At 51.2% G+C, this 243,415-nt stretch overlaps 7 protein-coding genes and 1 non-coding gene across 20 annotated transcripts; 3 read left to right on the top strand and 5 right to left on the bottom strand.

Moving 5' to 3' along the window:
- Positions 1 to 44,522: 44,522 nt before the first annotated feature.
- TMEM40 (transmembrane protein 40) lies at positions 44,523 to 86,433 on the bottom strand. Of its 5 annotated transcripts, XM_055413539.2 has the most exons (13): positions 79,133 to 79,190; positions 65,036 to 65,130; positions 59,645 to 59,716; positions 58,629 to 58,760; positions 54,717 to 54,806; positions 50,489 to 50,542; positions 47,820 to 47,855; positions 47,409 to 47,453; positions 47,002 to 47,049; positions 46,274 to 46,345; positions 46,117 to 46,191; positions 45,552 to 45,614; positions 44,523 to 44,679 (listed from the first exon to the last, which is right to left on the bottom strand). In XM_055413539.2, exons 3-13 carry the CDS (start codon positions 59,706 to 59,708, stop codon positions 44,660 to 44,662), a joined length of 699 nt encoding a protein of 232 aa, XP_055269514.2. In that variant the 5' UTR covers positions 59,709 to 59,716; positions 65,036 to 65,130; positions 79,133 to 79,190; the 3' UTR covers positions 44,523 to 44,659. The 5 variants fall into 5 exon arrangements, with proteins under 5 accessions (XP_055269514.2, XP_055269512.2, XP_055269516.2 ...); XM_055413537.2 differs by lacking the exon at positions 65,036 to 65,130 and having other exon boundaries at positions 79,133 to 79,198; XM_055413541.2 differs by lacking the exon at positions 65,036 to 65,130 and having other exon boundaries at positions 47,421 to 47,453; positions 79,133 to 79,198.
- Positions 86,434 to 89,300: 2,867 nt separating this feature from the next.
- On the top strand, positions 89,301 to 123,188 carry CAND2 (cullin associated and neddylation dissociated 2 (putative)). Its single transcript, XM_055413529.2, has 15 exons — positions 89,301 to 89,457; positions 94,878 to 95,021; positions 98,267 to 98,421; positions 99,091 to 99,214; positions 100,476 to 100,741; positions 102,105 to 102,210; positions 102,390 to 102,532; positions 106,664 to 106,956; positions 108,363 to 108,504; positions 108,857 to 110,359; positions 112,627 to 112,722; positions 115,475 to 115,644; positions 116,722 to 116,886; positions 118,246 to 118,353; positions 119,302 to 123,188. Exons 1-15 carry the CDS (start codon positions 89,390 to 89,392, stop codon positions 119,527 to 119,529), a joined length of 3,711 nt encoding a protein of 1,236 aa, XP_055269504.2. The 5' UTR covers positions 89,301 to 89,389; the 3' UTR covers positions 119,530 to 123,188.
- RPL32 (ribosomal protein L32) lies at positions 120,795 to 124,819 on the bottom strand. Its single transcript, XM_055413544.2, has 4 exons — positions 124,692 to 124,819; positions 123,753 to 123,853; positions 123,011 to 123,192; positions 120,795 to 120,973 (listed from the first exon to the last, which is right to left on the bottom strand). The coding sequence occupies exons 2-4, from the start codon at positions 123,846 to 123,848 to the stop codon at positions 120,844 to 120,846; spliced, it is 408 nt and encodes a 135-aa protein (XP_055269519.1). The 5' UTR covers positions 123,849 to 123,853; positions 124,692 to 124,819; the 3' UTR covers positions 120,795 to 120,843.
- On the bottom strand, positions 123,933 to 124,072 carry LOC129548246 (small nucleolar RNA SNORA7). The gene has a single exon (XR_008684322.1). It is a non-coding gene; the product is annotated as a small nucleolar RNA SNORA7 (small nucleolar RNA).
- A 1,513-nt stretch (positions 124,820 to 126,332) lies between the features above and the next one.
- EFCAB12 (EF-hand calcium binding domain 12) lies at positions 126,333 to 144,760 on the bottom strand. Of its 5 annotated transcripts, XM_088831582.1 has the most exons (10): positions 144,185 to 144,760; positions 142,830 to 142,926; positions 139,737 to 140,188; positions 137,348 to 137,530; positions 135,232 to 135,388; positions 134,700 to 134,893; positions 133,676 to 133,889; positions 129,423 to 129,582; positions 127,733 to 127,789; positions 126,333 to 126,870 (listed from the first exon to the last, which is right to left on the bottom strand). In XM_088831582.1, the coding sequence occupies exons 1-10, from the start codon at positions 144,629 to 144,631 to the stop codon at positions 126,555 to 126,557; spliced, it is 2,277 nt and encodes a 758-aa protein (XP_088687708.1). In that variant the 5' UTR covers positions 144,632 to 144,760; the 3' UTR covers positions 126,333 to 126,554. The 5 variants fall into 5 exon arrangements, 4 of the variants coding, with proteins under 4 accessions (XP_088687708.1, XP_055269510.2, XP_055269511.2 ...); XR_016036133.1 differs by lacking the exons at positions 126,333 to 126,870; positions 127,733 to 127,789; positions 142,830 to 142,926 and adding an exon at positions 127,893 to 128,196 and having other exon boundaries at positions 128,627 to 129,582; positions 144,583 to 144,760; XM_055413535.2 differs by lacking the exons at positions 126,333 to 126,870; positions 127,733 to 127,789; positions 142,830 to 142,926 and having other exon boundaries at positions 127,893 to 129,582; positions 144,583 to 144,760.
- A 3,389-nt stretch (positions 144,761 to 148,149) lies between these two features.
- MBD4 (methyl-CpG binding domain 4, DNA glycosylase) lies at positions 148,150 to 158,088 on the bottom strand. Of its 3 annotated transcripts, none has more exons than XM_055413528.2 (8): positions 157,805 to 158,088; positions 156,062 to 156,288; positions 154,842 to 155,644; positions 152,041 to 152,115; positions 151,829 to 151,963; positions 150,697 to 150,846; positions 150,114 to 150,217; positions 148,150 to 148,897 (listed from the first exon to the last, which is right to left on the bottom strand). In XM_055413528.2, exons 1-8 carry the CDS (start codon positions 157,895 to 157,897, stop codon positions 148,820 to 148,822), a joined length of 1,665 nt encoding a protein of 554 aa, XP_055269503.2. In that variant the 5' UTR covers positions 157,898 to 158,088; the 3' UTR covers positions 148,150 to 148,819. The 3 variants fall into 3 exon arrangements, with proteins under 3 accessions (XP_055269503.2, XP_055269500.2, XP_055269501.2); XM_055413525.2 differs by lacking the exon at positions 157,805 to 158,088 and adding an exon at positions 157,495 to 157,723 and having other exon boundaries at positions 156,062 to 156,292; XM_055413526.2 differs by lacking the exon at positions 157,805 to 158,088 and adding an exon at positions 157,495 to 157,718 and having other exon boundaries at positions 152,041 to 152,112; positions 156,062 to 156,292.
- Positions 158,089 to 158,191: 103 nt separating this feature from the next.
- Positions 158,192 to 224,893, top strand: IFT122 (intraflagellar transport 122). 3 transcript variants are annotated; one of them, XR_008684120.2, is made up of 30 exons: positions 158,192 to 158,366; positions 165,040 to 165,106; positions 166,390 to 166,474; positions 170,614 to 170,692; positions 172,427 to 172,503; positions 175,069 to 175,135; positions 176,306 to 176,452; positions 179,681 to 179,756; positions 182,710 to 182,901; positions 183,056 to 183,194; positions 184,621 to 184,823; positions 186,319 to 186,456; positions 189,185 to 189,349; positions 192,611 to 192,808; positions 198,499 to 198,639; positions 202,359 to 202,412; positions 205,161 to 205,322; positions 209,101 to 209,267; positions 211,881 to 212,052; positions 213,300 to 213,402; positions 215,297 to 215,437; positions 216,364 to 216,458; positions 218,906 to 219,006; positions 220,893 to 221,058; positions 221,976 to 222,087; positions 222,593 to 222,718; positions 223,495 to 223,574; positions 223,812 to 223,976; positions 224,435 to 224,624; positions 224,774 to 224,893. XR_008684120.2 is itself a non-coding variant. In XM_055413523.2 (29 exons), exons 1-29 carry the CDS (start codon positions 158,326 to 158,328, stop codon positions 224,522 to 224,524), a joined length of 3,549 nt encoding a protein of 1,182 aa, XP_055269498.1. In that variant the 5' UTR covers positions 158,192 to 158,325; the 3' UTR covers positions 224,525 to 224,893. The 3 variants fall into 3 exon arrangements, 2 of the variants coding, with proteins under 2 accessions (XP_055269498.1, XP_055269499.1); XM_055413523.2 differs by having other exon boundaries at positions 224,435 to 224,893; XM_055413524.2 differs by lacking the exons at positions 158,192 to 158,366; positions 165,040 to 165,106; positions 166,390 to 166,474; ... (2 more) ...; positions 175,069 to 175,135; positions 176,306 to 176,452 and adding an exon at positions 176,511 to 177,706 and having other exon boundaries at positions 224,435 to 224,893.
- A 6,780-nt stretch (positions 224,894 to 231,673) lies between these two features.
- Positions 231,674 to 236,604, top strand: RHO (rhodopsin). The gene is made up of 5 exons (XM_055413311.2): positions 231,674 to 232,034; positions 233,714 to 233,882; positions 235,091 to 235,256; positions 235,415 to 235,654; positions 236,494 to 236,604. Exons 1-5 carry the CDS (start codon positions 231,674 to 231,676, stop codon positions 236,602 to 236,604), a joined length of 1,047 nt encoding a protein of 348 aa, XP_055269286.1.
- Positions 236,605 to 243,415: the final 6,811 nt, after the last annotated feature.

The following is a 243,415-nucleotide window of genomic DNA, read 5'->3' as shown; positions in this document are numbered from 1 at the left end:
GGGAAAACGAATGAGTCAGAAATGGCTTGAAGGAAAAATGGACATGCCATATGCTGCACTCAGTCGCTTCCAACTCTTTGCGACCATATGGACAGTAGCCCGCCAGGCTCCTCTGTCCATGGGATTCTCCAGGCAGGAGTACTGGAGTGAGTTGCCATGCCCTTCTCCAGGAGATCTTCGCAATACTAGGGATGAACCCACTCCAGTATTCTTGCCTGGAGAATCCCATGGACAGAGAAGCCTGGCAGGCTACAGTCCACGGGGTCGCAAAGAGCCGGACACGACTGAGCGACTCCACTCACTCATGCACTCACTCAACCCGAGTCTTACTTCTCCTGCATTGGCAAGCATGTTCTTGACCACTAGCGCCACCTGGAAGCCCGGACTTGCCCTGTTGTTGCTCTCAGTCGTGACCGACTCTTTGTGACCCCAGGGACTGCAGCACGCCAGGCTTCCCTGTCCTTCACCGTCTCCCGGAGCTTGCTCAAACGCATGTCCATTGAGTCGGTGATGCCATCCAACCGTCTCATCCTTTCTAGCCCAGGGACTGAACCTGGATCTCCCTCACCGCAGGCAGATTTCTTTACCATCTGAGCCATCTAAGGTCTTTAAACCTAGCCAAAAAGGGTGCATTTTTCAGATGAAAGAAAGTAAAATTTCACAAATAATAGCTACCATGTATAGCACCTCTTGGAACTAGGCAGTTTTCACAATCTTCAATACACATCTCAAGGACTTCCCTGGCAGTCCAGTGGTTAAGATTTCACCTTCCAATGCAGAGAGGTTGCAATCTATCCCTGGTCCCAGAGCTAAGATCTCACATGTCTGGCAGCCAAAATCCGAAATATAAAACAGAAACAATATCGTAACAAATTCAATAAAGACTTCAAAAGTGGTCCACATCAAAAAAAAAAAAAAATCTTAAAAAAAATATAACATGACAACTTGAGAAACCTGCTGTTCAGATGAGGCGCCCCTCAGAGAGGGCTATCAGTACAGGGGCGAAGTGGGGCCGTGGCGGAGCAGGCCTGGGCCATGTCCTCTGTGTATTTCTCATCCAGTTGCCGAAGACTTCTGCTGTGCCTACTGTGTGCCAGGCCCCGTGTTAGCCCTGGGTCCCAGGAGCCAACAAACCACGGTCTGTGCCCTCAAGGACTCTGGGGTCACTGCAGGGGGAGACAAGCAGTGACCAGGCAAGCCAACACATCAACATGAGACTCAGGATCGCAGTAAATGCATGAAAGGAAGAACCACAGAACAAATGAAAGGGGGGCTAGGTGTCTTTAGACTCAGGAGCCAAGGAAGGCCTCTCTCAGGAGCTGCTGGTTAAGCTGGGCGGAGAAGAAAGAAGAAAGAGCCCCAGGCAGTTGGAACTGCACTTGAAGGGCCATGAGTGGGAAACGCGTGCAGACCAGCACAGTCAGAGCTCAGAGAAGGAGGGAAGCGGGGAGCTGGGGCTGGCGCGGTGGGGAGATGACAGAGGATGGAGGCACACCAGCCTGACTCCCACGTCCGTGCCCTCTCCATGCCATCCTGCCGCTCCAGTGAGTTTAATTTTAGTCCCAGATGAGTCTGAACTGTGGGCCCAGCCTGGGCTGGGTGCTGGTGAGACAGAGCCATGTAAACAGTTACCCCACCGCCTGGTCCTGGCGTGCTGTAATGGCAGGAGCTGGCCTCTTTCTGTGGGAGGGCACGCTGCGGAGGGAGGGGAATGACCGGTTCTGCCTGGGAGGGTCAGGGAGGCCTCTGCAGAGGCAACCTTTCAGCAGAGGCTTAAAGGAGGAGTCAGAATTTTCCAGACTGAGAAGGGTGGGCGGGCAGGGCAGGAGGTGGGAACAGAATGGGCAAAAGCATAGGGGTGTGACTTGTGTTGGACCAGCAAGCAGCTCTGGGGTGGGAGATGACCTCCCTGGGGCAGAGTACTGCAGAGAACGGTACAGCAGAGGCCTGGAGGGCCAAACCTCCCTCAAGCCAAATTGGGACAGCTCTAATGAGGAGTGCGGGGCTGCCTCCTGGGGGTCCTCAATGCACACTGTGGAGTCACAGGCAGGAAAACCTAGTCCAGTGATCTTGGAAACCAGCAACTATTAGGCCTGTGCACTCTCAGAAATTACTTGGGGCTTATAACCTGGAACAATCTCCATGGAAGTCAGTCTGAGAGACTTCCCTGGTGGTCCAGGGGCTAAGACTCCCTGCTCCCAATGCAGGGGGCCTGGGTTCAATCCCCGGTCGGGGACTAGATCCCATATGCCACAACTAGGAGTTCTCATGTTGCGACTAAAGATCTCACGCGCCGCAACTAAGACCCAACACGGCCAAATACCTAAACAAATTTTTTTTTTAAAAAGAGAAGTCAATTTGGCAATACCAAAATTATGAACGCATAAACTTTTTGGCCCCAGAAATTCTCCTTTTGGGAATTTATCCTACAGATGGCCTCGTAAACATGTGAAATGAGGTGTGTATGGAAAGATGTCCAAGAAACACTGTTGAATGAAAGGAAAAAAAAGGAGCAAAGGGACAAAACAGTTCAAACTGTATATGCCACCTTTTGTGAAAAGGAAGGAAAACATTTGCTGGTAAAGGCTTCAAATTAACTCTGAAAAACACACAGAATGTGATCACAGGCTAGCGGGAGGGTAAGGATCTCGGGAGATGAAGTACCGGAATGGAAAAAGTAGTTTTCACTGTCTAACTTTTTATAATTTTTATTTTAAAATTATAAAAGGGCTTTTCTTTTTAATTATATTTTGGTTTCTTTTGTATGTCTTATTTTTATTTACTTTTCTTACTTTTTTCTTATACCTTTAATAATTTTGAGTTGTTGAACCATGTGAGCCTGTTACCCATTCCAAAATTTAATTAAAAAAAAAAAAAAGGCCTGGAAGTCAAATAGAATTGTCCACACTGGACAGGGAGAAGGCCTGGAGGTTAAATCAAAGGTTCACACCGGAAATGGAGATTGGGAATGGGGGAATCAGCGATGCAGCGGGGTCACCATTGTGTCTGCCAGCCCCACCACCTCCTGTGCTGTCCACACTCCTTCCACCCACAAACTCAGCATGACCCTCACCAGGACACTGACCCCCCAGGACTCCAGGGCTAGGCCTCTGGGATGCCTGGGCCCCTGGATGCCTGACCAGTTTCTCCACCCTTCCCAGGACCACATCCATTTCCACTCTAGCTTCTCGGTGACAGGGTCTGGAGATGAAAGGTACCCTGACTACACAATCTCACCTACAGCATCTGCGGGGGGTGGGGGTGGGGGTGGGGGTGGGGTGTGGTGTCCACCTGCCTTATGGGCGTAGCCATCACACAGCCTCCCAGGGCCTCTCCCACCACCTCGGAGTCTCACCCCTGCCTGCTTCCCCTGAGTCCGGGACCACACCTGGGGTTGAAGACTGGGCTCCACAAGCAGCCCCTAGTCACCACCCCCTTTCCACCATGTTCCTATTTCAGCAGCCAATGAGAAAAACACATAGTTTCTCCCTAGTAAACCCAACCCCCCCCCTTTTTTTTTTAGTTTAATTGGAGGCTAATTACTTTACAATGTCGTGGTGGGTTTTGCCATACGTTCACATGAATCAGCCATGGGTGTGCACGTGTTCCCCATCCTGACCCCCCCTCCCACCTGCCTCCCCATCCCATCCCTCAGGGTCCTCCCTGTGCTTCTCTCTGTGCACAGAGCAGTAGGCATGGGTTGTGCAGTCAGGCAAACAGGAGATCAAATCACAGCCCTGCCCTCCCCGCCGGGATTCTTGGCCTCTCCCTCAGGTGATAGAGGAGCAGAAACACTTGGCTTCAAGGGTGGCTGGGAAGAAAGGAGAGGCACAGGCCCTGGTATTTAAGATGTGCCCAGGCACACAGTGGGTGCTCAGGGAGCACTGCTCCTTGTCCCCTCCTCCCCACTTCTTCCTGACTTCCCCCTTTCTGCCCTAAGAGGACAAGTCTGCCAGGTCTTGAAAAAGGAAAAAAACCACACATTTTCAAATGTCCCTTTTGCACTTTCAGTTACTGCCCTAATTTTTTCTTCCCTTTTAGGGTCAAATTTATCCAAAATCGGTCTAGACTCAGGCTCAACTTTGCCACCTGTGCGTGCGTACATACTTAGTCACTCTGTCGAGTCCAACTCTTTGCAACTCTATGGACTGCAGCCCCCCAAGCTCCTCTGTCCATGGGATTTCCCAGGCAAGAATACTGGAGTGGGTGGCCATTCCCTTCTCCAGGGGATCTTCCCCACCCAGGGATCGAACCCACGTCTCCTTCACTAGCAGGTGGATTCTCTACCACTGAGCCACCTGGGAAGCCCTTTTCTCCACTAAGCCCAGTTGGTCTCCTGCTCACTGAGATCTCCCATTAGGGGAATTCGCCAAGCCCAGGCCTCAGTGCCTTTTTCTGACGTTTGGTAAAGGGCACCCTCTTGTTGAAATTCTGCCTCTGCCCAACACCTCCTATCTCAGCAATGGTGCCCGTTCTCCTCTCAGGCCTGTGGAACCAGAACACCCTCCCAGGCGGCTCCTGCTCTTTTTCCCTGCCAGAGGGAAATACTCCTCTCTCCTCCCCACCCCGGCTCCAGGGCTCCGGCTCCACCTCACGCCTTCAGTGTTCTGTCCTTCCTTGGCATTTTCCTGCATTTCCTGCTTTAACTCACACCTCACGGGGCTGCCTTCTCTCAGGCTGTCACAGCTTCAACTGGCGGAAGACGCACAAGGTCTGTGTTGAGTCCTGCCCCCAAGGCCACAGAATCAGAGTCCAGAACCAAGGTCACTTCTGAAGCTGGCTGAGCCCTTTTGTCACCATTGCCAACCACCACCACCACCCCCCGCCCCGATCATCACCAGCTGGCTTCCTGACCCTAAATTAGGCAAAAATGCTCACCCTGGTAGTTACCCTACAGCTCCCTAACCTATCACCTAATGCCACCTTGCAGGAGGAATTTTCATTGCCTTGAGGCTATAACAAATTGGCTACTAACGCACAAAATCTGTCGACTCTCCCTGGCCTGTCAGGAGGTGTCGGGCCGCTGCCCTCGCAGTGCCCACATTATCTCTGCTCTTCGATCCTAATAAACACACTCCTTTCTGCAATACTCTGGGTCTGAAAATTCTTCTCCAACCCAAGTTCGGACAACTTCAGTAGTCTGGAACCAGACACTGAATTTCCATCTCCTCTTCCTGTTAGTTATGTGACTCTGGGCCAGGCAGACAAGCCAATACACCTGTCTGAGAGGTCCTCTTACCTTGTGCGTGCGAATAATAATGTCCACCTCACAGGACTGGGCTTCCTTGATGGCTCAAATGGTAAAGAATCTTCCCACAGTGCAGAAGACCTGGGTTGGGAAGATCCCCTGGAGAAGGGAATGACCACTCCAGTATTCTTGCCCGGAGAATCCCATGGACAGAGGAGCCTGGTGGACTGCAGCTCAAGGGGTCACAAAGAGTCGGACACAACCGAGCAACTTTGCTTTCATGGGACGGGGGCGGGGCTGACATTCTGACTAAAACACCTTATCTTGTGTTCATGAGGGGCAGGGTGGGTGGTGTGGATGTGAGATCAGGGCAGTCACACAGGGCAGACACTCAGGAGGCCCAGCACTTGGGGTTCGATGCTCTGTGGTCTCTGTCTTGAAATTCTTTTTTTTTTAAACCTCAAAATTATTGATAATTTTATCTTTGAGTGTGTTTTGGCCGGTGAATGTAATGGGACAATGGAGCCTGCCCCCAGGGGCTTGGAGCGTCTGCTCACATGTGGTGGTGCCTCCCACCTCCCAGGGCTTCTAGGTTGCCTGCTCCCCTTCCTTTCTGGCACTTCCCTCCTCCCCGGCCTCCCAGTCTCCACCCCAATAATCAAGTGATTATTTGCCATGCTTGTCCTCCAGCCCCCCGGGGCGGGGGCGGGGGGGTGGACTCCAGAAGCCAGGAGGCACCCGTGGGTCCCTACTGGGGCCTGCACTCAGGCTGCCAGCATCCTCACACCTCAAGGAGCCTGACATTAAACAGCAGATACAGAACACCATGACGGGTCCAGAGAAAAGAAAAAGTTCTACATCTTTGTACCTCTAATGACAGCTTTCCCAGCTTCACGAACAAGAGGCCCCACAGTTTCACCTTGCACTGCGCCCCAGAAATTATGTAGATGACCCTGGAGAGAGGCCAGCAGGGTTATACAGCCCTGGAGGGGTCTTAAAAACTGCCAGTTCTCCCCAAACAAGGTTGAAGAGGCACACTGATGGGAATAAAACGAGGAACCACTCATCGCGCAGTTTTCACCTGAAGCCCTGTCACCAAAGGGCACCTTCTGTGGCAGACGATCATTCCAGTCGCTCATCATGGTGTAAGGAGCCACTGGGAACTTAGTGGTGTACACATGAGCTACTTTGTTATGCCTACAGATTCTGTGGGTGAGGAATGCAGAGCCAAGCAGGGATGGCTTGTCCCACGATGTCTGGGACTGGAGGTATCCTGAATGGCTGGGGACTGGAGGGTCCCCTTCCAAAACGGCTTCCTTACTCCTACGTCTGGTACATCCAGGGGGAAGGCTGGAAGGGTGGGCGGGAGGTGGGAGAGGGTACTGTCTGCCTGAGCACTTCCTGGCCTTTCCAGCATGGCGGCCTGAAGGTAGTTGGAACTGCTGCACGGTGACTCAGGCTCCCAGCAAATGATACGGAAGCTATACCCAATCATTAGTAGAAATATCTGCTTCCTTTTCCAAGTAGATATTGACCTCATAACTTTGAGTAAGTGGGAAAACTAGGGGGCTCTATTTATTCAATAGGTGATCATCTGTACCCCTTCACTTACCTCTCCGGAAGGGCAAGACCTAGAGGTGGTATAGAGGGCGACCTTAGCTAGCAGCTTCAGACACCAGATTCGTAGAAATCAGGCCTGAGAAGACAGCCCCTTCTCTCAGCCTCAAATATGATTTGCACACTTAAAATTCTAGAGACTGCTTTCTCTTGGTTCATGTCCTCATCCGTGGTTCTGGGACACTTTGGTTTTATCTTCCTCTTGAGACTCTTTCTAGTAATGTTGGTGTCCTGTCCATATTTGCTCTATCAGGAAAGTAAGTGCTTTTCTTCAGAAACAATTTCAGAAGGCAGACAACTCCAAAGCAAGTTGGTTGACATAGAAGGGAATTAACAGTAACAGTGATTGAAAGCTAACCATGATGATGCCATAAGGTATAGGGTAGTAAATTACACTGAATCTTGTAACAACTCCATGAGATGGGCACCAACATCATTCTGTTTCACACACAAGGGAACTTAGACACGAACACACTGCTAACAGCAGGTGAGCTCCAGAAGAAATTGAAGCAGTCCGACTCCACCCACCTCTATTTTTAAGGGAAAAAAAACTATTTATTTGATACAATTTCAAACAAAGAGAAAAGGAACTTCCATATATAGAACCTGCATTTTTAATCATCACAATGTATTTGTCCAGGGAATAAATAGGTACTCAAACACAGCAAATAGCTCATCTTAATTCAGAAAGCACCAATATACCCAAAACGAAAATCCAAAACAAAGATTAATGTTGGCTGAAAATTCTAAAGCTGAAGGGGGAAATGAAGGGTGTCTAACACTTTTTGCACAATTCTTACTCACTTCTGTACTTATTCTTCCCGAGGTTTACTTACAGCAATAAATACATTCATAAAAGTTCAGAGAAGTCTTAAGAGACCCTTCAGTGGAACCCCTGGCCTCACCTCCCATGTGTAGCTGATGGGTGAGCAGCTGGGGTGCTATGCCTCCCAAGCAGCCATGGTGAGCTGGGAACCCAGGGGCCTTAGAACTGGAAGCCCAGCCCTGTCACTTAGAGGCTGTGTGACTGTAGACAAGGCCTAACCTCACAGAATCTCGGTTTCCTTGCCAGTAAATGGAGCTAAGAATGCTGACCCCAGGAAGTTATGTGTGCTGCATGCTAAGTCACTTCAGTCGTGTCTGACTCTTTGGAACCCTATAGACTGTAGCCCACCAGGCTCCTCTGTCCATGGGATTCTTCAGGCAAGGACACTGGAGTGGGTTGCTGTGCCCCACTCCAGGGGATCTTCCCAACTAGGGATCGAACCCAAGTCTCTTACGTCTCCTGCATTGGCAGGTGGGTTCTTTATCACTAGCGCCACCTATAGAGAGAATTAAATGAGAAAAGCTTGCAGAGAGCTTGGCATTTAGCATGGATACAATAAATGTCCCTTTTTTCTACTTTTTCTTTTTTTTCGGCTCCACTAAATGGTTTGGGGGGGTCTGGTTTTCCGGATCTTAGTTCCCCTTTCAGGGGCTGAATCTGTGCTCCACACAATGGAAGTGTGGAGTCCTAACCACTGGACTGCCATGGACGTCCCTCTACCTTTTCAAATAGCTTTTTCCCTACTTAGGATGATTCCTCTAGAATACAGCCCCAGAAGTAGAATTACTGGGTCAATTGGAAGAAAAATTTAAATGACCCTTGATCTGTATTGCCAACTAGTTTTCCAGAAGTTTCCAGCAATTGGCGGTAAAGGTCCGTCTAGTCAAGGCTATGGTTTTTCCCATGGTCATGTATGGATGTGAGAGTTGGACTGTGAAGAAAGCTGATCGCCGAAGAATCGATGCTTTTGAACTGTGGTGCTGGAGAAGACTCTTGAGAGTCCCTTGTACTGCAAGGAGATCCAACCAGTGCATTCTAAAGGAGATCAGTCCTGGGTGTTCATTGGAAGGACTGATGCTAAAGCTGAAACTCCAATACTTTGGCCACCTCATGCAACGAGTTGACTCACTGGAAAAGACTGATGCTGGGAAAGGTTGGGGGCGGGAGGAGAAGGGGACGACGGAGAATGAGGTGGCTGGATGGCATCACCGACTCTGTGGACATGAGTTTGAGTGAACTCCGGGAGTTGGTGATGGACAGGGAGGCCTGGCGTGCTGTGATTCATGGGGTCGCGGAGAGTCGGACACGACTGAGCGACTGAACTGACCTGAACTGAACTGAGATTGCCAGTTTCCCCATTTCTTTGCCAGTCTAAGTTGTTGTCTTTTTCCTTTTGGGTATTAGAGACAGAAACGTATCATATCACTGTGTTAAGCTGCATATTTTTCATTAATCAGCAGGCGAGTATTCTCCCCACTTCTATATTCCCTGGTTTCTGCCTTGCTTGTTCGTGACCTTTGACTCTTGGAGAATCAGCATTTTTTAAATTAATATGTGTGAATTATTTTTTACAACAAATAAATGAACTTCTTATACCTTTACTGCAAGTGTTTGCTCCTAGAAGGTCATGTGACAATAGAAGCAGAGACTGGGGTGATGCAGCTACTTATCAAGGATCGAGACGGCCGCCAGAAGCTAAGGGAAGGGCAGGGAAGGATGTGACCCAGAGTCTCAGAGGGAGCACAGCCCATGGATACCCTGATTTCACACTTCTGGCTTCCAGAACTGTGAGAGAGTACATTTCTATCGCTTTACCTCCCCTCCCCTCCACCCCACCACAGTTTGTGGCACTTTGCTATGTCAGCCCAGAAAATGAATATGCCAAACTAAGGCCAAATTTTCCTATTAAAATTGGACCCAAGGAGAATGGGGCAGAAATGATCCCAATGATACATGTGGACATGCCAGGCATGTAGAAGAAAAGTGCTATTTTCCTACTTCTAGAAAAAAAGAGGGGACAGTGTGATCTCTAGCTTGCAAATTACACTGAAATAAAACCCAAATGACTGAAAGATTTAAATATTAACAAGAGAAACCCTAAAAATACTAAAGGTAAACATGGAAACAAATTTTTCTCAGTGCAGGGAAGGCATTTCTAAGCACTATATACAAATGCCAGAAGCTATAAAAAATTGATACACTGAACCACATAAAAGTCAACTTTCAGCACCATAATAAATACTTTCAGCAAAATCAAAGGTCAAATGGCACACTGGGAAACAATATTTGCAACTCAATTCACAGACAAAAGATTCGTTTCTTTGAATAAAGAGAGCTCTGAAAATCAGCAAGAAAAGACCACGTAGAAAAACAGTCAAAAGATGTGGACAGACAATTCACAGGAGGGAACATGCAAATAAATGAAACATAAAAATATAGCCACCACCCTAATAAGAGAAACCACACAGAGAGACTACCTCTCACCTAACAGCTTGAACCAAAGTGAAAAAAAAAAAAAAAAGATTTGCCAATTACCTCCCAAATGTTTTCAGTCTATTCTTGAATGACAAAGGCATAAGGTTAAGACCACAGTCGCTGGGTTACCTCTTAAGATTGTTTGCAGTGTTGGGGGTCTGTGACTATCATAATTGTCCCGGTCATATTTTTACCTACTAGCATTATCTGAGGGTCTTCTAGCAAATGGTTAACTAAAGTGTAAAGGTTAACAATCTGAGTTTGATTCTTGGTTCTGCCATTTGCTAGATGTGTGATCCTGGGTAAGTCGTTTAATGTTGAGCCTCAGTTTCCTCATCTATAAAATGGGGATAATGTAGCACCTACTTCTTAGGATTGTTATGAAGACTTAATGAGTTTATGGGGCTTCCCTTGTAGCTCAGTCGGTAAAGAATCTGCCTGCAGTGCAGGAGACCCAGGTTCGATCCCTGGGTTGGGAAGATCCCCTGGAGAAAGAAATGGCAAACCACTCCAGTATCCTTGCCTAGAAAATCTCACGGATAGAGGAGCCTGGTGGGCTGCAGTTCATGGGGGTCGCAAAGAGTCAGGCCCGACTCAGCGACTAACACTTAATGAGTTTATATACGTAAAGCATTCAGAACAGTGCCTGGCACATGGTAAGTGCTAGGTATTACCACCACAGGGTGACCCTAACATTTGGAAGAAAAAATTTTTATGTATAATCAACAAACCACTTATTCTTAAAAACTCCTCTGTGCTTCCAGATTTGGTGGCCACTTTACATGTGCTAGATGCTTTTAAATACATTATCTTCTTAAATCTTTCCTGTAGTCCTGTAAGCTTTGCTTTGAAAGTGAAAGTCACTCGGTCCTGTCAGATGCTTTGTGACCCCATGGACTTAGTCCATGGAATTCTCCAGGCCAGAATGCTGGAGTGGGTAAGCCTTTTCCCGTCTCCAGGGAACCTTCCCAACCCAGGGATCGAACCCAGGTCTCCCACATTGCAGGTGGATTCTTTACCAGCTGAGCCACAAAGGAAATCCACGAATACTGGAGTGGGAAGCCTATCCCTTTGCCAGGGGATCTTCCCTACCCAGGAACGAACCAGGGCCTCCTGCATGGCAGGCGGATTCTTCACCATCTGAGCTATGAGGGAAGCCCTAGGTCTGCTTCAGAAGCGCCATTTCACTCAAAAGAAAACAAAGAATCAGAGAGGTTAAGTTACCTCTCCAAGGTCACACAGCTTGTATGGGCCAGGGTCAAGACTCCAGTCTCCTCGGTTCAGGTTATTTCTACTCCATCTCAGGCCGTCACCTCCGGAGTGTCTTTCTCAGTCCCCAGAGGCACCCTGTGACCCACTGAGAGTGGAAAATTTCAGCCCTGCTCCAGAGGGCAGGCCCCAACCGGATGGCAGCTCCTCCCTGGCCCCGACGCTGCCGCCTACCCCGCTGATTTATAGAGAAGGTGGGGAGCATTCCCCATATTCCAATCCCACCCCGACCCGGGATTCCTGAAGTGGAGAGACGGGCAGACTGCGGGCTCCGCCCCCTGAGAACTCGCAGGGGCGGCGGCGGGGCGCGCGGGGCGGAGCAGGTGTGGGGAGAGCGCGGAGGCTCAGGGCGAGAGGGGCCGGCCTGGCGGTTACATACCCGGGTAAACAGCGGCCCGCAATTCCCTCCAACGCTGCTGCTCGGTCCGCGCCCCAGAGTCTCTTAGACGCCTCCATCCAGGCTTGTTCTACCGGACCATCAACGCGTGCGGAGTGTGCAGCGCGACCTGTTTCTAAATAGATCTCATTTGGGCCGGGCCTTTGAAAGCCAGCCAAAGGCCCCAACCTAAAATAGTCAGCCTACTGCCCTGTTATTTTCACGGCTTAAAAAAAAAAAAAAAAAAATCCTTCCAAAGCAAAGCAAGTATTTTTCTCTCAGGCCGGCTTAGAATAGTAACACCTATTTACTCGGAGGGAGGAGACTGCTGGGCGAGTTTCAGCGCCTGGGTGATTATCCAGACCGGGGGACCCAGTGCACTCGGCCCGCGAAAGAGAGGGCTCCCCATCAAGGGCGGGGTCCTAGGTCTTTACCCCAGGGACTCCTCCAGCCCCTGCCCCACCCCAGTACCCAATCCAGATCCTGTACCCCAACCCCCAATACACACCGCACTTTCTAAGCTGCTCCTGGTCCTCCAGGTCATGACAGCAGGCCTGGCTTTCATGCTGGGTGCCTCCCTTCAGCCTCAGACCATCTGCAACCTTCACTCTTTGCTTCTCTCTGTGGCCAGAGAATGAATTTTCCGTGGCCCTGTGGCTCCCAACCAAAAGAGCTCCCATCAGCCATGAATCATAATCACAACTAGATTTTTAGGGAGTGCTCACTGGCTGTCAGAAACCATGCTAAGCATTTCTCCTCTGTTATCTCACTGAAGTTTTTAAGCCTGTTGTTCTAGGAGGTTCCCATTTTGCAGAAAACTGAAATGTTGCTGAACTGCCCAGGGTCACACAGGCAGAGAACACAGGCTGGGAGATCTGAACCCACCTGAATGGCTCCCAGTGTGAGTTCTAGATCATTCTCTTATCATTGTAGCTTTTCAGTACCTACAGATGATAATATCCCATCTTGTACTACACATACTCGTGACCATCTGCTAACATGACCCCCAAATGCTACTTCTAGGGAGGGGCCAGGAGTGAAAGTTTGAGACATTGCTTTTTACTTGTTTCTTTATGTGTTCCCATTTGTGTTTTATGAGCATGCATTTTATTATCATCAGAAGAACAAACAATAGTTTGAGAAAAATCAAGAGGAGCAAGGGCTCAGTGTCTCTGGCAGAGGTAGCGTGTATCTAGGCTGACAGCACACGCACTCAGGAGCCAGGGCCCCCAGCACTGCCACTTCCCAGCTGTGTGACCTTGGGTAGTTCTCCTAGCATCTCTGTATGTTTCCGCACTTATGGAATCGAGGCTAACAATAGCATCTATCTCATAGGCCAGGCAGGAGGATGAACGTGTTAAAAGTGCTTGAGGCGGCATCGGGCACACTGTAAGGTGTGCTTGCCAGGGAGCCTGCCAGTATCCGACACCTCGGAGTGTAGAGGAAAGAAAAAGGATGCAAAAGCAAAGCCCCCAGGGGCCCAGCAAGTGTGAGGGGTCAGCAGTTCTCAGGACTCCAAGGGGTAAGGCTTGTGGCAATCAGGAGAGTACAAAATTGTGGCAGGAAGGGCTGCAGAGGGTTGTTTTGTTTTGGCTGTGCTGGGCCTTGGTTGCTGTGCACTTTCTCTAGCTGCGGTACACAGGCTTCTCATTGCAGTGGCTTCTCTTGTTGCAGAGGACAGGCTCTAGGGCACAAGTGCTTCAGTAGTTTCGGTATGTGAGCTTAGTTGCTCCTTGGCATTTGGGATCTTCCAAGACCAGGGATTGAACCCTTGCCCCCTGCATGGGCAGGTGGATTCCTAACCACTGGACCACCAGGGAAGTCCAGGCTGCAGTGTTTTAAGATCCAAAGCATCTTCTGAAAGAGTTGTGACTCCAGGATTTTATTGCAAGTCTCTTAAAGTTTAGTGTTGGCTCATGAAACTGATGCTGAAACTGAAGCTCCAGTACTTTGGCCACTTGATGCAAAGAGCCAACTCATTGGAAGAGACCCTGGTGCTGGGGAAGACTGAAGGCAGGAGGAGAAGGGGGCGACCGAGGATGAGATGGTTGGATGGTATCACTGACTCGATGGACATGAGTTTGAGCAAACTCCGGGAGACAGTGAAGGACAGGTCAGCCTGCTGTGCTGCAGTTCATGGGGCTGCAAACACGACCTAGTGACTGAACAACAAGAACGACAAATTGAACAGTGACAAGAAGGGTCTGTAGAGCCCTTCCGCCCTAGGCTGTCAGCCTGCAGCCTCAATGGTCCTGGCTCCCCAGAGGAGCCCTGCCACCCAGCCCTGCCACCCAGCTGGCAGTGAGAGGCAGGATGAGTCACCGATACCCATGTTGGAAGGGAGGCGGCACCAGCTAACTGGATAGGGATTCTCGTCTTCATTTTACAGAGGAGTCACCGGGACTCGGAGAGCAGGAGCAGTTTACCCAAGGTCATACAGCATAGTGTGTGGTGGAACCAGAATTGCTGATTCCAAAGACAGTACTTCTGAGGCTATTTATGTTTCATACTTTCCTTCTTTAACATTTCCTCCAACCTGAACTTTCTGACAATAGTGATTAAGAGAAAAACTTTCTCCCTGTAGCATTTCTTTTTTTTTTTTTTGCCTTGAAATAAAAAATGTTGACTCCCAACATTGTCTCTAAATGAAATGAGGTTTTTCTCCGCAGGGTACACGGATGGTTAGATCACAGGTGCAGCTGGCCCCATGCCCTGGCACTGGCTTGCAGTCATCTGCCTCCACTCAGCATCCCTCTGAACACGTCAGCAACTGCCCTTGAAGTGCCTGCTCCCCATGAAGGATTCTGCTAACTGTTAAGAAACCAATCAGAGTCCTGCAAGCACGAGAGGCTAAAGTTGGGTGACGATGAGGTTGGAAAGATGGCTTACATCCAGGCAGCCCCCGACAACATGCCAGGCACACTGAATCTTCACAACAGTCCACCTCTAGCGTGAAAACTCCTGGGTGTTACCCTGTGATGGGGGGATTAGTATCCCCAATGTACACCTCATAAATCAAAAGGTCTGAAAGAAGAAGCAATTCCCTCAAGGGTATGTGTGTTGTAAGAGAGAAGTTACAGGGCTTCTCTGGTGCCTCAGTGGTAAAGATTCTGCCTGCCAATGCAGGAGACACGGGTTCGATCCCTCATCCGAGAAGATCCCACATGCAGCAAATTGAGCCCGTGTACCACAACTCCTGAGCCTGTGCTCTAAAGCCCACCTGCTGCAAATCTAGCGAAGCCTGCACACCTAGAGTCTATGCTCTGCAACAAGGGAAGCTGCCACAACCAGGGAACCACACACCTCCAGAGTAGCCCTGGCTCACCACAACCAGAGAAAAGCCCGCCCAGCAGCAAAGACCCAGCGCAGCCAAAAATAAGTAAAATTATGTATCAGTTCAGTTCAGTCACTCAGTCATGTCCAACTCTTTGCACACGCATGGACAGCAGCACGCCAGGCCTCCCTGTCCATCACCAACTCCCAGAGCTCACTCAAACTCATGTCCATCGAGTCGGTGGTGCCATCCAACCATCTCATCCTCTGTCGTCTCCTTTTCCTCCTGCCTTCAATCTTTCCCAGCATCAGGGTCTTTTCCTACAAGTTGGCTCTTCGTATCAGGTGGCCAAATATTGGAGCTTCAGCTTCAGCGTCAGTCCTTCCAATGAATGTTCAGGACTGATTTCCTTTAGGATGGACTGGTTGGATCTCCTTGACTTTACTTCTGTCAGCAGTCACATCCACACCTGGGTGTTGTTTTCACTTTGGCTCCATTTCTTCATTCTTTCTGGAGTTATTTCTCCACTCTTCTCCAGTAGCATACTGGGCACCTACCGATCTGGGGAGATCATCTTTCAGTGTCGTATCTTTCTGCCTTTTCATACCGTTCATGGGGTTCTCAAGGCAAGAATACTGAAGTGGTTTGCCATTCCCTTCTCCAGTGGACCACGTTTTGTCAGAACCCTCCACCGTGACCCGTCCATCTTGGGTGGCCCTACACGGCATGGCTCATAGTTTCATTGACTTAGACAAGGCTGTGATCCATGTGATCAGTTTGGTTAGTTTTTTGTGATTGTGGTTTTCTATTAAAAAGAGAGAGAGAGAAGTTACGTCTCTCTAGATTCTCACTCCTCCACACATTGTCCCTGACCAGCAGCCTTGGAATCACTTGGGAGCCTGTTAGAAACACACAGTCTCAGATCCACCTCAGACCTGCTGGGGAGAGGTAGCATTTTACAGGACCCGCAGTGAGTTTCAAGCACACCAAGGTTTAAGAGATGCTGCCCTAACTAACCGCATCCCTGCCCTTGGTCTCCTGTGCATTTCAGACTCTGTTGGCCACAGTAGGCAGGTTTTTGCTCTTTATTCCCTAAGTTTAAAAGTACTTTGGCTTCAAACCTGGCACTTTGAAGAAAATCCTAACTGTAAGTTCCACGAATTAATATTTGTATATCATTTCCCTGACAGATGGCCCAATTTACTCAGGACTGAGGGAGCTTCTTGGGATACTGGACTTTCAGGACTAAAACTGGGGCAGTACTGGGCAAACTGGGATGGTTGGTCACCATATCCCTCTTCCCAGCCCCTCAAACACAGGCATTTCCTTTCGCAGAGTAGTTCCTACACGCAACTTCAAATCACCTGGTGAGTTATGAGAAAAACAAATACCCACTCACTAAACCAGATGAATTAAATCAGAACCTCTGGGGGTAGGTCTGGCCACTGATATGTTAAAAAAATTTCCCCACGTGATTTGAGTACACAGCCAGGGTTGAGAGCCACTATTCCTGCCTAAAGTTATTTTTGTTGTTGTTGTTCTAAGTAGCACCTTTTTTCGGCTTTCCCGATGGCTCAGGGGTAAAGAATCTGCAATGCAGGAGACAAAAGAGACACAGGTTCAATCCCTGGGTCAGGAAGCTCCCCTGGAGTAGGAAATGGCAACCCACTCCAGTATTCTTGCCTGGAAAATTCCATGGACAGAGGAGCCTGGTGGGCTACAATCCACAGGGCTGCAAAAGATGGCTGGCCCAGCCAACACCATGGGGAGCTGAGCTGGCCAGTTCACAGAACTGCAAGATTATAAATTGCTGCTGTTTTCAACTTTGCTGGGATTGCTATTCTGCCATAGATACAGCCTGTGTGTGTCTATACAAGGCATTGCTATCTACTTGGGGTTCGCATACGTACCACTGAAAACATGGGACACTGGCTTTGGAACAGGGCAGGGCGCAGAGTTTGGGCAGCCTTGAAGAGACTGTATTGGGATCTACAAGACTGTGAGGGAATTGTTATGGGAGCCTGAGGAAAGGGCACCCAACTTATGTGTTGACAGAAGAATTCAGTGTTCCCTGCAATAACAGGGAAAACAGAAAATACAGTTCACGGACTCGTTGCTCTGGCTGAGGACACGTCAAGGCAGAACGCTGAAAGAACCAACTGGTTCGCCTCAGCTGAGGGATGGAGAGAGGATGAGATCGAGAAAGAGCTTTTCTGCATTCTTCTGGGATCTAAAGGAAATGCTTCTTATCTCAAACTCGTTAGGTTGGAAAATGAGACTGTTTCTCATTTCCAACCTCTGCTGCTGCTGCTGCTGCTGCTGCTGCTGCTGCTGCTGCTGCTGCTGGGTCACTTCAGTCGTGTCCGACTCTGTGTGACCCCATAGACAGAAGCCCACCAGGCTCCCCCGTCCCTGGGATTCTCCAGGCAAGAACACTGGAGCGGGTTGCCATTTCCTTCTCCAATGTGTGAAAGTGGAAAGTGAAAAGTGAAAGTGAAGTCGCTCAGTCGTGTTCCAACCTCTAGGCCCCCAAAAAATTCTCGAGGGAAATAAGAACCCGGGGGAGGGAAGGAACCTGGTGGCAAAGATCAAATCCAGGGTGCTGTCCGTGAGAGGTGGCCTTCAGGTCAAGATCAGATCAGAAATGCAGACACAAGACCCTTTCTTAAGACCTTAGATGCATTTCAAGGTACACAGATAGGGCCTCTTGGCCAGACAACATGCTTCTAGGGATCTCAGAAGGTGTGTCCCTTAGCAACTTGCATGTGGACCAAAGGGTCTGTGTTTTGGGAAGAAATGTTTGGGAAAGGTTGGCTTTTGCCTAACGGAGTAGATAATTTACTACATAGGAAATGCACAAAAGCTTTCATTTTACTAATTTGGACTGAGAGGAACAGAGCAATTATATGTATACAGTTGTCCCTAAGACTCCATGGGGGATTCATTCTAGGACCTCCATGGATACCAAAATCCACTGATACTCAAATCTCTTATATATGATGGCCAGGTATTTGCAGTGTTTGTTTTTTTTTTTTTAGATTTATTTTTTTATGTGGATCATTTTTTAGAAGTCTTCATTGAGTTTGGTAAATATTGCTTCAGTTTTATCTTTTGGGGTTTTGGCCCCAAGACATGTGGGATCTTAGCTACTCAATCAAGGATCGAACCCACACACCCCCACCCCCCACCCCGAATTGGAGAGCGAAGCCTTAACCTCAGGGAAATCCCAATGGCCTAGTATTTGCATATAACCTACACACATCCTCCCATACAATTTAAATCCTCTCTGAATTGCTTATGATACCTAATAAAATTAAATGCTATATAAATAGTTGTAAATACAACAGTAGTTTTTAGTGGGGGAGGGGTGTGCACCTCAATCCCTAGAATCCGTCTCTGATTTCTACAGTGATTGGACCGAACAGAACCAGGGACACCTGTTCTTCCAGCCTCGGATCACCCTCCAACTTCTTTCCCAGCCACAACCTTTGTCACCAGTCTCTCAGGCATCCTCGGCCTCCAGGACCAGCCAACGCCAAGCTCTGATCTTAGCTCCTTATTGCAGGTCAGTGGCGCTCCCGCATTCCCCAGGATTGCTCCACTGTGGTGGAGCCACCATCAGCCGCCCGGTCAACAAGCATCTTCAGGCCTCCCACACCCACGTTTATTTCCACCAGTGACCACGTGGCTCTGGAGGGCGTTGACCACTTCTTGGGCGAGTCAGAGGAAGAGAAACATGACGCTGCAGAGTGTCTTTTGCCGATGCACGTGGCTGCCGTGCACACTTCCAGGACATGCAGGAGCCGTCCCAAGGTGAGTGAGATATCGATAAAACCTGGATGCTCGGCAAGCCATTAGGGTCCTGGAGAAGAACCTGAACTGGGCCCTTTGGGATCTTCAAGTTCTGAGTTCTGTCTGCACAGATGCCACCTCCGTGACTTCCTGGAGAACCTCTTCCTGGATGAGGAGGTGAAACTCATCAAGAAGAAGGGCGACCACCTGCCTAACCTCTGCAAGGATCATCCTCCAGAACAACTGGAAGCCTCTCGGGCAAACTCCTGGGATCAGGGCTTCTGCCTGCAGCCACTAGGCAGCTTTATAACTGCCCTGGCACCCTCTCCCAAACGCGGGTCAAATGGAAACAAGAAAGCTTTTTGCAGGGAAAAAAAAAGTCACTGGAGTGCAACAAATTCAGGTTTCACTTTTTGAAACTTCCTGGAATTTTCTTCCCAAATATTTTCGACCCAGGGATGGTTGAATCTGCAAATGGAGGGCCAACTGTATGTAAAATAAAAATACATACTGTGTGTATGCATATATATATAGACACGCATTATATGTAATTTTATGGGTGAAGGGGGTCAAATGGTTAAAAAAATGATTAAAATTTTAAAAAGAAACATGATAAAACAGCGTGGCCTTTGTGACTCCCAAGTGCCTAAGGGCAGGAATCAGGCAAACATGAACCATTTGTTAAGGAAAAGAAGGATGACTCAGAGGGTGGAGCCAAGCAGAACCATTCCCAGGGAGCAGACCTGGGCCCCAGTCAACACACACTCCTCAGCTCTGGAGCACAGAGAACTGCACCCAGAAGAATTTCAGAATTGTGATGGACCTGTGACTGCGCTGCCTCCCCTTCTGAATGGAGTGTATTTTGTGGTGCTGCAGTTCCTATCTCATTTATATGCCAGGTACGGGGGGCAGATGACTTCTCTCTAGTCCCCAGGCCTTTAGATCAAGAGGAGCCTGGCCCAAGTGCCTCATCAACAACTGGTTGAGAAGCCAGACTTCCGCCCTGTCCATGGGGCTGAAATCGGGTGAGAATCTGGGGGTCATGGGAAGTGGGGGGAAAACATTCTTTCTGCATGAGATGGGGAGCTTAGAGGCAGGGTAGGAGATTGTCTCCAAAGAGGCTAGCCTCCAAAGATGGCCCCGAAGGAATCACGGCGCCTGACATGCATGCCTTTGTGGAGTCCCCTCCCGTGTTGTATTTGGGCTGGTCCGGGGACCTGCTGTAACCAACAGAGGCGTCAGAGTGATGCAGCACCAGCTCAGGGCTCACAATTCGAGGGGCCCAGGCAGTTTCAGCTTCCCCAGTTTGAGAAGCCCTGAACTACCATGTAAGAAGTCTGACTCCCTTGTACCGGAAAGACCACAGGAGAGAAAGGGCTCATGGAGAAGGAGAGGCCCCGAAACGACTTGGAAAGAGAGCTTCAGGCTTCCCTGTCTCGCTGTCGCCAAACTTCTGGCCATCCCCACCAAGTGCCATGAGACACGAGAGTGCCATCTTGGATGCTCCAGGTGAGTTCCCAGTGGACTACCACGGCATGACATCAGACGCAGCAGAAGTGACCCCAGATGAGCCCAGCCAACCCAAGGCATCATGAGAGATAATAAAATGGTAGCATTCTTAAGCCTCTATATTGTGAAGTAACTTATTATGCAGCAGTGACTAAAATCCAATCCGAAAGTGAAGAACAGGCAAGCCCACTCGAGGTGCCCATGTAATCAGCTTCCGGAGGCAGAGACTCCAGTGAAGGCGGGAGAGTGGATGTGGAAGAGACAGAGAAGGTCAGAGTCAGATGGAAACAGGGCCAAGGGCTCCTCCTGGAGGAACCCTGACTGTTCACAGTAAGGCCGGTGCAGGAGGCAGGAGGCCGAGCCGGCAGAGGGGAAGGGAAGGGGCAGCCGGAGCGGCACTGTCGGGAAGCCGAAAGCAGAAGGCGATGGGAGGAGGGAGCGGTCCACCAACTCTCACACCGCTTGGATGTCAGGTGACAGGAGGGCCCAGGCCTCGTCAAGGCTGCTGGCCCTCAGGAAAGCTATTCAAGTTCTCCTTGGGGCCTCCCCAGTGGCTCCCTGCGGAAGAATCTGGCTGCCAATGCAGGAGATGTGGGTTCGATCCCCGATCCGGGAAGATCTCACATGCTGTGGAGCAACAAAGCCCGTGCGCCACGACTGAGTCTGTGCTCTGGAGCCGGGGAGCCACAACTACCGAAGCCCGCCCCGGCTGAGAGCTCATGCTCCGCAACAAGAGAAGCGCCCACCGTGAGAAGCTCTTGCCCCACAACTAGAGCGTAGCCCCTGCTCATGGCAACTAGAGAAAAGCCCGCGCAGCCTCGAAGACCCAGCGCGGCCCCCAATAAATAAATACATAAAATTATTTGTAAAACGTTCTCCTTGGGCTTAGTCCCGTATTTCTTCCCTTCATAGGTAGCATTACATGAACGGGTCTGTGAAACCAGACCTGGCAAAGGAACTGGGACTGTTCCCAAACAGTGAAAATCCAAATGGCCGGTAAACCCATGAAGAAGTGCTCAACCTCGTTAGTCATCAGGGAAATGCAAATTCAAACCACAATGAAATTCCATTTCACACCCACCCGACTGGCTATAAATAAAAAGCCAAACAATACCAGGATTTGGCAAGGATGCTGAACAAACGGAACTCTCGGGCGTTGCTGGTAGGAATGTAAGTTGGTACGGCCATCTTGGCATCTTGGTTTGATATTAGCTGGTGTGGCTGAGGATGTGCATGGTGTGTTGGGACAGGTTCCCCAGGAAACAGAGTCTGAGGAGGATTGCATGCAGGAGCTCTACTGAACAGTGCAGTCAGCAGCACCGCCTTCAAGGGAGTAGGAGAGACCTTCAGAGCTCTCCTGAATTGACAGGGTGGGGGTTTGAGCCCTGGGACGCTTGATTTGGGGCTTCCCTGGAGGCTCAGTGGTAAAGAATCCACCTGCAATGCAGGAAGCCGCCTGCAATGCAGGAGACACAGCTTCAATCCCTGGGTCGGGAAGACCCTCTAGAGAACGAAATGGCAACCCACTCCAGTATTCTTGCCTGGGAATCCCATGGACAGACGAGCCTGGTGGGCTGCAGTCCATGGGGTTGCAAAGAGTCAGACACAACTGAGCGACTAAACCATCACCACCTCCCCAACCCCCAATTTGGCTACTCATTGGCTGACCAGCTGGGGCTGTCCCTAAGGAGGGGTCCTAACCTTGGACAAGACAGCACCATCATGAGAGGGCAAGATTCCTGGCAGCTGGTGCCTCAGTCCTGCAGGAGACCCGGATGCACACCACACGATTCACTACAGTTCCATACCATCCAGACCTTCTCCTTTATTAAATAAGTTAAGACTATCCCAGACCATCTCTTCCAGGATTCTGATCCATTTGCTTTTCTGGGGAAACTTTCAGTTAGTGGAATTAGCTCCAGCTCTCACGCTCCAGCTAGTATATCATTATCTCCCTCCTAGTATCCATTCTAGATGCCCCCCAACCCTCAGCTGGCTCATCTGCTGGTCGAGGTGGCTTACCTAACCAGACAGCCCAGACCTTCACCCCTGAGAGATCTGAGACCCTGGTCACCATGCTCATCTTAGTTACGGTCGCTGCATCTGTCTATTTACCATCAAAATTGGTCAAAGAAGAACCAAGAAACAGTCAAGAGGATTATCTGGACCATCGAGTGTATTCTTCTCTGTCCTGTCATATAACAGCAGCCCTGTCTCTTCCTGATGTCATGATCAATACACCTGCTGGGGGAGCTTTCCTAGGGGCTCAGTGGTAAAGAATCCGCCTGCCAATGCAGGAGACGGGGGTGCAATCCCTAGTCTGGGAAGATCCCACGTGCCCCGGGGCAACTAAGCCCATGGACCACAACTGTTGAGCCCACCACTGAAGTCCACATGCCCTAGAGCCTGTGTTCTGCAACAAAAGAAGCCACTGCAATGAGAAGCCCGTGCACTGCAACTAGGGTAGCCTCGCTTGCTGCCACTAGAGAAAACCCAGCACAGCAACGAAGACCCATCACCGCCAAAAGTAAATAAATACAATTATATGGCTTCCCTGGTGGCTCAGGCAGTAAAGCGTCTGCCTGCAATGCAGGAGACCTGGGTTCGATCCCTGGGTTGGGAAGATACCCTGGAGAAGGAAATGGCAACCCACTCCAGTACTCTTGCCTGGAAAATCCCAAGGATGGAGGAGCCCAGTAGGCTATAGTCCATGGGGTCACAAAGAGTCAGACATGACTGAGCGACTTCACTTCACTTCATATACATATACATATATATATATTTTATATAAAAAAAGAACCAAGAAAGACTCACAAGGGTCACCTGGAAGGTTGAATGCACTCTTCTCTGTCCGGTGGTATAACAGCAGCCTGGGCTCCTGTTGATGTCATAGTCAATTCATCTGCCTGGAGGTTGACTTCTCTTCCTGCTTTCTGTCTCTTGGCACAAGGAACCTGAAGCAATCAGGTAGCGACTAGAGCTGAAAGTTTAGTGGGATTCTTGTGTATCCTGGTGGAACCATCCCCCTGCTGGGAGCCCAGACCTCGAGACCCACAGAGCCTAGGGTGATGAGGATGGGAAGTCCAGATTCTCCCCATGGCTCACTCGGAGTACGGGGACAGGAGTCACTCTTAACTTTGCCTACTGACACCCCAGCTCTGCTATTTCTGTGTATTGTAGGCAGCACCCATTCATGGTTTCGGTTTTAGATGAATCCTAAAAGAAGAAATCTATTTTTTCCCCAAGTGGGTCCCTGAGTTGCATCTCTCTTTTTTTTCTTCCTGCCAAAGTGTTTTAGTTTCGACCTATCAAACATTTTTAATATAACAATTCTTGAATATACAAAGTTCCATCACAACAGCATCTACTGAGTGGGGTAGGGTGGGGTTATGAAGGGAAGGACAGGTTTTTAGGCTCCTGACTGCTTCCTTCACCTCTGCTGCCTGTGAGAACATGGTCTTTGCAGAGGACGGGGCAGTTCAGCCAGAGGCCAGGGGCTGCACAGCCCACTCGAAGGCGGCCCCTCCAACATGACATCATTGCCACTCCTCGGGAAAGCAGATCTGCTTAGGAGACAAGAGGGAAGTGGTTGTTACTGAGAAGAACTTCATCATTCTTCAGTATTCTGCTGACCATGCCTTTGGGGGCATACGATAGAGTTTCCTAGAGACTGCTGGATTGAGAAGAGCTAAAAGTCCACCTGGGAGAAGAGCAGAAACTGAGTATGAGCCTGCTTCCTGCCGGGATGTCTTGCTGATGACTCTGGAAAGCTAGCATCATGGTCTGCTGGATGTTTGGAAGGGGAAGGGATGACAGACCCTTTGGCCCAGTAGGGCTGGAGCCTTGCCAGGTATTGACCAAGAAACCCTCCAGGCAGGCCAGGGAGGTTTGTGGGAAGCAGCTTTTGGCAAATGGTCCTCAAGGGAGCCTGGTGGTACATTAGCTTTCAGGAAGAATTTATTGCGTGTGTGGAAGAGAGAAAAGATACAAGTCAGAAAGTATTCAAGAACTAAAGTATCTCTTTCTTGGGGCTTCCCAGGTGGCACTAGTGGTAAAGAACCCACCTCCCAAAGCAGGAGATGCCGGGGACACAGGTTCGATCCCTGGGTCAGGAAGATCCCCTGGAGTGGGGCATGGCAACCCGCTCCAGTATTCTTGCCTGGAGAATTCCATGGACAGAGGAGCCTGGCGGGCTACTGTTTATGGGGTCAGCAAAGAGTCGGACACAACTGCAGCAACTTAGCACACAGGCACCTCCTTCTTACAGGTCTGTGAGGGGTGGAAATAAGATAGTACTTCTGGGTTTGGGAGAGAGACCCAACACCTGTTATCTTTTGGGGGCCTGGTTTGATGGTTTGGATGTACATTTTAGCCCCAAACTCCTCATAAGTCCAAAAGTGAAAGTCGCTCAGTCGTGTTCAACTCTTTGCAACCCCATGGCCTACACAGTCCACGGAATTCTCCAGCCCAGGATACTGGAATGGGTAGCGTTTCCCTTCTCCAGGGGATCTTGCCAACCCAGGGATCAAACCCAGGTCTCCTGCATTGCAGGCAGATTCTTTACCAGCTGAGCCACAAGGGAAGCCCAAAGCCTCCCCCAACCCAGCAGTTCCTGGGCAATGTGGTGTGTGGTAATTCCAGTGGGTCCCATGGTCATATGTCTATGGTTGCACCTTCTTTGCTGTAAAATGAATCCCTTGGTCCAGTGTGATGTTTTCTGAGACCTAATGTCAGTGGATCAAACACTCTGCGAATCTTTAGATTGGCTGAGAACTTGTAACCAGGAAAGCTGACCCCATAGTCCAAGTATGGGTCAGTCCCAGTCAACAAATGCTCCTGAGCAGATGCCCAGTGTGATCAACCTGCCACCGAGTGACTGGCTGTGAGTTCCGTGAAGAACGGTGCCATGTTGGCAGCTCTGTGTTCATCTTTGTTGCTGAAAAATTGGACATTCAGCAGCGACAGTAACCAGATCATCCCTCTTTTTAATGTTTATCTATATATTTGGTTTGAGTCTTAGTTGCGTCATGTGGGATCTCTTGTCACGTGCATGGACTCTCCAGTGGTGTGTGCACTTCCTTGCTCTGCGGCACGTGGGATTTTATTTCCCCGACCAGAGACTGAACCTAAATCCTCTGCATTACAAGGTGGATTATTAACCAGTGGACCCCTGGGGAAGTCCCCAAATCATTCTCAGTGGATGCAGAGCCTCTCTCCTGCCACGTAAGCGCCACTCACGAGCCTACTGTGCCAAAGCTGAGGAGATCAGTGACAGAAGCTGACTGCTGACGTAGCTGAGTTGCCCTTTCTGCTTGGTTGCCAAGCACCTCTTCAATGATGAATGCTTTCCGCGGACACTGATTCGTGGCACAAAGACCTTCACTCCCCGTGTCCATTCCTGTGGGTCCACACACGTCCCGCTTTCCCTGACCTCCTTGTTCCCCGTCTTTAGTATTTTTCCTTCCTGTTTTCCCCACTGCCCGTAAGTCTGTATTTCTTCTTACCTCGGGGAGCTTCTCTTGCCCACAGAGTGGATGCGATGCCTGCGTGATCTGCTCAAAGCCCTGCCCATTGGGAAGATTCCGCCTCATTTATAGTCTGTGAGGGTCACTGCGGAATGAGGTTGCCTTGTGGCTAGCCTCTATCTTCAGCTTCTACCCACACACCAAACAGATCCATCTGTGGATCAAGCTTGGCCCTTTCTCTCCTCGTCAGGTGGCCACAGGTGTGAGATGAAGGGCACACGTGGGTGCAGCTCCAGTGGGTGACGTGGTGGGCTTGGCCACCTGCCTGGGCAGCTTACTTGTGTCCTCTCCCCTACTTGCGCCCCATCCCAGACACGCCATCTGACTTCAGATTGTCACGCCCTCCTGACCTAATGCCATGGGAGGTCTGACAGATGCCAGTGTGTGAGAGGCTGTGTGGGCCTCCCAGGGGGCTCAGTGGTAAAGAATCTGCCTGCCAATGCAGAAGATGCTGGAGACGTAGGTTTGATCCCTGGGTCGGGAAGATCCCCTGGAGGTGGTAAATGGCAACCTACTCCAGTATTCTTGTCTGGGAAATCCCGTAGACAGAGGAGCCTGGCGGGCTTCAGTCCATGGGCTCGCAAAGAGTTAGGCACGACCGGGCATGAATGCAGAAGGGGCTGGGAGGGCTTCCCTTCATGCTCCGTCTCTGCCAGGAGCCACTCTAGGAGGACTTTCTCAGAGGGCGCTAATTCTCGGCTACAGAGTGAACAGTCTTGCTCCAGAATTCTGGGGAGCTGGGTGATGATCCCGTGGGGGCTTGCCATAAACCTGTGGCATCTTTTCCCTCTCATAGCACAGCTTCTCTCAGGTCATATGGCCAAGAGGCAGAACTGCTATGCAAGACAGCCCGAGGCTTCCACGGGGCTCTTCTCTGCCCAGGATCTGCTCAAAGCTGGAAGCCTTCCACATCACTCAGAAAATAGGTTGGATAAGAATTCCTAAGTATCAGACATGCGGGCTCCAGCCTAAGGAGGTCCACAGGGTGCTGAACTTCCTTCTGAATGGTGGAAGGTACAAGATAGCCTTTACCTTGGAAGGATGATCCCGGTGTGCCCCAGACCACCTGAACACCCTCTAAACCATTGACGTGGTGAGCCCCTGAAACCTACTAGGGTCAACTGACCATCCTCCAGAGTCCTTGTATTCTTGTAGGGTTTATTTCCTACCCTCTGGGACCACATCTTGCTCCTCGAGTCCTATTCACATTATGTCACCAATAGAGTGGAACAGTGTGCTGTTTTGCAGAATGTCCAGATGGTCCAGTCCCTTCAGACTGTGTTATGACAGAGGGCGGGAGAGTTAACAGAGCCTGGGCTGGATGGTCAATGTGTATTGTTGTCTGCCCCACATGAAAGTGAACTGTTTCTGGTCCTTCTTCCTGTTAGGGATGGAAAAGAATGTATAAGCTAGATCACGGACTGGATACCATGAACTTGAAGCTGTGCTCAGCTGTGCAGCAGAGCTACCACATCCAAGGTGGCAACGGCAGTTGGGGCTGTTATGCGGCTGGGTTTGCAGGAATTCAGTGTCAGGCTCCAGGAACCCCTGGATTGTGCTTGGGTTAGATTCCTGAATTAAAAGCGGGGTGGTTGGGGACTTCCTTCATGGTCCAGCAGCTAGGACTCCACACTCCCAATGCAAGGTGCCTAGGTTCAATCCCTGGCCAAGGAACTAGGTCCCACATGCCACAGTGAAAGGTTCACATGCCTCAACTAAAAGAAACTGAAACAAAGATCAAAGAGCCCGTGGGGTGCAAATAAGACCTGGCACAGCCAAATAAATGCAAATATTTTTAAAAGGGGGGACAGATGGGGACCACTACCCCCTGAATCCTTCAGCTCTTACATAGAGATCTCTGAGGAAAGTATCCTTAGACCCATTTGGCAGATGAGGAAACTGAAGCTTAAAGTTAAAAAAAAATAGTTAACTTATTATAAAACCTTCTGCTTTGTCAAACCAAAGTATTTGCACTTCACCACTAAGCTGCGCAATCAACAGTTGTAATTAGAGCTCATTCAGGAAAGTGAAAAACAAGATGGCACTGAATTTCTACATGTCCAAGCATGTCTATCATGCTTTCTGTTAGACGTTTTCCCAGCAAGTCTAACTGTGGAATCAGAGGGGGGCCAATGCTAGCTAATTTCTTAACAGTAGAAACTCAAACTCAGTTGAGAAAGTTTTGGTAGCTTTTATTCCTGGCAGCTTTCGGATCAGCTTTATTTCCTAAGCTAGATGCCAGGATGTTTCCTCATTTGATTTTTCCAGGAGCGTGATGGAAAAAGAAAAAAAAGAGAGTTGCCACCCCAAATTAAAATATTCCCTTCCATGTGGAACAACACAGCATGAGCCTGCCTGGAGCCAACACTGACTCTTTTGAGCAAATGGTGAGGCAGCTCTAAGAGGATTCAACTATCCTCTATGTCTTCATACCCAAGTCATCTCCTGGGCTCATGGGTCTCAGTGTCCTCATCTGTACAATGGGAATAGTAATAATCTCTACCCCACATGACTGGTGCCTCTTGTTCATCTCTGAGTCTCTAAAACACCTGGCACACACCCCAAGCAAAGCAATATAAGCAAGATGAAGAGGCAAAGAAATACCCAGCAAGTAAAGGAACAAGATAATTGCCCACCAATACAAACAAAAGAAGAAGATATAGGGAATTTACCTGATAAAGAATTTCAAATTTTGATGGTGAAAATGATTCAAAATCTTGAAAGCAAAATGGAGTTACAGATAAACAACCTGGAGAAAAGGATTGAGAAGATGGAAGAAAGATTTAATAAGGACTTAGAAGAAATAAAAAAGAGTCAGTATACAATGAATAATGCAATAGATGAGATCAGAAACACTCTGGAGGGAACAAACAATAGAATAACAGAGGCAGAAGACAGGATTAGCGAACTAGAAGATAGAATTGTAGAAATAAATGAAACAGAGAGGAAAAAAGAAAAACGAATTAAAAGAAATGAGGACAATATTAGAGCCCTCTGGGACAATGTTAAACGCTCCAACATTCGAATCATAGGAGTCCCAGAAGAAGAAGACAAAAAAAAGACCATGAGAGAATACTTGAAGAGATAATAGTTGAAAACTTCCCTAAAATAGGGAAAGAAATAATCACCCAAGTCCAAGAAACCCAGAGAGTCCCCAACAGGATAAACCCAAGGCGAAATACTCCAAGACACATATTAATCAAATTAACAAAGATCAAACACAAAGAACAAATCTTAAAAGCAGCAAGGAAAAAGCAGCAAATAACACATAAGGGGATTCCCATAAGGATAACAGCTGATCTTTCAACAGAAACTCTTCAGGCCAGAAGGGAGTGGCAAGACATACTTAAAGTGATGAAAGAAAATACCCTACAGCCCAGATTACTATACCCAGCAAGGATCTCATTCAAATATGAAGGAGAAATCAAAAGCTTTACAGACAAGCAAAAGCTGAGGGAATTCAGCATCACCAAACCAGCTCTCCAACAAATGCTAAAGGATCTTCTATAGACAGGAAACACAGAAAGAGTGTATAAACTTGAACCCAAAGCAATAAAGAAAATGGCTATGGGATCATACTTATCGATAATTACCTTAAACGTAAATGGGTTGAAATTTTCAAAAAGGCTAGGAAACAATTCTCATAGCCATCAATAGTTCAGTGTTGAGTTCATGAATAGTTTTTAAAGTTTGGGACAAACTGTAGTATTTGCTATTTGAAGTACTATTTGTAATTGGCATATTACGATGTAACATTGGTCTTCGTTTCCAACTTAAATTGCCTAAAAATGCCTAACAGGTTTTTAGATTTGTGAATTTTAGTTGATATGTATTTTATGATGTTACTGAACCTGCAGAAATATTGAAATATTTCAGAGAACTTATTCACTGTACATTTAATTTATTTTATTTATAAAAGTTATGAACTGTAGAAAGTTTTACTTGTTGGGTCAAATGCTTGTTGCTTCAAATGCTTGTTGCATTTGAAGTGCTAGTTACAAGAAAATCAAATACCTTCAATGTATAAATGCTATTAGGTTTTTAAAGGACTCTGGAGTATAAGTAAGTTTGTTTGAAGAAATTTAGTCTATTCAACCTGAATCAGCTCTGTCAAACATTAATTAAAAGCCTCATTTAAAATAAAAAATAAAAAAAAATAAAATACCTGGCACAAAATGTCATTCAGTGAGTATGTGCTGAATGAATTAATGAAGTTTACAGGTTAAATGAAATGGCACATGGTCACAGCACAAGACAAACATTTGATTCTATGGTGGCAGTTTGACAAGGTATATTAAAAGCACGAAAAACACACAGGGTTTTTTTTGGCCATACAGCATGGCTTGTGGAACTTTAGTTCCTCGACCAGGGATTGAACCTGCCATCTCAGCAATTAAAGCATGGAGTCCTCACAGACTTAGAGAATGAACTTACAGTCGCTGGGGGGAAAGGTGGGGGTAAGGAATAGTTAGGGAGTTTGGGATGGACATGTACACACTGCTATATTTAAAATGGATAACCAGCAAGGACCTACTGTATAGCACAGGGAACTCTGTTTAATGTTGTGGCAGCCTGGATGGGAGAGAAGTTTGGGGGGAAATAGACACATGTGTATGTATGGCTGAGTTGCTTTGCTATTCACCTGAAATTATCACAACATTGTTAATCGGCTATACCACAATAAAAATACAAAGTTAAAAAAAAAAAAGTACAGAGTCCTAACCACTGGACCTCCAGGGAATCCCCCACACAGGTCTTCGAACCCAACAATTCCACTTCTGGAACTGGAAACTTAAGTCTAATAATTTTAATAGCATGAATTCATACTGACTGATTAATCAGATAATTAATAACTAAGGATACTTCAGGGATTAAGCCACAAGAATGCTCCTGGAAAAACAACCTAAATAGTCATCATTTTTTGGTGAGGCATCTAGACTTGTGACACATAGAAAGACTTTGTAAGGCTGCACACTAAGCCAGTGGTTCTCCAAGTGTGGTCTGGGCACGGCTGCAGCAGCATCACCTGCAAACTTGGTAAAAATGTAAATTCTTGAGCTCCACCCCTCACCTACTGGATCAGAAATTCCCCATGGGGCTCAGCAAACTGGATTTTAACAAGCCCTCCATGTGGCACACCAATGCACACTCAGGTTTAAGAACCCCCTTTCTAAAGAGTTACTAGAGATTGCTTCTTTTTGAGTGGGGTACTTCAGTGTTATATTTTCTGACTTTCCTGGAGTACGTCAGCATGATATTGACAAGTAATATGACACAAATAGTCCTCTAAAAAAAATGAAGAAAAAGAAAAATTAGATTCTGAGTGGAAGTGAAAGGGGAGAAAAAAGTTATGAAGAAGCATGGGGGGATGGATTAGGAGTTGGGGATTAGCAGATGCAAACTATTACATATAGAATGGATAAATAACAAGGTCTTACCATACAGCACAGGAACTATATTCAATATCCTGTGATAAACCATAATGGAAAAGATATGAAAACTCTGTGTGTGTGTATGTGTACATATATATAAATAACTGAATCACTCTGCTGCACAGCAGAAACACCACCTTGTAAACCAACTATATTTCAGTAAAATATATTTTAGGAAAAAAAAGCATTCCCACCTCCCTAATTTTCTTTTCTTTCCCCCGCTTTACTTCTACCTCACATCAATGGGATATAGTGTAGTTATGAACTTAACTAGTGTCCAGGCCATTTTGTAGCTTCTTTTTTTTTTTAATATTACACAGCAGCATTGCCCATGATGTCACAGGCTTCAGAATTATCATTTAAAAAAGAGGCATTAATGATACTTAATTATGATAGTTCCCTTGGCAATCTAACTCTTCCTCTGTGTTTTCAATGTTTTGCTGTCAGAAATAATGCTGCCATGAATATCTGCACATGCACTTTTCCCCAAATTTCAAATTATGTTATTCAGAGAGGTTCTCTGAAGTGGGGTTGCAGGATCCAAGGGTAGAGACATTTTTATGGCTCCTGCTAGGTGTTGCCAGGCTGTGCTTCCAAAGAGCGGCTACTGGTTTCCACTGCCACTAAGTACTGGAAAGACTGCCAGTCTCCAAACAACCTCCCTGGTATGAGGGGTTATGATTTAAAATAGTTTTGCTAATCTGACGGAGAAAGTAAGTTATACTCCTGCTGTTTTAATTTTCATTTCTTTATTAGAGACCACAGCCGCTCCCCTTTCAAAACAAATAGTAAATGTTCTTTTGTAAATGGACATGGGAGGAAAGCTCTGAACTTCTCACAATTTAACATCTTTGGGCTAGAGTTTCTTCATCTACAAAATGGAGTGATACCAGAGTGACTGGGAAACAAAGTATGGGAAAGCGCTTTTTAACAATGTATTCTGCATGCACTGGAAAAGACCTCAATGCTGGGAAAGACTGAGGGCAGGAGGAGAAGGGGGTGACAAAGGATGAGATGGTTGGATGGCATCACCGACTCAATGGACACGAGTTTGAGCAAGCTCCGGGAGACACTGAAGGACTGGAAGCCTGGTGTGCTGCAGTCTATGGGGCTGAAAAGAGCTGGACACGACTGATGGACTGAACAACAACTCAGCTTCAAACATACCAGTTATTAATTTATCTTAAAACGTTGTTTTGTCAACATTCCAAGAAAACCTCCAACCACGGTCCAAATCTTTAAAGTCTTCTTTTTGGTGCTTCGAAGGCTGTGGGCAAAGACCTTTCTTAATTGTTTCCGCTTTTTTTTTTTTGAGGGAAACAGTATAACGTGCTTGGAGTTTTCTGGAGAAGGGCCACCTTGACTGTAGCAGAAAAAAGGTCAGGGACGCGAAGTCACAGCCTCCCCAGCTCAGCAAACCCTACTTTGCCTTTGGAAGAAAAGCCCTTCTCACCTTAGAACCAACAGAGGCGCTCCAAGTGCCAGAAGCGTACCTCGGGCCCACCTGGCAGGTGAAGGAACCAGAATGCACAGCTTACCCACTCTCAGAAGAAGACCGGCTCGCTCTGTTTCTCCGTTGCCAGGAAACCTAGCTTTCCCTAGGCTCACCGATTAGAGCCCCCTCTTGCGTCCATGCCCTGTAATAGCACTTTCAGTTGAGTAAAGAACAAAGACAACTTTTTTTTAATACTTGATTTCAATAATTTTTTATTGTGAAATATAATATGCAGAAAAGTATCCACGGTATACTCACAGCTTGAGGAAATTTAACCTTCATCTCTATAAGTAAACAGCATTAACAACACCTGGGACATATTAAAATAACCCTTCCCCCATCACACTCCTCCCTCTACAGATAAAAACCCCTTCTAATGCTTAGGTAATCCCTTTTTCACGTTCCTTCATGGTTTTACTACTGGGCTTCCCTGGTGGCAGAGATGGTAAAGAATCTGCCCGCAATTCGAGAGACCTGGGTTCGATCCCTGTGTTGCAAAGATCCCCTGGGGAAGGGAACGGCTACCCACTCCAGTATTCTGGCCTGGAGAATTCCATGGACAGAGGAGCCTGGCAGGCTACAGTTCATGGGATCGCAGAGCTGGACAGGGCTCAGTGACTTTCACTTTCATGGTTCTATTACCTGTACATGTACCCGAAACAACAGAGCTCTGGTTTATCTGTTTGGGGACTTTATCTAAATAAAATCGTGTGGTTTTACTCAACATTATGTTTGCAAGTTTTCATCTTGTGCTGCATATGGCAGAAGTGCATTCTTTGTCCTTGCTGGGTAGTATTCTACTGTGTGTCTGTGCCCCAGGTCCTCTATTCTCCTGTTGATGGACAATGGGCTGTTTCTAGCCTGGGACGATTTTGACAGTGCTGCTGTGAACAGGTTATACATCTCAGAGCAAAACTGCCAGGCAACCAATGTGCATCTCTGACTTTATTAGATAATGCTAAACAATTTCCTGAAGTGGTTAAACAAATAAGTGTATGTTCCCACCTGGCATCAGATGTTTGTTCCCAGCGTTACAGAGGGCTACAGTTGATATTGTCAGATGAATTTTTTCAGTCTGATGAATGTGTAGGGGTATCTCGTCATTTTAGTTTGTACTTCCTGATAATTAATGAGCTCAAGCAGATCTGCATATGTTTATTGGCCAATTGGATTTCTTCTTATTTGGAGTCTCATCAAATTTTTTAATCCATCTTCTTTTGGGTTGCCTGTGTTTGTAGCAGAAACATGTAGTTCCTGCAACTGGCCAGCTATTATCTCAGATAAACAGATTTTTAATAAACTGTTTATATTGACATAATTTTGGACTTAGAGAAAAGTTGCTAGTATAGAACCAAAAACTCCTAGATCCCTTTCACTAGATTTCCAAATGTTAACATATTACCACATTTATTTTATCCTTCTCTCATAAAAAAATCCCAAGAACAGAGGAGCCTGGAGGCTACAGTCCAAAGGGTCGAAAAGAGTCAGACTCAGCTGAGCGACTAAGCACTGAAGCGAAGTGAAGTCGCTCAGTCGTGTCCAACTCTTTGGGACCCCATGGACTGTAGCCTACCAGGCTCCTCCGCCCGTGGGATTCTCCAGGCAAGAGTACTGGAGTCGGTTGCCATTTCCTTCTCCAGGGATCTTCCCAACCCAGGGATCGAACCCGGGTCTCCTGCATTGGAGGCAGATGCTTTAACCTCTGAGCCACAGTCTCCTTTTCTGCTTTTTGAAAGCAGACTGCAGACATAATGCCTTGTTACCCTAAATCCTTCAGTCCTTCAGTCCTTGTTTGCTAAAAACCTATGTAACTGCAGTACAATGATCAAAACCAGGAAATGAATACCAATACGTTAACAGTGTCTTACTATTGGACTGTGAAGAAAGCTGATCGCCGAAGCATTGATGCTTTTGAACTGTGGTGCTGGAGAAGACTCTTGAGAGTCCCTTGGACTGCAAGGAGATCCAACCAGTCCATTCTAGAGGAGATCAATCCTGGGTGTTCATTGGAAGGACTGATGCTAAAACTGAAACTCCAATACTTTGGCCACCTCATGCGACAAGTTGATTCACTGGAAAAGACTCTGATGCTGGGAGGGATTGGGGGCAGGAGGAGACAGGGATGACAGAGAATGAGATGGCTGGATGGCATCACCAACTCGATGGACATGAGTTTGAGTGAACTCCGGGAGTTGGTGATGGACAGGGAGGCCTGGCGTGCTGTGATTCATGGGGTCACAAAGAATCGGACACGAGTGAGCAACTGAACTGAACTGGAGTGACACATTAATAATGTTTTATCTACAAACCTTACTCAGATTTTGCCAATGGTCCCAATCATGTCCTCTGTAACTGAAGAAAATTCAAGATTGTGTTTACATTCATTTATGATGTCTCTTTAGCCTCTATTAATCTGTAGCAACTCCTCTGTCTTTGTATTGTATGACACTGATGCTTTTGAAGGATCTTGATCAGTTGTTTTGTAAAATGTCCCTTGATCTGGGCTTATAAGATATTTCTTCATGATCAAATCCAGCTTGTGCATTTAGGCAGGAATATTACAAAAGTGATACTGGGTTCCAAAGCATCTTTCATTTTTATTTTATGCTATTTCTTAAGACTGGAATAGCACATGCTTTCTTTAGTGGCCGAAGAATGGAGAAGTGGGAACTTAGTTCACAAACTTCTTCCAAAGTGCCATTTTAAATTCCAAGATTGGGGCTTCCTTGGTGGCTCAGTGGTTAAAAACAACACCAACAAAAATCTGCCTGTCAATGCAGGAGACACAGGTTCAATCTCTGGGGCTCTCCAGGGGCTCCAGCTTGCAGATTGCACATCATGGGGCTTCACCACCCCCATAACCACATGAACCAATTCTTTTACAATAAATAAAGGTATTTGAGTATCTCCTACTGGTTCTGTTTCTCCAGAGAACCCTGGCTAATATATCCAGCACAGATCTCAGTTTCAACGATCTGCTGCAGTGTAACAAACCATTGAAAAGTTGGCAGTTTAAAACACAACGATTTATTGTGTTCATCATTTTTCAAGATGGTCTTGAGCTGCGCTGTGTGATTCTTCTGCTTCATATGGCGTCTGCTGTGGCTGGAAAGTCCGAGATGCTTTTTCACTTGCCTGTCTGGTGCCTCAGCTGGGGTGGCTATCAAACTTGGGACTGGTCAGACCTCCCTCTGCCTGGCTTCCCAGCACAGCCAGCTTGGGCTTTCTTACTGCAAAGGGGGTTTAAGACAGTCAGATTTCTTACCCGGAGCCTGAATTCCAGGAAGAAAAGCAGAAGCCGCCAGGCCTCTTAAAGATTTGGCCCGGGATAGTCACTTATCACTTGCGTTACTTCCCGTTGGTCAAGATAAGTCACAATTCCAGCTGACAGCCAGGGGCTGAGGAAACAGGCACTGCCGCCCACCCCGTGGTGGGGGGGCACATGGAAGGGAGAGGAGGTCGGGGTCCCTCTGGGGAGACTCACCACCCGGTGACTGTGGGTTCTGTTGAGTCTTGAGTCTGGTTTAGTCAGCGTACAGCCTTGGCTGCTGTGTCAGAGAGACCCAGAAAAGGAAAAAAGGTCCCAGGGAACAACTAGTGTCTCTGTCACAGGCCCAGCCCTGAGCCAGCAGCGAGGATGTGCCAACTGGCTAAAGCCCCACAGAACCCACCGCCAGAGCAAGTGGGGGGTCAGGACCCACCCCCAGAATCCCTTAAGTGCAGGTGTTTCAGTGGGGAGGACTGAGGTGCACGGAATATGAGATGGTTAGGTAGCATCATCACATGAGTTTGAGCAAACTCTAGGAGATAGGGAAGGACAGGGGAGCCTGGCGTGCTGCAGCCCGAGGGATCAAAGAGTCAGACGCGACCGAGACTGAACAACATGCCACGAAAAACTGGTACCTCCTTGTGGTTTTGATTTTTTTTCCTTTCCTTGATGACTAATGATATATATATATATGTGTGTGTAACATAAAATTTACCACTTAACCATTTTAAGTGTATAATTCAGTAGCATTTGTAAGTTCACAGTGTCCTATAACCATCACCACTATCCGTTTCCAGAACTTTCTCATCACTCTAAACAAACTCTGTCCCCATTACGCAATTGCCCTCTCCCTCACCTTCTCCCAGCCTCTGGTAACTTTTATTTATACTTTTTGTCTCTATGAATTTGCCTATTCTAGTGTCTCCTATAAGTGGAACTCATATCTCAGACAATCCTTGACCTTTTCTGACTGGTTTATTTCACTTGACATAGTGTCCTTAGGGCCCATCCATGTTGTAGCAGATGTCAGAATTTCCTTCCTTTTCGTGGCTGAACGATATTCCATTGAGTGTGCAGGGTACACTGTGTTTATGCATTCACTCAACTGCTGATGGATGGACACTTAGGTCGCTTCCACATACTAGCTGCTATGAATAACGCTGCTGTGAACATGAGCGTGTACATACAAAGAGTCCCTGCTTTCAGTTATTCTGAGTATGTATCTAGGAGTGGGATTGTCGGGTTCTAGGTTTAACTTTTCGAGAAACTGACAAACTGTTTTCCATAGTGGTTGCTCCATTTTTGTTTTATTCCCACTAGCAGTGCACAAGGGTTTCACCAATACTTGTTATTTTCCTTTTTTTTTTTTTTAACGTAATAGCCATTCTAAGAGGTGTGAAGTGGTATCTCATTGTGGTTTTTATTTTTGTTTCCCTAATGACTAACAATATTGAACAAAGCAAATTGTCCTCCCCAAAGTGAGTGAGCCTCATCCAATGCACCAAAAACCTGCTTTCTTGCACTTGCTGGCTATTTGAAAAAAATATCTTCTTTGGAGAAATGTCCTTTTCGATTCTGTTGTCTTTTTTTCCGTCTCATTTTTGAATTGGGTGGTTTGTTTTGTTGTTGTTGAGTTGTAAGAGTTTGTTTGTTTTTAATATATTCTGGATGTTAAACCCTTACTGGATGTATGACTTGCAAAAAATTTCTGTCCTTCTATGGGTTTTCTTTTCAGTTTTAAAAAAATATTTATTTAGTGTATCAGGTCTTAGTTGTGATTTTTGCCGCATCACACGAGATCTCTCCTTGCAGAGCACCGACCATCTAGTTGCAGCGCATGAACTTGGTTGCCCTGAGTCACGTGGGATCTTTGTTCCCCGACCAGATATCAAAGCCATGTCCTCTGCATTGAAAGGCAGGTTCTTAACCACTGGACCCCCAGGGAAGTTCCTGTCTTTTTATTCCTGAGAGTTTCCTCTGATGCACAAAAGAGTGCAAGTTTACTCTTCAAAGGAAAATTCAGTGACAGAAAAAATACCACGCAAATAGCAAAAATACTGGCTACAACCAAGTGGCCCAAAGTGGAGTTCCAGGATCACTCTAGACTAACTTTCTCGATTCATTCATTCACTCGGAGCCTAGCTGGGGAGACCGGTATGGACACAGAGGTTGCCCGGCTTTGTGTAGAGAATTCCAGCCCTGGGGAAGGGCAGTGGGGGTGGGGGAGCGAGGAGGGGCTGCGGGTGGGCGCACACTTCCAGCATCCTGTGGACTAGACCTTAATGTCACCAAGTTTGTCCTTCTCTGCTCCTGCAGCCCCGCCTCCAGTCTCATCCCTAGTCTGGGCCCTCTGAGAAGCTAGCACAGGATGAGATGAAATAAAAAAGAACTTCCTTCCCTAACATCCATGGGAAGAAAACGGGGAGAGAGGGTCACGTGGAAGGGTTTCGTCTGCTGGGTAGTCTAAGGAAGGTTCGGCAGGTGTTGGGGAGTCCTCAAGCCAGTCAGCTGTCAGAGGAGACCAGTGTCTCCCAGGAGAGGGCCTGTTTAGTATGCCTCGGAGTCAATGGCTGGGAGCCTCAGTGCAATCCCAGAGCACAGCAGCCCTTGATCAACTAGATTCCCTGTAATTGGAGGTCATGTTCATTCTCATGGCCCCCAAGGGGCCACCAGAGTGATCTTTCTAAAAGGCAATCTCCATGCCTCTCCTCTGTTCAAACACCTTCCAAGGCTCCCCAGTGTCCTCAGGCTGAAGTCCCAGGTCCTTTGGGAGAAAGGAGGCCACCTGCCCTTGTGTGCTGTCTTGCCCATTAATCCTCACGCCTACTCAGCCCAGTGTGGCTGCCCCCTGCTGCCCCCAGACATGCTATCCTTTCACTCCTCCCTGCCCTTACCCACGCTGGGCCCTCTGCCTGCAAAGCCCTTCCCTACACCTTCCCCACACAGCCCAGTCCCCACATCAAGTGCTTCCTCCAGGTTCCCAGGCTGTCAGCAGAATCCCTGCCCCATCTCTGGTCCTGCCTGGCTCCTCTGGAGTAGATGCAGGAGGATTCCCCGGGGCTGTGTCAGGAGAAGGAGACATCAAGCCCAGCACAGCTGGACTTCTCTCCTTTCCTCCCAAGGCAAACTGGCTCAGATGACCTCGAAATACTCTCATACCCATATCCTCCTGCCACTGTGGTTATGGCAGAAACTCAGCACACAGTGTCCAAGGCAACCAGAGACAGAAGCTCCCTCCTGCTCCACCCCACCCCCAAGCCCTTTTCGCCCACCCTACGTTACAACCCTGCCTTCCTGGACTCAGGATTCAGGGCTCTATTTTTAGACCACTTGTTGGACTGGGGCTCCTGGAATCTGCCTGAGGTGTAACCAGACCCTGCTGGCACTGGCCTTGAGCCCTAGCTGGGCAGAGAGGCGGTGAGGGGTTCCTGGGGCTGTGCCCCAGGGAGGCAGTGCACCAGGGCAGAGAGACCCTCCGTTGAGATCTAGAGGTGGGGGGCTTTCTTTCCCAGGGCACAAGGGGCTCCTACAACTTGACCCACCTGAGACCCTCCTTTGACCACTGGGCCCAGAAAGGCCAAGGTTACCAGCAGGAGGTCAAACCCACGTCCTCACAAAGCAGTCAGACTGCCAAACTTTGGAAAGATGAAGAGAAACGGCTGTGGCTTCTCCTTGCTCCAGCTTTCTCTCCCAATCTGTGTGCACCTCCTCCAGCTCCCGGCTCCCAGCTCACGCTATGGAGAGCTCCCTGCTGTGCACGGCCTGCAGACGGGAGCCACTGATGTTTGTTTGTTTGTCTGACTGCAGGCTCTTCATTGCTGCATGTGGGCTCTCTACTTGGTGCACGTGGGATCTTAGTTCCCTGACCAGAGATCGGACCCGGGCCCTCTGCATTAGAAGGAGTTGTCTTAACCACTGGACCACCAGGGAAGTCCCAGGATCCAGATTTGTTTGACCACAAATAACTGGAAGAGATCTTTTTAAATTGTGGTAAAATACACACAACATAAAATGCACCCAGCTCCAGAACATTCTTATCTTCCCAAACTAAAACTCTATCCTATTAAACCCTAACCCCTTAACCTCTCTCCCCCAACCCCTACCCTTGACTACTCTAGAGACTTCGTATAAGTGGCATCATTCAGATTTGTCCTTTTGTGTCTGGCTTATCTCACTGAGCACAATATCCTTGAGGGTCATCCATGCTATCGCATGTGTCAGAAATTTACTCTTTTTTTCTTTATTAAATTATTTTATTTCTTTATTTGGCTGGGGTCTTAGCTGCAGAGCTCGCAGGCTCAGTAGCTGTGGCGTGCAGGCTTAGCTGCATGTGGGATCTTTGTTCTCTGACCAGGGATCAAACCTGCGTCCCGTGCATTGCCAGGTAGACTCTTTACCACTGGACTCACCAGTGTGAGTGAGTCCACCTTTTTTTAAGGCTGAATAACACACCGTTGTTGTGCACAGACCATATTTCGTTTAACCATTCATCCGCCTATGGGACACTTGGGTTGCTTCTACCTTTTGGTTACTGTGACTCATGCTGGTATGAACACAGGTGTGCAAAAATTTCTTTCAATCCCTACTTTTGATTCTTTCATGCATATATATCCAGAAGTAGACTTGCTTGATCATAAGTTGATTCTATTTCTAATTTTTTGAGGAACCACTATTTTCCACAGCGGAATTTGAAATTAAAAAAAAATTAGTTGCCAGCGTTAAACAAAATCTGGGTTTCCTGCTTCTGTTGAGAAATGAGAGGTCTAACATCACTCCCAGAATCAGTCTCGTTGGGCAAACCCCCACTGTGGGCAGCTGTAGGTCCTGGCTCCACAGGACTCTCCCTCAAGCTTCATGGCTCCAGCCTCTTCCCTGGGATCCCCCAGCCCTGCCTGGGTGGTTAGGGCTGCCTCCTCAGTTAGGCTCTGTGAGAACCCCGTGGTTCCTCTGTGCCTTTCCAGTCTCCTGTATCTGTTTAACAATCCCCTAGAATAGCTCTGTTAAACACCCGCTGTGGTTCTGTTTTCCTGGCCGGCTCTGGCTGGTCCCACTCAGCTGGTGCTCCTGGCAAAACTGGACAGTTGCTCCCTTGGCCCCTCTCTCCCATGCTCCCCGTTTTTCTTTCATTTTTATTTTTTTAAGTATTTATTTGGCTGTGTGGAGTCTTAGTTGTGTCATGCAGGATCTTTTAGCTGTAGCGCGTGAACTCTTAGTTGCGGCTTGTGGGGCCCCTGCCCTGGGAGCGTGGAGTCTAAGCCACTCGACTACTAGGGACGTCCCTATGCGCCCCGTTTTTCTTCACCAGGCTGACCCTGCCTGCCCCTGAGGGCTCTGATATGCCCTCCTGCCTGAATCAAGTACCTTTACTCTGTGTCAGAAACGTGGTGATCTCACGTAACCCTCGCCGCACACTGTGATGTGGCTGCTACTATGATCCCCACTGTACAGATGGGGAAACTGAGGTTGGGACAAGGAAGGCTAAACCACCCTGCCCGCCAGTCAGCAGGTTCATGTTTCTGTTGTGAAACCTTGCGTCCTGTTTGTCTATTTGACAAATATCTTATTGGCGCATTCCAGGCTCCCTTTTGAGGACAGTGAGTTATACACAAGGGATTGAAATCTAAACCTCAGAAGCCAGTTTTTCATGTCTGAGTTTTCCCATCTGTACAATGGGGATGGTGGCCAGGTGCTACCTCTCAGAATTGTGACGAGGATGAAATGACGTCAGGATGGTAAGGATGAAATGAAACGTAACAAGTACTAAGCAAATGCTAGCTCATGATACTATCATCTAAATACAGAGAGATTATTCTGTAAAGTATGAAATGTCCAGTGGCTGGAAATGATGCTTATGGAGAGTATGTACTAACGGAAAAATGCTTATTATGTATGAGAGAAAAAAAGGCCTGAAATCAAAACAAATGAACTCATGCACTAAAAAGACTCACAGGAAACACACCAAAATACCATCTGTGGTTCATTTTAGTTCTGGGACTCGGGGAGATTTTTTCAACAAAAAATTTTTTTAAAGTAATACGTCACTAAAAAGCAAGGGGGCTAAGACACTTTAGTTGTGTCTGACTCTGTGACTCCATGCACTGTAATCCTCCAGGTTCCCCTGTCCATGAGACTCTCCAGGCAAGAATACAGGCCTCCTCCATTGGCAGGTAGGTTCTTTACCACTAGCGCCACCTGCGAAGCCCACCCCGCCCAACAAAAAAGAAGCACAATCCTCTTCAAACTGATCTGCAGGTGCAAAGCGATCCCAGCAGAGTTCCCACCGGCCTCTCGGCAGAAACTGAGAAGTTGATCCTAAAGCTTGTGTGGAAACGCAAGAGACCCAGAACAGCCGGAACAAACTTGGAAAGAAGGAACATGGCTGGAGGGCTGGGCCCCAGGTGATGCTGTCACGGCCGAGCTGAGAGCTGAGTGTTGAGAGAACACAGCCGTGACTATCAGGAACATTCCCTACTCGTGGGTCACTTTATTCTCCTGAAATAAGGCCTTAAGGTTCACTGACAGAGGCCTCTTAAAACAGAGCAGGAAAATTCTTGCAGTACAAGGTGCTCTGGGAGGCAGCAAGGCTTTTCATCCCTTGAGGTGTAGGAGTTGAGTTGGAAAATCCCAGAAACGAGAAAATGTACAAGTCCTGAGGAATTCTCTAGTCTCACAGTTTCCAAAAGATTAAGTTTTCACCAGACCACAGTGACTGGAGGGCAAAGGATACCCAGTAAGTTGTTCATAAAGCTTCATTTTTTTTCATTTTAAGGCCCATTTTGTTTCTGATGATAATATCCCTGATTTTTTGATTTGGGACTACTATCCTTTCTATTATAAAACAATGCTGACAGTTGATTTATTTTGTTATTTTTTTAAAATAATTTTATCTGTTTATTGACTGTGCTGGGTCTTTGTTGCTGCTGAGGCCCTTCTCTGGTCGCTGTGAGCAGGGGCTCCTCTCTACTTGCAGTGTGGGGGCTCCTCTTGTTGCAGAGCACAGCCTCTAGGGCGCAGGCTCGATGGCTGTGGCACAGAGATTGAGCTGCTCCAAGGTAAACAGGATCTTCCAGGATCAGGGGTCAAACTGTATCTCCTACGCTGACTGGTAGGCAGACTCTTTACCACTGAGCCTCCAGGGCAGCCCTGTGTTTTGTTATTTTTATTTAATGGGCAAAGTAAGGAGTTGGTAGTCCTCCTTTTCTCACTTGATAAAAATATTCTGTAACTCTGAGAAATTCCAAAGCTGAAAAATACTGGGGAAAACTGCAGCTGCCTCAGGAATGCTCTGCCTGCTGTGGGGACTGGCCTGCCGAGCTCTGTAGGGCAGCCTGGCACCAGGAGAACACAGGCCTGGGGCCCACTCACACTCTGCCCCTGACTTGCTGTGGGAACCTGACAAGTTATTCCATGTCCTTGAGTCTCCGTTTCTCCATCTGCAGAATGAGGGGGATGTACATATATTGAGGCTGCTGTGAAAATTCAACCAACACAGTGGACCGGGACCTGTGGAAGCACTTGAGAAAGTGTCCTTCAGAGTCTATGAGCTCAGAGAAGGTCCCCATTTCTCTTTTCTGCAAGTTGAAGAGTCCTCAGTTCTCCAATTATTCTTTACATCCACACTGTGGTTTCTTCTGTGTTTTCTCTAGTTTGTCACTGTCTCTCTTGACATGTGAATCTAAAACATATTCTGTCGTGCGGCCTGACTGTGCACAAGAGAACATACTCACCTCCTTCAATCTAGACTCTATACCTTGATTAATGAAACCCGAGTTTACCATGGATTCTTTGTGCTCTTATTTCACTTCTTTGGTATTTACTGAGCTAAGAATACCTCACGGCTCTAGATCTTTCTTCACAAGAATATTTGCAAAACCCTGTCTCCTATTCCAAACCTGTACAATTGAAGTCTTGGACCTAAAATGACAGGATTTTTGCATTTACTCCCTTTTATAGTTTGACCAGTGGGAAAAGGTAACCCTCTGACTCAATGGGGTCAGAGAAGACCCCGAATGTATTCTCACATTCGAGAAACCTAAAGGAACACTTAGCTGAGTTTGCAGTCTAGGGAAGAGAGAGTTTATTTGAATCTTGATGGAGTCCAAGGGTGGCAGGGCTGGCCCTGGATGAGCCGAGGGAAGACGCCCGATGCTGTGACTTTAGTCCCCCAACATTGCGCCTGCATCAGGTTCACCCTAGGGGCCCGACGTGGTGCTCCCGGCCTCAGAGCAGTGGGCCAGGATGGCCTGGGGACTCGAGAGAAGTCACAAGCCCAGACAGATGACAGCTTGCAGGGCCCAGGGGCTCCTACTGTCTCCAGACGAGAGTGATGTCCCAGGACCCCCCTGCTAATCCAGGCCACTGTGAAGGGCACAGGCCTGTACCCTCCCCACTCCTGCCATCATCCTGGCGTCTGGGTTTCATGCTGACACTGCCCGAGGGACACCTCAGCCTGGCTGGTGTCAACGTTCACACCACATGGAAGGCAAAGCGTTTTCTTTATTGCTCTAGCGTGGCCCGCCCGCGTGTCTCCCAGGACGCCGCTCTGTCACAGGTGGAGAGGACGTGGTGGTGGTAACACCGGGGCCTGGCCTGGCCGCCCACCGGGCACCGGGCTCAGTCAGTCTTCCTGACGCCTGGAAGGCAAAGCCCACAGGATGGCATGGGATTCCGAAGGCAGCCAGGCCTCCTCCCCACCATTACCCCAGAGGCGCAAATGCCCCTAACAGCTGACAAAAGGCAGTCATGACCCTCAGCCATTACAGCTCGTTTCCCCTTTAGCATCAGACGGATTAAAGGAGATGGAAGTCTCCGACCGAGAGACACACATCCCCTGGCCCATCAGTTTTGCAAAGTACTGGTAGGCACAGAGCTGCTGGTCAAGAAAGAGGATCTCCTCTAGTCCTGCGTAGCCACTCTAGCTGTGTGATTCTGGCCTAGTCACTCTACCTCTCGGAGCCTCAGTTTCCTCACCGGTCAAGTGTAGGAGAACTAAAACCCACTCCCAACCCAAGTTGCTATTAAGCAAATAAAATCACAGAGGAGATACTGTTTGGAGAGGCTCAAAGTTCTCTGAGCAAATGAGAAATGCCCAGGTCCCCTGTTCTTTTCCACAGCGGTTCACACCTAAGGACTTTTGCATCCATCCCTCATTTGATTTTCACAACACCTTTGTGCTGTAGGTATTATGACACCCATTTTTCCAGTTGAGGAAACTGAGGCTAAAAGAGGCTCCCCAGAAATAGGAAATTGGAGGAGGTAGGACTTGAACATGGACATGAACTTGGGCAACCTCCGAGGGTGGTGAGGGACAGGGAAGCCTGGCGTGCTGCAGTCCACGGGGTCGTGAAGAGTCGGACACGACTGAGCGACCGAACAACAACGACAGGCCTTGAACCCAGGCCCTCACCTCCAGGCTCTGTCTCTTTCCTATATGCTCAGGCTCATCTGCAACAGAAGACCCCGGCGGGGAGAGGCCAAGTGAACAGAGGGAGAATGAGAACGTTACCTATCAGCCGAAACTTCTGGAAGAATGGGATGAAGCCATGCAGGACGCTGTGTATTCGGTACACTGCCAGAAACAGAGAGAAAGGTGATGGAGCTCTGTGCCCCCTTTGAGGGACCCCAGGGGCAGACCTCCCCCTGCCCACTCTTGGACAAAGGCCTCACCCATACAAACAAAGTTCTGATGGAATTTCAGGCAGCAGGTTAAACTTGGATAATAGGCCTGAGTTATTATTATTGAAAACAACCATGAACAGCAGTAACAATGCCAGGAAACTAGGCGAATTCAGTGCCCCACTCCATTAACTGCCTTGTTTTCAGTATCTGGCTAATTCTGTTTGTTTGCCACTTTAAACTGTTTCTGTTGTATTTTCATGGAGCTGCCCATTTTTTTCCGTGGGGTTGTGCCAATGACCTCTCATTGACCTTGAGAGCGGCCAGGAAGCAAACACAAGCATAAAGAAATCTTTACAAAATATTTAGGTCGTGGCTTTCCGGCCCTTGGCGAGCCTCTGTGGCCAGCCCAGCCACTACACCCACACCAGACTCTGCCTGTGGTGGGGCCTTACCCAGGCCGAAGTAGATGCCAACAGTCTCCAGGGAGGCAAAGGTGAGCAGGCCGACCCCAAGGGACATGAACCAGTCTGCAGGGGCAGCAAGGGAGAGAATGATCAGCCTGCAGATCCAGGCCCCCGCCCCCATTCCCACACCGCACCCCCTACTCACCTGTGTAATAGTGGTAACACACCAGCAAGGCCCCGATGGCAAAGCAGAGGAGGATGAAATGGAAAAACTCATCTGCCAAGGCAGAGGTGGGGTTACTGTTTACCTCTTCCTTTTTTTAATTAACTAAAAGTATTCTTATCTCTGTTCAAAGGGAGCTTTATTCGCTGTTCCAGGGTCTTCCCTGGCAGCCCAGTGGTTAAGACTCTGAGCTTCCTCTGCAGGGAGCTTGGGTTTAATCCCTGTTTGGGGAAATAAGAGCCCTTGTGCGGCCAGCGTGGCCGAAAAGAAAATAAAACCATGGTCTCCCTTCCTACCATCACCCTTCCCCTTGAGACCCCCACAATTGCAGGCCTATGACTGAGAAGGTCTCGCCGGTCCTCAAAACTCCTTACCTAAAGTCCAGCCCGCCCAGTCCTTGCTCCCCATCATGGCCATAAGCCCTGGAGGGCAGTTCTCATCCTAGTGACTCCGTGTGCAACAGAAAGAGCACACCACCAGGGTCCAGGGTAAGACCACTTCCTGACCCTGAGCCTCAGTCTCCATATCTGCAAAATGGGCATCACTGGACCACTCGCTCAAGGTGATTCCAAGCTGAGGAGTTTGTGAACTGCAAGGCCGGTGGCAGAGGTAGGCTATGATTACTTTTGTTCCAGGCCACCAGCTGACTTCCTCCCCAGAGAAATTGGAATCAGACAGCGGCGGCAGCCCTAGAACCTCAATTTCCTTACCGTCCTTCTTTATATTCAGTCTTCTTAGCTGAGAGGCCTCCACTTCTCCTTGGGAACAAGAGAGAGATGAGTGTTCAGTGGAATAACTCTGGGGATCCTCTCTGAGGAAGCCTCATTGAGAAGGGCTCTCCCGCGTTCTAGCTCCTGGGTCAGAAGGTGCTCACTTCAGGGTGGTCAGGGCAAAGCTGGAAGGTGGGGCGCCTGTCCTTGGACCCCCGCTGACACCCTCCTGCTCCACAGGCCTGAGTCTGTTCTGCTCCATGTCCCCTGAGCCCGGAGGCCCCTTTTCTGGGTCACATGACAACCTGGGTGGTGATGGCATCGCTGCTGGAACCGACTCCCACTCCCACCTCCCAGGCTGTCTGTAGTCCGTCCCAGGCCTTGGAATCCAGGCCACCTCCCACTACCTGCATATTTACCACTCGTGGGGGTAGAGCCTCTCCTTCGGAGTCCTGGAAATGAGAAACTCAACATTAGTGCCCAGGCCAGCTTGGGTCCTTAACAGATGCCACAGGTGACCTCTGAAAATGCCCCTGTCGGATTCTCCAGTCCCCAGGGGATCTTTCTATCTATAGACTGTTATCAGTAATCCCTGTGCTCTTGCCTGGACCCCCTTTCTCACCTCCCCTGGCCCCCCTCATACCACAGCCAGCCCTGCCAGCCTGCTGAGCCCAGGTCAGAGTCCCTGCCCAGAGTGGACATGGGGTCCTGTCTTTCAGTCATGCATCTGACAGCAGCTGGCTGTCTTGGGGGAAAGATGATGCCCAGACCTCATCAACACCAGCACCGATGACCCCCTGCCGCTAACAGACACTCACCTGATTCTCCTGAAGGCACCACCTCCCTGGGGGCACCTGCACAGAACAGAAATGAGTGATTATATACTTGTATGCTATGGGTGGCAAGAAGTTACACCCCAGGGAAGGGGGAACTCTCTCACCCAGAGGCTTTCCACTGATCTGCAGGGGGCACTAGAGCAACCTGGAGGGCTTCTTTTCCATCTAAAGGGACAGGTGCCATGCAGCAGTCCCTGAAAGCTGCCACAGTAACGCCTGCCCCATGTTACAGGTCTTCTAATGTCCCACGAGAGGCTAGAAATTCAGGTTTTTACATAAACTTCTTGACTATAAAAAAGGTGGCAACTCACATTCCATCTAGTCAAAGATGTCATGGTTTGTGAGAATGACGTCATCTTATGGAAGGAAAACTATAGCCAATTATAACTGTGGGTTGCCAGTGATTTTAAGATGCACCCCGATTTAACAGATGTCCAGATGTGAAAAACTATTAGTCACACAATTGAATTGATGAAATATATTAAGAATAACAGGGATTGCCAGGTGACTCAGTGGTAAAGAATCCGCCTGACAATGCAGGAGATGCAGGAGATGTGGGTTCCATCCCTGGGTCAGGAAGATCCCCTGGAGGAGGGCGTGGCAACCCACTCCGGTGTTCCTCCCTGGAAAATCCCACAGAGAGAGGAGCATGGCGGTCTACTGTCCATGGGGCCACAAAGAACCTGACACAAATGAGTACGGATGCACTATTAAGAATAATAATAAAGACATGCTGGGATCCAGATAAAACACATCTGCACACACAGGCCACCACTTTGCAATTTGCGCCTGTTCATTGCTCTCCTGACACAGGTGAGGACACTTAGGCCTGCGCCCCCAGCCCCATCAGGCCCAGAGTTTACAAGCCAAGCTGGGTTGTACGCTGGGGGCCCTGGCCCCCGACCGCAGTGTCGAGCTCCTTGTCGAGGCTGCCCAGGATGAGTTAAGCCCTGTTCCTGCGCTGAGCTGCAGCCTTCTCTTTAATCTGGCCTAGACGGCCCTCCACTGCATCACCCTCTGGTTCGTGGGGCCTCTCCTATCCCCAGTGACTTCTTCTTCTTCCCCTCAGGGCAGGCAGGAGCCCCCACTCTGTACACTTCCCTCCTCCAGGTCAGCCTCAGGACACAGACACCTGGAGCGGGCACTCAACTCCTGGCAGCAAACATTCAGGATGCTGAACTGTCTTCAAGGCTGAGGTGCAAACAGGGGCCACTGTCTGCAAGTGATCAGAGAGGCCAGCCCCGAGGGGATCGAGAGCAACCAAGAACAGCATGAAACACGACTCCCATAGTGTAATTACCAAGTACCGCCCATGTCCTGGGGGCAAGTCATTACTTGGAGGAATTAATTCGCAAATACATGATGATATTTATGTTTTCGACAGTGAATATGACTTACTTTTTGAAGAGAAAAAAAACATTTAAAATATGTGTGTATGTATATATATATATATAAAACAGTTTCTCATTTTACATCCAGTGAAAACTTTCTTGCACGACCTGAGCAATTAGAAACATTTTTTTTTTCTAAATTGGATAATGCCTGTTTTTGTTAAAATCAGAAAACTCAAAGAAGACAGTATGACCATTAAGTACAATGCCGCCACCCAGTGGCAGCCACTGGTAATGGCTTGATGAGAACAGTAAGACATTTACATTTCTTTGAATGTCTGTGTTTCCTGTTGTATTCCTTGGGTTATTATCAGGAGTTAAGAGACCAAGCAGATCATGAAACTGCTGGATTAAACAAAGTTAAAACAGACTTTCTTATCTGGCAGTGTGCATTTGTGAGGCTTTCTGGTAAACTAGTTCATTCCTACAAATTCCTCCATCTCATCACAGTGCTACCAAGCAAAGTGGCATAATATTTACATCTGCTTGCTGTAAAAGTGACGATACTTAGTGACAATTACTCTATAATGTAACTGTTAGAGAGATCAGTTCAGTTCAGTTCAGTTCAGTTCAGTTCAGTCGCTCAGTCGTGTCCGACTCTCCGCGACCCCATGAATCACAGCACGCCAGGCCTCCCTGTCCATCACCAACTCCCGGAGTTCACTCAAACTCATGTCCACAGAGTCCGTGATGCCATCCAGCCATCTCATTCTCCGTCGTCCCCTTCTCCTCCCGCCCCCAACCTTTCCCAGCATCAGAGTCTTTTCCAGTGAGTCAACTCGTCGCATGAGGTGGCCAAAGTATTGCAGTTTCAGCTTTAGCATCAGTCCCTCCAATGAACATCCAGGATTGATCTCCTCCAGAATGGACTGGCTGGATGGTTAGAGAGATCAGGTCCTTAATTTTCCCATGCATGCTTAAACAACCCAGTATTCCAAGAGAGAGGGTACTGATCAAGCTCCATCTTGCTGGTTGGAAAGCTGAGATCCAGAAAGGTTAGGTCACAGGTGACAGTCGCCCTGAAAGCCGGGGCTATAGATCAGAATACACTCTGGCACAGTCTGACTGTGGCAGAAAACGCCTGTACCCACCTCCATCTGCTCACATTGTAGCCACCCACCTTGCCACATCTCATATATCCACCCACGACTTTCAGCTCATGAAATACCCTCATCACCTTGTTTCCTCCCAACAAAGCCCTAAGCCTTCGTGTTCTTTGCTTTAGTATGTTTCGCCCAAAGCCACCGGACAAACAATTACCTTCATAGAGTTGAAGCTCATCCTTCAAAACGTCAGGCTCCCCATGCTCAGCACCTGGGTGGAGACAAACAACCTGTTAGCTCTCCCCAGTAGCAGCACCCCAGAGTGGCTTCCCTCTTCTGGGGTTGGAAGCTTTAAAAAGTAACATAGTCCTCATGTTGACGGTGAGGTGGGAGGTTTTCAAGAAGCAAGACAGCCTTACAAGAGATTTCCTGCTACTCTGTCTAACACCACTCGCACATCCTGAGGTGACCATGTTCAACTGACTAAAAGAACTGGGGGCCAGAGAGGCACTGGGCCTTGTGCAAAGTCAGTGATACTAGCCGTCATTTCCTGAACACTTACTATATGCCAACACTGAACTAGGCAATTTGTAGCTGATATTCCATTTGACCCGCTTGGAAATTCTGTGAAGAAGGTATTAGTACCTCTCCCTTCCCAATTTACAGATAAGGAAACTGAGGCTCACAAAAGCTGCTATTCTCTGAAGGTCACACGGCCAGGAAGTGGCAATTCTAAGGTTCAAATCCAGGTCTGTCACCAAGGTCTGCTTTCCTGGTCATTTTTATCTCCAGAAATAGGACCCAGAGCTCAGGTGCAGAGTCATGGGAACATTTATTAAACACCTTGTGTGTGTCAGGATCTGTAGTAGGTATTAATCCAGTCTCTTTCCCCCAAGTTCTTTTCTTCCCACGATCAATTTAGGCCAACATTTATTAAAGTTTTTCTTTAAAAAAACCCACAAAATTATATTTTTCTTATTATAAAAATAAAAGAATCTTATCGTAAAACATCTATGGTAAAAGTCAGTTCAAAAAAAAAGAAAAGAAAAATCATTCATAATATAACCATCCAGAGATAACCATTATTAACATTTTGATATTTTGCTTTCCAGTCTTGTTTATAATCACATATGGGTCATTTTTTTACAAAATATATGACAAAATGTGGTCCATTGGAGAAGGAAATGGCAAACCACTTCAGTATTCTTGCCTTGAGAACACCATGAACAGTATGAAAAGGCAAAAAGATATGACACTGAAAGATGAAATCCCCAGGTCAGAAGGTGCCGAATATGCTACAAGAGTGGAGAAATAACTCCAGAAATAAAGAAGAGATGGAGCCAAAGCAAAAACAATACCCAGTTGTGGATGTGACTGATGATGGAAGTAAAGTCCAATACTATAAAGAGCAATATTGCATAGGAACCTGGAATGTTAGGTCCATAAATCAAGGTAAATTGGAAGTGGTCAAACAGGAGATGGCAAGAGTGAACATGGACTGAAATGTGTGAATTTAACTCAGATGACCATTATATCTACTACTGTGGGCAGGAATCCCTTAGAAGAAATGGAGTAGCCATCATAGTCAACAAAAGAGTCCGAAATGCACTACTTCAGTGCAATCTCAAAAATGACAGAATGATCTCTGTTTGTTTCCAAGGCAAACCACTGAATACCACAATAATCCAAGTCTATGCCCCGACCAGTAATGCTGAAGAAGCTGAACAGTTCTATGAAGACTTACAAGACCTTCTAGAATAACACCAAGAAGGATGTCCTTTTCATCATAGGGGACTGGAATACAAAAGTAGGAAGTCAAGAGATACCTGGAGTAACAGGCAAGTTTGGTCTTGGAGTACAGAATGAAGCAGGGCAAAGGCTAATGGAGTTTTGCCAAGAGAGCACACTGGTCACAGCAAACACCCTCTTCCAACAATACACAACACAAGAGATGATTCTACACATGGACATCACCAGATGGTCAACACCAAAATCAGATTGATTATATTCTTTGTAGCCGAAGATAGAGAAGTTCTATACAGTCAGCAAAAATAGCAAAAACCTGGAGCTGACTGTGGCTCAGATCATGAACTCCTTATTGCCAAATTCAGACTTAAATAGAAGAAAGTAGGGAAAACCACTAGGCCATTCAGGTATTACCTAAATGAAATCTCCTACAATTATACAGTGGAAGTGACAAACAGATTCAAGGGATTAGAACTGACAGAGTGCCTGAAGAACTATGGACGGAGGTTTGTGACTTTGTAAAGAAGGCAGTGATCAAGATCATCCCCAAGAAAAAGAAATGCAAAAAGGCAAAATGGTTGTCTGAGGAGGCCTTACAAATAGCTGCAAAAAGAAAAGAAGCTAAAGGCAAAGGAGAAAAGGAAAGATATACCCATCTGAATGCAGAGTTCCAAAGAAGAGCAATGAGAGATAAGAAAGCCATCGTCAGTGATCAATGCAAAGAAATAGAGGAAAACAATAGAATGAAAAAGACTAGAGATCTCTTCAAGAAAATTAGATACCAAGGGAACATTTCATGCAAAGATGGGCTCAATAAAGGACAGAAATGGTATGGACCTAACATAAGCAGAAGATATTAAGAAGAGGTAGCAAGACTACACAGAAGAACTATACAAAAAAAAATCTTAATGACCCAGATAATCACAAAGATGTGATCACTCACCTAGGGCCAGACATCCTGGAGTCTGAAGTTAAGTGGGCCTTACGAAGCATCACTACAAACAAAGCTAGTGGAGGTAATGGAATTCCAGCTGAGCTATTTCAAGTCCTAAAAGTTGATGCTGTTAAAGTGCTGCACTCAATATGCCAGCAAGTTTGGAAAACTCAGCCACGGCCACAGGACTGGAAAAGGTCAGTTTTCATTCCATTCCCAAAGAAAGGCAATGCCAAACACTGTCCAAACTACCGCACAATTGCACTCATCTCACATGCTAGCAAAGTAATACTCAAAATTCTCCAAGCAAGGCTTCAATAGTACATGAACTAAGAACTTCCAGATGTTCAAGCTAGATTTAGAAAAGGCAGAGGAACCAGAGACCAAATTGCCAACATCCGTCGGATCACAGAAAAAGCAAGAGCGTTCCAGAAAAACATCTATTTCTGCTTTATTGACTACGCCAAGGCATTTGACTGTGTGCATCACAACAAACTGTAGAAAATTCTTAGAGATGGGAATGCCAGACCGCCTTACCTGACTCCTGAGAAATCTGTATGAAGGTCAAGAAGCAACAGCTAGAACCAGACATGGACCAACAAACTGGTTCCAAATTGGGAAAGGAATACATCAAGGCTGTATATTGTCACCCTGCTTATTTAACTTATATGCAGAGTACATCATACAAAATGCAGGGTTGGGTGAAGCACGAGCTGGAATCAACACTGCTGGGAGAAATATCAATAACCTCAGATATGCAGATGACACCACCCTTATGGCAGAAAGCAAAGAGGAACTGAAGAGCCTCTTGATGAAAGTGAAAGAGGAGAGTGAAAAAGCTCGCTTAAAACTCAACTTTCACAATACTAAGATCATGGTATCTGGTCCCATCACTTCATGGCAAATAGATGGGGAAACAATGGAAACAGTGACAAACTTTATTTTGGGGGGCTCCAAAATCACTGTAGATGGTGACTGTAGCCATGAAATTAAAAGACACTTGCTCCTTGGAAGAAAAGCTATGACCAACCTAGACAGCATATTAAAAAGCACAGACATGACTTTGCCAACAAAGGTCCATCTAGTCAAAGCCACAGTTTTTCCAGTAGTCATGTACAAATGTGAGAGCTGGACCATAGAGAAGGCTTAGTGCCAAATAATTGATGCTTTTGAATTGTGGTGTTGGAGAAGATTCTTGAGAGTCCCTTGGACTGCAACGAGATCCAACCAGTCTATCCTAAAGGAGATTAGTCCTGAATATTCACTGGAGGGACTGATGCCGAAGCTGAAACTCCCAACACTTTGGCCACCTGATGCAAAGAACTGACTCATTTGAAAAGACCCTGAGGCTGGGAAAGATTGGAAGCAGGAGGAAAAGGGGATGACAGAGGATGAGCTGGTTGGATGGCATCACCGACTCAATGGACATGAGTTTGGGTAAACTCTGGGAGTTGGTGATGGACAGGGAGGCCTGGCGTGCTGTGATTCATGGGGTCGCAAAGAGCGACTGAGCAACTGAACTGAACTCATATGAGATCAAACCAACCCTATGATTTGAATTTCTCTTTTTCGCTTTGGAGAAGGATGAAGAACAGAGCTGTGACCAGGACAGGGTGGAGCATTGCTGATCTGTGCTGCTGCTGTTGGACACGAGGTTGTTTCTGTGATTGCCCTACTAAAAACAGTGCTGCAAGGAACATCTTCACACACACACACTCATTTCCACTGAGCGGACAAAGGAGAAACGCTGAGGCCTACTGCCTACCGGGTGAGCCGCCCCTGCGGGAGAGTCCAGCCCCCTGGCTGTGCCGACGTTCTCTGGTTACTCTGGGGTGCTGGTCCTCATCACTGTTCTCTGCAGGGAACAAACACATGCTGTAGAAGAACCTCAGCCTGGACTGAGCCAGAAATACTTCATTCTGGTGTTGGTTCTTGGAATTTAGTTTATGTGAGCAGTGTCGTCTGGGGGAAAGAAGTCCGCTTTGAGGGCTGGGGGACAGGAACTGTCACAAACTCTGTGTGACCTTGAACAAATCACTTACTATTTCTATTACGACTTTCACGATGATGAGACAAGGCCCACGAGGTACTGTTATGAGGTGCTTTTGCTCATGCTTGGTCTCCCAGCTGGAACGCCCTTCCACTTGCTCCCTTATCCTGAAGTTAAGCTGGTGTAACACCTCCTGTAGAGGAGTTTCTAGTTGTCCCAGCACACCATCTTGGCCACCCTCCCCAGTAGGTGGGATCTTAGTTCCTCAACCAGGGATCGAACCTGTGATCCCTGGATTGGAAGCACTGAGTCTTAGGCACTGGACTACCAGGGAAGTCACTCCTCTGGGGTTTCAATAGTGTCAGCTGTCCATGCTTGACACAGTGGGCATGAGGGTCCATGGTGCTATTCATCCCTCCAACCACCTTGAGTTCTTGAAGGACACCATCTTAGGCATCACTGTCCTAAGGTTGCCCAGCCTAGTGCAGGAAGTTGATCAAGCCTTGAAGAATGACTGAGTCGTCTGCACCCTTAGATCAGTCAGCATTCCAGGGATTCAGGCCTAGGAGTTTCTGGCTTCGGGTCCAGAGGACTCCCTTTCCCTTGGGATGATTAACAGAGTCCCAGCAGTCCTAATGTCCCTCACTGTGCTTGGCATGGGGCTTCCCTCTTAGCTCAGTCGGTAAAGGGTCTGCCTGCAATGCAGGAGACCCAGGTTCGATTCCTGGGTTGGGAATATCACCTGGAGAAGGAAATGGCAACCCACTCCATTATTCTTGCCTGGACTTGCCTGGAGAATCCCATGGACAGAGGAGTCTGGCAGGCTGCAGTCTATGGGGTTGCAAGAGTCGGGCATGACTGAGCAACTAAGCACCAACACAGTGTTTGGGAAACTTCTGGTCTATCATGGATAAAATTTTAAATTGCAGGAAAGCAAGTTAAGTGTGCTTACAAATCAGAGCATATGTGATCTCAACTAGGAACAGGAAGTATATCAAGATAACAATGGGGAACCTCCCTGGTGGTCCAGTGACTAAGACTCTGCTTTGCCAGTTCAGGGAGCCTGGGTTTGATCCCTGGTCAAGAAACTAGATCCCCCATGCCACCATAACTAAGACACGGTGCAGCTAAATAAATATAAATAAATATTTTTAATAAGATAACAACAATAGTATTTATCTCAGGAGATAAGATTTTAAGAGGCTTCTATTTTCTTCTTTTCTGTATTTTATAAACATTAATCAATGCCCCGAAAAGGCTTTTTCATCACATCTTGCGAAATATCAAAGAATACAAAAAATAAGAAAACAAAAATTACTCCAAATTCTATCCAACAGGGATGAACTCCATTAATATGCAAACAAAAATTATTTTAGCTTTCTCAATGATATATTCATAATATATAATCTTTAAAAGTTGTTCAAGGATTGTCTTTTCTTTTCCACTATGATTTATTACAGGATATTGAATACAGTTCCCTGTGAGTAATTTTTAATAAAAGGTATTATAGAATTGTATGCTGTCTAAAATGAGGATAATTTTTCTATGTGCGAATTCAATTGTTTAAAAATTAACTTGGGCAGAAAAAATCACAGTTAGTTGCTGGTTCCCTCAGTAACCATCACTGCTGCTGCTGCTAAGTCACTTCAGTCGTGTCTGACTCTGTGCGACCCCACAGACGGCAGCCCACCAGGCTCCCCCGTCCCTGGGATTCTCCAGGCAAGAACACTGGAGTGGGTTGCCATTTCCTTCTCCAATGCATGAAAGTGAAAAGTGAAAGTGAAGTCGCTTAGTCCTTCCCAACCCTCAGTGACCCCATGAACTGGCAGCCTTCCAGGCTCCTCCATCCATGGGATTTTCCAGGCAAGAGTACTGGAGTGGGGAGCCATTGCCTTCTCCGAGTAACTATCACAGAGCCTGGCAAATGGTTGATGTTCAATAAATATTTATTGATGGGAATTCCCTGGCAGTCCAGTGGTTAGGACTTCATGCTTTCACTGCAGAGTGCCTGGGTTTGATCCCTAGAAGGGAACTGAAGATCCCAAGAGCCATACAGCATGGACAAAAAATACATATACATATACAATTTAATATACATTGAATAAATGTAAGGAGATGCACTAATATGTGTTTAGTGCTAACAGAGCAAAGGGTGTTTTTCTTTCTTATTCTACTTCTTTATATATTTCACATTTTCTATAATGTGCCCATGTGTAATCTTTTACAATAAAAAAATTTTAATTAAAAAATAATAGGCTACATTAAGAACAAATAGATATGTAGGGATAGTGGTGTTGGATGCCAGACTCTGAGTTAGGGTCCTTTGTGTGGAGGGGGCTTGGAGGCAACTGGGAGACACTTAGGCTCCAGGCCCTGAAGACTAATGGTCTGTCTCAGTCCGAAGAACGCTCAGTGTCTGAGATAGAGCGGCAGGCCACCAGGGTAGGATCGGAGACCAGGATCCTGAATGTCAGTCTGTCTCGAAGGTTCCAGGACTCTGTGTTTGTTTTCCTGATGCTTTCTCTTAGTGCTTGGAGAAGGAAATGGCAACCCACTCCGTATTCTTGCCTGGAAAATCCCATGAATGGAGGAGCCTGGTAGGTTACAGTCCATGGGGTCGCAGAGTCGGACACGACTGAGAGACTAAAAAAATCTTAGTGCTTAGTTTTGATAATTATTGATTGATATGACCAATCCCATGTGTACTCTGGAGACCGGAAGGAAGGGACTTTTCTGGCCGCACTTGGTGGAGAACATTTGCAGAGAAGCAGCATCCCTGGAGGGTCAATCAGAATCAGAAGACAGAACCTCCCTGCCCAGGTAAGGAGGAGAAACAGGGACAGAATCCCCGGCTGGAGTCCCCCTGCCTCTGGAAGTTCTTCAGCAGCTAACCTCACTGGCTTCAGTTTCCTCACCTGTAAAATGTGAATAAAAATAGACCCTTCCTGATGAGTTGCTGGGTTTCCCTGGTAGCTCAGTGGTAAAGAATCCGCCTGCAATGCAGGAGATGTGGATTTGATTCCTGTGTTGGGAAGATCCCCTGGAGAAGGAAATGGCAACCCACTCCAGTATTCTTGCCTGGAGAATCCCATGGACAGAGGAGCCTGGCAGGCTACAGTCCATGGAGTTGCAAAAGAGTCGGACATGACTGAGTGACTAAACAATAACAACAACAATAAATCCTATGATATAATAACTTTTGTTATGGTCTCCATCTGATGGATGAGGACCCCAGGGCACACAGGTTTAAGCAATTTACCCAAGGACACAAAGCTGTTAGTGGTAAAGAACAGACGTGAACCCAGGCAGGCTGCTGGAATACACACATGCACTGCCTCTTGCTCCAAAGTGCCCCTAGGAAACTAAGATGTTCCTGGACATGAGGTGCAGTCATTTGAGGGGCTATATGGGAAACACAAAAGAATAGTTGCTAAGATATTATGGAATAACACGGCAAAATGCTTAGGATAAGATAGCGAAGAAACTGTAAACTGAGGACAAAATTGTCCATGTGGGAGTTATAACTGTACAAGTTATGTGTATGGAGAGGCAGGCTCAGGAAGGGAATGTGGAAAACTGGAGCTGCAACACTGAGGTTGGCGAGGACAGGAGATTGTTTTTCCCATGTAAATGCTTGTCTTCAATGATATTTTAGTATATATGTATTTAATTAAGTCATTGCTTTACCTGAGGAAGAGGATGAGGAGGATGACGAGGAGGAGGAGGAGGATGAAGAGGAGGAAGACTTGTCTCTCTCATCTTGTCCTTGAGAAACGAGTCTGGCCTCCCGGTCTTGCTTGTGGAAATCCATCTCTCCATCTGGGAGGCACACGTAGTTAAGAAGGAGTATTTCCTGCTCTTCCCACCCCAAGGACCACCCAGGCCTTCCCAGGGGTCTACTTGGACTTGGGGATCCAGGAGTGGCTGGATTCTCTGGGGTACTCTTCCCAAACCCCTAGGGCCCATGGGAGGTGCAGGAGATCAGGGCTCTCGGAGGCTCCAGAGGCTCTAGGAAGGCCAAAGATAGACATTTCTCTGAATATGGAGCCCACAGAGGGGCTTCTAAGCCAGTCATCCTTTCCAAGAGACCACTACACCGTGTACGTAATGGTGGTTTAGTTGCTCAGTTGTGTCCGACTCTTCTTTCACAGCATGGACTGTAGCCCACCAGGCTCCTCTGTCCATGGGATTTTTCAGGCAACAATGCTGGAGTGATTTGCTATTTCCTTCTCAAGGGAATCTTCCTGACCCAGGGATCAAACCCTCATCTCCTGTACTGCAGGTGGATTCTTTACCGCTGAGTCACCAGGGAAGCCCACACTGTGCCTAACAGTTACAAATTTAAAATTCTCTAAATTACAGAGCAAGTGGGATCTAATCAAGCCCTAAACCTTCCCATTCTGGGGCCATGTGGGACCCTTCCCTTCTTCTGGGGACTCTCCATAATGCCTGTCCAAGCTCCCAGAGCCTCTGAGATTTGGGGGAGCAACTGGGGGTTCCCACTGCTAGAGAGTGCTGGGGGACAGACTGGACCAAGCACACACATGTGCGAGTGCATAAAATCACTACTTCTCTAGAGGTTTCAACTGTAACTTGGGCCATTCATTGAGCCACATGAGCTGAGCAGGGTCTTCTGTTCCAGTCACTGCTGGATTCTATTTCCCATGCAGCTTTGCCCAGAGGGTTAGAGAAAGCAAACATACAGTCTAGATCTTCTGATTCTCCATGAACTCGACTGTGGTCTTGAAGTGATCCTGAAGTCTCCATGACTTTCCCTGGAGGAAGTAATTAATATTACCTTAGTTAATATCCTTAATATATAAAGAGCTTGGCAAATAAGAAAAATACAAACACCCAATATTCAAAGGTATAAGAAGAACAATTTATAAAAACAGAAACACAAAAATATGGAAATCTGAGTAATGATCAACTTTTGATACTATTAGGAACTTATTTTTTAAATAGACTTTAGATTTTAGAGCGGCTCACAGCAAAACTGTTTCTCTCTACTTCTTTATGTTGTTCACTTGAGAAGGCTTTCTTATGCTTCCTTGCTATTCTCTGTAACTCTGCATTCAGTTGGGTGTATCTTTCAAACTGTGGTGCTGGAGAACACTCCTGAGAGCCCCTTGGACTGCAAGAAGATCAAACCAGTCAATTCTAAAGGAAATTAACCCTGAATATTCATTGGAAGGACTGATGCTAAAAGCTGAAGCTTCAATACTTTGGCCACTTAATGTGAAGAGCCAATTTATTGGAAAAGAGCCTGATGCTGGGAAAGATTGATGGCAGGAGGAGAAGGGGGTGACAAAGAGTGAGATGGTTGGATGGCATCATGGACTCAACAGACACGAGTTTGAGCAAACTCTGGGAGATGGTAAAGGACAGGAAAGCCTGGCACACTGAAGTCCACTGGGTCTCAAAGAATTGGATACAACTTGGTGACTAAATAGCAACAAACAACAATACACAAAAATTAAATGGAGGGTACAAAGACTGCCCATATACCCCCCATTTCTAAACAGGAACAGCCTCTCCCTGTTATCGACATTGTCCATTAGAAAATTTATTTTTTTTAGGTGTGATATTTAAGTTGAGGTTATATTTATTTAAAATATCCTTCAGGACTTCTCTGGTGGTTCAGTGGATAAGAATCCACCTGCCAATGCAGGGGACACAGGCTGATCCCTGATTTGGGAAGATTCCACAGGCCGTGGGACAACTAAGCCCGTGTGCCACAACCACTGAAGCCAGAAAACCTAGAGCCCATGCTTCACAACAGGAGAAGCCACCGTAATCGGAAACCCACACACAACCAAGAGTAGTCCCCACACAGCATCCAAGAGCCAGCACAGCTAAAAATAATTAATTAAAATATCCTTCAATTTAGAGATAAACACTGACATATTTATGATGAAATTATATGATGTCTGAGACATGCTTCAAAATAATCTGATTATCTGAATAAGGGAGTTGGAGGGCATGGTAAGGGGGGGAATCCAAATACAACAACAGGACAAGTTAATAACTGTTGGAGCTGTATCAAAATATAAATAGTTGGGAATTCCCTAGAGGTCCACATATATAAATATATATAGTTATCTCTGAGATCTTATATACACATACAGTTATCTCTGAGTGGTAGCATTACGGGTATTTTTAGTTTCTTATTTTCACTTTGCATTTTCTAAATTTTTAACAGTACTGCTTTTGTTATAATAAAATAACAATTTTTTTTATAACTTAAAATGTTACATGCCACCTTACATCAGTATAGTACTAAGTAGTTTTACAAAGGGTTTGTATGTTCATAATTCCACCTGAGCCAGATCACAAACCAATCTGGAGAGAATTGGGATTAATTACTTCACATTTGAATTACAGTTTCTAGATAACAAAACTTTGCAAAAGATTGTCTCATTTAACCTTTACTATAACCCTGAAAGCTAAATTTTATCATCCTCATTTTACAGAAGTGGAAACTGAGGCTAAAAGAGATGAAGTAACTTGAGACTCCAGAACCCACATTTTGTTTAATGCAACCCCAAACATTGGTCTGGAGCCCAAAACTGCTCAAAGGCCATCATGCAGTCAGGCCCTGCTGGAATACCTGTTGGGATTACAGACACAAGTGGTCAAAGCCAGGGCGGGAAGCAGGCACTTGGAGCTGCAGCATGAGATTTGGGAACCTGTCCCTTCAGGACACCACACCCTGTGCTTTCCTGAAGTTCTGAGTGGGTGCTGGTAGTAACTCGAAGAGGGCCTTCAAGTGAGGCCCCGAGAAGGCTGGACGTGTGGCCTCAGAAAATCTAAACAGCCAATCTCAGTGAGCTGTTGCCCTTCTCTAGAGGAAATATAAGGAGCTGCCATGGTTGGGTTGCCCTCCTCAAAGCCTTGATTTTAGCTGGGCACATGGTCATCCAGCCAGGGACAATATTTCCCAGCATTCCTGGATGCTAGATTTGGCCAAGGGACCATGTGACTCATGTTCCTGCCAACAGACTGAGAGTGGATGGGAACTGTGCAGTGGGGAGCTGACAGATGTTCCGTGGTTCTGGGGCGAAAGGACACACACAAACACATACACACACATACATCTTCAATAAATTTTACTGATGTAAAGAATGGATGGGGGGGTAAATTAGGAATTTGGGATTAACAGATACACACCACTGTATGTAAAATAAACAACAAGGACCTCCTGTATAGCACAGAAAACTATATTCAGTATCTTTTAATAACCTCTAATGGAAAAGCATCTAAAAGAGAACAGCTATAAATGTACATGTATAACTGAATCACTTTGCTGTTCACCTGAAACACTGCAAATCAACTGTACCTCAAGAAAAAATAATAATAAAAATTTTAAAAGAATGCATAGCACACAAATAATAAAAATAAGGTCCTCTGTACTGTGAATTTCATATACAACAAGTAGAAAGTCATGCCTACAGTTCTGAGGTTTAATCTGCATTATTAACATTTGCTTGACCACTTTCTTAAATTCAGACAATCAACAAAGCAAACCATAAAGCTCTGATTTGTATAGGTTACTGATTTCTGTGATATAAACATGCCCACTGACTGGTATCAACATGATGTCACTGGGTGCAAAGCTGGGAAGAGGGGCAGTGGAACACAAACCGCATTGTGCAGTGTTTCCACCATATATGTAGAACCTGTGAAAACCTTAAGTGCCCATGTAACAGCAGTTCAGTTCAGTTCAGTTCAGTTCAGTTGCTCAGTCGTGTCCGACTCTCTGCGACCCCATGAATCACAGCACGCCAGGCCTCCCTGTCCATCACTAACTCCCGGAGTTCACTCAAACGCATGTCCATCGAGTCGGTGATGCCAGCAGAATGTAGTAAAATAAATTAGGAAGTGATATACTTTGAGTACTTATTAGCCTTGCTTGTTGTAGGATTTAGTTAATTTATAGAATTTAATTTAATTTAAAACTGGTTGTGTTTAACAACCTGCTCCCCAAATTCCTAAAGATTTAACAATCGTTTCTCGCATGTGGGAATCCGGTTTCAGTTCTGGGCTCCTAAACTTCTGCAACTTCCACTTTCTCCTTCCTGCTTTTTTGGGGGCCAACCTCCACGCGGAGAGTCAGACACGACTGAGCGACTGAACTGAACTGAACTGAACTGAACCTCCATCACACAAGCCAAGTCAACGCCCCAGGGAAGCCCTGAGCAAAGGAACCTGGGCCCCACAAGGCCTTGGGCTGAGAGCCGCCTGCCCGCCTGGACCACCTCTGGCTGGCCACCTGCACAGGGAATCAGCCTCTCTCGTCTGTGAGACTGGGATTCAGTATTTGTTACAGCATCTTAGCCAAGCTGTGCTGGCTTTGTTCTGAAGCCCCCTACCCCACCCCATTTCTTCTCCTCTCAGCTTTGAGTCTAGGGATTCAACTCTGACAGGAGGTAGATTCACTCCTCTCTGACTAGTTTGGACTCGGGTCTCAACCTCCAAGCTCCTCACATTTGGGAACAATGCTCCTTTGCCAGTGTACACCTTGTATGGCATTTAGCATCCTCCCCACTAGATGCAGGGAGCACCCCGCCCCAGTTATGACAGTCAAAATGTCACCACACATTGCCAACTGTCTCCTGGGGGTAAAAATCACATCTACTTAGGAACTGCTGGTCTACAGAACCTACTTTAAAAATATGTGCATTTATTTATTTGGCTGTACTGGGTCTTACTTGGGGCCCGTGGGATCTTTAGTTGCCATGTGTGGGATCTAGCTCCCTGCCTGACCAGGGATAAAATCTGAGCCCCCTGCATTGGGAGGATAGAGCCTTAGCCCCTGGACCACCAGGGAAGTCCCCAAGAGAAACCACTCTTTAAAAAATTTTTGTTGTTGCTTAATCACTCAGTTGTGTCTGACTCTTTGCGACCCTAAGGACTATAGCCCACCAGGCTCCTTTGTCCATGGGATTCTCCAGGCAATAATACTGGAGTAGGTTGCTATTTCCTTCTCCAGGGGATCTTCCTAAGCCAGGAATCAAATAAGTCTCTTGTGTTGGCAAGTGGATTCTTAATCACTGAGCCACCCGGGAAGCCCTAAAAATTCTTTTTAACTTAACTAAAAAATTTTATTGAGGTATAATGCTCCCATGAAATTAAAAGACACTTACTCCTTGAAAGGAAAGTTATGACCAACCTAGATAGCATATTAAAAAGCAGAGACATTACTTTGCCAACAAAGGTCCATCTAGTCAAGGCTATAGTTTTTCCAGTGGTCAGGTATGGATGTGAGAGTTGGACTGTGAAGAAAGATGAGCGCGGAAGAATTGATGCTTTTGAACTGTGGTGCTGGAGAAGACTCTCGCGAGTCCCTTGGACTGCAAGGAGATCCAACCAGTCTGTCCTAAAGGAGATCAGTCCCGGGTGTTCATTGGAAGGACTGATGCTGAAACTGAAACTCCAATACTTTGGCCACCTCATGCGAAGAGTTGACTTATTGGAAAAGACTCTGATGCTGGGAGGGATTGGGGGCAGGAGGAGAAGGGGATAACAGAGGATGAGATGGTTGGATGTCATCACCGACTTGATGGACATGAGTTTGGGTGAACTCTGGGAGTTGGTAATGGACAGGGAGGCCTGGTGTGCTGTGATTCATGGGGTTGCAAAGAGTCGTACATGACTGAGCAACTGAACTGAACTGAATGCTCCTATAACATTATATTAGTTTCAGGGGCAAAACATAATGATTTGATATTTGTAAATGCTACAAAATTATCACCACACTAAGTCTAGTTAGCATCTGTCACCTTACATAGTTAAACAAAAATTTTTTTCTTGTGATGAGAAAATTTAACATCTATCCTCTGAGCAACTTTCAAATATGCAACAGAGTATTTTGAACTAATAGTCTCCATGTTGTACATCACACTCCCAGGACTTTTTTATTGCATAACTATAAGTTTGTAGCTTTTGACCCCCTTCATACCCACCTTCCACTTCTGGCAACCACCAATCTCTTTTCTGTACCTATGAGTTCATGGCGGGGTTGTTTGTCTTTGGTAGAAAATCTACTTTTAATACACCACAAGACCCAGTCAAGGCAGCATCTTTCCCCATACCTCAGAGCTGGACAGCCTGGGTATGAACCCTGACCCTTGTAGCTATGGGATTCCGGGCCAGTGACTTAACTTCTTGTGGACCTCAGGTTCCTTGTCTGCAAAATGAGGACAATAATAGTGCTTACCTCAGAGTGTACTGTGGTGAGAATGGCATGAGTTAAAACCCATAGAGCACTCAGAACAAGGCCTGGTATAGAGCAGGGAGTGAATAAATGCCCGCTGAGATGACGATCATCATTATGACGGGGGCAGCAACAAGACGGCATGTGCTGTGGGGTCGGACAGAGCAGGGTTCAACCGCACTTCTGTCACTTGTGCACGAGATGACCCTGGCCGGGCGCTCCACTTCTCCAAGCTCTAGTTACCTCAGTTGTGAACTGTGATGGCAGCACCTTAGAGAAGAAAGCCGGCCAGTGCCTGCCCGAAGGAGGGCTCCATAAGCATGAGTTCCCTCTTCCATAGACCTCCTATGACCCTTGGGCATTCGGGGTCCAGCCCTAGTCCCTCCCATCTCCCATCTCCTAGACTCCAGGCTCCATTACCCTTTTCTGGAATAAAAATTCCCATTTCTCAGGGCAGAATTCAGCTCAGCATTAGGAAGTCACTAGCCAATAAAATGAACTGGTATCTAGGCATGAATGACTGATGACCATGAGTCCCAGGGTGTATCTATATTTTGAAGAGTATTCTTTGTACATAGCAGGTGTCCAGTACATCTCAGAAGCCGAGATCATCTCTCATGGTGGAATTTCAGGGGGAAGAAGAGACTCAGAGCTGTATGGGGGCAAGAGAGCTACTGGATGATGCCAAATATGTCAACAGTTCGCCCAGCTGGTCCTACCTCTTGCCTGCTTTAGCTGTCTTGCTCGTGTGGTAGCCTCTGGGCACACTCACATTTGCAGGCCTCCAGACTTCCACTAAGGCCATTCTTCCTTGTTGCCAAACTTGTACGTGACTTTCCAGGCGCAGCGCAAATACCACCTCATTCATGAACCCTCTGCTGATGAGGTCTAACCAGAAACCACCCTTCTTACCCCACCCCCTTAATCCTTCTGCCCGCCATCACCCCTGGACTTTCTTCTTGTTAACAAAAATGAACTTTGTTCCTCCACATCAAGTAGATGGGCTTCCCTGGTGGCTCAGATGGCAAAGAATCTGCCTGCAGTGTGGGAGACCTGGGTTCAAACCCTGGATTGGGAAGATCCCTCAGAGAAGGAAATGGCAACCCACTCCAGTATTCTTGCCTGGAGAATTACATGGACAGAGGAGCCTGGCGGGCTACAGTCCATGGGGTCTCAAAGAGTCAGACATAACTGAGAAACTAATACTTTAGGTTTCACAGGTGGCACTGGTGATAAAGAACCCATTTCCCAATGCAGGAGACATAAGAGACAGGGGTTGGATCCCCAGGTTGGGAAGCTCCCCTGAAGGAGGGAACGGCAACCCACTCCAGTATTCTTGCCTGGAGAATCCCACGGACAGAGGAGCGTGGCGGGCTACAGTCATGGGGTCATAGAGTTGGACATAACTGAAGCAAGTGAAAAAGCTGGCTTAAAACTCAACATTCAAAAAACAAAGAACATGGCATCTGGTCACATCACTTCATGGCAAATAGATGGGGAACAGTGGAAACAGTGGCAGATTTTATTTTCTTGGGCTTCAAAATCACTGCAGATGGTGACTGCAGCCATGAAATTAAAAGATGCTTGCTCCTTGTAAGAAAAGCTATGACCAACCTAGACAGTGTATTAAAAAGCAGAGACATTACTTTGCCAACAAAGGTCCATCTAGTCAAAGCTATGGTTTTTCCAGTGGTCATGTGTGGATGTGACAGTTGGACCATAAAGAAAGCTGAGCTCTGAAGAACTGATGCTTTTGAACTGTGGTGTTGGAGAAGACTCTTGAGAGTCCCTTGGACAGCAAGGAAATCAAACCAATTAATCCTAAAGGAGGTCAGTTCTTAGAATATTCATTGGAATGACTGATACTGAAGCTGAAGCTCCAATACTTTGGCTACCTGATGCAAAGAACTGACTCACTGGGAAAAGACTCTGAAGCTTGGAAAGACTGAAGGTGGGAGGAGAAGGGGACGACAGAGGATGAGATGGTTGGATGTCATCACCGACTTGATGGACGTGAGTTTGAGCAAGCTCTGGGAGTTGGTGATGGACAGGGAAGCCTAGTCTGCTGCAATCCATGGGGTCGCAAAGAGTTAGACACGACTGAGTAACTGAACTGAACTGAAGTGACTTAGCATGGAAGCATGCATCAAGTAGATACTTGTTTTCCCTGTGAGGAATGGCCATATGATCCAGTTTTGGCCAAAAAGAAGTGAGAAGTCCGATGGGGTTCTGGGAAGGAGTTTTGCTTCTCCTGACAAAAGAGGCCAACAGTACTGGTGCTGTGTCTTGCCTCTCCTTTCTTTCTTGAATGTGATGGCAGGGGCCACAGTGGCAATTCTGTGACCTTGAGGGAAAGCCAAAGCTAATGCAGGGACATTGCGTTGCTGAGCCCTTGACAGCAGCCGCCTGCTTTCTAGTTATTTAAGAAAAACAAACCCTGTTTTGTTTAAGCCTTGATAGTCAGGAGTCTCAGCATTTGTAGCCGAAAACAATTCTGACTGATATACTTTTCCTCCCTACCTTCATACATTAATTGAGTATCGACTGTGTGCTTAGGCTAGGGTGATGGCACTAGTGGTAGAGAACCCGCCTGCCAATGCAGGAGACATAAGAGGCATGAGTTTGATCCCTGGGTTGGGAAGATCCCCTGGAGGAGGGCACGGCAACCCACTCCATTATTCTTGGCTGGAAAATCCCATGGACAGAGGAGCCTGGCGGGCTACAGTCCATAGGGTCACAAAGAGTTGGACACAACTAAGCAACTTAGTACACAGTATGTACTATGTGCTAGCACCAGGGATACTGTGGTGATTAAGTTGTATCCTTGTCCTTAAGGTATTTCATAGTAGACGGAGGGTGGGGGTGGTAGTCACATGGGAGCCCAGGAGCCAAATCACACCAGGGTCAGTCAGAGTTCCTGAAGAAGGGACTGCTGAAGGAGAGCTTGGAAGGGCCAGAAGGAGCGGTGTGCAAAGGCAGAGTCGAGTCCTCGGCCCACATGGGAAACAGTTGGCAGGAAGCAACTCCAAAGAAGGACACGATTTGGAAAAGGCCTAGGAGGCACATGGCTCTCCTGAGCCTACATTAGCCGTGTCTTATTTCAGAATCTTCCTTCTTGAGGCCCTGACTTGTTGGACAACTGCTGGAGCCACTGTTCCTATTCACTTTCTGATCCCTGCTCAGGGCCTGGGAGAGGGTCTGACACACCCAGGGTGAGTCTCCTGCACTAGATCGCTAACCAGCCAGGGAAGGGATTATGGCTGATTCATCTCCGTGTTACCTGCGCCCTGCGCAAGGCCTGGCAGAAAACAAAAATGATGACATGGATGATGATGAAGACAGTGACAAATAAGTGCTTCCTGTCTGTCAGGCAAGGCTCGGAGCACACGACACACATGCCTCACGCACGCCTCACACAACTCTATCAAGGCCCACTGTGCTTGTGCCTACTTTACATGTAAGAACACGGAGGCAAAGAGAGGCTAAGAAACTTGACCGGGGAGCTAGTAAGTGGTTGAGCAAGGGTAGTTGCTTAGTCCATGTTGATGCCAGCAGCTCTTCCCAGGCCTCTGTCACTAGTACCAGGAAAGAAGCTACTGACAGTCATTGGAGTGTTATGCAAACAACACTGACTTGGTTTCTATTGACACTTAGCCCACTGGAGCCCTGAGCAAGTGTCTTCAGAACCCAAGAAACTTCCTCAAGCAGTTTTCAGGACACTGAAATGGACAGGAGGGAAAACAGAATGCTCATGGAGGCAGGACCCGAGGGAGCCCTGTTTCTCCTCTTAATGTCCTTACTCATCCCTCCTTCGCCCAAATTCCTGCTATAAGAAAGGATAAGCAGAACTGTAAAGGTGTAATACTCTTAAAATCAGTGTTCAGGGTGAGGCTTAAGACAAAAGGACAGTGCACTAGGGGTGGGACATCCAACAGAGGGATTGATGCCAGGGGTTCTGAAAGTCAGGTTCACGGCATATGACCTCTTTTGACCCAAGATGGAGCACAGGGAGTTGAGATAGGAGAAGTGAAGAAAGAAGAAAACAGAGAGAGGAGAGAGCACACGGTGTGATCCCAGAGGCACAGCATGGGGGAGGTCTCAGTTCCCCAAAGAGGGATCAAACCCATGCCCCCCGTAGCAGAAGCGCTGAGTCTTAAGCACTGGACTACCAGGGAGTTCCCAGTACACACGATCTCATTTCACACACACACGTCTTACTTTACGCAGGAAGCAACTGAGGTTCATAGAGACAAGTGACTTGGTCAAGGTCTCCCAGCTTACGGATCGACTCACATCCATTCCCTTCCCTAACATGACGCCCCATTCCCCGGTCCTGGTTAGAGGCCTGTAGGCTTCCCTCTTTCAGGCGCCTGCCCCCATTCTGAGGCTGGTCCTACAAGGATATGCAATACTTAGCATTTTTCTCTGCAAACCCCAGTCCCGCTGAGTCACCGGCGGTGCCAGGGCCGCTGCACCCACAGGCTTTGTTAGACTGGATTTCCACTTCAGTTCAGCCCAGATTTCCTCAGTTCAGTTCAGTTCAGTCGCTCAGTCGTGTCCGACTCTCCGCGACCCCATGAATCACAGCACGCCAGGCCTCCCTGTCCATCACCAACTCCCGGAGTACACTCAAACTCATGTCCACAGAGTCGGTGATGCCATCCAGCCATCTCATTCTCCGTCGTCCCCTTCTCCTCCCGCCCCCAACCTTTCCCAGCATCAGAGTCTTTTCCAGTGAGTCAACTCGTCTCATGAGGTGGCCAAAGTATTGGAGTTTCAGCTTTAGCATCAGTCCCTCCAATGAACATCCAGGATTGATCTCCTTTAGAATGGACTGGTTGGATCTCCTTGCAGTATAAGGGACTCTCAAGAGTCTTCTCCAACACCACAGTTCAAAAGCATCGATTCTTCGGCGATCAGCTTTCTTCACAGTCCAACTCTCACATCCATACATGACCACGGGAAAAACCATTGCCTTGACTAGACGGACCTTGGTCGGCAAAGTAATGTCTCTGCTTTTTAATATACTATCAAGGTTGGTCATAACTTTCCTGCCAAGGAGCAAGCGTCTTTTAATTTCATGGCTGCAATCAGCATCTGCAGTGATTTTGGAGCCCAAAAAAATAAAGTCTGACACTGTTTCCATTGTTTTTCCATCTATTTCCCATGAAGTGATGGGACCAGATGCCATGATCTTTGTTTTCTGAATGTTGAGCTTCAAGCCAACCTTTTCACTCTCCTCTTTCACTTTCATCAAGAGGCTTTTGAGTTCCTCTTCACTTTCTGCCATAAGGGTAGTGTCATCTGCATATCTAAGGTTATTGATATTTCTCCCAGCAATCTTGATTCCAGCTTGTGCTTCTTCCAGCCCAGCGTTCCTCATGATGTACTCTGCATATAAGTTAAATAAGCAAGGTGACAATATACAACCTTGACGTACACCTTTTCCTATTTGGAACCAGATTTCCTAAGCTCCCGCTATTACAAGGGTGGGAGGGACAGTAAGGGACACTGAGCCTTTAGAGCTTCACAGTGCCTTCCCCACCCAGCTAGGGTGGGGCATCGGTGTCTGAGTTAACAGATGGGGAAACTGAGAATGGAGAGGAACTTGCACAGGGTCACATGGCAATTCAGGCGCAAGGCTGGCTCCAGAACCCTGTCTCCCGATTCACAGGTTGCTTGTCTTCCGCGGGTGTCCCACCTTGAAGGAGAGGGCTGACTAAGACTGAGTTGGATTTCTTAAAAACCTTTATTTATTCGGCTGTGCCAGGTCTCAGCTGCGGCACACAGGATGTTCAATCTTCATTGCAGCTCACGGGTTCTTTAGTTGCAGCCTGCGGGATCTAGTTCCCTGACCAGGGACTGAATCCTGGCCCTGACATGGGGAGCATGGAGTCTTAGCCACTGGAGCACCAGGGTGGTCCCTGCAGTTGGATTTGCAACAGTGGTCAGAGTGGGATAAGGGTTGAGTGGAAGGGGTAGGCGGCAGCGGGGAGGTGATGGGGTAGGAACCCCATGAGGTTGGGGAATCATCCTGGGCCTTGAAAGCTCAGCTAATGACCAACTTTTCTGGCAGGTGGACTGTAATGTCGTGTCTTGGGGCCACCAATGGTGGGCCAGCTCAGTTAAACATGCCCAGGGCAGGAGATGGGATTGAAGAGGTGCTGGGAGCAGAAATAACAGCTGGGAGGGGAACAGTGCTGACAGAGGGGTGGACTGTTCTGGCATCAAAGCCCCTTCTGGTGATGGGAGAGAGCACATGGTGTGATCCCGGAGGCACGGCTTGAGGGATTTCAGTTCCCCAAACAGGGATCAAACCCATGCCCCTTGTAGCAGAAGCGCAGAGTCTTAACCAGGGGGACTACCAGAGCGTCCTCAGTACCCCAATCTTACCTCACGCGTGCTAGTCTTAGCCCAGGAGCAAGTCACAGCCCTGGACAATCTCCTCTGGCTGCTCAAGTCACCCCAGACCAGACCGCGCCCTAACATCAACCATCCCGCCAGGCAGATGCAGCTCCAGGACAAGCATGTGGGAATTCTTGAGGGGTGACTGCCCTCCACCCAGGCTAGACTCTCAGCCTCTTCCTCCCAGGGATCTGACTTGTGACGCGTGTGAGTGACACAGCTCTCAACCAGCCGGCGCTGCTCTGCCTTGCCACAGGGCCCTCTCGTTTCTGCTCCCGGGCACCATCTTCTCCATGGTCGGCTCCCTCACATGCGAGCTCTGTTCTGTGAGATCCCCATATCCTCCCAAAGAAGCCCTTTTATGGTAGCCTGTCGTGGTTTCTGTTACATGCAGCCAAAGCACTTGAGTTGAGACAAGTGTGTGTGTGTGTGTGTGTGTGTGTGTGTGTGGTGCGGTGGTGTGGGGGGCGGCGGGAGGGGGTTGCTCTGAAAGAGTAGGCAAAGCAAAGCGGGGCTTGCCGGGCCGGCTGGGCCAGGGTGGGATGGGCAGGGCCCCTGAGGCCCCCACACCATATGAGGTGTTTTGTCACAACTGCAGGCTGGGTTGGGGACCTCCTGGGTTTCCCCATTGCGGTAACCATCCAAGGCAGTTGTCTTAAAGATCTTGCCCTCGAAACCTGTACAGTTGCTGAAAACAGAGACCATCTTGGAGCTGGTTCAGCTCCTGTCTGGTTTTCTATAGCTTCTGTAACAAACTCCCACAAAGTTAGTGGCTGGAAGCAACACATGGTTAGCATCTCACCGTTCTGTAGGCTGGAAGTGTAACACTGGTTCACCAGGCTGAAATCAAGGTGTCCACAGGGCTGCCTGCCTTTCTGGAGGCCCAAGGGGAACACCCATTTCCTTGCTGCTGCTTTTTCTCCTTCCTCTCCCCGCCCTCACTTTGTCCAGCTTCTAGAGGCCACCCACATTCCTTGGCTTGTGGCTTTTCTTCCATTTTCACAGCCAGCAATGTCAGGGCACGTCCTCACGCTGCACTGTTTTGACCTCTTCTGCCTCCCTCTTCCACATTTAAGGACTCTTGTGATGACACTGGGCCCCACCCAGACCACCCATGATCACCCAGGATCATCCCATATGTTAAGGTCAGCAGATGAGCAACCTTAATTCCACTTACGATGTCCATTCCCTTTTGCCGCATAAACTAACAGGGTCACAGATTCCAGAGATCAGAACACAAGCATCTTTGGGGATCATCACTATGCCTACCACAGTCTCCCCCTGACTCAGTGCCTGGCTCAGCCCAGAGCTTTCAGAGGCCGAACATCTTCCTTCTGAGTTTCTCTGACTCCACCATCCTTCTGGGCCCTCAAGCTCCAAAGGCAGGAAGGATGACCCAGCTCCTTCCTCTCTGGCCAGCCGAAGCCCAAGCCTGTCCTATTTTTCCTTCAAGAGGAGCTGGTTTCTCCACTCCCACTGCCTTCTTCCCAAGAGATCCTACAAGGGGAGTGAGGGCTTTGGAGCCGGTTATTATTGTGTACCCATCCCTGTTTGCTGCTCAGCTTCTGTAAAATGGGGTATTAATATCTCTCCCCCTGAGTGTTGTGGGGATTGAAGGATATCATGCCCACAACAAGCCCAGAATACTGTCACCCAGTAGATGAGAGTTTCCCCTTCCTTCCCCATGCTCAGCATCTCCCAAACTTGGCTAATGGTCAGATGCCCCTGGGAGCACTGTTGGTAGTGCAGATTCCCCAGCTCCCTCACTCAGAGGGTCTGATGTTCAGAGCAAGGTTAGGGTTAGGGTGCTCAGGGAAATCTGTATTGTTGACAAATGCAACACATGCTAGGCAGAGTGTGGCACATGCTACCGAGACCACCAGAACCTCTCCCCTGAGTGTTATGATAATCTCCCAGCAGGCTTGCCTGCCTATGGCCTCCTTCTTCCAAACAAATTCCTGGGTTGCCCTGGGTTTCAGTTCCCTCATATGTAGAAGTTGCACACTACAAGGTTCTTCCAGCTCTGACATTCTAGGATACTAATGCTCTGCTCCTGTTAAAGCCTTCAAGGTTCATCCACTCAATCAGCAAAGGCACTCAGGGTTGATATGACCTGTGTAAAGGCCTAGAACAGCATGTTCTAAAAGTGAGTTACAAATAGCATCTTATGGGGCCCTCAAAATACTCCAAGAAAAGGTGGATTTCATGTTCAAAGAAATATAGGCAATGCTGCTTTCCGTAGGCTGCAATAGGAGCTGCACAAGGTGCAGTAGTATATGAAAGGTTCTGAGAAGGCCTGCAGGAGAGAAAGCTCTTTCAGTCTAGCTAATTTGGGCCTTCCCCAAACTACACAAGAGTACAGTCCTTTCCCCTAGAATGTGGCTCCATGTCTTTTGGCACAGTGTGGGAAAATGTTATCTGCTCCAATCCCTGCCATGCCTGGGGCCAGCCTTTTCATCCTGGCATCCAGGCCTGGGCACTCTCACTGGCCACTCTGAACAGTGTCAACTTCCGGCGTCCAGGGTTTTGTTAACCCTTCAATCAGGACAGTTGGGGAAGGGAATGAATCAGAAACAGACCCTGGGAAGCAGGGGCTTGGAACAGAAATGGTGTTTTCAGAGCTCCAGATCCCACGGTGTGGGTGGGAAATCCTCTTGGTGCCTGCAGGGCAGGGGTTGGGAGGAAACTGAGTCAGCTGTTGTGAGACTGAGGGCCTGGCTGGGCCCTGCCACCAACCCCTGGGCCCATTGCTTCTCTTCTCTAGGCCCTTTTTTCTCATCTCTGACACAGAAAATACTGTCACTCACTGAGGGTTTTGGAGCTCACCTGGGGCTGTGGATAAGACAGTACATAGTAAAATAATCTCACTACTAGAAAAGACCCTGATGCTGGGAAAGACTGAAGGTAAAAGGAGAAGGGGTCAACAGAGAATGAGATGGTTGTGTGGCATCATTGACTCAATGGACATGAGTGTGAGCAAACTCCAGGAGACAGTGGAGGACAGGGAAGCCTGGCATGCTGCAGTCCATAGGGTTGCAGAGTCGGACATAACAAAGCAAAGCTAACACAGCCTTTGTTTATATTAATAGAAGCACAGAGTCCACGGTGAGAAAAGTGACCTCTATCTTACCATCTCCTACCTTAGGGCTCAATCTTGGGTCCTGAACAGAAGAGAATCTGGACAAATCAAGATAATTCAGAGGATGAGGGGGGTGTGGAGACTACATCCAAGAGAATTGGATGAAGGAGCAGGTATGTTAGTTGCTCAGCCATGTCCGACTTGCTCAGCCTAAGGATAAGCACGGCATAAACAGACCTGGTTACTGTCCCCAGGTCTCTGCAGGGCTCCTCCAGGACAGGGGGACCAGGTGGGGCTGTGAGCTCAGAGGGAGCAGTCAGGATCTTGGGGAGTCACCAAGGCAGATGACAGCTCAATATATGGAAAAACTGTCTAAAAATGATAACTGCTTCATGTGGTCATGAGCACCCTGCATGAGAGGTGGCAAGCTGAGGCGTGGCAGTGGTGGGTTTAGATGTCCTTAGCTCAAAACCTATTAGTCTCTCAAATAATAATCTCCAAATCACAGGAAGGACAAATCAGCTCATCTACTGCTACTTAACTTTTAAAAAATTTATTTATTTTTGGCTTTGTTGGCTCTTTGTTGCTGTGCAGGCTTTTTTCCAGTTGTAGCAAGTGGAGGCTACTCTCTAGTTGTGGCACACAGGCTTCTTACTGCAGTGGCTTTTCTTGTTGCAGAGCACAGGCTATAAGGTGCACAGGCTTCAGTAATTGTGACTTCTGGGCTATCAACCACAGGCTCAATAGTTGTGGCACACGGGCTTAGTTGCAATGAGGCATACGGAATCTTCCCAGATCAAGGATCGAACCCGTGTCTCCTGCATTGGCAGATGGATTCTTTACCACTGAGTCACCAAGGAAGCCCTACTTCTACTTCACTTTTAGCTAAAAGTAGTTAAGAGTACACAGTTCAACTCTGATGTGCACCCCTGGCCATATATCAGACACCCAACGCCATGTCCACTAAGTGGGGTCCCTAGAGACCAGTAGGGAAGCCCACAATGCAGACAGGTCTGCTGTGGCCATATCTTCCGTTCCTCCATAGTCAGCCTATTGCCCATAAATTGCCGTGTCCTGGTAGTGGGTTAGGATCAAACAATGTGGCTTTAACTGAATCAGCCCCTGTAGTGTGGACGAGTGGTTTCAAAGAGTCCCTGTCAAGAAACCATGGAAGGAGATAGTGCTAATCAAGAAAGTACAAGCCAGACATAGGAAAAGCGTGGAAAAGACCCACCACTGCTTCTAGTTCAAGTCCTACAGCAGCCACCCTAATGTTGAAAATAATAATGAACAGGATCTCACACATACACACTGTTGCTAACTGAAATCATAATAAGAAAACTCCTTGAAAGCTGAACTTCCATTCACTATTGTTGGTGATGGAAAGTCACTCTGAATATACTATGTTGGGCCCTGAGATATTAACTAATGGTTGCAATACCTGTATATGGCAAACCTAGACAGCATATTAAAAAGCAGAGACATCACTTTGCCAACAAAGTTCAGTATAGTCAAAGCTATGGTTTTTCTAGTAGTCACATATGGATGTGAGAGTTGAACCATAAAGAAGGCTGAGCGCTGAAGAATTGATGTTTTTGAACTGTGGTACTGGAGGAGACTCTTGAGAGTCCCTTGGACTGCAAAGAGATCAAACGAGTTAATCCTAAAGGAAATCAACCCTGAGAATATTCACTGGAAAGACTGATGCTGAAGCTGAAGCTCCAGTACTTTGGCCACCTAAAGCGAAGAGCTGACTCATTGGAAAAGACCCTGATGCTGGAAAAGATTGAAGGCAAAGGAGAAAGGGGTAACAGAGGATGAGATGGTTAGATAGTATCACTGACTCAATAGACGTGAATTTGAGCAAACTCCAGGAGATAGTGAAGGACAGGGAAGCTTAGTGTACTGCAGTCTATGGGGTCGCAAAGAGATAGACAAGTCTGAGCAACTGGACAACAACAACTTGTATATAATTTCTAAATCCACAAATATATATATATTTTGGGGGTGCCTAAACATTTTTCTTGGGCAGACAGTGTTATCAAAAAGTCTGATGAAAAAGCTCTGATTTTTAGGCCCAGCTAGACACTAGGGGATGCTATTCCCTGTTTAGCTTGGGGGTCTAATTAGATTTGTTTTGGATTTAGCAACAAAAAAACTAGTGAGAAGTATGCTCCTGAGTAAACTTTTTTGAAGTTCACCACAACAACCACAATGTTTGAAAATTAATGGGAAGAAACCAAAAACTCCGAAAATGTTTTTCATGGCTCCACTCTCCAAGGTGGGCGTCTCGTTAAACAGCCAGAGCCGGGTCAGGCTCCTCTTTCTCACTCTCTCATCCCAGAGGCTCTCAGTTTCTCTGTCTGCTCTCTCTCTCTTTCTATTTTTTCCCAGCAGTATCTCACATTCTCTCTCTCTCTCTCTCACACACACACACAATTGGCAACAGCAAAGACCACACAAAAGGCATCCAGAGCAGGAGAAAGAGCTTGCTGCTTCTTGAATGTCAGACAGACCCGGACTCACTTCCCACCTCTACCAACCACTGACTTGGAGATCACTGAAAGTCTTCCCCAGTCTCAGAGCCTCAGAATCTCCCCTGGAATAGGCACATCTATAACTCAACAATAACATGACAACCCAATTTCAAAATAGCCAAAGGCTTTCAACAGACATTTCTCTAAAGAAGATGTACAAATTGACAACAGCATATGGAAAAATGCTCGGTATTATTAGTCATTATAGAAGTGAAAATCAAAACCACAATGAGATACCATGTCACACCTGCAAGAATGGCTAAAATATGAAATACAAACAAGAACAAGTTCTGGGGAGGATGTGGAAAATTTGGAGACCTGACATATTGTCGGCAGGAATGTAAAACGGTGCAGCTAGTTTGGAAAACAGTTTGAGTTCCTCACAATGTTACACACAGTTTCACCACAGGACCCAGCGAGTCCTCGGTATTATATCCAGGAGAATTGACAGCCTATTCATGTAGGCTATTCACGTCACAAAGACGTGTACATGAAATGTCCACAGCAGCATTATTCATAATAGCCAAAAAGTGGAAACAACCCAAATGTCCATCAACTGATGGATGAATAAACCAGATGTGATATCATCATACAAGATTCTTCAACCATAGTGAGGAATGAAATGCTGACACACGCTAAAACTTTCAAACCTTGAAAACATTATGCTCAGAGAAAGAAGCCAGTCAGAAGAGAGCCCCTATTGTATGATTCCACTTACATGAAATGTCCAGAATAAGCAGATCCATAGAAACAGAAACTGGATTAGTGGTTGCCAGGGAGAAGGGGACATGGCGAGTGACTGCTAGAGGGTATGGGGTTTATTTGGGGAGGATAAAAATGTTCTAAATTAGGCAATGGTGAATAAACTGAAACTCACTTTCTTCACAACTTGGTGAATAAACTGAAAACCACTGATGTGCATACTTTAAAAAAGGTGAATTGTATGGCATGTGAATGATATCTCCATAAAGTTATTTAATTTTTTTTTTAAAAGAGAACTTCCCACATAGAGCTGTTATGAAAATGAAAGAAGCCCTCCATCGGCAATGACCAGCAGGGTCCCCAGTCCTGGTATGTGGCCAGCATGTGGGAGACAACGCCCTAAGAGGGTGACCTGGCAACGATCTCAAAGCACAAGGACCCTCGTTTTTCAGAAGGCTGCGCCAGCCCAAATTCAGGGAGACGAGGAGACAGGAGGATGTTGATTAGTATAGATCTGCCTGGACTCCAAATAGGACAAACACAACCTCCTGACCTGACTTTTCTCTCAGTTTCTAAACAAACCAGGTCAAAATGATAAGCCCCAGACCATAATCTTTCCCGTCCCCAGTGAAAGGAAAAGTGGGCTGGCTTCCGGCCCAAAAGCCGCCTCCCAGGAGAGAAGCCAGGATGCTCTGCGCACAGGTGAGGGGACTGGGGGCTCCCTCTCGGCTGCACCCCCGGCCCTCCCCCGCCCCGTGAGTTTCTGGCAGCAGCGGGGCTCCCCCCTCCCGCAGCTGTCCCTTCAGTACTTTTTCCTCAAAGATGCCTTCGAGCCCCGAGGCCAGGGCAGCTTCTGCGGGGAAGGGGAGGGCGTGTGTGAGGAAACACCAGCCAAAGCTGTGGGCCCCAGAGGGCCGAGGGGGCCGAAGCCTTCCGAGAGTTAGTCAGACCCTTCACCTCACAAATGCGGAAGCTGAGGTCGTAATGTTTCTGAAGGCCCCGCAGAGCAAGTTAGCGACAGACCCGGAGTGGGCCGGCGGGACCTCCCAGCTCCCGGGAGGAGAACTTCACTCTCCCCCGACTCTCCAGAGGAGACGGAGGCGCTCACCTGACTGGGAAGCCCCTGAGAGGGACGCAAATTCAGGCCCGCCGGGAACCACAGAATGTCAGGCCTGCTGAAGAGCTTCTTTCTCCCCCAAACTCCGAAAAAAGTCCCCCCCACCCCACCCCTCAGGCGCCCGGTGTCCCTTACCTGAGCTCCGGAGGCAGGTGCGCGCTGGAGGCGAGGCGAGCGTGGACTGCGGGTGTCGGGGGCGGGGCGGGGGAGGAGGGCGGAGATGTGGCCCCGCCCCCGACGGGGAGGGGCGGGGCCTGACGCTGGGCAGGGCGGGGCCTGACGCTGCGCTGGGGGCCCCAGGTTCACACGCTCACCGGCGTGGCATTCCTCCCTGCGGTGCTGTCGGCCCTCCGGCCTTCCTGTCTGACCTGACTCTTACCCCGATGTGCCAGGAGGGCAGATGGGGCGGCTGCACCCCCAGACCCCTGTCTCCTACCTCCGGGGCCATGGCCATGCCGCCTAACTTCAGGGCCTGTTGCACCACTCTGGCTATGTCAAGCTTTGTCCTAGGGCCGCCTCCTCCCTGCCATGGGTGAGGCTGACTCAGAGCACAGCCATGTGGGCCAAGCTGATGCTCCCCCGGAGGACGGAGGTTAGGCTGGCAGCAGAAGAGGAGGCCCTAGACTCAGGGTTGCCTTGAGAGACTCATGTGAGTGGGGCTGGCAATGCCCTCCGGTGGTGAGTAAACTAGGCAAAGGCTAGAATATCTACTGACTTGTGGATCCCAAGTGGGTGGGGGGGTGGGTACTGACCTCTCAAAGTTGAGGCCAGACTTAACCCCAGCTCAGCCTGCCTCTCTCACTCACCTCTCAAACACTCTGGAAGAAAGACAGTAAACAAGTCCTACCCTGCCCTGGGTAGCACCCTGAGGGAGACAGGCCATAAAAATCTCCATGAAAGCAAGGCCCAGGCAGCTGGGGGTTCCCAGGAGGGCTTCCTGGAAGAGGAATCATCTAAGCTCAGGAGTCATCCTTGGAATCATCTTTGACTCTTTGCTCTCTCATACTCTGGTTCTGACTTCTCTGGAAAATCCTGTTGGCCCTACCTTCAACATAATCTGAATCCATCTTCATGCCACCTCCTTGCAACCACCCTGGTATCCACTAGTCTCCTTGCTCCTGTTCACCACCCACTATCTGTTCTCATCAGGGTAGCCAGAGGGATCTGGTTAAAACCCAGGTCAGCTCATGTCCCTCCTCTGCTGAGCACCCTCCCAGGGCTCCCCCCTTACTAACTTCTATTCTTACACAGCGCTGTACCATGTGCTGCCCATGCCTTGCCCTCTCTGACATTAATTCCTATGATGTCCTCTCTCACTCTGCCCCAGCCTCCCAGGAATGTACCCCAAACACTCCAGTTAGGCCCTCCCTCCTCGGGGCCTTTGCCCTGGCTGTTCCCTCTGCCTAGAGTGCTTTTCCCAGACAGCCACCTTGCCCCTTCCCTCACTTTTTCAGGTCTCTCTACCCAAATGTCACCTTTTGCAAGAAGCCTTCCCTGACCACCCTGTATATAAGTAGTGACCACCAGCACCACCTTTCCCTTGCATCCTTCTTTACTGCTCACCATCAGACACGCTATTTTCCTGTTCTATATACTTTATTATGTGTTTGTTAGTTTCAAGATCTGGAAGTGTCCAACACATACTAGGCACTTGATAAATTTTGTTGAATGAGAGAGTGACCTGAAAGGGTAGCCCAAGATGCATTCAAGGGTGCAAAGGTTTAAAGGTAGAGGGCACCAAGTGTGCAAAGGTTTAGATGTAAGAGGCACTATTGTGTTGAGGGTTTGCAAATAAATTCAGTAAAGTGGGAGAGTGGGGGGCTTGGGGGCTAGAGGAGGGGAGAAGGGAAAGAGAGAGAGGATTGGAAGCCACATCAAGGAGGTCAGGCATTATCCTGAGGGTGATGGGGCTACAATTAAATCTTACATTTCAAGCCAATGATTTGGCTGCTGTATTGTGGACTAGGGGGCAAAACACAAGGGACAGGATCCTAGTGAACTGGAGCAGTGGCAGGGGTAGAGAGGACTAGGGACAGGGGCTCTGCACTGTGCAAAACAGTGGCCACCAGCCATGTGTGCTTCTGGAGCCTATGAAATGTGGCTGGGCAGAGTTGAGATGTACTATAAATGTAAAGTGTACTATAAGTGACCAATACGCAGGTCAGGAAGCAACAGTTAGAACTGGACATGGAACAACAGACTGGTTCCAAATAGGAAAAGGAGTCATTCAAGGCTGTATATTGTCACCCTGCTTATTTAACTTATATGCGGAGTACATCATGAGGAACGCTGGGCTGGAAGAAGCACAAGCTGGAATCAAGATTGCCGGGAGAAATATCAATAATCTCAGATATGCAGATGACACCACCCTTATGGCAGAAACTGAAGAACTGAAGAGCCTCTTGATGAAAGTGAAAGAGGAGAGTGAAAAAGTTGGCTTAAAGCTCAACATTCAGAAAACTATGATCATGGCATCTGGTCCCATCACTTCATGGCAAATAGATGGGGGAACAGTGGAAACAGTGTCAGACTTTATTTTTCTGGGCTCCAAAATCACTGCAGATGCTGATTGCAGCCATGAAATTAAAAGACACTTACTCCTTGGAAGGAAAGTTATGACCAACCTAGATAGCATATTAAAAAGCAGAGGCATTACTTTGACAACAAAGGTCCATCTAGTTAAGGCTATGGTTTTTCCAGTGATCATGTATGGATGTGAGAGTTGGACTGTGAAGAAAGCTGAGCGTGGAAGAATTGATGTTTTTGAACTGTAGCGTTGGAGAAGACTCTTGAGAGTCCCTTGGACTGCAAGGAGATCCAACCAATCCATCCTAAAGGAAATCTGTCCTGGGTTTTCATTGGAAGGTCTAATGCTGAGGCTGAAACTCCAGTACTTTGGCCACCTCATGAGAAGAGTTGACTCATTGGAAAAGACCCTGATGCTGGGAGGGATTGAGGGCAGGAGGAGAAGGGGACGACAGAGGATGAGATGGCTGGATAGCAGCACCGACTCGATGCACATGAGTTTGGGTGAACTCTGGGAGTTGGTGATGGACAGGGAGGCCTGGTGTGCTGTGATCATGAGGTCACAAAGAGTCGGACATGACTGAGCGACTGAACTCATATATGTATATATATTATAATATATTGATATATTTATTGATGTACATATATATATACATTATAATATTATTATATATAATACACATTATATGTATATAATACATATTATATATTAATATATTATAGATATTACATATGTATATTACATGTTATATATATGTATATTACATACATATAGATATTACATATGTATATAGATAACAGATATAATATATATTAATATTATATATTATATTAATATGTGATAATACATTAACATTATATAAATATATAATTATAATACATATAGTTTTATAATTATAATTATAACAATATATTATATAAATATATTATTAAAATATAATATATTTATAATATCATATATATTTATTATAATCATATATATTATATATAATATGCTATGTGATAATATAGTAAAATATACATTATATCTATTACATCATATATATAATATAATATCTAGATATTTTACAATATATTATATATTATATTCTAATATAGTATATATATAATTATACAATATATATATAATTATATAATATATATACCCATATATACACATATAGTGAATACATGTGTGTGTGTGTATTTGTTTTTTGGTTTTTGGCTATGCAGCTTGTGGGATCTTAGTTCCCCAACCAGGGATCAAACCCAGGCCCTCAGCCGTGAGAGCACAGAGTCCTAACCACTGGAACACCAGGGAATTCCCTCACAGTATACTCCTATTGGACACTTGATTTAGAGGGGAGAATTGAGAGGGCTTGGCGGCTCTGGACTGTGAAGGTGAGGGAACTTTGGTCTCATTGCAAGTCTCCTCTCCCCTCTATTTGCTCCTTTCTGATGAGACCATGCAGTCCAGTGGCAGAGAGAACTGGCCAGGAGAGAGCCAAGAGGGTTAGTTTCATCTCAACACAAGGACACACACAAGTCATATCTTCATAGGTTGACAGAATAGGCAATGAGATCTCCACCCCTGGAAAAATAAACTTGAGAACCACCATTAAGCAAGGGGAAGGAAGTTGAACTAATCAGTTATCCTCAAAACGTGGTCCCTGGACCAGCAATATCAGCATCACCTGTAACCTTTTTTAGACAAGCAAACTCTTGAGTCCCATCCTAGTCCTAATGAATCAGAGACTCTGGAGGTGGGAGCTGCAATTTGTGTGTTAGCCACCCTCCAACATGCCGGGTGAGTCTGGTGCTTGCTCACGTTGAAGAACCAATGGACTACATTATACTTCCTACCACTGAAAGGTTTCAGTGACTGGCACACAGTAGTGCTCATAAGACCCAGTCAACACCTTGTGTTTACTATCTTCTAGTTCCAGGTGGTTCAGTGGTAAAGAAACTGCCTGCCAAGCAGAAGACACAGGTTCGATCCCTGGGTCGGGAAGATCCCCTGGAGAAGGAAGTGGCAACCTGCAGTATTCTTGCCTGGGAAATTCCACGGACAGAGGAGCCTGGCAGGCCACAGTCAATGGGGTTGGAAAAAAACGAACGGAGTGACATCCTGTCCCTCACAATGGACTACACAGTACAGAGCAGTCCCTGGTGAGGGTACTTCCCCTCTCTGAGCAAATAAGAGTTGACCTCCAGAAGGATGGAGGTGGGACCTCCGGGCATTTCCTACCTCTCTGCCGTGGGCGGATCTCCAGGGCCACGACAGAGCTGCCAGAGGCATGAGGAAGTCCAACTTAGCTCCATCCTGAGGTGACCTCACTGCTGTGTGTATGTCAGGGGAGTGATTCATGGGACAACCTCCCACCACCCTGTGGGCACAGCTGACAGTCCCGGGAAGCTAGCTCAGCAGCTAAGCGTGGCATCCGGCTTCCCCGCATTCCAGAACTGACAGCCGGGTTGGGGGGCCCCCTGATTCAGCAGGCACGTGAACTCTGCAGACAACAGTTACACAGCTTCACAGCTTGGCCTCAGTCTCCACATCCGTCAAAATGGGGGAGATGGCTGTCCCAACCCAGGGTGAGATTATTTGTGTGAAGTGTTCGGGGCGGTGCCTGGACGTAGTCAGCTCTTCCTAGGCCTCGACACATTTGTAATGAAGCTCTGGGATCCCTCAGGCGGATGGGAACTCCCCAGAGACTTCCTGGGTCTGGTCTGAGAGTGATGCCCTGTGGGTTTAGGGGGTTGGAGAGCGTGCCCCTACTATGAAGACCCTGGAGCCTGGTTCTTTTTTAATTGTCATTAATTATTAATTAATTTGCCTGTGCGGGATCTTTGTTGCCGTGTGGCTTTGTCTCTAGCTGTGGTGTGCAGGCTTCTCGTTGTGGTGGCTTCCCCTCTTGTTTCGGAGCACAGGCTCTAGAGTGTTCAGGCTTCGGTAGTTGCAGTGTACGAGTTTTAGAGCACAGGCTCAGTAGTTGTAACACACGGGGTTGCTGGCTCTGCGGCATGTGGGATCTTCCAAGATCAGGGATTGAACCCATGTCTCCTGCATCAGCAGGTGGATTGTTAATCACTGAGCCACCAGGGGAGCCCAAGCCCAGTTCTTGACGTGAGTGTTTCTACTTACTCACCAAATGGATGCCTCTGACGGCAGGGCCTGTCTTAATCATTTTCAAACATTTCTCAAATGAATGCTATAAACAAGGACTATCTCCCCATTTCATGGATAAGAAAAGTGAGAATCATAGGAGTGAAGTACTGCTCAGGGTGACATAACAGATATGGCTAAGTCGGGACTTGAACCCAGGTTTCCCTAACTCCAAAGGCAGGACTTTTTTCACTCCTCCATGGAGAAACTCCAGCTTAACCTAACTTAGAAGCCCCTGTATGTGTCATTTAAATCTACGTTTGAAGAGGTAGCCTCTGGCCTTTGCAATTCCATATTCTTTAAGAAACAATGGGTGTATCTGATGCAATCTGAGATGGAGTTGAAAATAGTTCTACACCTAGATTAAGCCTGACTCACTCTGGGCCTCCAGGCCTCAGTTGTTTCAACTATGGAATGGGCCTATGGAAAACCTCTGCAGCTGAAGGCAGAAGTGGGACCTGGTCATCTTGAGAGCCCTCTGACTCTCAGATGCCAGGGTCTTAATGCCCCCTCTAAAAAACAAAGAGCTAAATTTTTTTTTAACAAAAAGGGGGTGAGTGGACTTTCCTGGTGGCTCAGTGGTAAAGAATCTGCCTGCCAGTGCAGGGGAAATGGATACGTGGTCCAGGAAGATTCCACGTGCCATGGAGTAATTAAGCCCGTGCTCCACAAGAGAGTAGCCCCCACTCACCACAACTAGAGAAAGCCCTTGCAGAGCAATGAAGCCGCAGCACAGCCAAAAATAATAAATAAATAAAACAGTGTGTACATATCAAACAAATTTAAAGAGAGGGGTGAGTGGTGAAAAAATCCACCCTAGGACATTCTGACAAATGCAAAAGAAGGGATTCAGACTCAATTTAGGTGGCTTTTAATTTCTTTTTTTTTTTTTTAAGCAGAAAGATCCTCTTGACAAGTAAAATTAAGTCATTCTATCAGATCAGAGTGGACTTCTTTTTAGTTGAAGTGGGGCTCCTGGGGCTATCAATGGGAGCACCTGCTCAGTGTCACCTTGCAGGGCTATCCTGAGGGCCTACTGTGAGCTACTGTGTGTCCAGCACACAACTGGAGCTTTTAAGAAGGGGCAGGATGCATTTCCTGTGTCCGTGCCCCATACAGGCAGTCCAGAAAGCAAAACCTATGATGTGCCATAGTTGTAGAAATCAGAGCCCAGTGAATTTTGTGAACACTCTTCTAACAAACAAACTGCCAACAGACATCTTTAACACAATCTGGGAAACTTGAATATGGACTAAATATTAGATTATTTAAAGGTTAGTGTTATTTTTGTTAGGTATGATATTGGCACAGCAGCTATGTAAAAATGTCATCCGTTGGCATGGCAGGCTGAAGCAATTACTGGTGACAGGACATTGGGATTTGCTTGCTTAAAAGCACTCCAGCTTTGGGGAAAATGTGGGAGGGGGAGACAGGAAGGACAATCAGCCAATGTGAAGAACAGCAGAAGCGAGGGGATTCATACGTGGGAGTTTATTATGTCAATATTATTCTTTCTACTTCTGTGTACATTAGGACGTTTCCATAAACACAGTCTTTGAGCATGCAGTGTTACTGAACTCACCTGGAGAAAGGTGGTCTCGTCCTACCCTAGTGTCCAAACTGTGGCTTCCATTGCTTTGTCTGAAGCCTGTATTTAAGCAACTGGGTATCAGGAGACTCCTGGCTGGAACTGCTGCTGTGAAATTTCCAGCTGTGAATTGTGTCAGCCTTGGTCGTCCTGTCCCATACTTGCTGTTGGGTTTGGAAGTATAGTTCTGTGCTTGAGGAGGTAGTCATAAAGTTCTTTTAATAAATTTGCAAGTTGTTAACCTTTATGATGAATAAAAAGAACAGAAAGAAGAGAGGAGGGAGGGAGAAAGGAGCTGGGGAGGAAGGAAATAGGGAGGGAGGGAGATTTCAAAAGCTTTCGAGATCATCTTCCGATCCAAGACCCAAATGTTTGGAACAGTCTCACCCATACCAGAAGGACACAGTGCCTTCAGCCTGGGGATTCTCCTAAGAGCTCTGGGCAGTGACATTCCTGTGAGCAGTGTCTAACTGGGCTCAAGCCCAGGTAGATGTCACAGGACACATCTACCTGTCCTGCAGGTATGAGGAGCGGATGCAGGGCACCCTATGATGGGGCCTGAGACTGTGAGGATACAAGCATGCGTGTCTGGAACACTGGCCCGGTTCTCTGCCTGGAGGATGTATCTGCTCCTCACTTCTCATCTCTCTCCTCTGTTCCCACAATCCTCCCCTCCACCATCTGATTCACTGTGTGTCTCCTCTACAAGCTGTAACAATAATAAAAACAACTAATAGCTACAGTTCACTGCAGATTTGCCGTATGCCCGGCATTCAGCCAAGAGCTTTTCCTTCTTGGGTGGATGCTATTATTTCCATCTTATAGATGTGGAAACTGAGGCTCAGAGGGGCTGAGTCACTTGCCCAAGGTCACACAGCTAGAGGCGACTCAAATTCAGCTCTGTCTTCTCACAAAGTAGTTGTTCTTCACCACATCTCTCTTAGTTTTCCCTCCATATCCCCCCTGTGTTTAGCAAACAGCCCAACTCTTTGGTAAAGACTGACAGGAAAACTCAGGGCTTCCCAGGTGGAGACAGGGGTAAAGAACTCATCTTCCAGTGCAGGAGATGTAAGATGTGCGGGTTCGATCCCAGGGGTCGGGAAGATCCCCTCGAGGAGGGCATGGGAACCCACTCCAGTATTCCTGCCTGGAGAATCCCATGGACAGAGGAGCCTGGAGGGCTACAGTCCACAGAGTAGAAAAGAGCTGGACATAACTGAAATGACTGAGCACGCACAGATGAATATTCACCGCTTGGATCCTTGGCTCCCCCTACTGGGCTGGAGCTGCCCCAGCAAGCTGCCCGCATAGTTCACCTCCCAAAAGATGTGATAAAACAAAAAGATATGACAGAACAAGAGTTTAACCTTGTATGCTTCAAGCCCAGACATTTTTCTCCATCCCAGAAAGAAGTGGTTTAATATTATAAACAGCCATGAAGTGATTGAGTATTATGAATAGCTTGTGGTTGTTGCTGTTTAGTTGCTAAGTCATGTCTGACTCATTGCAGCCCCATGGACTATAGCATGCCAGGCTCTTCTGTTTATGGGATTTGCCAGGCAAGAATACTGGAGTGGGTTGCCATTTCCTTCTCCAGGGGCTCTTTCCAACACAGGGATCGAAACTGCATCTCTTGTGTCTCCTGCATTGGCAGGCAAATTCTTTACCATTGAGCTACCAGGGAAGCCCCACATGTGACTGGTGGCCATCATACGGGACAGTGCAGATACAGAAAATTTCCAGCATTGCAGAGTTCTGTTGGACAGTGCTGCTCTGGAGCCCAGGAGCCCATAGTAACAGGTACCCAAGAAGTGTGTTATAAAATAAAGATTTCCTTTATCCCCTTCTTTCAAGGGTGAGGAGAACATAGCTCAGAGAGGTTGTGTCATTATCCCAAGGCGTCACAGTCAGGAAGCAACTTCGCGGGGATTTGAACCCAGCGTTGTCTTGCACACATGACTCCCTTTTCCAAGAGCCAATAGCCTCCTGGCTGTTTAGAGAATTTCTTTAAAAAAAAATACAATTGATTATATCTCTATATATGTATATGTTATTTATTTATTTTTGACTCTGCTGGGTCGTGTTGTTGCTCAGGCTTTCTCTAGTTGCAGCGAGTGGGACTACTCTGCTATTGTGGTGTGGGGGCTTCTCATTGCAGTGGCTTCTCTTGCTGCAGAGCACCGCTCGAGAGCGAGGGCCCAGCAGTCGTGGCACAGAGGCTTAGTTGCTCTGAGGAATGTGGGATCCTCCCTGAGCAGGGATGGACCCCGCGTCCCCTGCATTGGCAGGCAGATTCTTAACCACTGGACCACCAGGGAAGCCCTGGGGAAGTTTTGCTGCTCTACCTGTTTTCCTTTGGATCCTCCCAGCCTGAGCTTGTACCTACCTGCAGAGAAACTGTGCAGCTTCATTTACGAATTGTTGCCCAGTCTGGGGTCAGTCCTGATTCCATCCCAGATTGACTGGCTGTGTGGCTTGCGGCAAGCCTCTCTGCCTCTATGGCCTCAGTCGCGTTGGGTGTAAGATGAAGAATCCGGCCGTGATGTCCTGAGGGTTGAATGAGGCAGGCAGAAGGCCTGGTGCGACAGGGTACTACTCTTTATATCCTGTCTGGCTTTGGGGTGGGCCTCATGGGAAGTGCGCTGGTTGGCTTGACCGACAATAGCAGCTCCTGTTTCTTGAATGCCTACAGATGAGAAAGCTGAGGCTTACAGAGGTCAAGTAACTTGGCCAAGGCCTCACAGGAGCAGAACTGACCGAAGCGGGGGCTCCCACCTGAGCCTCTCTGGTCGCCGTGACTGTGTCTAGCTAGCAGGGATCCAGGGTACCACGGGGAGCCGTAGGGAGGAGCTGGCCGCTGCGAGGTGGTGAGCTCCCCGTCCGCGGGAGTGTGCAAGCCGGTGATGGGCCGTCTGCGACAAGGACTCAGGGGAGGGATCCGCGAGCCCCTCGGCGGCCCCCCGCCTCCCGCCTCCCGCCTCCGGCAGCGGCGGCCGCGGCGAGCGCGGCGCGGGCGGGCGGGCGGGGCGGGCGGGGGCGGCTATTTCTGTCCGCTGAGCGCAGCCCGCCGCGGCGGGGGAGGGGGCCGCGCCGCCATATTCCCTCCCGCCGGCGGCCCCGCGGCGCAGCCACCATGAGCACCGCCGCCTTCCACATCTCCAGCCTCCTGGAGAAGATGACGTCCAGCGACAAGGACTTCAGGTGCGCGCGCGCCGGGCCCCGCGCCCTGAAGCCCCGGCCTGCCCCTCCCGGAGCTCCGGTCCTGGCCCCCGGACCCTGCAGCCCCCGCCCCGCATCCCTGCCGCAGCCCCGCCGCGCCCCGCGACGCCCGCTCCGCGCCCCGCGCCCGAGCTCGGGGTGGGGTCGCCCCTTGCCCGCGGGTCGCCGCCCGGCCCTCTCCGGGACGCCAGCCCAGCTGCGTGCCCCACCGCGCACACTTCAGCCCAGCCTCCCGTCCCGCCGCTCGGCCCTCGGCCTCCGGGTTTCTCCGCCTCTCCTCGCTTGCGTTTCTGCCCAAGCCCGCATCTCTCCGCGCGTGCCATGGGCCCCGGCCCTCCTCTCCAACCCACGCGGAAGCCCTCTGCCTCTTCTGCCTCCTCTTCTCCGCATTGAAACCCGTTCCCTTCCCGGGACTCCAACCCCCAGAGCTGACTTTTGCACTGGGACCCTCAGCTCTGCCCGCTCTCAGCGACCTCACCGCAGGCCTCCATCCCCGCACTTCAGAGGGGTCCCCTCTGCCCTTCCCTCCCCTCGCGGTTTTGCTCCGACCCTGCCTGCGGGAGGGGGCTGGGCCGAGTGGCTTTGCAGAGGCGGCTAGGTGATGCTTCGGATGGGGGCTTCTACGTTTTTGTGGGCCACTCCCTTCTTCGGCCCAACTTCCTCCTCTTCAGGGGAAACTGAGGGAGAGGGGAAAGGGTTGGCCCATGATCACACAACCTGTTCTGGACCCTCTAAGCTGTAAGAAATTTTCAGAGAGGAGATAGCCACGTCCACCCATTGAGCATTTGGTCCGTTACCCCATTTTACAGATGGGGAGAGTGAGGCTCAGAGGCAGAAAGGGCTCAGGTGCTGTCGCAGAGTTAGGAAGTGGAGATTCCGCGTCCACATCTAGGTCAGTCTAACACAGAGGATGAGATTTCGGCAAGGCTGTCTGATTCTTCACTGGGGAGGAGACTGAGGCCCTGCCCTCCTGCTCTGACCCGCGCCTTCAGCAACTCATTCCTCCACAGACCCCCTTTAGCAGATCCCCTGCTTTAGTAGAGCCTGAGAGCCACAGTCCTGGGTTCAGATCCTGCCTCCAGTCATTTACTGGTGGTATGATTGCAGACAAGCTGCTTAATCCCTCTGAGCCTCAGAAGCTCTGTGAACCGGGATAATAGCAACCCACCTGGAGGGTTGGTGTGAAGAGTTAACTATATGTGGGATGCTGGCACCAGGTGAATGCGTAATTTGTTGTTGCTGTTTGGTGGCTAAGTGGTGTCTGACTCTTTTGCCACCCCATGAACTGTAGCCTGCCAGGCTCCTCTGTGCATGGGATTCTCCAGGCAATAATACTGGAGTGGGTTGCCATTTCCTTCTCCAGGGGATCTTCCTGACCCAGGGGTCAAACCGGCATCTCCTGCATTGGCTGACAGACTCTTTACCCCTGAGCCACCAGGGAAGCCCCAGGGACACTCTTGTGGTCCTGTGCACATCAGAAGGCTGAGGTGTCTCTTTGCTCTGGGCCTTTACCTGGAAGTTCTTTGTCTGTCCCTTCATTTCCCTGCTTCACCAGGCTAGCCCCTACTCACTCATCACCTCCTTGGGATGCCTCCAATGCCCGTCCCGTGTTTCTGCTGCATTCTCTTCTGGAGCCTGGAAGACCCGGAGCCCCTGCACCACTGGACTGTATACTCTCCTTTTGTGTCCCGGAGGCTGTTCTGGGTACACAGCAGGTGCTCAGTGAAGGTTTTCTGTGTCCCAGGCTCTCTGTCTTCCAGTGTAATCTCATTCAGTCCTCCTGTCTGCCTGCGTGGTCGTGATTGTTCTTTCTGGTCTCCAGAGGCTTGGAGAGGTGAAGTGACTTGCTCAAGGTCACACAGCCGGCTGGTGGCCGAGGGGATGTTCCCCACTGTCTAGGGCCTTGGGGCCAGGCTCCAGGAGAGGGAATCAGCCTTGCCAACTAGAGCCTGAGAAGCCCGTCCAGTCTGCTCTGCCAACGGTCCTGAGAACACTTAAAACCACCCCCCAAGCATATGAGAATGGTGTCTATTTTTACAGTCCAAATGCCAGGGGGGCTGGGTCCTGCTTGACCAGCTGTCCAGGCACCCATGTGGCCCAGTGTTTCAGCTGAGTCGCCTCTAGGGTTTCTCTGGAATGAAACTGAGACTGTGTCCTCTGGCTCCTGGAAGCGGGTGGTGACTGCAGGTAGGGGTCCCGGGCAGGTGGAGGGAATCTTCCATCTCCGCAGTTCCCAGTCCCCACTTTGTGAGCAGGGGGCTGTTCTGTTCCCACTCAGACTCCAGCAGTGAAACGAGTAAACTGAGGGGTCTTGCAGGAATTCCTGCATCATTTTTTTAAAATTTTTTTTGTTGATTTGGCTATGCCGGGTCTCACTCCGTGGGAGCACACGGAATCTTTGATCTTTAGTTGCAGCATGTGGGATCTAGTTCCCTGCCCAGGGATGGAACTGGGGCCCCCTGCAGTGGAAGCACAGAGTCTTAGCCGCTAAGTCCCTGCTACATCATTTCTTGAAAACACACAGTAGTATTGGTTGAGGAGCCAGGAGAGCTGAGTGGCGGGCTGATTCTTTTCCCAACTTGTGACAATGGGCGGTTCTTGCAACCTCTCTGAGCCTAGTTTCCTCACCTGCCTCATGCTAAGAGCTGGTTGTCCCATTACAACCTCCCAGGGATGTTATGAAGTGGGGCAAAGAAAATTCCCAGTTTTGTAAAAGGAAAAATTGAGGCTGAGAGAGGAGCCAGTTGCCCAAGGTCACCCGGGTGATAAATGACATGACCAGTATATTTACTTAAAGCTAAACTTCAGTGCCCAAGCTCCTATCTACCAAGTTATACCCGTTATTCTTTACCCTTCTTACCACCACCATACACATATACACATATATTAATATATGTCTGCTGCTGCTGCTAAGTCACTTCAGTCGTGTCCGACTCTGTGTGACCCCATAGACGGAAGCCCACCAGGCTCCCCCGTCCCTGGGATTCTCCAGGCAAGAACACTGGAGTGGGTTGCCATTTCCTTCTCCAATGTGTGAAAGTGAAAAGTGAAAGTGAAGCCGCTCAGTCATGTCCGACCCATAGTGACCCCACGGACTGCAGCCTACCAGGCTCCTCCATCCATGGGATTTTCTAGGCAAGAGTACTGGAGTGGCTTGCCATTGCCTTCTCCGAATATATGTCTGAGAGCTGAGTATTTGTAGGAACTTGGCAGTGTCTGAAAATGCTGGAGCATGTTTCAGATGAATGGGTTTCAGCGTTTGGATTTCCACATAGCTCTCTGGCTCTGAGCTCTGTTAGGGGCTGACTGTAACCCTCCTCCCCCTCCTGCCCTTACCCTGCCCCCTCAGGGCTTCTTTGGGCCAGGTGTTTGCTGGGCCTGGAGACTCAGAGATGAACTGACAGGCCTCTATGAGTTCACCTTAAATGGAGGAGACACTGGTAACTAAGCTTGTAGTACAGTGTGAGAGGCGCTATAATGAAGGGGTGCAGGGTATCTGAGAGGTTCCTGTCCAGGGAGACCAAGTGTGCTTAGAGACTGCAGGTAGAGGATAGGGCAGGAGGGTGAGAGGAGTCTTCCCCAAGACTGGGACGTTTGAGTTGGACCCTTGGCCGATGAATAGGAGTTTGGTAGGTGGAAAAGAATGAAAGGGGCAGGAGGCCCATTTTGGGCAAAGGAGCACATCCCTTGGGTTGCCAGGCTGAGCTGGGTCTCTACAAATTGCAGCAGAAACTCAGCTCCAGGGTCCTGCCTGCCTTCTCTGAACATCCCTTCAGCTGGACAGACTTAGGAGTGCATGTGGCTACCCCCGGTCTTGTCGCTGTTGTTGTTTAGTCGTGTCTGACTCTTGGTAACCCCATAGACTGTAGCCCACCAGCCTCCTCTGTTCATGGCGTTTCCCAGGCAAGAATACTGGAGTGAGTTGCCATTTCTTCCTCCAGGGGATCTTCCCAACCCAGGGATCGAACCTGCGTCTCCTGCATTGGCAGGCAGATTCTTGACCACGGAGCCACCTTGGGGAGCCCACACCCTCGGCCTTGTCCTGGCTCAGATCCAAACCTCTTCCTTCATCTGACCTTGGCTGCTGCTTCTGCCGCAGGCAGGCCCGGAGGTGGGCATCGTCAACCCTGGCACCCTCTCCTTGCCTCCAGCCTAACTTCCTTCCTTCTCTCATCAGCTTAAGGCTTATCCCAGCTGTTAAAGATAAACAGCTGTGATGCTGACAAGTGCCCTCCTGCCTGAGGGGCCCTGGGGCCCACTGTGACATCCAGCAGCAGGTCAGAGCCTGCACAGATGAGGCTGGAATCCTGCTGTGGCCACTTTTGCCCTAGGAAGCTTGGTTTGGCGGGTTGTGAAGTGCAGGGCTTGGGGAGGTTCTTGGTTGACTTGCTAAAGCTAGAAAACCAGGCTGGTGGGGGATCAAAAGCCTGACTCTCTTTCTGGGGCCGCCCACTCTCTGATCTAGACTTCACTGCATCTCACCTTGCTGCTATCAAGTGCCTGCATGAGCCAGTAGGCAGCTGCAGTGGGCCTGGGGGGATCCTGCTGACCTGGAGAGTGTGTGTCCACCTCCAGAGGGCAGCTGTCACTGCCTTGAGCCAGTTACTGTCACCGGAAACTATTGTTCAGTCCCTCAGCCATGTCCTACTCTTTGCCACCCGATGCAGCACGTCACTGTCTCCCGGACCTTGCTCAAACTCATGTCCATTGAGTCGGTGATGCCATCCCACTGTCTCATCCTCTGTCGTCCCCTTCTCCTCCTGCCCTCAGTCTTTCCCAGCATCAGGGTCTTTTCCAGTCAGTCTTCTCCTTCACATCACGTGGTCAGAATATTGCAGCTTCAGCTTCAGCATCAGTCCTTCCAATGAATATTCAGGGTTGATTTCCTTTAGGATGGACTGGTTGGATCTCCTTGCTGTCCAAGGGACTCTCAAGAGTCTGCTCCAGCACCACACCACAGTCCGAAAGCATCAGTTCTTTGGTGCTCAGCCTTCTTTATGGTCCACCTCTCACATCCATACATGACTACTGGAAAACCCATAGACTGTAGGCCCAGCTGTATTCAGACAAGAGAAACTGGAAGTCAGTACATGCTCACACACAGGACTCCTTCTGATGGCCTAGCTGTGCCCATGGAGAAGGCAATGGCAACCCACTCCAGTGTTCTTGCCTGGAGAATCCCAGGGATGGGGGAGCCTGGTGGGCTGTCGTCTCTGAGGTCGCACGGAGTCAGACACGACTGAAGTGACTTAGCAGCAGCAGCCGTGCCCATAACCCAGATAATCCACCTGCTCTTGCCTGCCCCTTTGTATCAAGGTGTGCTCCTGGGGGAACTGTAAGGGTACTGCCCAAGCCACCAGGGCCCGGGGCCTGCTTGGCAATGCCCCTCCCTCCCTGCCCAGATTCATGGCCACCAGCGACCTGATGTCAGAGCTTCAGAAGGACTCCATCCAGCTGGACGAGGACAGTGAGCGCAAGGTGGTGAAGATGCTCCTCCGGCTCCTGGAGGACAAGAACGGGGAGGTGCAGAACCTGGCGGTCAAGTGGTGAGTGCTGGCCCCGCTGGGCACCGGAGGGTCCCTGCCCCTTTGGGGGTCCAGCTGCTGGTAGAAGATGGCTGAGAAGTCCTTGGAGTGCCTCACCAGGTCAGGCAGATCCCCTGCAGCAGGGCATGGCACCCCACTCCAGTATTCTTGCCTGGAGAATCCCATGGACAGAGGAGCCTGGCAGGCTATAGTCTGTGGGGTCTCAAAGAGTCGGACACAACCAAGCAACTCCTTAGAGAGCCAGTGGAGCTGGACAGTGCCTTGGTCTGGGTTCCCCCGGAAGTACAGGGTACAGGTACATCCTGTGGCAGGGATTCATGTGTAAGTTTACTAGGGAAGATATCCCAGGAAGCTGGTGGGGCCATAGGGAAGCAAGAAAAGCAATAGACATGACTTCTCAAGCAGGTTACTGCTGTGGGCAAGTGGTGTGTAATCCTGCTTGGGGCGGGGGGTGTCCCTGGAACACACTGTAGGACATGACCCTCAGGGTGGTCCCACCTGCCAGCTTTCCGTGGTTGAGGGCTGCTCCTGGGGAGGCAGGGGGTTATGCATTCCTTGATATCTCCAGGTAGAGAAAACCCTCAGACACAGATGCGAATGCTGGCAGCTGGAAAGTCAGGCTGGCATGTACAGAAATGGTGGGGGAGAAAGAACATGGGGGTCTTTGCCATTAGCATCATGAGGTGTGGTCCTGAGACTTTTCCCGGTTATCCCCAGAATTGAAAAAGCAAGATGGGTTATGTGCAGGACACGTGTGTGTGTGTGTGTGTGTGTGTGTGTGTGTGTGTGTGTGTACTGGGGTGGGCAGGGGACTGGGGAATGGCAGAGGTCAACAGAGAATTGGGGCACTGTCTCTCAAAACAGTACTCTGTGGGCTGGATCCTGGCGTTCTGGGCTGGTAGTGAATTTCAACTTGACCCGAGAGCAGGGGATTTCAGTGAAGAGTCTCATGGGGGGAACAAGACATGCTCAGGCTTGTGGTCTGGTCATCACTTTGACAGTGGAATTGAGATCAGGTGGACTGGTTTCCTACTAGCAAAAGCAGTAACCCCTTTTTATAACACATAATCTGAAATACTCTTTTCTTACTATTAAATGAAATTCATGCATACTAGCACCTGCCTCTACCCATGATTACAAAACACTTTATATAATGCCCAAAACCAGCGCATAGAGGGAAGAGAGGAATGCAGTTGATGGTAAGACAGTGTGTGTTTCAGCACGTAAATGCTCAGGCACGTTGATGGTAGACGTGTAATAAAGCTATGGGAAGCCTGCACCAGAGTGTAGGCTTGCTGTCAGCGCTGAGGCAGGAAGCAGGTGGAGACAGGTATGGATGCTGGGGACTCAAATACCAGCACAGTGGCATTGCTTTTAGATTTCTGAAATGGTGACCATCTCCTGGTAAAGTTTCCCAGAACAACAACCTACAGTCTTCCTTCAAGTTACTTGATAACTGCATTTTTGGGAAATTTTAGAGTGTATTAAAATGGTCCAAAAAAGTATTTTTGTGTTCATATGTAAAATGAAATTACGTATACTTTCTTTTTTTTTTTTAATTTTTTTTTAAATTTTTAATTTTTTTACTTTTTTTTTTTTTACGTATACTTTCATTTTGGACTCAGATAATTATAGAAAGACTTTTTACCTGTGTGACTGCCCAGTGGGATGTTAGAAACTCCAGCAGGACAAGAAACGTGGTTTTGCAATATTGTCTTTCTGTCACACCCGGCCTCCCCTCTCTCTCAATAAAAGCCAGAAGTGCCATCTCATTAGCTGTGAGGAGCATAACTAATAGAAAGCCTGCCAGTAAATTTCCAAAACACCCCTCAGAGCTGTATTACCCCTCCTGGGAGCCAGTGCTATAGGAGGTTGAGTGGGAAGACCCGCGATTTCTTAGATGGAGAGAGAAGTTGAGTTTTGCAAACTGGTGTGCGCTGCAGACACGTGAGCCCCTTGTTTGAACTGTGTGCTCCTCACCCAGGCATTCTAATTCAGGAGGGGGGCCGCGGCAGGCAGACGAGGCTGTGCACCCAGAAATCTGCATTCTAACGTACACCATCATCTGAGTACCACTCTTAGGTCAGAGGTCCTCAGCCTTGACTGCCTGTTAGAATCACCTGGGAAATAAAAAAAATCACAAAACTCCCCAGTGTCCAGGCCACACCTGAAACCATTTAACTCACCCTCTGGGGCTGGTACCCGGGTAACGATTTCTTAAAAGGCCCCAGGTGATGGCAGTGCAGACTTAAGACTGAGAAACAGTGTGTCTTGTGCAGTTTTTATTTTTTTAATTTAAAAATAATTTTATTTATTTATTTTTGGCTGCGCTGGGTCTCTGCTGCTGTGCACGGGCTTTCTGTATCTGCAGAAAGTGGGGGCTACTCTCCAGTTGCGGCGCAGGGCTTCTCATCGCTGTGGCTTGTCTTATTGTGGAGCACGGGCTCTAGGGTGTGCAGGCTCAGTAGTTGCAGCTCCCAGGCTCCAGAGCACAGGTTCAGTGGTTGCGGTGCTCGGGCTTAGTTGCTTCAAGGCATGTGGGATCTTCCCTGATCAGGGATCGAAGCCGTGTTTCCTGCATTTGCAGGCAGGTTCTTTACCACTGAGCCGCCAGGGAAGCCCTTGTGCGGTTCTTCAACTTAAATGTGCTTTCCGGTCACCTGGAGGTTTTGTTGAAGCACAGATTCTAGTCCATGAGCTCCCAGGTAGGACCTGAGCTCTGCATCTCTGCGTCTCCAGTTAGAGCTGATGAGGCTGATCTGTGACCACACTTGGAGAAGCAAGCCTCTCAGGCAGAAGTTCTCCGAGTGTGGTCCCTGACCCATCTACCGCAAACTTGCATAAATGTCAATTTTCAGGTCCCTACCTAGACCCCTTAAGTCTGAAAATCTGGGGTGGGATGAAAATCTGGGGTTCAGTCTGTTTGAACGAGTCCTTTAGGAGATTGTAATACATGCGGAAGTTTGAGAACCCTGCTCCGGGGCATTCCTTGGTTTCCAGCTGAGGTTCCTGGGTTCGATGTTTTAGCCATGTGCTGAGATGCATCCAGGAGATGCAGGTTTGGGAGGTGTCAGGAATGAGGTCAGCATAGCCAGAGGGTACCTCTTTTTCTGGAAAAATAGGGAGTCCCTTGTTGATCTGAATCTTTTCCTCAGCATATGTGGCCCCACAGCCTTGAGGTGACCTAAGGGGTACCCCAACTCGGGCTGAGCCTGGGCTCTTACACCTCCTCTCTCCCTGCTCAGCCTGGGTCCTCTGGTGGGCAAAGTGAAGGAGTACCAGGTGGAGACCATCGTGGACGCCCTCTGTGCCAACATGCGGTCAGACAAGGAGCAGCTCCGAGACATCGCTGGCATCGGTCTCAAGACCGTCCTCTCGGAGCTCCCCACTGCGGCCACAGGTACCCAGGGACCAGGTGCTTCTGTTATTTGTCCTAGTTTATGACTGAAGAAGCAGAGGCTCAGAGGGGTGAAGGGACTCACCCCAGGTCCACCTGGTAAGTAGCAGAGGATTCAGACTCACGTCTGCCTAACTTCATGGCTGTGTTTCAGAGATGCTCTTAGACTCTGCAGTTAACACAGTCTAACTAATGGCAGCTTGAAGACATGGGGAGTTGCTTTTCTCACTTAACTCGGAAGGGATCAGCCACTCCATTTTTGCAGCAATTTACCGAGGAGCTCAGTTAGGACAGGGCTAGAGTCTCTCCCCAGGTCTCTTGCCCTTTGTAAGAAAAGCGTGTGTTTCCCCAGAAGACACTGACACTGACCTGTATCTCACTGGCCAGAACGTGGTCACCTGGCCCCTCCAGGCCGCCAGGGGGTCTGGAAAAGACTCCTCGTTGGAAGGCAGAGGGCACAGGGGTCAGATGTGAGGTGGGCCAGCCAGCAGGTCTGCCCTCGGTTCCTCAGCTCCCCAGCTGTCTCCTTTAGTTTGGCTGGATCCTGGCTTCTCTGGTCAGCACCATTTGGGGAGTGGGGGATGTGGTCTCTGGGATGCAACCAGAGCAAAGGCCAGCCACAGGTGGAGGCCGGCCCTGGGCCTCACCGCGCCCACCTTGCGCTCTGTGCAGGCTCCAGCCTGGCCTCCAACGTGTGCCGGAAGATCACCGGCCAGCTCACCAGTGCGATTGCCCAGCAGGAGGACGTGGCCGTGCAGCTGGAAGCCCTGGACATCCTTTCTGACATGCTGAGCAGGTGTGGGAGGCCACCCTGAGCAACAAGGATGGCAGGGAGGGGTGGCAAGGGGACAGGGAGGGACTCAGCTTCAAAGAGCAGGCACTTACTGTACTGCAGGCCCTGTGCTAAGGGCCCTTTAATCGCCCCAGCATTGTCCCAGGAGAACTTGACTGTCAGCGGGTTCTCCTCACTACAGTCAGGACATGAGGAACCTAATAGCTGGGCCAGTGTTTTCAATTGCACTGCACTTTTCTAAAGTATTCATTCAGCCTCTCAAGGTTTGAACACCTACCAGAAAAATGTCAGGTGCTAGACCAGTGCTGGGAGGATGGAGTTGGCTGGGTCTTGGCTGCCTCTAGGGGAAAGCTCACAGACATTACTGTGAGTGCAGTAACAGCAACACAGCTAAGAGCAGGACCAGTAGGAGCTCCGAGGAGGAGACCCTCACACAGCTGAGGAGGGAGAACCTTCCCAAAGAGTCCAGTCAGCTGATTCTTCAAGGGTGGGAAGGGCTTGGCCAGGCATGGGTGGGCACAGGGGGACCCTGGATGGGGAAGGACCCTCAGCCCAGGGGACAGAGGCCGTTGAAGACATGGTGTCCCTGCGGGTTGTGGTGTGTCATGTGGGGTGCCATAGCTTTTCTAGTAGGTGAATAAATGAAACCCAGGAAAGAGGTCTGTGCTGGACAGAGAGAGATGGGAGGGTGAAGTCAGTATGCACATGTGGAGTGAGAGGTAAGGTTTCAGGACACAAATGGGCCGGGAAAGGCACAGGCCTGGCTTGAAGGAGGGATGGCAGCTGCCAGGGTGGGCACAGGCTGCATTTATATGTGCAGAAGCCATTCTCTGCTCTTCCCTCTTGCCTTGAGCCTGGAGCTCAGCTCATCCCAGGGACACTGTGGAGCCACTGGAGGAGTTAGGCAGAGGTACACTGGAGATCGGTCTGGCCTCAGTAAGCGTGAGTGAGTGAGGATGAGCATTGAGGCAAGGCCCAGACTCAGGAGAAGTCGGGAAGCTCACTGGAGTCCCCCAGGCCCCAGTACATCTGGCTTCCTCCCCAGGTGGGCAGAGTGGGCTTGAGAAAAACCCTTCCCCCTCTCTGCTTCCTCTCCTGTGATAATAAGTAATCACTTCACACAGTTGCAGGGGACCTTCCTGTTTACCTAGGGCCATTGAGTTGTCATCATGGGGAGGAGGCCGGGAGCCCATGGGGAGAGGGGAGGTGAGGCCCAGGCTGTCCGCCGGGTGGGCCCCGCCCGACGCCCCCTCCGGCTCCCCAGGCTGGGCGCTCCGCTGGGCGCCTTCCACGCCAGCCTCCTGCACTGTCTGCTGCCGCAGCTGAGCAGTCCACGCCTGGCCGTGCGCAAGCGGGCCGTTGGGGCGCTCGGCCACCTGGCGGCCGCCTGCAGCACCGACCTCTTCGTGGAGCTCGCCGACTACCTGCTGGACCGGCTGCCCGGCCCACGCGCGCCAGCCAGCCCCGCGGCGATCCGCACCCTCATCCAGTGTCTGGGCAGCATTGGCCGCCAGGCAGGCCACCGCCTGGGTAAGGGGGCGGGGCCCACGGCGAGGGGCGGGGCTAGGGGCGGGGCGGGGCCTGGGCGAAGGGGCGAGGCCCGGGTGCGCTACCTCCTTGGTTAGGGGACGTGGTTGGGTGGCGAGGTGGAGAAGAGCGGGGCCGGGGTGGGGCTGCGGCACCTGCAAGAGAAAGGGTCGGCTCAAGGGGCGGACCGATGGGCCCTGAGCTTGACCTGCTTCTGAGCCCTACCCAGAGGCTCGCGCGGGTACCTGTAAGTCATGCCCGCAGACTTAAGTAAAATATGTTCAGTCGTCCTATTTTGACAACTGTACCTAAATAACACCCTAGATGATTAACACGGTTTTAATTTTTTTTAATTTTTATTGAGGGATGACGTGTGTACAACACAGCACACTAAAGTGTGCACTTCAGTGTGTTTTGACCTTTGCATATACCAGTGAGACTGCCACCACAATCAGGATGCAGAACATTTCCATCACCCCGAGAAGTTTCCTTGTGTCTCTTTGCAGCACATCCTTCCCAGGCCCCACCCTAGGGAACCATTGATCTCCTTTCTGTCACCAGAGGTTGGTTTTTTAGAAATGGAATTCAGCGATCAGGTTTGAATTTATTCTCAAACTCCTTGGAGTTAGTTTAGGCTAGAACAGGGCAGTGTAAGTAGAGTGGCCACAGTCTGCCCTTCCACCCCTCTGGCCCTCTCACTGCAAGGGCCCTTACAAGCACACATGGAGACCCCAGCCTCCAGTCCAAATCTGTAGACGTTTCCCCAATGGCAGCCACCCCTTGGCCACCCTCGGAAGTGTGGACCTGGAAAAGAGACCTGCACAGGACTGGACGTAGGTTCAGGGTTGACTGGGCAGGAAAGTAGGGAAGGGTGTAGCTGGAGAAGGGCTTAGCTGGAGCTCCTTCTGAAGCCCAGGGACCAGGCAGGGGGCCTCTCTGGCCTGGTCTATAAGAGCGGTGCCTGTCTCCTCACTTTCCTCACCCAGGGCTACAAGCTAGCACAGGAAATAATCAAGAACGTGAGTAATAGTTTTGACAACAGCCGCCACTTCTCGAGTGCCTGTTCTGTGCCAGGCAGATCTTTATCTGCATTTTATCTGTAATCTTGAAAATCTCTCTGGTTGGTGGCCATTGTTATCCCTACTGTGAAGATGAGTGATCTGAAGTTAAACAAGGGTTGTGTTGTGCCCAAGGTCCCGTAGCTTAGATGGGGCTGAGATGGGGCTACAACCCACATCTGCTGAAGCCTCTGAGGTACAGTTTGCAGTGGCCAAGGCAGCAGGGACAGGCACAGGCTGATTGCCGTGGGCTGGGGAAGCCCGGGAGATGGCCTGGCCTCGCCTCAGTGACCCACCTGGTCCTGCAGGGGCCCACCTGGACCGCCTGGTGCCCCTGGTGGAGGAGTTCTGCAACCTGGATGACGACGAACTTCGGGAGTCCTGCCTCCAGGCCTTTGAGTCCTTCCTGAGGAAGTAGGTGCAGCGGGGGTCCTCGAAATGGGGGCCCTGGGGTTTCTTTGAGAAGTTGGTGGGGGTGGAGTAGGCACAAGATGCTGGGTTCAAAGCAGTCAGATCTTGGGGCTCGCCCCTGGGCTTTACCCCCCACCCTGTCCTGCCTGGGTCCAGCAGAGCCTCCCCCATGCCACCCACAGGTGCCCCAAGGAAATGGGCCCTCACGTGCCCAACGTGACCAGCCTCTGCCTGCAGTATGTCAAGCACGACCCAAACTATAACTACGACAGTGACGAGAACGGGGAGCAGATGGAGACTGAGGACAGCGAGTTCAGTGAGCAAGGTGGGTAGCCAGCGTGTCCTTGGTGGGTGGAAATGGGTTCAGCCTCCCCATGAATCCCCCAGCCGCAGACAGGGGCCACATTTGGTGCCCCCCATCCTGATCCCAACTCTCCCTGGGGCTCCAGTCCCGCCCTTGGAAATCTAGACTCTCTGACTGCACAGATCACAAGGGAGTCGTGACAGCTGTTTTTATTGAGCATCTCCTGATGCCCAAAGTGGCCTCTTCTTTCATGTTCCTTATGATGAACCTAGAAAACCTGATATTTATTGTCATGCCCATATATTTCAGACAAGAAAACCGAGACTTAGAGATTTGCCTGAGATCACACAGCTAGGAAGTGGCATAGGTGGGACTCGAAGCTATGTCTGCCAGACTCCCCCATCTCATGCTGCCATTTCTTTAAAATTTATTTGGCTACATCGTCTTAGTTGCCACATGTGGGATCTTTGCTGTGTCATGTGGGATCTTTCATTGCAGTGTGTAGGCTCCAGAGCATGTGGGCTCAGTTGCAGTACATGGGCTTAGTTGCCCCAAGGCATGTGGGATCTTAGTTCCCTGACTAAGGATCGAACCTGCATTGCAAGGTGAATTCTTAGCCACAGGACCAGCAGGGAAGTCCCTCTGTACCCTTTGAGTTGTGGTGTCCAAGAGCCATTGCTCTGCCCCCACAGTGTGAAGCTCTGATGTTGGAGTGATTGGCACTGACAGGGAGAGATGCCTGGGTGGGGAATGGACTCAGTAGCTTCTTTCCTTCTGTGCCTGCGGTCCTGTCTGTCACTCAGGGGGGTGCCCCTGGACCCTGAAGGCACTGATGGAGGCGAGGGACTTCTGTCCCGGTGGGGTACTCAGAGCAAGATGCGGTGGTAGGAGATGAGATTGGACAGGCATGTAGGGGCCTCAAGTCGCAGGCCAAGGAGATTGGACGTTTTCTTGTTAGTAAGTAGGAGCTCTGGATATTTGTTCATGGGTGACGGTGGAGATAACAAACAAAGGGCCATCGGGGGACCATCTGCTGAGCTGACAAGGCACATCTGGGGGACCATCCCCCTGGCCCACCCTGGCCTGTCCAGATGCAGCACTCTGAGAGTCTGAGTTCTCTCCAGAGCAGAGTGAGTGGGAACACGCTGCTCTTTGCGCCTGCGGCCGGGGGTGTCCCTAGGTAGAACCGTCCTCTTCTGGGCCTCATGTATGTCTTCCCCATGTGTACGTGTGCCTTACTCAGCTCTGCTGTTTCAAGCTTGGTGTCCTCAGGAGACTCTATCACCCTCTCTGAGCCTTACTCATATCTACAAAAGAGCCTCAAGACACCTTCATTCCTGAGGGGTGGTGAAGACTTGAGTTCTGGCCTCTGAGGGGAGCTTGGAGAGCGAAGAGCCACACAAGCACAGCTTCTCTCATCAGGAGTCCTGCTTAGAAGCCAGAATCAGGACCCTGCCCAGGGCGGGGGAACTGTTGCCTCCCTTCTGAAAGCCAAGTAAACAAAACATCACACAGTTCAGTTCAGTTCAGTCGCTCAGTCGTGTCCGACTCTCCGCGACCCCATGAATCACAGCACGCCAGGCCTCCCTGTCCATCACCAACTCCCGGAGTACACTCAAACTCATGTCCACAGAGTCGGTGATGCCATCCAGCCATCTCATTCTCCGTCGTCCCCTTCTCCTCCCGCCCCCAACCTTTCCCAGCATCAGAGTCTTTTCCAGTGAGTCAACTCGTCTCATGAGGTGGCCAAAGTATTGGAGTTTCAGCTTTAGCATCAGTCCCTCCAATGAACATCCAGGATTGATCTCCTTTAGAATGGACTGGTTGGATCTCCTTGCAGTATAAGGGACTCTCAAGAGTCTTCTCCAACACCACAGTTCAAAAGCATCGATTCTTCGGCGATCAGCTTTCTTCACAGTCCAACTCTCACATCCATACATGACCACGGGAAAAACCATTGCCTTGACTAGACGGACCTTGGTCGGCAAAGTAATGTCTCTGCTTTTTAATATACTATCAAGGTTGGTCATAACTTTCCTTCCAAGGAGCAAGCGTCTTTTAATTTCATGGCTGCAATCAGCATCTGCAGTGATTTTGGAGCCCAAAAAAACAAAGTCTGACACTGTTTCCACTGTTTTTCCATCTATTTCCCATGAAGTGATGGGACCAGATGCCATGATCTTTGTTTTCTGAATGTTGAGCTTCAAGCCAACCTTTTCACTCTCCTCTTTCACTTTCATCAAGAGGCTTTTGAGTTCCTCTTCACTTTCTGCCATAAGGGTAGTGTCATCTGCATATCTGAGGTTATTGATATTTCTCCCAGCAATCTTGATTCCAGCTTGTGCTTCTTCCAGCCCAGCGTTCCTCATGATGTACTCTGCATATAAGTTAAATAAGCAAGGTGACAATATACAACCTTGACGCACTCCTTTTCCTATTTGGAACCAGTCTGTTGTTCCATGACCGGTTCTAACTGTTGCTTCCTGACCTGCATACAGGTTTCTCAAGAGGCAGGTCAGGTGGTCTGGGATTCCCATCTCTTTCAGAATGTTCCACAGTTTCTTGTGATCCACACAGTCAAAGGCTTTGGCATAGTCAATGAAGCAGAAATAGATGTTTTTCTGAAACTCTCTTGCTTTCTCCATGATCCAGCGGATGTTGGCAATTTGATCTCTGGTGCCTCTGCCTTTTCTAAAACCTGCTTGAACATCTGAGAGTTCACGGTTTACATACTGCTGAAGCCTGGCTTGGAGAATTTTGAGCATGACTTTACTAGCGTGGGAGATGAGTGCAATTGTGCGGTAGTTTGAGCATTCTTTGGCATTGCCTTTCTTTGGGATTGGAATGAAGACTGACCTCTTCCAGTCCTGTGGCCACTGCTGAGTTTTCCAAATCTGCTGGCACATTGAGTGCAGCACTTTCACAGCATCATCTTTCAAGACTTGAAATAGCTCAACTGGAATTCCATCACCACCACTAGCTTTGTTCGTAGTGATGCTTTCTAAGGCCCACTTGACTTCACATTCCAAGATGTCTGGCTCTAGGTCAGTGATCACATTATCGTGACTATCTTGGTCGTGAAGATCTTTTTTGTACAGTTCTTCTGTGTATTCCTGCCACCTCTTCTTAATATCTTCTGCTTCTGTTAGGTCCATACCATTTCTGTCCTTTATCGAGCCCATCTTTGCATGAAAAGTTCCCTTGGAATCTCTAATTTTCTTGAAGAGGTCTCTTGTTTTTCCTATTCTGTTGTTTTCCTCTATTTCTTTGCATTGATCACTGAGGAAGGCTTTCTTATCTCTCCGTGCTATTCTTTGGAACTCTGCATTCAGATGCTTATATCTTTCCTTTTCTCCTTTGCTTTTCGCCTCTCTTCTTTTTACAGCTATTTGTAAGGCCTCCTCAGACAGCCATTTCGCTCTTTTGCATTTCTTTTCCATGGGGATGGTCTTGGTCCCTGTCTCCTGTACAATGTCACGAACCTCCGTCCAGAGTTCATCAGGCACTCTATCAATCAGATCTAGACACAGCCAGTCCTAAAACCAAAGGGCAGGTCTTGTGCCCCAGATGGATTTCCTAAATCCTCACTTGGGAGTCAGTTTTTCCCGGATGCACTCACAACAATCAAGGGTCTGAAGGCAGATGGGGGGACCCTGGTTTACCGCCAGCTAGTTCCCTGCTTGGTGCCATCCCCAGCACGGAGCAGGTACTCATTAACCTGGAGAAGGACATGGCCACCCACTCCAGTATTCTTGCCTGAAAATCCCCACGGACAGAGGAGTCTGGCGGTCGCAGAGTCGGACACAACTCAGTGACTAAGTGGCAACTTCTTAATAGAAATAGTGATTGTGGAGGCTTCTTTGGTGGCTCAGGTGGTAAAGAATCTGCCTGCAATGCAAGAGACCCAGGTTCAATCCCTGGGTCAGGAAGATCCCCTGGAGAAGGGAATGGCAGCCCACTCCAGTATTCTTGCCTGGAGAATCCCATGGATGGAGGAGCCTGGTGGACTACATGGAAAGGGGAAGCCCCACCCGAGCCCTCCTCGTAGCCACCTCACTTCTCACCCCTCTGTCCTGGAAGACCAACTGGGTGGGGCCGGTGGCTCCCCGCCTCGGGGCACAGGGCTCCATGGGCGTCCGATTCCTGCCCTAGAGAGCGAGGAGGAGTACAGTGATGATGACGACATGAGCTGGAAGGTGCGCCGGGCAGCGGCCAAGTGCCTGGCAGCCCTGATCGACTCTCGGCCCGACCTGCTGCCTGACTTCCACCGTGTCCTGGCGCCCGCACTCATCCACCGCTTCAAGGAGCGTGAGGAGAATGTCAAGGCCGATGTGTTTGGGGCTTACATCGTGCTGCTGCGGCAGACGCGGCCCCCGAAGGGGTGGCTGGAGGTCATGGAGGAGCCCACCCAGACCGGCAGCAACCTCCAGATGCTGCGAGGACAGGTGTGCCTGCCTACCCCTCCCCCTTGCTCCCCACCTCGCATCCCTTCCCTCCGCCCACTGTCTCTCATCTCTTCACCAGCCGAAGTGTGTGTATTGAGCACCTGCTGTGTGCCCGGCCCTTTGTATGAAGTGCCTGGACTGCACGGTCTTGGGCAGATAGCCAGTAGCACAAGTAGGGTTCCAGGCCACCGGAAGGGGATTCAGCTTTATTCTAAGAGGGTAGAAGCCACAGGAGGGAGAATATGGTATCCCATTCACATTTGAAAAAATTCACTCTGGCTGCCATGTGGGAAATGGATTGTAATGGGCTGGAGGCCACTGCAGCCGTGTAAGTGAAAGGCAGGAGGTTGGACTCGAGAGGTAGTTTTTTTTCTTTTTTTAAAAAGATTTATTTATTTGGGTCTTAGGAGAAGGCAATGGCACCCCAGTCTAGTACTCTTGCCTGGAAAATCCCATGGACGGAGGAGCCTGGTAGGCTGCAGTCCGTGGGGTTGCTAAGAGTCGGACACGACTGAGCGTCTTCACTTTCACTTTTCACTTTCATGCATTGGAGAAGGAAATGGCCACCCACTCCAGTGTTCTTGCCTGGAGAATCCCAGGGACAGGGGAGCCTGGTGGGCTGCCGTCTAAGGGGTCGCACAGAGTTGGACATGACTGAAGGAACTCAGCAGCAGCAGCAGCAGTTGGGTCTTAGTTGTGGCATGCAGAATCTTTAGTTGTGGCATGCCAGCTCTTAGTTGTAGCATGTGAGATCTAGTTTCCTGACCAGGGATTGAATCCTGGGCCCCCTGCACTGGGAGCGCAGAGTCTTCGATTGGATCACCAGGGAAGCCCCGAGACGTAGTTTTTTGGGTTTGCAGATGGATGTGGAAGGTGAGGGGCAGGGAGATGTCATGTGACTTCTCTGCTCTGGCTAAACCATGAAGTACAGTCCGCGAGATGGTGGAGTGGGGGATGCGTGGAGTTCTGTTCTGGACATTTATTCTGTTCGAAGTCCTCATTGGATGCCCAAGTTGAGATGTCAGGTGGGCAGGTAGCAGTCAGATGTAGATCTGGGAGTCATTGCTTCAGTGGGATCTGAACCTTGTGAGTGGGTGAGCTCATCAGGGAGGGAATCCAGATGGGGAAGGGAGAGGGGCCCCCGATCCGGTGACCTTGAGCTGACTAATTCAACTCTGTGCCTGTCTCCCAAGTGTCAGGTGGGCCCAGGACTAGGCCTGCCTCAGAGGGTGAGTGTGGGCTGAGGTGTCTGGCACAGAGCAAGTGATGGGGAGCTCGGGGTGAAACGATCCCCTGCACACACAAAGCACCCTCCTTGTCAGGTGCCTGGGCAGAGCCCCCCAGTAGTGGGGGGATCTGTGAGTTCCCGGGTGGTCACTGGCCTCCCCCCTCCCACTTGCCCACAGGTGCCTCTTGTGATGAAGGCCCTGCAGCGGCAGCTGAAAGACCGGAGTACCAGGGCCCGCCAGGGCTGCTTCAGCCTCCTCACTGAGCTGGCGGGTGTCCTCCCAGGCAGCCTGGCGGAGCACATGCCCGTGCTGGTAGCAGGTAGAGTGCCCTGGAACCTGGGGTCTGCTCTTCCAGGCTTCTCCCCTGAACCCAGCCCCCAGCCCCAATCCCTGCCAGTACCACCGTTCAGCAACCTACAGTGACTCCCCACTGCCAACAGTGAGTACAGGGCTGGGGTGCAGGCCCTCTGTCCTGTTTTCATGTAAGTTTCCTGGCCTATATCCTCAGCCCTGGCTCCAGCTAAGCCCTGACCTCTCAGAACCTGCTGCTGCGTAAGGGCCCAGGTGCCTGGGTCCAGCTCAGACGCCTGCGGGTCCTCCATCCCTGCATCCAGAGAGGGCTGAGTTGGGTCAGGGTGCGTGTCCTGGTAACCTGGGCACCCACCCCACAGGCATTGTCTTCTCGCTGGCGGACCGCTCCAGCTCCTCCACCATCCGGATGGACGCCCTGGCCTTCCTGCAGGGACTGCTGGGCACAGAGCCAGCCGAGGCCTTCCAGCTCCACCTGCCCACTCTCCTGCCACCGGTGATGGCCTGCGTGGCCGACCCTTTCTACAAGATCGCAGCCGAGGCCCTGCTGGTGCTCCAGGAGCTAGTGCGGGTGCTGTGGCCTCTGGACGGGCCTCGGAAGCTGGACCCCGAGCCCTACGTTGGAGAGATGTCTGCGGCCACCCTGGCCCGGCTTCGGGCCACCGACCTGGACCAGGAGGTGAAGGAGCGGGCCATCTCCTGCATGGGCCACCTCGTGGGCCACCTGGGCGACCGACTCGGGGATGACCTGGAGCCGTCACTTTTGCTCCTCCTGGACCGCCTGCGGAATGAGATCACGCGGCTCTCGGCAGTCAAGGCGCTGACGCTGGTGGCCATGTCCCCGCTGCGGATCAACCTGCAGCCCATCCTGGCTGAGGCACTGCCCATCCTGGCCTCCTTCCTGCGCAAGAACCAGCGGGCGCTGCGACTGGCCACGCTGGCGGCCCTGGCTGCCCTAGCCCAGAGCCAGGGCCCCAGTCTCCCGCCATCTGCTGTGCGGGCCGTGCTGGCTGAGCTACCCGCCCTGGTCAGCGAGAGCGACATGCACGTGGCCCAGCTGGCCGTGGACTTCCTCGCTACCGTGACCCGCACCCAGCCAGCCTCCATGGCCGAGGTCAGCGGCCCCGTGCTGGCCGAGCTGCTGCGATTGCTACGCTCACCCCTGCTGCCGGCCGGGGTGTTGGCGGCCACCGAAGGCTTCCTGCAGGCCCTGGTGGGGACCCGGCCGCCGTGCGTGGACTACGCCAAGCTCATCGGCCTGCTCACGGCGCCCGTGTATGAGCAGGCGGCGGATGGCGGGCCCGGCCTGCACAAGCAGGTGTTCCACTCGCTGGCCCGCTGCGTGGCAGCCCTCGCCGCGGCCTGTCCCCAGGAGGCGGCAGGCACGGCCAACCGCCTGGTCGGTGAGGCCAGGTCGCCCAGCTCAAGCCCTGGGGTCAAGGTTCTGGCATTCCTGTCTCTGGCCGAGGTGGGCCAGGTGGCCGGGCCGGGCCCACAGCGGGAGCTGAAGGCGGTGCTCCTGGAAGCCCTGGGCTCGCCCAGTGAGGACGTGAGGGCGGCCGCCTCCTACGCGCTGGGCCGCGTGGGTGCGGGGAACCTGCCCGACTTCCTGCCCTTCCTGCTGGGGCAGATGGAGGCCGAGCCCCGGCGGCAGTACCTGCTGCTGCACTCGCTGCGGGAGGCCCTGGGGGCCGCCCAGCCCGACAGCCTCAAGCCCTACGCCGAGGACATCTGGGCTCTGCTGTTCCAGCGCTGCGAGGGCGCCGAGGAGGGCACCCGGGGGGTGGTGGCCGAGTGCATCGGGAAGCTTGTCCTCGTAAACCCTCCTTTTCTCCTGCCCCGGTTCCGGAAGCAACTCGCTGCAGGTAGGGGCCTGGGGATGGGCAAAGGCAGCCCAGATTGGACGTGGGCATTGTGCCCGAGAGGTCCACACCGGGTGAGCTTGTTCAGGTGGTGGGGGTCTGAACATCATGGTGTTGATAAGATTCAATGCAGAGGAGCCGTTAAAAACAGCGTTTTCTGAGACTCAGGGGCCTCTTCCAGTGGGACCCTCTGGGATGGAGGGGACACAATTCTTCACGTGTCCTTCCAACCTCAAGATGCCATTAGGTGTTGTCAGCAGCCACATGCCCTGGGTGAAGGTTAGTAAAAGCAGTTCTCTGAGGGGCCAGAAATGGCAGGCCACAGAATGCAGCTCATTTCGGGGACCAGGAGCAGATGTAAACATGGACTCGGATTGGATGCCAGGCCCCGTGGCTTGGAGAGGGCCAGGGACAGGTGAGGAGGGCAGGTCTCACGTCGTGGGGTCAGAGCGCGTCAGGATGTTCCGCAGCTCGGGAGGAAGAAGGCAGGCAGGTGGATGGTGGACTCTGGGGCAAGTCAAAGCCCCTGGGGATGAAAGGCCTCCGGGCCCGGAGCCGGTCTGCTGGTCTCCATATGGTCAGTGGTGGGTTCGTTGACATAGTGGAGGCAGAGTGCTTGGTCTGGGGGGTGGTACCTAGTTGGTACTGTTAGTATCTGCTGTCGTGAATGGGTTAGTGGTTCCAGTTAGGCCCTTCCTGGGTGGCTGGTGTAGAAGCCGCAGCTCTGGCCTTCACTGCCGTGTGGACAGGATGACCGTGTTGAGGGTATCACCGGTTATACCCATAGGGATCTTCACGAGAAACCTTGGGAGGCGAGGGTCTCGGGATGAGGGGCAGTTTCTTTCATTTTTTAAAATAAATTTTATTTAGTTTTGGCCGTCCTGGGTCTTTGCTGGAGTGCGCGGGCTTTCTCTAGCTGCGGTGGGGTGGGGCTGCCCTCTGGCCATGGTGCTTTTCATTATGGTGGCTTCTCTCGTTGCAGAGCATGGGCTCAGTAGTTGTGGCACTCGGGCTTAGCTGCTTCTCGGCACACGGGATCTTCCCGGACCAGGGATTGAACCCGTGTCCCCTGCATTGCACAGTGGATTCCTAACCCCTGGACCACCAGAGAAGTCTGAGCCCTGCCTTTTCATAGCTCAGATTTGCTTGGGCCTCAACGCCCACTGTTGAACCAGCTAACTGGCCACATTTCCTTTTTACCACCGGCTGTGGAATGCTTCGAGCCAGATCAGCCGCCTGGTACCAGCAAGTTCATGGGACCTCTCTCTGCACACCCCTCACTCTGGTCTCCATCTCACTTTGTCCTTGGCCTCGATTTTCTTAGTTCACTTAATCCTATTCTACGTGTATTATCTTCACCAGCCACCCTGAATCTTCTTAGGAGCCAGTCAGGGTGGAAAGAGAAAGAGGAAAACAGCTGCAAGTCTGAAGCCCGTAACTCACTCCCTCATACCCAAGCATCGACTTGTAAACTTTGTCCCGAGTCTTGAACTAAAGTCAGTGGGTGGAAACAGCCTTGACCCATTCAATGCTATGTGCTAGCAGGGTGGGAGGCGGAGAGGAGTGAGAGATGGCCAATTAATTTCCTCCACCCTGATGGGAAGTGTAATTCCTTCCCTTTCTGCAGCTTCTTTACTCAGAAAGCGAGCAGAAAAGCAAAATTAAGCAATTTTAGCCTATCTGAAGCACAACTGCTCTCTCCTTGGAGAATACAGGTTGCAGGGGGGCCCAGAGAAAGCTCAGAAGAAGCTGGTGAATTCTGGACTTGCTGGGTGACCTGAGATCTGATTTTAACCTTTCTGGTCTCTCTTTCCACATCTGTAAAGTGGAGATTAACAATAATTTTGGAAATTATTTAAACTAATATTATTATCAACCAACGACTAGGGTTAATTAAGCCAGAGGATTAATTGAGATAATATGTTAAAAAATATCTGAAAAATAGAGTGCAGCTCCCAGGGCTGGGCAGAGGTCTTTCTTCGGGTTGAGCCCCATCTTGGGTTCCCATTCTCTGTTTGTGTCCTCAGGGTGGGTGCTTGAGAACCCACCAGCAGCTGTACTGCCTCAGCTGCAGCCATAATTCAAGTGCGATTGCGGGCTGCCAAGGGAAGTGGTAGCATTGACTTCCCTGAAGATGGGTGTGTGGGGTTGCATGGGAAGAGCTTTCGATCCTGTCTCCCCCGGAGGCGAGGGAAAGCTTGGTGTCCCCCAGCCTGGGGGTGTCCGGGACCTGCCGGGCCCCCGCCAATGTCACCTCTCCCGTCCTGCAGGCCGGCCACCCACCCGCTGCACTGTCATCACAGCAGTTAAGTACCTCATCTCCGATCAGCCCCACCCCATCGATCCCCTCCTGAAGACCTTCATCGGTGAGCACCTCTCCCCTCCCCGCCCATTCGGTCCTCTCCATCCTGTTCTTGGTCTTGACTTTTCTTCATTTTTTTTTTTTAAATTTTTATTGGAGTATAGTTGATTTACAATGTTGTGTTACTTTTGGGTGTACAGCAAAGTGAATCAGTTATACATAAATCCACTCTTTTTTCTTAGATTTTTTTTTCCACATAGGTCATTACAGAGTATTGAGTAGAGTTCCCTGTGCTGTATAGCAGATTCTTAATAGTTATCTATTTTATATATGGTCATGTGTATATGTCAATCCCAATCTCCCAGGTTATCCCTCTCCCCATTCCTTCTTGGTAACCATGTTTGTTTTCACTATCTGTAAGTCTGTTTCTGTTTGGTCAATAAGTTTATTTGTATCACTTTTTTTTAAATAAAGTTTTATTAAAGTATAAAGGAGATAGAGAAAGCTTCTGACATAGACATCAGAAGGGGGTAGAAAGAGTACCCCTGTATCACTTTTAAAAACCAGATTCCACATATGAGAGAGGTTATGTTCGTCTTGATGTGACTTAACCTCAGTCAGTATGACATCTCTCAGTCCATTCTTTTTTTATGGCTGAGTCATAGTCCACTATGGGCTTCCCAGGTGGCACTAGTGGTAAAGAACCCACCTGCCAATGCAGATGTAAGTGACCCGGGTTTGATCCCTGGGTCGGGAAGATCCCCTGGAGGAGGGCATGGCAACCCACCCCGGTGTCCTCGCCTGGAGAACCCCATGGACAGAGGAGCCTGGCGGGCTGCAGGCCACGGGGTCGCACATGCATGCAGTAGTCCGATATGTATATGCACCACATCGTTATCCACTCCTCTGCTGATGGGCAGTTTGGTTGATTCCGTGTCTTGACTGTTGTAGATAGTGCTGCAGTGAACATGGGGATGCATGTATTTTTTCGAATTAGAGTTTTCTCCAGTTACATGCCCAGGAGTAGGATTGCTGGATCTTATGGTAGTAATAGTTCTGTTTTTAGTTTTTAAAGGAACCTCCATACTGTTCTTCATAGTGACTATACAATTCATATTCCCCTCAACAGTGTAGGAGTGCCACCTTATTGCCACATCCTTTCCAGCATTTATTGTTTGTAGATTTTTTGATGATGGTCATTCTGACAGTGTTAGGTGATAGCTCATTGTACTTTTGATTTGCATTTATTTCTCTGTGGCTGGATGGCATCACCGACTCGATGGACATGAGTTTGAGTGAACTACAGTAGTTGGTGATGGACAGGGAGGCCTGGAGTGCTGTGATTCATGGGGTCGCAAAGAGTCAGACACGACTGAGCGACTGAACTGAACTGAACTCATTAGTGACGTGGAGCATGTTTTCATGTACTTTTTGGCCATCTGTATGCCTTCCTCGGAGAAATGTCTTTAGATCTGCCTATTGAAATAGCGTCTTCCTCATCAAATTTTTGCACACTACATTTTGCATGCATTGTGGTTTCTTGCCTGAAAAAATGATTACTGACCGTTATGACAACTAAATCACAACTTTCTAAATCCAGCATTCCTTCCATATTTATTAGTTTGCATTTTATTCTCAGGAATAACTTTTTGTTTTCACTGATTTTTTCATATCATTATAGACTCGGGGATTTGTATTTCATTCAGTGGATTATAATCTATTACTGTCTTTTATTTAGACTCCCAAGACTGTCTCACGTTTAGCCAGTGGGAGCCCTTCAAGCTGGTTCCTGTATTCTGTTGACATGTTTCTATCAATCCTTTCACATATCCTTATTTTTTGCACAATAAGATGCTCCAGACCCATCTTGAACCTTTCTTGTCTCGTCCCTGGAATCAACCATTTCTCCAAGAAGCCCTGATTCCTGTTAGTGTATTATACAGTAACCCCTGTATACACGGATTACCTCCTATTCTAGTCCAGCACCACAGGGTTCATGCTTGCCTTCTCCCTTTCCATGTGCCCTTCTGTTATGGGAGAATGCCAGCTTCTGTTTTCCACAAGATATTTATTCACTTAATCCTGGAATACACAGAAGGTAGTCATGAGAATTGCTAACCCTTATCTGTGAAACCAGTCAGTATTCATTTATAATTCTTTCATCTTTAGCCTGAGGGGCATCTTGTCACAATACTTTGGAAGTTACTTAGATGAGTTGTTCTTCATAACCTGGGTACTTATATCATTTGAAATACAGTTGTTTTTTTTTTAGGGACCCCTCTCATTCTTGATTTTATTTATTTATTGAATATATAAAACATGAACATAGTCTTTAAAAAGTCTAACCTGCACAAAAAAGGTGTATGCTCAAAGAAATGCTGTGTGACTTTGTGTAAGTCTTTTTACCTCTCTGATCTTCAGGATTTCTCATCTGAAATAAAATCAAGATAACATTTAGAGAGTCCTCACTCAGTGTTCTGCCATGTGCTTTTTAGACATTACCACATTTTAAATCCTGAAACCAGTCCTACAGTATAGGTACAGCTATTACCCCCATTTTACAGATGAGGACATCAAGGCAGCCCAAGGTCCCACAGTAACCTCATGGTCCAGCATAGATTTAAACCCAGGCCACACTCAAGTCCACTTTCGGATCTGGACTTTGTTATGCAAAGCAGATGCTCAGAACACATCCATACCCATCCAGCCAGGTCTGAGTGGCCCCCGTTAACCAGATAAGCGAGGTGGGGTGGGGACAGCTGGTGTTTGGCTGTGGCTGTGCCGCTCCTCACCCCCGCTTCTGGTCTCACTGCCAGGAGAGTTCATGGAGAGCCTGCAGGACCCGGACCTGAACGTGCGGCGGGCCACCCTGGCTTTCTTCAACTCCGCCGTGCACAACAAGCCCTCGCTGGTCCGCGACCTGCTGGACGACATCCTACCCTTCCTCTACCAGGAGACGAAGATCCGCCGCGACCTCATCCGAGAGGTGAAGCTGAAGGAGAACACAGTCAGGAGCCCTCAGGCCAGGCTGCTGGGGCTGGGGAGAGGGTTAGGGTCAGGTTCATCAGAGCAAGTGCTGGCCCAGAGGGCCGAGTCTGCCCCTCTATTTCCTGGCGGTGTGAGCTGGGCTGGGGCAGCCCCAATCCTCTCTTAGCCTCAGTTTCTCCAAATAGGCCAAAAGAAAGACATAATGGTGTCCACATTATAGAGTTGTTGAGACGATTTAGTGAGCTAAATCTTGCAAGTGCTCAGAACTTCTCCTGGCACACAGTCGGTGCTCAATAAATGTGGGCAACTCTTGTGATCACTTGCTATTCAGCAGGTGTTCGAGGGACACCAGCCCTGTGCCTGGGCACCAGGACTCAGCTGGCCCAGACACAGCCACCAGTTTGCTCATGGCCTCTTGATTATTGAACTTAAAGCCCACTTGGTGAGGTTAGGATTTAAGAAGCACAGAGTTAAAGTGACTTAAGAGCCAAGTCCTTACAGGATATAAAGAGAAGGTCTGAACCACCTAGCATCTCGGAGGAAGATACAATTCTGTTTAGAGAGGTTAGGAAAGTTCCCCCAAAGGAGAAGCCATTTGAAGTGGGCTTTGAGGGGTGAGTAGGAGTTTTGCACTACAAGCAAACCCTTGTGGTTGTAACAGCATCAGAGACCTGGGTTTTTAATTCTGATTGAACTGCTTACTTCCTTGGGCAAGTTAACGTTTCTGAGCCTTAGTTTCCTCATATATTAAACGGAGTTTATCGTAACACTGTCTTCCTGGGACTCTTGAGATGATTTAGTCAAGTATCATCTGTCCAGCAGTCAGCACAGTACCTGGCAGAGCATACCTGTTCAGTGGATTATAATAATTAGAATTACGGTTACTATTATCATTATCAAAAGGTGTCGCAGGCTGAGCACAGGTGTGGAGACCGGAGAGTGTAAGGCATGATTTGGGGACAGGACACAGTACTGAACGAGAGGGAGGGGTGCACAGCAGGAGCTTGGGGAGGTGTCTTCCGTGCCCCAGGGTCACAGCCCCCAGCCCGTTTTCCTCCCACCCTCCCTTCTGCAGGTGGAGATGGGGCCCTTTAAGCACACGGTGGACGATGGGCTGGATGTGCGGAAGGCGGCCTTCGAGTGCATGTACTCACTGCTGGAGAGCTGCTTGGGCCAGCTGGACGTCTGCGAGTTCCTGAACCACGTGGAGGATGGCTTGAAGGACCACTACGATATCCGGGTAGGAGGAGCCCCCGCCGGACCCCCTGCCTGCTTATCCCCCACACCTGCCCCAGGCACCCCCACGAAAGGAGTTGCTTTGTTCTCGTTTATCTTTTTGGCTGCACAGTATGGCATGTGGGACCTTAGTTCCCTGATCAGGGATCAAACCCATGTCCCCCACCCCACCCCCGGCCCTGCACTGGAAGGCCAAGTCTTAACCACTGGACCACCAGGAAGTCCCCTGCTTTGTTCTTTTCCTGTAAGAAAAAGAAGCCAGTTCTCACATCTTTGGTGGGAGTGGGCAAGGCCTTGGAGTTTAGTTTGGCCAGAACTACAAAAATGTAGAACTTAGAAACATTTCATGTTTTCTTATTTGTGGCTGTCCTGGGTCTTCATTGCTTCACGAGCTTTTCTCTAGTTGCGGCGTGCGGAGGATACTTTCTAGTTGCAGCGTGTGGGCTTCTCATTGCGGCGACTTCTCGTGTCATGGAGCACAGACACGAGAGTGTAGGGTAGTGACAGCTCCGGGGCTCTGGAACGCAGGCTCGGTGGTTGTGGCTCCCGGGCTTACTTGCTCTGTGGCACGTGGACTCTTCCCACACCAGGGAATGAAGCCACGTCTCCTGCACGGGCAGGCGGATTCTTTACCACCGAGCCACCAGGGAAGCCCTAGGCACATTTCAAAATGTAGAATTCCTAGACACTCCATGAACTGACTCCGTGGACTTGACTCCTAAACATTCGTCCCAGGAATGTTAGGTGAGAGGTGGTTCTCCACAGCTTTCTGGGAGTTGGGAAATGCTGGCAGCCACCAAAATGTCTGCTCACAGGAAGCTGGCTCAGTGCACTGGATACCTTCAGTCACGGGATCCTGACACTGTTGGAGCGGGATCTGTGTGCTGGCCTGGAAGGTGGCCCAGACCCACTGTCAGGTGGAGAGTGAGTTGTAAAAGTCTGGGCCATTTTATTACCTGTGGGGGAGACAGGTTTCACCTTCTGTCCTCTTGGAGCTTTTTAATATATATAAAATGAGCATGAATCCCTTTTATAATGAAAAACCAATGTAAAATAATAAAGTGATTAATTGTGCTTGTTTAGACAATATAAAAGTGAATAAACGGAGTGGTAATCACCCAAAAGTTCCACACACTTAAGAGCCAGTGTTGTAAATCTCAGTGTTCGCTGGGCAAATGCACAAAAACAGTCCTTAGTCACCCAGTATTTGGTGAGTGCCAGCAGAGATCAGTGCGACAGGCAGGCCAGCTGCTACTTTGGACTTGAGTTCCGGGGGTTGGGTCCAGACCTCTGCTCTCCCCCAGGGCCTGGTCCTTTCGGTCCTGGGCTATTTCACCAAGAACTGTCTCCTTCCCTTGGTCAGATGCTGACCTTCATCATGCTCGCCCGACTGGCTACCCTGTGTCCTGTGCCTGTCCTGCAGAGGGTGGACCGGCTCATCGAGCCCCTCAGGGCCACCTGTACTGCCAAGGTAAGCCCCCTGCCCAGCCCTCGGTGTACCTGCCGGGTCTCCTGCAGATGGTTCATGGTTACCATTTACTGAGAATCTCTGAGATACAGGTGGTATGTGAAACACTTTATTCAGTCATTATCATTGTCTTATTCTTACCATTATATACACAGGAGAACAAAGGTTCAGAGAGATTAGTGACTAAGGCTACACAGTAACTTGCAAAGCTGGTATTCAAACCTAGCTCTCTTTATTAAACATTTCCTGAGTGTCAGGCCTTGTGCAGGGTACCACCAGGCATGCGATACTGAACAAGGTAGACTCCCTCCTCTCACATCCTAATGGGGAAACTGAGTCAGACTCTTAGATAGAAATTGCTGGTTGACTGTTAGCTAGTGGGCAGTTACCCTGGAGTGCCTCAGGGTCCGGGGAGGACCTGGGGCAGAAGGCTCACGGAAAGCTGTGTGTTGAGAACAGAGCCTGTCACACCCAGGGGGACCCAATAAATGCCTGCCAAATGCAAGAACTAATTTGGGTTTTGGAAGGGTTCAAATTAACCAAGAAAAGGGCAGAGCCATTTGAATCCCACACTGCCCAGCCCCAATGCCAAGCGTTTAACCTCTGCCAGGAAGAGCCTGAGTGTTGTCTGGGTTGAGTCATGGAGTGTCCTGAGAGCAGACCAGGAACCTGGACTTGATTCCATCAACAGTAGGGAAATTCCTGAGATTCTCTGAATAGGCGGGCAAGGTGGGGATAAGGCAACAGAAGGCAGGCGAGCCAACTTTGGGCTGGTAAGCAGGAAGGGTTACACTTGAGTTGGGGAAGGGATCAGGTAGCAAGCTGTCAGAGCAAGCCATTCGTCAAGTCCAGCGGTGCCAAGAGCCTACTTTAAGCACCGTAAATGAAGCTAGGAGATGGGGCATGAGCTGGGCAAGATGATGGGTGACCAGCTCATCGTTTCCACTTTAGGTCAAAGCTGGTTCCGTGAAACAGGAGTTTGAGAAGCAAGATGAACTGAAGCGCTCGGCCATGAGGGCAGTGGCTGCCCTGCTGACCATCCCGGAAGTGGGCAAGAGCCCCATCATGGCTGACTTCTCGTCCCAAATTCGATCCAACCCTGAGCTGGCTGCCCTCTTTGAAAGCATCCAGAAGGATTCCGTTTCGGCTGCCAGCACAGACTCCATGGAACTCAGCTAGCACCCATCCCCTGGGGACCCTGATGCGCAAGGAGGCCCACCAGAGTCAAAGCCAGAGCCTCACCCTACCACTGCAGGCCTCTGCTCCTGCCCTTTTTCCATCTCCCTGGGGGTCCTCCAGCTCCTGCTCGGGGCTTCCAGCACCTTCTCCAGGGACCCCAACTCACAGGCTCTGTCAGAGCTGCCAACAGTTGGGCCCTTTAACTCAGGACAGTCATTCAGAGGGGGCGTGGTAGTTCTTCCAGGCCTCCTAGGAAGACAGATATGACTTCATACAGGTTAGCCTGGCTCCCTCCAGCCGGGGGCGGGGTGGGGGGGTCCCTGCTCAGTGTTGTCTTTAGAAATACTCACAGGAGGCAGGGGGCCGGCCTTCCTCCCCGCCACTGTCCCAGACATTGTCACTCCCTAACTTCCCTTTCTCTATTTCACCTGTTCTGATCTGCCAAAAAGTAGTGCTTTGGCTGAGCATTTGAAAAACTCAAGATACCTCTATGAGCTCTTCACACTTTAGAATCCAAAATGCTTTATAGTTTTGCAAGGTCAAGTGGGTCAGGTAGGAAATAAGATGTAATTTCTTTTCTAATCCCCAGATGTGTCACCGGGTGGCTTGTGAGCCCGTCCTCTTTACTTTTTCGTGTCAAGGACACAGACACAACGAACGTCGGGCCAATAAAGGGCATGTCCCGAGCCACCACTGTTCTCTCTGCACGGTTCCTCTGTCACTAGTTAAGGCGGTCAGAATGCTTCCCAGGCCTCTCAGAGAAATGAGACGACCAGTAATTTACTCAACAAACGTTTTGTCAGTTAGGTTCTGAACAGGACCCAGTCAACCTGAGACATCCATCTACTGTAACTATGGGATTTAAACCCAATCCTGTGCTAGAGTGCCACGTGCCCTGTGCTGCTTAAGCCATGTATTGGAAAAATGGTTCATAAAAATTCATAAAACAGATGAATTCTAGCTATTGTTACCTAAGATCTACAGCTGCAGTTGAAAAGGGAACCCTGATTGTCCTCAGTCTTCGTAAGAACTACACGGGTAATTTCTATCCTAACTTTACAAAGTGAGGCTAAAAATGACTACCTGCTCCAAGTGCAAGGTCCTTCCATCTGGGTCTCAGAACGTACCCTGGTCTGAGTGGATCACGGGTCCTTTACAAATACCCCTTCCTAACAGAAAGTTCCAGAGAGCATGAACAGGCAGATGACCAATCGTGGCAAGCTATCATACTGAAGAGTAAGAACCGAGGGGGAGACGCCAGATGGTCGGGTTTTACGCTTTTATTACCACAAACAAAATGTGCACACGAGCTGTCTATTCGTTCTCCTCGCTGCGCAGCCTGGCATTGGGATTGGTGATTCTGATGGCCAGCTGGGCTGCTCTTTCCACAATGGCCTTGCGGTTCTTGGAGGAGACATTGTGAGCAATCTCAGCACAGTAAGATCTGGAAGAGACAATCAGTACATGGGTAAGGAGGCCTGCCTGGTAGGCACACTGTGTTCCAGTGGAAGGCAAGAGCTTTGGTTCCTCTGCTTTTAGAGCCACAGCACTGAAGGCAGGGGCTACAGACTCACCCGACTCCATGGTACTGGCAGCAAGCTCCTAAGTGTGCCCTGGTAGTGACCCCTCTCACTGAATCCTCCCAGCGGCTTCATGACCCAGGCATCACCTCCATTTTACAGACAAGGAAACCAAGGCCCACAAGGTGGAAGTGAATTCCCAAGTCACACCCAGGCCAGGATGGCTCAGCCCTCTGAAGGTTCTCCCTCAGTCCTCTGGGCCAGCCTGCACAGCTCAAGGCAGTCTCAGGGAGCTTGGCCTTGTTAGTGAAAAGTTTACCTAAACTTTCTGCAAAGCAACTAACAACCAAAATGCAACAGTCTGATTAAGCCAAGGGCTTCCAGCCCAGACTATAAACATTGTTTGTTTGCTGCAGACAAAATTCAAGTTGAAAAGTAACAATGTCTAGACTCACCCAGTGAATGACAACAGGGAACAATTCCTGAGCACCTGCCAGGCACTGGTCTATTCATTCCTTCACAGCCACATCCCACCCCAGGTTGCCAACAAATTGTTCTCATGAGCACATTTCAGCAAGGAAATGCCTTATGAAGCCATTAACAGTGGATTAAGACAAGACACTCTACCCCTGGAGGAATTTCAGCAGACTCTAAAGGCAGCAGGCAGAGTTAAGAACTGTGGAGGAAGACAGCTTCACAGTAAGAGACAAACCAATCCAAACAAAGAACTGCTTGGTTTTAAAGTCTACTCATGCCAGTATCTTAAAGGAGACTTAAGTTGTATCACACTTTCCATCTTTTGAAAAACAAAAAACACCCAGGTCCTCATCCATGTGTATTTAATAATCATGATCACAGTGCACGTATTTAAAATACTTTGCTCTCTGCCTGGGCATCTTCCACACATGACCACTGTTTTTAATGCAGGCACAACATTCCACCTGGCGCTTGTACCCCCACCATTCACCAGTGATGTGTTCAGTTACTGCAATGATCAACTTAAGTTTCAACTATTTAAAGATAAATGCCCAGAAATGGAATTTGTGAATTAAATTCAGAGTACTTCTGTGGCTATTGATAACAGACTGCCAAGGTACTATTAAAAACACACTTATCTTTATGGCAACCGGCAACATATGCACCGCAATCGTTGCTACACAAAAGGTATTAAACTACACCATTCTGTCACAGTTCTCTACCAACCTGCTAACTCCCTGCGGTCCGGGCATCGAACATTAATTCCTAAGCCCATCCTTTCTAAGATACTTCCAGCATTTTAATGCGTGGCTAAATTCCTGACCTAGAGAAACTCAATGCTAAGTGAGTTACTTGTGCCCGCAATTACTATGGGTAGGGGAAAAAAACAAACTCTCCTCCGTTTAACCAAAAAATACTGTTTCCCCAATACAGATTAAAATTGTATCTAAATCATCCCCCACGAAAAAACTTTTCTCATCCCACTGCCCTAAGACCATAGGTCATTTATACACAGTGCTCCCCAAGTGTCTAAATTCCTCAGAACACGTGCTGTCCTCTGCCTGCGGCCTCTCCCTTCTCCACTTCACATCAGGGCCCCAAATGAAGCAGCTCCTCTACTCCTGTAGCCTTCTGAAGATTCCTGTGGCCACAGCACTAAGGATCCCTGCAGTCTGGGGCTCTATTTCATCCCTGCCCCTCCCCGCACATGTTCTGAAAACCACTGCCAGAGGATGCTGCAGGAGCTGCAGTGCCAAGAAAAGTCATTACCTCTTTTCAGGTCCCAGGCCTCTACACTTCCAGGACATCCCCCACCCAAGCCCCCCAGCAAAAGAAACATTCTGGAGTCCCCAACAAGCATCCTCCCAGCTCCGGAGGACACAAGACTCCTCCAACTGCATTCTAGAAGGTCTAGAGTCGCCTGCCCAAACAGATCTCACAGGCTGGCTTCTGACACCTGAACCCAGAGGTGAGACCCAACTCACTTGTTGCACATCAGCAGCACCTCAAGCTCCTTGACGTTGTGGACCAGGAACTTCCGGAAGCCGCTGGGTAGCATGTGCTTGGTTTTCTTGTTACTCCCGTAACCAATGTTGGGCATCAAGATCTGGCCCTTGAATCTTCTGCGCACCCTGTTGTCAATGCCTCTGGGTTTCCGCCAGTTCCGCTGAAAGAAAACACATGGTCAGTGTCTGTGAAGACACCAACTCTGCTTTCAGGAGAAAAAAGGGGGCCAGAAGAAAAGAAAATGTGCCAAACTCTAGTTGCCTTTGGGTAACAGGATTTCATAGGAGCTTCTACATTTGACCAGCACAAATACACACCCACATTCACACGCCTTCCAAGCAAAGGAAAAGCAGACTGCATACCCATGAACCGTGAGGGGACTGTGTATAAAGATGAGGAGCCTGGCTTTCAACCTCACATTCAGCACCTAAGTTTTCCCACCTATGCAGTAAGTATAATCTCTTCCTCATATTGTCATCAAGCCACCTGAGATGTAACTAATATAAATTTCTAGATAAGTCAAAACAGGCCCATGTCCCATGTCATTTAAATTTCAATGTACACATCGAGAGACTGAGGGCCAGCGAGGCAGGGACAGCTGGGGTTCTAGAGAGCCCTGCCACCAGCCAGAGACCAATCTAACAAAGCTCAGAAACCCAACAGTCTGTTTAGGAACCATCTATCTTCACCCAACACACACTTCCATCCTGGGCCACATACCTTGATTTTGACATATCGGTCTGACTGATGCCTGATGAACTTCTTGGTCCTCTTTTTGACGATCTTAGGTTTCACGAGGGGTCTGAGGGCGGCCATGACGCCTTCAAGAAAGAGGCAAGAGACCACGTCAAAGATGACTTCTGGGAATGAGGCTTCCTCGCCCTGCCCGGGGGCTTGAGCTCTTGTTGCAGAGAATCTTCCAATCACCAGATACTGAGCAAACTGGGAATGGAATGGGTACCTCTGCCAGGCTTGCTTTCCCTCCCGACTCCGAAGCTGGCAGAATACAAGCCATTCTCCAGATGCGATCCTGGGAGGTTAGGGGGTCACCCTGCACAGTCAGGGCCAAGAAAGAATGCCGCCAAAGGGGGCATCCTCGAAGGTCAAGACGCAGTTTCACATTCCCAGAGATCCTGACCCGCTACCAGAATTTCTGTTAATTACACTATTCGACTCGCAGCTCGGCTTTTTTTTTTTTTTTTGGCGGTCCCGCCACAGCAACAACCCCAGAGCCAGAAACTGGAGGAGGAGCGCCGAAGAGTGGAAATAGGCAAACACACGTGAGTAGACAGGGCTGAGCGAGGTGATCCGAGGACTCGAGCCAGGGCGATCAGGCCGCAACCCTCCCAGTCGCTCCACAGCCCCCGAGCACCCCCGCATAATCTGGCGCCAACCAGCGCCCTGCGCCCCGAGGGCTCAAACAAGCTGTCGGCAGCTCTGACTGACCCCAGGCGGCCTCCGTTGGAGCACAAACGGCCCTGGGAAGCGAACCTCCATCACCCGCCGGGCCGCTTCGCTCGGATCCTGTACGCGCTCCAGCCAACCAAGAAGGGCAATGCCCACCCAGACGACTGCTCGGAAGGACGAGCTTTCCCGACAGGCGGCGAAGGGGCCTGAGGCAGACCGCAGAGACGCGGATGGCCAACGATTAACACTCACCGAGTCAGAGATGGCTGCCACCTCCGTAGGCAGCGCCGAGGAAGAGAGAGGAAGGGGCCGCGCGGGGGCTCATGGGACGTCACTTCGCATCCTGACAGAGAAAAGGCAAGCACTTCCGGCGTTTAGCCCTTCAAAGATACTAAAGACACGTCAGAGAAATAATACTGAAAAAAGCCGAGGCGCCTGTGTTTTCCTAGTTATTAATATCTAGGAATAGCACTAAAAATTTTCATGCCTTCAGTTGGGACCGCATTAAAAAGTTGAAATTCTTTTTGGAACTTCTAAGACCTGGTGAGGCGGCATTCACTTCCGCCAGGAATTGAAGCCGTTTCTCCGGAGGATAATCCAATTTTTAGGTTATTTCCGCCCGGGTTTCTTCTTCCGAAGTGCGCCTCCTTGTGGCCAGAAGAGAGCAAAACATAGGCTTCCTAGTAATTCTCTCACGTGAGTTTATAAACAGCTGCTGCTGCTGCTGCTAAGTCACTTCAGTCGTGTCCGACTCTGTGTGACCCCATAGACGGAAGCCCACCAGGCTCCCCCGTCCCTGGGATTCTCCAGGCAAGAACACTGGAGTGGGTTGCCATTTCCTTCTCCAATGTGTGAAAGTAGTAAAGTCGCTCAGTCGTGTCCGACCCTTAGCGACCCCACGGACTGCAGCCTACCAGGCTCCTCCATCCATGGGATTTTCTAGGCAAGAGTACTGGAGTGGCTTGCCATTGCACAGCAGTGACTGTTAAAACACTCATTCCGTGGGTTTCCTAGTTCTATCAGTTTCCTCATTTTACATATGTATAGAGTGAAGTTTGGAGATTTCACACACACACAAACCCACACTTCTAACCATTATGCTAGACTAGACGGTCTGGTTATTCATTGTTCTTGGTTTAATTTTAGCTTTTGTTTTTAACATTAATGTGAAAATCAAATTTCAAGAGAAAAGAAAACGGTCTTTGATTCCAAGACCTGAACACAATACGGATGTTTGTCATCAGTGATCTTGGTAGGTGGAGACAGAAGCTGAGATGGATTGATTGTGTTGTTGACTGCATGATGGGTGAGAACGGCAGGGAGTGTTGACAACTCCTTGGTGAGATTTTGAATGTGGAGGGGGAGTGTGAGGAGACCCGGAGACATGAGATGGGAGTTGTGAAGGGAATGTCTTGTCCAAAATTACATCGCTGGCGGCACCACACCTCAGGAATCCTGTTTGTCCTGTGGCCGTAGGCGTCAGCTGGGATGCCCAGCACAGAGGCACTGAGCTTATAGCAGCCCACAGGGTGTGTGTCGTGATGGAAAAGGTCTTGACAGGGTCAGATCGGTGAGTCAGGGAAAGGGCTCATGAACCAGAGAGTATGCTTGCAGTTGCGAAAGGTCCAAGAGTTTTGGAAGTAGTGACCCAAAGGGCTCTGTCCTGGGGGGGATGAGGGACATGCTTATTTTATTTCAAGAGGAGGGCACAGGGGTACCCACACTACCTGCTGCTTCCTGGTGGGCACTGAGGTCCGGGAGGAGAGGCTGAATAGGTCATGCCGGCATCCCCATCAACACCTCAGGAAATGTGCCTGCTGTTTCCCCAGACCCTGGACCTCAGCTTTCCAATACCCCTCTGGCCACAGCTCCTGAATCTGGAAATTACATCAGCTGAATCACAGGTGAAATGAGGAAAACGCCAACCCAGTTTTATTTCAACAGGACAGAGGTCAGGAGTGGGAGACACTCAAAAACCACACTTTTCCCTGGACACATCCACCCTCTGAGACATGGGACGCTTTGTCTGGAGACAGCTGGCCCAGGCATTCCCACTGAAACGACTTCTCTGGCCTGGCTCTTTGACGCCCTCCCTGCGTCTGTGGCTCTGGGCTGCTAGCTGCACTGGTGCCTGGCCCCAGGATGGCTAGGTCTGGTGACACCTGGACCACTGTAGTTGATGTGATAGATCTTGTGGGCATCGTAATAGGCGTAGGTCACATAATTCACATCCTTAATGGGCCACCAGCGGTTGGGGTGGTAGGTGGCTGAGTAGACATGGGGCCGCTGTTGGACACAGCTGAAGATGGCCAGGCTCCGGTCTGTGGTCACAGTGGGCAGGTAGAGCCGCAGCTTGTCCAGGAGGTGACCCGGCCAGAAGAAGTTGGGATGCGTTAGCTGCGGACTGCTGGGCTTCTTCTCCTTCAGCTTCCTGGGGAAGGAGAAGACGGAGACAGTTGTCATGGAGACAGGGGGCAGCTGGGGCTCCTTCCCAGCTGAGCCTGCCACTGTGAGCAGAGCGGAGGTGCAGCTCTGTGCTAAGCACTGCAGTACTCGGTTGTCCTGCCTGCCTCATCAGCGAAGACCCGGAGGCCTAGAGGGGCGACGTCATTTCCCCAAGGCCACACAGCTGGCAAGTGGCGGGGGGCGGGCTTGACTGCCAGTCGGCTGCCTCTAAATCCAGACTCTCAACACGCACACCACCTGTTCTGCAGAGGCATCGTCACATGCCGTTCAGAGGGCAGCCGCTGGAGTCAGCACACCTGGGCCCGAATCTCTGCTCCACCGCTTAATAGATCCGTGACTTGGAGCAAGGCCGTCAAGCTTCCTGTACGGCAGTTTCCTCTTCTGTGAAATGGGAACGCTGAGAGTATCTTCAGACGGTTGTGGAGAGGATTTACGTGGATGAACGAGTGGAGAGCAGGGTCTGCCTGGCACTCTTGTGCGTGCACGCGTGCTGTCTCTTCAGTCGTGTCTGACTCTCTGCGACCCCATGGACTGTAGCCTGCCAGGCTCCTCTGTCCATGGGATTCTCTGGGCAAGAATACTGGCGTGGGTTGCCATGCCCTTCTGCAGAAGATCTTCCCGACCCAGGGATCAAAGTCTCCTGCACTGCAGGTGGATTCTTTACTGCTGAGCCATCAGGGAAGCCCCTGGCACACTTAAGGATCATTTTACAGACCCTCAGCTCCTGGGCACTGAGTCCCGGATGCTGGTTACCCCGCAATACTTGAGTCCCGGGTCCCTTCCTCCCACCTGTGCCCGCCCCCCCGAGTTCGATGATCACTACAGACCTGGTGAATTCCTCAAATTCCTTAAAACTGATTTTCTTGATTTTCTTCGGCATTTTCCTGGTGGAGGAGAGAGAGAGAGGTATCTTGTCAGGAGACGGGAAATCCAGGTCAGGGGGGCCTCAGGGAGTAAGTAGGTCGGGGTGACGGGGACCCACCTCAGTCAAGACCAGAGCTCTGGAAAGAGAACTCCTCCCTGGGCGGATCCCTGACTCTGTCCGCCATGCTCCAGTGGAACACACAGTGGACTGGAGTGTCTAGACCTCTGGACCTCTGGGGAAGCAGACAGGATGGCAGCCCTGGGTTCCTGGCCTGGCTGGTTGGGCAACTTGGGACAAGTCTGCCCCCTTGTAGGGGCCTCGGGTTTCTCGTTCCCCAGCATGGAGACCTCTCAAGTGAGACATGCTCAGTCATCTGAATCCTTTTTGCGCTGCGACTCCCATTTGCCCTCCAGAGCTGAATCCCGCCTTGAGGACAATAAGGGTGGTAAAAGCTGATGCCCCAAACCTGGGGCCTGGTGGACGTCACTTAATCGCCACAGCACTCTTTCCCAGCAAGCCTGCATCTGGTCTCGGAATCTTTGACAAGGCACGCTAAGTAGCCAATGAAACCAGTCCACCCCCACCCTGGGGTACTACTAGCCTTTATAACTGGGGCCTGTCGGAGCAGGACAGAAGTCACTTTCTCAGTTTTTTGAGGTTCATGGCTCAGGAATTGGTGGCAGCCACGCAGGGGATCACCAGGGGATCAGAGAGAACTCTCTAGGTGACCAGCTGCCCAGCTCACCCTCATCTCTTCCCCGCCAGGACTGTGGCCAGCACCACCTGCAGGCAAAGCCCACTCCTACACTTAAGAATGACCTGAAGGGATAGGCGCTCAGGTGCTAAGGGTCCTTACCGTGTGTGTGGTGGAGCTATTAGGCCCATTTTACAGATGAACATGCTGAGGTTCAGTGAGCGAGGTAACTGTCCATTTGACCTCTGGTCTGTCAGACTGCCTGTCCATTTGACCTCTGGTCTGTCAGTGGAGCAGATTGCTCCACTGCTTTCCCACCCCGGTTGTCTGGCCAGACCACCAGAGCGGGCATCTGGCAGCGATGGATGGTGTGGGCAGGTCCTCAGCCCCTCCCCTGTCATGGTATCTGGTCAGCTGCCCCTTCTCCCCTCCCTCCCTCCACTCTGCAGTCCCCACCGAAGTTGGCTGGTAGCCTGCTCACCGGTCACCTCCTGACAAAGGAGGGCATTCTCTTAGAGAGGACTTGGGGTGATCTGAGGGTTGGGGGAGGCCCCAGGGCACAGTTCTTTTCTCCGGGCGGGGTGTGAAAGCCCATCTCTTGCTAGAGAAGGCAGAGGAGGGGTTGCCACCACTGTCCTTGGCAGGGGCCCTACACCCAGCCCACGATTTGTGAAGAAGCCTCTCCGGTTTCTCTAAGAAGTCCTTCTTTTTAACCTTTTCCAGAGACCTTAAGGTCGTGTAGGATGTAGTCAGGAAGGCAGCTGCGTGGGAGTGAGGCAAGGGGGCTGGGGAGACACGTGTTGGGGGGACGCACGGCCAGCCCGTGGGGTCAGGTGAGCTGGGCATGCCAGGTAAGGGCACAGACACCGCCCCGTGGCCCCCTGTAACTGCCCCCCACCAGCCATGGGGCATCAGTGGGCAGGAGCACAGGGCAGGGGAGTAGGGGCTGACACTCAGCTTGTCAGGCTTCTGAGCCACAGGCACGGGAACTCCCTGGGGCCGGAGCAGGGCCAGGTTCGCACTGAAGGGCTTGAAGTCTGAGTAGTAGCCTCCCGGCTGCCGGATCGGGCGCATCTGGTCCTTCTGGAAAATGATCTTGTCCCCCGGGTACATCAGGGCTGTGAGCAGGAGGAGAAACACGGCCTGTCGGCCCGCGACCCCTCCCTAACCCCAGCCTTTGGGGCCAAGGGGGGGCTATTTTTAAAAACAAATTCACATTCTTGTTTGAAAACATTTTTGTTATATACTTTTTTTTTTGGTCTCCAGTGGCATGTGGGATCTTAGTTCCCCAACCAGAGATCGAACCCACAGTTCCCTGCACAGGAAGCTTGGAGTCTTAACCATTAAGCTTCCAGGGAAGTCCCTTTACTTTTTATTTTTAAATGGTGGTAGGTTCACAGCAAGTCACAAAAAATAGTGCAGCGGGTCCCCAAGCCCTTCCCCAGCAACCCCCGATGGTGGTGAGTGCATCCTGGCAGCACGCTGTCGGGAAGCGGAGCTGGCAGGCTACCACTCAGAGGACCAGAGATGAGGGCGCCTGTTCAGAACCAGGGCGGCGTTGGCCCCGAGGGAGTGTGGCCCCACACCCTGCTCTGTAGGGGCGACCTGGTCAGGAGTCCTTGAAGGAGGGAGGGAGGCCTCACCCAGGACGTCACTGGATTAATTTAGACTCGGTGGATGGTGAGTTTTCTCGTGCAGAAGAAGTAGTCCTGCAGCCACTGAGCAGTGCTCGCCCCGGCATCTCGTGTTCTGGATACAGTGATGGAGGTTCACTCTCCAGGTTATTAATTTTTTAAGTTGCTTTTTTGTTTGTTTGTTTTAGTTAGTGAATTAACTACAGTTTATTGCTTATACTGCCCCCTCCTTATCTGGCCAACACAAATTTATTTATTTACATTATCTGTTTTGGCTGAGAGGCTTGTGGGATCTTAGTTCTCTGACCAGGGATGGAACCCATGCCCCTTGCTTTGGAAACTCAGTGTCTTAACAACTGGACTGCCAGGGAAGCCCCAGAATTATTATTATTGATATTTATTTATTTGGTGGCACCAGGTCTTAGTTGTGAGGGGATTTCAATCTTTAGTTGCAGCATCTGAGATCTAGCTCCCCGACTAGGGGTCTAACTCAGGCCCCTCACAGTGGGAGCATGGAGTCTTAGCCACTGGACCACCAGGGAAGTCCCAGGTTTTTAATGTTGGTTATTTGTGTGGAGGGCAGGGATTGCACAGGAAGGGGGAGATAGGCAACATCAACATTTTTAAAAGCTTTACATGATTTTTAAACTATAATTTTTAATGTATATACATATAGGGCTTTTTAAACATGACTTATAGAACTAATCTACATGAATAGCCAATAAATAAGAAAAAGAGATTTGTGAAAGGACAGTCACTAAATATTATTGGTGGTCAACTCTGGCTGGGGGATTTTTTTTTTTTTCAAAAATGTAAATGAGCAAGATTTATCTATAAAATTAGGGGGAACAGAACAATAAAGCTATATTCAGTGTGGAGGGGAAATGCCTCGATGTTCTAGAAGTCTGGCCCATGAGCCTGAGGCCTGGGGTCTGAGCCCACCAAGCTCTAGTCTCAGGCACAGACCTGGAAGTGCCGGGGTTTGTGCTTCTGGGCTCTGTCTTAAGGACAGCCAACAGACAGTGGCCAGGACAGTGGCCAGAGATGGACTAGCATCTTTCCCACTTTGGACCAGTCAGAAGCAAAAGGAAGCCCACCCACAGATGCTCCTGTGTGCCCATGAGTGAGGGATCCTGCAGACAGGTGAAGCTCAGCTGTGTGCGGGCCTGGGAGCCAGCAAAAGCCGGTGGTGGAGAGACTCAGTAAAGCCTCGATCCTCTGGTGGGGACAGACCAGCTGGCGTGTCCGGGGGTCAAGACCTAGCCCGCACGAGCAGTAGTGTGCCTGGGAATCCTGCCTGCATTTTAGAACACCTGCAGCCCCACCGCGCGCCAAGCCCAGGTGATGTGGGAGCATGAGGCTCCCCGAGGAAGGAGGGAGGAAGGACGATTTCATGAAAAGTCAGGGTCGAGAGCTGTGGGGTCACCTGCCATATCTCTGCCCTCCCGGCCCAGATGGCAGCAAGCAGCTGCCCAAGCAAGGGGCGTGCAGCTTGTGTGGGAGACAGTGACCGTTTAGGCTGGTTGGCTTGTGTTCCTGAAGGCCCTTGGCCACTTCTCCCCGTATAGACCTGTTAATGGCCTGACTTGTATCCCCCCAAGTTCATATATTGAAGCCCTGACCCCTAGAATTTGTATTTGGAGATGAGGCCTTTCAGGAGGTGATACGGCTAAAATGAAGCCACTAAGGAAGACCGGCATCCAGTCTGACTGGTGTACTTAGCAGAGGAAATCTGGACACACAGAGAGACCGCAGGGGCGCATGTGTGCATGGAAACCACCATGTGAATAGACAGACAGACAGACGGTGACTATCTGGAGGCCACGGAGCGCAATCTCAGAGCAAGTGAACCCTGCCAGCATCTCGCTCTTGGACTTGCCAGCCTCCAGAATGCTGAGAAAATACCTTTCTTCAGGGTAAGCCCCCAGTCTGTGGTGGTTTGTTACAGCAGTTCTACCAAACTAATATAAGACCCAAGGTCCTCTACACTGAGCGTTTGTTTCCCCTCCCAGAGGGAAAAAATGGAAACAACCAACTGTGACTGTTAACTCTTGTTCTCAGGGAAGTCACAGCACTCTCTGTGTGTCCCTTTCTCAGAAAACCACAGCCCAGTAGGGCCACAGCTCCTTCCTTCAAGGCTTCTACAGGAAAACCTCTGCCCTCCAGTGCAGCAGCGACCGGCCTGTTAATACATTGGCCTTTTCATAGATGTGGGATGCCAGCATCACTGCATGGTCATCAGGGGCTGATGGGGCCGCTCCTCTGCCCCACGTCTCATGAGCACACAGTCCACCCAGGAGTGGAGGGTTCAGATCTGCTTGGATACACGAAAACACAGCTCTTTCCCTGAGCAGAGGGCGAAGGGCTTCCACAGAACCCGTCTCCCAGTGCATTCTTCCCTCCGTGTGGCCCAAGCACGGAGAAACAGGCCTGGCCGAGACGAGTGGGTTTGGAACACTCCACCTATCGTCGCGGTTACTTCTCCCAGCCAGGCTTCCTGTCCGAAATCGCCTACTCTAATAAGCAAACTAATTCATACTTAGGAATAACAAAATAGTTTCCCTTTATCACGCAATCACAATTCCCAAAGACAAAAGCATATTTGTAAAAAAAAATACTAGACATCAATATTAAAGGAAACAATGCATTGTCCACAAGTCTCATTCTTCAACCATCTTATCCCTGATCCTACAACAGTTTTATCTGCTTAAGGAAATGGCTGTTATTGTCAGTAAATATGAATACCAAATAATCATGATATAACTACATTATTTCATCTTCAGTTCAGTTCATTTCAGTCGCTCAGTCGTGTCCGACTCTTTGCGACCCCATGAATCACAGCACGCCAGGCCTCCCTGTCCATCACCAACTTCCGGAGTTCACTCAAACTCATTTCATCTTAACAACTGCCTTTCGAGGTCTTTTAAGTTCCTTTTTTTAGGAAACATCACATGCACAGATTCACTCACTTATAACACCGATGTATTTCCTACATCGACACGATGGTCGGTGCTCATTCGGGAGCGTTCCTCCTGGCCCACCTCTGGCTCCCTCACCTGGAACTCCAGTCCCAGTGCTCCCTTCCCTAGGCTAGGGAACCTGGACTCCGGGCCTATGGAGCAGAGTGTGGGCCCTGCAGGGCTGTAAAATCCCGTCTCACAGTGAACCAGGGGACCTCCCTGGTGGCGCACGGGACAGGAGTCTGCCTGCCAGTGCAGGGGACAGCGGGTTTGATCTCCGGTCTGGGAGGATCCCACGTGCTGCGGTGCACCTCAGCTTCTGAGCCTGTGCCCGAGACGCCCTGCTTCACAACGAGAGAAATCACCGCCATGAGAGGCCCGTGCGCCGCCACCAGAGGGCAGCCGCCGCTCCCCGCACCCAGAGGAAAAGCCCACGTGGCGGCGAAGCCGGAGCACAGCCCCAAATAGATAAAAACCAAGCCCCTTCTCCCCAGCGTCTCCGCGGTGTGGCTGGGCGCTCGTCGGCTGGGGAAGGGCAAGCCTCAGGTGGCTGCCACCCTGGCCCCCGGCTCGGGGCCCCCCTTGGCACCTTCCCAGCGGCCCCCCGAGGCCCGTACCTCTCATGAGGATGTCCTCGGTCAGCGGGAGGCCGTGGGCCTCGCAGACCTTCCAGCACTGCAGGTAGACCAGGAAGGTGTCCACGCGGGACCTGTTGAGGATGTCCTCCATCTCCCCGTGGACGGTGGTCGGCAGGCAGTGCTCGTCAAAGCGCTTGTTCCCGCTGCGCACCAGGCGGCACTGCTCCGTGTACTCGATCGAGGGGAGGGCCAGCTGCGGGGAGAGCGGAGGTGGGCACTCACTCCTCCTCGGAGCCTCAGCCGCCTACCCCCGGCCGGTGAGTGCAGGTGTTGATGTCAGCCACTCGGAAGGAAAAATCACCCGTGGTCAAGGTGACCCCTGAATAACATGCGAATTGGTCCGGGCACAAGGTTCTGTGTGCACAGCTCCTTACACAGAAGCGCACACAGGACTGTATACACACACAGAAGGCTCCTTGCGTGTGTGCTAAGTCACTCAGTCATGTCCAGCTCTTTGTTCTGCAACCCCATGGACTGTAGCCCACCAGGCTCCTCTGTCCATGGGATTCTCCAGGCAAGAATTCGGGAGTGGGTTGCCATTTCCATTCTCCAGGGGATCTTCCCGACTCAGGGATTGAACCTGGGTCTCCTGCACTGCAGGCAGATTCCTTAGCATCTGAGCCACCAGGGGAGCACCTAGAACAGTGCCTCAATAAATATTTATCGGGTGAATTAATTTATACAATCGGTTCTCCCTTCCTTCACTCGACATGTGTTCCTGGAGCGCCAGCTCAGTGCCAGGCCCCAGGCCAGGTTCTCGGACTCCCGCTGCGATGAACGCGCAGTCCGGGTCTCAGGACTCAGTCACGACTCAACAGTTGGAGGAAGGGAATTCGGTACTTTCAGAAACATATCAACTCATCTTACCAGAAACCCTGGGAGGCAGGTGTTGTTCACACACACAGAAGAAGGAGCAAGGCGGTAAGGAAGCCGGGCCCCCGAGCTCCCGGCCAGAAGGTGGGCACGTGGGGGCCCCGAGCCCGCCCCTCCGTCGGCGGCGCACCTTTTCCCGCCGCTTCCTGTCTCGGTAGTGCTTGCCCGCGTCTTCCATCTCCTCCAGCGTCATGGGCCGCGCCTCCATCTCCGTGTCGACCGTGGGCGCTGTCAGCAGGTCCATCCTGGGAGCCTCTGGGGGTACAGTCGCCTTCTGCTTCGAGGACGGACTCTGTGCCCATCTGCCCTTGGACGATCTGTAACCTAGGGGCGGAAGGAAGAGGCAGAGGGAGGAGGAGATGGGAGGGTGCCCGGCCACGGGGCCCGTCAGGCGGTGAACCGGTGACACCAAGCGGGCGCCTTGAAGGTATTCCTTCTTCCGGCTCCTCTGTGGCCTTCTCTTCCCTCTCCCGCACCCTGCCCCGGCCTTCCTGTTGCCGTTCCCATCCTCCAGCATCCTCCTTTTCCAGGCCTCTACGGCCCCAGGCAGAAATGAGATCCTGGCCCTGCCGCTTTCTAGATTTGAGACTGTGGCCAGGCGGCCAGCCTCTCTGAGCATTAGCTCCCTCCCTGCACGGGGAGGGGCGGAGGCAGGTACGGACCCTCTTTTGCAGCGGTCAGGGTGGTTTGCTGCTGAGCCAAAGACCACTGCTTGTAGGTGCTGGCCAGGTTATCCATCGTGATGCTGTTGTGCTTCCCCAGAGAGCTGAGGTAGATCACAATATCCTCCACCTCCTGGTTTTTCAGAGGGACTCCAATCTGAGGAGACAAGAGAAGCCCCCAGGTGGGCAGCCTGGCTCCAAACATCCTGCTAGGATGGCCAAGGCCTTGCCAGCTTGGCCCCGCCTCCCTGGCTAGTTTCATCCTCAGCCCCTCCCAGCTCTCACACCCAAGGTCCCTGCGAAGGAGTTCAGAGGCTCTCCCCGGGGCCCTGCACATTTCTCACCCTCTGCCTTGACTCAGGTGTTTCCCACTTTCTGCCTGAACAGCTCCCATCCCTCCTTCCAAAGCCCGGTCCAGACGTGTCCCCATCTTTGCAGAGGCTGTTACTTCTCTCTCTGGCCTCCCTGCCCACTCCATTCCAATCTCAGGTTTTCTGTGCCGGACTGGAAGGAGGATCTCACATCTGTCATCCTTGTCCATGAGGGACACAGAGGCCTCCCTTAAGTAAAATAGAGCCGGAAATCTGATGCCTGGGACTCTTTTAAGGGTGGCAGGCAACTTTGGAGAAATACAATGCTGCTGCTGAGTCACTTCAGTCGTGTCCGACTCTGTGTGACCCCACAGACAGAAGCCCACCAGGCTCCCCCGTCCCTGGGATTCTCCAGGCAAGAACACTGGAGTGGGTTGCCATTTCCTTCTCCAGGAGAAATACAATACTTGCCAGCAATACTGAATATTCAAGAAAAACAGTGTGAAAGGAAATGTAACTTTGCCAGTTTCTTTACACTGTACATGTTATTCACTGAGCTTTACTTAAAGCCGAACAGAACTTACCTGGTGCTAAAGGATTTAGTGTTTGATCTTTTTGGTGACATTGATTAAGGACCCTTTATTTTTTGTTTTAAATGCTTTGAAATGTTGTTTCGATAACTACATGGCATAAAATGAAAGTGTAAAACTGCTCGTGATTTAAGACTGAAAAAAGTGTAGCATTCCCCTTCTTTCCTAAAGTTTTTTTTTTAAAGGTATCATGTATTCAAAATATATAAAAGTTTAAGTCGCCCAGACCAGGAGTCAGCAAACTTTTTCTAGAAAGGGCCAGATGATAATTATTTTAGGCTCTGGGAGCCATGTGGGTCTCTGTCACCACTATTCAACTCTGTCCTCCTGGCATGAGGGCAGCCATGATGACGCATAGGCAAATGTGTGTGGCTGTGTTCCAATAAAACTTTATTGACAAAAAAAACAGGAGACCAGTTGGATTCGACTCCTGGAGCATAGTTAGCAGATCTCTGCTAGACCAACAGGACTTTCTGTGATGATGGGAAGGTGCTGGGTCTTAGGGGTCCAGCAGCAGAGCAACTGCTAAGCACTCCAACTGTGGCTGCTGTGCCTGGGGAGCTGGAGTTCTAGTTTTATTTATAGTTAAATTGAATTTTTGAATAACCCGTCAAGGTGTGGTCTGAGGACCCGCATCATGGGCATCGCTGGGACCTTGTTAGCATGCAGCATCCTGAGGGGGCTACCCTGGTGGTCCAGTGGTTAGGACTCCCTGCTTCCACTGCTGGGGGCTCAGGTTTGATCCCTGGTCGGGGAACTAAGATCCCATAAGCTGCGTGGGAAGGCAGTATCTTGGGACCCCCACACAGAGGTACTGGGACAGAAGCTGCGTTTTAACAATACCCCTATGTGAGTCACATGCTACTGATGGTTCCAGAAGTTCTAGAAGGTTCTAAAGGCAGGACTGAAGATCCAGCTCTCTCTGCTCAGTTCTGGGGTCTCACTGGCAAGACAGTGATTCCCTAAGCAGCAGGCTGGTTACAAGGCTGGCTCTACAGACTTCCCCCTCAGGTAGGGCCTTTCAAGGTCAGACTGGGGTGAGGTGGCCTTAGGGGTCTGATGGGGGCCTCAGGTTAAGCCACATATTCCAATCCGGCTTTACAAGTAGTACGGGGGATAGTCAGAGCAGGACCTGGGGGTAGCGCAGCGGGGCTGTGGAGGTACATGGGCACTCCCACCCCACCTCTAGCTAGGGGAGGCCGGGGAGGCGCTTACCGCCTTGAGAGCCATGATGAACTCCTCCCTGGAGATCTGGTGCCCGCCCCGGTCCACCGTATGAAACAGCTCCAGGATCTTGATCTTGCGGCAGTGCAGGTAGGAGTACAAGGTCGACAGGGCAGGGGGTTTGGGCAGTCGGAGCTGGGGCACCTGCCGGCGGGAGGGTCGCTGGCTTTTCTTCTGAAAGAGGCCAGAGAGGCGGGCAGAGGGGAGCGTTCAGGAGACACCACAGAGCTGGATCCCCAGAATTAGAAATGGGAAAGAGAGAGGCCAAGTCATGCCACCCAGACAGTAGGGTGGAGGGGAAAGGGTGTGGGCTTCCAGAAGGCTTGTCCTGCTGCAGGAGGCCCGGGACGCTTGGCTTCTCTGAGCCTCCAGGTTCTCATTGGGCACAAGAGGTTTGGACAAAATGAGAACTAGAACTTCATTCTTATCCCCATCTCTCCTGTCAGAACAGTCACTATTATAATCCCACTGGGCTCTCAGTGCATCAAAATATGAGCCCCTGCCTGAAGCCGCCTGGGGCCTCTGCTCCCCCTGACTTCCAGCCTCTGGCCCCCCGGGGCCTCCCGCCTGGAACACCTCTCCCTTCTCTGTCAGAATCCTACTGCTCCTCCCTTTCCAGGTGAACGGGAATACAGTCAGCCCTCCATGTCCATGGACTCCACATCCACTGATTTAAAAACTCCACAAAGTCCCAAAAAGTAAAGCTTGAATTTGTCATGGCTGTCAACTATTTATGTCATACTTAACATGATATGAATTCACATGACCTTTACATTACATTAGGTATTCTAAGTCATCTAGAGATGATTCAAATGTAAGGGAGGATGCTTGTGGGTTATATGCAAATACTCTGCCCTTTTATATGAGGGTCTCGAGCAACTTCAGATGTTGGTATCCGTGGGGTACCCCCCAACAGATAGCAGGGTAAACTACTTAGGAATACTGTTCCTTTAGTGTGGTGGAGCGCTTGACAGTTTACAAAAGGCCTTTCTGTTCCCTAGCTTATAGCTCCTCAGCGGCCTGGAGTCTATTAGTGACCTGGAGTCAACTGCAGAGTCATTCATCTCTTGTGTCTGCCTCCCCCACTAACACGTGAACATCCTGGGAGCAAGCCCACATCTTACTCAGCTACATTCCCCACCTCCTACGCTTGTACTCAACAAAGGCCCCAGCCCTGTGCAAGCAGGCAGTAATGGTTTGCTGAATGGAAAAGAAGAATGTCATGAATTCAATATTAGGTATTAGCTTCCCTTTTTACAAATGACGAAACAGGCTCAGAGAGGTGAAGTGACTTGCCCAGGGTCACACAGCAAGTAAGCAGTGGATTTCTAACCCAAGTCCTGTGCTTATACCTAGAGGCTGTGCTGCTGGCAGGAAAGGGTGTGTGAGAACCATGAAAGTTGGGTTTTGACTATGATTACACCAAGGACTGACTGGAGTTCAGGATCTAACCCAAATGAAACCAGTAATTCTGCAATAATAATAAAAATGACGAACATTGAATGAGGGCTCACTATATGCTCAGCATGTCTCAGGCACCCTCTATATATTAATCCATTTGGATGTTGCAGCAACCATGGGAAGCAGGCACAATGGTTCTCCCCATTTAACAGTTGAGGAAACTGAGGCCCAGATCATGTGGCTAGGAAGTAGCAGATCTGGGTTTAAACCCAAGTTATCTGACCTCTTATGCCAGCTTTACCTGAACTGGGAGAATTTTCAAGTGTCTTCTGTGTTGGATGCATTTGGAAGATGAGGGCTCTGGCTGCTGACAGCCAGTTACCATCTCTGTGGGCTTGGACAATGTATGGCCTCACTGATCTGTCTTCATATTTATAGAGGGAACAATATGCCTGATATACACAAATTCATATACAAATGTTGTAAAAGATTTGCTTAGAAAAGAAAAGATTTATAAGATTTTCTTCCAGTCTCACAACTGTGATCTTCACAATAGCCCTGTGAACACGTGGCGGGGGTTGTGTGTACATGTGTGCGTGTGTGTGTCCAGTCGCATCTGACTCTTTGCGACCCCACAGATTGTAACCCGTCAGGCTCCTCTGACCATGGGATTCTCCAGGCAAGAATACGGGAGTGGGGTGCCCTTCCCTTCTCCAGGGAATCTTCCTGACTCAGGGATGGAACCTGGGTCTCCTGCACTGCAGGCGGATTCTTTACTGTCTGAGCCAACAGGGAAGCCCAACAAGAGATCACAAGTACACCACCTTTTCAGGACTTTTGTCCCAGGACTCCCCTGGACTGGGAGTGGGGATAGTGGGGGTTAGGGTGAAAGATCCCCACCCTTCCTAATCTGAGGGAATGAGTGACAGCAAGCCCCTAACACCCAGAGTGTCTGTGCCTGGCAAACGGGGCTGCTCACCGCGGTGTCCCTGCTCATGGCCAGCTGGCTCGGCAGCCGAGCCACGGGCTGCTCCTTGTGGATATCACATAGGACCTTGGCCTCGGACAGCGTGAGGCTGGCCTTGTTCTGCAGCCACCTCTCGACATCGCCGAATGATTCCAGGCCCTTCCGCATCTTCAGCCTCTGTCTGAGCCATGCACGCGGGTCCTCTGGCTGTTCTTGGATGGCCCTGACTTCCGGGGCTTTGGGGCTGGGGGTGGGCTCCGGGGGAGTCTGGGGTTGGGGCGCGGGACAGACGGGCCTCGGAGCCGCCTTCTGCGGCAGGATGATGACCCGCCGGCGGCTCCTGGGCAGGTGGAAGTCTTCCTGCTTGAACTGCTTGAAGCAGTGGGCGATGACCGCTTCAGGGCTGAACACCGGCTCCTTGCTGGCATTTTCATCGTCAAGCAAGGACTTAGAGTGGCAGAACCCTTGGGGGAAGAGGGTTAGAAGGTGAGTTCCTGTCAGGATGAGGACCAGAGGAGTCAGGAAGGAGAGGCGCTTCAGCACTGGGCTGCGTGTCAGGGCGCCTGGCTTCCAGGCCTGACTTCACTGTTGCCTTGTGATGATGGTGAAAATATTTACATCTAACATGACTCGATGGACATGAGTTTGAGTGAACTCAAGGAATTGGTGATGGACAGGGAGGCTGGCGTGCTGTGATTCGTGGGGTCGCGGAGAGTCGGACATGCCTGAGCGACTGAACTGAACTGGACTGAACGTGACTGGGCACTCCCTGCGGCAGAGGGATTTCTGTGCTTTCTCATGGAACCCATCTTAGGTTGTAATTTTACTCCACCCGACTCTGGCTGCACCTTACTCGTTGGCAATCAGAATGATCTTTTTAAAATGCCATTCTGATGGTCTGAACATCTGAGGCAGCCTACTGCTGGAAAGAGCAGAGACTTTGCAGCCAGAGTGCTCTGGCCTGAGTCCTAGCTCAGCTGCTTATGGGCAGCATGATCTCTTATTCTTTCTGGGTCTCAATCTCTTCATCTGTAAAATGGGGATAATGATGGTACCTGTCTTACTGTGTGGTAGAGATGCTTAGAATCCAGTTTATTCATAATGCTCAAGCACGCTCAGTCATGTCCAACTCTTTGTGACCCCCCTGCCCTCCATGGACTGTTGCCTGCCAGGCTCCTCTGTCCATGGGATTTCCCAGGCAAAAATACTGGAGGCGGGTTGCCATTTGCTCCTCCATGTGGTCTTCCTGATCCAGGGATCGAACTCAAGTCCCCTACAATAGCAGGCAAATTATTTACTGCTGAGCCACTAGGGAAGCCCTTGGTTGATGTTTATCTTTTCCAGTACACTGTGAACCAGGATCTCATCTCTCTTGTTCCCTGCTGGAGTCCCAGCGCCTCCACAGTGCCAACATACTCCGGGAGGTCAGTAGATATTTGGTTGTTGTTGCTCAGTCACTCAGGCATGTCCAACTCTTTGTGACCCCATGGACTGCAGCACCCCAGGCCTCCCTGTCCTTCACCATCTCCCGGAGCTTGCTCAAACTCATGTCCATTGAGTCGGTGTTGCTATCCAACCATCTCATCCTCTGTCGTCCCCTTCTCCTCTTGCCTTCAATCTTTCCCAGTATCAGGCTCTTTTCCAATGAGTCAGCTCTTCGCATCAGGTGGCCAAATTATTGGAGCGTCAGCCTCAGCATCAGTCCCTCCAATGGATATTTGGGGTTCATTTCCTTTAGGACAGACTGGTTTGATCTCCCTGCAATCCAAGGGATTCTCAAGAGTCTTCTCCAACGCCACAGGTCAAAAGCACAAATTCTTCAGTGCTAAGCCTTCTTTATGTTGGAGAAGGAAATGGCAACCCACTCCAGTGTTCTTGCCTGGAGAATCCCAGGGATGGGGGAGCCTGGTGGGCTGCCGTCTATGGGGTCGTACAGAGTCGGACACGACTGAAGCGACTTAGCAGCAGCAAGCCTTCTTTATGGTCTACCTCTCACATCCATACATGACTACTGGAAAAACCATAGTTTGACTAGATGGACCTTTGTTGGCAAATAACGTCTCTGCTTTTTAATATGCTGTCTAGGTTAGTCATAACTTTTCTTCCAAGGAGCAAGCATCTTTTAATTTCATGGCTGGACTCACCATCTGCAGTGATTTTGGAGCCTCCAAGAATAAAGTCTGTCACCTGTTTCCATCGTTTCCCCATCTGTTTGCCATGAAGTGATGGGACAAGATGCCATGATCTCAGTTTTTTGAATTTTGAGTTTTAAGCCAGCCTTTTCACTCTCCTCTTTCACCTTCATCAGAAGGCTCTTTAGTTCTTCTTCATTTTGGTAAGTGAGTGAATTACAAGTGGATGGACCTAAGAGGTTGTCACCATGATTATACCCATTTTACAGATTAAGACACTGAGCTCAGAGAGGCCAGAGGACACACAGTTGATTAGTAGCAGAGGTGGGACATGAACTTTGGCTTGCCTGGCCCCAGAGCTCAGCTCTTAGCCATTTCTTGCTATTACCCCAGGCTGTGACCTAATCCCACTGAGTCTCAATTCTTTTACTAAAATGATAGAAACTCTGCTCTAGCAACCTTCCAAAACTGTTATGAAAAGCAAATGAATAACAGGTGTGGGAATGTTCTAAAATTCAGAAGGAACATAGCATTATTATAAAAAAAATCTTTAAAAAAAGTCTTGTCACCTGCTACATCATTTTCCTGCCACAACGAAAACTCTCCTGCTTAAAACCTTTCTGTTACTCCCAGCTGCCTCCAGGATAAAGTTGAATCCTTAACGTGGCCCCACCTGTCGCACCTGCCCCTGCCAACCCCGCTAATCTCTCCAGTGCCGCCTCCTCATCCCTGCTTCCTCACCTTGGATTGGTTCCCAAGCTAACCTGACTGTGGTTCCAGGGTATCCCTTTCTGCCCCTGCCCCCCTTTCTGTCTTTGGAACGCACTTCCCTCTCCCCTGCTCACTTGGTCACTCCCTACTTGGCCTCAGAGGCTCAGCTCAGGCATCACCTGTCCCCAGAAGCATCCCAACCCCTCCCTCCTGCCCCTCTGGGTCCCAGAGCCCCCAAGCTTAGCCCCCTCATAGCATTTACCATATTTTTCTTGATGCCGATACTTTTCCCCAACAGCCTGTGAGTCTCCCAACGGTAAGAACTGTGTCTTACTTCCTGTGTATCCCCGGTACCCAGCCTGGCACAAAGTGAACAGTCAGTATGGTTGTTAAGTCTCTTTACAATGCACATGTGTTCCTTTCATAGTCAGAAAATAATTAGACTATGTATACATTAATGTGGACAGAACTAAACACTTCTCAACAACCCATGTATTATTTCTTTGACGACAAGTTGCTAGGTTCGACTGAGAATGTAGTCATTTATCCAACCTGCATTTATTGAGAACTACCCAGTGCTTTTTACAAATGTCTCCCTGAATTCCATCCTACTTCTCTGACTACTTATTCCCAGGCTTCTGCTTCCTATCCACTACTAAAAAGTCGATGGCTTCCAGGTTTACACTTGGGTGCTCTTTTTTTTTTTTTTCTAACAGCCTCCTCCACTCATTTCTGTGCCCCTCCATATGCAGAGGACTCCCATACCAATATTTATGACTTGGAATTAGCTCTGACTCTACATACAGTGAGAAGGAAATGGCAACCTACTGCAGTGTTCTTGCCTGGAGGATCCCATGGACAGAGGAACCTGGTGGCTTTCAGTCCATAGGGTCGCAGAGTGGGATATGACTCAAGAGGTTTAGTATTCTACTTACAGTTGCTCCCAAAGCACCTCAACTTGTATGGCTGACAAAGATCTCAAACTCAACCAAGACTGAACTTATCTCCACGTCCCTGTCTACTCTTCTGGGAGGTTCCTTATCTCTGGAGAAAGCACCTCCATCTGCCAGGTCAACCTGGCTACCAACCTGAGTGTCATGCTTGATTATTCTTCCCAAGTTCTCTATCTATCAGCGCCCAAGTCCCTGAAGTCCCCTCTCACCTGGCGCCTTTCCCTAGCCTCCCGGGTTCTTTGACTGGGGCATTTGGGACAACTCCCCACTCCCAACATTCCGAGTCTGCCAATTCATTTCTGCATTTGCTGATGCTCCCAATCTGATCCCATTATTCTCAGCAGCTTCTCCATCTCCTGGCTCCCAAGATCTCTCGGGCTCTTATCCCTTATGACCCCTCTCACCACTCATCTCCAGCAGCACTTAAACTCTGAGCAGTTTTCTGAAGATACCATGTCTCTGGGCCTCTGTGCATGCTCTTCCCCTGGTCTGGAAGGCCTTTCCTTCTCCCTCTGGCTTGGAGGACTCCATGTAAGGATCTCTTCCAGGACCATGGAAGCATTCCCCATCTCCCCCGCCTCCTCTGCGCTTAGCAGATCTCACACTCCTGGGTGTCTCCCTTGGACCCAGTATTTCTGGGATTATCCACGTATCTGTCATTCACCTCTGAAGCTGTGGTGCTGATCAAGGACAGCAGGCTATCGAGCAAAGTTTGAAGACTGGTGTTCTTTTCCATGCCGCTTCTCCAGTACTGAATGTACTCAAGTCTGGTGAGGAAGTAGAGACAGTCCAGAGGGCCTGGACACCTTTCCCGGGCACATGGATTGGGCCTCTGGTTCCAAACCAAGGCGACTCGGCTGGCTCCTCCAGCCCTGGCCCGGAAATCTGAGAAACACGCATGACCTGCCTCCGACTCCCTGGCAACCTGGCATCCAGAGAGGGGACGGCACAATGGGATACCTGTCCCTGTCCTAGCCCTCACCCCGCTTGCACCCGTCCACTCGGGGGGTCGAGGGCTTCCTGGAGGTGGCGTCGATTCCCGGGAGCTTAGGGTGAGCTTACGGAACAGCGACTGGAACGCACCCTCGTACTCTTCGTTAGAGTCGTCCATGGTCCCGGCGCTGGGAGCCGGCGCTGAAGAGCGCGTGTGAATGTGTGTGTGTGTGTGTGTTTGCTTGCGCCGGAGTATTGGGTCTCTGAAAAGCAGTAATATCCAAGTTTGCAAGAGACGCGAGACCTGCGAAGCTTGGAAGCAACGGTTGCCAAGACTACGGACGCCCCGCGCTGATTGGCTGGGCGCCGCCACGTGGCAGGAGGCCCGCGGGGAGAGGACTCGCCAGGCCTGGAGTCTGGGAGAGGCAGCCTGGCTCCTTGCAAGGGTCCTGGGAGGGGCCGGGAGCAAATGATGCAGAGCCTCTGGCTCTGCAAACAAACAAACAAAACCCCATTGGACTTCTTAGATTGGCCCGGTGGCCCCTCAATCTGGAGTAATTAATAAATCCCTGGTTTCCCCCTAAGCTGTAGGGACTTCAGCAGGTCTCCACGTGTTTAGAACACGCCCTCCCTCCTCCAGATAGACCTCTAGTGAATCCTGGACGAATAGAGGTAGTGTTTTGGGTATGCTTGGTCCCCGAAATACACGGTGCCATGCTTTGCAATGATAGAACCTGAGAAGCATTGGGTTGGCCAAAAGGTCGCTCAGAATTTTCCATATGAGCTGAGGAAGACGCCTGAAGGAACTTTTTGGCCAATCGGGCAAAAGGTGGTCTTATTCAAACAATGGAATATTAGCCATTAAAAAGGAGGTACTGACACATGCTGCTGTGACAGGCTGGCACTTGGGACCCTTGGCTGCAGTGCTTATACCAGGACAAATTTCTCCTTGAGCAACTAAAAATATAAAGAAACTACACAAGGGACTAAAATGAACAGGTAAGGGGTTTCTTGCTGGGGAGATGAAAATATCCTGGAGTTAGTGATGACAACTGCACATTGTGAATGTACTAAAAACCATTGAATTGTGCTCTTTAAAAATGGTTAAGTCAATTTTTAGGGGCAAATTTTGTTTCAATAAAAGGTTAGAAAAAACCCAGACACTTGAGGGCTTACTCTGTATAAAATATCATCCTTACTGAAATGCATTATTATTTTTTAACTTTTATTTGGCTGTGCTGGAACTTGCCTGCGGCATGTGGAATCTGACCAGGAATCAAACCTGGGCCCCCTGCAATGGGAGGGTGGAGCATTAATTTTGTGACTCTCTCAAACATCTGAGGTCTCCCCTCGGACTATCCCTATAGACCACATTAATGCAGTGCTTCTATAAGCCAGACTCCATGTAAACTATTTCATATATTGACTTAATAATCATAACTGACTTATTCTAAAGAGGGAACAGGTACAGAGACCAGGTCATCTGCAGGAAAAGGGAAAAGGCAGGGCTTGATATAGCCTGAGCTCCTGATGTGGAGCTTCCCTGCGATGTCCACAGGCCCACAACTCTGATGGAAATCCTGGGATGGGACCTGGGCCCCGCCACCCCTGAACCCCAAGTTTGGTGCCTGCCTCTACCCTCTGACCTCAGCTGTGGCCAGGGTTGCAGGGGACCCTCTAGACTCTTCACTGCAGTGTTGGGCACCTTGTCCCCACACCTTACCCCTTCTGTTCTTTTCCATTATTGTTTATACCTTTCTCTTTCCTGTGAAGGTCCCCACAGAGCCAGCACAGACCTTCGCACTTAGTGAATGCTACTCTGGTGTCTATTACATAAAAATGTGATGGGAGGTTATGAAGTGGATGCTTGCCTCGTGGTGTACGTGTGGCCAGTTTTCTCGCTCTGTTCAAAATCCATCATTCTCTAAAAAATGGAATTCATTCACTAAAGTGGAAACAACCAGTGCTCTGCAGCACAGTGTTTGCTTGTTCTGCTCACACTCTACCCTACAACAAAAGCAGTTTTCCTAACAATTTATTTTTCATTTATTCAATCAGGTTAATTCACAAATTATGCCTTTGAAAGGTTGTTGCTGAACCACGGAAGATGCCGGGATTCTTGGCCTCTGGAGAATTCAATCCAGGGCCAGTGACGAGGCTTGATCGCTCAGAGCTTTTGTGTAATAAAGGTTTATTACAGTATGAAAGAGACAGAGAAAGCTTCTGACACAGATATCAGAAGGGGGCAGAAAGAGTGCCCCCCTGCTAGTCTTTAGCAGGATGTTATATAGCTACTGCTGCTGCTGCTAAGTCGCTTCAGTCGTGTCCGACTCTGTGCGACCCCATAGACAGTAGCCCACCAGGCTCCCCCGTCCCTGGGATTCTCCAGGCAAGAACACAAAGGAAGTGTCTCAAACTCAGAGAATGGCACCAGGTCCCTCACCCACAACACGCATTTTGAGATAACATTGGCACCAGGTGAGTCATCTCAGGCCATAAAACCATTGACATGAACCTTGAAGAAAGGCAGGTTTCCAAGGAAATATAGTTTCATTAACATAGAATAGGGAAACAATGTATGAGGAAAACATACTCTTTTGTCAAGTCAGTTCTGAGCCTTTAGGTGGAACCAACTTGAAGACAGAGTCCAGGGTAAATACATAGTACATTAATATAGCTTAAGACAAATATTTCCATAAGAAAAATGCACTGGTTAGCTCAAGAAAAATTCATTTGAGTAAAGTTCAGGTGGAACCAGGTGTCATTATGGCAACACATAATTTTAAGAGAAACCTCTTTTTAAATTCGTATAGAGAAGGGGAAAAAATCTTAACACTTGTTTGTTTCCTCCTGCTGCTTAAGAGAGATAAAAAATGTCTGACACTTGCAGCCTATTTCCTCAGTTTGGAGACCCCTGGCCTCCTTGCCTGTTACCCTCTCACCTTAAAATGATTGATAATTGAGGCTCGATAACTTAGATTTTCATGTTTTATGAGTTCCTTCTAAAGTAAATGTTTTAGTATTTAGGTTATACCATGATAATACCTGTATAAAAATGGCAAAAACTAAAAAGGTCCTGTCCTCCAGCTGGAAGATGAGAGACGGGTAAATGCTTTGAGTTTTCACATGGGGATCACAGCAAACGCATGAGTCAGAAACCAAGACTCTGAAACATAACTGCAGGCAGGTATTCACACTAGGTTATCAAATGGATGCTGGGGTCAAATCTCCAATTCCTAAAAGTCAACAGAGTCCTTAAGAATGATAATGACAGGGACTTCCCCGGTGGCTAAGACTCTGTGCTCCCAATGAAAGGGGCCTGGGTTTGATTCCTGGTTGGGGAACTAGATCCAACATACTGCAACTAAGACCTGGTACAGTCAAAAAAAAAAAGAAGGAAAGGGCCTATAAAAACACACACGATGAAAAAACAATCTTATTTTTCCTTGCGGGTTAGCATTTTTTTTTGATGTGTCTGCAGTCTTGGAAGCTTGAATACACTATGTTCTCCTACAAATGGACCTTGAGAGCTTGTCTGGAGGTCCTAGCAGGGGAGTGCAGGTACTCATACATCCTGATCAAAGAAAGGTCCTCCTCAATTGGGGAAGGTTGTCCTCTTCAGCTGAACGTGCAGTAGCCAACCAACCAGTCAAATCAACCCCCGCAGTCAATGGAGTGACAGATGACACGGCCAGATCACCCTCACAGAAGGTGTTTATTAATAATCTTTTTATTAATAGGGCTTCCGTAGTGGCTCAGTGGTAAAGAATCCACCCACCAATGCAGGAGACGCAGGTTCGCCCCCTGGGTCAGGAAGATCCCCTAAAGGAGGAAATGGCAACCCACTGCAGTGTTCCTGCCTGGAGAATCCCCATGGACAGAGGAGCCTGGTGACCTACAGTCAGACAGGGTTGCACAGAGTTGGGACACAACTTAGCGACTCAACAGCAATGGTATCATTTTCTACAGAAAGAGAGCAGGAAGTCTAATCTTCCCTCAAACAAGGTTGAGAGAAATTTGTTTTATATTGTTGGTAACTAAGAAGAGTTTTTTTCCAACTGCAAATCACATTTCATTATTGGAAAGTCATATACATTTACATTTTTAGGACTGTTGTCAAATAACAATTTATTTTTTCTTAAAAACACAAAACCAAAACCCAAAAAGCTCTTAAAACATGTTCCAGCACATTCAGTAGCAAAGATCTACCAGGGGTACACACATCAAGAAAACACACAGTAGGTTGGTAGTAGTTGGGCTGATTAAAATCTATACGCCTGGAAAGGTGGCTGCGCTCAATGGAGCTCTGAAGAATCAAAGTGCAAAGCAATGCATAAAAAACAAGTCTGGAAACGTCAAAGAGTTTTTAAGATAGACTTAATTTCTCGTGATTTTCCCAAAGCCAGTCATGATATTTATTTAACTTATGGTCTTCAGGGTGTACCTGGAAGAAATACAACACAGGAGACAGATGCCTGATGTAAGTCTGTCGGAAATGCATTTATTAAATTGGCTTTTTAAAGATATAGTGGTACTGGTGGGGGTGTATTTTCCTTGGTGGCACAGTGGATAAGAATCCACCTACCAATGAAAGGGACAAAGGCTTGATCCCTGGTCTGGGAAGATCCCACATGCAGAGCAGCTAAACCCACGCACCACAACTACTGAAGTCCACGCACCCCAGAGCCTGTGCTCTGCAACAAGAGAAGCTGGTGTAACGAGAAGCCTGTATACCCCAAAGGAGACTAGCACCCATTCACTGCAACCAGAGAGACCATACAAGGCAGTGAAGACCCAGTGCAGCCAAAAGCAAGTAAGGACAATAAAAATTATAAAAAAAAATATGGTGGGGGAACAGTATCTTATGATAATGTACCTGAAAAATTATAATAATCTGTAACCTAACGGGATTCACGAATGTTTAGAATTACACCTTACATCAAAGGAATCCTTCACAGTTTACAAGATACTTTCCAGTTTGGAACTGATCTTCCCCAGGACTCAGTGTGTGAGGTGGTGATAACGTGAGTCCAATATTAATAGGCTATTTTTTCAGAAGGAGGTTGTAGACCCTGAGAGTTTTAAATGACCTGCTCAGGTCACAATACACGGTGAAGCAGGGCTGGGCTTGGCCAGACCGAGCAGCTAAATGCTTCAGGGCAAGTCACAGACTGAGGGAGTTAGTGTGCTAGGCTCTGAGGCAGTGCCTACTGGTGGCCAGGATGCCTCCCGGATGTCTGCAGGCTGGGCATGCTCAATAGAATAGGCAGCTGACGAAGGACCCGCTGACCATAACAACTGAAACCACCTAATCCCACACCTGCCTGCTCTCCCTCAGGGGCAGGCTTGTGAAGGCGAGTACGACCGTGACGTGAGGAAAACCACATCGGGCCTAGAGACAGTACGTGAATGGGAATGACAGTAGCGGGCCCAGAAGAGGCACACCGATGGGGGTCACTCAGAGGCCAGAGCCTTCATCAACTCGGGAAAACCTCCAGACCCTCTCCTGCTGTCAATAAACCCCAAGCCTCCACTACCCTTCCAGCTTGGACTGAAACTGGTTGTGACTGTAATAGCGAGTTAGGTCCAAGAAATAGTCTGAACCACCACGGTGGACTTATTTTGCCCCAGAGACAGAACGTGCTGGAGCTGGGCCTTACCTGCTTCCACTCATTGACGCAAAAAATTCGATACGAGTCATTGCCGTATTTGCCAATCCCGTGAAGCTCGATCGGGTACCTCCACTGCTTTGTCAGATATTCATCTGAGAATACAACACCCCACACACCAGGTCAGCCTCTAGAAAAATTCTTTCCCTAAAAAGGAGAAAGGGACGGGAAAGCTTGTCTCCTAATAGCCTCAGTGGTGACTGCTTCCTTCTGAATTCCTGCAGCGCCAAGTCCTGTCAGCTCTGCTCATCTACCACAAACTAATCTTTATTGTTTTGAGCTGGGCTAACTGGACAGAGGTAACATCCCAGAGGTCAGCTGGGCTTTTTGCTTCACTGCCTTCTTCCTCTAATCCTGCTCACATAGCCTGACCCAGTGCTGGGCAAAGATTTATCTCCTGGGTCAGTGGGAGACCGTGGTTTGGGGCAAGCAAATGATTTTCAAATGCCTTTAGAGCTTGGGCTGAAAGATCTCTATTAATGTCGCAATTGAGGACACTGAAATTTAAAGTGCGGCTCTCTCTTAAATAGGCTCATTTTTATGTTTTCTCCTTTGGGTGTGTGGGTAAAGTTACCGGAGAACTTGATAATGGTTTTCGCTCGAAGATCGTAGAGACCAAGAGGTTTAAGAAGTTCTGAAACATCTCTCCAGTCTGCGGTCCTTGCTGCCTCAGCGGAAGGGTACTTCTCCAGAAACTGCCAGAGCACAGGGATGGCCATTTTGCCTGGGAAGTAAAAATAAGGATGCAATTACATGCCTCTGGATGGGTTGATTTTAGGTGCATGTACTTCCTTATCTATACATCTCACATGAAAGTGAAGTGAAAAGTGTCTCTTCCATCTCCACTGAGCCACCTGGGAAACCAATGTCTTCTAATCGGTGGTTTAACAAGAAAGAATGAAAACAAAAAACAAAAACTCTCTGTATGAAACTTGCCCTGGTGGCTCAAATGGTAAAGAATCTGCCTGCAATGTGGGAGACACGGGTTCGACCCCTGGGTCGGGAAGATCCCCTGGAGAAGCGAATGACAACCCACTCCAGTATTCTTGCTTGGAGAATCCCATGGGCAGAGGAGCCTGGCGGGCTACTGTTTATGGGGTCACGAAGAGTCGGACACGACTGAGCGATCAAGTATGCACAAGAAGACATTACCTAAATAAACAGCAACCACTTTCAGGGTCGAAACCTAACATCATTAACCTATTTGGTTAGTTGTCCAGATTACGCTGAAACCTGGCCTTGCATGATATCAGTGTTTAAATAATCAGATCATCAGGTAACTAGTGTGAACGCATACAGAACACAAATAAGCCAATGACATTAAAGAAAGCATCCAGTGAAAAAGAAGTGCATTTATATATGACAGAGAGATGAGGAATGTTAACTGATTTTCACTGATGACCAAAAATAATTTGGAAGCAGAAAATAAATGACAATTTGCTCTTTAATGCAAAAAAACGCTGGTAACAGAGACACAGACATAGTACTGTAAAGCAATTATCCTTCAATTAAAAATAAATTTAATTATTAAAAAAACAAAAAAAGCTGCTGGAGGTTATCTAGTCTAACTATCTCATAGGTGAAAAATTTGAGGATTATAAGAAGGCCTCACCTGAGGTCAAAATCAAACCTGAGGCCAGGCCTCCTAATTAATTCTCCTTAACACAAGAGTCTCTATGAAGACAAAGATGAAAAGAATCCCAAACCTGAGGTCCGATTGAGAAATATAGTTGCAATGAGGAGCTTCCACGGATCATGAAAAAGAGTTTCCTGGACGAGATTAAAAGGTGATCGCGGAGGTGTCCACTTCTTAAAGGCCTTGCGTCGCGGGGGACTAAGAGCTAAACAAACACACTGGATCAGAGCCGAACACCTGAAGCAGATTTAAAGTCTGGCTTTCTCATGGGAAAAGGGATACCTTCTCTGTTGTATTTGCTGGAAAAATACAGGCTTGTTTTCCTTTTCTCTATTTGTGTCCGTGGGATGGCGTCTTCTGAAAAGGAAGAGTGAACATTGTTTACAGAATCTATGGTTCAGTCTACAGAAATATTCAGGACTGCAAATAACAATATACTACTACTAAAAAGTGTTTAGAATGCCCCAGGTGCTATTCTAAGCGCTTCACAAAAATTAACCAATTTAATCCTACATGGGGTCGCAAAGTCGGACACGACTGAGCGACTGAACTGAACTGAACTGAACTGAATGCCCTAGGAGCTAAGCAGGTACTATTTTATCTCCACTTTGAAGATAGGGAAATTGAGGAACAGAGAAGCTAGGTAACTTGCCCAAAATCACACAGCTAGTAAGTGTCAGAGCTGAAATTCTTTTTTTTTCTTCTTATTAGCTATACTCCTTTGTTCTATTTAATTAGTGGTTAGAGCTGAAATTCTAATCCAGGCAACCTGGCTCGTGAGTCCATGCCTTTAACCACTCTGCTATACTAGTTCTCTGATTTATGTTCAGAGTTCACTATTTTCAGAAACTGGAAATAATATAGAATATTTTAAATTATGACATTTGTACAATGTGATCATTAAATTAAGACTAGATCATGAATTTTTCCCATGTCGTTAATTTTTAAGTGAAAAAAGCAATACTCAACACATGATCCCAATTTAAAAAAAAAAAGAAAAAATATGATACCAATTAGAAGGAAATAAACCAAAATGATGTAATGGTTGTTGTTAACTTTTCTTGTAATTTTCTGTATTTTTCAAATATTCTGCAGTGAATACTTTTATCAGAAAAACAACAAAAAAGGATACAGGTAAAACAGAACCTGCAGAAAAACCCAAAGATTTGGACCTTACAACACCGGAGGCCACTATCTATTGGGATGTTCAATTTAACAAAGACTCTTTAACCACCATTATTAGGCCTCTCAAGTTTCTAAAATCATAACATTTAATACTCCCTAGAGCCATACCCTCTAAATTTGCATGTCAGTTAATAATACCTTGTGTTTGTCTAGCATGAAGCCATCTTTTTCACGTCCCATTTTACTTTACAACATTCATGATGTGAAAGACAGGACTAGTGAGGGTTACTGCTTGTATTTTAAAGATGAAAACTCTTAAGGCTTAGAAATTAAGCAACTATCTGAACAACAGCGAGACTGACTATAGATTGGGATGCGTATCCATGTCTCTATGTAATCAGTCTGGGGTTTTTTGCTATTCTAGTTTGAATAGGCAAAGCCTAGTGGAAAGTAAAAAGAGTTAGAACAACAGAAACTGCTCTTACTACCTACTTGCTCATTTCTTCTGTGGATTCCTATATGCTGTCTAAGCCTTCTTATTAATAGGAGACTAAGTTCAGTTCACTTGGCAGTTTATAACTAAGACAACGGGAAAGTCTTTACTACTCCGGCAGACACCTATCCTTACGGACAGTAAACGTATGATCTCATGTTAAGAATAGACTTTATGCATGCGATGAATAGAATACTTCCATTTTAGTCACTAAAGGATGTTTTCAATATTTTATTGGCTCATTGTACTAGCAATAAATCTACATAAACTTCAAGACTTTAGGAAGCTCAAGGTTTTTAAAGGACAGATTTGAAGAATTTTTATGCAGTTCCTAGGTATATGTGGCCATCTTCTATTTAAGGCAGAGAAACTCCAGGCACAGCAAAGACATAATAAAACCATGAGGGGGACCAAGAGAAGGAACCAAGTCTAACCACCTGCTCTACGGGTCTGTCCACGCTGTCTCCCCATAGGACTTCAAGTAAAATTACTATTCTTCTTTAAAGGAGTTATTCATTATATCATAATGGCATAATGAATAACTAAGATAGGGCTGCTGAAAGGTCTCCTTTTCATCTCCTATTCACTTAAGTATCATAAAGGCAAACTGCTAAGCTCTGAAGTCTGTATTAAGAGCATATTACAAATAATAGATGAGCTATGTGATTAGTTTTGAATTATTTAGAGTGCTGAAGCATTTTAGATTAGCATTACAACAGAAAATAAAAATGATTGTGATACATGCAAAATCAAACTGGAAGTCATGTATCAGTAATAAGTAACAAGGGTGCAAAGAGAAGATACTGGCTAACCTCAGTTTACGTATAAAAGGAGTCTTCCTCTGACCTCACAAGGGCAGCCTTTTCTTCCCCTCTAAAGTTATAAGCTGAAACTCCAATACTTTGGCCACCTCATGCGATGAGTTGACTCACTGGAAAAGTCTGATGCTAGGAAGGATTGGGGTGGGAGGAGACGGGGACGACAGAGAATGAGATGGCTGGATGGCATCACCGACTCAATGGACATGAGTCTGAGTGAAGTCCGGGAGTTGGTGATGGACAGGGAGGCCTGGCGTGCTGTGATTCATGGGGTCGCAAAGAGTTGGACACGACTGAGCGACTGAACTGAACTGAACTGAAAGTTATAAGATTACTGGCTGGACAAAAGGGAAGAGGGATAGCACTGCTGATGAGAGTCCTGAGTGTTGTATCAGGGAGCCATGGTAGCAACTGTCTGTGGCACAACTGTCCTCTGCCGGGGGCATCAGGGTGGCAGCCTGCCGATCCCTGCTCTGCCATGCAAGAGGGCTTAAACATCAGCTCAACAAAGCACCAGGACCAACTGGTGGGATGTATCTGATAACACAGCTCAAGAACTTCATTCTAGTCCCACATCCTAACTGGCTACAGGCAGGAAGTGCAAGCTCCTCATCGCGCCTTTAACAGCACTTTAGTGCACTGAATACCTTGAGATGTTTTCGCAGACGTAGGGTTTTTCTCTGTTTGTGAGCTGTCGTCTGTTTCAGAGCCACCTTCTGAAACGTCCATATGCAAATACTCCTTCCTCTCTCCAGCTTCTGCTTTGGTTCTTATTTCCTCAGATTCTAAAAAGGTGTTCTCACACTTACTGTCGGATTCTGCTTCTTTGGCCGAACATGATTTGCTTACGATGCCAGAAGGGATCTGTTCAACATTTGGTCCCAGACATGACGATTTTTTTTTACCAAGCCTCTCCTCTTCAGTGGTCACACTGAGGGCCTGGTCGCTGGCTCTGGCATCAGAGATGCAGCAAGTTCCCTCGAGGCGACTTTCCTGTGCAACAGGTTCACTTTTAGATTCTCTATTACTTTGGACAGGATCTGGAAGACTCTTGCGGCACACTGTTTTTGTTTTCTTCGTTTGAACCTCTTTTAAAACAGTCACCTTTCTTTTGGACTTTCTAACCTTTTTGGAGGCAACATCATGAACACCCTCATCTTCTTTCAAGTTAGGTAGTTCGCCGCTATCCTGCGATTCCAAACAAGCACTTGGCAGGGGAAACGTATCTTTTTTCCACCTGCTCCGTGTCCTGAGGTTCTGGTTTGAACTGTCACTTTGGTTTTGCAGTTGAAATGTCAGAGCTGCTGGGTTTCGGCCTTTACATCCTGACTTGATGCTCCTTTCAGGACGTACACTAAAATCAAAGTCTTCTGGCTTAAGAGAAGTCTCTCCACTTTGGTGAAGATAATTAACAAGTGAAACTCTGGATCTGAACTTCTGTCCCTGTGGGCTAGAAAACGATATTAAAGAACACTTACTGCTAGTAAACAAAAGTGACTTTTAAAAAGTACTGGGTCACGTTTCAGAGTTTTTATTAATAACCTCCAAATTTTGCCATGGACATTGCTATTCAAAATAAAAAACTACCAAAATGGTGCTTTTAAATAGCTTCCTCTTTGATAATACAACACAATTTTACAAATATAACTCAAGGGCAGTCTTACCAGTAACCATTCGCAGTAGGAGAAAATGTTAAGTATTTGTCCCCAGCTCACCTGATGTAACTAACCAGTGACAATGAAGGAACAGAATCCATGATGGTTTTATGGTAAAGACAGAAAAAAGTCAAAATTTCTGCTATGCTTTCCTGCCACCTGTCTGGACAAAATTATTTGGCTGTACTGTCTTTACAACCTTGCATGCTCACCTGATGAAATATACGTTGCATTTGCCTGCAGTTTTCCCAGATAACCTTTGCTTCACAACTCTTTCCCATCCACATGGGACAGACTTTTGGCACGCTGTCACTGCGTTCCCACCAGATTGAGCAGAAGCAATAGGCTCGTGCAGTGGGAGATCACATTCACTGCTGCTTTTCACCACCATTTGCTTTTCATCTTCTCCCACTCTTTCTGACCCCAGAGCCACATCTTCCTCCCTGAAAAAAACCAAAGTGCAAGTGATTAGCTCACTTAAAATTAATTTGATTCTGCTTATTCGGTTTCAGTCAGTGACAGAGAAGGAACCACACGGACTCTGGGAGAGGTTAGAGTCAGTATGGATCAGTCATGCGATGAGAGTATCTTCCTATTTTTCAACACCTTCCTGTCCTCCAATATGGGTTAAAAAGGGTCGGAAATCTCTGCACAATGAAAAACTCAAGCAATTTGCTAGAAAAATTTTTTTTTTGTTAATCACTGAATAGCGCTGTTATAGAGGTTTCTGGTGACCCTTGGCATAAATTGAAACATATGAACCAAGAGCAAAGTTTTTAACTTGGGGATACACAGAAAGGCTTAAAGGAGTTAGTGAGACACCCTCTTTCACCCTCCCCCCCAAATAAGTGAGGTAAAAATTTTAACATATGTGCATTTTGGGGGTGGTGGGAAAGTATCATCAGAAGTTGTAGCCTTCAAAAAGGTAAAGAACTTCTGATATAGAATTTTCAAATTCTCATTCATTCTTGATCTGATAACCTTGTGAAGGTAGGTAGGATAAGGATTACTCTCATTTTATTGATAAAACTGAGTGACAGGAAGATTGTTACTTGCAGAAATGATTCCAGAACCCACGTCTACTTAAATCTTGGTCTAATACTTCTGTCCCTGTACTATTGTTGAAAAACTTCAGTACAGGGTATCCTAATCACTCAATCATACATTTTCAAAGTTGGATGAGTGTCTAGAGATGTCTGTCTAACCAACTTCTTTTCTACAAACAGGGAAACTAAGCATGAATCAGTGATTAACTAGAATCAGAATCAAGGTCTTCTGATGCAATTAGGGGTTAAATAATTTGCGGGATATGGGGTGGCTCTTGAGAAATTTTACCCTTCACAGTTCTGGTGATAAGGAAACTGAATCCTGGTGAAAAGAGCACAAACTTTAAAATCAACAGAATGTATTCAAATCCCAGCTCTTTCATTTACTATCTGTGTGATCCAAGAGCAAGTTACTTAACCTCTCAAAGTCTATTTATCCAACTGTAAAAAGGAGGTGATACCTCTTTTAAGGTAGTTCTGAAGATTACATTTTTTGGGGGGGGCGGGGGGGAAGTAGTTAAGTCGTCTTAGCCCCACCCCGCACATACACAAGCACTCAAACAATGACTGCAGCTTCCTGTGTTACTTTCTCACAGTACCCGTTTCTCGGCCGCGGCTGGCTGCTTAACACAACATCTCCTCCAAGGTCTTTCTCGGACCGTCCAAGATGACTGATGACGATGATGACTGATGAACCTCCAGTCAGATGAGTGACTCCCAGGCAGTCATCTCCTTGCACCAGAAAACCTCCCAGCTCCCTCGCCCAGCCCCTGCTTGCAGGAATTAACCCTGCCGGCCTCCAAGGCTCCATCCACCCTAGCTGAGACAGGCCCACCCACCTTCTACTCCCCCCCACCCCCACTCTCATTTTACAGGTGGTGAAGCTGAGGCCCGAAAGGGGACAATGACTTGCCGGAGGCCACACAGCCGGTCTGGGACTGGGCGCTCACGGTCGACGACCGAGGGGGCAGCTCCGCAGTCCCCCAGGCTTGGACTCTCCATCCCAGACTTGCCCCTCAAGTGGGCTCCGGCGGCAGCAACAGGCCGAGAGGGGGCGTAGCTCTGGGTGTGCAACGGAGTAAGAGGTGAAGACTTCTTCAGTTCGGAGCGCTAGGCTGGAACCAACTGAGGAGTGCACGGAAAGTGCGTCCTATTCTCAGCAGCTTTCCGGCCGCCCCCTCGACCGCAGCCGCCAAGTCCGCGGCTCAGCCAATCAAATCCTTCGTCGAGGACGACGCACCGTTTCGACCAATCGCGGACGCCTCTAGCCGGGCCAGCCCTTTTAGACATGCGCACTCGAAACCCTGTCGCGCGCGTAGCTCACTGCGCATGTGCGTTGCCAGGGGTAACTCAGGCAGACAAAGTGGCTGGCTGAGTGAGTCCTGTTGCTGAGGCGGGAAGGAGGGGCCCGAGGCTTCAGCGAAGCCGCGATGAGGGCCGTATTGACGTGGAGAGATAAAGTCGAGCAGTGGTGAGGAGCGGGGCACTCCGGGAGGAGCGGGAGGTCGAGGGCCAGCAGGGATGGCGGGCGCCTTGGCGTGAATCCCGGTGGTTGCCAAGGGCAACGGGCCTGCGGCTCGGGCTGAGGGCGCTGAGCCCCGGGTCTGGGCGATTCCAAGGTCGCCCTCTCACCCCTTTCCAGGTGGAGAAACTGAGGCCTGGAGTGGGAGCGAGGGGATGTACCACGTATGAGGTAGCAGCCTTTGGAGGCGGCTTCACACGTCCTCACAATCAGAGCTTGTCGTTGCCTTACTCAAAAATCCATCCTGGGCTCCTCTGTGTTTTCCCAACTTGACAACTTTTTGCCACATCCACGTGTTGTCTATACTCTTCTTTGTTGTTTCTCAAAATTGTCTGCCTTATTTTTCCTTAAATTTGATTTTACATTTTACAGGGAAACATTATTACTCCGTATATGACAACCAGTAGCAATCGCTGTAAATGTAAGATAATTGTAGGACTTAAGGCAGGGAGAAACAAAAGGGGGTTAACAAGTTGTACGTAGATACTGTTAGGGAACCTTTGAGCCTCAGGGTTACAGTTTTTAAAGCTGGAGATTTAGCAAGTGTGGCTGGAGAGGTGCTTGAGATGAATAGCATCAATCCAAGACTTTGTCCTGTGTCTTGTTAGAAGGTTTGAAAGAGTCTCGAAAGAGAATGACTTTCTCACTATGATTCAATATTGTTTAATGTTTTGTTCCATTTTTATCACCTAAATTCATCATTTTATCACCTAAACCATCATTGAGCGGTTCTATGAAGACCTACAAGACCTTCTAGAACTAACACCCAAAAAAGATATCCTTTTCATTACAGGGGACTGGAATGCAAAAGTAAGAAGTCAAGAGATACCTGGAGTAACAGGCAAATTTGGCCTTGGAGTGCAAAACGAAGCAGGTCAAAGGATAACAGAGTTTTGCCAAGAGAATGCACTGGTCATAACAAACACCCTCTTCCAACAACACAAGAAAAGACTCTACACGTGGACATTACCAGATGGTCAATACCAAAATCAGACTGATTATATTCTTTGCAACCAAAGATGGAGAAGCTCTATATAGTCAGCAGAAACAAGACTGAGAGCTGACTGTGGCTCAGATCGTGAACTCCTTATTTCCAAATTCAGACTGAAATTGAAGAAAGTAGGGAAAAAACACTAGACCATTCAGGTATGAGCTAAGTCAAATCCCTTACTGTTTTTCAGCAGAGGTGACAAAACGATTCAAGGGATTAGATGTGATAGAGTGCCTGAAGAACTATGGGTGGAGGTTCGTGACTTTCTACAGGAGGCAGTGATCAAGACCATCCCCAAGAAGAAGAAATGCAAAAAGGCAGAATGGTTGTCTGAGGAGGCCTTACAAATAGCTGAGAAAAGAAGAGAAGCTAAAAGCAAAGGAGAAAAGGAAAGATATACCCATTTGAATGCAGAGTTCCAAAGAATAGCAATGAGAGATAAGAAAGCCATCCTCGGTGATCAATGCAAAGAAATAGAGGAAAACAATAGAATGGGAAAGATTAGAGATTTCTTCAAGAGAATTAGAGATATCAAGGGAACATTTCATGCAAAGATGGACTCAATAAAGGACAAAAATGGTATGGACCTAACAGAAGCAGAAGATATTAAGAGGTGGCAAGAATATACAGAAGAACTGTACAAAATAGATCTTCACGACCCAGATAATCACAAAGGTGTGATCACTCACACTCACCTAAAGCCGGACATCCTGGAATGTGAAGTCAAGTGGGCCTTAGAAAGCATCACTACAAACAAAACTAGTGGAGGTGATGGAATTCCAGTTGAGCTAGTTCAAGTCCTAAAAGATGATGCTGCGAAAGTGCTGCACTCCATATGCCAGCAAAGTTGGAAAATTCAGCAGTGACCAGGACTGGAAAAGGTCAGTTTTCATTCCAATCCCAAAGAAGGGCAATGCCAAAGAATGCTCAAACTACCGCACAATTGTACTCATCTCACACCCTAGCAAAGTAATGCTCAAAATCCTCCAAGCCAGGCTTCAGCAGTACGTGAACCTTGAACTTCCAGATGTTCAAGCTGGATTTAGGAAAGGCAGGGGAACCAGAGATCAAATTGCCAATATTCGTTGGATCATCAAAAAGAGAGTTCCAGAAAAACATGAGAATTCCATGAGAGTTCCAGAAAAGCATCTACTTCTGCTTTATTGAGTACACCAAGGCCTTTGACTGTGTGGATCACAACAAACTATGGAAAATTCTTCAAGACATGGGAATATCAGACCACCTGACCTGCCTCCTGAGAATCTGTATGTAGGTCTAGAAGCAACAGTTAGAACTGGACATGGAACAAGAGACTGTTCCAAATTGGGAAAGGAGTACATCAAGGCTGTATATTGTCACCCTGCTTGTTTAATTTAAATGCAGAGTACATCATGTGAAATGCCAGGCTGGATGAAACACAATCTGGAATCAAGATTGCTGGGAGAAATATTAATAACCTCAGGTATGTAGATGACATCACCCTTATGGCAGAAAGTGAAGAAGAACTAAAAAGCCTCTTGATGAAAGTGAAAGAGGAGAGTGAAAAAGTTGGCTTAAAGCTCAACATTCAGAAAACTAAGATCACGGCATCTGGTCCCATCACTTCATGGCAAATAGATGAGGAAACAATGGAAATAGTGGCAGACTTTATTTTTTAGGCTACAGAATCACTGTAGTTGGTGACTGCAGCCATGATATTAGAAGATGCTTGCTCCTTGGAAGAAACGCTGTGACCAACCTAGACAGTGTATTAAAAAGCAGAGACATTACCAACAAAAGTCCATCAGTCAAATCTATGGTTTTTCCAGTAGTCATGTATGGATGTGAGAGTTGGACTATAAAGAAACCTGAATGCCGAAGAATTGATGCTTTTGTACCATGGAGTTGGAGTAGACTCTTGAGAGTTTCTTGGACTGCAAGGAGAGCCAACCAGTCCATCCTAAAGGAAATCAGTCTTGAATATTTATTGGAAGGACTGATGCTGATACTGAAGCTGAAACTCCAGTCCTTTGGCCACCTGATGCGAAGAACTGACTCATTGGGAAAGACCCTGGTGCTGGGAAAGATTGAAGGCAGGAGGAGAAGGGGACGACAGAGGGAGGATGAGATGGTTGGATGGCATCATCAACTCAATGGACCTGAGTTTGAGCAAGCTCCGGGAGTTGGTGATGGACAGGGAAGCCTAGTGTGCTGCAGTCCATGGGGTCGCAGAATTGGACACGACTGAGCTGAACTGAAATGAAATTATCATATAAGGTTGCATTTGGGGGAATACCTATTTACTGAGGCGTTTTCCACAGCCTGACTTTCTAAATCTTCCTTCATGATCTTTTCAGCTTCATTGTGAAGCCTCTGTTTTAGCTTCTGGAACAGAGCCATTCCCCCTCTGTCTTTCCTTAGACCTCTCTGTGTGGGGAAAGCATGCCTTCATCTCACAGTGAAGTCCTGCACACCCTTAAGACTGCCTTTGGAAGTAGTTGCTCTCTTCATACTCTGTACCAGTAACAGCTGATGCTCACTCTGTGCCAAGCGCTGGTTGAGAACTTCATATTTTTTTATCTCACGTCACCTCACAGCAGCCCGCTGACATGGGTACTGTACTCATTTCCGGTTTCCAGAGGAGGCGGCTGAAACGCAGAGTGGGTCAGTAACTTGTCAAGGTCACACAGTAAGCAGTGGAGGCCGCTTTCTGCCTCACTCCAGAGCCAGTGGTCTTAGCTACTACGTTCTTTATTCCCGGTGTTCCAGGGAACAGCAGGCTCAAATGCCTGTAGCAGTCAAGCAGGCCACATAAGTGGGAGATGTTTATTTGTATCTCAAACACAAGGAATTGTCTGTTTTCCGTAGGGGTATTCCTCTTTTCTGTACTGCTCTTTTCTTGAAACGTATAGCCTTTCCACTGTATCTTTCACTTCTACTTTTTAAGAGATTTGAGTTAAAAAAATTTTTTTTAACTTATCTTTTAACTCTGTTATAAAAGTGCTCATAGCACAAGCTGCTATGAGCTGCTCATAGCTCAGCTAGCAACTGAGCACTGGATCTGAATTCTGGCTCTAACTGCACTGAGCGCATGCTCAGTCCTCTCAGTAGCTGTTTATTTTCAAGCAGGTTAGTTAATTTCTTTTTGCCTGTGTTCTTATTTGCGAAACATAGGGTTGTTATGAAAATTAAGGAAGTTAACACGTGTAAAGCGTTTAAACTGTACTTTGCACACATGTAAATAAATGCACTTAATAGATATCAGTCACTGTTTTTAAAGTATTGAGAGCAGCCAAAATTTGTTAAAACTGATAGTAACTCAAGAGAGTGGAAGGAGGGATAGCACAGACTCTAGAGTCAGATCTGAGTTAAAATTCTGGCCCTTTCACTTGCTGACTGTGTGATGCTGGGCAAGATACTTGACCTTTCTGAGCTGTGGTGTCCTCAGTGAAAGGGGAAGTGTTAGTTGCTCAGTTGTGTCCAGTTCTTTGCGACCCCATGGACTGTAGCCCATCAGGCTCCTCCGTCCATGGAATTCTCCAGACAAGAATACTGGGGTGGCTTGCCATTTCCTTCTCCAGGGCATCTTCCCCACCCAGGGATCAAACCTGGGTGTCCTGCATTGCAGGCAGATTCTTTTCCACTGGCGCCACCTGTAATTGAGCAGTAATCCTTACCTCACGGAATTGTGGGGACGACATAAAATAATGCATTAGAAGAGACGAACATGAGGTGTCTCTGGGGTAAATGCTCTTAACTGGTCACCAGAGTGTGTGTGTGTGTTTTTGGCCACACCCTGAGGCTTGTGCGATCTCAGTTCCCCGTGCTTAGTCCCTTGGTCCTGTCTGACTCCTTGTGACCCTTTTGTCTGTAGCCCTCCAGGCTCCTCTGTCCATGGGGTTTTCCAGGCAAGTATGCTGGAGTGGGGATCTTCCTAACCCAGGGATTGAATCTGTGTCTCCTGCGTTGCAGGCAGATTCTTTACCGGCCGTGCTAGTTCCCTGCTTGCTGCTGTTCAGTCACTAAGTCGTGTCTGACTCTTGGTGATCCCATGGAGTGCAGCACGCCAGGCTTCCCTGTCCTTCACTGTCTTCTGGAAAAGTGAAAGTGAAGTCACTCAGTCGTGTCTGACTCTTTGTGACCCCGTGTACTGTAGCCTGCCAAACTCCTCCACCGATGGAATTTTCCAGGCAAGAATACTGGAGTGGGTCGCCATTTCCTTCTCCAGGGAATCTTCCCGACCCAGGGATCGGACCCTGGCCTCCTGCACCGCAGGCGGACTCTTCACTGTCTGAGCCACCAGGGACGCCCTCACTGTCTGCCAGAGTTTACACAAACTTGTGTCCTTTGAGTCGGTGGTGCTGTCCAACCATCTCATCCTCTGTTGCGCGCTTCTCCTCCTGCCCTCAGTCTTTTCCTGATCAGGGATCAAGCCCATGCCCTTGGCAGTGAAATCTTGGTCTTAACACTGGTCCGCCGGGGAATTCCCCAAGGTGTCTAGTTTTCCGTCACTCACAGGTGGCAGGTTAATTTACCCTACGCTTAGCTTTTGCAGTAGGCCATCATGGCAGTGCTGTCTGACACCTTCTTCCTAGGGTCACTGGAACTGATAAAATTCAGTACGTCTGCCTGGGGGCATTTGAGAATCTTTATAACATGGCTCCAGTCTGTTTTCTCCAGCCTTATCACTTGCTCGCTGTTGCCCTGCACATAGCCACATGTTTCAGTCAAAGTAGGTTATTTGAATGTTTGCTGTTCCCACCATCCTGTCTTTGTTCGGTTTTCTCTGCCTGAAATGCTGTGCTTGCCCAATCTCCCCCTGCCTGTCTCGAAAACCCTACCTTTTTCACAGATTGTGCTCTTCATGAAGCTTTTTCTGATCCTCTGCAAATCATAACACACTGTCTTCTTGCTTGGAATCCCACAATATATGCTTTAATGTATCTCCTAAAGCCTTTATCATGGTATTATTCTATACTCCATCCAATCTAAGAGATCACTGTTTGTAAAATATTATTTTCTGTATGATTTAACAGAGCAAAGTATGCTGCCAGTTAAACTGACACATTATCAATTATAAGATGCATCCCAGCATCAGAAATGTTAAAATGTGAAAAAAAAAATGTGTGCTTCAGACTTGATGACATGTGGTTCTGTGCATGTGTCTGAGCCTCACCTTCCTACGAGGGTGGTGGTTTCGTTTCATGGCGGCAGGGAGGGACTGATTTTGTCATCTTGTAGCTGTTCTTAACACGGAAGAGGCTCTTGATAAATATCGGATTAATTGGAGGAAGTAATGATATTTTAGTAAATGACCTGTGGATTTTCTGGCCCTCACACATTCATTTGTGTAGCCTTTATGGTTTCATGATGAGATAGTGCCTCCCACTGTTGACCCTTTGAATCGAGTCTGGCGTCTGGCTTCTGGACAAGTGGTAAAAGGGATACAGCCCTAGCCGCCAAGTTAATTGTGATGGAAGGTGTGGTGATTGAATGGAATTTGCAACCAAACGCAGTTCTTAGCTATTATTTTTCTTCCTCCTACACAAGCCGTGCTTTATAATGGACATAACATTTGCTTTCCTGGCCATTAGCCGACCTCATCATTTTGGCTCCTGATTGTCCTTTTGTCTTGTCTTGTCTCCTGTTTAGTGTATATGACCTCGCATTCAAGCCCGATGGAACCCAACTGATTCTGGCTGCAGGAAACAGATTACTGGTAGGATTTTGTCTGAGTTTCCTTTTTAAGTGCTTTTTTCCCCTCTCCCTCATTTAAATGCTCTGAAATTTGACCTGGTTTATAAGATAAAAAAGGCAAGGGCGGAAAAACCAGTCATTACTTTTTAATAGGGGAGGAAATGGGCTATTTAAAACAGGTAGGTAAACTGTCTATCAGCTAGGAACCTGTGAACAATACCTCCTTTGGAGTCATTAATCTTTCCCTTTTTACTTTGAGACACGAGTTGAAAAATAATTAATCAAAATGCTTTTGAAACGGAGCCATTGCCAGTTCACATTTGTGTCGCCCTGAAAAACTCAAGCAGCAGGACTGAAGGGGCTCCCTCCTTGAAAAGCCAGACAGCCTGACCCCAGTTTTTAGGCACAGGCCCTTCCTAAAGAATTCCATATGGATGTTGTCCTATTTTTCATATTTTCAAATATAAGCTCCCACTGGAAGCTGTCCCGGTGTATAAAAGTCGTTTTCAGAGGACACTTCATGTTTGACCTGAGAACCTTGGCCTGCTCGCCCCTTCCTCCCGTGTGAGTCTGCTTCCTCTCGCTCTGTCGTCTCTGGATGTGCAGGCGGCCTGCTTTCCGCTGTCCGCGGGGAAACCACATAATCTTAAAGCCCTGAGTCAGTTGTTCCACAGACGACTTCTCTCCAGGGTAAACAGTCCAGATCCTTTTAGGTTTTTCCAATAGGTTATCTTCTCCAACACAGATCCTTTCTGGAGGGTCTTGCCTTTATTTCTCAGACGGTGTGTTTTTTTCACAAAACTTATAGATGTCCCACAGCTGTGAAATTCTACCTCCCACTTGCAGACCCAGAGTCCAGGTCTGTGACTCTCAGACTCTCAGAAGCACCTGTGAAATGCCTCTCTGTGATGTCAGCAGTAGGAGCAGGGTCGCACTGGTGTTTCTTCCTGCTCGCGCTGAACCCTTTGTGCTGGCTTTCTCTGGGAGGGTCTAGGTTGATTGCTCATAGATCCAGACTCACGCAGGGGAGTGAACTTTGCAGGGAAATTCACGAACTGAACTTTTGTTTCTTGAGCATTAATGGTGCATTCCCAGCCGCATAACGTGCAGAAGTGTGGCCTCTACTTATTGGGTTTCCCAACTTTCACAGTCAGTCTGGTTTCTCGACATAGTTTTTAGTTGGTACAAACTTAGAATATTGACAAATATTTTGTTATGAAAATAAAAATAGCAGCAGGGACCTGCAGGAATTCTGACTCATGGATGCCACGTGGGTAATCTATAGTTTCATCTCTTCTTTGCCAGGTTTATGACACATCTGATGGCACCTTGCTTCAGCCCCTAAAGGGACACAAGGACACCGTATATTGTGTGGCATATGCGAAGGATGGTAAGAGGCTGCTTGGATTTAGTCTCTGTAATGGCCTCACAGTTGCTCATCTCTCTCCTTGGCTGAGTCCACATCGTGTTTAGTGAGCTCAAGTACTGCTTCCGGTTTCAGAAGACAGTCAGTCTCTTAGACTTAAGTCATTCAGCCTAATTCTGTCATTTAAGTATTTATTGAGGCCCGTCTGTGTGCCAAGTATTGTTCTAGCTGCTTGAGATACTTCAGAGACCAAAACAAAGATCCCTGCCCTTGTGGGACTCATGTCTGTGTTGGGGGAGGGGTAGGGGAGAGAGTATGAGGAAAGACTTACAATAAATGTACTAAATAAGTAGATTAAACCGTACGCTGGGAGGTGGCAAGTGTTAGGAAGAAGCTAAAGGGCAGAATAAGAGGCCTTGAGAGTGCTGGGCTGGGTGCAGTATGGGGCAGGGCAGTCAGGGTGGCTTGTTGAGATGGGGACCAGTAAGCAAAGATTGGAGGTGGGGAGCTAGGGAAGTAAGGACAGCTAGTACCATGGGGACGAGAGCTTCTCGTAGAGGGAACGGCCGTTGCAGAGGTCCTCAGGTGATTTTGCCTTCCTGGGGCTGGGACGGAGAAGCGGTGGGGAGCAGTAGGAGACGAGGGCAGAGAGGTAACAGGCATGGGCTGGCTGGTTAATGCCGGTTAATGCTGGTTAATGCTGCCGTAGGATTTTGATCCTCACTGAAAATGGGGAACCATTTCTCTGAGCAGAGGAGAAATCTAATCTGATTTCTGTTTTAAATACTGCAGGGGGTAAGTAAGGGTGGAGGCAGACAGACAAGTGAAGAATCGCCACCCGGGCAGATTTTATCACACTAGTGATGGCGGCTCAGATCCCTGTAGAAGCAGGGCAGGTGGTGAGGAGTGGCTCGAGCTGGGAGGTAGAACCAGTAAGATTGGCTGCCAGTTGCATGTGGGTGTGAAGACAAGAGTCGGGGTGACTCCCAGGTTTTTGATCCAAGTGACTAAAAGGATGGGGTTGCCCTCCACTGAGATGAGGAAGGCTGCAACTTACAGTGAAAGGTCAGGAGTTCAGTTTCGGCCACACTGAATTTGAAGACAGTCGATGCTGTAGGGAGGAGGGAGGGAATTGCCGGAGCAGTGCGGTTGAGTGAGAGGGCAGAGGTGGGCATGGCGGGAAGCTGGGCGGTGTTGCTATGGGAACTGGCAGCGGAGGTAATGGAGTTCTGTCCCATCCTTTCAGTGAGGCAGGAAGCAGCAACATCTGAGTGAGGATGGGGAGGGAGGTGTCTGAGAGTTGAGGGCAAAGGAAGAAAGTCAGTCACCACCTGCCCAAGGGGCTGAGTAAACGGCCCCAGGAGGCGGCGTGAGACCCCAGCTACACGTGAGGCCCACCCAAAGCTGGCGATCATGGGTTGAAAGTGAACTCAGCGGTGTGGTGATGTCTTTCTGTCCATCACTTAGAGCCACACAGATACGGGAGGGGCAGAGCAAGTGGAGAGGGGGCTTTAACCAGAGCGGTAGGTTTACAGACTCCTCTTGTAGATGAGGTACGAGGGCAGGGCAGGGGCAGGGGGTGTATGCAAACGAGTGATTATCTACATTGACCTTGAACTGCTGCTGAGTCACGAGGGGAGAGAGGACCACAGGGCTGAGGGCAGTGGGGAGGGAGGTTCTAGTAGAGGAGAAGGGTCACTGGAGTCAGGGCAGCAGGTGGGGTGAGGAAGAAGAGAGGTGGTCGGCTCACCGGCCGCGTGAAGCTGATGTGGAGAGTCAGGTAAATCCGTGCTTCCCACAGCTGGGTGTCTGTGGGAGGAGCATGGGCTTTGGGATGAGTCAGTTCCAACCCCAGCAGCTCTGTGAGTTGGAGGTGGTGGCTGACTCTGAGTCTCGACTTCCTCCTGTGTCATGTGGCCCTGGGGTTAGAGATGGGCCTCCGTGACCGCTGCCGGGAAGGTGCAGGACCGGGGGCCGGGTGCGGATGGACCACGGAGATCCCTCAGGCTCCAGGGTTTTCACTTCCTCTAGATGACGGACCTCTTTGAGAATCTGATGAAAGCTACAGACCCCTCTCAAACACGCATCTACTGCGTGTGTACCTGCAGTCTCACGCACCCAGTGTTAGCCTGACCTAGTCTAGTCTCTTCACCTTAGGCCTCCATAATGACCGAGAGGTCACGGGAGGTTCTGTCACGTGACAGCAGGTTAGTGGCAGAGACAGTGCTGGTTCTTGCCCGGTAGTCAGGTGTGCTGTCCGCGGTAGTGCTGTTTTTTTATGTGCCTATTTGAGTTCAAGTTCTCAGTAATACCAGGGGGCGACCTGTGGGGTCTCAGGATTTCTAAGTCTAGGGCCTCTGGCCTGCAACACTGTGACAGCCCTTGGGGATGTCAGAGCACGATCTGTGGTCAGGGGCGTTTGTCAGCGTTTTGCAAAGTCCTGCCACATGTGTCATCTCGCTGGTCTCCCAGTAGCCTCTGAAGCGGGCAGGGAAGGGGTGAGAAAATAGGCTTGGAGCCATTACACTCCAGTATTCTTGCCTGGAGAATCCCGTGGACAGAGGAGCCTGGCAGGCCACGGTCCACAGGACCACAAAGAGTCGGACACGACTGAAGCGACTTAGCACGTTACAGGAGACTTGGCAGAGCCAGGCCTGACCTGGGTCCTCTGACTGCAGAGCCCGCATTCTTCCCAGAGCCTCATGCCGCCCCTCATAACCCTCGGGTAGTGATGACAGTCCCTCCCCCTTGGATCTAGAGGTAAGGATACACTGAATTATGGTTTTGCTCTGTAAAATATGATGAGTTGGCTTGTTTCTGATTTCTCCCTTAAGTTTAGTCAATACTCATTAAGCAGCCATGATACAGAGATGTGTAAGAACTAGTTTTTTCCCTTCAAGGAAAGCGATACAAGGCGACGTGAGGAGATAATAGTGATAATGGTAGCTGATCTTGCCCAGCATCGATCCCAGCCCAGGCCCAGTCCTAAGCTCTGTAACCTCACTGCAGCCTCACAACAGCTGAGAGGCAAACACTGATGTTGCTTCCGCTTTTCCAATGAGGAAACGAGGGCCTGGGGTGCTCAGTGGCCCCTGGCGCTCCTGCAGCTGGCGGGTGACGTCACGGGGAATTCCCGCTCAGACCGAGCCTGGAGCCTACTCTCTCCCTGCCCTGCTGCCTGCCGGGGTGGAGGAGCAGTGACGAGAAGAAGAAACAAGAGCAGCTTCTCTTAGTATTTGCAGCGGTGCCACCCAGCCAAAGTAGTGAGAGGGTGAAAGCCTCACTTGGCCCTCGTTTGCTTGAAACCTTTCCTTGGGACAGAGAGCAGGGTCTTAATGTGGCCCTGAAGCCCAAGAGATCCCTCCACCACCCACCTCACACTTTGCCCTGTGATGTTCCAGGCTGGCTGCTCTCAGCCCGCCAGATGTGCAGTGTTTTCCTGCCTCGGGGCCTTTGCACATCTGTTCGACCCATACGGATGGGCTTTTCTACTCTTTATAGTTGGCTAAGCTTTGTTCAACCTTCAGGTCTTTTTTTGTTGTTGTTTTTCCTAATAATTCTATTTATTTATTTTTGCCTGTGCCCGGTCTTTGTTGCCCTGTGGGCTTGGTTGCCCTCTGACATATGAGATCTTCCCAGATCAGGGATCGAACTGTGTCTCCTGCATTGGCAGGCAGGTTCTTGTCCAGTGAACCGTCAGGGAAGCCCACAGCCTTCAGGCCTTAATGAATGATCCCATTCTCAGAGAAGCCTCCGTCACTGAAATGAGGTCCCCATGTATTCTTTTTCATAGAGCTGCTATTTTTTCTCTCCACATTGTCTTTGAATTGGATTAATTTAATTTAATGCCTGCTTTACCCACCAGACAAACTCTATGAAGGTAGGGATCACTTATGCTTTAATCATGACTTAATTCTGAGCATAGGACGTGATGCTGGCTTGTGTCAGGCTCTCCATACATCTCTGTTAGTGCCAGACAGAATTGGAAATGAACTCAAGCTTCCTGACTCCAGAGCGCTGCCACCCAGCACTGATCCGAAGGGTTGCAGAAGCAACTGATACTTCCTAGGGACCTTAAAGAAGCAGCTTTCTAAGAAATACTGTCTGCAAAATGCCGGTCTAAAGACAAGTGAAATTTATTTTCTCTTTAAAAATGCTTTCAGGCAAACGCTTTGCTTCTGGATCAGCTGACAAAAGCGTTATAATCTGGACGTCAAAATTGGAAGGCATTCTGAAGTACACGTAAGTGATTGCTGAGGCGCACGGTATTATTAGTTGGCCTCTCATTGAGCAACTGAAGCACAAGCCCCTTAGAAAAGAGGCCAGGAAGGACTTTTTTCCGTGCGACTGAAGTTCGGTTGTGGGGCTGTGTGCTGAGAAGGTCGGGGAGTGGGTGAGTGAGGGAGCAGCCTTGAGCTCTGCTGGCTCGGCCGGCACTGGGTGGTGTTTCCATGTAGCTCGGTTTCGTTTGTCTGATGTCACACATTCTACCCCACCCCCGCCCCCTCCAGTGTCCCCACCTCAGGGAAGAGCCTCGCATCCACCCAGGGTGGCCAGCCCGAAACTTGGGCTCCGTGTGCTCCAGGCCGCTCTCCGTGTTGAGGCTGTGCTCATCCCCTGCAGGTCTCAGACGCGGCTTCTTCTGCGAAGCCTTCCCTGCCCCTCTAGCCTCGGTCGGGTCTCCTTCATGGCGTTTCTCACAGCTGTACTTTTATTTTTTGGGGGGGTTCGTGCTGTGTGGCATGCGGGATCTTAGCTCCCCGACCAGGGATCCAACCCAGGCCCCCTGCAGTGGAAGCGTGGAGGCCTAACCACTGGACCGCCAGGGAAGTCCCTCACAGCTGTAGTTTTACACTTACTCTGATGACTGATAGATTCCTCCCATCAGCCTGGAAGCTCCGTGGGGGCAGACACTGCGTGTGTTTCGTTCACCGTGTGTCTGGTGCCTGGCGCCTTGCCTGGCCCATTGTAGGTACTCGACAAATGATGGTTTTCTTTTGTTTGTGGTGAAATGCACGTAACGTGCAATTTGCCATCCTGAGCATTTTTAAGTGTGCAGGTCAGTAGTGCTGACTAAGTACATCCGCGCTGCTGTGCAGCGAGCCTCCGGGCCTCTCTTCGTCTCGCAAAACTGAAACTCCTCACCAAAAACAACCACCTCCATCCCCCTTCCCCGGCCCTAGGCACCGCAGTTCTACTGTCTATGAGTTTGACTACTCTGGGTGCCCCATATACGTGGAATCCTACGGTGTTTGTTCTTTTGTGACTGGTTCCTGTCGCCGAGCGTAATGTCCTCAGGGTTTGTCTGTGTTGTGGCGTGTGTCAGAACTCCCGTGCGTCTTAATGCTGAATGACGTCCTGGTGTATCTGCAGACCATATTTTGTTTATCCATTCATCTGTTGCTGATGGGCCTGGGTCGCTTCCACCTCTCGGCTGGTTAGGATAGTGCTGCTGTGAACACGCGTGTGCAGATCAGCATTTGAATGGATGGATAAAGGGGTGAGGGCGGCTCACACGTGGAGTGAACCCGAAGCTGAGGCGCCACACGTGGGGCGCGGCTCCCTCAGCCTTCACGGTCATCGCAGCTGTCTCCACTGTACCTCCATTCACTGTGTGAATGGATGTATTTCCAGGCCTCCACACAGCATGAGAGGAACGGCCATTAATACGGCGCCTCCAGTGCGCCTGGCCAGGAGCTCTCCGTCCTCTTACCGGCTGACACACCAGAGCTGTTCAGCTCGTTTATCTTGGCGGAGGTGGCCAGTCTGGTGGGTGGGTAACGTGCAGAGAGGAAAACGGTGGCTGAGAGGCAAGCCAGGAGCGGGGCGTTCGCCCCTGCGCCTTTCACTGGTCACTTGCAGCAGCGCTCGCGGCGGAGTTAGGCTGTCTGTGGGCCCGTCGTCACCGGCTGCTGCTGCAGCCACTCAGGTGTTTGTGGTCTGCCGTGTAATGCTTTCCACTTGTTTACTTCCCAGGCACAATGACTCCATCCAGTGTGTCTCGTACAACCCCGTCACCCACCAGCTGGCATCCTGTTCCTCCAGCGACATCGGTAGGTTCTGGTTCCCAGCATCTCATCCTGGAATGACTGGAAGTTGGCAAAAAGTGCTGAAATCCATCCAGAAATGTGGTGACGAGTCAGTGCGCCTTCTTCTCCCTTCACTGGCGGAGGGGAGGCGGAGAGTTGTCCTTAAAATTGTGTAGAAACCCAGAGAGTGAATGAGGCCATCGAGTCTGGTCAGAAATTGGTGGGTAAGACGGCAATTTGGGAGAAGGAACGGGAGAGCCCCGGCGTGACTGGCAGTGCTGCCTCTGAGAGGGGACAGTCCAGTCGTCCCCACCTCCCTGTCCCCAGCATCCGTGGGCAGCGTGTCCCGCTTTACTCGTTCCGTGGTTGTGGCTGTCTTCCCCAAAGAGTGCACCCGCCCCAACCCGGCACTGGTGGGGTCCCGGCACAGAGCAGAGGCCGGGAGAGCAGGAAGAGGCTTGTAGGCTCCCTGTTCAAGGTCCAGTCTGGCTTTCAGTTCATCGGCTCTGTTTTCTTTGCTGGGAGATAGTGGGTACACAGAGCAGAACTCGAGATCTGACTCCTCTGTTTCCCTTCCTGACCTACAGTGTATACGTTCCTTCTGTCCACTGATAGAGTTCAGAGGTTCTAAAGAGAGTACATGATTGAAAGCACGTTGTGTACATAAAAGGGGAAGGGACTGCCATTGATGAAAAATTTAGCATTTTCTCCATGTGAGGCACTGGTCTGGGTGCTTACTTTTGGGGTGAAAAAGACAAAGTAGAAATCCTGCCCTCAAAGAGCTTGTGCTTGGGGGCAGGTAGGGAGTCGAATTTGTGAAAATTCACTATGAAGTAGTAATATTCGTTGAGCGTTTGTGATATGGTGGGTGCTGTGTGTGTGGATGTGTGCTCAGTCGCTAAGTCATGTCTGACTCTTTGCCACCGCGTGGACTGTAGCCCACCAGGCTCCTCAGTCCATGGGATTGTTCAGGCAAGAAAACGGGAGGAGTCTTTTCCTCCCCCAGGGGATCTTCCTGACCCAGGGATCGAACTTGCATCTCTTACATCTCTGGCATTGGCAGGCAGATTCTCTACCACCGAGCCTCCAGGGAAGGCCGGTAGGCACCGTGCCAAGGGCTAAATGAATTCCTGTGTGAGCTCTGTGACAGCCGCCGAGGTCAGATAGCATTCTTATCCTTGCTGTGCCGATGAAACAGCTGGGGCTCAGAGTGGTCCAGTTTTGTGTCTGAGGTCGCCCCGCGGGCAAGGGATGGACCCAGGCCATGTGATTGCATCTAGCGCCTGCTCCGGACAGCACTCCCTAGAGGCCCTGGAGGGTGCGGTGGAGGGGAGACAGCTCGAGCACAGGCGGAAATGCTGGAGGAAGGCTTCCAGTGCCGGAGACAGGGGAGGCAAATTGTTGGATGTTGCATCTTGCTCTGCAAATGTATTTCTGCCCTACATTTTCCTTCTTGGCCATGCTTCATGGCCCAGACTCAGAGCAGAATTTGGTGTTGTTGCCCAGACATAGACCTGTTGTGCAGCACTGAGTCAGTGGCAGGAGGGAGCAAGTCAAAGGCGACCAGTATGCTGGGGACGGGGCGCTGCCTGGAAGGGCCAGGAGAGGAGGCGGATTTTCAGGAGGCATCGTTCATTACTTTGACCACTAAGTTGTATCCTGGTTACAGTGTAATAATTATGAAAGTTGCCATTTCCCTGAAAGGTTGGCTAGAAATTCACCAATGTCTTCCTCTCTTTTCTTTTGAGGTAGTTATAGATTTGCAGTGAGTTCCAGAGCTAGTAGAGAGGTCTCAGATGCCCTTCCTCTTCTCTCCCCCATGGATACATCTTATGTAACTGTCGTACACGATCACGATCAGGAGAGTGGCCTGGCACAGTGTGTCAGTGTGTATGTATCGTTGTGTCATGTCATCACCTGTGTCGATGACCATCACCATGAAGATACTCCTTTATCATCGCCTTCCCCATCTCCTGTGGGCTTCCCAGGTGGCGCTAGTGGTAAAGAACCTGTCTACCAAGGAAGGAGACACAGGAGACTTGGGTTCGATCCCTGGGTCAGGAAGATCCCCTGGAGGAGGAAATGGCAACCCACTCCAGTATTCTTGCCTGGAAAATTCCATGGACAGAGGAGCCTGGTGGGCTACAATCCAGGGGGTCGCAGAGAGTCGAACATAACTGAGTGACTAACACTTTCTTTCCCCCATCTCCTGTTAAAGCTAACTCCTTGTGCCTGGTAACCATTCATCTGTTCTCCGTCTCTATGTAAGATAGGCTCATACAGCGTCTCTATGTAAGATAGGCTCATACAGCATGTGACCTTTTGAGATTGACTTTTTAAACTCAGCCTGAAACCGTGGAGATCCATCTGAGTTGTAGCGTGTGTCAGTAGCTTGTTCCTCTTTGTTGCTGAGTAATAGTCCAACCACCGATGCAATGGACATGAACTTGGGCAAACTTTGGGAGATGGTGAGGGACAGGGAGGCCTGGCGTGCTGGAGTCCCTGGAGTCTCAAAGAATCAGACATGACTGAGTGACTGAACAACAGCAATAGTCCAACCAGTCTTTCTCATACTATTTTGCATTGAAGGCTTATGGTCTCCTGAGCAGAAGTCTGTGTCTAAGCACAAATCCAGCAGCAAGATAACCTGCTGCAGGTAAGCCAAGGGGCAGCTCCAAGGGTGGTTTTCCGTTCCCCTGCTCTTCAGATGGCTCAGAATGAGGTTAGTTCACACAGTACAGAGGGTCTTAGCTTCCCAGTTGCTCTGGGCCCCATGTTCCCTCTTTTCTTCTCTTGCGGTCTCTTTGATGGGAAGAACCTGTGTCCTTGATCGCGGAGCGAAAGAGCACTGCAGGTGGCTTTTGGGCAGTTGTCTAGCAGCAGGTGTCCCAGCCTCAGGCTGTGCTCAGGGCAGACTCAGGGGACGTGAAGCTGGCCTCGTCCCAGCAGCGCCACGCTGGAGGAAGCACAGGCTTTGACGTTAGATCTGGGTTCAAATCCAGGCTCAGCAGCTGACAGGCTCTGTGACCTCAGGAGGTTCCTCATTTGACAAACGGGGATTAAGATGCTAAAAAAGAAAAGAAAATATACTAAAAAAAAAAAAAGAAATCTGATGTTTGCAGTAACATGTAATAATGTATGGAGTCATTCAGTTGCATTTTTAATTTTAAGCTACAATAAGTGAGAATAAGGATATTCTCATTTTAGAGCAGAGTGGAGGTTTTTAATGAAGGAAAAGAATCAGTTATTTGTAAAACATAGAAAAATGACAAGTATGTTTCCATTTTGTATGTATGGAAAAAACAAAGATGCTGCCTTGATGGGGCTGTTATGAAATGCACACGAGGTAGTGAGGTGAAAGCAGGCAGCTCCTGCAGATGGTAGATGCTCTCAAAGGGTGGCTGTGCTTGCCGAGCAGCTTCCCAGTGCAGCCTTCCTTTCGTTCAGTAGCTGGGCGGCACCCACTCGGGAGACTGGCAGTGACCGAGATGCAGGTCCTGTGCTCGGGGCTCTGGAGGTGGGAGGAGGCTGACGTGGAGAGCAAGGAGTAGGCCAGCCCTGCCAGCGGTGCAGGCAGAGCTCAGGGCCCTTGTGGCGGTGCCGACAGATACCGTGGGCGCCGAGAGAAAGGTGTTCCCGCCTTCACGTCTCGTCCTCCACTCCGGGAAGCAGTGGGACTCCCAGTGTGGCCCTGTGATTTTTACATCAGGACGCATCTGGCTGTTGCTGCCTCATCAGGCCGCCTGAAGCAGGGCCCCACCCTCACTGCTTTTACCTGCCATGTTCCCTTTCCCTTCCCCACACCCTCTGGCGGTTGTCTGAATAGCTGGACAAACGACGGGCAGTACCTGGCTCTGGGGATGTTCAACGGGGTCGTCAGCATCCGCAACAAGAACGGTGAGGAGAAGGTGAAGATCGAGCGGCCGGGGGGCTCCCTCTCCCCGATCTGGTCCATCTGCTGGAACCCGTCCAGGTGACCGCACCACTGCCCTCCTCCACCTCCTCTTCGGTCAGGAGCTCTAGGAAGCCCTTCCTCAGAGCACTGGGTTCTTTCTCTCCTCATGAAGGCTCCCTGATTCAAAGACTTCTCACCCCATGTGACTGATCCGTTTTGGAACCTGTTCCGTTTGAATGGAATTTTTAAGGAGCCCATCTTGAGTTTTGGAATGCATCCCAGAAATGTAGCTGAGCAGATGAGCTATCTAGGCCAGCCCAGAGTGTGTGTGCATGTGTGTGTCTGTGTGTGTGTGTCTGTGTGCGTGTGTGACAGTGTGTATGCATGTGACACAGGAGAGCCAGTTCTTATGAATCAGTAGCTCACCTCTGTGCCGTGGTTTTATTTTGCTCTTTTCCCCTTCTCAGTTCTTCCCTCCAAGTCTGAACAGAACATATGCTTTTTCATGAGTCCTTTTTGCTTTTCATGAGCCTTTTTCCTTTTCATGAGCCCTTTTTGCTGCCCTTGGCCCCCAAAACGTCAGTATTAAGTATAAATATCCCCAAAGCCTACAGTTCCACAAACAATTGGCATCTACCTTCTCCAACCTTATGCACATTTTCTTTACTATGCTCATGTGACTTTGATGGGGCACTAATAGCTTTAGATCTCCTTGTATAATCCTGTAACATTACTAAGCCACTACTATTCCCCATAGAGTCCTCTGAAGGTAAAGGACTTAATTGTTTACCAACCCAATGTCATTTTAAAGGTGGGACCTACTTGATTTAGAAGGCTGTTTAATCTCACGGCCTTTCTGACATCAGATGATTAGGCTTCTTCTTGAATAATTTGGTCCAGCCCAGGGCTGTGGCATGCATGTCTGATGCCTTCAGAGCCCATTAGCCTACCCCAGAGTTCCTGCTGTTTGCTTTTTGCGGCCACAGATGATTCTGTGGCTTCGGGGGCCCATTTTTAATTCATGAGACGCAGGATGCCTGGTGTGCCTGGTCACTGACCTCTTCCGGGCAGGGGCAGGGGCTCCTTGACAGGTCTTGAAATTAATAGCCCTAGTGCAGTTCTAGGCAATGTGATTGAACAACCCCTTACCGTCTGCAGCCGATGGGAGAATTTCTGGATGAACATAGAGATCGAGGATGCCGAGGAAGTCATTGTCAGCAGATACTTTCAGGAAATCCCTTCCACTCTGAAGGCCGCAGTGTACAGTAGTCAGGGTAGTGAGGCAGAGGACGAGCCCGAGGAAGAGGACGACAGTCCCGGGGACGACGACCTGTGAGTGTGTCCCGAGGAGCCGCAGCCCTGCCCAGAGGGGCCGCCCCCAGCCTAGACCTGCCGGCTGGCCGCTCCCAGAGACCGGGCTGGTGTTGGTGCAGGCTCCTCCCGCCAGGGGTAGCACACTCCCCTGGAGCTCGTGTGTGGGTTATGAGGTTCTTCTTAGAGAAACTCTGGGAGATACTAAAGAGTCCAAAGGAGAAAGTTCAGCTTTTCTGTAAAGCCCCATCCCCAGAGGAAACCACTGTTAGCGTCTTAAGTGTCTTTCCCCCAGGCTCGTAGCGTGTGTTCATACTGTGAGCCAAACCATATCCTGCTCCCTTTTTCGTCCACTCAGCATTGTAGAGTGAACTCTCCAGGGGCATCTAGGGGTCCTTTGAAAAACACGACGTTGAGCGCCTGCCTGTAAGCCCCGGCCTGGCCGTAGCGTAGTTCATCAGCCACCTCCCCTCTTACTGGACACCTCTCAGCCTGCTCCCATATCGCACCTCACCTTGCATTTGCTAGGACACGTATCAGAGAGGCGCTCCCCCGTCTTACAGTCCTCACGTCAGATCCTCGCTGTCCAGCCACCCTTCCTCGTCTTCAGCCCAGATTACCTGTAGGGAAACCTTTGCAGGCTGTGGTGTGGGAGCCAGGACATTCTGATTGACAAGTCCTAAGCTAGATCACTTCATCCAAACCGTTCTGTGGGGCCTGGGCTTCCTTGGGAAAAGAAGGTGGGAGATGGGGGACCAGGAAGGGAGGAGAGGGTGGGCTTCTTGTCCCGACCTGTGTTCAGCCAGAGCAGAGCCTTTAGTTGCTAACACAAGCTTTTGTTTTGGTAAAGAGTCCCACTGTCCAGGGTTTGGGGGAGGAGCTGGTAAAAGGCGGAGAAAGGGGGTTGGAAACCACCCGTCCAGCTCACGGAGGCTGAGCCTGACCCAGAGCTGTACGAGGTCTCCCCAAGAGGGCTCGCTGCGGCCTGGGCCCCTGGGTCGTGTTTGGATGTCGGTGCTGTCCACACCGAGTTCACCTGTGGGTCCCCCGCCCCGCTCTGCCATTGTCTTTGTCCCCCTGGCGATCGACTGGAGCCTGTGTGAGTTGCCACTTTGTCAGCCTTGCCCAGGTTTTGCTCACAGGGCGGCACCACGCTTTGCCTGAGTGCCTCGTTGTGCGGTCACATGACCCCAAGTCCCTGGGCTCAAAACGCTGGAGTTAATGAAGAGGCGGCAACGTTAGGTGGGTTCAGGCCAGCATCTGAGGGCTGGGAACCTCTCTCTCTCTTGAACTTGACTCCTGAGTAGCCCTATCTGCAGCCTTGGCCGCTGAGGAGGTTTCTCCCGTGCGACTCCTGCAGCCGCAGTTCCAGGACGCTGATGCTGATGGGCAGTCGGTTTCAGAGACAGCGGCTGGTCTTAGCGAGCCGCCGTTCTTTCCTGTTAGGTCCAATCAGAAACCATTCTGCCTGCGCGACAACCCCAACTGCAAGGGAACCGAGCCTTGGGTGTTAGTTTCCTCTGGAGGAAGAGCAGGCAAGGTTCCCCTCTGTCCATTAAAAAAAAAAACAGATGATCCATGCCTTCCCACTGCCGAAGACACGTCTCTCTGCCCCTGCCCACCTTGTTGTAGCATGTAAGAGAACGCGCTCTCGGGTAGCCAGCCTCGCCACCTTGACTCTGCCCCCAGGAAGCTGTGAAGTGGGGTCTTACCTCTCCGTGGTGGCGGCGCCCCTGCACCGTGAGCACCCGCATGGGAGGGCACCCTGTTGAGGTGCAGATCCCGGGAGGGCTGACCTCACCTTCCCCTTCCCACTGGACCGGTTGATGGGTAGGCCCGCGTCACATCCTTCTGGCCTCTGTCCTCCTGTCCGGCACTTGGCAATCTGACCACCTGGCCAGGGCTTTCTCTTTCCTGTTGTTTGTTAAACCGTTCGGGCCGCACTCATCAGCAGGCCTTGGCCCCACATAACCTCTTTTGTCTTCTGTTGATTAGAGAGGAACGTAATGACATCCTGGCTGTCGCTGACTGGGGACAGAAGCTTTCCTTTTACCAGCTGAGTGGAAAACAGGTATGCAGGTCTGTGTCAGCCCGGTGGGAGGTACCGGTTTGGTCATGCCTGTTGGTTTTAGTCTATTTTCACATTTGGAGATTGCATTATTAGTAATTGTTCATCATTTGTGTCAGCTCCTGTTTACTGAGCATTTACTGTGACACCAGGTTGTCTGCTCAGTGCTATGCGTTCTTTATCTCTCTTAATTCTTACAAAACTTTGTGAAGTAGGTACTCTGCTGATACAACTTTTTACAGTTTTGGGGCCACACCGAGGGCACGCAGAACTTCCTTTACTAGGGATAAAATCCATGCTTTCTGCAGGGGAAGTGCAGAGTCTGAACCCCTGGACCGCCAGGAAAGTCTGATGATCTGCTTTTTAGATATGAGTAGACAAGTCTCAGGGCAGTGGAATGAATATTATGCCCAAGGCCCTGCACTGCCAGTGAATGGGTGAACTGAAATGCAGCTTGGTCTGTAAAGCCTTTGTCTTGGTTGTGACCCCCTGCCTGTATTTGCTTTGTTCACCCCACATCTATGAGCAGCTGCTAGGCTAGCCCTTCAGGCCTTGGGTGGGCAGGGACACAGGAGGATGCTTCCTGGAAGAGATGACACCTGGTGGAGAAAGGGGAAAGGACACCCTTGCCTAGTGCTGGGGTGCTGAGGAGAATGGCACGGAGGTTCGAAACAGCATGCGCCACTTAGGAAACTGGAAGAGACTCGTTTTGACTGAGAGGAGGATCTTGGGAACTAAGATCAGGAGCTTGAGCTTCATCCTAAAAGTAAAGGGGACACCAACACAACTGAAGAGACGACACCCAGAGTGGGGGAGAAATGTCTCAAGTCTTTATCTGATGAGGGCCTGCATCCTAATGTGTGAAAAACTCTTCAGTTCAACTCACTCGCTCTGTCGTGTCTGACTCTGCGACCCCACGAACCGCAGCACGCCAGGCCTCCCTGTCCATCGCCAGCTCCCGGAGCTCGCTCAAACCCATGTCCATTGAATCAGTGATACCATCCATCATCTCATCCTCTGTCGTCCCCTTCTCCTCCTGCCTTCAATCTTTCCCACCATCAGGGGCTTTTCAAATAACTCAGTTCTTCGCATCAGGGGGCCAAGGTATTGGAGTTTCAGCTTCAGCATCAGTCCTTCCAATGCATATTCAGGACTGATTTCCTTTAGGATGGACTGGTTGGATCTCCTTGCAGTCCAGGGGACCCTCAAGAGTCTTCTGCAGCACCACAGTTCAAAAGCATTGATTCTTCAGTGCTGTTTTCTTTATGGTCCAACTCTCACATCCATACATGACCACAGGAAAAACCAAAGCTTTGACTAGATGGAGCTTTGTTGGCCAAGTAATGTCTCTGCTTTTTAATATGCTGTCTAGGTTGGTCATAGCTTGTCTTCCAAGGAGTAAAAAACTCTTACGTCAATAATAAAAAGACAACTTAATTAAAAAATAGAAAAAGGATCTGAATGGACATTTTTTCAAACAAGAAATACTTGTGGCCAAGTAAGCAAATGAAAAGATGTTCAGCATCATTAGCTGCCAGGAAAATGCAAATCAAACTCACGATGAGACCCGCTTCACACCCACTGCTGCTGCTGCTGCTGCTAAGTCACTTCAGTCGTGTCCGACTCTGTGTGACCCCATAGACGGAAGCCCACCAGGCTTCCCCGTTCCTGGGATTCTCCAGGCAAGAACACTGGAGTGGGTTGCCATTTCCTTCTCCAATGTGTGAAAGTGAAAAGTGAAAGTGAAGGCGCTCAGTCGTGTCCGACCCTTAGCGACCCCATGGACTGCAGCCTACCAGGCTCCTCCATCCATGGGATTTTCTAGGCAAGAGTACTGGAGTGGCTTGCCATTGCCTTCTCCGTCACACCCACTAGGATGGAGAAATTGGAACCCTTGTATACCACTGACAGGAGTATAAAATGGTATACCCAGCCTCTTTTTAGGTAGTTATTAAAGGTTAGATGCGAAGTTACTGTGTGACCCAGCAACTCTGCTAGGCATCCATATCTAAGAAAGATGAAAGCGTACATCTGCACAGAAATTTGTACGCAAGTATTCATATTCAGCATTTTTTCATAATAGCCAGAAATAGAACTGAAATGTCTATCAGTTGATGCATGAAAAAATAAAGTGGGGAATATCCATACACTGGAATATTATTCAGCATTGAAAAGGAGTGAAGTACTGATGCATCCCGAAAAAGGGTGAACCGGTCACAAAAAGCCACACGGTCTGTGTTTCCATTTATATGCAATGTCCAGAATAGGCAGGTCTATAGACAGGAAGTAGGTTAGTGGTTGCCAGGGAGTGGAAGGAGACGGGAAAGGGGACTGACTGCCAACAGGTACAGGTTTTTGGGGTGTTGGAATTAGTGATGGTTATACAACTCCAGATGTATTAAAAGCTAATGAAGTGTACACTTGACATGGGTGGATCGAATGGTGTGTGCAATACCTCAGTAAGTTTGTTCTAAAGAGAAATAGGATGAGTGTAGTTACAGAATAAGGACAATTTTTAAAAAATTGAATGGGCTTAGTTTTGTGAAGTACAAAAAAAGGAAAGAAGGAGGGAAGGAAAAGAAAAGCAGAAAGAAAAAGAAATTTCCCTCAGGACTGAGGGAAATCCTGAAGCCTAGCAAGGGCTGTGAGCAGAGCCGGAGGCCTGATGGGAGAAAGACCTTCTGGGGTGTGGATTGGCTGCGGAGCTAAGACACAGCCCTGGGGCCGTTGGGTGGGACTGAGGGAGACCCTGGAGGATTTGTCCGTGTGGAGAGGATGGGGGTGCTCTAGAGGGCTGGGCTGTGTTCGTGATGGAATCTGTCACATGGGGGAGAACGCTGGCCAGCTCTCCACAACCTTCCCAGCTCTCCATAAAGGATGGAGGGAAAAGCCCTTGCTCGTATTGGATGATCATGAATTCAGCGTGGATCTCCCTTGGTGTGTTCTCTTTCTTCAGATTGGGAAGGACCGCTCCCTGAACTTTGACCCCTGCTGCATCAGCTACTTTACTAAAGGGGAGTATATTTTGCTGGGGGGGTCAGACAAGCAAGTATCCCTTTTCACCAAGGATGGCGTGCGGCTCGGGGCCGTTGGGGAGCAGACCTCCTGGGTGTGGACGTGTAAAGTGAAGCCCGACTCCAACTATGTGGTAAGAAGGAGGAGTTGGTTGGGCCACCGCCCGAGTAGTCAGTGAACATTGGCCGTGTTTAGCCAGTCAGATCACTGACATTTGTTCCTGACAGGCAGGTGGGTATGGTCTGTCTCCACAGAGGACTGAGAACTGACACGCTCATTCTCCGCAGGTGGTGGGCTGCCAGGATGGCACCATTTCCTTCTACCAGCTGATTTTCAGCACAGTCCACGGGCTCTACAAGGACCGCTACGCCTACAGGGATAGCATGACCGATGTCATTGTGCAACACCTGATCACCGAGCAGAAAGGTGAAGGGCGGGTACAGCCCCTCTGCCCACAGGTGTTGGGAAGGGGGCAGGTTGACGGGCTGCTCACAGGGCAGATGAGGCGGTAGGGCATGCTGCTCCTTGGTGTTCTGGACACATGTTGGACCACCGGGCCTTGCTGTTTCGTGTGGTGGGAGCGTGGAGAGGATATTGATGTCTTGGAAGCAATGAACCCTCTCCCTAGAAAGAAAAAATTTGCAGCTAATACAAAGGGGAAGTGGACTGCCTGGTTAAGGGAGCACAGCATATAACAAGTCAAAGCCGGGGGCTGGGTGACCTGCATGGGTCTCTGCGGACCTGTGTCCTCTCTGCTCACAGTCCCTTCTGGGGTGCTTCTCCCCCGGCTCCGTGTCCAGTCACCTCCTGGTGGGTGCTCCCCCCAGAGAGAAGGAGGCAGTGGGTTGCACGGGCTTGGTCAGAAGGCCAGGGTTCCAGGCCTCGGGTAGCCAGTCCCTTCCTCTGTCCACCCAAGTGGCCATGCAGGTTCGGTGGGCCGAGAATCTGCTTATTTCAAGGGCATTCGTTTGCAGGTATCCTGGCCACAGCACACTGCGGGGGCCTGTGTGGGGGGGTATAGGTTGAGGGGTGTCTTGCAGAGTCAGGTGGCATCCTCTGGTCCCCCACCTGGGAGCACCTCTGATGGAAGACTCCAGCGGCGATGCTGAGGGTGCAGCTGGTCGGGCAGTTCCCCGCTATCCTTGCTGAGGGACTTTATCCACCTGTAGCGTGAGTGTGAGACACTAGTGTGTGCCAGAAACTGCCTTCAGCTCCCTGTTGGCAAGAGCGCTGGGTGGCGAGTGTCCAGAGCTGTGGGCAGTTACCCAGACGTGTTCCTGACCATCAGGGGCTATTAGTGCCATTCAGAGGAGATTTATCTTCAGCAAGTGATGGTAGCGCAAAGACTTCTACTTTGCACACTCAGATGTAAGCTTGGGGCCACAAAGACTGTGTGCGACTCAGTGTTTAGCAGAGTCAATTGCGTATTAAGACGCTCTGTAAAGGTGTTTTGATGATGAGTGTGTCTCCTTTAATTGCCGGAGAAGGCTATGGCACCCCACTCCAGTACTCTTGCCTGGAAAATCCCGTGGACGGAGGAGCCTGGTGGGCTGCAGTCCATGGGGTCACGAAGAGTTGGACACGACTGAGCGATTTCACTTTCACTTTTCACTTTCACGCATTGGAGAAGGAAATGGCCACCCACTCCAGTGTTCTTGCCTGGAGAGTCCCGGGGATGGGGGAGCCTGGTGGGCTTCCGTCTATGGGGTCACACAGAGTCGGACACGACTGAAGTGACTTAGCAGCAGCAGCAGCAGCATTAAGTAAATGATGGCTTTTAATTTCTCTGTCTTCTCCCTTACCTAATAGCCTCTTGTTCGAGCTATGTTTTTTTTTTCCCCCTCTTTCACAGTTCGGATTAAATGCAAAGAGCTTGTCAAGAAAATTGCCATCTACAAGAATCGATTAGCGATTCAACTGCCCGAGAAGATCCTCATCTACGAGCTGTGCTCTGAGGACTTGCTGGACATGCGGTACCGGGTGAAGGAGAAGATTGCCAGGAAGTTTGAGTGCAACCTTCTGGTGGTCTGTGCCGACCACATCATCCTCTGTCAGGTGGGCGACAGCGGCTCTGAGGGCGGGCTGCATCCACCTCATCCTCCCCCTGGGAGCGGGGTACCTACCTCCCGACTCTAGAGCTGGTCGCTAGAAGAGAGCCCCTTCCTGTCAAGCTCAGTGGCCATTCGTTGCTTTCATGCTTGTTGGCATCTGGAGGGGTCAGACCCTACCAGAAAACCATGGGCCGTAAACTGGAGGATACGGGGACTACCCTTGTTGGTCTTCCCAGGTGGCGCTAGTGGTAAAGAACCCGCCTGGCCATGCAAGAGACACATGAAAGAGACATGGGTTCGATCCCTGGGTCGGGAAGATATCCTGGTGAAGGAAATGGCAACCCACTCTAGTAATCTTTTCTGGAGAATCCCATGGACAGAGGAGCCTGGCAGGCTACAGTCCATGGGGTCGCAAAGAGTTGGACACGACTGAAAGGACTGAGCCCTGTTGGTCCAGTGGTTAGGACTCTGTACTCTCGCTGCTGAGGGCCCGGGTTCAGTCCCTGGGAGGGGAACTAAGATCCTATAAGACTTGAGGCCCAAAACAAAAAAACTGAAAAATACATTTTTGTATTGTACAAAGCACTTTGTTGAACTGGGATTGTATATATTTTAATGACTTGAAGCATACACTGATATCCCACAAAATGAAGATCAATGTTGTTTTGGTAAATGTATGCACACAGAGATTTATGCTTGCTTTCAGTTAAACAACAAAAAAATTTATGATATCAACTCAAAATAGTAAAGGAAGTTTTACTTCCTGATAATTTTTTTGACAAAAAAAGATTTGTCAACTTAGACTTTCCTAGAAGCTGTCTAGGTTGATGCCAGGAATGCTTGGGGAGACCATAAGAGAAGGCCAGCCCAGCCGCTTTCCTGGAAGTAGAGGTGGATTTGGTTTTGTAAAACTAGGTCTATTGGAATTGATAAAATGGAAGAAATCCTGTAGAAATCACATATGTAAGATACTATTAAAAAAAAAAAAATCTCTCTAAAAATCTTGAATTAAAGCAGTTTAGGGGTTGTTGTTGTTATTTAGTCACCAAGTCACATCTGCCTCTGTGACCCCATAGACTGTAGCCCGCCAAGCTCCTCTATCCATGGGACCATCCAGGCAAGAATACTGGAGTGGGTGGTCGTGCCGTCCTCCAGGGGATCTTCCCAACCCAGGGATCGAACCCGCGTCTGTTGTGTCGCAGGTAGATTCTTTACCACTGAGCCACCTGCGAAGCCCAAGGGTAGGGGGACCACAGGTTATGGACGTGCTTCCGGGTGTGGCCCCTGACTCTGTCTCCCCGGAGGTCTGTTGAAGATGAAGGCTGGGCTGGGCTCCGCGGGGAAGGCTTGTGTGAAGCTGCCAGGCATGAGGTCTAGATGGGTTCAGTGGGAACAGTGTGTGGAGGTAGTTTTCACCCTGTAGGCACAGACAGACCTCCTTGGGCACCTGGGCACGCCGGTCCTGCTGGCGATCACCTGGAGCTGCGCTTGTTTTCTAGGAGAGGCGGCTGCAGTGCTTGTCCTTCAGTGGCGTGAAGGAGCGGGAGTGGCAGATGGAGTCTCTCATTCGCTACATTAAGGTGATCGGCGGCCCCCCAGGAAGGGAGGGTCTGTTGGTCGGCCTGAAGAATGGACAGGTGAGTGCACCCTCGTGTCTCCCATTAGGCCAGTCATCTGCAGGCAGACACAGGCAGCCAAACTAGTGGTGACCCCGAGGTGGGTTCCTGGAGCAAGCAAAGGGCTCCCCCGCCACACCCCCACCCCTCGCCCCACAGGCACATTGGAGGGCAGCCCAGGATCCTGTTTTATGTGGACAGCGTCAAGCCACAGCCGTGGTGGCCTCCCTTCAGCACGCCACGTTCTGGCAGAGTTGGCTCTGCAGCCTCTGGGCTACCATGGAGGCTCTGTGGATTTGAGGCCACCCGGGGGGGAGACTTGCTGGAGATTCAGTTTCGGTGTCTTCACAGAGAGGGAGACGGAGCTCATTCCTTAGGTCAGATGCCTGTTAGGGCAGTGACTGCATCAGGGAGTGTGTTCTAGCTTGCGTCTCAGAGGGCGCTCGTCCTCAGGCCATTACCAGGTGTTTCAAGGAAAATGGGCCCTGTGCTCAAATAGAGGTGGGAAATCTAGGTTACTGCTCAAAAGAACAAAGTTCTAAGTGGGTTACATGGAAATTTGAGAGGGAAAATATAACTGCGTAAGCCTGGGAGCCAAGCTGTCTAGCAGATGGCTGTGGCTGGGGCTTGTTAGGCCTTTCCTGGGGCTGAAAATCACAGGGGACGAGATTAGCAGAGGCTGCAGAGTGTCAGCACCACAGTGAAGGAGAGCTGGCTCTCTCCGCTCGTCAGCTGTCGCTTCCAGTGCAAGACTGGAGAGCTTGGGCTCTGTGGGCAGGTGAGCCTGGGGCCGTGTGCACGCTTAGCAGCTCCTGAGCTGTGTGATCCTGAGCAAGTCACTTCACCTCTCTGAGGTGCAGATTTTACAAATGAGAATCCCACATTTCACCCACATGTTTCACAGCCCATGCTTCACAGGACTGTCAAACACAGTCAGTAACTGGCAGCTGTTTCCATCCTCCTCACCATCATCTTCAGCATCCTCTCCATCCTCCCCATCCTCCTCACTGTCCCCCTTACCATCCTCACCATTGTCACCATCCTCCCCATCATCCTCACCATCCTCACCATCCTCACCATCATCCTCACCATCCTCACTATCCTCCCCATCCTCCTCACCGTCCTCACCATCCTCTCCATCCTCCCCATCATCCTCCCATCCTCCCCATCATCTTCATCATCCTCCCCATCCTCACCATCATCTTCAGCATCCTCACCATCCTCCCCATCGTCCTCTCCATCCTCCCCATCCTCTTCCCCTTCCTCCCTATCATCCTCACCATCCTCCCCATCATCCTCACCATACTCACCATCATCTTCAGCATCCTCACCATCCTCACCATCATCTTCAGCATCCTCCCCATCATCCTCACCATCCTCCCCATCCTACCCATCATCCTCCCCATCCTACCCATCATCCTCCCCATCATACCCATTATCCTCACCATTCTCCCCAACATCCTCCCCATCCTCCTCATCATTTTCCCCATTCTCCCCATCATCCCCATCATCCTCCTCTTCCTCCCCATCATCCTCACCATCCTCCCCATCATCCTCACCATACTCACCATCATCTTCAGCATCCTCACCATTATCTTCAGCAACCTCTCCATCCTCCCCATCATCCTCACCATCCTCCCCATCATCCTCACCATCCTCCCCATCTTCCTCACCATTCTCCCCATCATCCTCCCCATCCTCGCCATCATCCTCCCCATCCTCCCCAAAATCCTCACCATCCTCACCATCATCCTCACCATCATCTTCAGCATCCTCCCCATCCTCCCCATCATCCTCACTATCCTCCCCATCCTTCCATCATCCTCCCCATCCTCCCCATCATCCTCAACATCCTCCCCATCGTCCTCCCCACCATCCTCACCATCCTCCCCATCCTCTCCATCATCCTTACCATCCTCCCCATCCATCATCCTCCCCATCCTACCCATCATCGTCCCCATCCTCCCCATCATCCTCACTATTCTCCCCATCATCCTCCCCATCCTCCCCATCATCCTCCCCATCCTCCCCATCATCCTCCCCATCCTCGCCATCATCCTCCTCATCCTCCCCAAAATCCTCACCATCCTCACCATCATCCTCACCATCATCTTCAGCATCCTCCCCATCCTCCCCATCATCCTCACTATCCTCCCCATCCTTCCATCATCCTCCCCATCCTCCCTATCATCCTCCCCATCCTCCCCATCATCCTCACCATCCTCCCCATCCTCCCCATCATCCTCTCCATCATCCTCACCATCCTCCCCATCCTCCACATCATCCTCTCCATCCTTCCCATCATCCTCCCCATCCTCCCCATCATCCTCACCATCCTCCCCATCATCCTCTCCATCATCCTCACCATCCTCCCCATCCTCACCATCATCCTCTTCTTGCTGTGGTTACCCCATAAGTCTGTCACTGTTTATGGGAACCTTTTCCTGTATGAGTATGTGACTGTGCTGTCTTCTAATCCTTTGTTTGGGTAATGTTAACCATCCCCAGTCAAGCAGACATTTGCGTGGGTCGGTCGTGTCTCGGGGCCTGTCGTTACTTAGGCAGCCTCTAGTGGACCACACTCTGGTCCCCTGTGGAAACCCCGGCTCCCTTTCCTCTTCTCTGCACAGAGCCTCTGGTGAACTTAGTGGCGATGGTACTGAAAAACACACGGGGTTCCAGCAACGTGCTGGCGTTCCAGGGTCTTGTGGCCACGGTTACTCACATTCCCCCTCTCAAATTTTTCCAGATCCTCAAGATCTTTGTGGACAATCTCTTCGCCATCGTCCTGCTGAAGCAGGCCACCGCCGTGCGCTGCCTGGACATGAGCGCCTCCCGCAATAAGTTGGCCGTGGTGGACGAGAACGACATGTGCCTGGTGTATGACATCCACACCAAGGAGCTGCTCTTTCAGGTGACCCCAGAGTGCCCAGGACGGTCCTTGGGTTGGAGACCCTCCCCTCACTTCCCACCCCCTGCAGGAGGGGCTCTGGGGGAGCAGGGAGGTGCAGAAGCACAGAGTCTGGGAGCCCTAGCCCAGCCCGCCCCTCGCACACGAGCTGCAGGAGTTGGGTGAGCCCTGTGGGCTTTGGTTTCCACACTGGGAAGACGGGCAAGTTATACCTTTCTTATAAGATTACTGTGAGCAGTAAACGAGTAATAATAAGTCTCAGTGGGGCCCGTGTGGGCTCTCCGTACGTGGGTTAGCATGAAGATGATTCTTTGGGAAAAGTCTGCTTCTCACAGACCAGAGGCCCGCCTGTATCTGCAATTGCCCTGAGACACAGGGAACAGGACCAGTTTTGTCACCTGAATGAGGGGAGGGGAGGGGGGAGCCCTCCCTCTGCCATTTCACAGGGGTGCCCCAGAACCAGCAGATGTGGAGTCTTTGGGGGGATAGGCACTGCTTACACAACACCTAGGCCGGAGGAAGTGTCACTGGAGAAAAGGGCCCACAGGCTCTGTGCCCGGTGCTGGCTGGATTTCTGCTGGATTGGGCACTGCGCTTTGCCTCTCGAGGGCTTTGTAAGTGGTCAAGGCCATTTGCCTGAGGCAAGTTCCCCACAGAGCTGAACCCTCCCCTGACTGGCTTCGTCAGTTGCTACGGCTTTCCCTGTGTGGTGGGCAGAGTGAGGTCCCTTCATCAGGGCACTCTGTCCTCGGCAGCGGCATTAACGCTGCCTCGGATTGGGAAGGGGATGCCTGGCTTCCGCTGGGCCGAGGCAGCTCCGTCATAGCTGCTCGCCCCCATCACTGGGAGCCAGAGTGGTTTGGAGGAAAGAAAGAGCCCAGGGTGTATCTCCAGACAGACCTGCCTCCACTCCGGCTTTCATCGCTTACTGTGCGATCTCGAGCAAGTCAGTGAACCTCTCTGAGCCTCAGTTGCGCTTTACCTCTAAAATGCAACTAGTACTTGCCCCCTCACAGAACTGCTGCAGGGCTAACCAAAGTGCCATAGAACCTAGCTCAGTGCCGGGCACAAAAGAGGGCCCTCAGTGTTACTTCTTTTCTCCCCAGACTCAATACCCATGGCTGGAGGTGTTAATAGGTTAGTGGCGCCGCAGTTGTGAATCTGCAGCTGAGCCTCAACAGGAGTGGAAGAGCCTATGTTCTTCCCAGCCCCTGCTGAGGGTTCTGCAGGAGGCAGAGGGGAGGTACTTCTCCAAGTTGCCAGGAGACACAAACGTTCCCAGCTATCTTTTTCTCCTCTCTGCTGCCCCAGCCTCCTGCAAACAGAAAACACTTACATTGTTTTTAACTCATTATGAAAGTAATCCATGTTCGTTATAAACGACTCAGCCATTATAACAGGTTCTAGGCAGAAAGGGATGAACATCTGCTGGTCCCTGGGGCTCCAGAGCTGAGCAGAAAACTTTGAGGGGAAGTGAAGGGCGGGGTGTCTTGTGGGGCGACTGTAGTTTTGTTGTTGTTCAGTTGCTAAGTTATATCCAACTCTGCGATCCCATGGACTACAGCACGCCAGGCTTCCCTGTCCTTCACCATCTCTTGGAGTTTGCTCAAACTGAGGTCCTTTGAGTCAGTGATGCCATCCAATCATCTCATCCTCTGTCGACCCCTTCTCCTCCTGCCCTCAATCTATCCAGCCTCAGGGTCTTTTTCCAATGAGCTGGCTCTTCGCAATCAGGTGGCCAAAGCATTGGAGCTTCAGTTTCAGTCTTTCTAATGAATATTTAGGGTTGATTTCCTTTAGTATTGACTAGTTGGACCTCCCTGCTTTCCAAGGGACTCTCAAGAGTCTTCTCCAAAAGCATAGTTCGAAAGCATCAATTCTTCGGTGCTCAGCCTTCTTTGAGGTCCAACTGTCACATCCATACATGACTACTGGAATAACTATAGCTTTGACTAGACAGACCTTTGTTGGCAAGGGGATGTCTCTGCTTTTTAATACACTGTCTAGGTTTGTCATAGCTTTTCTTCCAAGGAGCAAGTGTCATTTAATTTCATGGCTGCAGTCACCATCTGCAGTGATTTTGGAGCCCAAGAAAGTAAAATCTCTCACTGTTTCCATTGTTTCCCCATCTGCTTGCCATGAAGTGATGGGACCAGATGGCATGATCTTAGTTTTTTGAATGTTGAGTTTTAAGCTGGCTTTTTCACTCTCCTCTTTCACCTTTATCAGAAGGCTCCTTAGTTCCTCTTCACTTTCTTCCTTTTGAGTGGTTTCATCTGCGTATCTGAGGTTGTTGATATTTGTCTCAGCAGTTTTGATTCCAGCTTCTGCTTCATCCGGCCTGGCCTTTTGTGTGATGTACTCTGCGTATGAGCTAAATAAGCAGAGTGACAGTATAGAGCCTTATGCACTCCTTTCCCAATTTTGAACCAGTCTGTTGTTCTAAGTCCAGTTCTGACTTGCTTCTTGACCTGCATACAGGTTTCTCAGGGGACAGGTAAGGTGGTCTGGTATTCCTGTCTCTTAAGAATTTTCTACAGTTTGTTTTGATCCACAGGCTTTAGCGTAGTCCATGAAGCGGAAGTAGATCTTTTTCTGGAATTCCCCTGCTTTTTCTGTGATCCAGGAGATGTTGGCAATTTGACCTTTGGTTCCTCTGCCTTTTCCAAATCCAGCTTGTACATTTTAAAGTTCTTTGTTCATGTACTGTTGAAACTTAGCTTGAAGGATTTTACATGTGTGAATTGTCAGTGCAGAGACAATATATTATTTTCTACTTTTAAAATAACTCACTGTTCTCTTTCTTATTATAAAAAACAATAGACATTCATGACCAAAGGAAAATTTGAGGCGCACAAAAAAATGTAGAAAATAAAAAATTACCCACAGTCTCAGCTACCCCCAAACAATCAGTGGTAATTGTTTGGGATCTATCCCTTTAAACCTTCTTCCGTGCCTGGCTTTGTTTCTTCATTCTATAACAGGACTAGGTCCCACTTTGCTGATTTTCTCACTTCCTGTGTAATGAGTAATCTTTGGGGATAATAACTGTTTCAGCAGTGATGCTTACCTGAAGAATTCCAGCGTACGCAGTGCAGAGAGGAGCTTGCTCCTCCTCTGTGCTGTCCGTCTTGTGTCTGATCCCTTCTCCCCCGCCCTTCCCTACAACCCATATTAGCAGCTTAGTGTGATTCAGGCTTCAGGGAGCCAGTTCCTGGCTGAGTGTAGGAGTGGAGCCGTCCTCTCACCGTCCCTTGCCCGCAGGAGCCAAACGCCAACAGCGTGGCCTGGAACACCCAGTGTGAGGACATGCTCTGCTTCTCGGGCGGTGGCTACCTCAACATCAAGGCCAGCACCTTCCCGGTGCACCAGCAGAAGCTGCAGGGCTTCGTGGTCGGCTATAACGGCTCCAAGATCTTCTGCCTCCACGTCTTCTCCATGTCGGCTGTGGAGGTGCCACAGGTAATCCGGCACCCTGTCTGCCCCTAGCCGGGGCAGGGCCTCAGAGCCCAGGGACAGCCAGGGAGGGAGCGGAGAGAAGACAGGATGGAGAGACGGGCGTGGCAGCCGCGTTGGGGCGGGAGGCGCTCCGGACCTGAACCTGAGCCCCGTCTCCACCCTTTGCAACCTGGTGTCTTTGGGCAAGCAGCTCAGCCTCCCGGAGCCTCCATGTCTTTCTGATCGCCCTCTCCTGGAAGGGACAGGGAAGGTGTGGAAGGTCGTTTGGCAGCAGACAGCGTGTTTCACTGAGGGCCGTGCATACAGCTTGTGAGATACTAGTTCCCCAGTCAGAGATCGAACCTGGGCCCCGCAGTGAAAGCGCTGACTCCTTATCACTGCTGTGCTGTGCTTAGTCACTCAGTCGTGTCCAACTCTCTGCAAACCCATGGACTGTAGCTCGCCAAGCTCCTCTGTCCATGGGGTTCTCCAGGCAAGAATACTGACGTGGATAGCCATTCCGTTCTCCACGGAATCTTCCCAACACAGGGATCGAACCCAGGTCTCCTACATTGCAGGAGGACTCTTTACCATTTGAGCCACCAGGGAAGCCCAAGAATACTGGAGTGGGTAGCCTATCCCTTTTCCAAGGTATCTTCCCAACCCAGGGACTGAACCAGGATCTCCTGCATTGCAGGTGGCTCCTTTACCAGCTGAGCCACCAGGGAAGCCCTCTAATCACTGGACTTCCGCGGAACTCCCGGGAACCACTTTCATTTATTTATTCATTTTTCGCTGTTCTGGGCCTTCATGGCTGCGCGAGCACTTCTCTAGCTGCGGCGAGCGAGGGCTGCTCTCTAACTGAGGCGCGGGGGCTTCTCTTGTTGCAGAACGTGGGCTCCAGGGCATCTGGGCTTCTGTGGTTGCAGCTTCCAGGCTCTAGAGCACAAGCTCAGTAGTTTGGGTTCACAGGCTTAGTTGCTTCTCAGCATCTGGGATCTTCCTGGACCAGGGATTGAACCCATTCTCCTGCATTGGCAGGCAGATGCTTTACTACTGAGCCACCAGGGATGCCTCCTCCTGAGAGTCACCTTAAATGTTGTAGAATATGTGCCCCTAGACCATTTCTATATGTATATATAATAGATGCATAATACACACTTCTGAGGATTTGATTTTATGTAAATGTTTTGAAGCAAAAGTGGAACCATACTGTAACCAGTTTTGTGACTTCTGTCTCTAAGTATTGCTCCTTTAGATGAAACCTCAGCTTACCATGTTTTCACTGAATGCAGATTTTAAATAAGAGAGACTTTTCATCACCTCCCCTCCCCTCTGTCTTCTGGCTAACCTGATTTTACATGTTTGCAGACCCATCACTTTGTAGGCGTTATTGGCCGTCACCTAGCAATTGGGCTTTTCTACCCGGTGGTCTACCGGAAACATGGCTCCACATCAGTAAATGTGCTTCTCTAGCATTTAGAGTACTGGGATGATTGTAGAGTCACATGTAATCAGAGGAAATCAGACGGAGATCCTTTGTAACCACTGCCGAGGTGACCTCACTGGGAGCAGTTTGCAGAACCAGGGTACCAAATCTATCACCTGGGTAGCTGCGCGGCCCCAGCACCTCCAGCCTATGAGGCCCCGGTGTTGGGTTGCCCTTGGTTATAACCACACCGGCTTCCCGCCGCCCCGTTGGTTTTTATTTTTTAATGTAATTTACTTACTTAATTTTGTGTGTGTGTGCCGGGTCCTCGTCGCTGCCGCACAGGCTTTTCTCGAGTTGCGGAGAGCAGGGGCCTCTGTCTAGTTGGCAGTCCGTGGGCTTCTCATTCTGGGGCTCCTCTTGTTGTGGGGCACAGGCCCAGTCGTCGTGGCTCCCGGGCGCTAGAGCAGACAGGCTCAGTCGCTGTGGCGTGCGGGCTTAGTTGCTCTGCGGCACGTGGGGTCTTCCCAGGTCAGGGATCAAGCCCCGTGTCTCCTGCGCTGGTGGGCGGATTCCTCACCACCCATCCAGCAGGGAAGCCCCGCCCCCTTGTTTCTGATGATTGCTGTCCTGTCACACGATGTCCACAATGCACTCAGCCCGTTGGACAGTCATGCCATTTACAGCTTCTTTGCTCCTGTAGGTGGCGGGCATCTTCCCAGCCAGGTCTTTGCACCAGTCCCAATATAATTCAGTGGTATACTTTCCTCGGAATGAAAACTGCTGGGTCACAAGTCACGGCCATGTGGAGGATTTGTAGACATGTCTCCAGATAGCCCTTCGGCTGGGCTGCGTCAGTCGGCGCCCCCTCCAGACACCGCACCTTCACTCACGCTCCCTGCTTTGGCTTTTTTTTTTTTGCTATGCCAGGCGGCATGTGACACCCTAGTCCCCCAGGCCAGGGATCAGACTCACGCCCCCTGCACTGGAAGCCTCAGCCATTGGACCACTAGGGAAGTCCCTGGCTTCTTGTACAGGACGGGGCTGCGGTCTGCTTCTCCCTCTAAACTGACGATGACACCCTTGTTACTTACTGCTTCAGGAATGAATAGAGCCTGACACAGAGCAATTATTCAGCACATGGTAGTGGAATTCAGATCTAAGGAAAAGGAGAGAGCAAACAAGAAAGCCAAAGAAAGGAGGAGAGAGATGGGTGGAATCGGGGCAGGAGGAGGGGCAAGAACCCTTACCCTCCGCAGGACCGTTTCCCTGCAGCCCTCGTCTGCTCCCCAGCCTGCGCCCTGGCCCCACAGCCGCTAGAAACTCAGCCTTCCTCCATCGAGCAGACAGGCCGTGCCGAGCGCGAGTTTTCCTCCAGCGCTGCCACCCTGACCTCGGATTGTGGCCGGCCCAGAGGAGCTGGAGGGGCAGCCCTGGGCGCCTCTGCCAAGCCCTGGTGATTCAGGAGCCAGGGCCCCCGGGGCCGCACCAGGGCCGTCCTGCTGACGCAGCAGCTCGGAGCTGCCAGGGGTCAGGAGAGGCAGCCCCGAGACAAAGGCGATTTATCTGTCACCCCTGCCTCCAGCTGGCCTGTGGTTTTGGCCTAGAAGCGAGGGAGAAAGCAGCAGGCCCGCTCTGGGGATTTCTGGTTTCCTTTCGAAATTGACATCATCTTGTGCAAGAACGGGTTTGTCAGGGCTGCCAAGTAGAGCAGCGAGCCCCGGGTCGGTCCGGCTCCTCGGGGCGGTGGTGACTTCACGCTTGGAACGCGACGGTGAGATCGAGCAGAGCTCAGAGGGCATTTGTTTGGTTTGAGTGTCTTGAAAGCTCCTGTTCTCAGATGGCGCCGCTCAGGCCAGCCCGTGTCTTAACCATGGCTTCCGTGCTCAGTTCTGCCGTCTCCTCTGTGTCCCCGCACCCTCATGGGGCTCCACCTGGCGGGCCCTTGAGGGGAGACAGCTAGCTTTGCGTTCTGACCCTGCCCGCGCTCCAGCCACGGCCTGGAGGAGCAGCCCCTCTCCCTCTGTGGGCCTCACTCTTCTGTTATCTTTCAGATTTTGTCTGGCCCAATTCCTATTATTATTATTCCCGATCTTTAGATAGCAAACACTGCAAAACAACTAAATTGAAACAAAGGTGGTCCACCAGAGGAGTTTAGAAAGGAAAGCTCCTTGTTCTCGGCGGGTGTGCAGAGGCTTCTGCAAAGTGGTGATACTTGATCTGAGCCCAGAAAGGCTTGGAAAGACAGAGAGGAGCCACAAGTGTGTTATGTGCTGGGAAGTGCGGCGCGGGAGGGAGCAGGCTCGCTTTCTCCCGGCACCTTCCCGTTTTCAAAGCGCTGGTCGCCAGTGGGCTGGGCAGGGCATGGCAACAGAAGCTGATCCGTTGACCCCAAATCCCTCAGCTAGGATGTGGCCTCACCAGGCCAGGATTCTCGCCCGACCGCTCCCTGTCTCACACCCTGCTGCCCACCTCGAAGTGAGGAGAGCTGGGTGGGGCGGCTGGGTGGAAAAGGTGAGTATTCAGAAGCAATCTTGCTGTCAGAGCAATCTTGCTATTAGTTTCCTTCAGTGTAAAGCTAAAAGAACAGGACAGGAAATTTCAAAGGTAAAGGCCCCAGTGGAGAAAACAGCACTTCCAGCTCCACATTTGGGAACAGTTAGCACAGAAGTGCTGGCTGATTGATGTCCACTGCCCGGGAGGCCTGGGCAGGGGCAGCACCTCAGCCCACTGACTGGCCTTTTGTTATGGAAGGGCCCAGTGCACACTTGTTTTCACGTGTAGGAGAACACACACACACATATGAAGCAGAGAGGGGCACAGAACCTGGTCAGGCTGCCCCCGGTCCAACCCCAGGGCTGCCATGTTCCACTGCTGGGTCCGTGACAGGTCACTTGAGTCTCAGCCTCTGGGCAGTAGTCGGGGGATAATAATACCTGAGCGCCCAAGAATTGATGCTTTTGAACTGTGGTGCTGGAGAAGACTCTTGACAGTCCCTTGGACTGCAAGGAGATCCAACCAGTCAATACTAAAGGAAATCAGTCTTGAATATTCATTGGAAGGACTGACGCTGAAGCTGAAACTCCAGTACTCTGGCCACCTGATGCGAAGAGCCGACTCATTGGAAAAGACCCTGATGTGATGCTGGGAAGGATTGAAGGCAGGAGGAGGAGACGGCAGAGGATGAAGTGGTTGGATGGCATCACCGATTCGATGGGCATGAGTTTGAGCAAGCTCTGGGAGATTGTGAAGGACAGGGAAGCCTGGCGTGCTGCAGTCCATGGGGTTGCAAAGAGTCAGCCATGACTGAGGGACCGAACATCAACAACGACACCTGCCACCCAGGGCTGTGGGACTCCAAAAGCACTTTGGGAACCTAAAAAGAGAAGATGTCATTCACAGGTATCAGGGCGAGGCAGCCCTACCCAGGCGAGGGATGGGAGAAAGGTTCCCGGCGCCAGGGACGAGCAGAGGGCAGCCTTTCTTGGGATCCGCAGGTTTCTAGGCCTTCTTTATAAGAGGCCATCCTGGGCCTCTTCCTCTTGGTAATATCGTTCGTTCCTTCAGCAGAATGACAGGCATTGGACGGAGATGGAGGGCCTGCCCAGGGAGGTCAGTACAGCCCCACTGCCACCCTCGGGTTGCACAAGCCTTGAGGGGACAGGCTTATGATTAAAATAGAGCCTGAGGTCAGGACAAGCGGCAGACCCCTTCTCTGGAGGGGCCACTGAGGACCTTATGGGAGAAGTGACATTGTAACAGGGCCTGTGAAGTGATTTGAGCTTCCCTGGGGGCTCAGATGGTAAAGAATCTGCTTGCAGTGTGGGAGACCCAGGTTGGATCCCTGAATCAGGAAGATCCCCTGGAGAAGGGAATGGCAACCCACTCCAGGATTCTTGCCTGGAGAATCCCATGGACAGAGGAGCCTGATGAGCTGCAGTGACTAGCAAAGTGACTTAGGTACTTTGCAAAGAATGAGGGGGACAAAGGCAGTCCAGGTGAGGGTGACATCGTGTAATGAGGCCCCCCTCCCCGGCCACCCTGGAGGTGGGGGCAGCCAGTGGGGGTGGAGGGGAGGCGAGTGGAGGCGTGTGCTGTGAACACGATGGTTCAGTGGCTGTGAACGGAGTGGCCAGCTGGAAGACCATCAGCGGGGCCGGGGGGAGGCCTGAGTTGGGTGCTGGGGCTCCCTGCGGCCCGGCTCTGTGGGGTCAGGCTTCGTGTGCCTTTGACTCTGTGCATTGCTCTGAGAGCCGTCTTCTCTCCTGCTGCCGAACCCTTCCAGTCTGCCCCGATGTACCAGTACCTGGACAGGAAGATGTTCCGGGAAGCCTACCAGATCGCCTGCTTGGGCGTGACGGACACCGACTGGCGTGAGCTGGCCATGGAAGCCCTGGAAGGACTGGAGTTTGAGACAGCGAAGAAGGTGAGCGTCCGTCCGCGTGAGCCGGGCCACTTGTCCTCGCGGGGTCCCTCGCAGAGGCCGAAGCCTGCTGTCGTGGGCTCTGGGCTCAGACTGGCCTGTGCCGGGTCCCCAGCTCAGCAGCCTTCTGACGGCGAGCCTCAGCCGCTCACAGCCTTGCCGAGGTTGCTCACGTGTAAGAACTGGGTGACCATGGGCCCCCTTCTCACAGACGTGTAGGGACCTGTAAAGCCCGACACAGAAGGGGCATCCTCTAGAGCCTACCGTCAGCCTTGTTAGCTCTCATCCGCGCCCAGCGCCCGGCTAAAGCGCACCCCTCGTGGGCACTCAGTCAGCGGTGGCTTTTATCATCGGTACAAGTTCTTACTGGTATTAGGCCATTTATTCCACAGCACTGTTCTCGGCACTCCGCTAGGTCCATTGGACGAAATGGTCGGGTTCTCTGATTCTGACCCAGTGCCACTCCACACACACCTTCATGGCCTGATTCATGGACTCTATTCATGGCAGCGTTGCCTGGCTGAGTCTCTTAAAACTCCAGAAATGCTTGAAGACATTTGCCCCCTTTCCACACGTTAGAAAAAGCCCAGCCACGTCTCTGAGACGGGTTTTCATCTGGAACCTGAGGCGGGGGAACGAGTGGCTTCCAGTCGTGTCTCCCCCTTGTCCCTCTCCGCTCTTTTTCTTCCCACTGCCCGTGAACCAGGCTCTCAGCCCGTACCCCCAGCTGGCGGGCAGAGGGCTGCAGAACAGGGTGGTGCCTGCCCTGTGCTAGGCTGAGGCTGCTGTGCCTGAAAAGAGAGTGGATGGAGAGTGGGCAGGGACTGGGCAGGCTGGCTGGGCGCTGCGGGCCCGCACAGGCTGGCTGGGCGCTGCGGTGCTGCACGGGCTGGCTGGGCACTGCGGGCCCGCACGGGCTGGCTGGGCGCTGCGGTGTCGCACGGGCTGGCTGGGCGCTGCGGGCCCGCACGGGCTGGCTGGGCGCTGCGGTGCCCGCACGGGCTGGCAGACCCCAGGGAGCCTCGTCCGCCCACTCCCTCAGCAGGGCCGGGGAGAACACCGGCTGACATGCCCGCCTGACCCAATGTCCTTAGGCTTCACCCTTGCATTCTAGAAGGGGTTCTAAAACTGCCAGTGGTTGTCCAACCGCTGGCCGTGATTAGAGCAAGTAAGATTATCATGATTTAGTAATTATCTGTATCAGTCTTAGATCTACTAAGTGTCAGAAAAGTGGTAACAGAGGAGGGAGGGCTGTTAGGGATTCTTGAGAACTCAGAGGAGAGAGGAGGCAAGTCCGTGGAGGGGTTTCCACCACCACCACCTACCCCCTGCCCCTTGCCGTCCCCTAGAAATGCCAGGAGGGGTGAAGGATGACTCAGGAGTCCTAGATGGTGTTTTGTTTTTAGCCTGGATTACAGTGAGAAGTCTTCCTTAGATAACATTAGTTCCTTATGCCCGGTAACTAGGCATCAGTTTCTTCCCAGACTCAGCCAACACTGCCTAGCACAATTGTTGTTCAGTTGCTCAGTCGTGTCTGACTCTTTGCAACCCCATGGACTGTAGCCTGCTAGGTTCCCCTGGCTGTGGAATTCTCCAGGCAAGAATACTGGAGTGGGTTGCCATTTCCTTCTCCAAGGGATCTTCCTGACCCAGGGATCGAACCCCCTTGAACCCGCATTTGCTGCATTGGCAGGTGGGTTCTTTACCCTGAGCCACTTGGGAAGCCCACTTAGCACGGTATCTCAGACCATTAGGTGCTCGGCAAATGTTTGATTGGACAAAAACGAATCTGAAATTCCTCTGCCCCCATCCTGTATCCCCCAAACCATCCCTGAGAATAGAGATTATTGTGTGAAGCCCAGAGAAATTTAACCCTAGACTAGAATTTGATCATATTAGCCAGATTCCGAACCACCAGGCTGGATTTGCTGCTTTGCAAGGTCTCCCAGGCACCAGAGGGTGCAGGGTGGGTCCCTGTGATAGGCCAGCGCCTCCACTAGGTGGTGCAGGAGAGCTGCCTTGCCTGCCGGAAGGTGGCCTGAGCAGAACTCTGTTCCCACACCTCCCCCTGCTTGATGTTATCCAGGGGCCTTGTGACTCTGACCACTCCGACCAGGGTCCAACCAGGGCACCCCTGACTCTGCAGAATGTGTCAGGGCTGAAGGAACTCGGAGACAGGTTTCTCATGGTGGCAAGTCCTGGAATCCTAGCCCAGCAGACCTAGACGGCCCACAGAGGGGACCTGCTGCCTTGCCCCAGTCTGGAGAAAGCTGTTGACAGCCTGGAGGTGAGGCCACGCCAGGTTCAGGCCCCCTGCCAGGACTGAGACCCCGAAGGCTCCTTTCCTCTCTGCCGCTTGGCCAGACATCCCGTCACGTTGCTTCCAGGAAGCCTGGATCTCGAAGCTGGCTTGTCAGACCTCCTGTGTGGAGATGGGTGCTTTGAGCCATCCATCCCTTTGCTCATGTGATGCCTGCCTGACCCTTCAAGGGACCCCCCTCCAGGGGTGCCGTCTGTCGGCTTCCTGCCCCTCAGTGCTTTGCTGAGTCCTGCCTCCCGCCACTGCCCTCTGCCAGTCAGTGAGTCTGCGTTCCCCAGGGCGTCCGGTTGTAAGTGTACAGCTCTTGGCTCAGGGAGGCTTCGTGGTCTCTTTCACCTGCCTGCCTCCCCTTTTAGAATACGGGCCCCTGAATTGCAGGAGGGAACAAAGGCCAGGTTGTAGCGGTCTCTGGGTCTCCAGCCTCTGACAGGACACCTGGCCCTGCAGGATGAAAAGATGAAGTCATTCTGTGGTCATCCGTGAGGCAGCTGGAGGCCGGATGACCTGCCCACTTCCTCAGCCTTTTAGGATAGGAGGTGTCATGCAGCTAAGCAGAGAGAGCGGTTGGCTGGGGTGGTTGTTCTAAGGTTCCTGGATCTGCTGCCTCTGGCTGGCGCGGGATGGTGCAGAGGAGCATGCCTGGGAGGATGCTGGCAGCAAAGGCCCATGAAGAGCCTCCTGACGGGTGGGCTGTGCTCCATTGCAGCCTGTGCGGGATCTGAAAGCTGCAAAAGAGGCTTAGCAAACAGCTGTTCTCCTGCAGAAGGCTGCCTCGAATGTTCTAGTAGCCCATGGGTTGAAATCTCTGGCTTTACAGTGAGTCCACAGCAAGCTGCACTTGTCAGGTTTACCTAAGTACGAGTTTGCTTCCAGGGACAAGGAGTGACTCACTCCCTGCCTCCCCCTTCCTTCCAGAAGCCGCGTCTGTTCCTCCTCAGCTCCTGCCATCCCCTCCCTCAGTGCCGCGCCGTGTGTGTGCCCTGCGGAAGGCACGACTGTCTCCCGCGCTCCGTCCCGGTCACTAGGGTGGACGTGCGGGCTCTCCTCGGTTGCTCCCTGCCCCCACTCCCCCTCTGCCCCGGAGGCTCTGTGGGCCTGGGCCTCCCTTGTGCGTAGAGAATCCCGCAAGCCAGCCCCACCGCCGACTGCACCATCCAGGCTTTGTTGACCTAGTCCCAAAGCAAGTGATGCATCCTTTGTAGGGACTAACCCCGGGGAGAAGGGCCCGCCTCCATGAGTGGCAGAACCTTCCCACACACACGGTGATTAATCAGTGCTCACTTCATCCCCCACCCCCCTTACTGGCTCACTTTCTAAAGCTTGACTTCCCGCCCCCAGCCAATCACCCCTTTTTGAAGCCCAGAAGGCAGCTGATTTTCTTTCATCTCTTCTTCCCCTGTAGGCCTTCACCAGACTACAAGACCTCCGGTATTTAGAGCTCATCAACAGCATTGAGGTAAAGGATGAAGTGTTCTTCCTTCTCAGGGCAGCGCACATGTGCCATCAGTGGTTTGCAGGCGGGCGCCAGGGAGGCCACGTGGCAGGAGCCCACAGGGGTCCGGGGGAGGGCAGGATGCCACGCAGAGGGACCAGCGCGTGGGAGCCAGGAGTCCAGACTGTCCCTTGGGAGCTGGGCGAGCCCAGTGGGTGCCTCATCTGTCTGAGCTCTGGTTTCTTGTCTGGGAAATGGGACGAGACCAACCTCGCGGCATTGATTAAACAGGTTCTCAGGAGCCGGATTCCGTGCTCGCAGTGCCTGTTAGCTCATTACCACCCTCTCTAGGGCGGCACAGCGTGCCCGTGGAGGCAGCATTTCCCAAATGCACGTGGTCTGCACCCACCCCCTGGGACGGGCCCTGGGGAGGAGGGCTGCACCCTCGAACGCTGAGCCCTCCCTGTAGCCCACCCTTCTCATCAGCCACCCTGAGTGGAGGTGGGAGCCCCAAGAGGCTGGTTCTGCCTGCACAGTTTGCTGGGGGATGGGAGACTGTTCTCTATCCCGGTATTTCTTCGTGCGGTCTGTCTGTGAAAAGGTGTACGTATTTCTGCTTCAGAACAGATTTATTGTGAGGCTCTGGGAATGTGAGATACATTTGAATTCACATATGGAAGCCGCGAGGAAACCAGCAAATGTCTCGTCCCTCTGGTTCAGTTCAGCATCCTAAACACCTGTCGCGGGCCAGGCCGTGCGCCGAGCCCTGTGGGCAGAGAGCCGTGTGGAGGAGAGGCCCACGGGAGCTCACAGCCGGCCCGGCCTGGTAATCGTTGCCATTTGTCGAGTGCCTGCTCCGTGCCGCACACGTGAGCCACGTGTACGCGATTTTACAGCCTCACAACAGCTTCACGAGGCAGCTGCTCTTCATATTCCTATTTCAGAAATAAAACTAAGGCTCAAAGAGGCTGTATCTGCGTCCCCAAGGCAGAAGGCCGGGTTGGAATTCAAGCCAGTTCCGTCTTCCAGGCCCCTGCAGTCCCTAGTCGGGGCTGTGTCGCCTTCTAAGAAGCTGCTCCTGGAGCTTGCCCTGCGCAGTCCCTCCCTCCCCAGCACATCTTCTGTGCTGTCCTTACCTGCACGGGGCAGGGGGTGTTCAGCGTTGTCTACCCACAGCGGCCAGGACTGCTTATGACTAGCAGGGGCCGTGTTTGTAGGTCAACCGGTCTGGATCTAGGAGTCTTCAGACGAGGCCACGACGCGTAATTTTTCTCTGTGCAAAAGTAACTGGCCGCTGTGAGGATCAACTCTGACTGTTTAGCACGTCTTCCTGAGATCACCCGTGCGGTGTCTTCCTACGTGTTCTGAGTCGGGCAGGGTGAACTTGAAAAAACCGTCTGTGGAAAAAGAGTAAAGGGCCTTTGAGTGAGGATCCATTTTGTTTGCTCGGAGGCCTCAGTGGCTTGCTTCTAGGCATTCACCATTATTCCAGAGAACCCAGGTTCCTTACCGGGCACCTCTTGGGTCAGTGAGCTGCCGCTGGGCTGAGAGCAGATTGGAGAGAGTCTGTCCACGCGATTCTTACTCACTAAGCCCACAGAATTGTTTGCTCTGATCCTAGTGAGGTTCTGGGGCCTGCAATGGATTTGGCCTAAATTCCACACCCCGCAAAACCTATTTCTTTATCTTACTGTGAGATTTTAATTTATTTCCTACAATTAGGAGTCAGCTTATTTGGCTGACTAGCGTAAACTGTGTATAGTGTGGGTTTGTTTTCCTTTTGGTTTTTATAAATTCTTTTCTGTCAGGGGAAGCCTGTTGCCTCCAGCTGTTGTAACTTTGACCAGCTTGTCCAGGAGTTTGATTCAGTGTCTCGTGCTCCTCCTCTGCGGTGCACTTGCTAGAGACTAAGCAAAGGGAAGCTGCCGGGGATGAGAGACAGGGAGCCGCTGAGTATTTACCAATAGCGTGAGCTGCAGACTAGTGGCTGTCCCTACCCCGGCAGGGGGAGGGCCCCACTTGCTGTTGGCCGCTGCGCCTCTGCATGTGTAACCATGCACACATCGATCATGCGTGCGGCACGGGGCAGGCACTTGACAGGTGTGTCCCTGGGGACAGTCACTGGTTTCCGAAGGCAGGATTACTTAGAGCAGAGAGCGTCTGGAGTCAAAGTCCAACCGCAGCCCCGTGTGATCCTACCCGCCCCTCTCCCGAGGCTGGGCTCCCGGCAGCGTGGCCCTGGGTGAGGGGCAGCCGGCGCCTAGCGGATGCTCAGCACACAGCATCACTCACCTCTTCAGTGAAGGGAGCGTAAGACTCGTTATCCTGTGTTGTTGGTCTTCTCAGGAGGAAACGCTAAAATGCTGTCTCCCTGTCCACCATGATCATGCGTCACAACCCAGCCAAACCAGGCCTGGAGGTTTGGGAGTTCTTGGAGCTTGGGGGTCCTCAGGACTGGGCAGCACACCCCATCCTAACCATGCAGACGTTTCCTTGGAAGGATATGTAAGGAAGCCACTGTGAGGAATTTCCATTAAACAAACAAGTTTGCATCTCTTTTGATCTTCCCTCATCTGGGGAAAAAAAAATCTGCTTTTGTTGTCAGGCATTCCCACCAGAAACCGAGGTGAGAGGCATAGCAGCCCAGGAGCCAAGCGTAGGTTCCAGTAGGAAGGCCCAGGGGCTTAACTTGAAATAGCCACGGTGGACCTTTGTGAAGGGCGCTTCCTGCACGGCTGCAGAGACCATTTCCTGTGCTTCTAATTTTTCCAGGAGCGGAAGAAGCGGGGAGAGACCAACAATGACCTGTTTCTGGCAGATGTGTTTTCCTACCAGGGGAAGTTTCACGAGGCCGCTAAGCTGTATAAGAGGAGCGGGCACGAGAACCTCGCACTCAACATGTACACTGACCTGCGCATGTTCGAGTACGCCAAGGTAACCGTCACCGCCTCCAGGCTGTCTTCCCAGACGTGGTGTGGAACGAACCGTGGCCGCGGCCTCGGAAAGGGTGTGGGCGGGTTGGCCAACAGGGGGACCGTCGGCGGCCACTGACTGGGTAGACCTGGCCCACTGCCAGCCTTTTAGGCTGACGTCACAAGGAGCAGAGCGTGGTGGTTCAGACCCGGTGGACGGTGCGTCCTAACCAGCAGAGTCCCCTTGGTAAGGGTTGGGGGTTCTGTCTCCCGCGAGTTCCCTCCGGCCTCTGTTAGAAGCTGCTGAGCATCTGTGTCCTCCGGCCCAAGCTGGCTCTGCTGTTGTCACGGGGGCCCGCGTGGTTCACTCTGGCCAAGGCCTCCTGAGTGCCGGCTCCTCTTAGCACCGGGCTTCGCATGGGGCGTCGGAGGCGCCATGATGGAGGCCCTGCCCATGTGCGAGCCCACCGCCCCCATCGCCCGTGTCGGGTAGAGGGCTGACATCCTCTTGCACATAGAGGCCCTGGTAAGCCGAGTCTCCAGGTCTGGGCCATTAAAGGCACGCAAGGGTCTTCCCAGAGCAGCTCCTCACAGCTTAGGTGAGAGCAAGTACCCCCGTGGTGCCCAGACCAGCAGGACGCCTGTAGGCAGGCCAAGCGCAGGTGAAAAGCGGGTAGGCGCCTGGAGCAGCTGTGTCTGCCTGCCATGGTTTGTTGTTCAGCCGCTCAGTCGTGTCTGACTCTTTGCGACCCCACGGACTTTGCAGCACGCCAGGTTTCCCTGTCCTTCACCATCTCCCGGGGCTTGGTCACGTCCATTGAGTTGGTGATGCCATTCAACCATCTCATCCTCTGTCGCCCCCTTCTTCTCCTGCCTTCTAGCATCAGGGTCTTTTCCTCCTGCCTTTCCCAGCATCAGGGTCTTTTCCAGAGAGTCAGGTTTTCACATCAGGTGGCCAAAGTGTTGAAGCTTCAGCTTCAGCACGAAGGTACCCTTGTTACCCTGTCTTCCAGTAACCTCACAGCCTCAGAATGTTCAGTGAGTCATCAGCCACAAGCAGTTAGAGGCTGTTCATGGTAATTATCTAGCAAGTTCAAGATGGAAAGCCCTCCCCATCATCCCCCTGTGCTTCTGTTCCTGAGGACGGCTGTGTGCTCTTGTCTATGGCGCCTCTGTGAGGCCCTGGGCGAACGGCGGTACCTGGGTCGCTGTGATGCAGGCCCGGACTTGCTGGTCCTCAGCACCTGGCCGAGCACTAGGCCCCAGCCCGGTGACTCCTTCATTCCATCCCTCAGGTCTGGGAGCAGGCCTGAGGCCCTGCCTCCCTGTGGGTGACCTGGGGAAGGCAATTCACTTTGCTCAGCCTCCATCTCCTTCTCAGAGGGCGACCTTGCCCAGCTCAGCTCAGAAAGGTTGGGAGAAAGAGCAAGGCCATGCGGGACCACAGCCTGGTTGTCCTTCAGGGCTGCCCCCTGCCCACCATGCCGTGCCCCTGCACGGGGGCACGCCCATCGCACTTCTGGTGGGTTTCGTACACCTGGAGCCTCCCACCCAGAAAGGCAGCCGTTTACACAGTCCATCTGGTCTGTCTCTCATGAAGGTAAATACGCTGGGCGTTGTCTTTGGTCTCAGTCTGGTAGAATTCCAAGTAGGATCCGAGTAGGCTGGTTCCGTTTCAGCCCCGCTTCCCACCCATAGTCTGAGAGAGTGTGTACATACACATTACGTCGGGGGGTGCGGTGGTGGGGTACAGTGCTTATTAACATGGCATGTTTTTGTTTACTTGAAAATTGCTTCCCAAGATTCAATCTGGTTTTCAGAAAATTTTTAAATTACATTCCCACGTACAAATAAATTGTATGCTTTCCGGGTGAGTGACATGTTTATGTGGTGATAAAGGGAATTATGATGCTCTTAACTCTTGTGTAGTACGTCCTGATCAGAATCACCGAGCATGAGGATGCTGTTTCGTCTCATTCATCACTCAGCACGGCCTCTTTCTGTCCACTCCAGGACACAGCCTTTGCTGCAGCCCCAGATAATGTGTAAATCAGTGCCGTGGAACCAAAGAACCTTTGGAAAGCCATCTTGTTAGAGGAACCATTTAGACTCAACTTCAGTTAGGTCAGAGCTTCTGGAGCTGGGCTGTGGGGCTGGGGCAGGCTCCTTCACGAAGCCCATGCGTTGTGTCCCTGGCTGGTCTCCTCGCCGACCAGCCAAGCTCCTGGCTCGCCCTTGACCTCTGATCCTTCTCACCTCAGATACACCGCAGTCCACGAGCACTTACTCTGAAGGACATTTCTGTTCTCTCACGATGCCTGTTTTCTCCAGCCACTCACCTCCTTTAACCAACCCGGTCAGCAGAGCTTCCAGCTTTGCTTTGGCATAAAGGGTCAGCTCTACAGCTACTGAGAGTAAAGGCCGTGTCCTTAAGGGCCCAAACCAGGCGTCTCTGGCACCAGCGGCTTCCGTCCTAGCCCCTTCCCCTCATGAGCTGCAGCGAGCTGTCTTTAATTGGCGCCTCAGTGTCAGGGTCGTGATGCTCCGTCCTCCCCTTAAAAGAATTTCTCATCTTTGGTCCATCTAATGTGTTATTTTAGAGGCTACCCAATTACCCTGAAAGCAAATGGAAAAGAAAAGAGAACGCTAATTGTTCGAGTGGGTTTTCAGCGTACATTGACTGTACTCTCCTGACAAGTGAATGCTAATCGGGAAAGGCGTGCTTTCTCAGGCTTTGTGAGCTCCGCGTGGCGCAGACTCCGCAGGGCACTTTATTCCTGAGACAAACCGCTGCTGAGGAGGCACGCGGGGCCGCGCTCCTAAGCTCTCGCAATTTCCCTTAGTGAAAAGCCTCACTTTAAAATTGTCAGCACCAAAGCTGCCTCAACTCTGGCGGCCCCCACGCACGTACTTTGGGTAACCGTATCCCGAGAAGAGGTGCTCTTCTGAAGCTGTTTCTCATGAATCCTCAGGCCAAACCCAGAGAAGCTGGGCCTGGCCCCTCAGAGGCCCGCTGTGGTGGAAGGAACACAGGCTCCGGAGCCCCCCGGGTCCACCAGCCTCTCTCCTTCACGGGGTCTCTGCAAACCCCTTCCCTCTGCCTCAGATCCTCGTGGCCTTCTGTTGTCCCCACCCCTGCAGACCCGAACTCAGGCCTGGCTTCCGAGCATCCGGTTGAGAAGTGGTTCAAGAATCCCTTGTGCTCCTTACCAGGCAAACAGCCAGGGCGGAGCCAAGGGGATCATGCCCCGAGTCCAGGCAGCAGAAGGTGAACAGTCAGGAAACAGACATCCTGCAGTGTGGTGGTGGCTGAGGGGCCTCCGGGAACTCTGGAAGCCATCCCGCCTGAGTTCAGGGGACCCTCAGCCTCACTCTGAGGCGTTGTGGCGGGGGGCGGGGGTCATCCTTACTCTCTGAGTAAAGGTTCCACTAGATCTGAGGATCGGAAATTGTGTAAAGCCACACAAGCTCTGCGTGAAGGAGAAACAAAGCGTCTTAACCATGAGCCTCCCGCACCTTGGAGTTTGTGCATGGTACTCCTGCGAGTCCGCAAAGAGTTGCTCAGCTGGAGGACACGCGGCTGTTAGCAGGACGGGCAGGAAGCATCAAGGGCCGCCGTCCTTGACACTGCCCCGAGCCCCCCGCCCTGGAGCACCTGTGGGGCGGCCCGCAGGCCCGGCTCGCGCCTGCATCCTGGCCACCGGCCGCCACCACGTCCCTGCAGCCTCCAGCAGCTCTGACGTCTTGCTGGCAGCAGGAAGTTCTAATCCTGAGTGTTTTTGTTTGTTGTGCTTCCTCAGGATTTCCTTGGATCTGAAGACCCCAAAGAAACAAAGATGCTAATCACCAAACAGGCTGACTGGGCTCGAAACATCAACGAGCCCAAAGCCGCCGTGGAGATGTACATCTCGGCGGGCGAGCACTGCAAGGCCATCGAGATCAGCGGGGACCACGGCTGGGTCGACATGTAGGTTTCCAGTCTCGCCCCGAGAGGCACGTGGGTGGCGGCGTGTCACTCCCTGTCAGCGCTCGGTTGTGACTGACAAGGGAAAACATAGTGTTTCTCTAAGTGTCTGATCATAGGTGATGGTGACTCGGTTTGGGGAGATACAGATACAGCAGTTGCTGCCTTTGAGCTGCTCAGCAAGGCCCTGGGGAAGGGGTGGTGGTGGGTGGGGGGGGCCACCCAGGCTCTGGGGTCGCTGCTCCCTGAGCCCCGCCTGAGCCGGCACTGCAGCTCCTTGCGGGCATGTGGTTCCCCCGATGCCCTCAGCGTCAGTGTCTCCATGCCCCGCTTCAGATGAGGAGACCGAGGTTCGGGAACCGAGTGATTGCACAAGGCCAGACAGCCAGGCAGTCGTGGAGCAGCACCCGTAACCTGTGTGATGGTTGGCGCTAAAAAGAACAGGAGTGGTGCCAAACGCCTCGGGGATGGAGAAGTGCATTCTCCGGGGGGAACCGCAGCTGTCTTCTCCCGGGGGATGGTCTTCGCCTGAAGGGCATTTCACGACTTTCAAGTGGTGGAGGTGCAGGAAGGGAAGGGCATGCATGGGGAGGAACAGCACAGACAGGACAACTCGGCCGCCTTCGGATGACGGTCCAGGAGAGGGATGGGGAGGATGCTGGCAGCGGCAGGGGCATCCCGGCTGGTCTCATGGTGAGGGCCTCGGGGGCCAAACTGAGGCGTTTAGACCTGTCAGTAGGTGGGGAGGACCCCGGGTCAGGGCCGTGCTCCCGCTGCAGGTGTAGGATGGAGGGAAGACTGGAGGAAGGGAGACCAGGTAGGTGTCCAGTGCAGCGGGCCGGGGTCTGTGTGGCGGAGGAGGGAATGAGAGAGGTGGGAGAGCTGAACCAGCAGGACCCAGGGCAGTGGCGTCAGGGCGGGGCTGACTGGGGAGCAGGAGTTGGACGCTGAGCTCTGGCCTGGCGGTCGGCGAAGCCGCTGACGGAGGCAGAGAACCGAAGCTTGGGGGCTTCGGGGGGAGCTGCCGGAAGGAGGCTGGGCTCAGTCTCAGGACCCTTTTTGGGCAGGGCGGCCTCTCTCTTCCCACCTTCAGGAATGGACTTCGTGCTCACACTTGTGTGTGTTTGTGCACGCATAGACACGTGCAGGCTGCAGCTGGCAGAGGAAAAGAGGTGTGGGAGTGGCTCCTGAGGTTGGCTCGGCCTGAGCCCTGAAGGCTATCGGTCGCTCCAGAAACCACTCTGTGGTCCGTGGGCCGCAGTGGCCTGGGACCCAGGAGGGAGAGGGGCTGGTCGACGACGAAGTCACGCGGTTGGTGTGGCCCCTCACAGAGGGCTCTCCCCAACTGCCCCGTCGTCCTCTTGTCCCAGAACAGCGTTTCTTGAAGATAGAGGTGCAGATTTCACCTACCCCCCACCCCCACCAGGTTTTTCTTTTCATGGAAGGGGTGGGACAGGAGAGAGCCAGGTGGGTTGAGGGCCTCCACTCCCTCTAGTTTTTCACGTCACCGTCATTTGTAGCTGATACGCATCACATTACCCCAGGGATGCGCACCTCGTTCAGAAGAGAGACATCAAGCATGCTCTGTCCTTTCTCCCGGGACATTAGGTTTCACGGGTGGGGCGGGGGCGGGGGCTCCCAAGGGGTTGCCTGCGCCACCTTTCCCTAAAAACGTGTCCTCTCTCTGCTGAGAGGTGGTATTTTTAGAGCCATTATTCTTTTCAGTACGGATTGACAGGCCCCCCCTGAGCTTGCCGATTTCTGAGACGTCTCTGTTAACAGCTGCTTTCCCATCCTTTCTCACAAAGAGCGAGCTGGGTAGATAGAACCCCGCTCCCCTGGGAGAGCCACTTTGGCACAAAGCCCGGCCTCTCCAGAGGGAAGAAGTACGCTCCAAGTGGCCCCGTGTGCCCACGAGCCGTGGTGGGTCCGGATGAACCAGTGGTCCTGTGGCACCCCCCGCCCCTGCCCGGCCCGGTCAGCACCGTGGCCAGGAGAAGAGGCACAGATCCCTGCAGGCTCTCCTCCCAGAGCTTAAAGCATTAGCGCACTGGCCCTTCCTCCAGCGGTCCAGTCCCCAAAGGCTGCTCCCACCCCCGCCCCTGCTCCCCTGCGGGAATTCCTCTAATGGTGCTGGAGAGGGCACTCAGCCACTTCCCAGCTGCAGAGGCGTGGTCAGGTGGCTCCACCTTCCACCCTGGCCTCTGGCATCCTCCTCTGTGAAATGGGAATGAGAGTATCACCCACCGAAGGCAGAGACGATCCCGTGATATCACACATGGGAAGGCTCACGGCACTGAGCTGACACATGTTGGTGAGCGGCAGACGTTGGCTGCTACCCCCAGAGCTTGCTGGACAGGGTCGTAACTCCCAGGAAAGGCACATGAAGTGGGGGGTACAGTGTCCTTCACCAGGCAGCCTTTCTGGGTGAAGTACTCATTGAGTAACCTCGTATCAAGCACCGGGGGGCCGAGGCACCATCCTGAGCCGTCAGCACAGGGCGGGGACGGCCGTCAGCACGATGAACCGCCCTCGGAGAGACCCAGAGGCCACAGGGCTTCTCCTACCAGCCTCCCCTCTAGAGCCGACCTCCTCCCTGTGCTCTCGCCACTCCAGGCTCATCGACATTGCCCGCAAGCTGGACAAGGCCGAGCGGGAGCCGCTGCTGATGTGCGCCCACTTCTTCAAGAAGCTGGATAACCCTGGCTATGCCGCTGAGACCTACCTGAAGATTGGTGACCTCAAGTCCTTGGTTCAGCTGCATGTGGAGACCCGGCGCTGGGATGAGGTGAGCGCCGGGACCCTGCCTGAGCCTTGGGATGCGGGGATTGGGGGAGGTTCGCACGGAGAGCGGCTGCCCTTGACGTGAGCGCTGGCCTGAAGGTCACGAGGCCCGGCCATGAGTCCTCTGAGCCCCAAGTGTTCTGGAGTGCCTCTCCACGCTCGCTTTCTGCCTTCGCTCATTCGTTCATTCAGGAAACCCTCACGGCCTGCTGGCTCTGTGATGGATGTGAGGGATGCCAGAGTTTACATGACAGCCCCCACTGCCTGCCGTTGGTCCTGGCTGATGCGTTGCTGACACAGAGGCCACACCGGGTGCAGGCCGCCAGAGCCACTGCGGGGGCCTTGCCCTCTCCCCTGACTCCTCTGTCTGAAGGGCTGGTAAGAATTAGCCAGGTCATCAGCAGAGACGGCTGCAGGGGGCTGGTGGAGCCACCGGCGTGCTCCCTCTCTGTGGCTTGACTTCCACCCTCTGGCTCCCTGGCTCCCTGTGCCCTGGATTGAAAGTCATCTTCAGGGGGCTCAGAGCTGTGCCCACCCACTGTGGGCTGGTCTGCAGGGCCATTGCGAGGCCTTTGCTGGTAAGAGCCGTCTGACCCTTGTCTCCCCTCTTAGTGGCTCTGTTTGCTGAGGTGACAAGGTCACTGATGAAAGAGGGTGTGGCAAAGACAGAGGCGATCATGGCGTCTCAAGCGGCGTTTCTCAGCTTTCCCACGCAGCAGAAATGAGTGCGTCAGGCAGGCTCTCGCCCCGTCACCACATACTGGACCCCGTGACTCATTTCCGGTTCTCCTGGCCCGACAGGTGGTTCTGGGGCTCAGACGAAGCAGACAGAGGGTGCCACACAGCACCACATCCACAGTCATCTCTGACAGCTAATAAGCAGCAGCGATGATAATGTCAATTCTGTTTCCTTAGGTGTCGCCTGCAATTAAAAGAAATCTGTTTGCTGCGCTACGGGAGCCCACGCAAAGCCTCAAAATAAAATGTTTCCGATTCTGTGCCGCTTCTGTGGTCCAGAAACAGACTGTGTTGTTATTGAATCCAGTCGCTTGCATATTGCTGTTAATTGCCTTTTGTTTTCAAAGAGCTGATTTGTTTTTGCGTTTCTGGGGGTGGGGGGGGAGGCACTCCCCCCCTCTGAGTTGTCAGGCCGGCAAAATATGACATCCCTAATGGATTCGGCCAAGCGCCGTGCTTTCATGGGGGTGGTGGGGGCCGGGTTCTGAAGACTGCATTCGCTCCTTCCCCTAGGCCTTCGCCTTGGGTGAGAAGCACCCCGAGTTTAAGGATGACATCTACGTGCCCTATGCTCAGTGGCTTGCAGAGAACGATCATTTTGAGGAAGCCCAGAAAGGTAGGCCGCACAGCCTGGCACCGTGAGGAAGGAGCGGGAGAAAGCGCTGGCCACACCCGCGTCCGGGAGCCGCCCAGCCCTCCCACCACAGCCCTAAGAGTGACAGCTCCCTTCTGCGGGTGTGATGGGCCGGTTGGTGGAGACTGTGGACCATGGGAAGGAGACGGGCTTTGAGTGGGGTGCTCTCGGGCCCACCACTCACGGTCGAGCCCCAGGACCTCTGGCAGGTCCCGTCGCCTCTCTGAGCAAAGTGCTCCAGTGTGTCATCCTGTGTTATCCTCACAGCGGCCCTGTGACATAGGTACCAATTTATAGATGAGAAAACTGAGGTTGGAGGAGGTGTGGAGGATTTGTCTGAAGTCCCATAGCAAGGAGGTGGCACAGAGGGAATTTGAGGCGGGACACAGCGGGGCAAGGATGGAACAAGAGCCCTCCCACCCCGTGGGTGGCACGGTCTCACCTGCCACTCCTCGCCCAGAAGAGAAACTTGGGTTCTGTCTCTGGCTCAGGGAAACGGGGTGTCTTCTGCTCCTCAGCGCACCCACTGGGAAAACAGCTGCACGCAGGAGCGAAAGGACGTCTAGAGCTTTAACTGGTAATAGTTTTAAATACGAGGGCCTCCTCCGTGCCAGGCTCTGGTGGAGCGCCCAACTGCATAAGCCTGCATCTCGCCTGCAGCCCTGTAGAGACGCAGGGGCTGATGCTGCCCTGCAAAGTCCCAAAGCCACAAACAGGAGAGCCAGCTTTGGACCATGGTCTGCCTGTCTGGGAGCCTGGTTCTCCTGACTCGGGCTTGCTACCTCTCTGGGCAGGGCTCCAATTGCAGCTGGGCGTGTCATCTTCTATAGCATCTCGTTTGCACTGCTCTGTGGGAACAGTGGCCACCTTTGCATACATTTCTCCCCGTGGAGTGTGTCTCCCCATGGAGCTCCTCAGCCGAAAGGCCCCATGGCAGGACAGTGTGTTCTCCACGGCTTCAGCGCTTCCAGAGCGCCCAGGTGCTGAAGTGTGTGCATGTTTGGGCAAAACACGTCAACCTCCCCATCTGTCTGTGTCTGCCCGTCCAAGAATCCATCACCATAGTAACTTGGTGCTCAGACAAGAGATGGGAGATGAGAATGGAACAAAGGCCAGAACTTTTCCTTCCCTGTTGTGAGGGGCTTGGATCATCCGAGCACCCACGTGTGGGCGAGTGTCACAGCTAGGAGGGCCTCCCCAGGCGCTCCCAACACCCCGAGGCTCTGGCCACATAGTTGGGAGTCTCGACATTTCTGTGAAGAGGATGGAAGAATGGTTGAGAAATTTCTTGCTGGTTTTTACAAATGTTTGGTTGCTAGAACCAAGCCAGATTTTACCAGGTGGTCATCCAAAAGCCCTCAGTTGAAGACCGACTGTGCGGTTGCATCGGGCTCGGTTCTGTGACCTTGTGGGTGCCAGCTTACCTCCACCTCGTGAACTAATGTCACAAAGTCTGTGTAGGTCTGTAGTGACGAAGCAGTGAGGGAACTGGCAACAAAAGCCCTGAGCCCATCACCATGTCATGTGGGGAGTGGCCAAGCTTTGTCCTGGGATGGGGTGGGGCACCCGGCGAGCAGCGCTTCAGCCCTCAGACTTTGCCCTGCGGTGTGGCCCTCAGCCTTCTCTTTGTCTCCCGTGCCTTCCCCAAGTGGGTTGCCTTTTCCCAGCCCCCAAAGGAGTATATATCTCACTGTACTTTTTCAGGATGTAGCCTCGGTTATTTATAGCATTCGGCCTGAAAGGCGCATCCCGGCAACGTGGGGCTGCAGCTGCTCCGATGAGTGTCCTACTTCTGCATTGCCCCCCCCACCCCCCACAAGCCCCGCAGAACACCCCCCAACTCCCCCGCACGGGGTGTGTTCTTGTGCCCCCACAGCGTTCCACAAGGCTGGGCAGCAGGGCAAGGCGGTCCGGGTGCTGGAGCAGCTCACGCACAATGCTGTGGTCGAGAGCAGGTTTAATGATGCCGCCTATTATTACTGGATGCTCTCCATGCAGTGTCTCGATATAGCTCAAGGTAAGCAAGCATCAGCCGGGCCCCTTGTTTTCCCCAGTCCCGCTCTGGCACCAAGATAAACATCGGAAGAGCTGGGAGGCTTTAATTAAAGCCCTGGGCTTGCCTATTGGGTGTATTGTCCATAACCCTGTCTTGCAGCAGCATAATCTCGCGTGTCATCTCTTCCCAGTTTGCCCATCAGCTTCAGGATGGTATGAGGGCCATGCCGGGGTTACGGTTGGGAGGTCTGGGCCTGCGTTGCTAATTCAGAACATGTCTCTCCCCGGCTACCTGGGAGCCCGTAACTGGAGCCGGCTGAGCAGTGGCTTAAAAAAAAAAATGAATTAAATGAAAAGGTGAAGAAGAGATCACTTTATAGGAGCACTGTCCGGATTCTCACTTGTCCCAGGCGGGAGGATAGTTTTGGTATTGATTTCCTTCATGAGACTTCCCATGATGCGCCGTCGGCCTTCTGGAAGCGCTGTCTGTCCCCCTGGCTGAGGCCCACCTGTGGGCTTGGGGGGATGCTGGCATGCGAGCCGCCAGGGGACTTGTGACAAGGCACAGTCCTTCCCGAGTGCTGCCCGCCATCTGTGGAGCAGGGTGGTGACCCGCTCTGCTTCCCGCATGACCGCCTGGAGCCGTGGGTGTAGTTAGAAAACTATCAAGCCCTGGTGTGAGGGGGCACTTTCTATTCTGGCCAGCGGTGTGGGTTTTGAGGAGGAAGGTAGGGGAGGGAAAAGGTGTGAGGTGAGCATGAATGCTGCCGATGTGTGCCCACCCTCCCTGCCAGGGGCCCGGGCCCATCTGGGTGCTGTGATCAGCCTTTCCCCACGCCAGCCCTGCCCCAGGGAGTGACCGCTGCCTCAGGACAGCAGAGCACCTTCCCCATCACCCTGGCTCAGGAGAACCGGCCCGGGCTGACACGCCCTCCCTGCTCCCCGCAGACCCCGCCCAGAAGGAGGTGATGCTTGGCAAGTTCCACCACTTCCAGCACCTGGCCGAGCAGTACCATGGCTACCATGCCATCCATCGATACGTGGTAAGGTGGGCGGGCACCGCCTGCCAGCGGGGGGCTGGGCTTGGCTCATGGAGCTGCAGACCTCTGGGTGGGGCAGAAACCCACCCACAGGGCGTGGCAGCCTGCGGAGAAGTCTGGTCTCCCCCGGGGAGACAGGTTGGAGCTTTGATTTTCCTTGATTGTTCACTTGTTTGATGTGTAGCGTGTGGGCTTCAGAATCAGCCAGCCTGAGGGCTTGGCTGGAGGGGGCCTTCTGGTCGCTTGCTTCAGGTTCGGATGACTCAGGAGGACTCTGGCTTCCCCGCTCAGAGGGCTGTCTCTCTGAATGACCAGTGGGGGATGTTCCAAGGGCCCTAGTCTTTTAGTCAGGTGAGGGTCCAGCTCTAACCAAAGGCCCGAGGTCTCTCCCTGGCCCTGCCACTGACTTTCTGTGTGACCTTGAGCAATTCACTTTCCCTTTCTGACCCTCAGTTTCCTTCTTTATAAAGGAGAGGGTTGGATTGATTTCCAGAGACCCAAATAGCTCTTCTTAGTTACTCCCGAATCCTTTGTTTAAGCTGTTTCAGATCAGCCTCCTGATGGTGGGGAACAGGCGGCGGGTTGTCCTCAGTCACTCTGCAGTGTGAGCGTGTCCCGTGCTGATAGAGGGCAGTAGCACTGGACGACCTTTACTGAACGCTTACCGCACACCAGGCAGCATGCCGAGGGCTTTGTTGCGCCAGCCTTTTGACCATGCTGTGCGGTACCTACTGCCATCCCATTTTACAGATGAAGAAACTGAGGTGCTGGACAGAGAGATCGCACAGCTAGTCAGTAGGAGAGCCAGCACTTGAACGCAGACAGCAGCTTGACTTGGAGCCTGTGCTCTTAGCAGCCCCCACGCCCCACCCCCGCCTGCTGATTTAAAGAAGGCGGACCGCTGGCCACACACCAGCTCCACCGTGTGACCTTGGGTGGGTCGTTTACTCCTCTCTGTGCTTCAGCTCCCACCTCTGTAAGATCTGAGGGTCATAACAGTGCCTACTTGACGGTGAGGATCCAATGAGTTGACACTGGGGGGCACTTGGAAGGGGGACCCTGGGTGAGTGTCGGCTCTTGCCGCTGCCCAGTGTGGAGACCTCACACCAGCCTTCCATTGGCCTAGAAACAAGCAGTTGCACTTTAGTTCCCTCAAAGGATGTGCTTAGAGGACTAAGAAGACTTCTGGAGGAGGTGGCCCCCAAGCCAGGAGGTGGGAAATGAGTAAGACAGGGGCAGGTGAGGCGGGGAGAAGGGAGGCATCTCCTGGCAGAGGCCCCAGTGTGAGCGCAGGCCTGGAGTGGGGCGGTGTCTCGGGGTTTGGTGTCCAGCCAGCAGAGCAACTCTGGTTTGGAGGTGATGGTGCCTTTCCCAGGGGAGCCCCCGCCTCCCTGGGACACTTCTGAGCTTCCGCACCTCGTGTGGTGAAACCAGAGGCAGGCCTCTCCCTGGCTCTCACCCAGGAGAGGATGCAGGCTCAGGTTTTCTTGGAACTGACAGAGGCTGTAGAAATTTAAGTGAGAACTAAGGAGCGAAGGCTGGGCTCTGGACCAGAGATGTGGCATAAAGCAAATCCTCGCAGATTGAGACCAATAGGGCCTGAGTTCTGGTGGCTCAGAGCTGAGTGCGACCCAGCAGGGCCCTTGAGGAAATGCCAGTTTATTGCCGTTTAATACTCATGGCCAGGGGAAGCTGGCCTGCTTTCATCTTGTCATCTGGAGCGGCGTGCCAGAGTCTTTCAGAACAGGGATCTCTTAACCTCCTATAGACCCCTCCCGATGGAACATCCCCTGCAGGCTGTGTGTGAGCTTCTGGCGGCCTCTTGGTGCAGAAGACCTGTGCATTCAGCTCACAAGTGCTGAGCGCCTGTCTGATGGGAGGGCCTGTGCCAGCTGCGGGGGCAGAGGCATGCAGCAGGGACCCCAGTACCTGGCATGTCTGTGGGCATTGCCGTCAGACTGCTGCTGGATGGCAGAGAGGAGGCCTGTGCTCTCAGGCTGCAAAGGGTTCAGTGCCTCCATTTAAGGAGATGCTTGTATGGAGGTCACGTCTCAAATTGCCTAAAGGTCTCCCCTTTAAGAGCTAATTGGCAACAACTTGAGCTCAGGGAGAAGGAATCATTAGCCACCGCAGAGGCAATGAGCTTCAGAGAAACACTTTCAATGGGTTTGAATCCCAGCCCCATGCCTTTCTAGTGGGCGTCGTGGGCAGACGGTGTCCAGGGGCCTCGGCTTTGCCCTCACTGCAGGGAGGGTGAAGGTGCTCCCCTCACCGGGTTGGGCTGGGGATCACACAAGTGTGGCTGCAGGCGCCCGGCACACGCACTGCAGGTGCTTGCTGGGCGATCTCCCTTCTATTGAAGTCACTCTGAGTTCCCGGCGTCGGCCTCTCACCTGGCCCAGCAGCAGCTCAGCTGAGAAATTCATTTCTGTGTGCTTTCCTCGCGGCAGGAGGAGCCGTTCAGCTTCCACCTTCCCGAGACGCTCTTCAACATCTCCAGGTTCCTGCTGCACAGCCTGACCAAGGACACCCCCCTGGGCATCTCCAAAGTGTATCCTTCGCTCACCGCCCTCTGTCCCACCCCTCTGTCTGATGGCCCCAGGAGTTCTTCCCGAGCACTCTGCTGGCAGAGGCTCCCCTCTCTCTCCAGCAGCCCTCAGGGACGGACGGAGGGAGGGAGCTTGCCATGCTGCTGCTGAAGGCGAGGCTCAGCCAGGGAGGCTCAGGCCAACGCCAAGGGAGGAGTAGTTTTCAGGGCTCTCTGGGCCTGGCAGAGGGTCTCTGGCCAGCACACTGTGCAGGCTTCCCGTAACCCCCAGAGGAGCGTGTGACTGGAATGTAGGAAGCGTCAGGCCCCTGAGCTGGGGACCTGGGGGCATGCAGAGCTTTGTTCAGCCCAGGTGGATGCGCGCCTGCTGCATCCCCAGCATGCAGCCGGTAGCAGGCAACAAGCTGCCATCAGACAGGGGAGATGACAAGTATCAGGGCCTCATTCAGTAGGACTGGTACAGTGTCCAAGGGTGAAGGCCGGGGCCAAAGTCAGGGAAGGCTGCCTGGAGGAGGCGACATCTGTCCCGTAGGCCGAGGTAACCAGGGAAGGCCTGAGTAGATGTTCCAGGGGAGCACCCAGTGCACAGAAGGGGCTGGAGGGAAGTGAGGTGGGGGAAGGGAGGAGCTGAAGCCCCCTGCCTGGGAGCTGGGCTCAGGGGGCAGCAGCCTCAGGGCCTGCCTGGGAGCCAGCCTGTCCTCTGGCTGCTGGTGAGGGCCATGGAGGAGCCTGAGGGCCTGTGCTGCCAGAGACTGTGAGGAAATAACCCCCAATCCCGAAGGTCCTGAAAGGGACAGAAGTCACAAGAAGCACCTGTCCCCTTCTGAAGGAGGGGAAGTCACTATCTCTCGGCCTCTGCCAAGCCCCCACCCTGCCTTCTTCCCGTGAATCACAGACCCTCCAAGGGAAGGGCTCAGAGCTTCCAGTTGGTGAGAACCAGCCTCTCTGAAGGGGTTCAAGCCCATCCTTTACATTTTTGGGGAAGCTGCCCCCATCACAGGGCCTTGGACCCTGCACGCAGCCCCTGCAGCAAGTTCTGTTCAGGCCGCAGAGTCTGAACCCCGCCCTAAGCTTCACCCTGACGTCCGCTGGGGACGTGGAAACGGCTCCTGTCATGGTCCCTGACTCCAGGGAGGATAGGGGAGACGCAGGCAAGGAAACTCGTCTCCACGTGACGACCGTGGAAGGGGCCACGGGGGTGGGGTGCCGTGTGGGCAGCAGGAACGTCGGGGAAGGATGGCTTGGAGGAGGCTTGGGACGGGGGCCTCGCTTAGCTGAGGCTCGGCAGGGGGCAGTGAGGAAGGGCATTCAGGGTCAGGGTGAGGGGAGGAAGGGCAGACTGGGCCTGGTCACAGCCGGCATTTGAGGTGACCTGAGGTGGAGCACGAAAGCCCATCAGCCCCAGACTAGGAGCTCAGAGAAGAGCCCCGGAGCCGGGGAGGCAAGTCCAGAGCTTGTCGTGGCCTCAGTGAAGCACAGGCAGGAGAGTGTTCTGCACTGGGGATCAGGCTCCTCCTGGTGGGGCTGGAGTGGGCGGCACTCAGTGCCACGCAATCTAGGGGCTGGCTGGCAGGCCGGGTGAGGCAGGGAGAGCCGTTTTGGCCCAGCCAGGGTCCAAGATGAGCCATCAGCAGGCCCAGAAAACCTAAGCAAGGCTAAAATATTAATGCAGACGATGCTGTCTGTATCTCTGGAAAAATCTCCGGGCCTTGATATCCGAGAAATTCACTCACCTCCCACAGATGAGCAAAGCACTCCTCAGGCTCCTTCCCGTGCCCTCCTGGCTTGCGCTCAAGCTGCATTCCAGCTTGGGGCTCGCTCCAGAGGTGGGCAGTGCCAGCGCTCGGGCCTGCTGTGGCCTCTGTTGTCCTTAATCTCATCGTTGGCAGGAACACGCTCTTCACCCTAGCCAAACAGAGCAAGGCCCTGGGTGCCTACAAGCTGGCCCGGCACGCCTACGACAAGCTGCAGGGCCTGCAGATCCCCGCCCGGTTCCAGAAGTCCATCGAGCTGGGCAGCCTGACCATCCGCTCCAAGCCGTTCCATGACAGCGAGGTGAGGGCCCTGGCCCCTCGGGCAGGAGGCCTCTCCTGACACCTCTGTACCCAGGCTGGGTTCGACTGAAAGATGGCTGCCGTGCTCCTGGGGCTCTGTCCCCGCCCCTGCCTGAGCCCTGTTGTGCCAGCTCTTTCTGCCCTTCCCTCTCTGCTTCCTCTGTACATCACAGCCCCCTGAGCCTCACAGCCCTGCCCGCTTGCTGCGCAGCCGTCCTGGGGCTCCAGGTCTGCTCTGCCCTAGCCCAGGGCCCAGTGTCTCTGCCCGGGCCTCATCCTAGGAGCCCTGGTCTAGTCCCCGCTTCTGGAGGCAGGTCCACCCTGAGTGTCTGCAGCTCCGTCTGCGCCCCAACCTCCCTTCCCCAACCCAACCAGCCTCTGTCTCCCCCACAGTCCCCTCCTTCAAGGTCAGAACAGAGACTTGGCAACAGACAGGTCTAAGTCCGAATCCCAGCTCCCCATTTCCTAGCTGTGTTTCAGTCTCCCTGCGCCTCGGTCTCCCCGCCTGTCACACGGGGATGCGTGTACAGCAGCTTTCCTGCAGGAGGCTGGGAGGAGGAATGAGACTGAAGTGGGTCCCATGCTTGGCGCAACCCCTGGAGCACGGTGACTGGCTGGTAAATGGTGGCTGTGGCCATTGTCGTTCCTGCCAGGAGAGCCCAACTGCTGAGCCCTGCCTGGGCAGCGGGCCCCAGGGGGCAGGGCCTCTGTGGTCTCTGCAGGCCCGTACTTACCCTGCTTCGTCCCCGTGCAGAGCCCGTGCACTGTGCCCCCCGCCAGGGCCCCTACCCCGCCCAAACAGGTGGCCTCTCCTCTCGGCCACCAGGCCCCAGGAGGCTGGAGCCAGAGTCCAGGCAAGGAGACGGGGCTGTGCCCGCAGCCCCATAGGGCCCTCAGCGGCCGTGCTCTGTCCCACAGGAGCTGGTGCCCTTGTGCTACCGCTGCTCCACGAACAACCCGCTGCTCAACAACCTGGGCAACGTCTGCGTCAACTGCCGCCAGCCCTTTGTCTTCTCCGCCTCTTCCTACGGTGAGTGTGGTGGGCGGGCGGCCGGCCGGCCTGCAGACGGCGCGGCCTGTGTCCTCATCTGGACACAGTGGGGACAGTGAGGCCCCACCCCCACCCCCCGACACATGGGGCCACTCAGGGTTCCCAGAGGCAGGGCCAGTGCTGCCCAGACCCCTCAGAGCCCAGAGTGCTGCTCTGCCTGACGGAAGTCCCTGGGCAGAGGGGCCCTCGACCCGGGCAGCTGACGTGGCTCTCAAAGCCCAGCTCCCTCCACATCGACGGGGATCAGAGGCCCCTTTCCAGGAGCTGGGCAGAGGCCTCTCTCCTTCCCCTGCAGAGGAGCCCGTCCAGGTACTAGGGCGATGGTGGAGGGTCAAGGCCCCTTGCCCACACACGCCTGCTTCCCCCTGCCGCCCCGCCAGCTTTCAGCGAGGCCTGTGCTGGGCGGCAAGGCGCTCTGGAACCCCCTCCCCGCCCCCCAGCGCTGCCTCTGAGAGCCTCACAGACCCTCCCCCTGTGTCTGCAGAGGTGCTGCACCTGGTTGAATTTTACCTGGAGGAGGGGATCTCGGACGAAGAAGCCGTCTCCCTCATTGACCTGGAGGCGCCGAGACTCAAGCGGGAGAGCAAGTGGCAGGAGATCACGAGCAACAGTATCTTGGGCGCCGGCCTGGAGGCAGGGGTCCTTGGGGGGTTGCTGGGCCAGGCGAGGCGAGGGCGGGCCACTCTGCGTGCTGGAGAGGCCCCCACGGCGGCAGGCTCGGGGTCAGCAGGCAGGGTGCTGGCCGGGGTGCAGAGCTGCCACAGGGGCAGGGAGGACGGGACCGCGTCCGTGCCCCCGCTCCTGCCCATGAGGCCGGGGTGTGGTTGCTGTGGGGCACAGCCTGCCCTGACCTGGCACCCGCAGCCTCCCTTCCCCAGGGGGCGGGGGCCTGGCCGAGGGGGTGGCTCCCTGGGCACCTCCGGCTCAGGCTGGCCGGCCCCGGGATCCCCAGGGGCACCCACCCCGCTCTGCGAGGAGGGTTTGCGAAGCTGCCCAGCAGCTGTGGGGAGACCCTCCAGGAGCCACCAGCCGTGCTAGGATCTGTGGCTTCCCGCCCAACCTGTCATACCTGCTCCGGCCCTGCAACCTGCAGGCCTTGGCTCCCATGCTGCATCTCAGCGGCCTCCGTGGGCTGTGCTGGGTCTTGGGGGGCTGCAGCGGAAGCCCTCAGGGCCCCTCGCCACCTCCCCCACCTGCATGCTGGGCTCCATGTGAGTGGCCTCTCCTCCATGGGGAAGCCGCTTGCACACCTTGCTGTGCTCCCCTGAGCCTTGGGGAGGGCCCCACGCAGGCCCAGAGGGAGACCCTGCCCCGTGAGTCTCAGCGCGTCGGGTGGAGGGGGGCTCTCCCTTGGTCTCAGGCCCCGTCCTTGACTAGCGCCCCCAGATGCCCAGACCCTGAGGCTGGATGAGAGCATGGACTCCGTGGGGGACGACGACCCCTTCACGGCCAAGCTGAGCTTTGAGGTGCGGGCGCCGCTGAGTGACGGGCTGCTGAGACACCCCCCAGACCTGGCTCAGGTCCCTGTCCTCCGCACACTCCCCCCGGGGCCCCCAGGGGAGGGAGGCGGGCTCCCCATCACAGAGACGGCCAGCCGGGTTCTCCTGAGGGGCCAGACCGGGGAGGGCTGGGGGTCCTCCGGAGTCGCATGTCTCCCCGCCAGCTGAGCGAGGCCCTGTCCACTCTCCCCGCCCGGCCTGCAGCAAGGCGGCTCGGAGTTCGTGCCGGTGGTGGCGAACCGCTCCGTGCTGCGCCGCATGAGCCGGCGGGACGTCCTCATCAAGCGCTGGCCGCCGCCCCTGCGGTGGCAGTACTTCCGCTCCCTGCTGCCCGACGCCTCCATCACCATGTGCCCCTCCTGCTTCCAGGTACCCCCCCTACCCCGTTCCTTCCCTCCAGCTGCTGTTGCGCTTCCCGGATGGTCCCCGTAGGGAGGCCAGGCATCGGGGGAGCACACGTGTCCCTCAGCGGCCAAGGTCAGGGCCCTCGGGCTGGAGAAGAGGCTTGGCCATCCTTAGTCGCCTCCCCAGCCTCAGGTGCATCCCTGGGCCGTCTGCTGTGGATTTGCCCTGAGCTTGTGCTCCTTGTACCTGCCCTTCATCCAGGAGGGCCGGCCAGTGTGATGCACCTTTGAACTGCATTTCGGGTAGAAGGGGCCTCAGACCTTCCCCAGCTCCCCGCTGGTCCTCAGACAAGGGCAGCCAGGACTTGGTGTTTCTGGCCCCGACTCGCTGCCAAGCCGCCTGCCCTTAGCATGGCGGTGGTCCCCGCTGGCTCGGGGCTGCCGTGCGCCTGGGGTTGCGGGGTCACAGCCCTCTCTCCCCAGATGTTCCACTCGGAGGACTACGAGCTGCTGCTGCTTCAGCACACCTGCTGCCCTTACTGCCGGCGGCGCGTGGACGGCCCCAGCACCTGACCGGCCCCCTGCGGACCGCCGCCCCGCCAGCTGCTGCTCTGTCTGCAGGGCCCCCGAAGGAAGAGTGAAACTGGCAGGCCGTGTCTTCTGCCCCGATCAAGTGTGTATCTTAGGGAGGGGCCTTGTGTAACCACGAAACTCACTATTTATGGCATTTCGTGTCTTGTGAATAGCACCAGAAGATGGAGGAGAGAATGAACATATATTTTCTAAGAGAGAGAGAGAAAAAAAAAAATCTGTTCCTTTCAGAACGGCTCCGAGTTGTTCGCGGCAGTCTGCTGGAGTCCACGGATCTGTCAGACCATTCACATGTACACTTTGCGAACAGATTGCCTCAATAATTACAAATAAAAGGGCTACTTATTTTCATCAGTGTCTGCATTTTAGCAAATCTTCATATTGTCTGCAACTTAATTTCCTTATGCAAAAGTGCACCTGTTTTTTTCTAATTTGATCCGAGAGGAACATTATGTTTGTGTGCTCTTAAAATTTAATCGAAATGGCAATATGGGAATGGTAGAGGAACAGGTTTTGTGGGATTTTTTAAAAATATATATATTTATTTATTTTGGCGGAACAGGGCTCCATCTCAAGGAGAAGATGATATGTCTGGCTCTAACAGTGGCTAATAGGGCTGCTCCCGGGGCCCGCGGAGTCCATCCTCTACGTCCCAACTGGGACCAGGACCCCCGTCCTCCCCAGCTGCCCCCAGATCCTCCACATGATCCGAGCTTGCCCCTTCCTGCAGCGCCTGGAGCAGGTGGGTCCTGTGTGAGGTTCCAGGAAGGGCCCGTCCCCTGAGCATCAGCAAGCGTCCGATTTGGCAGCTCGAGGGCAGATGGGAAGCTGGGGAGGGGAACTGACATTTATTGGGGACCTTTTTGTGTGCCAGCCGCGCTTCATATACTGGCTTGGTTCTCACTCAGCTCTGTGAGGGCGGGTGACTTCCCATTCTGCAGCCCCAGGGACGGGCGGAGATACTGGGATCTGTCCTTCCTTCCTTCCCCAGGCTGCTCCCTTCACCCTCCTCCCCGCTCCCTGCTGAGAAGGCAGCGAGCAGTCCAGGGCTTTATGCAAAGTCCTGATGGCAGGAGGAAGGGGACTGGGCTGCCAGGGAACGTGTGGAAAACCGCCCTGGTGATTAGACACTGATCCTTTGCAGGGCATCCGGGAAGCGGGCCGAGCGGGGCGGAGGTCCCCTGCAAGGGGAGGGGGGAAGACACTCAGGATAGGGGAGTGGCTGCAGGGGGCCCCCCAGGGGTGAGTCCAGGCTGGACCCCGGTCCCGCCCCCACCCCCCGCCTCCCTCTGCAGCCCTCTCAGGAGGGGACGGAGGGAAGGAAAGAGACGGAGCCAGACAGTTGTGCCAACAGAACTCCTCCGTGGAGCGTCTTAATTACTTACGATCATGCATGCTCTCTCGCGCGCTAAACATTTATTAATGTGTTAGGATTTCCATTAGCACGTTGCTTGAGCTGAAATCACGCGCATGTGGCTGGGAAAGAGAGGCGAGGGAGCAAACAGCCCCCCCCCCCCAACAGGCGTCAATCACGGTGACAGATCAGATGGCTCACGGCTAGAGGCAGGGGAGGGGGCCCAGCCCGAGACTCCAGTGTGCATCCTCGCAGCCCAGCGGCAACGGCAACGCAGAGACCAGGGGGTGCCGTGCCCGGTTCTGCCACCCCAGAGGAGCCGAGCTCCAGAGGCCTGAGTCCAAGCTCCCTGTTAAGTCTGGCCCCGAGTGAGGACTTTCCACGTGTTTGTGTTCTATAGCCCTCAGGCGTCTTCAAGGATGCCCACTGAACACATGCCGAGACTGAGGCTCGGGGACATTCTCTTTTCTTCCGTTCATCAAATATTTATGGAGCCAAGACAGGGTCACAGGCAGGCACAGCCTTTGCGTGTGAGTGCTGCGTCCTGCTCCCCTTCTGTCCTTACTGGGCAGGGCCGTGGCCAGGTCCAGCTCTCTCTCCACCGCTGCTGCCCCGTCTGTACAAGAGACCCCTCCAGCTCTGACACTGAGGTGCCAGCCTCCGTCTGTGTTGGTGACCACAACCCCCTCCCATGCCACGGTGAGGAAGGAAGGAAAGGCCTTGGCCGCAGGGATCCTGAGACGCCCCACAAGGACATGGGGCCCTGATAGAGGAGTGGCGGCCGCAGGCTGGGCCGCTGAGACTCGGTTCTGGCTGCAACTGCATCCTGATCTCCGGTCTCCGGGTCCTCAGTACTGTTCCCCGTTCCTGGAAGGAGGAGGTGAGGAAGAGGGGACTGGGCGGCCAGAACGAGCCACCGGGCCAGACCTCAGGCAGCCCCAGCTCGAGCCCAGCCTCAGCCAACCAGCCGGCGGCCGCGTCCACCCCCAGCCAGGCTGCCAAAGTGGGGGGCTCCTTGTGGCTCCTGGACAGGTGGGAAGGCGCCAGATGGACTTTCGTGTGGCCCAGCCCCACCATCAGGTAGGCAGGAGACCCGGCAGAGGGGCCACTGCCAGACGGGGCTCCCACCCTGGCCCAGCACTTGCCCAAGCACATCCTGATGCCCTCCACCAGACCTCATGACATCTAGAATGGGCTCCAGCACGCCACTGCCCTGCCTGTCATAACTTCAGCGGCCCCGCTGGCCGCCACCTGGCACCCAGACCCCTGGCCTCCCCTGCCACCCTACCCCGGGGCCCCAGCGCCTCTCCACCAGTCGGGGGCCTTGGCCCAGCTGTCCCCTCCCTCCTGGCCCCGATGTTTCTGAGGTGGGGGCGTTTTCCCTTCTCTCGGGGTTATCCGTTTTCCCCCTGGCTGCTGCCCCTGAAGACTAGGAGCTCCTTGAGGGGGGGCCAGGAGGGCAGACAGGGACTGTCCTAGGATTCACCTCCATGTCCCCAGCCCCCAGCCCCGGCCAGATGCTGGGGAGAGGGAGGCGGGAGGACAGGCAGACGGACAGTGGAGAGCCGGTCTCCCCGCCCCTCTTCCCGCCTCAAGTTGGCAGCTCAGCCTCAGGCCTCGCCCGGCTGGGGTGACGCAGGTGGCCAGGCTCCCCAGTGAGTGGAGTTGGGGGGGCGGCGTGGAGAGGAGGCTGCTGACCAAGCAGCACCTCCACGCAGAGGCTTAAGAGCTATTTGCGCACCGCTGCCCACTAAGCCCTAATCCTTGGCCACACCTGGCCTCCCAGAGGGGCCGGGCTGGGGAAGCAATAACCAACGCCCCCCCAGCCACGCCACTCACTGCTCCTCAAGTCAGCCACAACGCGCTTGGCCCTCTGTGTGCTCCCAGCTTCCTTCCAGCCGGCCGGCAGTGGGGACAGCAGAGCTCAAGTGGAAGGCTGGAGCCCCCGCCTCTACCTGGCTCTGCCGAGGAACCTGGTTTCCCCAGTGGTCAGAGGCACGAAGGCCTCCCCACGGGGCCGGGAGGAGCTGTCCCTTCCCTGGACACTTCATCGGGCACCTACTCTGGGATGGGCAGGCAGTTGGGAGACAAGTCAGATGCGGCTGGCAGTGTTGGGTACCCAGTGGGAAATGCACGTTTAGAGCTGGAGGGGCCCTCCACGGCTGTGAAGTGAACCAGGTTCTGAGGAGGGTTCGCAGGTGGTGCTAGTGGTAAAGTATCCGCCTGCCAGTACAGGGGATGGAAGAGATGCATGTTCGATCCCTGGGTCGGGAAAATCCGCTGGAGGAGGGCCTGGGAACCCACCCCAGTGTTCTTGCCTGGAGAATGCCACAGACAGAGGAGCCTGGCGGACTACAGTCCAGAGGGTCTCACAGAGTCGGACACGACTGAAGGGACTTAGCACACACGCGCGCGCGCGCAGAAGAGGGTGACACGGTCAGCAAGGTTCACTGGTCCCGGCAGGAAACAGGCTCAGGGAAGGGAGGGCTGGGCCGCCCCCAGCCTCGTGGCCGACAGCCGCGGTCCCTTGTGAGAGGATGGGGGATCTGCTCCTCGGGTCTATAGGTCTGTGAGCCGGGCCCGGGCGAGACAGCGGGCAGCTTTGCCCTGCAGGTGGGACTGGATCCTAGAGGTTCCTAGTCCCAGCGAACTGAGGGGGGCAGCGGGCTTTTCCAGACTCTCTTGGAAACTGAGCCCAGTGCCGCCCCTGCCACTGCTGCCCAGGCCTGAACAGCTGAGTCGGGCCCTTGCCAGCACCCCAGCGCAACCCTGTTTCGTCACTGGCACCCCGGTGTGGATGATGGACGGTCTTCCTGAGAGTTCCTTTGGGGCAGGAGCGGCCAGGCGGGTGTGTTGGGTGACCTGGGTGACTCCTGCAAACTGGGGGCCTTGGTCTCCCCACCTGCAAAGGAGGGTCAGAGTAGGTGACTCCTAACGACCTTCCTGTCGTTCTGTGAGCCCATTCCTCCAAGCAAAAGAGCATTCTTTGTTTTTAATTGTCTATTGTGCATTACAGAGCAGACGTCCATCATGTCAGGGATGACCTTTAATCCCCCATCTCCCCACCCTGAAAGAGTGGATTGTTAGACCCTCTTACAGAGTATGGACCTGAGGCTTGGTGAAAAGCAGTACTTCCTGCTGTAACCTAGATTCATCCACAGACAGTTCTTGGGTACCTATCATGTGCCAGGCCCCGGGCATACTTCAGTGAACCAAACAGAAATCCCAGCTCATTCAAGTAGGGCAGGAGTCCCAGCCTCCAGGCCATGGACCAGTACCTGTTGGGAGATCAGTGGCAGTGCTAGATTAGAAATAAAGTGCACAATAAGTGTAATGCACTTGAATCATCCCAAAACCATCCTCCCCCACCCCTGGTCCGTGGAAAAATTGTCTTCCACGAAGTTGGTTGGTCCTGGTGCCGAAAAGGTTAGGGACCACTGAAGTCAGGGAAACGATTTATGTGCACCCGCTGTGTGATGAGCCCCATGGGCTCTGGTGCCCTGTGATGAGCAAGACACACCCCAGCCCACCCCTGGGGGCTCCAGTTACATCCTAGGAGACCCATGAACAGCATAGGAATTAAAAGCGTCCAGGTTGTCATAAGCATTAGGGGGTAACAAGCAAGGCCATGAGTTTGAGGGTCGGGGGCTCAGCCTGGCCAGGGCAGGGCTGCGTGTGCTGGTCTTGACCCAGGGAGTCCATCGTCTGTCCCTCTGTCTGGCCACCAGGGGCCATGTCAGAATCAAACTCTTCACCTTGACCTCTTTAGCGATGGGCCTAATCACCGGGCCAAGCACCTTACACCTCGAGCGGCCGCGCCCCACCCACCCGCCACGCCTGCCTGCCGCCTTGCTCCTTCCCCCAGCACACACACCACCAGGCTCCCCACGCAAGTCCTGACACTGCCTGCTTCTCGGGACAGCAGGGCTCCGGAGCCCCAGGTGGGCTGCAGGGCAGGGGCCACGTTTCTGAGCAGGGCGGTATAGGCCCCCAGGTGGGAACAGAGGCAGCACAAGGGAGCTTCAGCGGCCTTTGCACTGGCCGCTCGCTCTCCTTGGACAGCCCCACCCCTTAGCGCTCCTTCCGTCCTCGAGTTCTCAGAGAGGCCTTCCTGGGCAGCTCCAGACGGCTGTGTGTCAGGAGGATGTCACCATCTGAACGCACCCTGTTGTCGTTTGCTTCATGGTTTGTGGGGCCCCTCCCCTCCCCCACAGAAGGACACGTCCTACAGGCAGGGGCTTGGTCCTTCTTGTCCAAGTATCTTGTGTGGAACACAGTTGGTGCCAGATAAAACTCACGGCTGGACCGTGGTCATTGAGGACCCCGACGGCCAGGCTCCCCGCGACCCCACTTCACGCCTAGGAGGGGTCCTCACGATCCTATTATAGACGGGGACCCTCATTCTCACCCTGAGCTTGTCCCGCTGTCCTGGGGTACACTGTCACAGCTTGCCGATCACACGGCACCCTAGCCTACGGTCCCAGCCCAGCCTGACCCCAGTCCCAGGCCGCGGCCTGTGTGCTGTTCCAGGACCCACCTCCCCTCCACACGGGAGTGCCCGGGACCACACCTCCTCGATCACCGCAGGGATCTGGTGCCTGGCACAGGCTTGAATCAGTTCACCTCCTGGAGGCAAGGCCTTGCTTCACGAGCCCTAAGAGCCTCCCTGATTCGGTCACCTCTGCCCAGTCCCTTCCTCCACCATTGCTCCCTTCAGCTCATCCTTGAGGGCTTTTGAGCCCCTTTCCTGTCCCCAAAGTCTGCCCAAGTTCCCCGGGATAAAGCCCCTGGTACTAAGCCCCACCCACTCTGACCCCAGCCCACGAGGGCCCACATCCCAGATGGGCCTCTGGCCTCCGCTGGGCCTCTGTCTTCAGTCTATGCTGACTTCCCCACTTGGCAACCTGGCAAAGTGCCCCCTCCCTCAACACACTGTCCCCCTGGACATCTCCATGGGTAGGTGGCCTCCCCTCCCTGGGTCGGGAGCAGTCTTCCCACACGGAAGCCCTCCTCAGCCTGTAAGCTCCTCCTTTCTGGAGCCTTGGGTCCCCCAGTGGCCTGCACATAAATGTCGGTTTGAACAAGTGAGTGAGTGAACTCCAGTTCAAGGGAGCAAATGCTTTTTGAGCTCCTGGGCAACGTGGGACTTGTGTCAGGTCCCCTAGTGCCCCGCTGCCCTTGTGAGGCTCACGACCTGGCTGGTGGGCACTGTCGGTGTGTGGTGACTGGATAAGCTCAGAGGTGACCCAGGTGGGGAAGGGACGGCTCAGGGGCTGAGTGAGGGGATCACAGAAGAACCAGCGCTCTGCCCTCTGGGAGCTCGTGAGCCAGGCGGGAGGAAGGCAAAGTTTGTTTGCCCTGAGCCGGAGGGAAGTGGGCCTGGAGCCAGGGGTCCCAATGCCAGGCCAGGGCCATCAGTTGAGATGACAGAGGGGGACAGGGGAGCTGGGGGCAGGCCTCTGCTCTTTCCCAGGGTCCCCAGCACCCCCAGCCCCCTTCTCCCCGACCATAGCCTGCTACCTGGAGTCACCTTGGCCCCACCTGGAAGCCAATTAGGCTCCTCATTGCAGCAGTGAGGATTAATATGATTAATAACGCCCCCAATCTCCCAGATGCTGATTCAGCTGGGAGCTTAGGGAGGGGAGGTCACTTTATAAGGGCCTGGGGGGGCAGTCAGAGCCCGGAGTTGTCCAGCCGGAGCCCCGTGTGGCTGAGCTCCGGCCTCAGAAGTATCCCCGGGTTTGTGCCGCAGGCGGGCAGCCGCAAGGGCCGCAGCCATGAATGGGACGGAGGGCCCAAACTTCTACGTGCCTTTCTCCAACAAGACGGGCGTGGTGCGCAGCCCCTTCGAGGCCCCGCAGTACTACCTGGCTGAGCCATGGCAGTTCTCCATGCTGGCCGCCTACATGTTCCTGCTGATCGTGCTCGGCTTCCCCATCAACTTCCTCACGCTCTACGTCACGGTCCAGCACAAGAAGCTGCGCACACCCCTCAACTACATCCTGCTGAACCTGGCCGTGGCCGACCTCTTCATGGTCTTTGGGGGCTTCACCACTACCCTCTACACCTCTCTGCATGGATACTTCGTCTTTGGGCCCACGGGCTGCAACCTGGAGGGCTTCTTTGCCACCCTGGGCGGTATGAGCTGGGTGCGGTGGGCTGGGCGAGGGGTGTGTATGCAGGGGCCAGGAGCTTGGGTGTGGCAGGGAGGGGTGTGGGGACAGCCCCAGCCTTGCGGATGGTGGACGAAAGCCCGTGAGCCAAAGCCCCCCCTTATTCAGTCGATAAATGCTGTATAAGCAATGACGAGCTCGGCCGGCGTTGGTGGAGGGCAGGCACCGAGCACGTGATCTCACTGGCACTGGGATCCTTGTCTCGCCCTCCAGCCAGGAGACAGATGAGAGAATCCGGGGCCTCGCTGGGGTCGCAGGCAGTCTCTGGCAAGGCCAAGTTGCAAGCCCACGTCTCTGTGGGTCATGGTTCTGCTCCCCTTGGGGCAGTGGGGCGGGGTGAGACCCACGCCAGGTTCCAGGGACAGAGAGCTGGACGACACAGGTGCCTGTGCTCAGGACCCCAGACTGAGGCGGGATGAGAGTCCTCAGTCCTCCAGGCCCCAGCCTCTGCCTGCACTGGGCACCGGGCTCGGTTCTTCCCCGGCTTCTCTCTGACTCCCTCCCAGCACGCCTCCAGACTCTCTGCTCCGCTTGAAGGCTTTCCGCCTTGAGGAGTCCATTCACAGGGAGCCAGCAGACCCAGTGAAGTGATCTGTGCAGCTGTGAGCCATGCTTTTAAAATATTTTCACTGAAAAATGGGTGAACAGATCCCATTTAGCCAATGAGAAACCTGCAGCGTGCAGAAGGGAAGAGTTGACTCAGGAACATGGACTCCTGAGGCTCCTGGCTCAGACCCAGGAGCGTCCCCCGGGGACACATGGCCTCTTGGGCAAGCAGGAGATGTGAGGTGTTGTTGTCACAAAGCCTGGGGGGTGGGGGGGCGGAGAGAGCCCGGCACCAGCCACAGGACGCTCTGTCTCCTCTCTCCCACGTTCGTCCAGGCCCTTCCTCAGCCCTGTTCCTGGGGCACTGGCCATTGCTGGGTGACCGCGATCCCCCAGTCTCAGGCCAGAAAGGTGCCACAGACAGGTGGGCATGCCTCTGTGACAACCGTGGGCCAGGAGTACCCACTAGGGTTCCCTCTCACTCTCAGAAATGCCCCGGTTGGTAAACCCCACGGCCACCTCCCTCCTGAGTTTCTGGGGGTGATGTGCAGGGCAGATGTCTGAACCCCATCATTCTTATCCCTCCTTCTCCCTCTGAGCAAAACACTCTCCAGCTCCCTGGCTCCCGGGAGAGGGAACCCCATACCCAGGGTGTTCCATGTCCCTGGAGGCGAGAGGCCTACTGCCTAGGAGGAAAGGGAGGCCTCCCCCTCTGGCTTCTGCTGCCTCTGCTGTCCCCTGTGACTGGAACTCTGCTGGTGGCCCCAGGAAGGACACATTCTTCTGTGAAAACTCCCCGCTGGGCTCCCAGTTCTCAGCCATGACCCCACGAGCTGATTTCCGTGTTCCCCGTGAACCCAGAGCTCTGGCTGCACTAACCTTCCTGGGAATTACTCCATGTGGCATATCGGCCCATCTGCCCCGCCATCTCCTCTCGTCTGTGTCCAGACCCTACGCTCCTTAAGTCCGCACTCCAGGACTGCTCCCCGGGTGCCTTCCTGGTCAGCTCCCCCTCCCCATCCCTGGGAGGAGCACCCTCTCCTTAGACAGACGGGTCCAGTCACATGGCGGGTTGACTGACGGCCGGCCACCTTGCAGGTGAAATCGCCCTGTGGTCCTTGGTGGTCCTGGCCATCGAGCGGTACGTGGTGGTGTGCAAGCCCATGAGCAACTTCCGCTTCGGGGAGAACCACGCCATCATGGGCGTCGCCCTCACCTGGGTCATGGCTCTGGCCTGCGCCGCACCCCCGCTCGTCGGCTGGTCCAGGTAACAGCACTGAGCAGGAGGGGAGGATGGTCTCCGGGGCGCTTCCTAGGGTCCTCCGGCCGTGGGAGGGGGTGCTGCCTGGTTTCAGGCCCCCGAGCTGGCAGCTGTCATAGGGTTGAGGTTTAGGGCAGGGAAGAGAGAGTCAGCCCCTAACGTCGCTACAGGGCTGCTCCCCGTGTCAAGGAGACTCGAAGACGCTCCAACCCTTCACCTTGGCTGTGCCCTTAATCCCCAACTAAGCCAGGTCAGATTCCAATCCTCTTTGGTCCAGTGCCCTGGGAGCGGCTCCTTTGACCTCAGGCCTCCACCCCTGCAGAGGCAGAGCCTCCCTCATGCAGGTGTGGCGGTGTGGCCCTGGGAACCAGTCCTAGCAAGACTCTCGGCCATTATTCCCCAATGCGCTGAGATGAGATGGCGGTGGGGTGGAACGTGGTTTGGGAAACTGGACTCTGTGGGTTCCCAGAGGCTTCGTGCCCTTCTGCTTCCAGGAAACTACCATCTCTCTCCCCTTTCCTCCTCTCTCAGTCTTCCTGGGGCCAGTTTTTTCCCTCCTGAGCAATTTAGCAAGGGGCAAAAACCCCACCCCTCCTTCCCTGTCTTCTCCAGTCTGGCCTAGTTACATCCTCTCAGGCACAGCTAATGGACACTGGGTTTCCTGAGGTCGGTTCAATGTCACCATCCTCTGAAATCAAACACCCTAACCACACGCCCCAGGGCCTCTTGTTTCCAGAAACTGTGCAAAGATCCCTTAATTACCCTGAGTGGCTTAGAAAGATCTGGGTGCCTCCAGTACAGACATTGGGAGCTTTTCCCTTCTCCCCACCTACCTCATAGTCCAAGGCCTGACCTCTGGCCACTCGGGAGTGACATGCTGGGTGAAGAAGCGCCAGGCAGGGAAGCAGGGTGGCAGAGTAGGGGCGCTGGGAGTGAGAGACTGGGAGAGACCAGGGTCCCAGGGTAACACGGCGCCAAGCAAGGCAACAACACTGTGTCCGCACATCTGAATCCCTTATCTCAATAGATGTGAGCCTCACAGCCAAGGAGAGGTTTATTATCCCCATTTTACAGAGTGGGAAAGTGAAGCCCAGGGTGGGACCAGCCCCGCCACAGGCGTTGGCAGAGGGCTCCGGTCAGCTGGGCCCGTTCCCCGGTCCCTGACACGCCGGTCTCCCTTTGCCCCGCCTGCCCCTTCCCCTCCCGGGTCTCAGGTACATCCCGGAGGGCATGCAGTGCTCGTGTGGGATTGACTACTACACTCTCAAGCCGGAGGTCAACAACGAGTCGTTCGTCATCTACATGTTCGTGGTCCACTTCTCCATCCCCATGGTCATCATATTCTTCTGCTACGGGCAGCTGGTGTTCACCGTCAAGGAGGTAGGGCCCTTGGGGGGCCAGTGCTGTCCTTGGGGGACCAGCGCTGTCCTTGGGGGACCAGTACTGTGGGGCTGGGGACAAGAGCATTGATGAGGCTGAGCGCGGCCTCTGGCCCAGAGGAGCCTTGAGTCTGGACACCAGGCCCTGTGTCCCCGCAGGCGGCTGCCCAGCAGCAGGAGTCGGCCACCACTCAGAAGGCCGAGAAGGAGGTCACCCGCATGGTGATCATCATGGTCATCGCTTTCCTGATCTGCTGGCTGCCCTACGCCGGGGTGGCGTTCTACATCTTCACCCATCAGGGCTCTGACTTTGGCCCCATCTTCATGACCATCCCAGCTTTCTTTGCCAAGTCTGCCTCCGTCTACAACCCCGTCATCTACATCATGATGAACAAGCAGGTGCCTGCTGGTGGGGCGGGAGGGGCCAGGTCCCCCCCAGGCGACAGGTGGAGAAGCCGAAGTCTAAACTGGGCCTCAGTCTTTCCACCTGCAAAATGGGTAGGGGAGTTGATCTTCCCTGAGGTAATCATGAGTCATCAGGGAGAAATGCAGATTCCTGGACCAACCCCCAGACCTTCTGATTAGAAGCTCAGGGTGGGCCCAGGAACATGCATTTCTAACCAGCCCTCTGATGCTGGCTCAGGAAAGAGAAGTGCCAGCCCAGATGGTTCTGGAGGCTGGGTTTAACTGTCCAGACAAAGTCCTGGGTCTGTCACCACAAAGCTCCAAAGGATGCTTAAAAGTCTTGTTCTGAGGGATGAAAGGATAAAGTGGTCCTTTTAACATAGACCAGTGGTTCCTCTGCAGGTTTTTTGGTCCAGTAGGGAAAACCTGGAGTCAGACAGATTGGGTTCAAATCCCAGCTCTGCTGGGTTTCAGCTGTGTGGCCTTAGGCAAGCCAGTTCCCTTTTCTGGGCTTCAGTTTCTTCATCCACGGAAAGGATGAAATCCTAAACTCTTGGGTTCAATGGGATAATTTCCAGATGGCCCTTGGCACACTGAGGGTATCGTGGAGCGTCACCAGTGACAAAGCTTCTTCGGGTTTGGTCCCAGCACCTCTGGGTGGGGTTGGGGAGGCTTAGTAAGTTCCTCCAGGGGGCCATCTGACCGGGGGGCAGAGGCTGGGAGGGCCAGAGGCAGAAGAGGGAGGAGGCACACCTTGCTGTCCATGCCATTCCCCACCCAGACTCTGAGGGACCCTGACCACCCCTCACCCTAACCCTACGTCTTCCTTCCAGTTCCGGAACTGCATGATCACCACCCTCTGCTGTGGCAAGAACCCGCTGGGTGACGACGAGGCCTCCACCACCGCCTCCAAGACAGAGACCAGCCAGGTGGCGCCTGCCTAAGCCCCTCCAGGGACTCCGTGGCCCGCCGCGGGATCCCCCAGCCCCCGCCCCACCCCAGCCTCGCAGCTCCATCAGGAGCCGCGCCTGTCGCCTGTCGGAACCAGCTCTCACAGGCTCCCTGAGTGTAAACACAAAAAACCAACCAACCAAACGCAAAAGAATCAATGAGAGAAACAGGAGGCGCCTCACTTGGCAGGGGTGGCCCGATCTGGAGTCCTGACTTCCCGCGGGCCCGCTGCGGCTCCGCTCCCCCCAGCTCATCTCAGCTACACAAGAACTCTTGCTCTGGAAAAGTGTCCCAGCTTAGGGATAAGTGAGTAGCACACGACGGGGCACACCATAGTGCTTAGTAAATGCTAGGTGGAGGAAGGAAGGCGTGAATGGAGGCGTGGATGGAGAGATGAGCGGGTCGGGAGGCCACAGTCATCCTTTTACAACATGTTAGCAGCAGCAGCAGCAGCTCGCCCTTGGCCGATGACCTTGAGCAGTTGTTTCGTCCTTGGGCCTCACTTTCTTCCCCCGTACAATGGGAATTCCAAATCTCTCCTCATACGGCTGCTGGGAAGATCAAATGAAATTGTGTGTGTGTGTGCGCGTGTGTGCGCTCGTGTCTGTGTGAGCTCTTTGTAAATAGTAAGGAGTTGGACAGACTGTAGTTAACATTATGAATAATATCAATTAATATAAGTAATTCATTCCTATGATCATCTCCTCTTGATAGCAACCATTTTGAGATTGGGCAAGGCCCTAAGCATCCAGCCTCGTCAGGCTTATAAACATTAGACAGACGGCAAGGCCAGACCAGGGCTGGGTGGTGGGCCACAGGGAAGGACAGTCAAGGAAATGCAGAGTGCAGTCATCAGGCCTGAGGAAAAAACAAAAACAAAAAAATAACATCAGAGGACCAGAATCTGGGGCCAGTGCAGAGCCTCCATGATGCGGGCCATTCCCTTCCAATGCAACCCACAGAGAGACAGGTCTTGCTCTCGGCGTCTGAAAAACCACTAGCTCTCCTGCCCAGCACCCAGGCTGCAGCATCTCTGGGTCCGTACGGAGCTTCTAGAAGCTATGTTCACCTGCCCACATTTAACGAAGAGCTGGGTCCCCAACATCACCTTTGTCTCAAAAAGAGCTTAAAAACAAAAGTGTGGGCAATCCAGCTGGACCCACCTTCCCCTGGGGAAGTTCACAGGTCACAGATTTTGGCTCCCTTGCTGGGCAAGCCTTCGCGGCTCCAGTCCATGCTCCCCTCCGGAGCATCCTTGCTGCTGGGAGGCTGGCTGGGACTCTGGGACTTCAGACTCTGAGCCACCTCATAAACGCCCCTCCTCCACGACATAACCAAAGCGGGAAGCTCTACCTCTCCCCAGCTCTCCTGGAAACAAGGCAAATTGGGGTATTAAAGCTCAGCTCTGACCCTTGGTTAGTGGTGGTGGTTTTTGTCACTCTCAAGCTCTTTATCTGCAGGATGGATGGAAACAGGGCAGTGTTCATCTGATCCTTAACCCTGGGGTTTCTGGGTTTGGGCAAACATCAGAGCCCCCGGGAGTGCTTTAGGGTGTGGGGAGCAGGCCCAGGAATGGGAAAAGCTCTAACCTTGGAGTCACAGAGATCCAGGTGGCCTGTGAAACTGCAAGCAAATTTTGTCACCTCTTGGAAGCCTCCTTATCTGCAAAAAGGGATCTTAAAACTGACGTTAATGAGATTTCAGGCTTCATGCAGCCAACGTGCTTCCTGGCTCAGCAGGTGATGAGAGGCCTTTTGCATTACTGGAGCCTCGGCTCCGGGCTGGCCCTACCAGGGACCTCACCTGAAGTGGGGATGGGATGAGGGTGTAGCTCCCAAATGACCGTCCTCCTCCAAGGCAGGAAAAGGCAGCAGGAGTCTGAGAAGGGAGATACTTAGTGCCATGGAGGGTCTGGGGTGGGTAATAGCTGGGATGGCTATCATTGTCCCTCTCTACTCTGTCTCCCTAGGTAGGTGATGTCAGTCAGGATTCCTTTATCTGCAGGAGGCAGGAAACCGCACTCAATAGTACCGAAGCAAAAGCAAGACACGATTGGCTCCCATAAATGAAAATCTCAGGGCTTCAGGCATGACTGGGTACGGGCACTCAGATGAGGTCACCTGGCTTTTGAGGGGGCTGTACTGGGTCTTCCTTGCTGTGTGCTGGCTTTCTCTACTTGCAGTGAGCGGGGGCCACCCTTCCCTCTGGTGCTAGGGCTCCTCATCACGGTGGCTTTTCTTGTTGCTGAGATTGAGCTCCAGGGCACTCGAGCTTCAATGAGTAGCGGTGGCTCATCTGTTCAACTGCCCTGGAGCCTAGACCAGAGATGGAAGCCACGTCTCCTGCACCGGCAGGGGGGACTCAACCCCTGGACCGCCAGGGAAGTCCATGTTATCTGGCTTCTAGGTCTCTATTTGGCTGCACTTTCTCTGTGTAGCCTTTCAGTTCAGTTAATTTCAGTCGCTCAGTCATGTCCGACTCTTTGCGACTTCGTGATCCAGAACACGCCAGGCCTCCCTGTCCATCACCAGCTCCCGGAGTTCTCCCAAACTCATGTCCATTGAGTCGGTGCTGCCATCCAGCCATCTCATTCTCTGTCGTCCCCTTCTCCTCCCGCCCCCAATCCCTCCCAGCATCAGAGTCTTCTCCAGTGAGTCAACTCTTCGCATCAGGTGGCCAAAGTATTGCAGTTTCAGCTTTAGCATCAGTCCTTCCAATGAACACCCAGGACTGATCTCCTTTAGGATGAACTGGTTGGCTCTCCTTGCTGTCCAAGGGACTCTCAAGAGTTTTCTCCAACACCACAGTTCAAAAGCATCAATTCTTTGGTGCTCAGCTTTCTTTATAGCCCAACTCTCACATCCACACATGACTACTGGAAAAACCATAGCCTTGACTCTTGAGAGTCCCTTGGACTGCAAGGAGATCCAACTAGTCCATTCTAAAGGAGGTCAATCCTGGGTGTTCACTGGAAGGACTGATGCTAAAGCTGAAACTCCAATACCTTGGTCACCTCATGCAATGAGTTGACTCACTGGAAAAGAGTCTGATGCTAGGAGGGATTGGGGGCGGGAGGAGACTGGGACAACAGAGAATGAGATGGCTGGATGGCATCACCGACTCTGTGGACATGAGTTTGAGTGAACTCCGGGAGTTGGTGATGGACAGGGAGGCCTGGCGTGCTGTGATTCATGGGGTTGCGGAGAGTCGGACACGACTGAGCGGCTGAACTGAACTGAACTGACTAGATGGACCTTATTGACAAAGTAATGCCTTTATGCCAGGTTAACTGTTCCAAAGACTTAAGCACAGAAATCAAAAGTAATTCCAAGTTCAGCAAATCCTGCAGAAATGAGGCTTCTCTTCCCCATCTGTTGTTCGTTTCCAGGTAGGGCTCTCATTGGCCAGGCATGGGTCACCTGATAGCTCCTAGGCCAATCACCAGGCTGGGATGGGCATTCATCCTCTGATTGGCCTGGCCCCCGGTCACCTGATTGTATTTGCATGGCAAGGTAGCGTTGAAAGTGAAAATCGCTCACTAGCATCCGAGACTTGGCGACCCCACTGACAGTTCATTGACTTCTCCAGGCCAGAGTAGTGGAGCGGGTAGCCTTTCCGCTCACCAGGGGATCTTCGCAACCCAGGGATCGATCCCAGGTCTCCCGCACTGCAGGCGGATTCTTTACCAGCTGAGCCACGAAGGAAGCCCGGTAGTGTTAGCCCTGCGTTAACCGGATGGTCTGAGGGTGGAGATAGGAAGGAGCCGAAAGGAAACTTAAGGAGGTGGTTACCAGAAGGAGGTAGGCCACAGGCAAGGGGCCCGGAACCAACATTGGTCCAGAGGAGGTGCGCTTCGTGTCGGTGACACCCGGCTAGTTCGCCCTCCGTCCGCAGCGGTGACCAGAGGATTCCCACCCTCTGTTTCAGATACTGTGTGGGACCAGGCACAGTAGTGGTTGGCACAGTGGCATTGCAGCTGGTCTGCCTTGTGGTCAGCCCTGTCCCCTCACTCCCACAGACCACTTATTGTGAGGATTCATCAGCCTCACATCCAGAGGGAAAAAAATTTCCTCTAAAACCAGAACATCTCTGACTTTTTCCTGGTAGAGATTAAACCCTACTTAACTTCCTCAATTTGCAGTTGATTTGACTGCCATTGGTGGGGAACCCGCCGTATATAAAGGCGGAGAACTGCTGACAGTTTGGGGAGAGGGTGTTACGCACCTCATCTCCAAGCTCCAGGCAGCCAATGTCCCTAGGCCAGGACACGCTGGGGACTCAGAGATGGACTAGAGGGAGCAAGTCTCTGGGCTGTGACCTGGCCAGGGTCAAGGCCACAGAACTCTCTCAGCCCCTGATTTTTGCCTCTGGAAGGAGAGGGCAAAGAGTTTAGAACTGTAATCTGCAGAACTGTAAGTTCACATGTAGAAGGACCCCATTCAGTGTCCCAAGATGGCCAAAAAAAAATTTTTTTTGGCAAAACTTAAATTTCATACAGCTCTCAGTAAAAACATGAGTACCCGAAGCAGCCCATCCTCTCTCCACAGCCTGATCTTCACAATTACCATTTCCCTGTGAAAAGGCAATCCTCTAGAAGAATTTTTAGATCATGCAGCACATTTTAGAACTTCTTCCCTCCAAATGCAAAACTCTATCCTGGCACAGACCTGGAGCAGGGTTTCAGATGAAGCTCGTGGGAATGTTTGTATCCCTGAGTCTTTCTCAGTTCTTGGAAACGTGATCAAAATTGCTGCCCCTGTTGGCACCAGCTTCCACATGCCTCTTTGCCTCATCTCGGCTCCTATTCTAGACGGTTCCCGCAGATGGTTTCAGGCCTCCCTCCACTCAGCCGAGCTCTGCTCTGGCACTCGGACTGCTACAGCAATGGGTGCTGAGTACCTACTGTGTGCCAGGTGTTGTGCTGGCCACAAGGGACATCACCAGGAACAAGACAGACACAGCCCTGCCCACTGCCCCTCCCTCCCAGGGCTCAAGGAGACAGGTAAGGCGGTGTTTTAACCCCAGGTGCTGGAGGCTGCTGGCAACCCGAGGAGGGGCCCCTAACATCCTAGGGTGTCATGGAGGGCTTTCCCGAGGACGTGATGTCTACACTGAGGCCAAAAGGATGAGTGAGAAACAGTTCAGATAAGGTTGTTGTTGTTTAGCCACTAAGTCAAGTCTGACTCTTTTGTGACCCCACAAACTATACAGCCCATCAGTCTCCTCCGTCCATGGGATTCTCCAAGCAAGAATCCTGGAGTGGGTTGCTATTTTCTTCTCCAGGGGATCTTCCTGTCCAAGGGATGGAATCTGCTTCTCCCTCATTGGCAAGCGGGTTCTTTACTACTGAGCCACCAGGGAAGTTCCCCGGAGAAGGTAGATATAGATAGAAGAGGGCCTTGTAGGAAAAGTGTATCAGTTACACTGACAACAACCTCCAAATCTCATGCTTCAAACAACACAGAGTGTATTATTGCTTATGACTTTGTGGGTCAGCCAGGTGATCCAGACCAAGCTTGGTTGATCTCTGCTGGGTTCATTCGAGCATCTGTGGTCAACTGGAGGGCTGGCCGGTTGGCCAGTGTGGGCTGGGCAATAGGGGAGACTGGGCCACAGGCCTCTCCACATCCAGCAGGCTTGTTCACATGGGACTGGGGCCAGACATCCCTTCCCTCATACTGGGTTGGTCACAGCAAGTCCCAAGGTGAGCTCAGATTCCAGGCATGAGGGAGGAGCTGCAAACTTACATTGCAGATGGGCATGGATATGGGCAGGGGTGAAGAACTGGCACTATTTTTACACCAGTCTAACACACACACAGAGGAAACCAAAGTGGAAAGCCCAGCTCTCAACAACTAACCGGTTCCAAGAACCTCAGTGTGTTTCGACTATGGGATTTCAAGGGGGAAGGAGGCTTCATAAGCCAAACTGGAGAGGTCAGTGGAGAGATCCCCATGGCAGTGGGGAGCCATGAAGGGTGCTAGGCAGACAGTGATATCTAGTTTCACTTTAGAACACCTTGCCTGCCTCAATCCAGACCTCTGGTAATGGAGAGTCCCCTGGAAAAATCCCAACAGTAAGACCACGGAGAGAAAGATGCAAGTCTGTTCTAGACCTACCGCCTTAAAATCCTACACTCTCCTCAGAGGTAACCACTACTGTTACCTTGGTATAAATCTTTCAGAACTTCTGCTGGGACTTCACTCACACTCACTCACACACACACACACACACACACACACACAAAGTTCTGCCTTCTCAGAAGTGGGGAACATATTCCACAGATACTTTCTGCTTCGTTCATTTTCACTGCTGCGTAATATTCCACCATGTGAACAGATCACAGTTTATTTGTCCAGTCTGCCCTTGGTGGGCATCTAGGCTGTTTTACATCTTTGCCAAGATTGCACTGAGCACCCTTATATATCATCAGTGTAAGAAAGAACGAGCGCTAAGTCGTGTCCAACCCTTGTGACCCCATGAACTGTAAACTGCCAGGCTTCTCTGTCCATGGGATTCTCCAGGCAAGATAACTAGAGTGGGTTGCCATTCCTTCTCCAGGGGATCTTCCAGACCCAAGAACTGAACCCAGGCCTCCCGCATTGCAGGCAGATGCTTTACTGACTGAACTACAGGGGAAGCCCCCTCAGTATAAGAATTTCTCTCAAATTTATACCCAGAGTGGCATGGGTAAAAGTGGCCCAGATCCATCTTAGTTGTAATAGATGTTACTCAGTTGCTTTTTATGTTGCTTCCCAGCAGCTACATATTTCTTCACATCCTGGATGCTCAATTTTGATGGAC

This window comes from Moschus berezovskii, chromosome 24, assembly GCF_049115385.1.
Source record: "Moschus berezovskii isolate FMDL1 chromosome 24, NW_MosBer_1.0, whole genome shotgun sequence".
Taxonomy (NCBI): Eukaryota; Metazoa; Chordata; class Mammalia; order Artiodactyla; family Moschidae; genus Moschus; species Moschus berezovskii.
This window is presented reverse-complemented; position numbering and strand designations above follow the sequence as displayed.

Bases quoted from the DNA above. Each gene is read 5' to 3' on its own strand.
- RPL32 (XM_055413544.2), bottom strand. From the start codon at position 123,848: ATGGCCGCCCTCAGACCCCTCGTGAAACCTAAGATCGTCAAAAAGAGG. The intron at 123,193-123,752 runs GTATGTGGCCCA...GTTTTCTTTCAG, and splicing joins ACCGATATGTCAAAATCAAG to CGGAACTGGCGGAAACCCAG. The intron at 120,974-123,010 runs GTGAGTTGGGTC...TGTCTCTTCCAG, and splicing joins GTGCTGCTGATGTGCAACAA to ATCTTACTGTGCTGAGATTG.
- IFT122 (XM_055413523.2), top strand. From the start codon at position 158,326: ATGAGGGCCGTATTGACGTGGAGAGATAAAGTCGAGCAGTG. The intron at 172,504-175,068 runs GTAGGTTCTGGT...TTTGCATTGAAG, and splicing joins CTGTTCCTCCAGCGACATCG to GCTTATGGTCTCCTGAGCAG. The intron at 192,809-198,498 runs GTAATCCGGCAC...GAACCCTTCCAG, and splicing joins CGGCTGTGGAGGTGCCACAG to TCTGCCCCGATGTACCAGTA.
- MBD4 (XM_055413525.2), bottom strand. From the start codon at position 157,706: ATGGAGCCTTGGAGGCCGGCAGGGTTAATTCCTGCAAGCAGGGGCTGG. The intron at 152,116-154,841 runs GTATTCAGTGCA...CTTCCTTTTCAG, and splicing joins GTCTGCGAAAACATCTCAAG to AAGACGCCATCCCACGGACA. The intron at 150,847-151,828 runs GTTTGGGATTCT...TTTACTTCCCAG, and splicing joins ATTTCTCAATCGGACCTCAG to GCAAAATGGCCATCCCTGTG.
- TMEM40 (XM_055413537.2), bottom strand. From the start codon at position 59,708: ATGGAGACTTCAGGATCACTTCAAGACCACAGTCGAGTTCATGGAGAA. The intron at 47,856-50,488 runs GTAATTGTTTGT...TGTTCTGTGCAG, and splicing joins TGAGCTTCAACTCTATGAAG to GTGCCCCCAGGGAGGTGGTG. The intron at 46,192-46,273 runs GTGAGTAGGGGG...CTGCCCCTGCAG, and splicing joins GTGTTACCACTATTACACAG to ACTGGTTCATGTCCCTTGGG.
- CAND2 (XM_055413529.2), top strand. From the start codon at position 89,390: ATGAGCACCGCCGCCTTCCACATCTCCAGCCTCCTGGAGAAGATGACG. The intron at 98,422-99,090 runs GTACCCAGGGAC...CGCTCTGTGCAG, and splicing joins GCTCCCCACTGCGGCCACAG to GCTCCAGCCTGGCCTCCAAC. The intron at 99,215-100,475 runs GTGTGGGAGGCC...CCGGCTCCCCAG, and splicing joins CTTTCTGACATGCTGAGCAG to GCTGGGCGCTCCGCTGGGCG.
- EFCAB12 (XM_088831582.1), bottom strand. From the start codon at position 144,631: ATGGACGACTCTAACGAAGAGTACGAGGGTGCGTTCCAGTCGCTGTTC. The intron at 142,927-144,184 runs GTGAATGACAGA...ACTTTGTGCCAG, and splicing joins TCAGCACCACAGCTTCAGAG to GCTGGGTACCGGGGATACAC. The intron at 126,871-127,732 runs GTCTGTAGTGAT...CTCCTTCCCCAG, and splicing joins GAATTTGAGGAATTCACCAG to GAAGCTGAAGGAGAAGAAGC.
- RHO (XM_055413311.2), top strand. From the start codon at position 231,674: ATGAATGGGACGGAGGGCCCAAACTTCTACGTGCCTTTCTCCAACAAG. The intron at 232,035-233,713 runs GTATGAGCTGGG...GCCACCTTGCAG, and splicing joins CTTCTTTGCCACCCTGGGCG to GTGAAATCGCCCTGTGGTCC. The intron at 235,257-235,414 runs GTAGGGCCCTTG...GTGTCCCCGCAG, and splicing joins TGGTGTTCACCGTCAAGGAG to GCGGCTGCCCAGCAGCAGGA.